Here is a 286,583-nt window from a genome sequence, read left to right as displayed (position 1 = left end):
GAAGAGTAAAGAGATTGCAATGGTCGTAAGTCTTTAAACTGGTTATTTTGTGTAGAAAGGAATAAATGACAGTTGAATAGACTTCTTTAACAGTTCCATGTCTGGATTGTTCTTGAAATAGTATTCAGAGTTCTCCCTGCTTTTAAGAATTCTACTGAAATTTGAAATGCAGTTCCACTTGTTAGTTCCTTCTGTTTATAGCCATAAACTTTTGTGCACTTTACATATTAATATATGTTGCTGTGTAACTTTCTTTATTCACCTTATGTTGGTATTAGGGTAGTGAACTACAATTAAGTGATTATGTTTACAAGCAGACTCATATTCTTATGTTGTCTTTTTAGATGCTGCAAGGAAAAACGCCCTCAAGCATGGAAGCAAGATGAGAGCAGATCTCTAGCTGGTGTAGGTGGTCTAGACTTGAGAGAATGCGAAGGGAAGGGCACTGAGCACAGACGTTAAATAGTAATAGTACTGGGGTGGGGAACGATGGAGGACAAGTAAGCTGTTACATTTTGCATATTTAAAATTATTTTTTATTAAAATTTAATAAACATCAGAAACCGAACAAATATAGTTTGATTTTTGTAAATTTGTTTTGGCATTTATAGGGTTTATTGTGATGCATTGATATTATTGGTTTTCTAGGAATTTTTGGCATATATTGATTTAAAAACAGTTACGCTAAATCAGATATGCCAAAGTACTAAATTCAAATGTATAGCTGGAATTGTATCTAGGTTCACATGGGTTCCAATAGGAAGCCATCTCGGCAGGGTCGGACAGTTTGCGCGTTCGGCGTTGGGCCGATATGGCTTCCATATGGTCAATAAGAGGCTCATATGGGTCCTAATGAACATGGTCAATGGCTCTCCTCAAATCTACTAGGTATATACTGTCAGTATATTCCAGTCCGTCATATAAAACATCAGAGCGGACTTCTGGGATTTTTCGACTTCATGTGTTACTTTGCCTTTCCACGTCATGTTCAGTCGCGAAATTCAGAATCTCTCACCGTTAGTATCTGTGTTTAATTTTCCGTTGTTGTCAAAGCCATGTTAAAATATCATAATTGGCATTTTCCCCTTAGATTCTTTTAAGTATTAAGTTAGTGTAATTAAATGTAAAATTTCAAAGGGATGTAATGTCTTTAAGATGTAGTTGGATTCTGATGTCAGCACCATGATCGAGCCCACCTTTATCTATACATTCGCTGAAAGTACAGCCTTAAGTGCAATGTGCTTACATCTTCGCAGAAGCATCTGAAGACAAATGACATCACTGACATAGTCACAAAAGTTTGCCGTACAATAAGGAGTACTTCTGACGACCGAATTAGGTGAGCTTTTCATCTTCTCTCCACCAGCTGGAGCCAATACTGGAGGTGCTGTCGCTATATTACCGTCGGCAAGAGTCTGGATGACCTCGCTAGGTGCAGCCCCAAACACATCAACAGCGCCTCGACTAAAAAAATGAGACAAAGCTATGAAAATGAATCTTTTATTACGACAATAACGACGATGGCAGTGCAATAAGCTTTTGACAGTATCAAGAAGAAGATTATAATAAAATGAGATGGAAAATACGTGAAATCAAAAGACGAGAAGAAACGGTAAGGAAAAGTCGCAGTAATGAATTTTCCGTGTAAAAATTAAGTAAAGTGGATAGTGCAAGAAGTGAGGGAATATAGAGATGTAGAGACAAAAGAAGAGAACACCAACGGAAGGAGAAGTTGAAGGAAGAATCTATATTTTGAGTAGTCTGAGTAAGCTATGACAGTGTCAGAAGCTTACAGAGGAAGACGTATAAAAACTGAGCAGGGGAGACTAATTAGTATTAAATTAACGACTATTAGTAAGATTAAGTAGGATAATTAGATAAGGATGAATAGGATACATGTAATTACTATTGAATGAGTATTAGTAATTAGTAAATATGAGCAAGTACTTTGTTAAGGATTTAGGAAGGTTGGCTGCCTGGGTTCAGGCTCTCGTCTCGGGACACCCTGTTCTTCTCTCATGCGACTTCGTTCGGGCTGGCTACCTTGTCGGTGAGTATAGTCTAGTTGCTGAGTCGCGTAAACATACCAATTTCCACCTCCAAGCTCTCATACGGTAAGTATATACTACAATTTTTCAGTTATTTTGTAGAGGCATGAGCTGCTGTGAGTGTGAAGTAATTCACTGATCTGTAAATATGGATGTTTTCACGTTTTCTCCGCTGTATGTGTAATATGGGGTTGTGTGCAGTGGAGTTGAATGTATTCTTTACCGCTGTTAATAAAGAAAGGAGGGAGAAATTCGGAGTTGAAAGAAGAAGTGACCTAGATATCAATCTACTCTTTTACTAGCTAATCCTTATTACCTTTCCAGTGCATGGAGATGAATGGAGAAGAATCAAATGTAGAGAATTCCAGCGATATTATGGAAGACGTTAATGTGGACTATGCCTATGATCTAATGGGACTAGGAAGAGCTTCAAGACAACAGTCTTCGCAGTCTCTTATTCACAGCAAATCAAGGGAGCAGTAGGGGGCGCAACTGCTGTACTGCTCCGATGGGAAAGAGATCAAACCTCGACATTGGGTGTTCCCTACAAGGAGGATTGAACAGACGACTGGCACATAAAGGCAGCGCTTTACGGTGGGTGGATTTCAGTGACTTCCGCCTGAATGTTCCCATAGCGCATTGCATATGGCTTGTGTTAAGGGCGTGTCAATCAAGCTTCTTGCCTGCAGCCTCACAATGGAGGTGGGGGCTAGGGGAATGAGGGGATTACTTGTCTCCAAAATAGTTTTCTTCATTTTCAAATTTGCAATGTATGCTATAACTGTTCTTATAGCAATACTTTGCATGGTTCTCTTCACTATGTGTAGTTTAGCATGTTCCTATGGCATCAAAGCTGTAGTGCAATGACTGATAGCTTGACGGCAATCTATTATTTGCGGATGAGTTTTTCATAAATAACTCTCAACGCGCATGACGCACACAATATGAGGTTTCTTGCTGAGATGACACAGAGGCAAGCCTTGTGTATCGAGCCTTTGAAAAGGTTGTTTCGTCAGACGGACGAACATTTCGCGAGTCTGTAAGTGAAAATGTCGTAGCTTGGCACAAGAAGGCTTGATGATTGAATTGAAAAGAACATACGTTGTTGTGCTAAGATTTTACATTGTTGCTTGCTTGGCATATGGATCACGTTTTAAATGATTAATTTACTTTTTTCGTTTTATGTTGCATATTTTTCTTTATTTGTAAAACATTATATTTATGTGTTATGTATTTGTGAGACAATAAATGTTAAAAAAAATAAAAATGATTTTATTTGGTGTGTTGGCCAAGAGCAAGTACTAACGTTTTTGAGATGTATTGTTCAGTCATCGCCTTGATATAACTTAGGTGTCCAGGAATGCTGCCTGCATCTATAAATTGTTTTAAATAGTCAGAACATCGCTTATTTTGTGTTATAGATGTGTTGTAAGCACAACGCTTAAATAGTGAAGGTTTAACTGTCTTTCCTTTAGCACATGTATGATACGTTAAATGCTTGATTGAGTGAGGGAAATATTTAGCAATGGATCTACCCTGTAATCTGCGAGGATATAAATAGTTATAGGCACATAGCATAACTCTACTGGGAGTACTTGTCAGGCGGTGTCTTTTCGCATAGATCTCACAAATACAGATAAAACCGACCGAATGCGTTCTTAATAATTTATCTCCTTTTAAAAATTGATAAAAGTAATGAAGTTTGAAGAACAAAGTGGTCAGAAATGCTGTCTTAATCGTTTTCCAATCATAACTAGCTCATCGGTCCGCCGGAAGTAGAGCATTCAGCCAGATGGTGATACGAAACTGACTTTCAGCTTTGGTGAATGTGTGTTGTTTTTTTGGCTTTGTCGGTCACGGATGAATATTTGACTGGCAGGTTATTCCTCCAAGGGTTCGAGACGCCAACAGGGGCATTAAGGTCATTACGATATGATATTTTCAGCCCTTGACACAGAAAGCTTTTCTTGTCAGAGAAGCGCCAGCACTAATATTATGGCTCGGCGTATGTCACAGTTACATGCATGCTCTGGCTGCTTTTGGTACCTACCATTAGAAGTGGAATCACAAATGTTTACATAATTCATGATAAATACAATATTTTCACTTGGCTGGTCTATGTCATCGTACAATGCAACTCCACGAGGTAGAAGTAAATATGTATGTGTAGATTTGTTTTGGCATTCAAGAATGTATCAACGTTATGTTGCATGTACTTATAAAGTAATGCATAGAGTGGATTTACTGTACAGATAACAGTCGTCGATTCTTTATTTTGAATCAAGAAAATGAAGAAGAAAGCAAAATAAGCGTACTTTGTTCGCCATCCCGCAGACTGTGATACGTGGATGAATTTTTTCTGGATAGAAAGTTATCAGTCGTCGAGCACAGAGACATATCCACGTCAATGCTGGCTGGATTGGTTTGACTGGGTCAACATGACACGAGAGAAATCCCCTTACAGTGACCATAGTACTGCCATGACAGAGCCGAGTAAACGGATGAATGATGAAAACAGACCGCCCTTTGATCTGACGGCGCGAAGATCCGCTAACATACTCTGACAACGTCAGCTCGACTGACCAATGAGCTGACAGATTTGACAGTTGTCATCCACCCATTCTTTACCACATTAAAATAGCACGAAAATATATGTCCGTTCCATACCATCAACAACACATACAAACAAAACAAACAACAAACAACAACAACACCAACAACAAAACAACAACAGTTATGATTGTCGACGTGCAGCCATACAAGCGCTCACTAGTGCGAAGACATGCTGTTACATATTCATTAGCCATATAGCCGGTTTTCTCAAATCAGTTCCTCACTGTCTTTCTGATAGGTGATCTACTGCCATAGGCGGTGGTCAACAATAAAAGTATATATCAGGCGCAGATTGTCAGTCATGGAGGTAGAAATAAAAGTGGGTTGTGTGCTGATAATATGGCCATACTTACATGCGGCTTTGTTACAAGTGTAATTAAGCATCATCAATAGTCTTTTTATGGGCGTTAAACGTCAGAAAAATTCGAATCAATAAATTGAGGAAGCATTGAAGAAAAATTTATTTCACAACTATTTTAAGTGGTGCAGGATTTATTTACATTATCAAAATGCAGATACCTCTCAAATAGTCTTAGTCAACGGACCTAACAAAATTCTAACTTGGTAACCCTCTAAAATCGCTGTATTAAAGGAAGTTATTTCCCAAGAAATCCTGTAGTGTCAGTTCACACTGATGACCGACGTGAACTACAACAAGGCAGCTGCAGGCAGCATCGAATAGGGTTACATCATCAAAGTGTGTTAATGATGTCACAAAACTGTTTTAGCCACAACATAAGATTTTGTGTGAGAAGCTACAAACTGACAATTAAAGAATATTTTTACAACGGTCGCTTGAAAATATAACTTTTCAGTGTTGAACTGCAGAACGGTAGCATAGTCACAACAAGCAGGGTCCCCAGATTGACAGATCATTTCTCTCTGCTGTCAATGTTATTTACTAAGTGCAGACTGTAAGTTTTCAGGTCGTTAGGTGGGGTGAGGTCGTAGAGACTCGCTTTTCTTCGGGGCCGAGCTTTCCGGATGCCCCACTCTCTCCCCTCGCTGCTTCATTCTCTAAGGAGCCAGGTACCCATTCTTGCCAGCTGGGACAAAGGGAAATTTGCTGGCTAATCGGCATTGAACCAGCAACGATCTCATCAGATACATCCAGGCTCAAACACTGATATCCGCCTCCCGAACCATGGACATGAAGAATAAAGATAAGCCCACGATGATATTGCATTTTTGTTGTTTCATAGAAAATTCGACAAACACTGTTTTTCTTGGTGTCGTTGACCCTGCCCACTATGTCAACCGCCCTGGTATGCGATTTACCGACTTTGGGAACGTTCTTTCTTGGAAAGGTTTCTTTGGCATTGCTTTTGTCAAACATTATCACGTGATCTTGCAATCTATTTTGAAATGCAGTTTTTTCTTTCGTTTTCACATAAAACTCATGGCGTAGATTCCTTAAGGATTTTATTGATATGTCTCACTTTTTATTTGACGCTTAAATTGCATGCACACAGCACTTCACATGAGAGTTAGTAACGGGACACTGAAGATGACAGCCCTCAGACACCAAAAACACACAGCATAAACACAACCAAACAGTCGGCAGCAAAAATCGCGAACAATACCCTCAATTTCAATATTTAAATCCTTTTTTGTATCTAGTTGCTGATTTTCTGCCTTTCAAGGGTGTAGAGGTATATACATTGTGTCTGTTCCGCATAAGTCCTGGATCTTATTGGTTTCTCCAGCGAAATTAAACGAATACCGATTAAAGGTTGAACAAGGAGACGCCGATGTTGAACACGTCTATAGTTTGCATCACGGCGCAAGAGTGATCCGCCCTGTCACATAGGATATGGGCTATATGGTTTCCGTCATGCAAAACGCAAGTGTAAAAGTGGCGATGCAAGTGTCGGCGTGATAGGTCAGTCTCAAGGGGCAGATACTCTCAGCAACACTGCTCATGTAAGTAGCAGCACGCGCGCAACGGTAAAGGCGTACATGCTGTTGAATTACTAGTCGATTGATTTCAGCCATCAAGGCATCGAAAAGTTAATATACAGCGCACCTCAACATCTTTAAAAAAAACAAACAAGAAACGAATTTTTTTTTCCTTTTTGCTCTCTCTATATATAAACTAATTAATAAATCAAAAAAAAAAAAAAAAAATCAAACAGTACTTATTGTCTGCAGGAGCTCAGGGTGAGAAATTTGTCTTTGCTTCACATAACCATAACAGACATTAACTACACGTTAGAGTAAAAGTTGAGGAGTAAATAAGTGTTGAATTGCACAGTCTAAAGCAGTGTTGTTTAATCCTAAACAAACTGTGACAAGGGCTAAAAGCATGCGAACAAAAGATACATTTTTCATGCCGGGAGAACTGCCACGACAGAAGATTAGTTATAGAGAGGACCATGGATGCTATCCGTTGGGTGGGCAGAGGTTACGAGCTTACTAGTTAGTCGTTTCAGTAGTTTGCCGGTGGACAGACGGTGTCGACGAGATGACACAGAGGTCGAGTTAGCTCGCCATAACCGATGTTCAGAATGCGGCCGTGTTACATTTGAGCTGGAGGGACTGCCAGAGTGAGTTATGATGCTCCCGCATACAAGAGATACGCCGAGACAGATCGGGTTGTAAGTGGAGGCCGGTACGGCGAACTGGAAAAGTGTCGACATCAGTGCCACAGCAACGTGATGAAGGTGGCGACGAATACGCCGGAAGCTGCCAGGAATTTAAGCAGGCGAGGTAGAAGGCGGCGCAGAGCGTCGAGTGGGGCGATGAACAATGTCGATTAGGACTTGCAGCCCGACTAGGTCAGGAAGTGATGCCTGTTCGTCGTAAGGACCGGGAATGACAGGGAAATTAGAGTGTAGCTGGCATGACTGGAAAGTTCGAGGCGGAGGGTTGTCATTTGGCAGTTGAGTGAGGCGTTGCTCGACAGCGGCGTGAGGTAATGACGGTCCTGGACGAGTGGGCAGAGGGAATACAGGAGTTTAAACTAAACAACGGGAGTGCGGTGTGGACATGTTTACGGCCAGCGTCTGAGGAGTCGGCTATCCTGGTGTCAAGACTGGTATTTGTGTCACCATAGTGAGCGCAGGAGGCGCGTGTCGCTTTAACTGGAAGTAAGGCCTTGATCAGAATGGGAGCTCTACGGCAGATGTGGCGCAGGCAGTAAGGCGGCATGAAGCCTCATCTGGAGAAGACTGTCAAGCAAAGTGCGGATAGGGGGCTGCAACAGCCGTTCCATGGAGCCAGATGGTCTGAGTCCACAGCACTTCCAGAGTTAATGGCAGGACCAGCCGATGCGAAGCTGTTTAATTTGAGTCCTTCTTGTGTACTGAGACGGATCATTGGTATACTCCAAGATAAAGATTCACTGCGGGTAGGCGCCATATCTTCAGGATTGACGACAGTGAAGCGGAAACCAGGGTGGTATTACTCTTCAAACCATACAAGAACTTTGTGACAATGTGTGTGCAGAGTGAAGTGTCGTGGGTCAGATGATAGTACAGAAATGAATCTATCGTGTCGAACGCGCAGATGAGCGATTACAACGAACAGGCAACAACTCGCCAAAGTGTAGATGAAACAGTTCGTGCGAGCTATTGCGATGGCATATAATACCATGGATATTTTTAGTTGCGGTGATGTGACACCGTAGATGACACTACGATTGATCAGTTGTTTTATGTTGCTATTTGTTCATTTTTTCTTACAACTTTACGCGGCTGCGTCCAGAAAATGTTATTGACAAGTGAAGACACGAGGTGATGTGACATAGATGTAAGATCTTCTTTTATCTCTGTTGATTCCCTGGATTCCTTGTGCTTTATTTGATGGTGATGGTCTGGCGAAGGAACCTCGGTAGAGCAGCTTCTTATCGTGCAGGCTGACGAGAGGGGGGGCAGTGGGTTGGTGACCGGCGGTGCGCGTGTCAAGGGGCCGGCTAGTCAGTGATTTTTTTTCTCTTCTCCTTTTCTTTCTTTTAAGAAAGCTAAGACGACACAATACACATGCAGAAGTTGAGTTGAGTGTAGATTTGAGATTCGAATTGTTAACATACATGATATAGAAATAATTCGTTAAATCAAGGGGGCCGGAGAGGTCTGTCCGGGGCCGGTGCTTCGGGGGCGCTTCAGTTAAAAACGCTGACATTGGCTTCCCATGAATACTGTACTTCTTGAAGTAAAATCAGTGTAAATCGCTTCAGTGGCTTGACATGGAGCAGTTTTTTCTTCATTAGCATGAAATGGTGCAGCAAGGAATAACACCTTCGATCAGGTAGATAATTCAGGGATTAATCTATCATCCAGGATATACTGTTTAGCAGGAAGAGAATATAAGTACAGTATTATTGCAGGGTCGAAAAAAAAAAGAATGAAACACGAAGTGATGTCCTCTCCATTGGGATTCTGGTTGTTTCTTATTGTCGACGAGGTGGTGCAAGGTGTGACTCAGCAGAGTCCGATAGGTATGACTCTTGAGTGACGTAAGGAGTTCGTAAGTATCCAGATGTGTTTTTATTGTCTAGCAGTCGGCAAAAGCACGTGCCTAATGAAAGCTCTTGTCATTTCGTGATAAATTTGATATTTAAAAAAAAAAATCAGATTTCTTTCGCTCCTTCATTCTACTCGCTTCTGAAATATTTTCTGATATTTAATACACAGTTTATGTCAAGGTTTACACATACTTTACGGCGTTGCCCTGCTAAAGGTTTGTCGAGTGCATGATAGTCAACTGTATATAATAAAGCAACTGTAATTTTGTGAAATTCCTTCGTGGAATAACTTTTTTTTAGATTAGATGTCCAGTCTGTTGTTTCTGTGTACGGCTTTAACTCCACCGAATAACCTGGCGCACACAGGAGTGAGCTGTTCTAAGTATTTGTGTGTATGTTTTCTAGACTCTCCAGGTACTGATGTACAAAATGTTCTGATCAGCACGCCACGAAGTCTGTATGACAATTGGTGTGGGTTTGGCATTTCCTCGCGATGTAGGAGAGGCACGGTGAGCAAAACAAAAACGTGTGAGTATGATGAGTGTGGCCTGGGTGACGTGTGGACTGTACATAAGCGCGGGCGTACTTGTGACGGAAGCGTGCGGAGGCGTGGACTGTGACGTTACTGTAACGCGTTGCGACGATGTACGTGTGGGATGTAACATAGCACGTGACATGTGAGTGTGGACTGTTCACATACTAAAGCGTGCGACATGTGATTGGGACTGTGGACGTGTAATAAGCAGTTGACTGTGAGGTGTACATGTAACGCGTTCCTGTGTAAGAAATTGGTGTGTGGCATGTAAAGACTTGCGATGTAATGAAATGTATGAGACAATATGTGTAAGGTTCAAGCCTCATTTAATTAAACACGTCATGTTCACATACCCTGTCTGTCATCAATAGAGCATGGTGTCAGTTTTGAATGATGAGAAGTGCTATCAGTATTGCATTTTTCCATCTCGTGTTTAGTCCAGTCAAATGGGTTTTGTTTGCCTGATGCAATTGGAAAATAAAATCTTCTAGCCACCTGTTCACTATCTTGATGTGCTTTCGCATGAAGCAAATAAAAGCAATACAAGTGTAGATAAAATGAAACAAAAGTAAACATATTGTTATCCGCGTCTCTATTTTCTGGTCATGCAAGTCTTGTTTTGACAAAAATCAATAGAAACGTTAATGGAAATGAATTTCCCGCGGGAAATTCAAATGGAATCGTTGTTAACGAGCAGCGCTTGCTGTAGGCCTAGTGTCTTTTCTCAACGATGGGCAAAAATCGAAAAGATCACAACGGTCTCTCGGCAGAGTGTACACGGCAACGCTGAGGATCCGGGAGGTCTGGTGGCGGGGCTAGGGAGGGTGAACGGCTCGCGCAAGTTAGAAATTTGGAGGGGGCTGGCACAAGGAGGATTGGTTAGGGTTGGCGCTAAATAATACTATGGGAGGAGAGGCGTCCGAAGCGTTTATTGTGGCTTGGCATGTAAGTTAGTGGTCTACCATCTTGGGGATTATGACGAAGCGCTCTAGAGTAATCCGCCGATGATATAACGATACTTTCAGTGCGCTGCGATACACGCCACGGTGTCACAGCCGAGGCGGTGGTGAGCCAGGAAGGTCATTTCCGTTGCGGCCGAGCAGTGCGCGGCGGAACAGGATGATTTTCACCATCCCATGGAGTGGAGATGCCAAAGATCATTCGTAGACGACCTAGTTATCGTGGTCGGGGTGTGTACTTAGTAGAGCAGCACTCACTGCGATCTATTGAGACTCAGCTGGACCAGGAGATTTGTCCGCATTCGCAGACGGACGCATTCGACGATGGGCTCAGTCCCTCCTAGTAAAAAGGGGAAAGGTGTGATGCACTACGGTGGCGTAAAGCAGCAGCACACTTTCTCTTTTCTACTTCGCTTTTTTCTTTTTTTTTTTTTCCCTTCAAAAAACCGGGAGGCCTGTGTCAAAACTTTTGAAAATATTAGTTCGATGGAGGGTCTGGTGCAGATAAGGAGGGTCTGGTCAAAGACTTTGAAAAACTTTACTCGTCTTAACTTCCTTTGGTATTAAATTTAGGGTATCGATCTTCAATATACTAAAATGGAGGCTGGTGCTATGGGAGGGTCTGGTGCAATACAGGAGGGTCTGGTGCAGAGGAGGGTCTGGGTGCGAAGAGGGGTAGTAGTGCGTGAGGCTGCGTTTAAAAAAAAGGAAAAGTAAGGGGAAAATTGAACAATGTTGTCCATAAGAACGTTTTCTACTTTGCGGTTGATCGGCTTCGAACACGTTGTGCTCTTGTACACGACAAAAACGATCAAAACAATACCACCGATATACGTACAATGGAGTTCACTCATGCATTGGAAGTTCAGTTCAAGAGGGAGGTCTGATGCGGTAGAGTTAGGGTCAGTGCCGTGGTGGTGCTAGCGAGGGTCAGGTCCGGAGGCTGGTGCCTAGGAGGGTCAGGTGCCCGGAGGGCTTGGTGTTAGGGAGGTCAGGGCTAGAGTGCTGGGGTCAGGTGAGCTAAGGAGGGTCAGAGTACCGGAGGCTGGTGCCTAGGAGGGAGGTGCCCGGAGGGCTGGTTCAATGGAGGCGTGGCACAAGGCAGGTATTGGTTAAGGTCGGGCTATATACATGGAAGCAGCGTCCTGAAAGGGTGCGCAAGAAGGGTGCCGTGGCATAAAGGTTTTTATATAGTTGATGTCTTCACGATGGTAGTTTGGTGTGATTTTTCATCTGCAAATGAAGCGCTCGCGTCGGCGTGCGAACCTCTGGTGAAGGCGCGATTGCTATGCGTCTCGGCGTGTTGTCTCGTCCGTCATCTGCGAGATCGGTTTGACGGAGCCGACCGAAGAAGGTCTGGTATAGGTTGGCTTGGTGGTGATTCGAGGCTTTCGCTTGCCGCGTTTCCACGGCTAGGCGCGCGAGGTTGAGCAGCAGAGAGGTTTCGTCGTGGCTGACCTTTGGCCAGCCGCGTGGGCATCGAATAACGCTTGACTGTGTCCGGCGGAGGTGTAGGTGCGAGGCCTGGTGCAAACTTGTAAAAGTTCGTTCGAGAGGAGGGTCTGGTGCAAAGCGGATTGTCTGGGCACACATTGGAAAACACACTTTAGTCATTAGTAACTTCATTTTGGTATGGAAGCTTAGGGGACTGTTTTCAAGTTACCGAAAGGAGGTCTGTGCGGAGGGTCTGGTGGGAGGGTCAGTGCGGAGGTCGGTGTCGGGGAGGTCTGGTGCCAATTAGAAAATTTTTTTTTGAGCGGAGGGTCGGTGCAAAACTTCGAAATGTACGTTATGAGTGTCGGAGGGTCAGGTGCGGAGAGGTTGCCCAAACTTTGAAATTTTTTTTACAGCGGAGGTCAGGTGGGAGGTCGGGTGCGGAGGGTTGGTGCCAAATTTTTTTTTGAGCGGAGGGTCGGGGTGAAACTTCGAAAATGTATCGTTGAGCGGAGGTCTGTGCGGAGGGTCCGCATGGGAGCGTGGCACAGGAGGAGGAAGATAATTGGCTATATATAACTAGGGCGCAGGTTGCCGAAAGGCGCTAGAAGTGAACATGCAAAATGGAGAAGGTTACATTGCATGCACGTGCTCACCCAGTTGTGGTTTTATTTGGCAATGAGTGCTCGCTCGGCGTGCGACGCCTCATGGTCGAAAGTGTGCGTTATCGTTCTAGCGTCCGTCATCTGGGACGAGCCGGTTTCGGAAGCGGAATCCGAAAGAAGGTGTGGTACGGGTTGGCTCGCTGGCGATTCGCGCGGCTTTCGCTGCCGCGTTTTCACGGCTCAGGCGCGCGCAGGTTAGCAGAGAGGAGCGGTTCGTCGTGCTCCTTTCGCCAGCCAGCGTCGGCGTATCGAATAAGCTTGAGTGTCTCGTAGAAAGTGAGCGCGCCGTGTCGATCGGGTGACGCTCAGCAAGTGAATGTTGAACCGATGATTCGTTTGCAAAAGAGCGTGAGAAGCATTTTACGGATGAGAATTGCACGGCACGAACGGCAGTAAGAATCCTGCGGCTGCGGCGGCACTGCTTGTGGAGGTTACGGTATTGCAAACAAAAAACAGCATTCTGGTTGATTCCTGCAGGAGTAGTGCATATGCTTGTCTCAAGAGTTAAGCATGCGATGTTCACAATCCCGTCGTATGAGTGGCTAATGGTCAGATAAATCAGTTCAGTTGTGGTCTTAAGATGAAGTATTTCTACTTGGATAACTGTGGCAATTCTAGCTAATACAGAGTGCATAGCCCCCGACCTGGTGCACAGCGAGAGACAGCGTTTGATTTATTATTCAAACCACGTCGGGTTGGGCCCGTCCCTTATGGTGAACTCTGGATAACTTTTGTGCGATCGCATGCGCCCTCGAGCCCGGCGACGCATCTCTTCATAAATGTCTGCCTTATCAACTGTCGATGGTACGTGATAGTAAATCCATGTGACAACGAAAACGGGGAAGTAGGATTCGATTCCCGAGAGGGAGCATGAAAACGGCTACCACAAATCAAGACAAGCCAGGGCGCACTTACCCAGCTGGGGAGGTAGTGACGAAAATTAGCAATTACGGAACCTTTTGAGGCTCCGCAATGGGAATGAGTACAGCTTTAAACCCTTTAACGAGGATCTATTGGAGGGCAAGGGGTGTCCAGCAGCTGTGTATCAGCTCCAAAGGTATATTAAGTCGTTGTGCTTAAAAGCTCGTAGTTGATCAGGCATGGTCGTGGGTCCGTCTCGCGACGTGTCACTGCGCGAAGCCTGAGGGGGCGCGGCTTTCGCGGGTCGTCTTCGCAAGACGAACACTGCGAAGCATTTGCAAGCATATTTCATTAGGCAGAACGAAAGTCAGAGGTTCGAAGAGATAATACTGTCATTGTTCTGACCATAAACGATGCAACTAGCGTTGGCAGGTGTGCTATCGACTGAACAAGTTTTTCGGGTTCCAGGGGAAGTATGGTTGCAATCTGAAAGTTAAAGAATTGCGGAAGGTCACCACCCTGCGGTTAATTTGATTCAACACGGTAAAAACACAGTCGCACACTGTAGAGGGGCTTGACAATTGATATTTTTTCTTGATTCGTGGGTGATAGCTATGGAGGTTCTATGGTAGCTGCAAGGTGGTGGAGCGATTGTCTGATTAAATTCTTGAGTAACGGGGCGAGTTTTCTATCTGTTAAATTAGTTCACACGATTCTTCACTGCATCGGTGCTATACTCTTAGAGGAGAAGTGGCGTTTAGCACAAAGATTGAGCAATAACAGGTCTGGCTGCCCTATTAGAAAAGAAGGTGGATGTGACCATGCTTTGAAAATGACCTGGTGGCGAACCCCTTGAACGTCCTTCGTGATAGGGATTGGGGGCTTGAAATTCTTCTTATCAACGAGAATTCCCAGTAATTACGTCGATGCCCTTTCTAACACACGCTGTCACTACTACCGAGTGACGGTTTAGTGAGGGGGTACAATGGCTCCGCGTCGAGAGTCTGAAAAAAGTCTCTCAAACCGGAGGGAAGCCTTTGCCGAGTCAGGCTCTCAGTAAACGCCCCGGACTCTCCCTCGGGGGTGGCATCGCGAAAGTGTAAAGAGAGGCACATTCTCCCGTGGCTGCTCCCTAGCTCTACAATTTTTTTTTATTCATTTCGCATTTTGTTGAAACCTTTCAAATATCGTTGCAAGCAGATGAAAAGAAATGAAAACACTTTAGGCGTGGGATCACTCGACCCGCACGTCGATGAAGAACGCAGACAGTTGCGTGAATTAATGTGAATTGCAGAACACTCTAACCCTAACCATTTTCAAAAGAAAAAACCAAAAAAAAAAAAAACAAACAAACAAAAGCAATCAAACCAGGGGAGGAGGGCCTGGTGCAAAACTTTTTTTTTAACAAAAAATCCAGGTCGATGGGAGGGTCTGGTGCACAGGGAGGGCCTGGTGCAAAACAAGAAAATTTGATTCATCAGTTTCTTCGCTTGGGCATTAGAAGACTAACAAAAGTTCCCACTTCGATGGGAGGTCTGGTGCAAAGAGGAGGGTCTGGGTGCAAAACTTTTTTTTTAACAAAAGTTTCAGGTCGATGGAGGGTCTGGTGCAGAGAGGAGGGTCTGGTGCCTAGGGAGGGTCAGGTGCCTAGGGAGGGTCAGGTGCCCAGAGGGTCTGGTGCCTAGGGAGGGTCAGGTGCCCGGGGGGCCTGGTGCGCTAGGGAGGGTCAGGTGCCCAGAGGGCCTGGTGCTAGCAAGGGTCAGGTGCCCGGAGGGTCTGGTGCCAGGAGGGTCAGGTGCCCAGAGGGCCTGGTTGCCTAAGGAGGGTCAGGTACCCGGGAGGGCCTGGTGTATAGGGAGGGTCAGGGTGCCCGTAGGGCCTGGTGCAATGGAGGCCGTGGCACAAGGCAGGTATGGTTAAGGTCGGCGCTATATACATGGGGAGCAGGCTGTCCCCGAAAGGTTCGCGAAAGGGACCGTGGCTATAAAGGTTTCTATATATGAAATGGTGCTCACAGCCGTTTTGTATTGTTTCATCTGCAAATGAGCGCAGTCGCTCGGGGTGCGACGCCGGCCCTCGGTCGAAAGCGATCGTTTGTCTGCGTCCCGTCATCTGGCGAGCCGGTTTCCGAAGGTCTGGTACTGGTTGGTTTGGTGGCGATTCGCGGCTTTCGTTGCCGCGTTTCTCACGCTCAGGCGCTGCGCTGATGGTGGTTGTCGAGCGGAGGGTCTGGTGCGGAGGGTCTGGTGCAAAACTTGGAAAATGTACGTTCGAGAGGAGGGTCAGGTGGCGGAGGGTCTGGTGCAGAGGGCATGGTGCCAAACTTGTAAAATGTTCGTTCGAGCGGAGGGTCTGGTGCAAAAGCTGATTGTCTGGTGCAACACATTGAAAACACACTTCTAGTCATTAGTAACTTCATTTTGGTACTGGAAGCTTAGGGGTACCTCGTTTCCTTCACGTTTACCGAACAGGAGGGTCTGGTGCGGAGGGCCTGGTGTGGAGGGTCTGGTGCGGAGGGTCTGGTGCGGAGGGCCTGGTGCGGAGGGTCTGGTGCAAGGGGAGGCGTGGCACAAGGCAGGGAAGGGCAAAATCGGCGCTATATATATGGGAGCAGGTGTGCCGAAAGAGCGCGAGAAAGTGACAATGGCAATAGAGAAAGGTTACTATTAGCCATGTAGTGCTCACCGGCCAGTTTTACATTTTGCATCGCAAATGAGCGCTCGCTCGGCGTGCGACGCCTCGGTCGAAAGTGATCGTTGTCTGCGTCCGCGTCCTGCTGCCAGCCGGTTTCGAAGCGGACCGAAGAAGGTGTGGTACGGTTGGCTTGGTGGTGTTCGCGGGCTTTCGCTGTCGCGTTTCCCACGGCTCAGCCGTGGGCTGGTTGAGCAGAGAGGGGGGTTCGTCGTGCTCCTTTCGGCCAGCCGCGTCGGCGTATCGAATAACGCTTGACTGTGTCTCGAGTGAAAGAGCGCGCTCGTGTCGATCGGGTGAAAGCACAGCAAGTGGAAATGTTGAACCGATGATTCGGTTGCAAGAGCGAAAAGCACCCACAAACGCAGGACCCGCGCTCCAGCGGCGACTGCTTCGTGGGAGTCGGTTACGTGTACACCTAACAGCATTCTGGTTGATCCTACCAGTAGTCATATGCTTTTTCTCAAAGATTAAGCCATGCCTCGTACGTGAAAGCCGCGAATGGCTCATGAAATCAGTCGAGGTTCCTTAGATGATTCATTTCTACTTGGATAACGGTGGCAATTCTAGAGCTAATACATGCAAACCAACTCTACGACCGTCAAAGCCGGGAAAGAGCGCTTTTATTAGTTCAAAATCAGTCGGGGTCTCGGCCCCGTCCCTTTTGATGACTCTGGATAACTTTGTGCCGATCGCATGGCCTCGAGCCGGCGAGGCATCTTTCAAATGTCTGCCTTATCAACTGTCTGAAAAAGTCTATCAAACCGGAGGGGAAGCTTTTGCCGAGTCAGGCTCTCAGTAACGCCCCGGACTCTCCCCTCGGGGGTGGCATCGGCGAAAGTGTAAAGAGAGGCACATTCTCCCGTGGCTGCTCCCTAGCTCTACAATTTTTTTTATTCATTTCGCATTTTGTTGAAACCTTTCAAATATCGTTGCAAAACAGATGAAAAGAAATGAAACAACTTTAGGCGGTGGGATCACTCGACTCGCACGTCGATGAAGAACGCAGCCAGTTGCGTGAATTAATGTGAACTGCAGAACACTCTAACCCTAACCATTTTCAAAAAAAAAAAAAAAACAAAAAAAAACCCACCAAAAAACAAAACAAAACAAAAGCAAACAAACCCGGGGGAGGGCCTAGTGCAAAACTTTTTTTTTTAACAAAAGTTCCAGGTCGATGGGAGGGTCTGGTGCATAAACTTTTTTTTTACAAAAGTTCCAGGTCGATGGGAGGGTCTGGTGCAGAGAGGAGGGTCTGGGAGGTGCACAGGGAGGGCCTGGTGCAAAACTTTTTTTTTAACAAAAGTTCCAGGTCGATGGGAGGGTCTGGTGCAGAGAGGAGGGTCTGGTGCAAAGGAGAGGGCCTGGTGCAAAACTTTGAGAAAAAAATTTGATTCATCACTTTCTTCGCTTTGGCATTAAGAAGCTTAGGGGTACTCGTTTCCTTCAAGTATAGATGGCGAAAGGGAGGGCCTGGTCTGAGTGAGGGCTGGTGCATATAGGAGGTCAGGTGGTAAGTGTGAATGTGCAGTAGTATGCGTTTGTGTATGCTAGAATGTGATTCGTGACCTATAATTTCACAGTGTCATGCTCGCACTTGTTTTGTAAGACTTCTGTAACTAAAATATGTGTATGCTCCTTAGCCAAAGGAATAGGAACAGATTAACATCTTAGAAGTAGTCGTATGATACGCCATTTTTGTCTCGTCTTTCTATTTTTCGTATGCATGTTCTCGAGTTAAACAACATTTGCTGCTTACAGAACAGAGCTGAGGTAACGTACAAAGTGGTGCACGGAGCTCGCCTATCGCAGGAGAGAATGTTTGCTGCGCAGGGTACCTGAAGATGGTGATACATGTATCCGTAAGTCCTCCAACTCTTCTGACCTCGTGATTACTGGTGCCCTCTGCATAACTTTGTTTAGATGGTTGATTAGCGTATCCATCCACATCCGCGCACCTGAATCCTGTCGCTAGTCGACCCCCTCACACATTCCCTCGTCACGTGGCTGTCACCCGGCCAGCGACCACCGACCCCCACATCGCCAGCCTCCACCCTCCCTGTGTGCGTGCTATGTTCCATCCCACTAACTGCGATGTCGCACACTACCATACAAGTATAGTAATCGAGTTTATTGGCAAATAGCATTTGACAAAGTGCAGGAACATCAGTGTCAATGAGAGTGACTAGCGTCTCAAATTGACTGACAATAATGAAGTTTGTGAGAAAAGCTCATAAAGTTTTTAGTCAGCAGGTAAAATGACAATATTAGTACAGTATAACTTTGTTCTATGAACATATTACGATCAGCTAAAATATGCTAAACATTTCTATTTTTCTGTCATTTTTACAAAACCTTCTAATCTCCTTAAATATTAAAGTATTTAACACTCAGGCCTGACGAGAGGGGGGACAGGGGGTCTGGTGTACCTGGGCCCGCGCTGTCAAGGGGGCCGGCCTTGGTCAGTGGATTTTTTTTTCTTCTTCTCCTTTTCTTTTTCTTTTAAAGAAAGGTCTAAGGACAGAACACCAAGCATTACACATGCAGAAGTTGAGTTTGAGTGTAGATATTGAGATTCGAATTGTAAACATACATTAATACTGGAAATAATTTACGATTACAAGTACAAGGGGCCCGGAGAGGTCTGTCCCGGCCCCGGGCTGGCTCTCGGCGGCCCTGTTACACTTACTAGCTAACCAGTCTTTAAAACAGTTGCTTTGTCTTCTAAACTCAGCAGGTATTTTAACGGTAGTGACTGATGGGTTGAAGTCGACCGAGTTTATGCTTCGTAAAAGTTGGATGAATTCAAAATTTCTGCTTTAAAGAGTCTGAAGGCGACAGTTCAGTTCAGATATTTGTTTACGTGTAACAGCATGCGTGTGTGTAGTTATTGTGTGTGTATGTGCGCCGCGCGCGTGCGGTTTTTGCTAAAGGAATAATATAGGAAGGACTTTTAGATAGGTGCTGTGTTTGTTATGTAAAGTTGAATAAAAATGAAACTGATGTGTTCTGCTGTTCGCGAGCAAACACTTTTTTAATGAGGTTATTAACGACACTCGATGAAGACTTGTTTAGGCATTTACTTCTTCGGTCTTCCTCTTTCCATGTAGAAGTATAAATCACTTACATAGAGAACATGTCCTTGCACGTCAGTGACTTAGTACAAAAGCGCAGCACTTACAACAAAAGGCTATGTGATACATCTACCCGTTGTCTAATCTGTCGAGGTTTTGACGTCGCTGCTGACGTAACAGTCCTTACTAAAGGGGGGGTCTGTGGAGCGGGGTGCTACAAGTCTGATCCTTTAACATCATTTGTCCTCATTTACTAACCACTCGCATGTAAACAACTTCATTGTTCAAGTAGTGATGTAGATCTAGTGCACTTGTCCTACTGTTTTGCAGTCTATATTTCGTTACTGAATGAAGTGTAGATATTGAGATTCGAATTGTAAACATACATTATATACTGGGAAAATAATTTACGATTACAAGTACAAGGGGCCCGGAGAGGTCGTCTGTCCCGGGGCCCGGGCTGGCTCTCGGCGGCCCTGTATGCGTGGTACCTTATAGCGCCTGCCTGAGGGCAACAGCTGGAAGTTGGTGTGGAGAGGGTGTTTCAGGTCCGAAATGATGTTATGTGCCATCCTTCTGACTGCATGAAGGTACAAGTCAGAAAGTGGCAGCTGTGCTTGACCAATAATTTTATTTGCCTGGTGGATGATTCTGGCCAGAATTGCCTTGTCTTTGACTAGTAGGTGACCATACCAGGCAGCGATGTTGAATGAGAGGATGCTCTCAACAAGAGACCTGTACACAGTCTCCAGCACCCCAGAGCTGACGTCGAAGCTGCGAAGTCTCCTCAGAAGGTACAGCCTCTGCTGGGCCTTTTTGTACACTTGGTTCACGTGAGCGCTAAAGGAGAGCCTCCCGTCGATCACTGTACCAAGGTACCTAAACACAGCAGCCTCTGCACCTGCTGTCCCTTGATTTGGAGTGGTGGGGAGAGAGGGGTTGTGCCATCTCTTCCTTCGTAGGCTCTTCCAAAGGCCATCTCCTCCGTTTTTTTCAACGTTCAGATCCAGAAAGCTGCGGTCAAACCACTCCTCCAGCTCCCCCACACAGGCCAGGTACTGTGACAGGGACTGCTCGTCTTTCAGGCAGCCCACAAGGGCCATGTCATCTGCATATTTAACAAGTTGAGAATAGCACTGTTAATAGTAATCCCATTTGTATATACAGAGAACAGGATGGGGGAAAGCACACATCCCTGAGGGGTACCCGTGTTGAGGATCTGCTCATCTGACAGAATCACTCCATCCACTGACAAATAAACTCCGTCAGACGAGCTGCTGGACCCTATAGTACCTGTCGGTGGAACTCTGAGACCCACCCTCTGTGGTCGGTCTTCAGGAATGATCTGATCCATAGAACTAGGCCAGTGTTGACATCCAGGTCTAGTATGCGCTGTACAAGAAGGTGTGCTGGACCGTGTTGAAGGCGCTGGAAAAGTCCATGAACAGGACCCGAACATAGGTGCCAGAAGTGTCCAAGTGTTGTAGGATAGTATTTAAAAGCGTGAGAGTTGCATCAGACACCCCCCTGCGTGGCTTGTAGGCAAACTGCAAAGGATCCAGGCGATCAGCCATGGTGGGGATTAACAATCTTCCCACAACTCTCTCCAAACATTTGGCCACAAACAGACGTGAGAGCCACAGGTCGAAAGTCTTTCAAGTTGTAGCATGAGGCTTCTTTGGCACTGGTATTATTGTGGATGTTCTCCACACGCGGGGGACACTATGAGAGTCAAGGGAGAGCTGAAAAAGTCTGGTAAAAACACCACTCAGCTGACTAGCACACTCTTTGAGTACTTTGCCTCTCACGTGGTCAGGTCCAGGGGCTTTACGTGGGTTCACATGAGAGAGAATTCTGACAACATCTCCCTCACAGATGGTGACAGTGGCTGCCGACAGTGAAGAACAGATATTTTCTGCTTCATTGCTGAAGTCTCTCACATCAAACCGCGCGTAGAAAGTGTTGAGCTCATTAACAAATGACACTGGGTCATCACACTTTACTCTTTGTGTCTTGCGTTCTCTACCCATCATGGTGTCCAGGCCCTTCCAAGCATCTCTTGCGTTGCCCTCAATTAATTGCTTTTCTACCTTCTTTCTGTATTCCACTCTAGCCGTTCTTGACTTTGCCCTGAACTCCTTCTCCTTTTCTTTCACTTTCTGTTTGTCTCCTTGCATAAAAGCTATCTTCTTTTCATTGAGACAGTGCTTCAGTCCTTACCTAGCCATGGTTTGTTATTTGGATAGCTGCAGATCTGCTTGGTAGGATGACAGACTCTTCACAGAAGGTGATGTAAGAGGTGATTGTGTCTGCCAGACAGTCCAGGTCGTCTCCACAGGTAGTGAAGAACAGATCCAGTCAGTGACTCTAGGCAGTCTCTAAGCAGCCCAGTTGCTTCATTTGTCCAGGTCCTAATACATAGTGTTGTCGCTTTTCACGTTTAAGGAGCTGTCTGTATGTGGGTAGCAGATGAACAATGTTGTGGTCCGATCTGCCAGCGGCGGCCGGCACTTGGAAACATAAGCGGCCGGCACATTACCGAAACACCTGTCTAGCGTTCTGTCGAGGCGGGTGGACACGTGACGTATTGATGGAGACAGGGGAGCAGCTGACAGACATCACAGCGGTTGAAGTCACCGAGCAAAAACACAGGCTGATCAACTGATCTTGTTGTCGCTCGATTATATGTGTCTGCAATGTGCTCAGCTGCAAGGTTGAAGTCTGGGCCGGGCACATAGACGAGGACCACAGTGATTTGGCCGAATTCACGAGGTAAATAATGCGGCCTGAAGGACACTGTCAGTATCTCATAATGGGGGGTACTAGTCTGTTCTCGTACTGTGTAGTTCGTGCCCATTTCTCATTTGCAAGCATACACAAGCCTCCCCCTACATGCTTGTTTGTCGCTTGTGCATTCCTGTCAAATCGAATCGTTGTGTATCCTTCAAGTCCGAATGTCTCCTCCTCTGTTAGCCATGTTTCAGTGAAACAGAAGAGGTCACAGCGTCGGTAGTCTCCATCGAATTTAATGAGCGCAGAGAGCTCATCCTGTTTGTTGTGGAGAGAGCGCACATTCGACAGGGTGATGGCTGGCAGTGGATGTCGGCACCCTCTCCTCTTCAGTCTGTGTCTGACTCCTCCTCTAGATCCTCTCAGTTTCTTTTTTTTTTGCCCGCCCTGTGTCGGAATGTCACTGAAATTCACATCAGGGACCTGTGTGGCCTTCTGCCGCAGCGAGAGCAGAAAGTCCCGACTGTAGATCAGCATGACGACATGACGACAGTCTAACACATCGAAGTGTGAAAGTCTGCCGTACAGGCACACACACACGCATAGACTACACTACACTGCTCATAGCACGATCATGGCAGATCTATCGCCGATTCAACTAGGTATTGGGATTGTAATAGATCTACTTGGTAGGGACGATACTCAGTCACTGAAGGGAGTGTTGTCAGCCAGATAGTCCTGATTGGCCGCACATGTAGACCGTTTCAGTCCGTTTCTGACTATCTATAGATCTAACCAACGGTCACAAAATGGACGCGGTTTGGTAAAAGAAATTTCTCCCGTACAGGGACACTCACACGCAGCAATACGGTGCTCCTCACAGTCAGACGTATTGAAGTAACACTTATAACCATTCATGCACAAGCTGGAGGAAGCGAAATTCCCGTAGAATTCAAACACGTCAAAAAACGTAGAGAATGATTGTGAGCCGGGGTCAAGCCACAGAGTAGCGCCCCCTCATCCCCATAAGCATTCACTTATAGCTTTCTTAGCTCAACCGTTTTACAGACACACGCTCACCCACCCCAGGTATGTCTGAAAAGTAACAGGACTGGTGAAGCGTTCAGTTTATTTCACTTCCAAACAACAAACTATATGGTTTCCCCTTCAAAGTAATCCCCCCTCGTCTAATGCACGTTTCCATCCTTCTCTGCTATGCTTCTATGTACTGCTAGAAGGATTCTTTTGGGATGCCCCTCAGCTCCGTCGTTATGACCCTTTTCATGGCCTCCACGACTTCAAAGCGGGTCACCTTGATGATCCCCTTGAGCTAGTGAAAAAGAAAAAAGTCACAGGGAGCAAGATCAGGTGAATAGGGTAAAAGGTAAAGGTCGTCCACTAACCTTTTCAAGTCGTTGTGGGTAGAGGTGTTAGAGACCTCACTTTTCTCGGGGCCAGGTTCCGGCGAGGGTGGTACCCATCTCCTCTCCCTCGCTGCCTTATTTTTCCCAACCGTCTATGGAGTCAGCTGGGTCGACCGGGGGAAGTTTGCTGCGCTGTTTGGGTATTGAACCATCGTGCCTCTCAGATTGGACGCCAGCGCTCTAACCACTCGGCTATCCACTTCCTCTGTGACTAGAGAGGTTATTCCAGCACGGCCTTGTTCTTCTCGGCCAGGAACTGCTGGATGCTCAGGGTGTTGTGAGCAAGTGCATGGTCATGGTAAGCCAGCCATGATTTTTCCTGCTACAACTTTCGTCTCTTCTTGCTGTAAAAAAAATGCAATAGTGTCAGAATAGTGTCAGATTACAGTTGTGTACTCCCAAGAAATCATGTTAGATGAAAACACAATCAGCTTATATCTCTTTCACCCATAGATCACGCAGAAAAACCCAGTCCTGTTACTTTTCATGCAGACATTACATACATCTGTGAAAAAAAAGGTCATATTATATTATAATGCTACAGAAGCCATAATATCAACAGAAACATATATTTGTACTTTAAAACTTTGTAATATTTAGGAATCATTAGTTAGTGGACAAGGTTTCAATAACTACAGCGAACCATCATAAGACAAACAAACAAACAAACAAACAAGAACCAAGTCCCGTATCTTCGTTTCTTCGTTGTGAGCGCGATCATGGTACTCGCTTGGGGGCGCTCATGTCTGCTATCTACGCCGAAAATTTTCGGCATGATTCCTCTTTCTATTGACTATCTCTATCCTTGATAATACTGAACCTACTATATACACAACATTGAGAGTAATAATACAAACATTGCAAGATATACAAACGCGTTTTCTTTGTCAGCATAGAAATTGCAGACGTCGGGCTATTGCCGAGTCTCAACAGGTAAACAGATTTCACATGCAAATACTAATTTCACTTCCCAGATTTACTTGTGTAGGCCGTTATGTTTGATGTCAGGTGCTGGTGGCTATGGGTCAGTTACACAGATCAGACTTAGCTCATACCGCACTCATCATCGCCTCAACACCGTTTTGTTTGCTTTTCTGCTTTTGCTGGATTTCACTTTGAGAACACAGGCTTTGAAAGCTCTTAGTAATGGTAATACCAGAGGCAACATTTTCTTAAAGAGTACAAACGCTGTAAATTTTAAATGCACAAGGAAAAGTTTCTAACATTTACTAAACTGACTAACTGAAGGTTGCATTTCATGAAGCGACCCTAATTATTTACCATCTACCAACCCAATTTTCTCGCAGCTGATTTCATCTCAGATAATGTTTTTTTTTCTTTCATGAAGGAAACGAAGGCCGTTAAATGACAATGCTACCGCCTACACACAATACCTTATTTAATCACAATCACCCACAATTTTTGGTGCCGGATATTTTAAAAATTTTCTTAGAAAAATATTGTTTCGGGATGGTAAAGGGGTGTGTGATTTAAGAATCAGCATTGGCTGGCACCGCCATGTGCATTGGTTTATTTCTGAACTTGCATGTTTGTGCTATCTAAAATATTATCCTTCTCGATCGTCTGACAAACCTTTAGACAGGTGACTAGATTCTCTAAAAAAATACCAGCACATATATTTTCTGCTCAGACACAATGATAAGCAATGTCACTCAAGTGTCACGCTGCCCAATATGTAAATGAATTCTTATATTCTTATCCTATTTAAAAAGCAGACTATATTTTCTGAGGTTGCTTGATCTACAGTCAATAAGGAGTGACTTTATCACTACAGACTTGAATGGTGGTGAAAGTAAGCAGGTTATTAATGATGTTGGTGATAGGCAACAGTGAAAACTTTCACGAGGCACAATTGAAAGACAGCGATGCAGCCTGGCATAACCATTACCACACATGCCCGATGACTGAGCACGCGCTACGTCGGTGAATAGGAGAGAAAGGCATCAACTGCCGACGACAGGAAGGATCACCATAACGACGCGGTTGCTGACATTGCTGGTATCACGGATTGTAGTCCCTCGTGTAAACCGCTCGGTGTGTCGCTGGTGGGAAATGAATTACCTCGACAGCATTGCCACCGATGCCACAAAACAATATCCTCTCCTGCCACGTGATCCTTCTGAACTGCTACCACCCTCAACTTTTTTCCGAAACCTGTGGTTTCTGCTATGTAAACATCCCTCTTAGGTCAGTGGCTGGAAGCACGGACATCGAGCTCTTTTGGCAAAAGTTATAAAATCTACAACTATTATAGTTCTGTCAGACAGTAATGACAGCGCGTTCCCCGGAGTACATTCTTTTCAGTGATGCAGCAGCAACAGACCGAAGAATAGAGTTTCGCTAGTTGCTGGTCCAGAGGCCAGGCTCAAATGTCCAGTAAATGGGCAAAGGATATGATATGGCTACCATGCGTTCGTGATGGCGGTGGAGTACTGGAATGAGTGAAGGGTGGTGAGCACGGGCCAGACGCGAGTGCTGCAAAGTGCGTTCTCCGAATGACTGTACACATCAGAGACTCAGCTGATGAAATTAGCGAGGAACAGACCTTCACAAGTGTACTCAACACTCGCGCAGTCGCCCGGACATTAGCGCGTTCTTTTGCTTCTGAACAAAGATAACTACGTCTGCCTCTTGCAGGCCCTGTCTAAGTTTTAACTATAAAACGATATGTTACATCATTTGCTGTGTAAAAGACACGATAAAAGACAAAGAAATAATATCTCAATTCAGTTACATCCAAAGACTACGCATTATAATTACACTTCTAACTACGCATATTGTACTAACCAAAGTTTGTGTGTTCCCAGTCAATAGTCAGCCGGATATACAAAATAATAATTTGTTAATAATTAGTTTTGGGCGTGCTCACAATGTCACTGTCAAGTAAAGCTCTCACTAGAGGCCTTACGACATATTTGAATTTCAGTTACTGGGGACAGATGTTGGAGCACACCCTCTCTTTAAGCATTGCCGACTCTTGGGGCCAACAGTATCAAATCCGTCAGGTTCACATATCTTCCTAGGATGATGTGTTCCTAGGGTTAATTGCTGCACCTATTAATAAGTTATAAACAGAATTATAAGCGGAATTATAAAAAATATAACAATTCAAATAAATTGTACGAAATCCTAGATACAAAAAATTGTTGTTACCGCACCTTACTTGGAAGACGCAGCCTCCACCAACCCCAACACATCGTGTCTCGGCACTTGACGAGTCTCCCTGGGAAGTAAAACGTTGGCCGGTGAGGTTAATTCTGTTATCTCCTTCTCCCCTTGTAGAATCTTCTAAACTATTTGATTTAACACGTGGGTCTCAGCCTGCTTGCCCATGCTGACCCAGTCACTTATATTCCCTGTCACCGTCTGTGACGGTGACCCATGACCATGGACTGGTCTTCATGCTTACTCCTGTCATGGTATTTCGAATGGTGATTTAAAAGATATTATTATCATATTTACACATCCGTCCCCAGCAGGATGTACTTACGAGTGAAAAATTTTGCCGACTCGCCGCAGAGATTGTGCTATTACACAAATAATTCTTATAACATTTACACACAGACTTCACAGACAGTTCACTTTGCACAGATTATGCGCAACACTCTTTCAATACAATATAAATTGTATTGAGACTATGTTAGGACTTCTAATTGTCAGTTGAGTAGTTGTATTAGATAATGGACAGCACTGTCAAATATTTAAGAGGAGTGACTGTGTGCAATGGGATGCTGTATTATGGAAGAAATTCTGAAGATATGGAACTTAATGGTTTTGGCAAATTGTTAGTCCTTTTTCACACCCTTTCCCTGCTCGTCTTCATTTTTGCAATATCGTGTTATCTCATTTCTTGTTCTTGTTGTTTGATTCCTCTTCGCGTTTTATTCTTAATACTGTTGTTTATTCTTTTATAGTACATATGTTATCTGTTTGTTTTCCTATCCCTCGTATGCTGTCCATGTTTTGTTCTTTTTAATAACAAACTGTCAGCTAGGAAGAGACAATTTTGAAAATAATGTCATTCAAAAGAAAACAAGATTAAGACAGTGTTTTACATGACTATCCATCATTCTTTGTGACCTGTAGGTAATGAGGTCCACGCAGAGTAAATGTAAACAATTCGGTCTAATCACTATGCTGCTCATTAAGAAATATTCTAGATTTTTATTTCTTAACGGGTTGTGTGTTTGCCTGCTAGGTTTCTATGTCACAAACAAGAGAGAACTGTAAGCTAGCAGTCATGGAGAAGAGTGTGCAGTAAAAGGCTAAACTGGCAAACATGTGAAAGGCGTGCTTTCAGACTCAGTACTTTGTCAGATCCATAAAAAAAACATGGCTGACGGAGTTGTTACATGCATTCCACCACAATGGCTCGCTCAGAACGAGAATAAAGCAGAGAGAAAAGCATTTCCTGTAATCACTTTAGTTTGTGAGGCTTCACCACAGAAAGGCCATTGTAAGACATGAAAACAACACGTGCAATGTCTAGCATGCAGCAGGCGCTAAATTTCACACCATCGAGTATAACATTAAAAACACTGGCAATTGCCTTTGGCGAATATTGAACAAGCAGGACCAGCATCCAGAAGAATGCCTACACATTGTGATGGGAAGATTCAAGCCAGGCAATGAGGAGGATGAGACTGGGTGTGTGAACGTGGTGTGGGCGCCGGGTAGCCCGATGTGAGGAAGAAAGGGAAGTTAGAGGGATTTTTTGTAAAAAAATTGCCTAGCATTGAAGGGGAATTGCATTGCTGACATGCCTAGGAAGACAACAAACCCCTGATTGTCTGAAGCACTGGGGTTGAACTTCTGGCAGTTTAGATGAGCATAATTCACCGTCTAACTTCCCCTTTTCTGTACTTTCTTAACATCCAAAGGATTATTAAACACTAGGGGCAAAGGCCTGAGAAAATAAACCCACACAATAGAGCTCGTAGAAGTTGTAAACCTTTCTTAAAAAAACTACGTTAATGAATATCTGCCCACAGGGAATGATCTTGTTTATACCGGACGAATACTCAGAATATAAGCACCAAAATAAAAGTCTTATTTATTGTATTAAGAACAGACAAACAGCAAGAGTGTTTGACTCACTCGTTATATTTATTTGAGGTAAGTAAGAGTTATCATAAGTTTAAATAGGAGTTTCGTTAATTGAGAGAAAGAGACGAGTTGGGCATAGAAACCACAAGAAATCTGTAAAAGAGATAATTAATTAGATAGCTGGGAATTGAACTTCTCTACAGCAGATATTTGCCTCAAGCTAAACCCTGCAAATTCTTAGTCTTCGTCTGCTATTTGTCTTAAGGTGTCTGATATTTGCCTAGCATCTGATCTGATATCCCAGGCTGGGTATTGCAAAACACTGGTCTTGGTCTGATGAAGATATCCCACTTTTTGGGGTGGGGTGTGTGTGTGTTTTTGTAAGGGCCGGTCTACCTCTTCTCTTCCTATGTTGCATTTCCTCCCTCATTCTACTAAGAGGCCAGTTACCTACAGCGGAGTCATCAGGTACAAGTATTCTGCGCCGCACTGGTATGGAACTGGCTCACTTGCACGTCTTTATCCATAATTTAACCACCTGGATGAAACCCCACTTTGGCAGAGAGCAAATTACAAACCGCAATATGAAACAATAATTTCAAGAACTATTATGTCGTAGCGTTGTTAGTACAGATACATATGACGATTTGAAGGCACCAGAAAATTTAGGTAAGTTCAAGTTTGTATATAAAACTGTACAAATGGATGGTTGTCCACACTATAAGCTCAGCGGAGGTTGGTTCTAGCTTTCCATTAATTTGAGTGTTGTCTGTGTACTATTTTTTCGCTGAATGTGGTTGCTGCAAGACTACACCACGCGATCGTAGGCTAACGATTAACAAGTGGGATGAGGATGACGCAGGAGTTACTGACAGCAGCCATTACACAGCTGGCTGAGCGGTTGACGAGGTCAGTAACGTGAAGGCGGCTGATGTGACCATCACGAGTTGACAGAGCGGTCTTGGGCCTGACGATGAGGGAGATGGTCGTGACACACACACTCTCTCTCACCCACATGCGCACGCGCTACGATTGGAAGAAGCATCGATGTCCGACATCGCCTGCACCGACAGCCTGCCAACAACGCACGGCAGACCTTAAAAACATGTCACGTGACCAGCCGGCGACGCCTGCGCACTTGCGAGTAAAATATAAACATAAACCGTGTGAATTGTTTGCGTCGAGGTGGACTTGTGCTGCAGCTTTCAACAGGGTGGGCAGTGAACATGGTAAGTCGCTTATATTTATCAAAACAGTAGTATAAGAAATACAGAACAACAATAATCGGTTGTATCTTTTCATCCTTCCGCATTTCTTCTTTGTTAAATGTTTTCTTTCTCTCCCTGGTGTAGTAAGCAGCACATAAGTTAAACAACTAAGAGAAACTTGTGACAATAGTCATTGGCAGAAAAGAGCTTCTTTAGCATCGTTAGATCGGATAATGAGCCACCCCCCCCCCCAAAAAAAAAAAAAAAAAAAAAAAAAAAACAAAAGGTGTGGAGGGAATCGTTCTACATTGTCTACTGCTGAATACGGCAAATACATATTAACTAAGCTAATATTCCAAACTGATTTCCAGATTAAATTCTTTATCCACCTTCTGTTTCAACCATTCAAATTCAACTTCATAGATGTGTATTATTTGCCAGTGACTGAAGAACTGATCTCACAGTTCTTGTTTATCTCTAAGCACTTTCCTTCGGTTTCTTATGACCTCCAGATAGAACTGATTGGTGGTGTTGATGTGATTTATAGACAACTTCAAAAACGCCTACAAGTAAGGCCATTTATTTGCCTTCAGCACTTTTGCTTGCTTCCTTCTTTTGTGATTCGTTTCCAATTTAGACAGCTTTCAGTTTCTCCTTTCTTTGTTTTCTTATGATCAAGCATTAACAAAAAGCCAGAAATGGTGGACATAGAGAGGTGTCCGTATGTGTTTACAATACCATGATGTCATCAAGCGCCGATCTTGATCGACCAGGTTTAAAAATGTGTGTTAATTACCGCTAACAAGTTCGTTGTTGTTCTAGTAAATATACACACAGTTTTTTTTTCAAATGATTGGGAAGACATCTGTACAAGATGCTTTTGGCACAGCTCACCACAGCTCAGTTTCTGTGTGATCAGATTGCTGCCAAGGATTTAAATCAAGGACTACTTCGTCCAGTGGTACTGTAGTTTTTTTTAAAACCTGTAATCTTCACCGGTCTTTGTGAAAAAGGATTTCTTTATTACCACCTGCCCTTATATGTACTGTTTTGCTGACGATCAATGGGTATCGTTCGAATTTTCTATTGATTCTGAGAGCTTGGAACCTCATACTGCGCTTTAAAATAATTTTAATGTATCGTGCACTGCAGACAATTAGCAAATATTATTTTACACATTGTTTTGGTTTCGCTATATTACTAGAAGGGCTTAAAATGTACGAGAACGAGCTTCCTGCCAGGTCTAGACGATATGCTGTCCAAATGGCGGCTGTGCCTCTGTGGTCATGCCTATGTTATACATTACTGGTCAGAGTATTTAATAACAATTTTTATCTCTTTTATTCTAAGATTTTTGCTCTAATATCGGTACAGCTGTTTGAGGTTCTTGTAAAATAAGGTATTAACAGTGTAAATTAATGCGTGTAAAATGACCCGCGTAAGCGTTGTGTCTACCTTCGAGTGTGTATGATATTCTCGGCAACTTATTAACGTATTTCTGTCAGCAGGGTTGGACAGAGCGGCTACAGTCTGTCTTGTCTCGGTCTATGATGTTACATTCAGTACCAGTCTATATATACTATTCCTTTCTTTCTGTCCTTTTCTCTGTCATACCCTTGCCGCCTCTATCCTCTTCCTATCCACCTCGGTCTGTCCTGTTCCTTTCATCTTCCTCTCTATTTATATCGTTACTTTTCATCTCTGTTCTGCTTTTCTGCTTGTATCCTTTGTATCTCATCTATATCTGTAGTGTTTATATGTTTATACTGTTAGATTCTATCTTTATTTTGTGTCTTTGTTGCTTTCTTCCATATCTGTCTATGCAATCAATTTCTTTCTTTGTCTATAGTCTCCTGTTCAAAACCAGTCTATTGTCATTCTCTCAATATCAATATAACTGTTCTTTTTATATTTCAAAATTGTTCTTTGCCAAGCTCTGACTTAGAAGAATTCATAACATAGTATCTCTTTAGTCTGACATCTTCATTATTTACTATTATTATTTACTATTGACTCACCCATTATCCATCGATGCATACAACGGTGAATAAAATATTTGTATATATATATATCTGTGTACAGCAATATCTGTCTTAGATCTTCGCCTGACGTTTGACGATACGATACAGAGTAAAATAAAAGAAACGCTTTTTATAATTTACGGATTTACAGACTCCAGATCCAATCAATCTTCTTCCATTCACTCGACCGTAAAAGTCACATGTTCTCTCCTCCCTCCTCTATGTGTCCTAGTCTCCCTATCTGACTGTGACACGTGATCGATGAAGCAAACAAAGCAGCGGGCCGTGACGGGTGAGCGCAGTTTGCCTTTTCACGCTGTGTTAACACCAAAAATCAGGAAGGACAAACAGTTTTGTATCCTCTTTGATCCCCACTCAACGATCATTGTCCAGGTGGCCACGTCTGTGTACAACACACGGCAACACGCGCTCCGCACTCACGCTCTGTCACATGCACGCGAAACCTCTTTTTTCAAAGAAAAATTATAGAGGGATACTATTTAATTCCCGCGATTGATCAGATAATTCAAGTGACCTTTCAGCTTACGATGGATTTATAGGGTCCTTACATAATTTTTCTTCGGGAATTTCGTCTCATGCGGAACCTGCAGTGAAGCAGTCTCGCGCTGCTGGTCGCAAGATTACAGAACCGAAGAAGAGAGGGCAATCCAGATGCACACTAGGAAAGTAACCTAGATGTTATGTCTGTAGTTGCTGAGCAGAATACTCTGTCATTCGGTTTATATTAACTGTGAAAACCATGACTATGAGATCGTTTACATTAGCCGAGAAAACCATGAATATCACATCGTTTCTGGTCCTTACATGGTCCACGTCGCTCTCTGAGTAATTCTTGTCCACGATATTTTTCATTTTATAGCTTGGGGACACTAATTTCAAACTCGTTAAGAACTAAAATGTGCAGGTCTTGACAATTTGCATGCCATTAGATTTAATTATAGCCACTTCATTTAATTATAGCGGCTCGAATGATCGTTGGACTTTTTATCGAATTCATACAGATATGTGTGTATATATGCCTGTATACAGATGTATATACATCTGTATGTGCGAAGTGTATACTAAGTAATGAAAAGAACCATTATCGGGACTGTTAGAAGTGACAGGTGGCTGGCTGCCACTCCTGCTGACTACAAGAACATCTTGTGGTTGGAAGTGTTTAGCGCAAGCGTTAAGGTATGACCACGCTTCAGGCGCTGATTTCACCGATTAATAAATTTGTTCATTAACATTCAGCCTGATGTTACTGGCTTTTAACTGGTTCTTAAGAAGTACAAGACTTTGTGTTTCTTTTTAGAAGCAAAGAGTGAACACAAGGACACAACAACAGTAATGTTTGCAAGAAAACAGTCACCACAACATCCGTTCAGTAATAACTGTCGTCAAAGATGTGATGCAATGATGGAAGCACGAGAACAATATCAGGCTCGCCACGTGTCTGTGGATTCGTTTCTGGGATTGTGCTGCGCATAAGAAGTGACAGGTTCTTCATCATAATTCATTGTGGATAGGCTAAAGTTGGTTTACGGATTGGTTTGACCCTGCACAAGATGACGGGTTCAAGCTGGCAAGCTGAAACCAATTTTTAATTATATGGCATATTATGTGTGTGTGAGAGAGAGAGAGAGAGAAAGAGAGAAGAGAGATACAGAACGTGTATGAAAGTCAATGTCTGCCTCTCTGTGCAAATAAGTTTATTTCTAAAACTATTCTGAATAAGGATATAACTAACGCAAGAAATTTTTTTTGGTGACTAATGTTTCCTTTTACTATTTTTCATACTATTTCACCCTTAATTTTACCACCCACAATAAATCTTGCTTAATTTAAAATAGTGAATTCGTTACGTTTAGCCTTTTCCCCTTCATATTTAAAAAACTCAAAACACTAGTAGTTAATATTTCAGGTACATTTAATTGTAACTTTAAGAAACTGTTTCTTTGAAATGAAAGATTTTGATTTGGGTGTAATTTAGAGATTCGAGGGAAACAATGGAATATTTGATGAGAGTTTTCTGTAGCAGCTTCCTTGTCGTATTCTCCTTGTATTTTAGCATCTCTTCAAACGTGAGAACTCTGGAACATAATGTCGTTTGGTTAGTGATCTAGTTTGAAAAAAAACTGGATTGATAACCTAGCGAAATACTGATCTTATTTAAACAATTTGATTTTACAAAGATGGAGTCTCTTTGCAGTTATACATCTGACATGCTGTACTTAGTCGAAGTAGAATTATGGGATGGCTATGGGACCAGGAACGTCAACAGGCGAGAAATTTTGATGAACATGTCACAAGACACAAGATATCGATTACAAAAGGAAGGCAGATGTACGCATTCTGTCTGTCCGTCAGTTTTTGTGTTTCCTATTTTTTTGTCTTTCTGTCTTGGTGATATGGAGATGGGGAGAAGAATAGGTCTGGTCAGAAAAGAGAGGAAAATAGTCAGTAAGCTTTTAGCGTGTCGGATCCGAGATCCAAACCAATATCTCATGATTCATTCCCACTATCATAGTAATACTCACTTTTCCACCAATCGCCCCATTAACTTTATCATCTGTAGATTTTTTCAGTTTATCCATGCGTTTGTGACAGTTGTCTGTCCACGTACTTGGTTACCCGCCCTCGTTCTTGCATTCTTTCAGTGGCACAAGTACAGAAAAGCAACGTGAAAGGAAAATTGCTGGAGTATAATCAGATTTATTCTTTGAATCAGAAAGTCCTCCTCCCAACTCCTCAGAGCTTGCTCAGAAGACGGGACTGAGCCGTCACACAACATGATTAGGCAACAAAAATCTCGCATTGCATTTTCAGCTTGTTGCCATTCTTTGATTCTACACGAAACCTTGCAAAATTAATATTGACATGTAACTTGTAGAAGTTGTGGCTTTCTGTAATGCCGTACTTTGCCCAGACTTTGTGGAGACATCGTCTTAAGCGAAGACAACTCCGAGCAAGACCAAGTGCACGTGCCGGGGCTGATGTATGAAGACAGAGTGACCTAAAGTTACAGGTAGCTGCTGGACATGAGAACCTTGAGCCTAATTAGTCACAGAGGCAGGTGATGATATCAGTCTGCAACATGCACCGATTGCTATGCCAGTCACTCTCAAATGTCTTTCGTTTCTTAATACGTCTCTCTGTTCCGTGAATTGTTTCCTGCGGGATCATCTTAGATGATCTTAAGATGTGCTCATACCAGTTTCCATCCTTTTGTTGTATCCAGGAGGTCTTTACATGGTTCAGTAAACATCCAGGACCTTGTTTTTTTCTTTTCTGCATACAAAAGACGTGGTTAAGGGTAAGACACCAAACTAGTCTTATCGTATGCGTGTTGGTGCATGTGTGCGTTTGTGTTTTAGTAGCGCCAGGTCCTCGGCAAAATCCAAGTCATCATCGTTTAGAGAATCCACTAAATCCCACTTTTCCACAAACTTGTAGATGTTTTACATATCCAGTCTATTGCCATAAGAAATAGAATAGTGACAGCAAACATCTTTGCTTTAAAGTAGGTTTTATCTGCAAATGCTTTAGTGACCTGGAAAATGTTCTCGACCGTTGTTGGGCGAGAAAACAATTATTAGGATATGCTGAAGTGTACTTGTACATAAGGATACAAATATGGCAGGTCAGCACTAGATCTTGTCTTGTGAATATTTTCGCTGTTTAATTTGCTTTCTTTAGAATCATTACTCTTCGGGGGTTTGTGAATGTCACTATGTGGTTACTCTGCCCTAATCTCTTTTGCGCTTGTCATATTCTTCCTGATTTGATTTAGCGAGTTTAGCTTCATCAGCATTGCGCTAATTTGAGTAGCTATCTTCTATCGTCTTCCAAACTTAGTACATTATCTGTAATGAACAAAATGTCATCATCGGTAGCTCGTGAGGGTTTACTTCTGGGAAACTGTATGTCTTGCCGTATACTTTATTGGAAACTTTTGTACCAGGCGTGTTCGATCTGTTTTCCACACAGATGCACCATCTCCACTGCCTGGATACTTTGCGGTGCACATATGTGTTTTCCAGCATCCGACTGTTATTGTATGCCAAATTGCAACAGTTTCACACCTCTTTCATTTGCCTCTGCTTCGCAAGGCATCCCATAGGTAGACTTTTGGTTCTTGAAGGCATCGAATCTCACTTCGGCGCTCCCATCACCAAGAAACAATAAAATGTCCTTTTGTCTACGACTGTCTTTTGCAGCTGATAGTGTTTCATGTGGTCGTTGTCTTGGTCACAGGGTTTCATTTAAGTCCAATACCAGAACACAGAGAAGAGAAAGGGCTGGATTGCCAATATAAAAATTCCTACAGACTACTACAGACTCTCTCCATGACAGGTCAACACGACCATAGTCATCAAAGGCAGCAATGGCCGCCTTTCCGTAGAAAGCAGTGCTGTACGAAAAGGTTGAAAACAATCCAGAATCGCATCAGCACCACAGCAGAGGAACTACTAGCAGAAGAACAGGCTAGCTTCAGACAGACAGGAGCACAGTTAAACAGATCTGTAACTGTCGCATCCTGATAGAGAATTATCTCCAGCACCAGCGGGACCTCCATTACAAACTCATCGACTTTAACTACAGGCTTTTGACAGAGTGTGCGCTAGGGACTATGGTATGGTTTGCAAAATTCAAGATGGAAAAGGGTCTCGCAAAAGTTATCCAAGAGTTGTATATGTGGTCAGTAAGCACAGTTATACTGAACAACTAAATGGGAGATTAACACGAGAATAGACGCTCGTCAAGAGCCCCGATCACCTGCGCGGTACAACTTCTATCAACGCTTTGCAGACCACATCGGTAGGATAGCATGTGCCAACAGAAAACTGCAAGACCTGACCATCAGACTAACAGACACTTCAAAATAATATGGAATAAAGACCAGGGCTCACAAGAGTAAAGACAGTCACTGGAAAGCTACTTGAAGGCGGTACGTGTCGAAGAGGTAAGAGTACTTGGGAGCCATCCTCTCGAAGATCGCAGCCCCACACCAGTCAAGTGGCGTAAGCTGGTCTGGTTCGACCATGTGACCCGGCACGACAGTTGGCGAAGACTGTACTTCAAGGTACAGATATGGCCGAGAAGAGAGAGAGAGATGGCTATTGAACGAGAAGGAGTGAATGGTTGTCATGTGAGGGCCTGCTCACCATTGCTCACAGCAGGCTTGAGCTGGGGGCCTTTCCAGATGCCCGTCTACCCATGTGCTCCTCCTGTACCAATCAAGAGACGAATGAATGAATGGACATTGTCTTGTGGACTAATGACCATAGAAGACAGAACACAGTCACTTCCAGAAAACATTTTCTGGTGGACTGTTGCGTGTAGACATAGAACATAGGGTTATTTCCCCGAAAGATGGTTTGGTTGGCTGATACAGACGAGGGGACTAATGGAACATATGGAATATCAAACCATTGAATTCTGTACTCACATTCTTGATAATAAAATGTGAATTATGACAAATAATGCGACTTATGGGACACTGAAAATTATACGATACGATTCAAGCTATTGTTTTACAAATTCTCACATTTCACTAATGGTAATTTAATATTTCCTGGTCTTGAAAAGCTAGACTAGCTTTTCAGTGACTTTAACTAAATTAATAAACAATGGAATAGTTTCCCTCAGGACAATTACAGACAGCGGAAAATACGCGTGCATAGAGAGCATCACTGAAACCTGTTCTACTCTCAACGTGGGATTGGCCTGTGACCCTCAGCGAGGCACTCAAGACCTGTCTGAGACAGTCTACTGGCTCCAGCAATCAAATTATAGCCGGCAGTCAGCCTACAATTTGACAGCAGCTATTGAAACTAAAGCTTAACAGGGCATGCTGGGGCTGGAGCATCGCACGGGCAGGACAAGCAGAGCAGACTCAGTGAGTGGCTCAGACGTTTATAGGCCGGACAGGTTATCTATTCTGGGGGAAGTGGCACGCTCTTCTCCACCTCACATTTTGTTCGCACATGCAGCCGCATGCGAAGTACACGATCGAGTGCACGCACAAAAAAGCTTCCAACCCAGAAAAGGGTCTGTATAATCGAATACCAAGATCGATCTACTGCAACTAGAAGTTTGTAGAGAGTACATCTCGGGTGTGTTTGTGTGGCCCTAAAGCGGGTATATTTGTATGTTAAATGGTATGTTTGCACGTTAGGTGCGAGAGTGAGTGTGTAAGTATACATGGAATTGTATGATGATAGTCATTTCCGCATACATGAAAGAATGTCGGATGTCTTTCTAGGACTAGTCATGAGAGTTTTACACTGGCATGCCGATATGTGACAAACTCAAAATGAGTTTCTTCGACTCTACAGACAGGAAAGAGACGAGCAGATAAGTGGGAAAGACTTCTATGCACGTGTCCAGCTTATAGTACTCTCTAAATACAACATATGTTTAGGTGGTAGCTGCCACTAACATATCCCTTACTAAGAATGTGGAACAGCCTCAGTGAGTAACGACTGCTCACGTACTCAGTGCAACCGTCGATGTGCGTGGTGCAGTGAAGACAGTTACCATTTCACACTTCAGTGCCGTGAGACCAAAGGAACTATTCCGTCTGGCGCTCCTGTTTACTACCTCTATATGTAATATATAAACATTTTATTTATTATACATCCTCAGTATAAGATACTATAGTTTGCTCAGAGACACAAGCGCTCAAAGCGTTTTGTAATGACATACACGTCTGTGGTCAAGCCCCTGGCGAGCTCCTTTCTCATGTTACGATGCTGATGACCAAAACTTATTCCTGGACTGTAAACCCACTGGAGTAAGCATTTTTAAAATAAATGATTTTGCTGTTTACAAGATAGCAGTTTGTCGTAATCATAAAAATACATTCTCTCCTTGAATTTTGAATGTTGAGAGAGATTTTGGTATCACCGCAGGCGGCGATATGATCTAGATCAGGGGTGGGCAATTAATTTTCCCAAGGGGCCGGATGAGAAACTGGAATGGTTCTAGAGGGCCGGATGAGAAACTGGGATGGTTCTAGAGGGCCGGATTAATATAGTTAACTCAGTTTTATCCAATGCTGTATATATAGTATATTTACTGGGCGGCCAGCGGGCGGGCCGGTCAGAGACAGGAGGCGGGCCGGATCCGGCCCGCGGGCCGGCGTTTGCCCAGGTCTGATCTAGATGAAATTTGGTTCGTCTCTAATTCTCTCTAATGCATGTCCCCAGGTACAGCTCTCAGTTCTTCACTTACTTTTCGCTTTGGCTTATCATGACACTACAGCCAGACTAGTGCAAATAAGGGTAGCTTTGATAGTTTCAATAGATTCGGCGCCGTCTGGAATTCCTCTTCCTGAAAGGCGGAGAAAAAGTAATTTTTTTAGATAATTTGGGATGATTATCTTATAAGTACCATAAAATTATTGTTTCTTTCTCCATCATTGAGGACCTTCAAGGCTTTGCTGTCAAGTATAGAAAAGTGTCTGCTTTCAAAGTCTGGACACATTTCTTACCTCCCTTCGTGACTGGGTGGTTCTCAGTCGTAAATCAGGAAGTGAAGTTTCTTCCATAAAAGTAACACATATGCTTTCTGTGAGGACGTTTCCGCAACAGTCTGCAATGACCTCTCTTGTAACAGTCTTGGCGAAAGGTCTTGACTGTTCCCTGGCTCACTCTATTGTTATTCCTGCTTCGTCGAAAGAACTGTGCATCCCAGTGGTGACCTTCACTAAGCGTAAATAATTTTACTGTAGAGTCACCATATATGCTCATGGCTTTATTACAAAAACTCTAATTTGTATTTTAATGCATTACATAAATGTGTGCAGCGGTAATTTTGATCATTGCACCAGACCAGAAGTATTGCAGCCAACAGGAATGTGTTACTTTGAAAGAAAGAAGGTGAGAAATGTAGGATATTACAGCTGGGGAAGATGGTTTCTCAACCCTATCCGTAGAATCCATCCAAGAAAAAAGCAATGCACAAAGGGATGCTGGGAGAAAATTGCGGCTCGCTGGGCCTGAAAAGAGATGCGTCTGGGAGCGGCACGATGCTGAAAGCAAGGGAAGACTAACGCCTGTCTGACATGTTCCAGTCAAACTGATTACTGCCGAACAGTAGTTGGTCTCTCTTGTTAATATTCCAAAAATGAGACAACGACCCATCCCCTGTTTATTTCATGAGTGCGTCCGCCATGAATAATGTCCACTCAGGTCATGGGGTAGAAAAAAACAGTAGTCACACTCTTCAAGAAAACTTACATGCATTGTGAATTCAAGAGCATAAAGAAAGGTTGGCAGGAAAAGAACTTTCTAGTCTTCTCGCACGACATGACAATACATTAAACCTTGCTGTCTCAGTTATTCAGTTTCCCCCAGAGGAGCTTTTCTCAGTTTCTGTCAACAGACTGTCTTTCCCACTCAGCTCGTCACGGTATTGTTGTTTTTGTTTTGCTCGTTCAGTTTCCTCCTACATTCTAGTCTATCCATGTCTGTCCTGATTGTTATTGTTGTGTATACGCCTGCAGTCTCTCAGAGGTATGTATTTGTTGAGATTTCCTACCAGAAACTTTGATTATGGGAGAGGAACGTTCCTTTACCTTGCCCACTAGGGTACCAGCTCTTCGGATTGCTTTGAATTTTTCATCTTTTTGTGAGTTAATTTTGATTTTGGAGTCACTTGTTTGATTTGTAGTGATCCTAGTGATTTTGCTGAACTATGTTTTTCCATTTTGACATTTTTGTTGTACTTCTACGGCTTCAGCTGATCCGTTAATTAACATACCTTCCTTCCACGACGCCATTTTCACCTCCCTTCTTGATGACTAGAGACAGCAAAACTGTCTACAGATGGTTTGATCCTCAGAAAGCTCACCTGATCATTCTTGATCTGTTCTCTAAAGACGAAGAAAACATTGGTAATGTGGAAATACAATCTGCAAAGATGAGTATTGTTGGGCTGAATTAAAGATTCAGTGTTAGAAGACTTTCAACACGGACTGTAGGGTTGCCACTGAAACCTGTTTAGGAAATCTCAGTATTGCAAGAAGCAGATCTCAATACATTTAGATATATCTCAATTTGTTTAAAGCAATATATCACTGTGGACAGGTCCAGTCTTAGGTCTAGCGGCAGGCTACGGCAGCATGGCGGCTCAGTCGCTACGTCTTGTCACGGGCTCGCGCCGTTTCATTCATTACCACGTGCAGCTTGCTACGCCAAGACGCGTTTGCTACAAAAAGTTGTTCACCGAAAAGAAAATAATTACACGGCGGTTGGAAAACCATGGCCCCTAGGTGTTGTCATGATGATCAATACACTATTAATAATAACCTCCAGGCCACAGCTGCCTAATCCCTTCTGAGTCTTTTCTTTGAACAAAATCTGTGTGTTGTAGAATTGTCTGTTCACTCGTGAGGACTAGATATGAATATTGAGTTTGAAGCTTGTTTATGTTTTTAAAGCAGACAACTTAGACGATGCTGGTCTAGTAATCTTTCCTAACATCTGTGCACGTGAGCTGTGTATTCAGTTGATCATTTGTGTAAGATGTGAAGTCTGGGAACAGAGAGAACTGTATCCTTGTCTACATTATCTGATCGCGACTGGTCCTTTCAACTATCTCCGTATGTAGACAATAATGTTATATGACTTCTTTCAAGAAGAACTTATCATTCTCTGATCCCCTCTATCAGACCCTAATGTCTACTGACACCTTCAAGTGGACCTTACTGCCCACGGGAGAAATAAGTTTTAATCAACACGCTAATGAAAGATGGCGTCGAGGTTTTGGTTGGAAGCTTTAGATACAATTATAGATTGCCAAACTTCCTTTTTAAGCATAAATGTTTTCTTACAATACCATAATGAAAATACAAAGTAGCTTTGAAGGATATGTCACAAAAACCCCACAGCCCGCCACCATAAGATATAAGACTGTAGGCTTTTTCATCATGACTGGTAAACTTACCTAGGATACCGTAATAGCATGAATTCCATGGCATTCCTTTTCAGCCCAGATTTTCAGATTTAAAGAGTCATTCAGCTTGACATTTAGATAGCGAGAGTTATCCAGTTTTTTATTCATGCATATAGTCAGATATTAATATTGAAATTTACTCAGCTAGAAATAGATATATAGAGCTACCCAGGTTCAAAATAGTTTCAAGATCAAGAAATATTTATGGCAAAATATATCCCAGTCTATGGGATATTCAGGCGAAAACATTTTCGACAGAGCTATCTGAAAAATGCTTTCCAGACACGTAATGTTTTCTGTACGAAACCATTTGACACAGTCCTTCCAAGCCATGCTGTTTTGTTGCAAGCCTACAGCATTATATATATATGGGCCATAGCATCTTGTAGTTTTCTATTTATAGTTGTCCTAAAGAAATCCTTCACACCTTTTGGGTACATTTTTTGATAGAGCCACAGTCTTTATGTACACAAACCACACTTAACTGACTGTGGTTGTAAGCTGTGACAGAGTGCATAGAATGTGTTGAACGAGAGATGGTACCTCCATGCCTCTCTTGCTGCTAAGACACAACCAACATCGTCGTAGGAGGTCTCTAGGAGAAGCGTGCCTCACTGAGGTATCCCACAAGAACTAGAAGGTTTGTCCATATGGTTACTTTTAATATCAGCTGCATTTTACGTGTGGTGGCAATTCGGAAATTTCATAAGACACAAAATAATTATCTAAAAAACTGAGACAAAGCTTATTTCAGGTTAATAAATGTAACAAATCTGTGTCAGCCCGTAATAGACTGGAGACACGCACCTGTGCTGTATAGTATGGTCTGGCGACATGGCTGATGTCTGAAGACGTCTTTGTCCTCTCAGGCTAAACTGGGTTGTTGTTTTTTTTTAATCCACGGCCTTTTCTGTTTTACCATCATCAGCTTGTGGTTCTACATTCTCCTTTTGTTCCTATGCGTGCTGGATTTTCTGCTGCTTTATATATTTTCCCTTTTTGAACTGACACATGAGATCGACATTTTCGTTGACGTACGGTCTGAATGTTTTGCCACATTAGGATTCCGTGATTTGTAACATTCTCTTCATCAACTGTTGTTTATTCAATGCCATTGTATTGACCTACACAATTTTTTTGCATTGCGTTAGACTGTTTACTTGTCTATAGACCTTCGGTTTTTATCTGCTGTTTTCAACATTATTCGGCCAGTCGTCTTTAACTAGCGTCCTGACAGATTCTTCATTTGTATTAGTCCTTATTGCGATGGGTCGCACATTATCACCAAGCGTTCGTATGTCTTAACATTTTAATGCGATTTCTCTCTAATAACAATATGTGATCATGTGGATACCAGCAATCTTCTGATGATTTTATCCTCGTTCTTGATTACTGATTCATTTATCCTGCTTTTTGAAAATAAGTGTACAACCTGTAGATTGAAATGTGACCAATTAACATATTGATCAGGAGGTCATCTTCCGAAAAACAACCCTGAAAGTCCATTAATGTATTTACCGTTTGCTATTTGTAAACGCCATGATCTAGCCCATAGGACTGGAATATGACAGCCATGTAAGTAGTTCTTCTAATTATTATATTATCATCATCGTTATCATTATTATTCGTTGTCTACATATAGTAAAACGGACAAAGAGAAAGGCAACAAAGTTACCCTCATCTCTCTCTCTCTCATTGTAAGTGGCAAGTCTCAGCTGGCAGTCCACTTTGCAGACAGTAAAAAGGTAGAGTAGAAGCTGGAGGTGTTTTTAAGGAGGAGGCAGAGGCTGGATGACGGCGTTGACAACAACCTACCCACAGCAGGAGGCTCTGCACACACGCAAGACCACACAAACACTCACAGCATGCATCGTCTCACTTATGCTGAAAGCTTCTAACCCAGTGAGCAACAATGTTTACTTCTAAACATGCCCTGCAGTCATTCAACACATCAACATTTTAACTTTAAAAAAAGACAAAAGGAAGAATAAAGTGGCAGTGAATCTTTAATGTTCTGTTTCTTCGTCCTATGTTTCATAAGTTGAAAAGAAAACATATTTGATTCGATTTATTCGACAATCACTCAAGCAATTCCAAATTACTATTTAACAAGAAAATTTAAAAGATAATGCCGTCTATAATATGCAAAATAAGCAAAATTTGCTTTTGTTATTTGTCACTGCGTGCAAACCCTTTGATGGTTAAATTGCAACAAGCAAACTCTCCCATAACTTATTAATACAATTTTTCCCATTAACAAAATTTGAGTCAAACAGCACAGTCAAGTCTCATATTTTTTGCGAATGTTAAAGAAATATGTACACACACACATCGCCACCCATCACATGTTAGAGAGTAAGCATGGTGTGAAGATGGCAAGTAGTGACACTGAGACAGCTGAGAAAGAAATAAAACTTACTGTTTTGCTCCCTCCTTTTTTCTTCTTCATCCAAACTCTTTCTTCAAATTTGCCATTCATTTATTTGCTGATGCTTATGTTTCTTGTATGGTTTACTGTCAGTTGGTTTGCAATCTCTTGTGTCAAGCGCATTGTTTAAAGGAGCAAAACTGATCGTTGCAGGGTTCTTTATTATAATATTATAATCAACCATTTTCTGTAAAATTCCTGCATCTTCATTATAGGTATTTGACTGCCGGCAAACTCTCAGCAGGCAAAGGAAGTACTTTGATCAGCTTTGATCTTTAACTGCCAGTCGGTGCTTTTGGCCACAAGGAGATCCCACAGTTTACGGGGGTTTGCCGTGCAAACGTGTTGTTTGAAGTTTTGCAGTATACAACTGCCATCATCTATACAACTAGCCGTTAGCTTATGTTTATTAAAAAGCATTTATGTATTTGGAGCTCTTTTGAGGAGTATTGCTCCTAGTTAAAATAGCAGCTTACACTGCACTGGTCTGGTGCTCAGTATGTCCAGGCCAGACCTAGCTCCATGCCGAGTGACCCAGAAACACTGCGGCTACCAGCTGACTGTTTGCTATTGATTCCTGGGCGGACGCTGGAGTTTTATTGCCGGCGACTTACACCCTAATGAGTAGGAGAGAACCAGAGAAAAAAGTCCCTTCAGTTTTAGTAGTTGCGCAATCATCATCATCATCATCATCATCATCATCATCATCATCATCATCAACAACAACAAACGTCAGAGGTCACGAATGAGGCAAGATGTGGAGGGCAGGGTCAGGCGTGGCTTGTGTAGGCAAACATGTCTTGCATCGGTCTTCTGCCTCATACCCACGCCACCCCTGCACAGAAAAGTATCTCATCTGCGACGGAATTCATTGTCTTTATTATGCCCGTGCTCACCATCTCATCTGAGGAGAAATTTACTGTCTTTATTATGTCCATGGTCAGCATTTTCAGCCTGGAGAGTAAAGTTACAAATCTTTCTAGGTTTGAGATCAATGCTTGTAAACACGGAGAAAAGCTTGGAAGATTGAAAACACTGTCAGCTGGTAGAAGAGAAAGTCAGACCTAGCTGCTGAGAGATGACAGCATTATTGTATGCTCAGGCGTGTTTGTTTACTTGTGAGAGTGATGATACTTGTCAGAATGTCTGAGAGACAGAGACATAGAGGGGGAAGGAGGAGGTTGGAGAGAGAGAGAGAGAGAGAGAGAGAGAGAGAGAGAGAGTGAGCAAGCATAGAAGGAAAGAGAACCAGATTTATCTTAATTCCAGAATATTACTTTTTATAATTTAGTTATAAAAATATTACCGAGCATTTAGCAGCACCCTTCAGACAGAAAAAAGTAACAACCAAAAAGCTACATCAAATCATCAAGAGATCATCAAATCATCAAAGCTACATCAAATCATCAGATCACATGATCACAAAGCAGAAATTCAGTAAAATTTGCACAGGGGTGTTTGAAACTGATGTAAAGTCTATTATTCACTTGTACAAATGAGAAACAGTGAAGGCGCTATCGAGAGAAAAGTAATGACGATGAGAGTTGACTAACACAGGCAAGTAAAGTTCAGAACAACTCCAACAATGTGAGTAAAAAGTGCAGTGGGTACAATAGGCACAACAAGCACAATAAATCGAAGTAGAAAAACAAAAATGAGAAGAGCTGCCCCATGAAGCCCGGTAGATGGAGGACCACCTCTCTCATAAACTGCGGTTCTATCGTACTTTGCAATGACTGATCTACAGTTTCATTCGCATTATTTCCGTGAGTTTTTATGTGTCTTCCTTTCTCTGAATCCGTGGCTTGCCCTCATCATCATCGTTGTTCACACAAAAGGTCGTACACGTTATTTTTGGTGCAGCGATGATATTTTATATCCAGAGTCTACACCTACTGAGACCTAGCTGTCCGACTTCCTGTCCCCAGTAGTGAGTTTGAAGGTAACACCAGAGAGCCTTACCACCTCTACCACCTCTACCTTACTTCCTCCACTTCCAAAGGCCTTGACATGAACCTGTTCAAAGCACACCCTGTGAACCTAGTCGACGAGGCTTATCTCGTTTCTGACTAAATCCTCCAGTATGGATTTGTCATCATTAAATTTGCAGACGACACCGGACTTAGGGACGGATTTCCCGCTACAAAGAGGAGGTTGATCACTTTGTTGCATGGATTAATTATCATCATTTAGGTTGAATGTAAAGAAATCGAAAAAAATGATATTTGAAAGGAAAAGATCAAATACTTATCAAAAGAGAAGTTCTGGCACCCAGTACAAACTGTCCGTGCTGTGTTTACATGTCTTTGCCGGCACCTGCCCTGATTATTTCTCTGAACTGCTCTTCCCTTACATCCCAGCGAGACAGCTCCGCTCCTCGTCTGATGATCGTCTCCTTTATCTTCCTGTCACCAGAATAACAACATATGGCCACAGGAGTTTTAGTTACTGTGCAGCGAAACAATAGAACTCTCTCCCTTTCCATATCCGCCACCTACCTACCATTCAATCATTTAAATGTGCACTGAAAAACCTCTTCCTTGAGCATTACTGCGAACAACAGTCCACACAATATTCGTCCTTTTTCACACCCTTCCCCTATTTTCCGCTTATTGCTACTTTCATACTCGTCTTCCTTTTGCAAAATCACGATAGTCTCAATCCTTGTTACTTGGTGGTCTTTATATTTTCTGTGTTTGGCATTTTTTATTCATAGTCGGTACTGTTTGTCTTTCCGTAGTTTATCTGTTGTTTGCTTCTTGTTCTGTCCCTCGGTGTTGTCCTTGTCTCGTTCTTGACCTTATGCGCTATGAGCATGATCATTAGGAATGTGAGTGTGCTCTTTACAAAGAGCGCTCAAGGATAAATATACACATGAAAACTTCTTTCTTTGTTGGCCAGTAGTCTTTTCCCCCAATGTTATGCTACTGTACATGGCTCTAACAACAGAAAGCAAGAAAACAGAACTTCCTGCAAACAAACACTTGCCCTCAAGTCAAACAAGCAGCCCGCTCTCATACTAAGCAAGCCCCTGATCTCATATCAAACAAAAACACTTTCATCAAAAGAAAATTGAAGACGATAGAAGAGAGAAAACACCAGGAAAAGGCCAGGAGCCGAGCGGTACTCGCTAAGAATCAGGTGGGAGCTGTCGTGACAGCCGTTGTCGTGGGCGACATCAGCGCCGTGGCCTGGTGCGTGGTCGCCTCGCGTGCTAATCAGGGTTAGAGATGCGCGAGTTGACAGGTGGCTGAGAACTGCTCTCCTGGGTACTCAGGGCAAGGAATCGTACAGCCCACCCTCCCCATGAGGCCAGCGCCATTCGCCACGTAAACCACAGGAAACCTAGCCTTATTTCACTTCTCTTTGTCTGTTCTTGTACCAAAGCTTAATGAGCCTAATAACAGTTTTCATGTAGCGGAAGTTTTTTGTCCTTTTTGTGTTGATTTTGTTTATACTTTACATTCCAAAAAAATGTCCTTAAACAACCATCTTGCACAGCAGCTCATACTTGACAAGAATTGCATCAATGAATTTTTCAGCTACATCGTAGTTTACTATATAGAGTGTCATACAGATTTTACAGGTAACTCGATAGTAACTATATAATTATTAAAACACAAGCATCTTAACTGCTTACTTACTTTTTTGTGCCTCGTACTGGTCCTCAGCTGGGCCTCGGCTTGCTTCTATTGCTCTTCTGATTGCTTTCATCAAAGGCGACATACCTTGCAGTCTCTAGGCCTGGGATGTTTTCTTAGGGAATCATAGTGTAAATATACGGTTGAAATTTTTTTCTGATTTTGTGTAGAAAACCCTTACTGTACTGGTGACAGGCGCTAACCGTTGCTGCACCGGAGAGCCCTGCTTGTAGACCACATGGCGTAGAAAGCGTCGATGCTGTATGTCTGTATGATCGTTGTTTCAGTCTTCACCAACAACCGTAGTTAGTTTTAACAGCTCGTGCTTTTGTATGGTTGGCACTGCTGTATCTTCGTTTTGCAAGTCTAAGACTTGCCAGGACTGTATAAGTGACTGAAGAACAATCACTTTTGAAATGTTAGGAACAAATTCTTGAGTGCGGTGTGGGGACGAGGTTTGCACGCCACGTTTGAACAAAGCAAAGATCTGTATATACACATCTCTGAATAAAGTTAATCCACTGCGTTGTTGCTATTATCTTTAGGACATGACAATGAATACAAACTAACTCCATCTGAGTGTCCAAGAAAACATTTAGCAACAGTACACTGTTTCCTAGTCTGTTTTCTTTTACCGAGGATGGCATCTTTCATCTTCAAATTCAGCTCATGCACACAACGTTATTTTTAGAAATAATACTCTTTCGTCACTTCCTGTTTTCTCAACAAATCAAGGCGTGATTAAGAGAAAAACATTTTTTTTTTAAATTTCTCTTGCTTCTTCGTCATAAAATACTACCCGAATATGTTTTGGTGATACTTGATGCTTTATTTACAGTGATTTTCTCTGAGCGCTCGGGTAGGGAACCAGCGAGTGCGAAGAGTTCAGGTATAAACCGTGGGCAGTAGAGGAGAGGGCGGGCAGTCTAGATGTGGGTCGTGATGTTGATGTTATTGTCGTCACCACAACAGAGAACAGCACCGGGCTCTGCGAGCATCTGACTTTTGTTTTCCTTAACATCTCAGTGAAGGCGGAAACGTGGGAAGCTTGATGTCAGCGACCTTGGCAATCCGCGCTCAGCGAAATCTTGGCTTCAATCATTCACTTGAACATGAAAGCTATGAACCTCGATACGGCACTAAGCTGTACTTCCCAAGCTTCCGCCGTCACTAAGACGTTCAAGGGGAAAAAACCTCCCGGCAGGCAATCTGCTGAAGTAGTTAGCCAGCAGGTTGGCCGGCACTGGACCGAGGATGGTATCAACAAAGGGCAGCTTAGCATCTCGACTGGGCAGAACACTGACTCCTTTCTCTTTTTGTACACAGCAATTATTGATTGAGGGGAGACGATTTATTGTGTTGTCCTTTCCTGAAGGTTTTGTTGCACGAATTATCTACTCCTGCTTTGTAACAATGTCATCGTTTCACGTGAAGATTCCGTATTTTCTCTTTCTTAAAAGAAAGGTACTGTCAGGGCAAAACCCCGACACAGATTGTAAGCAAGCCTAGGTCAAGGACTGTGGGCTGTAGTCAGCCTCCCTGTAGCTGATCCCGCACCGGACACTCCACACAGTCCACAAACAGTTTGGTCGCATGCAGACGACTTGTGTGCGTGCAGTCACCGGAGAAAGTAAAATAAGTAAGATAAGCTGAAAATAACCAAAGACACCGCTGCTCCCCCTGAGTGCCTTCAGCTGCTGGCTGGAGAGATGAGCCACGTCACGGACAATCCACTGATACGACTTGTGACCGTGTCTGGGGATGTCGGTGGGGGAAGGATGTTTCCTGATGTCGTGTGCCCCATCCTTTCTCATTGCCTACAGCTTGCAAAGCCTGGCGGTCGTGTGGAGCAGATGTACAGCTTACCTCCTCCTCTACACTGCCACTACCAAACCTTGCCAAGCTCTCTACCACTGATAAGCCGAAGACAAGAAAAGCACGATCGCACGCATGCACTGACAGACCCCTTTGATATTGTCATCAGCATGCACGCACGCGACGAGGAAAATAAAACCGGTAAAGAAAGGAGCAAAATGGTCGGATAATGAGGCATCCCTTGCTTTGGTCACGAGGCAACTCATTTCTGCGTGTTGATCATGAAACGGTGCCTTTCTGTCAGTCTGTCTGTTGATCACGAGGCAATACATGTCTGTCAGTATGTCTCTCCGTGTTCGTCCATTCTAACCCCCAAAAGAAGAATAAAGGTCGTTTACGCTTTGACCAACGAGTTGAATGAGAAGCAAGACAGAGCGGTGCAGAAGGACTGATCCCTGTAGCGGCGGCTGAGTGAATCTGCAAGCAAAGAGTAATGAGCAGTGACAGGATTGTATACTTTTTGTCCAAAACGTAATCAGACAGGCCAGGCATTCTGTGGAGTTATCGGATTTTCCTAATACAGAATACATGAATACGATTTGCACAAGAAAGCATCACTGTTTGGAGGACTGGCTGTGGGGTCTGTGAGGAGCTGCGGGGCTATCACACCTCCCCCTCCCCCTTAATTTTCCGTCCACTGCCAGCGGGCACACAGCAACACTTGTCTATCGCCGCCCCTCTAAGTAGAAATGCACATTACCGGGCTAACCCATCTAAAGTTTCCGAGTATGAGACAGTGCGTGACTCCGAGTGTTTCCCGATTAGGAGGTCACGAGGTCACTGTGCATGACCGACGTCTTATCAAATGACGCACTGCATAGGAAAGCAGTTATTAAACACTTATTTCCATAAGACACTTTATCCTGCCCACGTGATTGGTGCTCACAGTGCTGCTGACATTGCGTAGTGAAAGTCTCTTGTCTCCTGCACACAGCATGTCAGGCGCCACTAGAAAGTTCCTCCCTAGATGTACAGAGCCATCTTTAGGCAAAAAGTCCTAAATTATGTAAACTCTATTTGGACATGCGCCGCATGATAAAATACAAGCAGTGTCAGGTTTTTGCTGAAATTCCTTTCAAAAGTTTCAGAGTTTTCGTTGAAATTCCTTTCTAACAGCAATCTAACAGATTCGCGTCTATTTCTGTAACAACCTTTATAATTTTCTCACAGTCGTTTTTGTATGATGTCACGTGATAAAAATTACACAGCAGGAGGCGAAGTGTGGTATTTTTTTCTAACACTTCTTTAAAGCTTGATAATTTCTTTATTTTTTTTAATCTGTATTCCATTACTTCTACCATGTGAGTGTATTTACATAAGTGTAGTCTATGTGGCTGTTTCACTTTCGTTTTAAAACGTTCATAACAGAAATGTGTAATTGACTTCTGTCCACATATTTTCCATTTTTTAAAAATCTGTTTTAGTTAGGTTGTTCAATCAAATGTTTTTGTATCCTATTTTGCCCATGCAAGTCTCATGCATCTGTAGGAGAGTGGTGTGGAGACAAGAGCACTGGTTTGCAAAACTTTCGTTTTTCCACACACACACTCAACAAAGAACTATTTGTATATCTATCTGTCTACATGCCTGTCTTTCTGAAGTTTCAATTGTGATAATCTGGTATGTCTTGGTATGTTTAAGATGCTTCAAGCCACAAGCCAGGTGCACGTGTCGGTGCTGATAATATGGGTGAGCGCTTTCCATCTGTCATCCTTGTCATCCACTGTGTCGTTAACCTCCTCGCCGGTGGCATCGACAGAACCGGTGCCAGTGCATGTGTCTCTGGAGAGTCCTGTGACAGTATCCTCTTCATCTGTATTACCTATTTCTACGGCTGCATCACTCGAGCTCATAGCTACACACATGCATGATTCTGAGTTAAACTTTCCGGTATCTTCACCATCGCCAGCAACAGAAGCAGGTCCGCCACTCGCATGCAACAGGGTTGGTAGGGGAAGTAATCAACATACGAAGAAGAAAGCTCTGTTAGCATGCTTACTTCCCTTTGACCAGGAGCGTTTGTTTTCTCTCCAACGGGTTCGTCCAGCGTTTGACATTGCCCTGCAAAGGATTGTAACCATGGGACTTCTGCCCTATCACGAGTTACATGTGAGCTATCGAGACTCTAAATGCTCCATTTCGGATGGAATGAATGAAGCAGTCAATTTCTACGCCACAAACACAGCAGACGTGTTCTTCGGACCCATCTGTGACTACGCTGCTGCACCCTGTAGCCCGTCAGGTAAGATTGCTAAGACTGTGTCAGGCGTTTTCGATTGTAAAGGTGCTGTACACTTTGAATTAGGAAAACAATAGGCTAACAAGCTGATAGATAAGCAAATAGGAGAAGTAAGTAGATGACGCGTGAATGGTACGTGATCAGTGATTGGAGATTTTCACCATCTTCAGTTGAAGTGTAAGAGGATCAATGTAGCTGGAGACTTCCCTTGCATAGGGTGGATAAGGGTGGATAGGTAGATGAAATGTGAGAGGTAAGTGATCAACGCTGCTAGTGCCATCGGTTGTTGGAAAGTAAGGTATTAGACATCATACTTTCCTTAGGATAAGCTTTTTGTGGTGGGTGGTGAGAGGTGCCTGTCTTCTCTCCCTGTCTTACCTTATCCAGCTCTCAGCGAAGTCTGGTAACCACTCAACAGCTGAAGGACAAAGGTTATTTTCTGCTCCTCACAGGTATTGTATTCAACCGGCTAGCTTGCTCACCTCCGGCCTCTCTTGTCAGTGTTTGATACATGATTGTTAACCTGCCTTGTCCATTTGTACGCGACAACTGTCAATGTTTCTTGTCCACTTCTGCATGACAACTCTCAAAGTACCTTGTCTATCAGGACTGCTTAAGACGCAGTCATTAGCACATTTTGTTTATATCTTCATGAGGTACTAGATATTTCGCCCATTATTTTAGCAAGGAAATGCGTGGTTAGTGCATCAACTTAAAGTGTTTTGTCTCTTGTAAAAAGCACCGACACTTTAAATGATGTATGCGTCACATTTGGACCTCATTTTGGCTAAAAAAGCGATTTGCTAGAAATAAAATCTGTTGTTTGCCGGTTTTTTTGGGGAACTTGAAAAACAGAAATCTCATTTGTTGTCCCCAACAGCATTCTTCAATTGATTTATAACAGGGAAGAAGACTTTCATCAGGCTTAAAAGCAGCGACCATACCACCATTCTTCAGCCCACATTCTAACGAAGATTTAAAAAAATGTTTATGTAAAAAGTTTTATTATGCACGGAAAAGCGCAATTTTGTGAAGGCGAGAAGATTTTCCAAAGAATGTCTGATTATTATTTTTGTTTGTGAAACTGCTAAGAATCCACAATCTGCTTACGTCACGAAAGTTCGTTTGCCTCCAGACTTTAAAACCAAATGCAAACCGTGCGGTTTTTACAGATGTTCGAAGGAAGGTATTAGCAGAGAGCGGTATTTGTATTTATTTATTTTATTTTTCAAACTCCCTTTTCAAGTGAGTTGCTTCTCAAGGATGAGAAGATAAACAGGTGTATGTGAGTGCGTGTGAGTGCATGCGTTTGTCTTGAGGCAGGTCCAGGATAGACAGATACACGTAGCCTGACCTCTAACACACTACTATTGGACAGGCACGAATAACACATTAACACACACTACTATTAGACATTCACACAATACTTTCACACAGCAGTATCACACACAATACTATTTGACACACACAAACAACACACTTTTTTTAAAACACACAACTTTGTTAAGCACAGCAATATCAAACCACATAACACAAGGTAATCACACACAGCATTTTCTTATACACTCACACAGCACCATCACACACCAAACTCACATACAACACAACACTATATACATGCTCCACACAACACTATTGCTTTCACACACAGAACACTATTACACATACATTACACAACATTGACACTCCCAAATGCCCAAAGCAATGCCAAACACAATCACACACTGCAACACTATCACACAACATTATCACATACAGTCATGCAAAGCTATCACACAATACTATTAGTATACTCACACAACATCTCACACAGCACTATTACACAAACACACACACACACAAATATTTCGCAAAACTATTACACTCACTCACAGAACACATTCACTCAAGTAGCCTCAAAACTATCGCACACAATACTGACACACTAAAACACATTAAAGTCTTACACACATCACACACCACACCAATATCACACACGCTCAAACAGCGAACCATTATTAAAAACACACGTTCTCTTTTCCACTTTCTCTCACTTTCTTTTTACTTTTTTCTCTCACATACACATATGCACATTAACGCATGGACTTACACAAACGAGTGCACACTCCAATTACTGATTTAAATACTAAAATACAATTAGAGTACCACAGTTTTACAGCCCAAAGAAATAAAAAGAAAGCGGAAGTTGTGAAAAGACTTAATTAAGACACAAACCGTCACACCCAACACGTCACAGACGTGATGTAACAGCGTCGTGAGCTTGTAATAGCGGGACCCCGTCACGACCGCCGTCATTATTCTACATACAGCTGTGGAGAATCCAGTATCAAATATTCTCAAATTCATCAGATGTTCTCAGAATATACCGTAACAAACCTTTCTCTGTGCATGTGTCTAAAATATCATTAAAAAATCTTTTCCTATGGCTTCAGCACTAGTAGCTAGCTACACCGTATCATGTGACAATCACACATTGACATAATATCGTTTAGGGTGCACTGGACATAAAGCTATTGATGCTGCAATATATCATCAGTCCAAGTTGTCGATGACTGACGACACTCTGGCATCATGACATCTGACCAGACAACACACCTATTACAAGGAGTAATGGATGGCTTTGGTGCTGAAGGTGATGTTAACTAGCATAAATAAAACAAAGGATTAAACTCCTCCGCCGCTACTTACACAGACACCAAGAAATTACATGGTAAGTTGTAGACCATCGTCCAGTGGAGGACTCAAAGAATATCAAGGTACAAGAAGACTGGTAGACAGGAAGGTAATGGTTCTAGATTCCAGCAGTGTGCATAAAAACTGGCCGTCAGACAGACAGCAGCAAGACCTTAACGGATGCACACTTGCAGGATCAGGTAAGTCGAGCCAGGCTATTTTCCTCCAGTCAGTATGATAAAGGAGGAGGCCACAAAAAGTGGAGAAAATGAAGTCTCCACTGTGTAACTACAGGCACAAGATACAGAAAGTGTTGAATGTCAGCCTGCCAGCCAAGCCAGCCAGCAACCTTCACGACAGTGTCTTAACGTCTTGCAGGCCAAAAACAACCTGGCTCTGTCAGCTTTGTCTGACTTCCATCACTGGAGTTATTGATTGCGTCTGGTGTTAAAGTGTTAAAGTGGCAAACATCACTGCTAATTGGCCTTAAACCAGAGTGTGTCAAGTTTAGGACGCCACTCATAAAGAGAATTTAAAATCGTCGTGACAACATTCATTTGTCATACAGACTTCTGAGACACCATCTTCACACATTGAAACATTCCTGACTGTGTAAATAATAACCAGAATTTTTATTTATAGAACACCTTATCCAACCAACAAAGGCGGACTCAAGGCGCTGACACACATAAACTCGCACGAACATACACTTATTAGTAGGCAGCGAATGCGTCTTACTCACCTTCAATCAAATCATAACTACTTTATCTGCCTCATACATACACAGTGTGGAGAAATCGCAGAGAACCCGGAGAAAACCACCGACGGTTAGCCCTGTAAACAGGTTCAGGTCCAGAAAGAGGTATGTGGGAGCCGAGATATGAACCTACGACAGTCGATTCTCAATGTTACTGGGACAGGAATTTTAGCCACCTTGTCACCAACCCTTCTGCAATTGGTTCTTCCTTAAGCAACCAGTAACGACTAGCACTGCAAACACAAAGGAGTTACAAAAATAAGTAACAGCTTCTTTCTGGGCAGAAAAAAACCCAGTAAGTACAGAAGTTATGTGTGGCTTCGACGTGTAAACATAACCCCCGTCTGATTACTTTTCTGTACACATAGCTTTATCGTAAACATGATAATATTGCTGAAAACATTACTATTGTTTTGGAGGGGAGATGATTCAAACGTTTAAGGTATCAAAGGTGGCAGTAATATCACACATAACTTTAAATTCTCTGGAAGCAAAAAAAGGCTTTAAGCAAAGTTTACTTTCCTTTTTTAAATTTTGTTTGCTTGTCTATTTTTGTACACTCATTTGTCAAGTGTCTTCTACTGTGTACTGAACAGCAATGTGTATTACAAGACAGGGCACAGTATGTGGGCGAATACTGGGAAACGTATTCGGGTAAGAACATAGAAATGGTGTTTATTTTTGGTAGGAAGAGAAAACAATATAGCAGGTTGTCATCAACAATGAACGATATAGGATCAGTTGAGAAAGCTGTCAAACTTCTTTATCTAGGAATTTGTGCTGCATTAGGTTATAGAGAATCTTCCTCTTCCTATCTCTCTGTTAAGGTGTATATGAGTAATGATTGTGTGACTGACATTGTATTGTTGTCTGGTGGCTTTTAATTTCACGAGGACACTGGTTTCAACCAGGTGCGGTATTGGGGAAAAGCTCTAGTAACACCTGGAGCCATGGCAGGTGACTTCGGTCTGAACAAGACAGACATGTTCCCCATGCTGACGAGAGTGGGAACCAACTTCAATTCTCTGGCAGTTGTTATTCGAGGTCTGCTGGATCACTTTGGTTGGCGCAGGTGAGTTGCCGCGAGTATGGCATACATACACAAATCACTTTACAATATTACTGTTAATTTACACATTACCTGTAAGTCACTTCTGCATACAAACATTATACAGTAATATCTGCTCTATCATCAAGAATATTTGCATTAATGAAAGATTTTATTATAGTTTAGTATACGCTTACACTTTAATAATGTCTCACTATGTTCATGACCACTATATATATATATACAAAAGTGATATACCATTCTGAAGTGGTGAAGTTGTTTTAGGTAAAGTGAGATGTGGCTAACTAAATTACTTTTACCATACACGAGGAGAAATTAGATCTTTTGGGTAATTCTTCCTATACTGCATTTATCACACGAAGAATAGAATTTGTTAACTATTGAAAATTGTAAAGGATAGGAAAAAAATATTTCGTTTTAATTGCAGTATTAGTAGCCGCTGTATAAGTAATTAAGGGTTAGAACCACACAATAGAACATATTTCATGTACTTAAATTGTATGCGAACAAGCTCCTCTTTATGCTAAGAAAATGTTGTTTTCCCTCTTTTTTCCCGTTTGTGTGTGTAGGAGGGCCATTCTTAAAACGGTAACGAAAGTATTATTTCTGATTTATTGCTCTCTCTCTTCCCATATATTATAGATATATCTCGGGATGTGGCAAGCACATGACGGGGAAATTTAAAGGCAAAAAAGCAAAACGTCATTCTACACATTTCTCCGTTTCTCCAAAGATTCTTTTTTTTCAATTACAAAGCAATATTAATTTATGCCAGCTTCATAGATATTTATTAATGTCTATTTTACAACAGTGCTGATCGTCACACTTCTAAGGCTCCCCCTGCCAGCTGTTATTTTAGAATCCATGCCCGATGCAGTAACTCACATGTTGTCCGCTAATATTTTCCAAATGCCAAAGAAGTTCCAGCGGACACTGTTGGCAGTTGATTTTGATTGTTTTCACCACTACACTGCCCGGGCCCCACTTTAGGGGCTGAGGGCTGAGCAAACTGACCCCGCATCCCCTTCAACCGCCGACCAGCGCGTACTGCGCATGCGCTGAATAGTTCACGAAATACCCTTGTTCCTAACGTTTCTTTCCTTTACCATCTTGTTGTCATGGAAATAAGTTCATTTTCACCACTGCAACCATCTTCACAAGTCCCACATTATAACTATTCCGCAGTTTGACATTGGTCATATGGTCACTGTTATTGTCAGCAGTCCCATATTTTCACACTCCCCACAATTTCACTACTTGTTCCCTTCCCCCACTCCTGGCTTTGTTCACGTGTTGTGTTGAGGTTGAAGCTGATCTACAACCCAGACGGTCTGCGTGAGATCATGGACCGCTACTGCCACATCGCCATGGACGCCATCCACCACGCCCTCCGCTTGGCGGCTGTGCTGGGGAAAGAGGACATTCACCACGACTACTACAAGTTCTACCTGGCCCAGAATATGGCTGAGGACCTGCCCCTAGAGGTGGGCAGTCAATTTTCAGGTAAGAAATACTTTTTAATTTGGCATGGTCTCTGACGATGAGTCGGACTGGCTGGCTCAGTGTATTGTTTGTGCACAGTTTGTGTATTATTTGCATCCAGATTGCTTTCCACCTCAGGTCTGATATCATTGTTTTGAATTTGTTGATAATAAACGATATATTTTTGGGTATTTTACTACAAAGGATGTTGTCTTTGTGCCGCTATGGTATACTGAAAGTTCCAGACTAATTAGTGAGACGACAAAGTTGAAGACAGTGTGATGAAGGTGAAGTCTTGGGTTGTTTGTAGTCCTGCTTGTTGTGGTGTACTGTGAGAGGCAGGCGGAGACCGTCAACGGTGTAGTTAGCTCGTGACGTAGCCTGTGTCACGTTACTGTAGTCATGTGATGTGCTGATGACAGTACCCTGAACGTAGGTGTAGTCACGTGGCGTGTTTTGTGACATTACAGTGAGTGTGGCAGCAGTCATGTGATGTGCGTAGTGACAGTGTACGTGTATTTCGCACTACGTCTCACGTCGTGTGGAGCGAAACAAACTCACGTGGAAACAGCAGGTAAGTGATGTGGCTTACACTCTGTGCGAGTATCATGTGTATGATGTTTTGCTTTTGTGTTGTTAATTTTTAGTAACAAGATATGTTTTTAAATTTAGTATCTTTATTTTCTTGTCTTTTTGTTTTATAAGTTTAATCAATGCAGCTTATCGACACCCACACTGCTGACCTGTGCAGATCATTATATTTATTTATTTCATTCCGTACCTGGTGCCGCAGTACCAGTCGTAGCTGAGATCTGATCGAACAGAGGTAACCTGCACTGGGAAAGTTCCCCAGTGAACAGCCTGTCCATTCCTTGACGCTAGTCATCCAAACTTTTCGTCCACCGCCTTCTTGGAGGACCGTTTTCCGCGACATGACCGAACCACATCAGCTGCTGCTGCTTGACAAGCAGACACTCCTAGAAACCCATCTCCTGTAGAAGATTCGGATGAGTTTCCTGAAGCATTTCATCTCGAACGCTTGGATCCGTCGCTTTTGTTCTTTGAGCAAAGTCCACGTCTCGCATCCGTAAAACATTATTGGCACAATGAGATACTTGTAGAGCCTGAATTTGGTGTAGAGGCCCACGCTTCTGCTGTCCCGAATTTGTTTTAGTCTGGCCATCGCCGCTGTCGCTGCTTTGATCCTGAGAAGTACATCCTCCGCACAGCCACCGTCTCTGGAAATGATCGCGCCCCAGACACTTAAAGGACCCATCTTCTTCAGGTTTACCCCGTTCGTTCGAATCTCTGCCTTGCTAGATACAGTAGTGTTTATCATGAACTTGCTCCACTCCGTGCTGATCTTCATCCTGTACGTCCTCGTGCTGGCATCGAGATGTCCGCGAGGGTCTGTAACCCTGTTGCTGCCCACAAAGCAAAGCTCCCGTTGTTATGGAGCCACAAGTAATGGACAACTTTGCTAGGAAACAAGTGAAAAACCCGTCTTGCTCTGTTTTTCTTCGAAAATCTAAAATTAGAGTAATTGAAATTAATTTGCAAATTGTTTTCCATATCTTCTCGTCTTTCCTTCCTCTCTCTAAACGGTGAGGGTGTGTTAGGGGAGGACTGTATACACACGATTTTTGCGGTTGTCAGCGCGCGTGTCCGCAATTCGTTATAGGTATAAAGGAATGCAAGAAATAGCAATCGTCAGGAGCCTCCACCAAACACCAGACTGTGACACACTAAAGCACCCTTCCATCTTCCCCTTCGTCTTTTTTCTCTCTCCGTAACAAAGCTGGTGGTGGTTGTGGCGGTGGTGGTGTGTGTTATGTTTTGGGAATGAGGTAGAATATACGCCCCCTAACCATTCTGTGTACATCATCCCTCCACATCCTGCGCGCTGTAGCAATCTTCACCCGCTGGCAGGAGCTGTGCTTGTTGCCAGTGAAGTAAGGGTCTAACGTTGTTACAAGCTTGTACATTTGTGCTTACCATAAGCTTACTGATATATGTGTGATCAGTTAAAGATCATAGCCGTGACGGTCAGTGAGCTAGCCCAGGGCTATATATAGTCATGACGACAGTTGAGCAGGCAAATGGCTGACAATGACGGTTAGTCTGCCACTAACGCATCATGGGGAGAGAAACTACGTCGTAAAGATGGACGTCACAGTAACGTAGTGGTCACAAAACGTGACGTGTGTCCATCATGCTCTGTGTGTGTGTGTGAGAGAGAGAGAGTGAGAGATGCTGGTCGTGGAGGGTCTGGTGCGGAGGGTCGGGTGCGGAGGTTCTGGTGAAAAACTTGAAAAATGTACGTTCGAGAGGAGGGTCAGGTGCGGAGGGTCTGGTGCCAAACTTAGGAAATGTTCGTTTGAGCGGAGGGTCAGGTGCGGAGGGTCTGGTGCATGGGGAGGCGTGGCATAAGGCAGGGAAGAGATAAGTCGGCGCTATATATATGGGGAGCAGGTGTGCCGAAAGGCGCTAGAAAGTGAACATGGCAATAGAGAAAGGTTACCATTAGCCGTGGAAAATGTACGTTACAGAGGAGGGTCAGGTGCGGAGGGTATGGTGCGGAGGGTCTGGTGCCAAACTTTTAAAATGTTCGTTAGAGAGGAGGGTCAGGTGCGGAGGGTCTGGTGCCAAACTTTGAAAATGTTCGTTTGAGCGGAGGGTCAGGTGCGGAGGGTCTGGTGCATGGGGAGGCGTGGCACAAGGCAGGGAAGAGATAAGTCGGCGCTAATATATATGGGAGCAGGTGTGCCGAAAGGCGCTAGAAAGTGAACATGGCAATAGAGAAAAAGGGATGGTGCGGAGGGTCTGGTGCCAAACTTTGAAAATGTACGTTAGAGAGGAGGGTCAGGTCGGAGGGTCTGGTTGCGGAGGGTCTGGTTGCCAAACTTTTAAAATGTTGGTTAGAGAGGAGGGTCAGGTGCGGAGGGTCTGGTGCCAAACTTTTAAAATGTACGTTAGAGAGGAGGGTCAGGTGCGGAGGGTCTGGTGCGAGGGTCTGGTGCCAAACTTTTAAAATGTTGGTTAGAGAGAGGAGGGTCAGGTGCGGAGGGTCTGGTGCCAAACTTTGAAAATGTTCGTTTGAGCGGAGGGGTCAGGTGCGGAGGGTCTGGTATCATGGGGAGCGTGGCATAAGGCAGGGAAGAGATAAGTCGGCGCTATATATATGGGGAGCAGGTGTGCCGAAAGGCGCTAGAAAGTGAACATGGCAATAGAGAAAGGTTACTATTAGCCGTGGAAAATGTACGTTACAGAGGAGGGTCAGGTGCGGAGGGTATGGTGCGGAGGGTCTGGTGCCAAACTTTTAAAATGTTCGTTCCAGCGGAGGGTCTGGTGGAAAGCGGAGGGTCTGGTGCCCAACTTTGAAAACTCGCTTCTAGTCATTAGTAACTTCAATTTGGTACTAGAAGCTTAGGGGAACCTCGTTTCCTTCAAGTTTGCCGAACCGGAGGGTCTGGTGCGGAGGGTCTGGTGCGGAGGGCCTGGTGCATGGGGAGGCGTGGCATAAGGCAGGGAAGAGATAAGTCGGCGCTATATATATGGGGAGCAGGTGTGCCGAAAGGCGCTAGAAAGTGAACACGGCAATAGAGAAAGGTTACTATTAGCCATGTAGTGCTCACCCAGTTGTGGATTTTTGCATCGGCAACTGAGCGCTCGCTCGGCGTGCGACGCCCTCGGTCGAAAGTGATCGTTGTCTGCGTCCCGTCCTGCTGCGAGCCGGTTTTCGAAGCGGACCGAAGAAGGTGTGGTACGGGTTGGCTTGGTGGCGATTCGCGGCTTTCGCTGTCGCGTTTCCCACGGCTCAGGCGTGGGCTGGTTGAGCAGAGAGGGGTTCGTCGTGCTCCTTTCGGCCAGCCGCGTCGGCGTATCGAATAACGCTTGACTGTGTCTCGAGTGAAAGAGCGCGCTCGTGTCGATCGGGTGAACGCTCAGCAAGTGGGAATGTTTAAACCGATGATTCGGTTGCAAAAGAGCGAGAAGCATTGTACCGAATGAAATTCCACGGCCACGAACGGCAGGACCCGCGGGCCTCTCCGCGGCGACTGCTTCGTGGGGGTTACGGTATTCCAAAACCACAAAACAGCATTCTGGTTGATCCTTCCAGTAGTCATATGCTTGTCTCAAAGATTAAGCCATGCATGTCTAAGTTCACACCCTCGTACGGTGAAACCGCGAATGGCTCATGAAATCAGTCGAAGTTCCTTAGATGATCCATTTCTACTTGGATGACTGTGGCAATTCTAGAGCTAATACATGCAAACCAACTCCGACCCGTCAAAGCCCGGAAAGAGCGCTTTTATTAGTTCAAAATCAGTCGGGGTTTCGGCCCCGTCCCTTCTGGTGACTCTGGATAAATTTGTGCCGGTCGCATGGCCTCGAGCCGGCGAGGCATCCTTCAAATGTCTGCCTTATCAAATGTCGATGGTACGTGATAGACCTACCATGTTGACTACGGGTAACGGGGAATCAGGGTTCGATTCCGGAGAGGGAGCATGAGAAACGGCTACCACATCCAAGGAAGGCAGCAGGCGCGCAACTTTCCCAGCCCTGGCAGGTAGTGATGAAAAATAACAATACGGCACTCGTTTGAGGCTCCTCAATTGGAATGAGTACACTTTAAACCCTTTAACGAGAATCACTTGGGTGGCTTGCCAATGTGTTGGAGTGGGCTGGAAAGTCGCTGGGAGACCTGAACTCCAGGGCGGTCGATCGGTAGCAGTATCGGAGATTCGTTACCCGACGTCTTAGGGTCATGGAATACCTACGAGACCAAAGAGTGGCAACGAGGCACTCTAGAAAGAAATCGATGTAACTATGACGGGTCTCACGGTGAGGTCTGGACGGGGGCACCCGTTTTGCGATGTCAGAGGTGAACTTCTTGGATCATCGCAAGACGAACAACTGCGAAAGCATTTGCCATTAGTCAAGAACGGAAGTGAGAGATTTCGAAGACGATCAGATACCGTCGTAGTTCTGACCATAAACGATGCCAACTAGTGCTCCGGAGGTGTTCTATCATCGCCTCTGCGAGCAGCTTATATGGTTGCAACTTCTGAAATTACAGGAATTGACGAGGATAGCCTCAGGACACCACCGGCAGAAACTGGATGGAAGTCGGAGGCTTATTCGGAAGCTGAGGCATTAGTTAAGAAACATTCAGTGCCCACGGGGGGGTCCTTTATGGCCCTACCCAACAACACTGGGGCAAAATCAACCCGAAGGAAAGGATGTAACGGGAATGATATTCCTCTCGAACTGCCAACGATGGTACGCGGTGGTACCACGGCCGCGACTGTGAGCAAAACCAAGCACAGCGTCGGCAACCCTTAACAATACTTGCAGGCTGAGAGGGCAGCCGTAAACCGGGTGGGATGCGTCCAGCGCCTGTACCCATGTACCGCCTGTCGCTTGTGAAAAAGCATCTTAATAAGAGACTTAGAGTGGGGGAGAAGACCCAGAATATCAAATCGGAAACAGCCCGCTAAACAATCAATCTTAATCTAGCTCAAGCTACTTCACTTTTGCATTTAAAGCTGAGGGTTTACTGATTTTCACCATATCACGGAAAATTCTATTGCAAAACTTACAACTAATTTTCGCCAAACCAGTTGAACAGGAGGGTCTGGAGCAAAGAAGAGGGTCTAGTGTTACGAAATTGAGTATTTTTAGTTTGACGAGGCCTTGGTGGAAGTGGCGATGTCAAGGCCAGGACGTACTGCGTCTTAATTTTTTTTATATATTTTTTTTATTTTGTATCTTTAGCATTTTAGAAGGAATCTAGGTGGTCGTTATTCGAATATTCTGAGTTTAGTAGTACTCTGTGTGAGTTTTAATAGTACTCTGTGTGAGTTGGAAGTACTAGGATGCGAGTAGCCTGTGTGGCAGTCCGCTGATTACGTGGTTATAACGTTGAGTTGTTGAACATTGAAATAATACTGAGATAATACAGTGTGAGCCGCTGTATACATGTTCTATCTTTTGTTCAACGGATGACTGAAGTGACTTTGTACAGGAAAGTGTCACACCGCAGATTTTCAGATCTTTAAACGAGCCAAGTTACCGCTACAGTCGTAACATCTAGTGCACAACATTTAAAATTTGTCCATGACGTTAAATCGATGTTTGGCAGTGACGCACCTTCGGAACCTGCTTTTCCCCAAGTTGCGGAAGAGGGAGGGTGTGGTAAAACTTAGAAATAATTTTCCCCAAACCATTTGAATGGGAGGGTCTGGTGCAGAGAGGAGGGTCTGGTGCAAAAAAAAAAAACAAAAATTTTCCCAAAACCATTTGAATGGGAGGGTCTGGTGCAATGAAGAGGGTCTGGTGCGGAGGGCCTGGTGCCTTGGAAGGGTCAGGTTCCAAGGGGAGGTAGTGACGAAAAATAACAATACGGCACTCTTTTAAGGCTCCGTAATTGGAACACTTTAACGAGGATCTATTGGAGGGCAAGTCTGGTGCCAGCAGCCGCGGTAATTCCAGCTCCAATAGCGTATATTAAAGTTGTTGCGATTAAAAAGCTCGTGTAGTTGATCTCAGGCATGGACGTGCGGTCCGTCTCGCGACGGTCACTGCGCGAAGCCTGGGGGCGGGCGGCTCTTCGCGGGGTCGCGTTTTCGTCTTTCGGCGTCCCATCCTCCGTTTATCTCCGGTCTCTTCCGTCCATGGTGCTCTTCGCTCAGCGTTATGGCGCGGCCGGAACGTTTACTTCGAAGAAATTAGAGTGTTCAAAGCAGGCTCGTCCAAGCCTGAATAATGGTGCATGGAATAATGGAATAGGACCCTCGGGTTCTATTTTGCTTTTTTCGGGAACACGAGGGTAATGAATTAAGAGGGACAGACGGGGCATCCGTATTTGCGGTGTTAAAGGTGAAATTCTTGGATCATCGCAAGACGAACAACTGCGAAAGCATTTGCCAAGCATGTTTCATTAGTCAAGCACGAAAGTCAGAGGTTCGAAGACGATCAGATACCGTCGTAGTTCTGACCATAAACGATGCCAACTAGCGATCCGCAGGTGCTCAGCGGACAACTCAAGCACGTCTTGGGGGCGATTGAAGAAAGTTGGTCGCAATGTTGAAACAATGGAGAATTCATGGGAGAATTGCCTCATTTGAAGAGTGGGTTCGGTCTTGGAACGACCAACGACTGCGGAAGGCGTCTGCTAGAGTTCGCCGGGGCCCATAAACTGACTCTTGCAAACACGATCTTCCCACAACAGAGAAGAGTTCTATTAGTAGCCACGGCACAAGCGTCAAGCCTCATGGCGACCTGGTCGTTCACCCGCGGATGTGGCGCGGTCAAAATCCAGAGATCGACTATTGGGCTGATCCCCTGGAGCTCGCGGAAGAGCTGTCGTTTCGGCCTACTACACACGCACTGGATCTTGACGTCGACCTAGGCAAGTCTCGCGGAAAACTGTTCAAGGAAATCCCTTCGCAGGTGCTTCACTACGGCCAGAATAAAGTGCAGGGAGGAAACCGCCAACCAAGGTGCCTTGGATCACCAAGAAAGTCCTCAGACTTTGTGAGCTAAGGAAAGCCTTGAAGACAAAAGGCGGGTAAGTCCTGAGGCCGACGCGAAGTACAGAAGAGTGCACCGGGAAGTGCAGAAAAACATAGCGGCCGCAAGGGCATCACGAAAATTGAGAACAAGAGCGGCAAACTGGTGAAAGGCAAAGCCGAGATACTCAATCGATTCACCGAGTATTGCCGAGAGCTGTACAACGCCCCTATCGAGAAGGATGTGACCGTCCTCGAAGATGAGATACCGGACTTACAAGTCCTAAAGGCGGAGGTTGAGGCAGCCATCAGAGATATGCAGCCGAGGAAAGCGGCTGGAATCAATAATGTACCGGCGGAGCTCATCAAGGGTGGGGGCGAAGAGCTGACAGACGTGCTGACCAAAATATGTCGCGAAATCTGGCGAACGAAGCAGTGGCCGAGGGAATGGTTGCGGTCGGTCGTTGTACCGCTACCAAAGTCAGGAAGTAACACCAAGTGCGAGAACTACCGAACGATAAGCCTGATTTGTCATGCCAGCAAAGTTATGCTGCGTGTGCTCCAGCGCCATTTGACAGCGGTCCAGAGTCGCTTTTGGCTGAAGAGCAGGCCGGATTTCGGGCTGGCCGAAGTACGATCGAACAGATATTCAGCCTGAGAGTCATAGTGGAAAAGCACATGCAGCATGGATTTCCAATTCACCAAAACTTTGTGGACTTCAAAAAGGCGTTCGATCGGGTCTGGCACGAGGGGCTATGGGACACCCTCCGGTCATTCCAGGTGGATGAGGGTCTGATCCGGACTATCATAGGCCTCTATGATGGATCTACCAGTTCCGTTCAGTTGCAAAACAAGTTGGGGGAGCCCTTCCCCATGACTGTGGGCGTCCACCAGGGCTGTCCTCTTTCTCCCGTGCTGTTTAACATCTACTTAGAGAAGGTGATGCGCAACGCATTGGAAGACCATGAACCCTCGGTGTCGATCGGAGGGAGACCGCTAAGCAATCTTCGATTTGCTGACGATATAGCCCTAATTGCAGGCAGCAACGAAGAATTGCAGGACCTTACCAATCGCGTGAGTACATGCGCGAACCAGTATGGGATGCACGTCAGAGGAGAAAAAGGTGCAATCAGTCCAGCAGAGGTGACTGATTTAAACTGAACGGAAAACTCTGGAGCAGGTTCTTAAGTACTCGCATGTCTGAGGATGGGTCAAGTGCGAACGATGTTCAGGCCAGGTTGCAAGCGCGAACGCAGCGATGACGAGGCTGAATCGGATATGGAATAGCGGAAGGATCTCGTTCGCTACGAAATTCCGACTCTATAAGTCCCTGGTCATCCCGGTCTTGACGTACGGCTGCGAGACCTGGACGCTGCTGTCAGACCAGGAAAGGAATATAGCAGCGTTTGAAATGAAATGCTATAGGAGATTGCTCCATATCTCCTATAGAGAAGAAAAGACGAACAAGTTCGTACGAGACCTGGTCCGAAGTCTGGTGGGGTACCAAGAACCACTACTCTCCACAGTAAAACGCCACAAGTTGAGATGGTTCGGCCATGTCATCCGACATGACGGCATACCGAAACTAGCCATGCAGGGAACTGTTAGGGGTGAGAGGCGAGTAGGGAAGCAGAGGAAACTTTGGCTTACCAATGTGTTGGAGTGGGCTGGAAAGTCGCTCGGAGACCTGAACTCCAGGGCGGCCGATCGGTTGCAGTATCGAAAGTTCATTACCCGACGTCTGAGGATCATAGAATACCAACGAGACCAAAGAGTGGCAACGAGGGCACTCTAGAAAGAAATGATGTAACTATGACGGGTCTCATGGTGTATCAATGTTCACGATTACATGCTAATGGCAGTCATTGGGGTTAGACGCTGTACTAGATACACAATATTCTTCTGGTCATTATAATAACAGTATGGTTTCATATTACTGACCATCTCAGTGAATGTCATAAAGCTAGTGATAGACTACGTTGTTACAAGCTTGCACATTTGTGCTTACCATAAGCTTACTGATATATGTGTGATCAGTTAAAGATCATAGCCGTGACGGTCAGTGAGCTAGCCCAAGGCTATATATAGTCATGACGACAGTAGAGCAGGCAAATGGCTGACAATGACAGTTAGTCTGCCACTAACGCATCATGGGGAGAGAAACTACGTCGTAAAGATGGACGTCACAGTAACGTAGTGGTCACAAAACGTGACGTGTGTCCATCATGCTCTGTGTGTGTGTGTGAGAGAGAGAGATGCTGGTCGTGGCTCTCCTCTCCATGACACTCACCGCCCTCCCACGTTGTGGCGCCTGTGCTGGTGCTTGCATGCCGGCGAGAGGCAGAAATCGATGGACTGAGAATAAGGGTCAGGGTCTGATTGCACGAATCAATTTGCATAACAGTTCTTCCTTTTTTTTCTCTCTCTCTCTCTCGTGTAACTGATGGAGACGTCTTTCACAGACATCCTGTGAGTTCTCAGCTTACTACTAAGGGGTATTCGTCATTCATCTCACTGACCTTTCAGTTACAGACATTACAGAGCTTGACATTCTTCTCTCTCTCTCATTCTCTCTCTCTCGCACACACACACACACACGGATCAAAAGTATTCCATTTGCTTAGACATGGTCCCGTGACAAGCAAACGGTACGTGACAATTGCTCATCGGATGTTCTTTGCAAATAATGTCTATCAAAGCTTGCAGCGGTGTTAAAAATCTGAACCGATTAAAGCCAACAATTATTGTGTTTAAGTGGTGACCATAAGAAAATACGAAGAAGGTTCTTCTGCATCTTGTGATGTAACAGTGTGAGGCGGGTGCTGCTACTCCCCACTCCCTCCACCACCTCCCTGTCAAGTTCTCTGCCTCTCTATCTTCGTGAATTGTTTGATGGCTTTTGAGTTATGTCCGTGTGCTTTGATGAAGTTCTGTCTTTGCTGACAAGGTGATAGACAAGGCTAGCACATGGTGCAGCTCATCGTCCTAGTCTTCTATAAATGTGCTGCACGTTAGAGCCAGGCGTTGCACCGACAAACGAGGCTTCAAGAGGCGCAATCGATGTCCCCCCTGTCCACCCAGCCCCGCGGACCTCCACAAGCACACTCCAGCCGCTGATCACCTTGGCACACGCAGTCATATGGATAAACAGCAAGAATATAAATTTCATTCCCACTTTGGCCTACAGCTCTCCGGCCGTCTGTTCTTTCGTTTTCTAGAACATTTCATGCTTTGAAGGGTTCAGCCAAGAGAGGCAGCTGCTACTTTATCATTCGAACCGTTTGACTGGATCTCACATCTCCAGCCTCGATCGATGACAGGAAAAATGTTAACGTTGATGAAATGGACATGCAAATGTTATTGCAACGATATTGAGAGCTCTCGTTTTCAACGTATCTGCAGGCTTGTTATCACTTTTCAAAACAGATGTCAAACACCTGATTCTTTTCAGTCCCTAAGGAGCACAGCAGGGGTTGCCTGTACGTTAGACAGCCTGTCTGCATGCAGAACAGGAGGAACTTTCTATGAGGCCCCTGTTTAATAAGCTTTGACCGGTCTTTCAAGAAAGCATTTATGATCATTTTTGTATGTATTAAAAACCTAGTTACTTCAACTCCAAATGGTTCTTTGTTCCTTCTGACCACAGAGTGGAGGCTTTCATATTGAATGGCCTGAGGAGTTTTTTTATCATTAGTCTGGTTTTTGGTGAAGTTTCTTCTTGTCCTTCTTTCAGAACGCTGAAAACCACAAATATATACTAATACACAACAGTACCCACCCTTGCTTATGTGCGAACTGATTGAAGAGTTAGTATCCCAGACGACTGAAAGGGAAGAAATACAAAACTCTTGTTTATTTTTGATTTATGAAAATATTAGCCTTTTGTGATGTGGGAAATGTTCTTTGTAAAAACACCAAACTGATGATCATTAACCTATATAGTATTATAAAATAATGATATGGAGTAAGCAGTTTGTGCAGGTGTATCTTCAGCTCTTTGGTGCTGAGGTACGTGGAGTGGTCTGACCTGTGTGATGTTACTAGAGGTGAGTTATTGTGCAGGTGTGTGGCTTCAGGTAGCGGCCGATGATGTGTAGCTTTTCCACGAATTCACCTGTAGAGAAGCCAGTGAGGTACACCACTGCTTGTCTTCACCTGTACAGAGGCCAGCGAGACAACCACTGCTTGTGTGACGTGCAAAGCGAGAAAAACATTGACCGGGAGGCGTCTGCTTTTTTCCTGTCCTCTTTCTGCCAAGCATCAATCAATCTGGTTTATATACACATTGGCTAGTTCTTCGATGTTTCAGTGAGAAATTTCAGAGGTTTGTGTTTATTGCACGCATCCATAGTAGAATTGATAACACTATTCGCGCGGGAATTTGATGGGTTTCTAGCTGGAACATCCTCTGGAGAGAGAGAGAGGAAGAGGACGAGGAGGAGGAGGACGAAGGAGGAAGGGATAGAATTTTGTTCAGTGCAAAATTTCTGTCTTCTACATTTTTGTGCATGTACACTTCTAGAAGCCAATGTATCTATGTGGTGTTTGAGTTGTTAGGTCCATGTCTTTTTATAACTGTGATTATTATGTTCATGGATTTACCGACTAATTAATTTCCTTATCTCTGCATAAAATCAAATTTCTAAGTTATTTTCGGCCAAGGCATTTAAGCACCATGGACTATTTGTATCAGATTCAAAAAGTTTATTATACCCTGTGTTGATGGAGCTTTTACGTGCAAGTTTTTTTGGTTTTGGCCATTTCTAATTCATCACACTTTCGTTGACTAGATACTTTTTTTTATATCGGACGAAGCCGCTCATTGAAGAAGGGACGAAAATAAACAGACTGTACGAACTGCCAGAAAAAGGATGAAGTCGTTGGTAATTGTGTGTAGAATATTTCAAACATGCAAGTAACCAATACAATCGTGACAGTAACTCTCCACATGGCTGCAAGTATCTTGATCATTAACATCAGAATTTAAAAAAAAATTAAAAAGCAAAAATGAGTATGTTACTATAGATCTTTACTACAACTAAACATATTCTACGCTATTGAATGTTGTACTATAGACACATGTTACTATAGAGATATATTCCACACCATAGACATTAAAATTCTTTTTGACAGAAAGGATTGATGACTCTTTGTGGCTTTGGGTTAGTAAAGATATTAAAGAATTGAAATTCCGTCCCTCCCGTCATATAGTGACTGATGAAATGTTCTGAGCGGTTACAAGAACTGGGAGGGTTTTGGTCAAGAAGCAGTTTTTTTTATCGAATGTAACGAGCCGCTGCATGGTGGGTCTGAACTGTGTCCTAGTGGAGCGGAGTACGTCTGCGACTTCCAACAGTTGCCTGCTTTTATAACGCAAATTGATAAAAACATGGTCGTGGCCTTTACAAAGATTCCTGGTGGAGGATACAGCAAAGGGCATTGGTAATTAGCCTTATCTCGGTGCATGTGTTTATTAGCGAGCCTTGCAGCTGTTGCCCAAGGCCTCCGCAGATAAGACCACAGTACTTCCCCACCATCTTTGTCCTTCATACACTTCACTTGTGATGTGCGGCACTCTCAATAAACGGTTTAGTACAAATTCTTTTTATTCAACTGATCAATATTGACTCCCCCCCATTTCAAAACAACACAACAAAAACAAAATGGGAGAAAAGACGGATAGGATAGGAAGGGAAAGATAGCGGAAACATCTCTCCATGAGAACGAGCGAGGGACTGAGGAGGGAAAACTAGCTTCCCATGTGAGAGAGAGGGGGCCATGGCGATAGAAACAGAGAAAGAGCAAAGGAAAACACCAGGTCACCATGGGAGGGAGATAGAAGAAAAGAAAGGTGGAAAGTGATGGAAGGTGAGAGGATTTTTCTTGGGAGGAATTTTGAGGTCAAGAAAACCAGTGCTATATCTGTTTGAGTTTGAGCACACCAGGTCGTAACCATGTTAACCGAATATTTTGCTGTTTATTCAGATAATCGGAGATAGCAAAAGCTGGACTAAACACGGTACAACACAAAAAGACTTTTGTCAAATTAAGAAAATACAATTTTTTTTAAATGCAATTCTCTTACAAATGATCGTGCATTTGATGTTTTTATATGAAGATAAGATGCTGTCGCGTCAGACATGTTTCTGTGCCTGTGTTTCTCTCAACGCGAGGACTCACCGGTAATAGAAAGGAAGCTTATAGCAGACGACGTCTGACGTCATAGTCCAGGCTATTTTTATCCAGTTTGCGCAGGAAGGTCAAGGCCTTTCTTCGCTGACTGTATCAACGCCTGACGTCATGCCTATGCTACGTCACGCGTCGTCTGCTTGATGCTGAATCTGCTGCTTGTTGTAACAAGGAGGTTCACTGTTCATGGCCCCTCCCAACCCTGTCCGCAGTTTTGGTTGCAAAAATCTTCACGTGCTGTACCGTCACGTGGATGATGTGGGCGCTGGCCATTGGTTCCAGCCCCTGGGAGACAGTGTAGCGAACTCCACAGAGTAGCGTCCCTCGGGGCATCTTCCTAAGACGCTGAGAGGAGCGGATGGTTGTGAAAGCAGTGAGAGTCCTTTGTTTTCTTCACTGGATTTTTGTAGGCGTTTTTTGACATTTTTTGACATCTTTGACAGTTTTGACAGTTTTTTTCATCTTTACGGTCCTTGTCATCTTAACTTCTTACATTTTTCGTATCCTCCTGTGATCTTGTCAACCTTGTTTTGGTTCTTTTTGTCGCTGCGTTTCTTCAATTTCATCACCTCTTCTTCCTCACTCTTTCCACCCCTGCATGTGGGTTGTCTCAACCGTTCTACGTTTCGTCCTTCATTTATTTCTTCGTTCCTTCACCTTTGTCGTCCGGTCCTGCGTTGTGTGGTCAACGAGTCAACTTGGACTGTGGACCAGCAAAGGGCCCTGTGCACATCGGACAGACAGGTCAGTGGGGTCAGCGCGAGGGCGTCGCGTAAAGCCACAGAAAGTGAAGGAGACAGTGTCAACAGACTACACGGTGTCTACATCTAACGTCAGGCCTGAAGGTCTCAGGGGCAAGAACTCTGACAGTACTGTGCCGCAGTGTGTGCTGGTGTTTGGCGTTCTGTTTTATTATTTCCCTTACTAACATCCCTCATTACATTTTCTTGTCTGCGTGGGACAGTACCCGGTTTACTTGCGTGTGCGTTGTACGGGTAAGATACACCTTCATATTTTGTTCTCTTTTTTGTCCTTTTTATCTACATTTTTAAAAATTAAACTTCTCATTGGTGCCTTTCATTTCGTCTTTGTTGTGGTTTATGTTCATCAAAGGATGATAGGCACGTGGTGTCCCGCCTGCGAGTGTGTGTGTGTGCGTTCGTGCGTCTGTGTGAGCGGTTGCGAACGTGCATCCGGCGACGCTGGGGGCGATACGCGACGGTTGCGATACATTATTTGTTATCTATTTCTAGTTTCTTATTTTTCGGAATAATAATTATACTATTTATTCACACATTGCACGATTAGACTTTTTGACTACATTATATTTGAATAAGACATAGCAAGTCACAAACTGTAACATTCTGTTTTGCACTGGCAGCTTGACACCAGTTTGACTATTGATATCATTGTTTTTCCTTTGAGATGCAAAAAGATATTATTTAATCTGCTATCAAAAACATCAAACGTGTAGAGAGATATCAAAACAGGACATAAACTGTAGGTAGTTTACGCATGCATACGACTTGAAAGGAGAAATGATAGAACTAATTTTGATCACATTTTCAGAAGTACAACGGGTTAAACGTTTGTTAGGGTAAGAAGTACCCGATATATGAGACCACTTAGAGTACAGAGATTGTAAAAGTGTAGACATAACTGGTATAGACAGACAGGTATACTTCAAATTCAAAAAGGCTCAGGCTAAACAATGTAAGCATAGAAAAAACTTAAGTACACTATATAATAAACGCAAAATTCCTCAAGCAATGGTGAATATATAGAACAACAAAGACATACACTGGAACATTAGTTCTATTTTTTTCTGCATTTTTCTTCTCTTGCTCCTCCTCTCCCATCAGTCAGTCACATAGGTTTAACCATGATTCCAGTTTTTCTTTGATGTGTTATTGCCTCTCTCACGTGTGATTAACTCTCCTTTCTTTCTTTGCTCTTGATTGTTGTCTCTTAATGGTCATTTTTTTCTTTATATCTTTCCTTGCGATAACTTTTAATGATAGCACGTTTATGTGACTGATGACTGAGCACTACCAAAGACTTTTGATCACAGTGAAAATATTCACAATAAAAATGGTTAAGTTATATCGTAAGATGATCAGGCCTTACAAAGACAAGTCTTCAGGCAGCAATATAAAAGAGTAAAAATTAATAGGAAAAAATGTTCAGGCAATATTCAGAGAAAAACCGATCGTCAGATCTCAGCGTATGCCAGAAAGCTGAGCTGGTAGCAAGAACGTCTTGTGACTGATGATGATGATGATGATGACGATGATGATGATGATGATGATGATGATGATGATGATCTGTGCTCCTGGTCACCAGTAGATAAAGAAGACCGATTTAAAACAAAAGAGTAACAGATACACAGTGGTATCAAACATGCAACAGTAACACAAACACATAGTAGTAACAGAAACATTGCAGTAATATTGCAGACAACACACAACAGTAACAGAAACATAGTAGTAACAAACAAACAACAGCCACAGAAACAATAGCTTGTGCTTCCTTCTTTTTCCCCCACTCTTCCCGTCTTCTAACAGAGAAGAAGGAGGAAGGCAGACCCCTGGGGGCTGGTTCTTACCTTACGCAATAGCAAGCAAGCAAAATGTCTAATAACCTCCCAGAGGGCAGATAACTCTGAACTGCAGGCGCCTGCACGTCAACTGCCAGAAATCTCTAATTATTTCTCTACATGAGACAAGCATGAAGTGATCGAACGACGGCGTTTAAGCAACCTTTGACCTTTCAGCAAGAACGAAGACATTTCTTCTTGTTATGTGACTTTTTTGGATTCTTATTTTATATTCATTTCTGTGACTTTTTTGCCCACTTGCAGCTAACAAATTCATTTAATAGAATTATTGACACGCTGGCTGACTACATTCCTTTTTTTATTATTTCTGTTTTCTTTAAATCTCGTTATTTCTGTTTTTATTGATCAGTTCTTTTGTGGTTGTGCTATTTTGAGTACGTAGTGTAAATATCCAAAAATATTTTTCATTTATGTTGTTATTATCAATTCCTTTCTTTCTGTATAATGTTCTTTATGTCTCTCTTTTATAATTATTTAGACTGTAAATTAAAAGATATTACAGCGGATACAAGTACGGCAATTTAGTTATTTAATTAATTGAACATGAAGTGAATTTGATGAGAGACACGACAGAAAGTTAACCTAGAAAATGTGACCAGACACACCATGATATTATTTTAACAATGAAATTATGTCTCACTGACAATGCGGCTTTGAAGCTGAGGGAATGTTCCTTGCTGATTAAGTACACGAGTCTGGCAGTCGCGGACTGTACATCATCAAGCGCTTCATTACAGCAAGCAACCATACCAGTCGCCATCTTTCCTATTCTTCTTGAGCAGACTATGCCTCACAGGGAACACAATGCCGTTTATTTATTTAAACATATATTTGTAGATTAATGTAAAAGGTGCCTTGTGAAATTAATAGCATAAATTTTGCCAGTTAATCAAATGGCTCCAGGGTCTGAAGGAAGACGCAGGGATTATGTCTGATGTCTGTCTATCCAGGACACCCTGCTTTGCCCGGGTTGATTTCTGCCGCTCACTCTTCCAGCTTTATTTTATTTGACTCAATCTCATTTATTCGCGGCTTCAGTGAAATGGTTTACTCGATCTCTTTCCTCCGAACTGGTTATGTTCGCAGCTCATTGTTGGCGGCAGAGGCAGGATGCTGCGAGTGAAGGCGGAAATAACAGTTGAAAGTTAAATGCTGGAGCTTGCCAGCCAAACGACTCTTTCACTTGCTCACCTCCATCTTCTTTTCTTCCTTTTGTCCTCGCACTAACTGAAATTAGACCAAAGAAACTGAATACACAAGATGCGACATCAGGAAATTTCCGAGGTAACAGCGAAGCGAGCGCCACCAGGCGGAAATGACGAAGGCCACTAACGCGAAGCGTGGAGATGGTGGAGCTTGATTATCCGCGATAATTTGTAATTTGCACTAATTCCCGTTACAGATGGGCTGGTAACTCGTCTTTCAAATTTGCACCGGATAAAGCAAGGTCTATTTTCACAGAACTTACTTAACAGAAATAATTATTGCTTTCTGAAGAATACCGATGCTGAAAAATGTCGTCTGCTACGCATCGGTTTTATGATTGCATCCATAATCTACCGCATGTAGTGATAATAAATTCTTTGTTACTACCTCGCATTTAATATAATACGCATTTCCAGGTAGATATTTATTCATTTATAATTTGTCTAGGGCTTATGATTTGTGTACAACACTGTCGATTGTAACTTGTTTGAGTCATGAACAAACGTAGTGATCAGATTTTTTTTACATACAGCCTTCAGGTATAAGAAGACTACATGTTATTCTATGGAGTGTATGTGACCACTAGGTACAAGCGGTGGGTGCAGAAGACATACAGGGGAGAGATGTAGGACTGTTAAGACTTAATGTTACCCGTGTTGGATCGTTTTGGAGAACTCGCAAGTCATGAACACAGTTGAAAAAAATAAGCTAGACAGTCAATGTGATGTCTGAACAATTCTCTGTCTCTCAAACACCCAAGTACAAGAATGTAAATAAGTGAAGACTAAGAAATTAATTCTTATAAATGTGCTTTAAACGTCTCTACTATAATTAAAAATAAATATTTCAAAAAAACGAAACAATACTAGAATATCACAGTGAATATTCTTCAAACGTCTATCAGTGTAGGTGGATAACTCTTTTTTTAATTAGTGCAGGTAATGTCTGTTGTTTGTCAGTGTCAGAAAAATAATTAACGTCCACAAAAAACAATTCAAAGATAATAGGTACAGACTGAATCATCTCATTGTGATAGTAGACACATTATGGAGCTGCTATTTGCTAGAAGACGACACAAACAACAACACATGCAATTATTTCTCCCTGAATTAAAAAAAAATATATTCCAGGTCGTTCTGCGCAGGGCGGTCCTTGCTGTTTACAAGTAACATTTCTCTTCATGACTCATCCTGTTCTGTTGATTGTCTCTGTTAATATATTGTTAAAATTAAATCTGCTTAGATTCTTATGCTTTGTCAAAATTAAAATATGTGTGGCAAGTTACTTTACAAGATTCAAGAAAGCATTTAATAATTGAGATTACGAGATGGAAAAACAAGATAATAACGTCCGATAGCAAAACTACAGGTAAAAGTAAAGAACTTACTATTGAGATTTTACTTTACAAAATGAGTTCGATGTCGCATCATTTCGGATCAGGTGTCATAAAGCTCCGTTTTTTAAAAATGAACGGAAAGGACTAGAAAAAAAAAAGAAAACGAGTGAACAAAGAAAGAAAAAAAGAGAGGAATTGATTAAGGGAAATAGAAGAGAAAACGGACAGAGGGGGAGAGAGGAAGGAAGGGTTAGAAAGAGCAGGAAGGAGATCAAGAGAGAGAGAGAAGTGAGGGGTTGGGAGAGAGAGAGAGAAAGAGAGAGAAAGATGGACGAGTTCATCGAAATTCAAAATGGATCGACGAAATATCGGTCTAACTCAGGCCTACTTACACAGCCGTGAAGGTGTCTAGGGGACAAAACTCCAAACACATCGACCCAGACTTGTAATAAAATGTAAATTCTCAGGACTGGAAGCGGTTTTCAAGAGCTCGGCTGCGGTGACAAGTGGTGACCCTGCCGAAAAACGAGAGCAGACTGAGCAGACTCTTGGGAATTGAGCTGAATTGAAGAGTCTCTACTAATGTAATTCTCTGGCCAGCTGGCAGTGAGACTCAGCCCCTCCCCCGACTCTGTCCCTCAAGACCTCCACCTGGCCTTAGCCTCTCCCTCGTCCCTCCACCGTTCCCCTTCCGTCCAATCTTACAGTGCAGCACTCGTAGGGACCGAAACCTTCACACGAGCATTTGAATTAAAAGGAAAAACAAATCTGATAAAGAAGGTTCTGCTGATAGTGCTGATGACAATGAAATGAGTAAAAAAAAAATTAAAAGCTCATTTTATGTAGAATGTACTCAAGTTCCAAAACAGATCATGCCCTGCGCCACGTGGAGAGAGTGAACGTTTGAATTAACGGCTTGGCATCCGATACAACCAGCAAATCCTGTTTTCTACAGAAAGAGCTCATTACCATGTATGGTTTTTACAGACAACTTATTGACTGTGACATCACTGGTGTTGACAGCAAATGTAATTGGATGTAAAGTTGGCTCTCTGGGGACACAGAGAAAAGAAAAACAACAAACTACTGTTGAGAAATTTCACAACAAAATGTTTAAAAGAGAGCTAATACTTTAAACCATTTAAAACGCAATGTCCCTAGCGACTTAACTCATTTCCGTTCTCCCCACAAAGTAATGAAAATAACAGCAAAATGGCTGGTGTGAGAGAAACACGCAATTGTACGGGAGGTTTACAATCACAATGGCGGCATTCTATGCGGCATTTCAACACCAACTACTGTATACCCGTGATAAATAAATGCTTGGTCTTAAGTTAGCTCTTTTCAGATCTTAACGGATTATAAAATCTGTTATGTTTCACAGTTCACATGATTTAGAAAAAAAACCCACAATTATGATCATCGCGATAGATGTCGCGGTTTGACAATACATTAAAATATAACTTGTTTTCTTCATATGGAGAGTGTCAGGTCACATTTAATGATTTTATGTATCTCTGTAACTAATGTCTCAGTTTACCAGAAAGATAGAAAATATTTCCTGATAATAGAGACATTGTTATTATCGCTGTATATGTGTCTGTCCTCAGCTTCCAGTGTTATCCGTGATTCTCTTCTCCAAGTTGCCACCCTCTCCCCTTCCCTCGGCTCATTGTTCTGGCCCTCCTTCCCGAGTCAGAAAGAGGTCGTGTGACGAAGAGGGCCGCTGTGCGGTAAGAATGTGTAAAAACTGCTTCCACAATATCATCTCACTACACCAAAAGGAGGGAAGGTGTTTTACCAACTTTCCCGACCAGAAGCTCGGATAGGTCAGCCTGTAACTCAGGGCTGGTGGCTCCCCCCTAAGGACGCTCACATGTACGACGAGGTCGTTCCGGGATCTCATATTACCAGACATCCAAATAATGACAGCTACAGCCACGCTATTGACAGGTTACTGATGTGGTGGGAATGGTAAGTAAACTCCTAGACTGAGATAAATGTTTTAGGAACAATCCGCAATGCTCGAACCTGATACAGTTCTGGAACTTGAGTTCATGTTCTAGAGAATAGCTTATGCTTCAACATATTTGTGATTTTAGAGAATTTTTGTGATGTTGAAAATGGTGAGTGATTTTGTAACCTTGACATGATGCTGACCCTTGTCTGCAACGCTCGTCACACAAGAAACAGTTGTCTTGTCTGTGTAAAACAGCGGGAATGTAGGCACTAGTGAGTTAAGGTGTTTTAACAAGTACTCTTAGTGAACTCTGTAAACATCGCTTACAAAATATTTTAAATTACAGTTATGGAAATGAGAAACATTTGAAAGTAAACAAAATCACGATTACTTCAATCATCTACATAAAAACGAAGTAAGAAAACACCTTACGATCAAGATAATAAAGTATGACGAAATTATAATAATCGAGAAGCCGACTGTGTACCAGCACAATTGCAAACTCTTTTTGCTTGTCGGTATGTTTTTGAATTTTCATTGTCTACCTCTTCTGATATGTCACTGTTTGTTTCCTAAAAGCTGACAGGACAGCGATCTCATGGGGCGTGACTTTAGTGATATTCTCTGAACTTTGACACTTGCCGACAGCGTGAATGTGCAGGTCTGTAGACACAACACACAGCAGCGCAGGCGGGATATTGAAGAAAGGCAATCAAGGCATTTCCTGACTTAGAGGCAAACCCCTAATTTGCCGTAAATTGAAGCTGGGGGATGTATATAAAAGATTTCTTTTGAGAAGCAAGTCAAAGTATTCCTGTTTTATTTCCCACGCCAAGTACCAGAGATGGCTTCTGCGTAGTCAGGCGATGGCGGATGCTCTGTGTTGTAGTCCAGCAGGAGCTGACCATTGACACAAAACTCTTTTGACAAGAACAGTCCACATACTACAAACCATTCTTAGCAGCAGTTGTAGTGTACACATGCGCTGATTTGCTTCCATCAGTTTGACATACAATGGTACTCTGTTGTACGCAGTACAGTAAACAAACAACTCACAGATTTCGGCCAGTTATAAGTAGAGGTGTGACGGGGATCATTGTAAATTTTCTTTCCTGGCAAATCTGTCGAAAGTCACGAGCAGCATCCTATCTGAGAGCGAGACAAAATTTCTTTACTGTATGGTCATGAACCGCATTTCCGCTCGCATATACTGTTGTTGATGTGTTCTTTGCTGAAATTCGGATTTTACCTGTCATACGTCAGGTGCTGACGGCCACGAAGATCAGGCGTCAGCTATCGTCTAAGGGTTTTGCCCGTAGGACACATCACTAGAGTTCATGGCCCGATACGAACAAGGCCATAATGACTCCACCATTGCTTGGGACTAATGCACACTTTCAGTAGTTTTTCAGACAACGTGTTATAAAATTACATCATAAGTCAAAGGGAAAGACATAGGTTATTACCTCAGAAATTATTTTGACTTGAAGAAGTCGTAGTCTTATATTCGTCATAAAAGTTATGGGTGCATACAATTATTTAAAGAGCGAAATTTAAAGGATTTCAATTGTTTGCGGCAATGACTGTACTAATCCTCAAGCAATGTAAATCTATAATTTCTATGTAACCTAGTAAAAATAATAAGGAAATTAAATATTTACCTGAAAGGTAGCGTTTAATTGGAATAACTCGGAGACTAATAATTGGCAGAGAAATTATATGTCTGCTCAATTTCTCGTGAAATATTTTAGACGCTGCCTGAGAAATCTCGGCATTAAAAACCAGCTAAAACCTGGCAGGATGCGCGCCAATCATATATATAATTCCTTCTCGACACATTTTCTAATTGCTCTACTTCTTCATTCTGTCGTCGGTAGTGCTGGTTCTTGCAGTTATCCAAACAGACCAAGCAGCGGTCTGCCCGCCTGCCTATGGGCGGCAATCGCCGGCGTCTGCAACTCGCTTGGGACGCGCCTCCAGTCCACTCGGTCGTAAGTGAGATCGAGCATCAGGCAGAGCTGGTGGTGCCTAATTGGGTCTGTCACCATCAAATGAAGCAGGTTAACCACCTTTCTGGGGTAATCTTTCTCCTGTCTGGGCTCCCTCGCTTCATGGTCATCTATTTCTTACATACTTCTCTCTCTACCTCGCTCATACACGTTGTACACATACATATATACCTATCAAGAGAGAGAGAGAGAACCGCAGGGCAAGAGATAGGAGTAAGGGGAGAGGAGGAAGAACAGACTAATTAGCGTCGAGCACAGTTTTACCTTCGCAAATTATAATTAAAGACTCAGTCACCTACCTTTGCTGACGTCAGAGATTTAGCATAAGGTCGACACGAGAATAAATCTTAAAACTAAATACATTTCAACATTTTGGTAAAGGTAGATGAAATTTTAATGCAGAATGTACACTTTTATCCAATATGAACTCAAATAAATAGCCCTGTCACCTGTAGTCAGATGAGATTTAACACAAATAGATACCGCTGCAATCCATATATGATCCAGATAAGATACTATTGACTACATATAGGAACTGTAAGCAAATGTAACAATAGTGCCAGCTGTAAGCAGCTAGAACACTTGTGGATGCTAGTACACGTAAAGAAGGCAAGTGACCAGAGGCAATATAAGTGATAACATGTTACATTGATACATACAGACATGGCACTATAAGTGATAAAATGGTATTATCATAACTAAAACAGACAAGTCATGGTAGCCAGTAGACATCTACCTTTCGAAAGCTAAATAACAACAACAATGGGAATTTATCTGGCGCTTTACAATACAGTCAAAGACTAACTCAAAGGCTTTACAAAGAAAAAGTATAAACGCACAGAAAAGGAATGAAGCAGGAGGCAGGGTTGTAGACAAGAGATGAGAGGAAGTCCACTCGTGTTCGCTCACGTGGATCTACAATCCAAAGCAGCTGGAAAAATGTTGTTTGGAAAATGTACCGCAGGGACAACTGCAAGGCCTTGGAGAATTAATCCAACAAACGAAAGCCCGGAGTCGAGATGGCGCAGGTATGGCGGTTGGGGCTCAGACTCAGTCAACAGTCCAGAACTGTAGCAGGCGACTGCAGTCAAATCACAGTTTAGCAGACAATAAAGACGAAAATCCTAAGGGCACTACAAGAAAAAGTGAACAAGGACATCTAGTCCCCACAACCCTGGTAAGGCGAAAGGACATCACTCTTGTTCCCATTGCCACATCTACTAGTGTAAAGAATTCTACGTACATCTATTAGATGCCTGGAAGGAACGAAGGGCAACAAACAAAAGGAAAGGAAGGAGCTGATGGACTTGGTGATAGTTTGCTTCAAATGTCTGACATCAGATCTCACAGTCATCTCCCTTTGTCATGGCAAGCGGTTGGACGTTCACAAGTCTTTTACTTTCTCACTTTATCCACGCTGTCTTACCTACTTTTTAAAAGGGAAGAGATTAATATCTTGATTTTTGCAGCTCATTTACTGTGCAGGTCCACGCTGCAGCTGAGTTTGCATGCAAGTATTTTGTGAGGCATTTCCTTCGAAAGCTTTACAAAGTCAAGATGACAGGCTCGGTCACGACATTTCTCGTCCACGCGATTTGGGCAAAAAAGGCAGAAGTCACAAGGGGCTTAATCAGGGTAATAGGGAGGAGCCTCGATTATGCTGATCGCCAATGACAGTTGTCCTGGGGAAACTGTTACTCAACGGCAGAGAATTTTTAGTTGTGCATTGCAAACTGGGTGTTCGCCATCAAAACATGCATTGAAATCGGCGGAAATTACATGCAAACAGTTTCAGTTAGCAAGCTTTCCGCTAAATATATTCCTGGCCAGCCATTCCGCAAGATTTTGAAGCCTTTGAACCCCAGCCTTGAATAAAAGCTATGTTTATGGTCATTAATATGAAAGACACAAAATTGAGCTTTCACATTTTTATGCACTTAAGTGGTCTCGTGAGCTTTACGAGTTGGTAATTTACAATATTTTTTCTAAATACCTTTTTCCATACTTTTCATGCTTCCTTCCTGTCGTTGTCTGATGTGTAGTTACGTGTACTGCAAGTGTGCATGGGTGGAGGCTATATTGATATGTATGATTAGTGCATGTCAACCTAAGTTATTGTCCTGATTGCCGATATCAACTTTTTTTACAGCCGTCACGACTTTTATGTGATCCATGCTATCTTTTAATCCCCGAGGTTATGAGTTCCCCCTCCAGAATTCTAAGTTTTATAGGTATTGTCTTAAGAGAAAAAGTAATTTGCACTGGAAAAACTATCACAACCATATCGCGGAACGTGCATTACATAGCTGAAAAACTACAGGGAGCGAACATTTTTTTCAAGACCAATAAAAAACACCAAGGCGCACTGAGATATAATTGATCTTAAACGATCAAAGTTAATTTACCGAAGAAGTGTTAAAATTAGCTGAAATATTCCAATGTGTTATTGTTATCACTAGTAAAGGTCAATGACAAACATATGCTGTTCGAAATCATGAGCTATTCATTATTTATTTGTGTTTGCGTGTGTGTGTGTGTGTGCATTTGTTTGTGTGTGTCTATATGTATGTGTTCGTGTAGATATGTGTATGTTATAACTTGGTTGTGTGAAAACAAACGGTAACCTTTACCCTAAGTAAAAGCCAACACCACACTCAAACCATATCCTTAACCAGAAGCCAAACCCAAAGGCTAACACATGCAGGCACTAGCGAACAAACAGTGCAAACTATCTTCAGAAGAAATTAACAAACAAAAGTAAATAAACAAAAACTAGAAAACGCACATATAAAAGCACCTATGGAAAGAACACTGACTTTTTCTGTAATTTATTCATCTAGGGTAAAGTATTCCAGCAACTGTAAATTTGTCAAAATTACATTACATGTCAACATTGCACAATGAAAACTGCAATGAAAACTAAATGTCAACATTACACCGCGAACTGCACCTTTACAACTGTAAAGGTATGTTAACACTTCACCGTGAACCTGTGCATCAGAATTACACCGATTTTGTCGAAGGAGATGTACCACACCTTGACGCACCCTGAAAATAACCGAGTGTGCAATGCTGTCCTGTATCTGGTGTTATCGTGATACGACGATAGCAACATTGAGTGGCAGCAGGTATTACAGGGCTAGGATTAGCAACAGTTAGTTTGCTGGCTTGTGGGCTCCGTGATGGAGTAGTTGCCTGTTACATAATCCGTCAACGTCAAAGGTCTCTCCCGGGTCTTGTTGGCGACCTGCAGCTTGACCTGACCGTAGAACGTGGCAGTTACCTGGTCAACCGCCACACGAGCATGGAGTGCTCACAGGGATGGAGTGCCGCTGTCGCTCGCGAACTTTACCTCCAAACGACACCTGGTGACGTTCGCACACTGCTGTACAGAGAGTTTTATAGCATTCACCCCGTGTCTCAATAACTTGACCTCTCCTAGCACTCGAGGAGTCAAGATCTTTAATTTAGGGTCAAACAACGATGTACCTTCTTATGTATGAAGCCTGTCGAGGTTATGGCCTGATGAGTTAGTGGTCTCCCTAGTCTCTTCTACGACCTGTTTTTTTTATTTTTTAAAGATACGGTTCGTTACTCGGTTACGAGCCTTGTCGAGGTCTGATGTTTCTTTGGTGCTAGGAAACACCAAGGGATATAATAATGAAAGAAGAGGAAGCCATAGCACTTAGGCAACGCAAGCAACTCAAGGAAAAGCCTGTTGTTACCGTAGCTACAATGCGATGCCCAGACATTACTTCATTTTTTTTTACCCCAGGGTATCTTTGCCACTGCTTTATAACTACGAATACAGGGCGAAAAACACCTGCGGGGTCCAGACAACACTACTCTCGCTTCACAACTAAGGTTCCTGGGGTAGCCATGTCATGTATGAACCTGCTGAAACCTCTAATGCAGATGGACTTTATTTCATTTGCTTATGTTTATTCTGTCTGCATTTGTATACACCAAAGACGTGAGATGTGTGCTTGGCAATGGTCGTACGTGGAATGATCATAAAAGCTGTCGTCTGCTGACGCGGACGTAAAAATCAAATAACGATGCCATTTGTTGCTATTTCCGGCTTTATTTTGCGTTAGTCACAGAACTGAGTCTGGTGAAGGCATCGAAGGTTCTACCTGTCTCAGGGGACACATATCATAGGTCACATGTGACAAATACCTGACACCAACCTTTATTCTTCTTTAATCTGGCAAAATCTTATTTTGGGAACGGTTAAAAGAAATACTCGTTCGTTTGTCATTCAAAAATCCTTTTTGATAATGGACTTTTCGAAAGATTTCATCAAAAGACAATAGTTAAAAAAGTGAGACGATATTCACAAGTGACACATCAGAGAACTGTAGGTGATCAGTTCTTGCTATCCTTGAAATGTATGTATAACTAATGAAGAACAACTTTGTTTCAGGTTGTCTTATTTAATTCAGATACATCTGCTAAGTCATCTGTGGTGTTTAATTTAAAAGCGGACTCGAGGTCAGAGAGAAGGTGCTTGTGTGAAGACGGGAAACTAGTGGAGTATCTGACATTGTATCTGTTCGATCGTACTCTAAAGAGGATCACGTGACCAGAGGCTTGACCCCGGAGTAGATCACGGAGACTCGTCCTATTGACGTGCGAGCGGGCGGACATGCAGAAGTCGCATCGACTACCAGACAAAGTCGCACTGAAGATGTGTGGCGAGCCACTCTGATTAGTCAATCGTCTCATCGATCAGTGGCCTCCAATAACTGCGGAGAGCTATGTTTATTAACAAATCTTCCTGTCAGCGAGAAAGGTCGAACTAGTGATGAACATAGGAGTTCATGTTCTTTTTTTCTGTTTAATACCAGAAAATACAATTCTCGTCACATGACGAGTACCACTGACCCATTTTTTGGGACTAGATTTGCATATGGGAGCAAATTGTGTAATTTCTGCCTCTCGTGAATCACAGACGCCTCCATAAGAAATGTGTAGATATTATTGAATGTTAGGAATAAACACTCAAAATAATGGACGACAGCGACCAGACACTTTTCTGGGATTACTTGTTGGATGAGAGGTCAACCTTGTGACTTTGAATGAGCAAGTGCTGACTGTACAGTTACCTAGTCCCTTTACATATATCTGTTTCTAATGTCCGCTGACGCAGAGAAAGTTTCATCGTGGCTTTCAACAAAATCTTATCTGCGTTTTGCAGGGAAGGTTGAAGAGAATTCCGCCAGCCCACGACAGGTTGGCGCTAGTTTGGTGTTTACCTTCAGCGAGCTGGCCTCTCTGTGCATCTCGCCATCCATCACAGTACGGTTGCCTGCTGTCGTTGCCTCCTTCTCCCTCCCGGTCTCGGTGCTGCTGTTGCAGCCGTTTCCCCTCCTACAGCGCGTGCGTGAGTGATAAAGCATCCTAGGCCCCTGAATGGTCGCGCGCTTCTCCAATACGACTAATAGCAGCGACACCTGCAGTACAGAACTCCGCTCCCGTGATGCTTTTATTCGTATTACACATCATCTCCATATCGCATGCATGCTGGAGCAAGTATAGTTTCTCCTTAGCGGACTGTTGAAAAGCCTGTTGCTACAGGCAAATGTGCGTGGCGATGAAGACAGACTGTTAATAATGTTGTTACAAGTTTACCTACATTAGCAGAGCAACAACATCAAGGTAGCGCCAGTTGATGTAAACGCTATCGAAAGCAGATGGATGAAGTACGTGGTGAGACGATAACAGACAAATTCAGTAAACGATGGTACATAAGCTACCTAAAGAAAAGCAGAACCGGTCATAGATTCAAGGAAAAGTATGATGATGAGAGAGAATTATTGCAGCAATAGTAGGGCAATGGTGTGACGCATATATAACAAATGTGCTTTCTCTACATATGTTAACAAATAGATGAAACAATGTGTAAGAAAAGGGCAAAAATTGTTAATCTAACAATTTACACAATTATGTCTGACACTGGTAGCTGCTACACTGAGCATTAAATACAGGTGTAACCAGAAAGTAACTGTATTCTAGGATAATCACAGTAAGTATAAAAGATAAAGAAAGATACAAAGATAAAGAAAGAATTAAAATAGCAACAATTCTTACATAAGAATAAATATAAATTTTTAAAGCGCATCATCCCACAAGCTATGGTGAATTTGAAGCAGTTACATTGGGTCGCACGAGCATACACTTATTCACATCATCGCATTTGAAAAATTTATTCACCATCACTCAAATCACGACTACTTTCTCAGTCTCTCTCTCTTTCTCGCTCTCTCTCTCACACGGGAGACAATCTGTTCCGTATTTTTGGAAAAAAAGATGATATGTATAGGAAGTGTAAAATGGATGAATGGAGAAATAAAGCCGGCAACCTCTGTGGACCCGTTCAGAGAGTCAGTTCACTTGACAGTAGTGTTCATGTAGATAAGGGATGGGGAAGAGGGGAAATGGGGCCAGGGAAGGTTGAGTGCGACTCATACTCGCTAAATGGTGAGTAGGTGTGAGCTGCAGTGAATGTGATTCCCTGTGTCCCCCATCTCATCCCGTATCCTTCAGACCTTGCTGCAGATTGTTGTGATGGCCCTGCCACTTTCTGGCCATTACGGGCCGAATTCTACATGTCGCCATTCGCTTACCTCCCTTTCTGTAGTCGCCTTCGTTTAACCGATATGTTCATGCATTTGGAGAATCGATCCCACTCCTCCCTTCCATCCACTCGGCGGAGTGATTCCTCTAGGAGACCAGTTCTTCCCAGAATACTCCCCTAACGCCAGGAACAGTGTCGCTTCCTTTTGAAAAGTCAGGTCCATTCCGTTTTGTTGGCTCCCTTTAAGAGTTGTGGCGGCCACTTTAAGGAATTGCTTGATCTTTGTCTCTTAGTATACAATCTGTTTTTCATGAAATACTGACAATCATTGCTGTAGACTAGTCATCCAATATTTTCATTTGCTGTATTGTGTTTGCTGCTTAATAATTATCATACCTTAATATACTAATGAGTCAACAAGGTTGCTGTAGTTAAAACATAAACACGTACATACACTAACGAACCCACGAATGCTCGCACACACTCACTTTCTCTGTAATGAACTCACACACGTGAAGCTCAAAAGCCGGCAGACTCATCGGGTGGAAATTCTACTCTTTCCTTCGTCCTGTCAGCAGTGTTCCATTCATAAGTCACCTACATAAAATTTCTCGAGACTTACTAAAGCATCCTCGTCTGTTTTCTGGGAAAGTACAGCCATCAATCACACTTTTCATGTGCAACATTTGGACGAGGCCAAAACTCGATGAGGGCTGGCCAGAGAGATAGCACGAGAGAACTGTGATAAACATATGAATAAATACCTTCAGTCTGGTAAGCAGAGTGAGATATAATGGGAGAAAGAGTTTAGGAATAGAGAGAGAAAGGGAAGAAGAGAGAAGTGTATGAGAGATAAATAAACAGCAGTACGTTGGTAAAAATAATGTATAAAAAATGTAGATGACACCTACATGGGTTGGTGTTGTAAACAGGAGATCAATAGCAGAATATGAGACATAAAGTAATTTCCCTTTGGATGAGACCATTAACCATGCCCTAATATACGGAAGATAATGAAACTTTCACTGAGCTCATCTAAACATAATGATCCAGTCATTCATTAAAGGCATGAGCCATATATCATGACAGGAAAGCAATGTCCCCTTATGCTTCATGAGCAGATCATAAAGGCGACTCCCTCCACCTCGGGTTGATATCAGCACCACTCGTGGCCAGCCACAGATCCCTGGCCCGTTAGCGCCTCCCTAACGACGCAGTGCGTGCTCCCAGTGTAGGTCTTTCTTAGAGGATGTAACGAGAGAGGTTTGCCATCGCACGCCAGTCGCCTCCCCTGCCCAGCCGGCTGCAGGCCACACGGACGGTGGAGACGGTGAGTGGCGGCATCTGAGTCTCTCCTCTTGCTGTCACGCTCTCTGGCGCGAAAATCCAAGCAGTACCGCTCAGCATGCTAGCATGTCAAAGTAAACAAACTAGCGAAACAACGGACGTGATTTACGCTGGGGAAAAGTAAACAGGTGAGAGTTGTCTTCCCCACCTGACGGTCACCACGCTGCTAATAACTCGGTGCTCGCTTTGTGAAGGCAAGCATACAACAGCGATATCTGGAGGTATACAAGTGTAGGCATAAGTGTCCGTAAAGCAACACATATTGCTCCAAGTGCACGGTCCTGACTAAGGCAGTTTGTTTAGAGAGCGCTGGGACCTAGAGACAGGTCAAGTGGCCGACCTGGGGAAGACAACCCAGCAACACAGGCATGGGGATTGTTGATATTGCTGTACTGCTGGTGTTTTGTTGTAGTACAGCATGGATATTGCTTTACGGAGGCTCGTGTATGGCTGTTCAGCAGCGTTGGTAATAATACTCCATGACCTGCACACAGAACAAGTCACTCACCTGGATTGATCATTGGTTGCCAGCCCTCGTGACGTCATCACACCTTACTGTGTCCGTGAGCCGACTTAACGATTTTATTTACTGTGAAACAAAAAAAGTCTACACAGAACTGATTTCCTAAGAGCGGTTAAAGGACATAAGACACTTTCTTCTTTACAAGCTGCAGGTGAGTGTTGGATGTGTTGCTCTCACTGGGAGCGTTGCTCAAGCAACTACACTGAAACCATTAAGCTCCGTCTACTTAGAAGCTTCTGGCAGGAGCTGGAACTCACAACTGCGGTGCTACTCGGCTGTGATGACCAGGAGAGAAATTTGTTGTGAAACGATAGCAGACGACACACGGACATCAAAAGCTTCACGTGCTGAGGTTTGTTTATATTTGCTGTATCTTATTTATTGTTATTGATGCTGTTTGAAATTTTTCTAGTAGTTAAAAGAAAGATCGATTTGAAGAAGTGTTTTTCTGATTATTTCTAAGTATGTTTGACGATCTAATACTAACACTTTTGTTTTCATTAAAAATATATTTTATATAATAAAATATGGATTGCATAAAAGTTCTTTGTTAAAAAACTGACCGACTGACAGACTGAGAAAGGAAAAATTCAGAAAGTAATGACAGTATAGTCTATCTTATAAATAAAGCCGACTGTCAATATGGCCGTGGTTGTGTGTGTGTGTGAGAGAGTGTGGTTTGTTAATAACTGATCACATCTACATCGTTTGTCTAATCCTCCCCACATTCAGCAGCAACATTGGTTGTGTGCTATGTAACGTATTGTCTGCTAGTCGGAAGATATATACTTTGGATATTTTCTGCATTCTGTTACCGCTGGCTCCAAATAAAAGAATACTGCAGAGAAGAAATTACGACACATACTGTGAAAAACAAACGTGGACAGCGGCGTGATTTGAGTATCTATAGCAGACCTGGGCAAACGCCGGCCCGCGGGCCGGATCCGGCCCGCCTCCTGTCTCTGACCGGCCCGCCCGCTGGCCGCCCACCAGTAAATATACTATATATACAGTATTGGGTAAAACTGAGTTAACTATATTAGTCCGGCCCTCTAGAACCATTCAAGTTTCTCATCCGGCCCCTTGGAAAAATTAATTGCCCACCCCTGATCTACAGTTATCTATAGAGTATCTATGATAGGGAGGGCAAGAGATGTGGGAACGAGAGAGTCGCTGGCAACATTGCCACGTATTTCCCCTTTTAAATTGAATGTTTTATGCTTGGATGAAACTGATAATGTTGAATGAGGCCAGTTTACTATGCAAGAATGTTATACGATTTATGAAAAAAGTCATATCAGGGCCACGGATCAGGGGGAGGCATTGCTTTAAGGGAAGACAGATTTTAGCAGATTCATTAAAAGGATTGACATACATTATGAACATATTGTGATGGAAATTTTAAGACTGCTGTTTGGTATGCACATAGATTTGTAACTTATTCACACACATTTATCTGCCATTGAAACTCGCTTCTGCGAGGTGTCTGGTTTCAATATTGTCCATTCTGGATCATTGCCTATTGGAAGTTCTACAAAATTCGGCGAGCTGCAGTCATTACATGCGGCGACTTGAATGCGAGAACCTCTAGCAAAACTACTGTACATACTGACCTTACAGCAGACCTACTGTTCCAGAAGAATTCATACTCTGTCAGTCCCAAGACCAGACTTTAAACGGTTATGGTAAACTATTGTGAGGATTTTGTTTTGGATTTAACCTCTTCATTATAAATGGAAAATGCGATGGTGACAAAAATGATCATTTAACATACAGAGCACACTGGTATAGCTATGCAAACTATTGTATTCTTTGTTAGAAGTGTTGTATATTTGTCAAGTAAATGAATTGTTGATGAACGTTTTGAGTAGCAGCATCTACAATCGGTATGCACCTTATACTCATGAACGGGTATGCACTGATAACAGACCAATGTTATCGAGAAACATGGTATCCTAAACTTTTATATATATTTCTATTTACCTTCAGTCCTCTGAGCCTTTAGAAAATATATACAGAGGTAAAGCCATGATTTTACAAACGCGAGCATGACAGTAAGGAGCAATAAGGTGTCGAGGAGTAATAGAAGGAATGAATGGCTCAATAGGGAATATCACATGACAAAAAGTAGCAAGAAGATCGCTCTTTTAGTTCAGGCAGACGCACACAGAAGAAAACCTTAGATCTTATGTTGGAAAGAAAAAGATGTACAGAAATTTAACTTCTCTCAGGAAAACCCATTTCAACTTAGAAACTATTAGAAACGTAGAAAATAGTATGAGTGACTGAGACATATTTTGATAAGCTTTAAAACTTTTAAACCCCAAAAAAGCAAACTAGTATACCAATGGAGGAATGGTACAATTATTTACACAATAGACCTTATTTTTACGCAAGTTTCAAGAGTACAGCAACACTTACGAAATAAGAAATTAGCTGTAGACTTCATAGATTTGCAGAAAGCCTTTGACTTTTTTCTCTACATTATGGCAAGTGCTGCGAATGAAAGGGTATCTAAGCGAACATGTCTCGTGCTTTAAAGATTATTTACACGATCCTAAAGGCACGTGTTCCTTAAAGAGAAACTCTCTGATTTCGTTTTCTATCTCCTAGGCCTGAAACAAGGAATTACCACCCAGTCGTATATTCTTTCTTTATTTAAGTTTTAGCACAGGATATTGCTCAAAGTGCTAAACATGACATACAAATTGACCCTGATCTTATCGAAATCTTCAGTCTAGTGTTTGCTGATGATATAGTATTGCTTTCTGATATTTCCATTGACCTTTAAAATAAGCTAAGTGTTGAAATACTAAACCTTACAATAAATCTAGTAAAGACAGAAAAAAGATGGGCATTAAGTAACAAGCCAGTCAAAGTATATATAAATGCTAAATACTAAAACCAAAATTAACATTCTGCCAGATTCCTTTTGTAGCGTTTGTATGGGAATTTCTTAACTCTGGACTTATAGTTACAGATATACGTGACTACCTCGGAGTTAACTTAAAATATTCTCTTTATCAAACAGCGCAAAACGATGAAATACATCTTGTCCACTGTCACCATTTATATGATCTTATCGAGACTAGATATTTTGCCAATTCAGTATAAAACCCAATCATCATACTCTACGCTGACTAATTTTTTGGGTTTTTTTGGACAAAGATTCACACCTTAACTGTCTTGATAGATAGCTTTATCACAGCTCTAAACGTTGTAAGAAAGTTCATTTAAAATGCACTTAAAATGTATCTCTTGAGCTATTTTCCGCTTCAAATCGTTGTTTCTGACAATAAGTGAAAATGTTTAATTACACTGTTATGTTGACTGTAATACTGACTATGATACCGAATTATGATAAACTATACTGTAGTCATACTATAGTGATACTGTATTATGAGAAGCTATACTTTAGTCACTAGGCTCCATGTTACGTACGAGTTGAACTCATCATCTGAATTTGCGATCACGTGGTCGGAGTCAATAAAAGCTCGTTTGTTCCCTCGAAACTTTGTGCCCCGATTGGTGAAGATAATCTCTCATTCCGTCACATTAGGGGTCGTCAATAGTACGTTTCACTATTTCTCTACACTAAAGCCGCGTATGACTCAAATGAAACGACAACGAAAAGTTGACGATAGCATTAGCTGGAAGAGTTAGCATAAATCTACTCTGTCGAAGCTGGGTAAGCTGAGTGAATACGATATGCCAGAGAAATGACCTGCTACCTGAAAACACATACACACACTCACGTAAACGCACGCACACGCTCGCACACAGTGTACATACAGCCATACGTACACTGCCTGCTGACTCGCTAAGATGGCCGACGTATACTTTATCTAACGGCTAAAGTGAGAAAAAAAAGATAAGCACCACGCCTTTGGCAAACACTTTCGTTGACAACTTTCATAACAGGTAATCAGAGTCTTTTAGTCAACCCTCGGCCACAAGTCGCCAGGAGTGTTTCTGCAAACACAGAGGGCGCTGCAGGTCCCGTTGCTAATGCGTGGCTGTCGGTTTGGCGTTGACCAGTGGAGGCTGCAGGCTATGCTGCCTGCGCACCATCGAGCTTCGTCTTTATATGAGGCCCGGCTCGGGCTTATTTCAACGAGATGTCAGAATCTTTTGATGAGGAACTGAGGATGTCTCGCCCTTATGTCTCTTTCAGCTTTGCTCATGCGCACGGGCATTAGATTTGCTTTTGTCCTTCCCTGGAGGTAGACAAAAGAAAAGTTAGTGTCACGCGTGTTGATGTCACTATAAACCTCGGGAAGATTATGTTTGCAGCAACAGTTAAGGATTGTTTATGTGACCACACATCTTTGAAAGCTTATTAAAGACCAACCTGAATGGTTTGCGGTTTTTTTCAGATATAGGGAGATATCAGGCGATATAAAACTAACCTGTAAAATTCAGCCTCCAAAATCCATCCGTTAATTATCTGCTACGATTCGCATCTCCGATCAAACAGCGCTGACAACAGTGTACTACGTCACGTTGGTACACCATTCACAACATTGCTTATAGTCAACACCAAGGGGAGAGAGAGAGAATGAGCGATAGTCCGTATTACTTGAACGCTGGCAGTCTGCATTTCTCGTGGTTCTGAAAAAAAACCCCGCTACTTTAGCACGAGAAATGCAGACTTTCAACGTCCGAATAACTTAAACAGTCGTTCTGATTGGTGTTGATGGCTGGCAATGTTGTGAATGGTGTGCCAATGTGAAGTAGTACACTGTTAGTGTGACGTAGTACATTGTTATCTGCGATTGTTGATCGCAGGTGTGAATCACGTGCTTTACTAGCTGATAATTAATTAGCGGTTTGGAAGCTAAAATTTACAGGCTAGGTTTATATCGCCTATATTTACCGATATGTGAAAAAAAAACACAAACCATTCAGGTTGATCTTTAATATTTATATGACCGTCGGTATGCACCAAGGCAAGTTTATTAATATTTATCTGATTGACACATGTGCATTTCTGTGTGTGCATGTATATGTTAGAGTGCTTGTATGTGTGCGTGTATGCACAGATGCGGCAACTTTGCCTGTTACTTGCATGGGGACAAAAACCTGTGACATACATCAGAGATAGATGGGAGAGCAGACAGGGGAAAGAGAGACAGGGTGGGGGAGAGAGGGCGGGAGCCTGATGGACCGCAGGTCGGGTGGGTGGTCGCCTGGGCGTGGTAGATAACCAGACAGGGAGACAAAACAGACCCTTAGACTGGAGCAGACACGCAGTGTGGCTCATACAAGGCTCGACTAGCCGAGGTACATTAGATATATATTTATGTATGCAAATTTGCATCGACTTGTCCCATGGTCTCCGCTCGCTGTTTGCTTGACATCATGCCCTTTTTATTTGCATATCTTGCCATGAGATTCCATTACATCAAATAGCAAATTAGTCTTAAGGTTTTCTTGCTCGATGGTCCACAGCCCTCGTGGTGGCATGCCCTCACACCCTTGATGAGACTGGTCAAGATCAAAGCAAGTCAAATGAGAGGTGCCGGCGGATACAGTCGGTCCCTGGCAGCTGTTTCGAATCCTCTCACTCCGTGGCATTTTTTATGGCCAATAGATGAGCGGGAATTTCGTGCATTCACATCTCTTGTTATCACTACTAAGTGTATATAATGTGACGGCTTTCAGGCACTTCGGTCCCTTTACCCCCAAATTTCTTTTATCTTGCGCAAAATGTACATCTACCACCACTGTTTCTTTCTGCCGCTGTTTGCTTATGTCTGCATGTCTGTATGTCTGATCTCATCATGCCGGCTTCGTCTTGACTCTTTAGTTTTAAATTATTTATCACTCCTGGAAGACGTTTCCTGACTTTTTATTCCCAAACTCTATCATGTAGCTTCCGTTTTCCTAGAACTGGCTCAATAGGATTTATTCTCTTGAGCAGCCTCTGATACCGTTGAGCCTTATCAGTAAATTGACATTTGTTCCTTGTGACAAATCCTAGAAGGATATAAACATTCATATTCTTTAAGTTTGGTCAGTCTCAGATTGGTGTCTTTGTTTCCAGTAACCACAAAAGACCGAAAGATCTTTTCTTTGTTAAAACAACGACACAACAAATGCACTAGAAACCTTAGTTTTGAAACGTTTGTGGAAACAACATGCCACTCACTGAACAGAAAACTTACCCTATAATAATTCAGCAGCAGCAGCAGCAGCAGCAGCAGCAGCAGCAACAACAACAACAACAACAACAACAACAACAACAACAACAACAACAACAACAACAACAACAACAACAAACCATTTATAAATATGTCTGTGTCCTAGAAAGTTAATCTTCCATTGGACTGGCTGCTAAAATATTTGTTGTATTTCGCAAATTTCTGAAAGACTTCTTAGCAGCTTCTAAGAATTAGGTCCGAACATTTTTTAAGCGAAACATCCACGAAAAACAACACCAAACACGATTGCTAGATTAGGAAGTGCAATACTTGTTCATAATTCTTTTCAAAGCACGGATCATCCGACCCGGAGAACTGCCAGAAGGACAGATTTATAGCGATGGAGATTTCATGCGATTGCTGCTATTGTGGCTCCCTTTTAAGTCCAGATACAATTGCCTTGAACTGGAAGTCCCGCCATGATGAGAATGACACTAAAAGGACTTGCTGAAAGGCAATTACAACATGAAAAAGGCATTGAGTACTCAGGAAAGACCCTAAATGTGCTGTACAAGATCTAATTGAAAAGGAAATATCACTCTGCTGCAGTGCAAAAGCCACATCCGGGCATTTTCATTTTATCTCGTTACACGAGTCTTTAAAAAAAAATGTGCGCAGATGAATTCATTCATTCACCACACGGTTCGTAACCTTGTAATTTCCTATAATACCTAGGTCGATTTGCATGTAACAAAATAAATTTTATATTGAAAGGCAGCCACCATCCTTCCCTCCCATCCCACACATAGAGAGGGCAGGGAGAGAAAGAGAGAAAGAAAGAGACAGACAATAGGATATGTAGTGTGTGGTTACAAGATGGACCACACTGTTCGATGCTTTTTCACGTGTTGCCGTTGCTTTTTCTTTTACCGCCGAGAGTTGGCGTGAAGACGTACCGTCCGCCCTCGCCTACCATAATGGACTGGCAGAAGCCTGTGTACTCTCAGTCGCTAGTTTGGAGGAAGGGATAAAAAACAGTAGATTCCACAGGCACGCGAGACAAAATCACATAAACTACAGGCACAGTAACAACTAGGTGCAGTGCACTGGCCACAGGATTGGTCCACGGCACACCCACCATTAATAAAAAAAATAAAAAAGAAAGTTCGTGTGGCCTCCAAGTGCGATAATCCATCTTGTCGAGTAGGGTAGTAATTTCTACTTACAGGTCAGAAAGCGGAAAGGATGGGCAAGATATAATGATAAATGATGCTACCTCCTTCCAAAATCATGGGACAGAAAAAAATCCGCACAGCTTTCATTATTTTGGTCTGCTGCCTGGTATGGGAAAATGCGATCAGATTGCCTTCCATTTACCTAAGGTTATTATACTCGCTTCATTCTTTTTGTTCTCTTTATTTTCCAAAACATTTGTTTCCATAACATTACCCGACTCCGTTAGAGGTTTTTACGTTTCAATAATCTTTTCATGATCCTTTCTTCTTTCCCTTGTGCTGAGTTTGTCCCTCTTTACTTTATGCTATTTTATTTATTAGTTTTACTTTTGCAGGTTTCATATTTCCTTTGCATCTCGAGAGTTTGGTCCGTTTCATGGCTTGTGTAGCAATATTGCTGCTATCATGTTTTTTGACAAGTTTTTATTTTATTCGTTTTACGCTGAAGTGTCAACAATGTTTACTACATATATTATGAAAATCAAGCCGGTTTATTTGAAATTTGCTCCACAAGTCAGCAGTAGTCACCAGACTGCTTCGTCAGGTCTTTAACTCATCGTCTTTGCTTCATCTTGATCTCTGCTTGAAATTGTTTTTGTGACCTCTGGGTCGTTCATTGTGTGGGAGCAGGCGAGTACCACATTCAGAATGATGTGCAGCATCTCGCACCCTGTGACCCACACCACTCAGACCTACCCGTAACTCTTTGGTGCCAAACGCTCTGTTACGGAGGTCACGTGCGGCGAGGGCATTGGCAGTCTGGTGTGAAGGTCTGTTGTAGAAATATACTTTGACATCCAACTGGCTTGTAACAACACTTCTTGAGCCACATGAGCTATCTGTTAGCTACCTACTTAGGTGACATATTGAACCTGGTATTTGTTCTGTAGTTTCTTGTTAAGTTCTGACAAAGAAACATCTTCACAACACACCACTTATTTTAAGTTGTCTATTAGACAGAAAATATTTACGTTTTAAGAAGTTTAAGATATTTATAAAATATAATACACATTTACATCAGATAGTTTCTGATGATGACATCAGATAATTTCGTTTTATGTGTTGTCTTTTTTTACAACTTTGTGTCAAATGTTCAAGACGCACACACACAAACAACGTAGGTTCCACAGAGATATACTGTTCTCTAGATTTATTATACCTGGTACATGCACTGATAAAGATGGATGGAAGGTGATGGATTAACAGCTTAAACAGTGAATAAAATAATGAATAAATGAAGAAGAATAAGCAGCTGCAGCGAAGTCAACAACATGTTGGATTTTGAGAGTGGTAACACACTGAAGGTTAAGTCAATGCAGAGATAAAGATGTATGCGTCACAACGAGAAATGAACCCTAGTCACATGACCACAGGATGACACCATCAGTAGTTCTGTTGAGTTATAAACGCTCTTATTTGACCAAAGATCACTTCCTAGCAAAACGGTTACAATGTTCATTACAAGAAGAAATGAGACATATATTTTATACTCATTAAAGGAAGGAATGAGATAATATTTAATAAAGAAGTTTTACATTTTAAAGACATTATTGACTGCATCTCTACACGAACAGTTCTCAATATGTCCCCACAACTGCACGGTAGTGTGATTTTCTTCGATAGACATTAGCTTAGACATCCTGGCGAGCACTTGGAACTGAGACGTATGACCTCCCTCCGGCATTTGGAATTGCAGACTAAACCTTCTCACTTGTAAATTAAATATCCGGGTGTCAAGATGGTGTTCACTGTCATCAATTTAGTCTGATGTAAATTGAACTGCATACCCTATAAACATGTTGATTTGTCAAGGTGTTTGACAAGGCCAAGTCAAGCTCGACTAACGACTGGTCCGACTTTTGACACACCGCAAGTCGGTCATTGTTAATGATAGGGTGATGACTAGCAACTGAAAGTTCCTACTTAGTCGATATTGAAGTAAGCAAGATCGTTTTCGTTTTCGATGCCAGATAAAGTTGATTTCTACCCCGAACTGTCGTGAACCCAAGCAAAGAGGGTGACCTGGCAGCAGTGGACCTCGGCCGAGTCAATAAATCTGCGCTGGCCAAATCTTTCTGGGATTACATTTCTTATTGAAAAAAACCCCACTCTGCCTGAAAAAAGTTGTGAGAATTAATCGCCTTTTTTGCAGTGAAGATGGTTTATGACTCACCATTCAAAACTTAGCGGAGAGCTCAGATGAAACCCTTCGGCCTTCGATTAGTCGTGCTCTTTAGAGTGTGACTCCGGTATTCAGCAGTTATAGGGATTTCAATTCACGCACTCACACACACACACACGAGGACAGAATTTACAAATATGTCTACACAATCCAATTATAGCTGGACGATTTCTAATAATTAACGTGTTTAAAAACGCGAGAGTTTAATAGTCTCCGCTTCATGTTTGACAATATTTGTTAAATCAGACAGTAAACTACAGGTATAAAGCAGTCTTGACCCCGTCTTCTAGAGAATGTTTTGACCGAGCGCCTCACTACTGGACTAGTATGTATCGGGCTTAAGCACATGAGAAGATAAAAGTCACCACCAAACCGTTTAGGTCGTGGGGGGTAGGGTGTTAGAGGCCTCACCTTTCCCAGGTGTAGCTTTACTTGAGACCAGTGTCCATCTCTCCCTCGCTACCTTACCTTTTCCAACTCTCTATGTGGTCATGTGACCATTTCTGCCAGCTGGGTCGACTGGGGGGGGGGACGTTTGGTACGCTAATCGGGAATTGAACCAGAGCGCTATCGGTTCGCACGCCGGTGCTATCCGCTTCCCAAGACAAGGGAACTGACGACGAGAAAGCTCAATCAAGGAAACTAAGGGCTGCTGACATAATTACATTATTTCATCCCTGTGCAGTCATTTGGAAAGATCTGGCTAGCGATGTGTTTGAGAAAACAAGGCCCAGTGGCCCGGATGATGTGCCTTTCGAGTAATAAAATAAGACAAACTTGGCAAGAGATCCTCGTGTGAGATAACTGGCATCTGGTGTTATCAGTCTACATTTTTGCTCTCACTGCTGCCAGGTGCATTTGTCTCTATTGTTTAGTCACAATTTCCACTTATTTGTTCTGATAACCTTAGTATTACTTGTCCGTACTCCGCGGTAGAATGTTGTCAGTTATAATTACGATCTATTTTTATCTTCTACTTCCTTGAAAGCAGTATACTTCACGGTCAAACTGTCTTATTTAGAAATATAATGGGGAAGAATGGAGCATATTCATTTTTTTAGATTATTAAAGGCATTATGCTTTTGTTAATTTTGCTGAATAGTCAGCAATTATGGACAGTTACTGTATACATAGTCTGAAGGCTGCTTCCTGCAATCACAGACAATCAGCCTTTCGATCTGCTAGCCCGTATTCTTCCTCTCCTTCTAATGATGGGCGACTGTACGTGATGGCCATTTTGTCACGCACTTGTGACTTGGGTATTCTAATCACTGAACTAGATAAATAAACAGTTCTTTCTGTCTAATCACAACCATTATTTTCTTCTTGTCACTTTGCCTTCTCACAACAGAAGGCCACTGACAAGGTTTCAGTGTCGACAATTTACAGTTAGAAAACCAGAATAAATCGCGAATTTCCAGATGTGTTAACATATCGTGTCTGTCAGGATACACCCTGTTCCAAGCTACTAGACTAGCAGAATACGGAGGCTACATCGTCCATGACCTCCGCGTCAGGTTGAACTAAAATGGACTGAACACTGCTTACGTTGTGACGTCATAGTGGCACGTGACTGCGCCATGTGACATGAGCTGATTTGCGAAAAGAGCATTGGGTTTGAACGTCTTGAGGGTTGACGGATTGATTCCTGCTGTTGATTTTAAATTATTCTTTCTGACTGGCTTGAATGAATAATACTCGATATTTAGCATCAATGGGAAGGACCCAGCAGATTGATGGCTCAAAACAAAATTCAGAGATGCATTCCCATGCGTAATCATGAGTTTCACACACTGGGATGAATTCTCTTACAAGTATGAAAATAATCTTGCAGAATCTTAATGTTGAAGAGTGCTACCTACTATCTATTAATCTACCCAGCTATGTAAAACGTTCTCTTCCTTCTTCTCTTACTCCTTCTCCTCCTCTCACCGTCAAACAGATACACGGAGAGAAAACGGCAGGTAAGCTGCTGGTCAGTAAGGTTTATGTAACAACCTTCTCATCAGAATAATTAAGCGGGTACAGAACTCCGAGGTAAAAAACAGACAATTAATTGACGATGTGTGGGGAATGGGATATATGTATATATTCAGTGATCGTGCAACGCCTGAAAACTGAAAAAAAGTTATTTTATGATCGTGTGGCAGACACCAAGCTGACGGGATGTTACATAGAAAACTCGAACACGTGGTGAGACAAAGTACACAGGTTTCTTTGGGCAGCTGCCTGCAATATGAAAGGAAAATAAGGGAGTGAACAAGCGTGACCTTACCGTAAACCTGTACCTACCGACTGGGTTACCTCAGCCTTTATCTAGTTGACACGTGATCTGCTTATCAGCACGTCTCTGTGTTTAGTACACTGTAGCAATTTGAGTTGCACTGGGGCTGTAAGAGAATCTCGATGGACGCTTGACAAAACGAGGCCTAACGAGGTGTAATAAGGTGAGTGACCCGATGATGAGAACATGGGACGAAAATGACGACGATCTTAATTCTTTTAGCTTTCTTGTGTTTTTATAGTTGTTGTAAGCGTTAACACATATTAAGTATTATTATTTATGAAGCTGACATTAATGTTTGTTGGTAACATTTATTAACGTATTTATTCACTAGATTCAAACAAGGGAAAAGGAAGCCATTCCTTTCAGCGAGGGCCGTTGCTTCCTTCTTTGAAATCTGCTCCCGAGGCTATCGCTTGACATCTCGAGTCCCGGAGCCTATCATCAAAATCGACCTGGCATCGCCAACTGCGTAAGGCACATCAAATGCGATAATGACGCGAACGTGAGGCCAGTGTACACAACTCACCGCAGCCTCCATTTCACGGCGCGCGCAGGTAGCGGCCAGTGTGTCTTTCAACGTGCTGGGAGCAAATATATTTGTTTCAATTTGGAGATGTCGGTCTCACTTTCATTTACTGCTCGAAGCTGCTATTGGTGTCATAAGCTTCTCATAAAGCAGAATCCATAAAGACAAGACTGGAGAAAGAAGAGCTAGCCAGAAGGGAAATTCAGCCATTGTGAGGATCAGCTGCATCATCTGTCCCCGTTCCCCACCCGACCTCGGCAACGATTGTCCGCAAACCTTGTGTACACTTGCAGCACATTCCTCTATCAGTACGCAGAGGAAGAATGCGACTCTCTCTCCATCCTGAGTGAAATGTTGGACTCGGAGACATCTTCACAACGCAGAGCGTTGCCCCAACGAACGGAGACAGCAAACTGAGGAACGAACACACTTTCGTATTACAACTTGTTTTCTCCCGACAGTTCTCAAGCTGATCTAGGTAATTGCTGTTAGTGGTATCCTCTTTATTTTGATGAGCATTTTGTACTGAAATATTTATTCCAAGCAACGCAAACAACACGAATTGCCGAAGATTCTGCGTTAATCTCAATTATGTCAATGAACACTACAGTTAGAGTTGACAGGTATTAACTTGAGGACCGCAATAATTGCTGAAGGATCCGGTGCTTGCAGGACGCTAAGATTAATGAACTCTGAAACAACTTCAGTCAATTCGAAACTTAATATGCGATCCTCGGATGTAGACACGTTACTACACGGAGGGATCCCGTTACACAATTGAAAACAAATATCTTCCTTCATGGTGTTTTGTTTTCTAGCATGCTTTGATGCAACCCGTTAAGCTCGCTAATTCATCTCCCGAGAGGGAATAACTGCCTGCTGAGGAGGAGAACTGTTCTTTGGCCAAGCATCGTCCTTGCGCGGGCGTGCAGACACGCACACAGTCAGAGCCGCCACTGGGCTCCCATAGTCTGTCGATGTCATTCATAGGCGTCGTGCGTTTGTCTGGTGGTTAAGTGACTCCGGTCCTTGCCAACGGTACCAGCACTTCTCTCTACAACTCTCTTCCGGTATACCCTGTGACAATGACGGTCTGCCCTGTAACCCCAGCGCTTATATCTTTTTCTCTGTCCTTCTTACTATTCTACCATGTTGTCAGCGAGGATGTCAAAGACATGCTTGTGGACTGGAGACCACCTGTGGCGGGCGGTACGAGCACCATTGCAGACACAGCAAGGTCGAGGGAACAAACCGAGGTCACTCAACGGAAAAGGCTCACGGAAGCAGGTCAAGTGTTATTTGATGTCAGCCGCGAGGTCACCAGCATTCATCCACACGGGATGTTAAACTCTTCCAAGCACAGCGGATACGATCAGGAACGTATGTCGACAAAGAAACAAGCGCCTGTGTCTTTGAAGAAACGACATTCACCAACCAAACTTCACCTCAACGTAGTGTTTCTGCTGCCAGCCAAAGACTTCTACTTATTTTCCTACAAGCACGTGCTGCCTGCCTTCGACGTCGCTAAAAACAAATTTCTGCATGACGTGAACATCACCGTCCGTTACAACGACACTAAGTGTAATTCAAGGAACGCGCCCATCGCCCTCTTTGACTTCTACAGTCAGGACCTAGTGGACGTCGTCTTCGGCCCTGTGTGCGACTTTTCTCTGGCCCCCGTCGCGCGCTACACACCAGTCTGGAACGTTCCAGTCATCACTTCCGGTGGGTTTGCTCATGACTTTGATGAAAAGCAAAAGCTGGATTCGGAGTACAACACACTGACCCGCATGGGCCCGAACTTCTCCTCCATGTCCGAATACATCCTGCACCTGCTGAAAACCTTCGGTTGGAAAAAGTTGCAGCTGTTGTACGACCAGGCAGGTAAAGACTACATCATGGAAAAGTTCTGTTTCCTTGCTGCCTCGACCATCATCTTTTCCTGCAAGATGAAGAAAACGGAGAACGATTTCCACCTGTATATTCCGGATTCACAGGACATCGGCAAGATGTTGACGGAGAAAGTTGGATTAAAATACTCAGGTAGGTGCGTCTGTGTGGCAATACTTAAAAGGTTAAAGGCCACGACACTAGCACAGTACACGGAGATGCCAGTGTTGGGGGCCATGTATGTATGTTTGCACTGCAGGCTCACTTTGAAGATGTTGGTGATAAGCTTGATGAAATCTTTCATTGGTACTTGCTCGACCAGCACTGAATAGTGTTTATGATAGAACATGTAAACCTCTTGCTACTACAGTTGCTGTTTCTCGTTTACTCTCTTTCTCTCTCAGCGTTTGTGGGTGTGTGTGTGTTTATATTTGAGGTCTACTTCATGTCACTATAATTTGTCTCAATTAAGCTTCACTGAAAAAAAAAACAACAGGAAAAGTCTTGATGTGCATTAAAAGCCATGGTTCTATATCACTATCATTTTAAGTTTCTTTCGCTCTTCAGTATGGCGCCATTTGATCCGACAAATAAAAAAAAATCGCATGGCTTCGTCAGATTTCTATCAAGCTTATGTCAAGTACACTTCATTTATGAAAAAGTATTTTTCTTTGTAAAAATGCTGTTTCTAAAAATCTTGATGATATATAAGCTATATTTTATCTTAGACATGATGTAAAGTTTGTAGTATTTATCGAAAACGATTGTGACTTGCTCCTGGAGGGAGTGCAAACAAACATAACTGATATAAATAGCGGGGAACGTGAAGGGATTCAATGTTTTATCTGTTTGTGTCGTGACGGGCAGCAAAAGACATTTATCACCCTTGTTCATCAGCAACTGCGGCTAAAAGATTTGAGGCGTGAAAGTACTTCGCCTCGTTTATCACAATTTCTCAAGTGCCTTTGGTGGCAAAATGTGAAATGTGTCCGTTGGCTCTTTTCTTAATCTTGTGTTTGCGCAGCCCGTTGGAAATAACGGAGAAAAATCCACGAAAGACTTCACAACAAAAACACAACAACTAAGGCATTCTTTCTTTAATAATCTGGGATTTAAACAAGGAGATGTTGTCACATGAGAAACTATGCTTTCCGTAACTTGTGATGTTGTTGAGTCAAGTGCACAGGTAGGACTCGGTCTCAGGATCCGAACCTCTCGAGCCCCTGTAATAAAGCAGAAAGTGGAGGGTGGGTGGTATCAATGCTCCGCCTCCTCACTCATTCTAAAGACTTCAAAAAGGCCGCACAGGAATTTTTCACTGGTGTCTATCGAGGAAGAGACTTGTTTGATGTAAAAGGAGGCCATTGTCCCAGCTATCGTCTTCATCTCAGTGAGAGAACATCGTGCAGTGTGATGTCAATGGCCTAATTTAATATGCTTTCATCCCTACATAAAAATGTAAAGCATTAAATTTTATGATAATATTGACTTTATGGCTTGGGCTCAGACTTTGTTTTAATGATTAATTCTATAAAATGTCATTCTTTTATGACAATGCTCTGGCCACAGTTCCTCTTTGCAGAGGTGTCAGCGAATAAAATCACTCCGCTCATGTCTTCATCAATCGACATTGTCATGAGCGGGTCATAACGGCGAAAAGAAAAAAGAAAAACAAAAGAAAAGAAAAAAATTAACGCGAAGTCCTTTAAAAACATAAAAACATTTCTCCTTCCTGTTATCATGGGAATATTGCCTTGAGGACATAATAATATCAACATACATTTGACATAGCATTGTTTTGATCGCTTTCTCCGTTTTGTCTTTGGCAGTCGTTTATTTATTACATAGACAAATATGTAACTAATTTTTTCTTGTTGTCCTGCTACATTACACCTCATTAATCGTTGTTGAGACATGTTATTACATAAAAATACATTTTATCTCGGCGTGTCTTGCAACTTAAATGTGTTAGCTGACTGTGGTGACGGCAACACGAAGTAGAAACATTTGGACACACACACTGACACCCTGGTATATGCTATGTCCTGCTATCCACATGCTGGTATATACCATACACTGGTGTATATATATATACCGGTAGGTCTACACATAGCTCGGTATATACCATTGACTGCTATAGATATATATTTATATGCTGGTCTATTTATAGATACACTGATATATATCCTAAATATATATCTTAGCATATGCTGTATATTAGTGTATACACGTATACTATATACGGGTATATATATATACCTTGTTATTACGATGTACTGGTATATTAACGCAAAGATGTACATTATTATATTTAATTTCATCATATATCACGCTTTACAGACACAGTTGAACTAAAGATGTGTTATGCTACACACGATTATGACGATTATGTAGATGAAACATGTGATTGAGCTACAGTAAACGACGACAGCGGCAATTGTAATGATAATTCTAAAATGTGTTTTGGAAACCTCTTTATTATCTAATACTATGGTAATAAAAAGCCATTTAGTTTAGTTTTTTGTGGGAGTATGAACTGGAAATGATGCTAAATTGACAGGCAGCCCAGACTCACTCAATCTTCTACCCACCAGTGGGAAACGAGTCACCCCCGCCCCCACTACACGCATTTCTTGGTGTACAGGTGGGGGCAGGCCATAAGTAACTCATCATACACGTGGTTTCTCACCTTGCCTGACCCTCAGTAGCAGGAGCAACCTAGAGATGGAGGTGTATGTCTGTGGGGAGGGGAGGAGTTGCAGGTGACAGACGACATTTTACAGGTGCGATCAAGACTCAGAAAACTAAGCCTCCCCTATCCTGGTGGCAGGTGGCTGAGCAGGTCTCGTTTCGCCTTTGAATTGCGCACGTGATTGTTTAAGTAGGGGCACGCACAACAACCAGAAACACGCGCAGACAGAAGGAGAGTACCCCCAAAGACAGGACATGGGGTATGAGAGGTGAGATCCTCTACACACAGGGAGGGTAACTAACCGGCATTATGCAGGAGGCGAGTAATTACTCATTAGCAACTGAAAGATCCATGCTTTGTTCACGCTTTCGTTCAAAACTTTCAGTTTCTTTCTTCCTTTCTTCTGTTCCCTCCTGCTATTGGCAACATTAGTTTGGAGACTTGGGGAAGAATGTTTACATATTTTATTTTGTTATGCGACTGTTATGAACAAGTCTTTGGGTTTTTTTCGTGTAATATTTCTTTCATTTACAATGGCCTAGGAGGCACACACACACACGCACACAATGACAAAGATAAGAGGGTTGCGAGATTTATTCCTTGTTGGCTCAGTGCCTCACCGAGTCTATCAGTTGTCCTGCTGCCAGTTTATCATACTATCACAAATCTTCTCTCTCCTAGTCCGACATAACGGAATATGGATATTCTCAGCTATTTCAGGAACAAGATCCTTTTTTCGTCGGAGCCACATGTGGTCCTAAGAGCTGCTTCCTTGTCACAAAAATGCAGTCAATTTCTTGTTCGTCCTGTATGCACCCTAAGAAAGGTTAGAGCCAGCACTTCGTCCGTTGTCAATACCTCCACCCACCACACTTGCCTCCCTCCCACCCAATTTCCACCCATCCCTAGTCCGTTCTCCTCCTTTCCTAGTGAAAAGTACCTTTGTTACAAGATGCTCTTGCCTCCACCAGCGCCCCTCCTCTTCGTCTGTCGCTTCCTCCTCCAAGCGTCAGTCTGGCAGCGCTGATGCCCCTGGACGAGGTGCTGACGCCCAGTCACAAGTCAAATGCAACCACTTCGACATTCATTGAACAAGGGCTTACACGCCGGCGATCGACAGTTTTAAGTGTTTCGGTTTGTGAACAATTGTGAAAGTAGGCATTGAATTCGTATGTGAACCTTGACAAACATGTTTGTATGCACGAACCTAAGGTCGTCAAGCTCGTGTGTGTCTGAAGGCAGTTGGCGGAGTGGTGGAGGGATGGCAGGGGTGAGGCCGTGAAGTCAGCCCCATCCTCAATGCTTGTTGAAGTTAGGCATCACATGCTAATGTGTCAGGGGAATTCAAAAAGATAAAAAATACTTTGAGTCTGGCAGAATTCAATGTGACATTAAAAACAACAGTTTGAAGGTGTGATCTCTCTGTCTCTAGGGAATACATTCAGCGACTGGTGGGACCAGTTCTGTGCAGCCTTATCGTATACATGTATTTGTAACCTTAGCATATATGGTGTGAGTAGTAAACTTTCTCCCACACACTCAAAAAGAAGCAAGAAAACAACCGGCAGATGCTAACCGGGGTGAACCAAAGGTCCCCCTACAGCAAGTTTCAGCCTCCAGTTGTGAGCGGCAGCTGTTTCTTCCTTGTTCACTCGTGTCTCTGATCACATTCCCAGCACGTCTGTCATCCGTTGTTATTGTTGTTGATTTTAGGAGGGAAAAGTGCTGCCACCTAAATGCGGTTTGGCACTGTGGGGGATGTCGATCTAAGAGGAATATGGGGAGCGGAGGACGGAGAGGCGAGGACGAGATGTAAATCTAGTAGGGTTTGCTCCTTTCTTTATCGTTTATCTATATATATTGAGGGCTTAGACTTTTATTTTTGGTTGTAGCTGATTGAAGGAACTCCACATTTCCTATGGTCTGTTTTAAAGATATTTCGTTATGGTCCTGTCGTCCATTACAAGCCACCACTCTACATCTGTACAATTGCTGGCAAGTTTATCAGTTTCTCCACTCATTAGGTAATTTACACAGTTTTTACAAGTAGTATCCACGTAACTGAGCTCATTACACAGCTAATATAAAACATCATTTTAGAGGAAAAAATATTTAGCAAAGCCATTATTCTTCCTTCATGCTACCATTTTATTTGGAATTCTACTTTTTTTTCTTTATTTACAACTAAGAGATTTAGATTAACTGAATAGCAGCTATCCGATAGGACGTATTTGAAAGTGGAAGATCACCTCCGGCTTGTGTGCAATTTGTGGGTAACAGAAAGGTTGTCTCTAACTCTACGGGTGTGGACAGCAGGACAGATGAAGCACAGACTTCATCTTGAATGATCGATACCTACATCACGGAATAGAGCGCGAGTGAAGAGAAAGAAGACAAAAACAAAACAAAACAAAACAAACAAAACAAAACAAAACAAACAAAAAAACAACCCTAACTGAGAATCCTCACACCAGGGCGTGAGGAAAAAAGTGATATTCATCCCAAAAGCCAGGCTCTTTGGTGACCTTTGCTCTAGCGTGGGTCAGCTGTAGGTGTTATCAGCAGATTGACTGACATTCGACGATAAGCTTCATGTAACGAGACGGTCTGACTCATTTCCGGGTCTGCTGACCTCTCGTTAGGATATAATGAAGGGGAAGCCATTAGGCTATTCGGATGACTTTTACGGAAGTCAAACAGCTCGGACCATCTGCGGCAGCTGCCAGTGTGGGGATGACGACCTCTGCTGCACAATGCCTCCCCCTCGGTCCCACAACAGACTCGTTCACTGAGAGGAAAACACGAACAAGACGATGCGGCGCTGTGCGGCGCTGTGCGGCACTAGTCGCATTAGTCTGTAAACCTCAGGGTTTCTCCTGCACTGTCCCAGTAAGAGGTCGGTGAAATCCGATCCTGACATCATAGAAGGCTCTGGAAGGGACTATTGTTTGAAGTGGTCGCCTGGTGTTGGCTAGCAGCACTGAGGTCAGCCGATGCGGAGTCTGCAGACCAGCTCACTAAGCTGCTGTATCCCCAACAGTGCAAACACAACCTCCCTAAAGTTGAAAGAAGACAAGGAGTGAAGAAATAGATGTACATAAGCAATCTTTACAAGAAAAACTTTTTTTGTTTAATAGTTCCCAGCAGTAGTAACCCGAAGAATGCTTTTTGCTTGAAGGTTTGAAGTGTCCTCGCCGCTCAGAAGGATGCTTTGTAAAGCCCACTTTTGTAGTTCTCTGTCTCCACCAAACCTCGCCGCATTAGGCAACAATGGCAAAGAAGTGGACACAAAGTTTTTACATAAAAAGCTCGGGCCACTTAAATGAACTTTTTAATTAACAGGATACATAGTGTCGAACGTGTGACTAAAATAAAATAAATACCAGACACGGACATGTCTTCAGATATGTCAAGCATTTTTATATTGAATTTAGTTGATATGTAATGTCATTAAAGGTTTCCTCGTCTGAAAATGATGTTAGCACAGTGAACTTGTTGACCTTTGTAAAGGTCGTTCTTATGCGGGTAAAGTACAGAAGCCTGTGATGTGCCCTGCAGTGCCATTGTGTTGGCAGGGCATTGACTTAAGCTCAGCATTTGGATTAAATTTTCAATGTGCCGAAAGTTTAAAGACAACTTTGCAAAGCTTTATCAAACATTCGACATTTTTCGGTTAAGTAGGGCCTCTGGTGTAGTTGTCTGATGTTGTTTTCTCTGGTGGAAGTGATGGTCGTGGCTGTAGTTGTAGAATTAAAAGCTTTGATGAAAAAAATGTATCAGTAATAAAAATAAAAAAAATACGCGGAACGGAAATATTAGAGACTAGAAAAACACAATAAGAAGGGTTTTAACATTAATGACGGAAGAAAGAGAAAGCGAGAACTAAACAATGCGCCAAGAACTGAAATGGAATAAACGGATGCCAGGATCATAGCGTCTGAGAAGGGAGGACAGGAAAGAAGAGAAGAGGGAGAGAGTGAGGAAAGTGAGAGAAAATAAAGGGGAAAATGAAGAAGAGGAAATTGAAAGGAGGGGAGACTCTCGAAATCAGAGACAATTAAAACACTGCGGCGACTGAGGAAAGTAAACATGGCGGCACGACGGGATGTGTGTAAACACTGTTAGAGCGCCACCTGCATACATTACGTGGACACAATCATGCAACGATATCATGACGGCTCAAGTTAGCAGACTCGCCAGAAATAAGATGCACAGAGGACTGAGTAAACGAGAGGACAGAAGGAAAATGAAACTGAGAGAATGTAAACTGTTGTTCTCCATTTCTGTGTTGTTAATGCTGATGAGAGTGGCGAGGTATCCATGGCATGCTGTCTTTAGTTTGCTAAAGATGACAGTCGATGATATCTGTCTTCTCGATTATTTCGATTGTCAAGCCTTGGAGCGTGATGTCCCTTTGTATAACTGGCAATATTTTTGCCGTCCTGTGCTTTATGGCAACCATCAATATTACCGGCAATTTTTGATTGTCAAGTTTGCTGCTTCACAGCTTCTAGCCTGCAGTAGGACCTTCAGTTGTTTGTTCGCTGCTGGGGTCTAATTTTCTCAGATGCCCTGTCTTCAGCTTTGGACATGATGATCCCTGTTCTTGGACTGGTCATGTTAGACAGGTTTCTTTGCGTTGGTTGTCGCATGGTTGGTGAGGGACATTCGGAGCCATGGTATACTAATGTGGTCTGACAGGCAAAGAGATTTGTGATGCCGGAGATCATACAAACTGGTCATGCTGAAAAGCGGTGGCTAGTGAAGACTTGAAATGTCCAGAACCACCGCTCGACAAGTCTGCTGAACGAGCTGTTCGTTGTTCGTAGATAATGTAGATAATGTAATCTCAGATATCTTCTTGTAAATCATCGACAGAACGATGTAGTGTTGTATTGCTGACAATGCCATCAATCCGTTTTATTTTTGCTTCCCATATGCCAACTGTCGCTGGTGTTGTGTGAGTTTCTCACAGAAAACATTGTACATCTACCACACTTTGTGTTTATCTGATAAAAGGAGATGCTGGGGAGAGAATGTGTTTGTGTGACGGTTAGTGTATGTTAGTGAACGTTTTTGGCTTTTCTAAAGCTCTGTGAACCTGGTTTAGCTTAGTGTGAAACCGTGAGTAGGTTATATGATCATTATTATTTTCAGGAAAGAAGGAATCGTTATAGTTTTAGGTTCGTATGACTAACACACACACAGCTGCAGGCGAAGCGCCAGGCTAGGTACACCCGACCAAGCTTTGCATTCTGGGAGACACTGCTCATCAAAGAAGTGGAGCCAGGCCTGGTGCTCACGCTTCAGTTGTCACCCCAGACACACGATCCATACGTCACTTCCGGTGATGTGTAAATCTTTCATAGGGCTATGAGGACCAACGCCATGGAGAACAGAAATCAGCTGTTGTCTAGACAAAAACAACAAAGAGTTATCAAATATTCTCAGATATCGTAGATGTCAGAACTAATGAAACTTTGTCGGATTGCATTGTATGCTGGTTTTTGCAGGTAGGTAGATATATAGAATAAAATGTTTCTAGCGTTGTTGACAGTTTTTATCTTTTATTACTTTTTTCTGATTCTTCGTAAAAATTATTATTAAAGAGATAATCAACAAAGAAAACACATTTACTATCAGCATATTAAATGTTTTTAGAGACTGTCCTCATATTCTCTTTCTATTTTTCACTTAGCTCTCCCAAACACACACACACACATTATACAGGGGGCCAGGGAGAGGTTTTAAAGATACAAAATCGTAATTTTTCATGCTGAATAAACACATTGATGTCAAATCTGCTGAAGTCTTTCATCACAGAAACACTAAGGGCATCAGCAGGAGGCAGACCGTGAGCCTCACCCCTCCGCCTCACCATCCGTCACCTATCGGCGCGAACAACGACCTCCACACTCCTGTCCCTCCACGGACTGGGGAATCTTTTCGCTTAACTTGATGGCAGACGGACTTCATATGTCACTATACATAAGCCACCCACACAAGTGGTGTTCGCTTCATCGAAGTCGAAAGGAAAACGACTTGTCTACCGGCGGCCTGCCATTACACTCTTAGTGATTGGTGATTAGAGTGATGACTTTCCAAACACAGAATGCTTGTCTCTAGGTATTCTATTCCAAGAACTATCTGCATGAAATAAATTTGGTGAGCTTTAGATATGAAATGCTTCAACGCAAGAATGAATAACTAAATTCTATTATACTTTCTGCACCTGTTTTCTGTGTTTCATGAGTCAGAGGACTGAATAAAAAGCACATAACCGTCTTTCCGATCCAAGAAATTACGACTGTGTAAATAATTGCATTACTTTTGAGACTAAGCGTGATATCGAAAATTCTGACTTGAATGCAGTTGTCATGTAACTAGAGATCGAAATCATGCGAGATGCAGAAATGAGTTCTCACGCACAAAAACACTCTCACACACGCACGCACGCACACACACACTGGCACGCACACGCACTTGCTTTTTGCCGACAGACCGGTCTGAACGGCAAGTCATGCAGAAAGACTGGAAGGAGACAGGGTGGGTAAAAATCCTTTGCCGCAGTCTCTTCACATTTTCGTCACATCTGGATATCGATATTTCTGATCCTGCAAACTGAAAAGTGCAATTTCTGCCCCTCATTCACGGGAAAAACAAATGCTCAATTTTTGCAAATAAAAAGATGTCATAACGAATTCGAGCTAAAAGGTGAGAAAGAAGTTAAAGTGTTGTTGAGAGGGAGGACGCATAAAAGGTTTACGAGACGCAGATAGAACAGGTGTGGCCTCATCTCAAACTGTTTTATTTGTTCCACTGTTTGGGCACAGCTGTAAGCAACAAATAACGCATAACAACCATCAGTAACAGATACACGTGCAGATGTAAGTAACAATATATAGGAAGTAAAATAACGTGAAACAAATATAGTCTCAAGCCTTAAAGGACACCGGGCCGGATGTTAGAACCCTCGTCATTTATCTCGGGGTTCATCCATCCTTCGCTGCTTTAATTTCTCCATTTCTCCTCAGGTATCACCACAGTGGGTCAACAGTGGTGTGTGTTACACGGCTATCATGTCAACCAATATGATACTTCACACATGTACCAAACAGTCTGGTATGTGAGCCTTCGGTATTGGATGTCATTGCTCTAACCACCAGATGCACATACAAGTAACAAAGAGATTTGACAGGTAAAGGTGAAAGCTTTATGTAATAAGTATATAGATATAGATATAAGTATACAGATATAGTTGAAACGGGTGTACCACCAAATTGACTAAAATGTTGGTTCAATCCTGGGTGCAGCCTGGTGAAGGTATATCAGTAGGTCATAACAGCTTCTCACGTGTGAAGGGAAACTACACTCGGGCTCTGTGTGGGGCACATGGCTGTTTCAGTACAGGTGTGGCAGTGATGGGGACGCGTATAACAATCTGTACTTTGAGAGTAAATGAATGACCAAACATTTTCTGTGTAAGATTTAACATGATGCGAAAAACGGGCAACAAAACGTGCACAACTTATGATAAGGTCTTCGGTTTGCAATTTTATTAGATATTGGTAACAGCTCTTCAGCAGGGGCAGCTATCAACAGGTCACAGGGGCATCCCCTCAAGAGATTCAAGCACTCCCAGACTGATATCTAACAGGAAATCCTTGATATTCGTTTTGTTTTCTATGAACAATATTCAGGTAGTACGTTCTACTTCCCCTATTTTGCTTCTCTGATATCAATGATATACGGCTCACCATGCGAGGCCAGGCCAATGGAGGTTGCTGAGTGCGGGTGAAGGAGCCAACAAAGCAGACGGGCCACTTCAGTCTGCACGTGCATGTCAGTCACAAACAGAAAAATGAAAGAAAAACATTTGTAGGCACCACGCCTCAGCCTTTAATCACGAGGCCGGCGTGTGATTACAAGCCGCTGCAGTTGAAAGGTCTCTCCCCCAGCATCAGGTCCTCCCACGCCTCCTGCAACTAGTTGCTGGCAATGTTTGCCGTATCGTGGGGCGGCCTTCTGAAGCCTTCGTTTTTATTCCTCCTCGTTGACCGAGTAGGCCCTTTATTTCACTGTTCCTTCTCTTTTTAGCAATTTAATGAGTGATCAATGCGTTTTATAGTTTTTGTTACCAATTTGGGTGTTTGTGCGTGCGTGGCTGTGTGTGTGTGTGTGAGGGAGTGTGTACGCACTTAGCATAAATGCATATACGCTTGCGGTTCCGGCTGCTATTGTTACCAGTGTTGTGAACCAATCTTTTTCAAATATTCACACTTTTATGATCTGCTGACTATTAAAATTGGTTTTACACATCAGTGGAGATCCCTAATTCAAATTTTGGGAAAATAAATGCTATCTCTTCCAAAATCTATGTTAGCTAGAGCGTGCATGAGTATACTTGTGGCTAGCACCAGGCACCAGTGTACATCTGTTCAATTCCAAAGGTGTTCACTGTAACCATCTGTTGCACCGTACTCATCTCGATATTTGTCAGTTATCTTCAAATACAGAAGCTCCCATTTCCGCCTGGCCATCCATCTTTTCCTACAGAATAATTACATTTAATGTGAAGATGGAGGTGAGAGGCAATGACCCGCTACTTGCCACGTGCCCGGGAAACACTGTGACTGTCCGCGTGCCTTCCTTGTTGTTACTATATGTGTATGCTTGCTTGTAGTTTAATGTGTACGTGTCTATGTGAGATATTCTGTGCCTCTATGAAATATGTAAGTGACCTGTATGTGCGTGTGTCTGCTTGTGCACGTGTATGCATAGTTATTTACATTCTGGGGAGTTATGTGTGCGTTTGTGATGCTTGTACGGGTTGCGTGAGCGAGTGTGTTTGCAGCGGTTGTGTTTGAGTGTGTGTATGCTGTGTGTGAGTGGGTGCAAATTGGATTTTACTGAGAGCGTGTGCGCGTGTGTCTCCATAGCAACGCCTGAAGTAAAGCAGCAGTTGAGAGTCTTTACAGGCGTCACAAGCAGACGATAGCCCACACATTTCCTGTGAACGCTCTCATATTCAAAGATAAACCACGTGATAGTTACATAACGCGTGAATCCGCAAGTTCTCGACCCTGTCACACTGAGCATACATAACAAGAGGGAGGGGCGAACTGTGTTTTACACCGAGCCAGCAGCTGACTACATCACGGCAAGTTAGCCAGCCTTGTAGCTTGTAAGCACAATCACACACAGAGAAAAAAACAGCGTGCCCGAGACGAGAGTTGAACCCAGGACAGCCAACTCTCACTGTATTGGTGACAGGCGCTAACCGCTGCACCACACGTCCGCCAATTTATAAATCAAGAAGACAGTGAGAGAGATGGAAGGCCAGACAGACAAACAGGATGAAAGAGTGAAGCGTGGGAACGGACAAAAAAAACAAAATGTGCTGAGAAAAGATAACTGAGCTGCTGGCTTTCAAAAACGAATTTTGACGGCCAAAGCCGTGGGCCATTTACTGTGATCCTTCACATTTTGATGGCAGGCCTAAGACTGACCCCTGGGGTCATGCCGTCATCTACCCTAAAGCTGTACTACATGGGTGTAGTGAAGGACTATCATCAACTTCTCTATTAAACCATTGAGTCTTTGGACCCATGTCTAAGGCTAATACTCACTTTGCATTTACACCAAGACAACAGTTTTCCAAGATTACCGTTATAAATGGCACTGAAGCCTGCTTAGACAAAGTCTGAGTTTGAGACTTCGATTTTAAAAAAGACAACCCGTTATCTCACACTGTATATGTTGTTCTAAACATACATAGTCTCTAAGTATTTGTCTGATTATCCTGCTTATCTCTATTTTGTATATGCAGCAGTACAGAGCTACAAAAGGACAGTTCAGAAATATTAGAAGAAGAAAAAAGATATTGTGGATCGTTTTGTGGTACTAGTAGCAGAAAATTATGTATGTTCTTCCTGCTGACATTTTGTAAAGGTTTCTGAAAGTACACTACGCAAGGAGAAAGGAATACCCATGTTAACGGCCAATTTTCGGTCGGTGGCTCAGTTAGCTTCAGTAAACGTTGAAACGAAATCCTAATTAATAAAAAAGGTGAAGACAATTTTGTCACCAAAGACAAGCCACTACAACTGTGGGGCATCGAGTCTTGCCTTGCACAGCTTGCATTTCATCGACCTGAAGGCTATGAACATGTTTCGTGTCCACAAGAAACAGCCTAGGAAGTGAGAGCTTGAGGCCATTGTTGTTTTTTATTAGTTTGTTGTCATTTTATGGTGAAGTGCTTCCACCTATAGTTGATTTCGCACTGCTGTGGGATAAAGGGTCGGAACATAAGAAAAAAAAGAGGAATGGAGCAGGGGATGGAAATATGGGAGGTAGAGAGGAGGATCATTGTTCAGCTAGGCCGCAGGTGTTGATTATAGTGGCGGTGTTGATTAACGATGCCGGTGCCTTTCCTGCTACTTGCTGTTAATTGCTCTTAGGTGCTGGAGGCCTGCCAGAGTCCACAATGGAGGCCTGCTGCTTTGCTATTTTAGCAAGATCAAAGTCTCTTTGTCATCGTAGAAGTGCCTAAGGGAAAGCTGGAGCAATGTGAGTGTTTGAGCGTAAGGTGGTTTAGTTTAGTTTAGTCTTTGTTACTCCTCGAGGAGCATAGGGCCGCAACAACACCTCAAAGACCCAGCGGACCGGGTTTAGGGCAGCACCCTCAGCTGGACCCTCGTCCTTTGTCTCCCTCTCTACTGTTCTTTTCCAAGTCTGCTTTGGTCTCCCAACTCTTCTCTACCTTTGAGTGTTCCAGTTCAAGGCGTAAGGTGATGCTTTACATATTTCTGATGCCCTGGTTTGTTCTATATAATAGGTACATTGTTCGGCATAATAGGTGCCTTGTTGGGTAGTGGGTTGTCGTGAGGGGTGACATGTTCAGTACACTGTCGCGTACCACCCCCCAGCGTCAACGGAGCACGCTCAAGGCCACTCACACAGCAGGCCACACACGCTCAGTCACTCAGCCGGAGGCAGGATGCGACTTACTTCTCGAACCCGTGCCCAAGCGAAGACCAAGACAAAGACGAAAAGAACGACACAAATACGAAGTTTAATCAAAAAAAAAAAAAAAATATATATATATACCCAAACACCCAAATACCTAATACAACCAAGAAAAAGAAAATACCGATGCGAGTACTCACAAAAAAAAAAAAAAAACCAAACCAACAACCAGGTACTGCACCCCCGCAAAGAAAATAAAAACAAAGCGCAACCGCGCACAAATAATAACACAGCAAAAAAAAAAAAAAAAAAAAAAACAACACCGCGCAGTACAGTCAGTTAAACGTAGTTCCCCCTTAGTCTTTAATTCTTAACACAGAACAGGGGCTTGAGGCGCTTAGTACACAGTCTCAGGAGCTGTTCACAGTACAGTTCCCTTTCTGAATGCAGGTGTAGAACCCGTAGACGTAGACGTCACAAATGAAGAAGTGCAGAATGGTTGATTATATCTCAGACAAATGCTCGTCGAACAAAAAGGCGTGGAGCCAGGACACAAGGCACGCACGCATAGCACGTATACACAGGAAGTACACAGTAAATACACACCAAGGGCGTGCACCCCGGACATACACAAAAAGCCTGAAATAAATAAAAAAACAACGGTCACTAAAAGGCTACAGGAGAAAATAACTAAACCAAGACCCCCTTAAACCAAGACATGAAATAGCCCTAAATTACACACATACAGACTCCAGCCGTCTTCTCAAAAAAAAAAAAAAAAAAACTCTCCGCTCTACTCAGCGCCTTGGTAAGAAATCTCTCAACAGCAGCGACCCGCCCTCAGAGCAAACCTCACGTGACGTCGCAAGCCTGTGACGTCAGGTGCTGATACAGACAACGGGCGAAGGCCTTGACCTTTTCCCGCGAATCGGACAAAAATAGCCTGAAAACACAACGTTACTGTCGTCTGCTGTGAGCTACCTCTCCAATACAGGAGCGTTCCCACGCGCTGAGAGAGATGCAACCTAGACGAAATCATGACACGCGACAAACACGTGACACTGTATGAATCTGACTTAGTGGGTGTTGAGGATAAAGATACACTATCTAGACTATCTTCCCTAATTCTGCCTGTAAGAAAGGAGTAATATTAAAGTAAATCGAAAAAAATCTATAACAAAAATAAAAAGTACTAAAAAGTTTAAACTCCTAAAAAAAAAAAAAAAAAAAAAAAGAGAAGAAAAAAAAACCAGCAAAAAAAAATAAAAAATAAAACAGCAAACAAACAAAACCAAAAACACTTTTATTTTAAGTGCATAATAATTTTTCCTTAGGGTCCAGGATTTTCTTTAATAACCTTAAATAAAAATAAATTTATCATGGCTCAACCTAAAGTTGATATATTTACAACGACCATTTCCCAGCTTTTGAACGCGTTCTTTCGTTAAGACCGTTACTAACTGGGACTTCAGCAGGGCTGACTTTAATTAATGGTTTAATTCAGCAGGGCAGACTAACTAATGGTCCACTTTACATAATTTGTCGCTCACAAACTGTGGTGTATCTGAACTTTTCTAGACATTTTTCTTCTAGACATTTCTTCAGACCTCCCCCCCCCCACCCACCATCACGCTTCTGCTGAGTGTGCAGCACACAACTTCAGTTTTTCTTTGATAAACTATTATCCCACTCCATTCCCTGCAAACCCCTTTGACTGGGAGGGAAATCAAATATTGTTTCTCGAAACCAGGACTTGGACATTATTGCTGCCGGGAGAGGTGATATTTTGAATGTGCGCAGTCCCTCCTATTGACATCGTTGCATAATGTCAAGGTGGCAATGTCAAGGTGACAATGGCGAGCGACACAGTACAGAGAGAACTGTATTCATGGCGCGCATATAACATCATCAAACATCTCCAAACCTCTCTGCAACTGTTCTCATAAGCGAGTAGAAATAAAATGAAAGCTTAAGTAGAACGCTTCTTCATTCAGCAAACTTCACTCCATAAACCGGCAAACTGATGTGATGTGCGAGAGGACTGGACTGGCTAGCAGCAGGTTTAAAACATTGCACAGAACCACTTTGTGCGGCTGTAAATACACCGACGTCACACGTGGCAATGGAAGGCATCTCCGTTATTGAGTTACCCGCCGAGTGCACTGCTGGGTGCAACATGATGTATTTATTCAGCTTCTTTTACTTTTTACACTTCCTTTTCTTTGAGATGAATGCACCCCGGATAAATTTTTTAGTGGACATTTGTGTTCCCCTCCCCGTCCTTAACACATGCCACTTTTGTTCCTCCTGTTTCCTCTTCACTTCACTGAGCCCTGCTTCTGATGGTTTCAGCTTATTAGGTTGTACACAGCTGGGTGAAACATACTGGTGCCGATAATGATTCGTTCCAGCCCTGTAAAAATCCATCTAAAATCAAACACATACTAGATAAGTATCCACGTATTAGGTGTTAAGTATTAGGCAGTAGTTATCATGATGCTAAAAAGATTACCTGTAGATTATACTTAAAATTATTTCGTTATCTGCTTGGGTATATTATCTAGCACAACCCTCCAGGTTTCTCTTTTTTAATTGCTTAATTTACCTTTATAGTTTTCCTATTACTCCAGCTATCTTTTGTTATTTTTTCTTGTAGATATTTATTTATATCAACATTACTTTTACTATTATCATTAGACTTTAAAAGAATTTGTATCATTCCCATTATTGAATAGTTTATAAACTGTTGGGTATAAGGGAGACAAGAATATTGGAAGATGTTATCTGTTACTCAAGAAGTTACTTAGTTACAAAGTATAGATAGTGAATTACAAATTTAAACTAACTACACATCTGGCGGGAGAACCTTGAATTACAACGATATACTTTGAGAAGACGATGACCTCATGAACTGAGCAGACTGAAATATTTCGTTTACCCGATTCACTATCAAGCTAAAGAAATTGTCATATTGTCATTATCGATGCCGACATACAAGTTATCTCACTGATACATTTCTAATAATCAGTATTTTTTCTGCCACATGAAAAGAGTAGCAATTTGTTAAAATCAGTGCATCCTTGATTCTAAAAAATAGATGAAATAAATAGCTATATAAAGGAAGTAATATAAGAATATGTGGCCATTCCATTATAAGAAAAAATATGTAAATAATATCTCTGTGCTAGACACGAATCATGCTACTTCCCATCATATTGTCTTATATACTCTTCTAATAAAAATTAGAATTAATGTTTGCAAGGAAGAAAAAGAAAGAAGTCAGTAAAAAGAACAATTATATCAGGAAAAATGTTGTGATTGAAAAGGTATAAAATGATTAAACGAGATATAAATGAAGAAACTTCCAACGATCAAAGAGGAACTTATTCGCTTAGGAGATAAAAGAGTGGAAGTGGAATTGATTGGGTCACGTGCAGGATGTTGGCTGAGGGAGGAACTGTTGGTAGACATTCCTGCCCAGAGAAAAAGAAGCTGTGTAAGAAAGCAAATACGAAAATTGCTAACGCAGAATGAAGAAACTGTTACGAAATCAGACATAATTAGTTTAGACATATCAACTTTTTCTCTAGCCTGTACTCAGAACTCCCTTTTGAAGATCATGCCCTCAGTCAACTAACTATAAAACTTACAGACGATGAGAAAAGTTTCTTAAAGGTAAAATCAGTTCAAAGAGGCAAGTCTGGCACTTTGTCATGTTTATAATGGTAAAAGTCCTCGAAGTTATGGACTTACTGTAAACTTTTAAAAGATCTTTGGAAATGGCTTGATCCTTTGGTTTGTCGTGGCTTTCATAAAGAAGTATAAAACGTGGTTGCTATGAACACCTCTATTTACAAGTCTCTAAATACAACAGAGAAATATCCAGTTGAACCTCTAGCACAGAATTTTCATCTGCCGTTTGACTTGGAAGTAAGACCACCACCGCCACCGGTATTGTAGAGGCGAATAAAGATATTTATAAGCATATTGTTTTTGAATTTACAGTTTAAAGATTCTGGAAAGAAATTTAAAAAGACATGACAGAAAGATGTATGATAGCTGAGAGGCAAAATGTGTGTGAACACTGCACTTCTTGAGGCACAATCAGTTTTCAGACAATTGCTGTTTTTACCTGATGTTACTCGTTGCCAAACAGAACGTTTCTATTCTTGTACAAGAAAAAAGTCAAACCACCGATCGACTCATTTGTCTAAATCTTGAAAACAGCTAAAACATAAAATCAGTGCCATTGTAGAGATGAAATATAGAAAAGCGAAGTTCTTGCATCAAATCTGATAACTGATGTTTTGTCACAGAGCATTTTCTTAAAAGTGTTATGTGTGCCGATGGATTTTCGTTTTCGTCTGCGACTTTTTACATCCTTTCTTCTGTTATGTCCCTTTCATCAAAACTGATTCTGTAAATTTTTGTAAATAAAGTCTTGATTGCCTGGTAAAATTTATTTCTGAATGTAGCTGATCATTGTAAATGTGTGAGGTTTGCTTTAGGCAGTATTGCCATACACCATTAGATGAAGGTTAGTGACACCTGTGTCTACAATTCTTTATCTTTGAACGTAAGCTAATTGAAAACTCGTTAAACATTAATTTTGTCTGCAATTGTGGGCATGCACATGTGCGTGGCAACTTAGTTCCTTTGATTATTTTTTGCCCTGATGAAATAGCAACCTCACATCATTGCCGACATTACATCCTGCAGATCGATCATCGCACGAAATTAAAGAAGGAATTGGTCGGCATGGGACACAGAGTTAGTCCAGGTATCAGGTTAGAGGGAATGCCACAGTTTTCACAACTGTGTAGTAAGGTCGCATTCCTTTCTTAATGGCAGTCGTCTGGTGTGTACAGAAATACTATGAATAAGGTAAGGGATTGGAGGATTCAAGAATTACATAATAAATCTTCGTTTTCAAGTGAAAAAGACTCTGAAGCTGATTACTTGAAGTTGAATATCTTGTCACGAAGATATTTTGTTTTCTGGTTTTCTGTCAGGCTCTGTCTGTCTGTGGTGTGCTTCTACCATGTTGCCATCAGCTATTACTAGGTTTCATCTGAGGCTCTTTCTAGCAAAGCCATTAGATGACATTGGATGAGAGGAGGTGAACAAAAAGCGTACATACGTACAGAAAGAGTAACTTCTCTGGTTTTCTGCCTGATTGTCAGACAAGCATAAAGAAGTATATTCTCTCTTTCTTTCAGTCCGTTAGGCAGCCTTTCTGTCTTTGTGATACCCTGTCTGTCAATCTTTCTCTCTGCTGGTCTGATTTCTTTGTTCCAGTTCGTTCCATTTTGTACGCCCTTCCTTTTGGACATCTTCTGATTAAACTACTGAGTGCCAACACAATCGTTTCAGCATTTTCAATTTCAGAGGACAATGTTCACACATTGATCTGTCTACTGATTACAGAGTGATGTGCAAAACTGGTCTATAGAAAATGCAACCGTATTTTGTATAGATTCACAATACAGTGTTGTTTTCACCTGCAATATCAACTTTAAGATGTAGTATGTTTACCCAAAGATTTATAACTTCACAGTTTTCGAGCATTTTTAGCAAAAAAGGACAGCTTTCTTTTAGTATTTTTTTTAAAAGAAATGAATGACATAAAGAACTTTTAAAAAAAAAGTAGAATTTTTTCCCCTCAAAAAAAAAAAAAATGTTGGCTGAGTGATAAATAGTTTCAGGACAAAACTGTTTTACAAATCGAATTTCATTACTTCGTCTGGTCTCAGGAGAGTAGTCTTGGAATGAATGTGGAGTAATATGACGAGCGGAAGTCTGACAGAAACCGTCAGTCGTCTCCTGAAAATGTCAGCATCCTTTCTTTCCTCTACCTCTCTCTCTCTCTCTCACACATACACACCTGCAAGTAGGGAGATAGAGATTATTTTCTTCAAAGTAAATGTTTTATTAAGACACAGTTTGCATGCCTTGAACAGCAGGCACTGATCACAATGTAGTCCAAGCAGAAGTAGGAAACACAAAAATAAAGAGACAAGACAGCAAACATACTGAATGTTACCTACTGGGAACTTTTAAGAGCATTTAAGAGCCTGCAGACAAATTGTAAGAAAAGTTAAACCAGACAGAAAGTTGCATACAGCTTGCATTCATGCATACACGAAGCAGAAGACGCAGTGTCCGTCAAATTTAGTCCCAACAATCCTTTTTTTACTGAAAGCAGAAGCAAAACATGGGGACTGTTGTGAGGAAAATATATTTGTTCATACGTTCCCCGCCATTTCAAAACACTCTTGTATAAAATCCCAGACTAAAAGTGGTGGTCGTGCAGTCTGCACAGACCCAAATGTCAGTTATCTCTTCCCCCCGACTGACAAACCGGAAGACGCTCAAAGACCGACGCCGGCGCGGATGAAGGCCAGAATAAGACGTTCACAGCTTCCGGTTCATGCATGACTTGCAATCGATGATGAATGGCGCTCAGCCACAGTCGCCAAATGTGCTTATTGGGAGCGTGAGACAACATGGTGGGTCAGCTGTGAGACAACTTACATCAGGAGTGGCATGACGGTTGTGACTGTGATGTGAAGACACAGCAGGCTATACGTGAACATGGCACAGAACAGAAGACCTGCAGCCGGTGTGAACATGTTTACAAAAGCTCCTTAACAGCATTTTGGAATGCAGGAATCGTTTATCTTCGTTGTTATTGTCAGTCCAGTTTCTTTTTACCGACCTGACTCTTTTGACCTTATCTTTCCTCCGGCAAAGGAAATTCCTAGAGTTTGGAATAACTCCACAGAGACAGCCACAGGGCTTGTGTCAGGTTCGTAAGGCACGGTGGGCCTTGAATTGGCTGTGGTACCACGGTCTGAAGCTGCTGCTGCTGCTGCTGCTGCTGCTGCTGATGATGCTGCTGCTGCTGCTGATGATGATGATGATGATGACACTTCCATACCTGGTCATAAATGCAGCTGACAAATAAATTGATTTTTTTCGCCAAAGCAGTATTTGCATTGCCATTCTACTATCTGTAATATCTAATGCATTTTTAGTTTTATTGTGTAAAACTGTTAAGTGATTTTAAGTTTTATAGCAAGTTTGTGCAATGAGTGATGCACTCAGTTTCATTATTAGCCATATTTTCTACGATTGTGTCACCATGGTCCTTAATCACCGCCTGGCCCAGGGCGAGGTTCAGTGACTCCAGCACACATCACAAGTCTAGAGATGACGATGCCAGTAAATCACAAGATGCTCATGTTGTCCTGTTGTCACTTTGTCGCCATGGCAGCATAAGCTCTTTGCTACAAAAGGCAACAGTTGGCGGCCGCAAATTTGCAAGACATTATTACATATTCTATTGGCATAATTGCTACTCAAATATCTCACAAAGATTATCTTTAAAAGTTTTCTGATGAAGTAAAGTGATAAAAAAAAAAAAATTTCTGTTCTTGCAGCCTCGCGTGTGAGTAGTGTTCACTCCCAGCAAGAAGAAATGAGGGAGAAATAAAAAGAAGCAACTGGTTGTTATGTATTAGGAAAAGCCTTTATAAAAGTAAAACTTTTTTCTTTCACTCTGTAACTCATCTATTAGTTCCCCTCAGCCTTTTTATTGATCGTTCTTGTGTGTGTCTCGTATCTTTTCCTCTTTTTTGTTCATTTTTGTCTCTCATGTCCATTATCCTTTCCTTTACCCCTTTGACGCTTTTTCTTCCGTTAACGCCTCACTGACTCTCCTTCATAAACTTCATCAGCGCTGGTCAGGTGACGCTACTTCGCGTGTCTTCTTCTGTTGTCAACAGCAACCCGAGTTCTTGCAGCCAGTCGTGTGTATAATTCATGCTTCCCCACTAGCTTTTCACTCGATATTTCCAGTCAACCATAAAAAGTCGTTTCTTTTACAGAAAACATAAAAAGCGTGTTTCACAAGACTTGAATCCTTTCAAGCTGTGGACTGAATATTCCAAGGCAGACTATGTCCTGACCTATCTCACGTTTTATTACAGGGCTGAGACACTCGGCCAATAAACACCCACTTAAACATGACATAAGCATGGTCTCCGCTTAGTGCCCTCAAATTAGCAAGGGTTCACAAGTTACTGGGTGCAGTCAAATCGAAGACAAAACATTTTCGCTTGCTAGTTACCACATTTTTACGGATTTTCAATGCGTGCCGGAGGCAGAGTTAGTACAAGACAGTAGAAGAAAGTAAAAACATCATGAGAAATGAAGACAAGATAAAGTGCTAACAGATCTGCAATATTTTCTTGTTTCACAAACAAGTGTTTTTTCGGACATTTATTACAACCACTTACACAAGCCACTTATTATTGCAAAGCATCTCACCATTCAGGACTGGCAACAAGACTGAAGACAACAAGTCAGAAGAAAAAGATGACAAAGAAGAAGAAGATACAAAAAGCTACAGGAGATAGGAAGTTAATTTATCCACCCAAAAACATGAGAGTTTTTTTGTAATATCATCGAGGCCCAGACGTTGTCTGCATTAGTGTGTGAAAGTGCTGCGGGTTGACTGTTCGTGCCGAGCTGCTGTTCGCCGACTCCCGGGTGTTTTTTCCCCACGCGCCCTCGCCATCCGAATGCGCCCGAAGCGAGCTCTCCTGGACCGGCAGACGTGACCGCCAAATACGTGTCACCAAGTGGATTCACAGAGAGCCTGTTCACAACGATTCACCCTCCCTCCAAAAAGCACAAGGAGCTGTTCAACATAAAAGCTCGCACTGATCCCCCTTGACTCCCTTCGTTTCGTTTTTCCTTTCGTTCCTCTCCTTTTATATCTCCCTCGTTTTTTGTTTCTTTTTGTTTTTTTCCCGTCGTTTTTGTCCTTTCCTTTCTTGTCTTTATGTTTTCTGTTGGTAGGTTTGTAAGCCATCGACAGAACGAGCAGTCATGACCTAGGTTCTCATGTCTTAGAGTTTTCTTCATCTCCAAGTTGACTGAGTAGTCGGTGTCACTTAACACTGATGACAAATAAAAGGCGGAGTTCAGAGGGGACTATAGTAAACCCTTTTATTGTTTCCTTCAATCTTTAAGTTTTGCCTCCATGTATTTTACTACTTTATACTATCATCTGCATTTGAAGTTGAATGTTAGAGTTAAGTTTTTTTTTCCCCATAACCTAGCGATGATTGAGTTCAAACAGCCATGTACAATCAAATTTAGGCGAGTACTATGAGTAAGCTGAACCATACATTTTTTTCCCTTCCGTTGGTCCAGGATGAGTTCAATTTTTTAATCACATCATCTACACATTTAAAATGTGAAATCAAAGATATTAAGTTCAAATTAGCGATTTGGTGTTACAGAGTTTGAAAGCAATCCATTATTATGTGATGATTAAGTTTTCAAGTTTAATGTTGCACACGGAATCAAATGGACAGTCCTTTCACACACGCATGTATTACTAGCACTCAGGTTGTGTTCATCAAAACAGTATTTTACTTGTTTTAAAATGTTATCTTAATATGAAGAATTGGTTTGGCTAACTGATGCAGCGTACTAGAGAATTTAAATGGGAAGAGTTTTGTCTGTTCTCAATAAATATTGTTTCTGTAGGTGTCCTCCAGAACGCTCCAGCTTTTTGTTCTAGACTACGTGGCATCGCAAAGGTTCTGCAGCAGAATTTTTCGGTTGAATTGTTGCTAAAACTCAAAGAGAAAACTTCCTTCTTTCGGAAAGTCTAGAGGATCACGTGGCTAGAAGATGGACTCGGAGGCCGATGTGTTCCAGACTCACGCGAGGCTGTCGTCTAGCGCCGCCAGAAGCCACTTTTTAAACCCGACTTCAAGACGCTTTTCTTTGTTTTGCATATAATAAGCTTATCAATCCCGGCGCGAGAAGAAGTTGGCGCTGTCAGCTGCCTGCCATTGTAATCTCTGTGACCACCAGGCAAGACACTGCCAGGGTTCTCACAGCTCCACAGTCGCGTGGGACGACCTGCCACTTCTCGCTAGAGGGCGCGCGATGTGGAGGAGGATGGAGACAGTCACTCATCGCCCCCGTCCTCTTGTGGTAATGGCTTGTCAGGCCGGCGCCTACTGACAATGTTAGGCTGCACGGTCTGTTATCAGGATATTGCATGAAGTGTCTGAAAGCAGTCTTGCCATTAACAGCTGGTGGACCGTTTTTGTTTGTTGATTTCTTTGATAAAATATTCTTTACAAACTTTTACTTGGCGACTAGACGAGACGTGTGAGGTGGTTTAACACATAATTTAATAAAAGCAGAAATTCAGCGCAGTCCAGGATTCCCAGCGGAAATTCGTCAGTCAAGTAATCTCTGTGTTTCTTTGTGTGTTGAACTGTTAAATCTTGTGTCAAGAGATTAAATTATTATGAGTACAGAACGATGTTACAGATGCATCAAATCCCCAGACTGAAGTCCTCTTAACATCAACTTCAAAAGGCTTTAAATGATGCTACTTATCCTGACTAGCGCCATCTGCGACAGGAAGTTGTAGAGCCATCTGTCAGGCAGCCATGTAACAAGCTGTCTTGCTAGCACTTCAACTATCATGTTACCTTGTTATATCAAGTCTTCATCATGTATCAACTAGCTGCAACTCTAGTGCCGTGGCTTTTTCTTGGACATGTTTATGACCGACTTTATAAGTCATGGCTGCAACTTGTGTTTATTTGCCCATAAGCACTCTCCAGGCGCTATGTCATCATGTTTAACATTATAATACATCCACCAACCAAGATTATCTACACCTGTTGTGAGATCTGAGCGTACTGTGAGGATGGGAGGAATATTCTAGGCAGACCTCTATCTGTCGACCTCTTCCTGTTTCTCTCCTTGTTTGCTCTTGGTAAATTCCTCCCAAGAGAGACCTTTGCAAGATGGCGTCTACCTGATGACCACAAGCGTATTTCATTTCAGCATGATAACTTCTGTTGTTGTAAAAACTTCTTATCAGCTAAAGATCGTAATATCACAAACCGCTGAACACCAGCTTATACGACTCCGCTATCGTCATAGGGTTCTCTATGATTAGTCGAGATTAACTAGCTATAGGTTCTATGGCTTCTGTGGACACAAAAATTGCATGGCCTGTGCATACAATGTCATCCATTTCAAGAGAACATCTCATCGGTGGCATGGTTTGTATATGCGAAAAGCAAAATCTTAATTAAATCTCTTTATTTGGTTATCACATGTAAGAATCAACACCTTGGTGATGAAGAACATGAAGCATAAGATAATCTTGCAACTAAGGTTTCTTTTGCAGCCAATGCTGCGTTCTACGATTGTTAATCTCACAATATAAGTTTTTTCTGTCTTCTTATTCGATAAATTTACGTATCTGCGCATGTAAGATCATCTTATTTGCGGCTCAATAAGTTCACACCACATCAGTCTGCCTTCTGTTTTACGAGATGCCACAGTTAATGTCTTAAATACAATTTGATAAATTCACATTCCAATAACGGAACAGCAAAGCTAGGGCGCGAAACTCAATGCTTTGTATCAACCAGAAACTACAAAACAAAATAAAACAAAACAAAACAAAACAAAACAGCAAAGCCCATAACAACACGATAAATGCTTACTGCCTTACAGGCATCCCAGTTTGTCCATGTCAACTACAGAAGGGCGGCGTTTTATGCTCGATGTTTTACACAAATACAACTGTGGTGACATCGTTTATCCAGTCCTTTTCTTCATCCGCCTTGCACCACATCTTGCTCGACCCAGACGCCCCTTTGGGCGGTTGGAAGACGACACAGGAGAACCGGTCGAGGTTAGATCGAAAAAAATGGAACCGATTTTCTGCTCCGGCGACTTTTAGGAGCCACGTGGCAGCGAAAGGGAAGTGGAGCGTGGAAAACGCGTTGCCAAGTCGCTGAGACATGCCGTCATCAACCGTTTTGTTGGGTTGCTTTCAGAGAGCAATAGACGAGGGAAACACTCGCGCCCTCCTTCATGGGGGACCAGACAGGGGAGAGAAGCCATCGATTCTTCCAAACAGCGGATTATTTCACACCCCAGCAGAGTCCGATTGTTTTATTAACAAGAAGTAAATCAATACATAGCCTGACTTCCCCTTCATTCCCAGAAGGCAAAAGGTTCAGAAGAGGGATACAAGAAAGAAAAAAGAAGGTAATCGACCATGTCAAGTGGAGTTATCTCCTTTGCGAATTCAAAGAAAGCCAGAGAATAAGTAAAGAAAAGAACACAAATCAAAGTAAAAAACAAAAAAGCAGAATGCACAAACTTGAGAATTAGAGAGCTTTGTGTTTTCTAATGAACAAATTTTTGCCCTGATCCCAAATTTCTAACCTTTTAACAATTTCTTCGTCTTTTTGAAGATAGCAAAATCTATATCCTTTTGCTAAATGTTATTCTTAAGCCAAACACAGTTATTGAATTTATTTTTGGGTCAATGGCTGGAAATTTCCTGCACGCGTGTTGAAAATAAATTGATTACAAAGCAAACATTTTGGCAGTTGGTTGCCAGGGATCTTGCAAGTAAAGACTTTCAACATGCCTCTGCGAGTTGTGTTTACACAAAACTGCTGTTTAGTCAGACAAAAGTTTCTTTTTTTGCGCTCATGTGTCATCATAAAACTTAAAAAAAGTAAAATGCACTTACGACACTATTGTTTAAAGCTTTCTCTAAAAGATAATAACACATAAAACTAGTGTTTACAGTATTGACACTGAACACAAGGAGCTAAAGAAAGAAAGTCTCATTAGGCTGGGCGTGTAGCTTTTTAATTATTTGTGCGTCTCCTAGAACTCGCCACAGTACTCATTAGACAGCGCTGCCCCAGACATGCTACATGCATGAGAGAAAGCTCCCTGATGTAAATTATAAAAATTAGACTATGAATTATTCTATAAATAACGACTAAATGCACAAATAACTATTTCTTTCAAGGGATTGTATCCAGTATTTAATGAATCATTAATGACACTCGAGAAGCGGAGAGTCGAGGGGTTAGAGTGGTAAGAGCGCTGGCGCCCCGCCGAGATGCATGCCGGTTGATACTGGTGGGGTGCAGCAAGTTCCCCCCAGTCGACCAGCTGTCGAGGATGGGTACCTGACTCCAAAGAAGGTTGTGGAGAGTAAAGAAGCAAGGGTGAGAAGATGGGCACCGCTCTCACATCAAGCTGGCCCTCACAAAAGTGAGGTCTCTAACACTTTACTCACCCTCTCCTCCCACTAAACAAACACACTAAAGACCTAAAAATAAATTAGGGGACAACCTTCACCTTTTTTGAGTTTGCCATGCTCATTAATATTAAAGTGATTAGCTCGTAATTATTACACTTTTTTCAAATAGTTATTTTGTATGCTAATGATGTTAATATAGTTGTCAAACAAAAATCTAGTTGGGTGATTGCTTACTGTTTAGACATGGTAACTTGCTATGAGAGCGCAGTTTTATGACATTATGCGATTGACAACGCTAATAATCCTGGTTCAGTTTATCGAGTATCAAACAATAAATAAACTGTTTATAGCATTGTTGTACTATAGAATGTGACATAGATAATTTCTGACACCTTCTGATGCTGGAAAAGTGTGCATGTGAGGTCTTGACGAGGAGTTTTAAGCCGTCCAGTCTTCAGGGCAAGTCGACCTCACTAAGTCTAGTCTGAAAAGTATTCTTGGCAATTGGCATCAGCGACTTAAGACTCATTTTCAAGACCTCACGTGCACACCAGACAATTGCGATTCTTAGAAGCTGAGCTAAAAAACTTGGTCTTAAGTCGTCTGACCATCTGATACCTTGCCCTGACGTCATAAAGTTCTCGCCCAGACCCTCGGCACGTGACTCGCGTGACTTCTGTGACCTCTGTGATACGCGTGACACGTGAGTGAATAGTCGAGATTCAGACGATAAAACAACTGAGAAGAAAATATCGCAGGAGGCGGTGTGGACTGAGTGGCTGTTGTCGCTGTTGTCGCGTTATCAAATACCAGTTTCCATTAACGCCTTTCCTTGCTGCTGTCGTTGGACATGGAAGAGAAGCCAACACCTCGACACCCAGCCTGCTGTCTTGGAGTCAGTTGGCCACCAGCAGCTTTGCCTGCCTTGTTGAAGTCGTTTTCCAGCTCTTTTGATAATGACGATCGCCTATTGTTGGAATTGTTATCTGACAGCTATCATTTGAATATATTTAATTAGATTTACTTTAGGAGGACTTGGATACACAGGCTCTTGGTACTGGCCACAGTCGAGATAATATAATTTATATATACACAAGAGAGGGAGACATCAGCGTAATAGTGTTTATTACTGGTTTATAGTAACTATTAGCGAGTCCTATAGACTAGCAGCCATAAAGACATGGAAAAGCTAGATGCTCGCCATTGTCTGTGGCGCGAAAATTGGAAAGAGAAGCCCATACCTACTCCATTCCACCAGCTTTTGTCTTTCATGAAAAATTAGTCTCCATTTTGTCTGATGAGTTTTGGAGTTGCACAGACCGGTGCGAGCCTCCATAATAACACTGACCTAGAGGACACAGTGAAACAGAAATGATGTACATAATACCGCCATGTGGAGGGAACAGTGAAATAGTCTTCATGTATATAACATCTCCCTGAAGAGGCCACATCATGAACAGCACTGCCTTATCGAATATACAGTAAAAGAGCCATCATGTACCTTCCCCACACAAATGTGACGGGCATGAGGTCTCTCGAGGTTGTGTTGGAGTGTTTACAAGGCGTCTGGTAACTTGATGTGACTGTTAGACTCCGCAAACTACCAAACTTTAGCCATACAGCCACTGTTATTTTCAAGGAAACCAATCCTGTGAAAAGAGTAACCCTCCCTTATCTAAGAAAAAAACTATTAACTTGCAAACACTCAGATGTAACATCGGTCGTACATATTGCTTCTGAGATATTTCTGAGTGAAATCAGTGATTGGAATACAAAATGAAAAGTGAGAAACAGATGGTGATTGCCACAGTGACTTCTCTTATTCAAATCTCATTAGTACAAGACCAGAACCCTCACCCCACATACACACAAACACTCGCAAATGGAAAAGCAATCTCTGCCTCGTGTGGAACGTGAACAGATGGCGGCGTTGTGGTCAGCCACAGTCGGTGGCGAGTAGACATTCATGACAAAGAAAGTTGTGCTGCCATTGTTAAATATGAGTTGACTTTGTATGATGAAGGGGCTACAGACCGAAATAGTTTAGGTTTTTGTCAACCTGATCCTAAACGATGCTTCCTTGCTGATATATGCAAAAGATTCCACATCATCGGAGGGTTACACCACGTTAACATTCAAAAACACCGACCTTGTCCGTCCGCCCGATTGTCTGTCTGGTTGGATGGATGCCTGAAGGGACTTTGGACACACGTAGACTAACAGACAGCCGGAGATCCCCTGACAGTCGTGGAAGACTGCTCAGATGGACAAGAGGTCCTTGTGAATGTTAGAAACTCTCTCGCACACACAATACTCGCATGTAGACGAGGGCTTAAGTTTAGACACGTTTCACTTGCTCGTCTTTGTTGTCTGTCACTGCCAGATCTGTTCGTGATAGAAATGCTAAGGCATTCGTCCTTGCCAATGAAAGAAATGGCAAGATTCTTTCCTGTTTCTGTATCTCTCTATATTTCTCTTTTTTCCCGGTCCTATCTCCTTCTTTTTTTTTCTCAAAATACCTCTCAATCCCATCCCTTCCGTTCCCAAACTTTAGAAAGTTTTTACTTTTTTTCTACAACTTCAGTTCTACACTGTCCTCGACAGCGTCCATTTAAGTTTCGAATTCTCCAAGTTATATTTAGTATTAAATTTTTTAGTTGTTATAATAGACAATTTATTAAACAGGAGTATATTGTAAATTGTAAAAAGGAATAAATAGTAAAATCTGGAAATGTTTTCTCGTGCATGTATATATTTCATATATGTCAGTAACACTGAAAAAAATTGTTTATTGGAATATTACACTACTAAGTTAATGTACATCAATGTATGTCGGTGAAGCTTTTAATCTTCCTGTCTTAAATAAAGGGCTAACTGTCCGTAATTGCTCTAACCTAGCTTCTCCAACAAACACGCTGTCTTCAGGTTTTCAAATCGATGAAGGATGGGGCAATAGAGAGACTGGAAAGGCAAATGAACGAGCGAGAGCGAGAGAGACAGAGATAGTAAGAGTGGGTAAGGGAGAGAGAGAGAGGTGGGCAGGACAGAGGACTCGGGGAAATGAGTCTTCAGTCGTTAGAAGAGCGATACAAGGGACAAAACTATGTTACGCCAGACCAGACGTAGACGGGTTCATGAACATTGAGAGCAAATCGATGCAAATGTAGTGGTCGCAGTAGGGCTTGTAGAAAGTAATGAAATCGGTGTTATTATTTGGAATATCATCTCTGCATGCTAGGTACATCATTTTGAAAATTGCCTATAAATGATTTTAAAAATGTGACTAGACTTGCAATGTTACTAAAATCAGCTAAATCTGTGCATAAAAACGAAGCAGCGCTGAAGCTACTTTTCACATCTTGTAAATAATTATAATTGCTTTCTTGTTGATTTCTTGTAGATGTTGTCACAAACTTTGTAGCTGCTGTGACAGCAGCCAAACACAGCTAACATGTTCAGTAAAATGGCAGTTTTAACAATAACTGACATCGCTATATAAACTCCAAGCCAAAAGAGTGAATAAAATAATGATAATTGTTCAGGGTATCCCCGCTTTGTTCGGGTTGTTTTTTCCGCGAACCTATCCAGCTGTAATTTTATTTTTAATCATCCATCATTTCATTTTACTCAGACTTGTTTTTGCTTGGCATTAATTTCGTAAAACATAAAAACACTTCTACTTTTAATGCCCATAACTTGGCTGACAGGTCATGTTTGGCTACTGAGGATTGGCGTTCTGAGTGAAGGGAAGAGACACGAAAGATGGTGTTGACATCCACTCTCTTTCTCTTTGTCTGACTTTGTCTCTCCTCCCCTCGATTTTGTGTTATCCTAAGAAATCTTCAAATGTTTTTCATAACCATTCGACAAAGCCATCTCTTTATTGAAATTAGTAGATTCAACAATAACTATGACAGCGAAAAAACTCTTATCTTGTTAGACAACATTATTTAACCAGCTAGGTAAAGCTATTTATTAACCAGCTAGGTAACATCATTTTCTATCGGTGGAAAAGACGAACTTTGAGCATGAAATTTCCATGTTCACTATCGGGTCCGTTTTTTGTTTTTTCTTGCTGCAAAAGAAAGAAGTCAGTCTCATGCGAAGTGTGTCGAGATTAGATAAAATGAAATGAAAAGGGAACTATTAGTTTTGAATCATTCAGCTAACTGAATACTAGAAAATAAGACACCATAGAAGACGCTGCTGTAAAGTCTGTGCTGTGTTTGTAGATGTGTGAGTGAACAGATGCAGGCCAGCTTACATCGTGATGTCCATGTTTATTTTTTTCCCTGAAGTAACACGATTAGGGTGTCACTCAGGTTTTTATGACTTTGCTTCTAAAAGAATGAAGGGAGTAGAAAAGTTGTGAAGTGATATAAAACTGCGCATTTTCAAACTTCTCCCTGAGCTGAAGATCGATGTTGATTAGCGGCTCCCTTATGAGAGAAAAATGTTCTTTAGAGAAATGTTATAAAGGGCAAACTGACTGAAGCTCACGATGAAGGAGTGACATCCTTCAGGAGTGGTTGCAGGTGAGGGTGACGTTTTCCTCCTGACTTGTTCTGATGAAAACGATGATCAATCGTCAGGGAAATGAGTTTGGCGCGGGGCTGAGAGGTAGAGGGCCTGGAACAGAAGGCCGTACACCGGAAGTCGCATCTAGGAATCCATGCGTGTGTAGCTCCATCTGTTGGCATCTTTGGGAGGCTGCTCGCTTTCGACTCTAGAAAAGGTGTTTGTTCTCATCGGTAAATTATTTACAAGTGTTATCCAATCTACAACTTTGAATTCCAACATGTAAAATTAAATTTCTTTACTCAGCTTTTCTCAGTTCTTTGCAAATATATTCAAGGTAGATAAAATTGACATAGACTTCAACGTTAAAGATATTCACATTTCTGAATATAAGGCCACCGAGGCGAGTGGATAAGTGTAATGTAAGTCTGTGAATAGCAAAATGAGGGGGTGGGTGAGTACAGAAGAAAGTGTTTAGGATAAGTGGATGTAAGCTAAAATAACTCTTTTTACAGTTTCCCTACTTGAGTACGATAATCCTCTTCGTCTTACTTTTGTGACGATGGATGTGTTGCTTACTGTTGCTGGTGTCCTCTTATTGTCACATGCTCTTGGTGTCTAGGAGGCTTGCTAACTCCGTAGTGGTGGTGTATTGTTGTGGTTGCCATATCCTTTGGTTTCCATATTCTAGCTTGAATTTAGTTTTAGGTATTATATTAGTTTTTACTGTTTAAGGGTCTTTGTTTTAGTTTTCTTTGATTTTGCTTTTGTCGTTTTAAACCTGGTATTTGTGTAGTTCCTGAGGAGTTTATGCCTAGGTTTTTCTTTAAGAGTTTAGACTTTTACTTTATTTATGAAGCCATAGTCCCGCATGCAGATGACAGAATAGAAAAGACAGACTATTGCTGCCCACGTGCCATGTCTCGCCGCCCAGGTGTGACACGCCATCCACTGTTGTCTCTGTCTCGCCCGCATGCTCAGACGCTGTTCACACTTCTGAGGTCACTGATGTTCACGCTTGACCTCTCTGACCGTCTGCCGTGTATAATGTTTCTCTAGATGTCTGCATAAGGAGGGGCACCCGGTAGTGTAGTACTTTAAACACTCGCTTTTCACCACTGCAGTGAGCGGCTCGGGGTTCAGATCCATCTCAGGACACTCTATATGTGACACCTGTCCATAGTTCTGGGGTCGAGGGTTTTCTCCGTGCACTCCTGTTTCCTCCTCCCTCCCTCTTCCCCATAGTGCTCAATCTCCTCAAGGTGGAAGCACTTTCCTACTAAACCAACCAACTGTACCCAAGGCACTCTTAATTACATAACTGATCTCTGGCTGGAGGACATTTAGTTAATTTTTAGTCTAGACCTTACGTGTGGGTAATTTAATGTCCTACTTAAAGGTACCACATGAAAGTTAAACTTTTATAAAGCGTTGAAATAAATTACTGACTTGCTGGTGTGTGAGCGTGTGCTTGTGTGTGTGTGTTTTCTCAAGCATGCAAGGATGTTTGTCTTTGTGAGTGAGCTAGGGGAGGAGAGAGAGAGAATATTACAAGAGAGAAAGACGAAGCGTATTCATACCTCTAGTCATAATTGCCCCGCCTTTTGCCTTCCGTTTTATGCTCAGGATGCTTTCAAAAAGCCAAATAAAAAAAAATATGGCGATGACAAGAACAAATCTGTAGGCAGGCATTTTATTTTATTAAATGTGCCTTTTCATGGTGGCTAGCTGGCTATGCCAGTAGTGTGCAGTGGCGAGGTTTGGAAAACTTCACAGAATGGCTTGCCTCAATCCGATTATTAAAACCCATCACGGGAGCAGGAAGACAAATCTCTTGGTTTCCAGTAAAGAATTCGATCTTCTGTGCCTCGGGTGACGTGTGTGATTTTAGCCTCCGGTGTTATCGAACAGAGCTAAAAACACAGCAGTTTCACCAGATTATGTAATTTCATTTTGATAGCCTCTTTCCTTGAAAATGGTGTGTTTGCAGTCGAAAATGGGGCATTAAATCCTTTTCTTCATTATTCCAACCTGCACCATTACGACACCATTATCAAAATTGTCTTGGCTATGAATGAATCAATCGAGAAAACGAATACCATCATCTCTATCACCAGCATCAACAGCAGCAGCAGTAGTTCACGACTGCCCATGATTGTAAATACATCTGAATGCCCCATTTTTTCTCGTAGTTCGCTTCTATCTCGTCAAATTTTAGAAGTTTTACAAAACGTGAGCATATAATGTAATATCATATGCTAATAATAATTACATAAAATGTAACGGCCATGTTGCAAGTTATTGTGGATACGAGAGAAAATTTATTTAGGCATTAAAAGTGGTTCCTATTTTTCAAACGAAGTTTCTTTTTAAATTATCAAAATTTACCAGTTTGATGTGTCTTTAAAGTTCTCTTTTACTAGTAATAGATTTCAAGTAAACGAAAAATCAACGTTAATGAAAGAAAAACCAGAAACCAACTGTTTCTTGAGTTTTTAAACTGTTTGCCAGTTCCCTAACGGCAGCATGGCTACCTCCCATCACTTGCGGATCAGCGTCTGTGGTGTCGTCCTGTTGCCAAGGTACCAAAGGTCTTTGAATGTGTCTGTGGGGACTGGCTGGTCTGCTGGCATCCTGGTCAAGTGTCAGAACCACTTGCCTGTGGTGCTTGATCTGCAGATATACTAACTCGGCCCTAAAGACTTCTTCCTGATTTACTTTTCGTTTCTGATCATGTCCCTAATAAGCTTTTGGTTTTCCGTCCAAGACATCTTATTTCACACGATTCTTTTCTCTCCCGGGCGTTGGTCAGTCTCCGAGTCTTGCTCTGAAAGGTAACTATGGGTAACAGAACTCAGTCGATTTGCTGCGACATTTCACACCGCTTTCCCATAATGTCAGCATTTGTGTTTACAGGAATCACCAAACACCAGACGCACAAGGCGAAATTTTCAACATATGCCATGCTTAAAATTATGACTCGAATTCCTAAGAAAGTGAAAAAAGTAAGGAAAAATGAAAAGATTAAATTTCGACAGCCATCCACATTCAACTCCCCGACACACACAGGCACGAGCCCGTTGGAGAGTACAGCTAGTAAGCATTATGGTTCATGGTGTAGAAGCTCATTCTTGTTCAAAACCTCTTCTTAATTAATGAAGAAAAGGAAGTAGAAGAAGCTAAGAGGAAATGAGAAGAAGTCAAAGAAGAGGAAGGAAAAAGCTATGAGAAGAATAAGGCAAAGAGTTGAATCTGATGGCCAAGTGTGGTGGCGTGCGTGTACAGCCACAATGCCGCTGGATGGTGAGTGGCACGCACTGCCCACTAATTGACCGTCACGGCGCAGGCACGACACTGCGGGGGACTGGTTCCATCCGTCCAGTGACTGAAGACATTCAACGCTTCTCTTCCTTGCCTTCCCCTCCCTCTGATTCTAGAAGGTCAGATGAAAGGCTTTCGTAAAGGGCTGTCGGCATGGGGGATCATAACAAACAATAGCTGTTGGATGAGCGAGGGCCACGTGTCGACATTTATAAAACAAAGGCCGAGAAAACTGATGATGGAGCCATTCGTCGTGACACAAGCAGTGCAAGGTTGTTGGGAGCATTTCTGAATACATCTTACTGCCATACATTTGTGTGAGGTGATGATGGTGGTGGTGGTGGTGGTGGGGGAACTTACATTTAATATAGAGCTCAATACACTCTTGCACATGTACATATATATGCGTGCTATGTAGTAAAGAATAATAAAGTTCACTGAAGTAGTGAGATATTCCGCAAGGTCAGTGCGTGGTACACATTGCAGAATCCAAGAATGAACACAGTCTGCCTCTTCGGAAGATCATGTCTGGATACCATGGGTGTTTCTTTGCTTCTGACCGTTTGTATTCATTTCTTTGATGGCAGTGAATGTTATGGTCTACTGTGCTTTTATGAATTTGCATCAGAGCGAGGGTAAGTTTGGATGGCGTAGCTTCTCGTGGTCACCGTGCAGGTGTGTGTGTAAGGGCGCGTGTATGCCTGCGAGGAAAGATCGTGCACACCTGTCTAGCAGTCCGCTGTTTGACCTCTCCCTGTGTTTCTAATATTGCGTGCTCTTGTGTATAACATGGGAGAGAGACTGCCTGGTCTGTAGAATTACATCGCTTAAATATGCATTACCATTACATATACGTGTATAGGTGTATGGAAAGGCTTGCAACAAGAACGCGAACGCAGTCATACCCCTCGGGGCGCGCAAACACACGCACACACACGCATTCATTGAAGAACTACAAACAAACTGAGCTGCTGTGTTTCTGGATAGCTCTGGACAGTTTCAATTTAGAATAAATGTTCATTTATGTGTACCTGTTTCCAAACCCGTTAAACTTTGCTATGTAATTACGTGGGTGATTATTGTGTACTTACATGGTTGGCTTGATATAATGATTTGACCTAATGTGATACTGATTGTGTTACGTACTTTGATGATTGTTTGCACACACTTTCTTCTTTACCTGATGTCAGTTATGTTTGCTTGTCTGCCTGCCTGTCTGCCTGATATCCTGGTTGCAGTTCCTGCGGTTTTCCCATCCTACATATTAATCCCTCCATTGTTGTACCCGAGTACCTCGTGGCGTCTGGGGCAGACAGTGCATTATCTCCCTTTTCTCTCCTGGACGTTTGACAAGGTGAACCATTAAAACTCTTTCGACAGCAAATAAACCGCACAAGGCAATCGTCAGCAGCGGGACAAGCAACATGTCTGACAAGTGTAGACGAATCATGGCTGAAATATGCGAGTATAAATGAAGTATTGATAGAATGGAACACGGGCTCCAGGGCTTAGTCGATCTCTCCACACAGTTCAAAGGCGAAGGCACGCAAAGTTCGCAGTTGCAGACTTGTAGAGGGCAGAGGATATTAAGCATTTAAGCGAAAACTCACATTTCACGATCTGTGCTGGCGATTATTACGAAAAAGGAAGATTAATGCCACAAGCACGCAAGTGTACACACGGCAGTCAGACACACGCACACACGTACGCACATATAACCGCGCATGAATATAATTCAAGAAAGTGCTCACAGTGCTTATGTTTGATAAAAATTATTAAAAAAATTATTTAAAAAAACTAGAACATGAACCGGTGTTAAAATAAAAAGAGGCAGTGAATGTTATGTCTGTGTGATTACGGAAATGATTCACGGTAGAAGAATGTATCAAGTGACGACCATTTTGGATTCATGACTGGTTATTAAGATCTCCTTTAAAGAGGTTCTAATGTCATCTAATTTCCTTTTAGAAGCCTCTTGAAAGATCTTACAGTGAGATCTCTTTGAGAACACCATAATGGCATTTTATCAGGTAGTACCAAAGAGAAATTCTATTACAATAGGGAGATGCTACAATGGGTTGTAATTAAGAGAGAAATGGCGGACAGAAGTTTTATCAAAAGGGAACCATTACAAACACATCGTAATGAGGGACCTATTAATCAAATGAATTTTATTTAGTTATTGTTACGGCTTACTGTGTGATATGGATATCAATCTATAAAAACCTGCTAACAAATTAGACCTTCAGTCCTAAAGCACGGAGCTGACTGACGCCATTACAGAATAAAACTCGTTCTGTTTACTCAACTAACGGCAGATATATTCTTTGTTCAAGTCCTCAATGCTGGGTAGGTAATAGTCACAAAAATAGATACACGAACGTGAAGTTTTTATTTCCTTCGAGCCATGCTCTAGAATTTATTATATTTGCTAGTTTTCCTTTTTTTACCCAGTCAAACTGTATTTCAGTTTCAAACACAGACCCCAGTCACCAAGGTATAGACTGAAATCAAATCTGAGTTTGTGACCGCCCATCAACCTACCATCCTCTCTCGCAACTTTTTCTCCTTATTTATTATTTCCAAAGGTTCCCTGGAAAAAAAGAATGAAGGATCCGTTAGAAATAATGTCTTTAAAATGCGTGTCTAAAAAAGCAGCTGACAGAAAATACTCCAGAGATTCGTGTTTTTTTGTGTGTTTTGTTACTTACAAGAATTATTCATCTCCGTAGGCGATCACAGTGTGCAAAGTTCACGAATTGAGAGAATGCTGATCTCAAACTGAGCTTGTGCATCTGTTCCTGGCAGATGGCCGCCAACATGGCCGTCTTCAAGACGAGCTCATCACAACACCTCGTCACTGTAATTAGCAGTCGTTAAAAATGAAGCATCGATATTCCTCACTTCAGGAGATTTTGGACTTCGAAAATGTCAGGTCAGGTGTTGCAAATAATGACTGGACTCAAGTAGGAGGCAAAAGCACTCTTATAAAATAAGTATTTTTAAAATATGTCTAATTGACATTGAAGTAGAGAGTCAGCTATGGTCTTGAAAAGACCGTATCCTCTGTGTATTATCTCCTTCGTCCTTCTGAGTTGACAGTGTTGATGATCTGCTATATAAAGAAAGCTTAGAATTAACGGTGTTTTAAAGCTTCAGACGAATTTTACCGCTTGTTGTCGATGTGTATAGTCTTGGTGTAAAGACATAGAACATTGTTTGCCTCTGAACGATCTCTGCTACTTGTTATCGGTTTGTAAGGTCGGAGAACATTGTCAATTTCTCTTTTTGATTCGATCTTTAGACAAAATGAGATACCAGTAGCCTTTGATTTTTTTTACAAAAATAGTCAAAGCTTAAAACATTTTTAACTCAGCTGCGTACAAACTCGTTCACTCGGCTTTTTGTGTACTAGGATTGTGCGGGGGCAGCAAGTATGGATTCGGCTGCCTTCAAGTTTTATGTGAAAACAGTTGATTACATTTCTAAGCATTCTTTCCCTGAAACAAAGAATGGAGATAAAAGGAAGGACGTCGTTCGTTTCTTGTAGATGTCTTTTAGGCCGCTGGTAGTCAAGATGTGAGGTGAGCACGTGGGTTGTGGATAGTGAGTGATACAGCGCGTGCACTAACACTAGTCTACCCCTTCTACCCTTACACCCAGGTTAGTACACCCAAACAGGTATAGCCATGATACTATCTCCTCTTTTCCTCTCTCTCATTCTGTCTTCTAGTTCTGACAATGTGGTCTATGTCAGCAGTGAACGACACTTTAAAGTAGCGTTTAATGTAGAAGCTTTATGATTAATCGTTGCTCTGCTCGGTTTCGTTATCGAACGCCAACGAGGATTTCGTTATCAGTCTCTGCACAGCCAACTGTAACTGTAGATGAATTCGCCTCTTGTCAACAATGTCATTCATACACAAGTTCTAGCACATACTGCCGACAAACTCAACGACAACAACATGCATGTGTGTGTGTGTGTTTTCATGCACATAAATATATTATTTTCCCCTCCTCTCTCTCTCTCTCTCACACACACACACACGCACATATCTTGTATTATGTGCTGTATGAAGTACTAAAGGTCTTAATGGGCTTCTCAAAACGAAATTAAAATGTTTGCCACAGATAAACGTACTTTGATGTCTACTACCTTTCGCGATCACCACACCAGTCCTACATGTGTTGGATATTTTTTATAATTTCGAAGTATGATGTAGACAGGGTTGGACCTGAACTTCTCTGTGCACATATCTATCCTCCGTTACTGACTACAAGAAGCATGGTGTGTGTTGCGGTCCTCGATCAGAACAGTGGACTGGGCGGTCATGGACGTCAGTGGACACGTGACCGTAATTGCCGTCAGACGGCGCGAGGTCTTTAGTCCACCATTAGAGTGGTCGCCTCTTTTCTGGTCCGTAGACCTCCTTGCATATCGTTAGTGCTAATGAGGATATCTGTAGGTCTTACCTCCGCATCGCCTGGCAATTCACTCCCTTGGTCTCGTGCGGACGACAGACCATCTTGCTACACAGAACGTGCATTACATGAGGACCACGGGCCTCTCGACACCCGACAGATGGTAAAGCACTTGTGGAGAGCCAGACCATCTTCAGCACTTCTGATACTGGCACTGACACAGCCCCCTGTATTAAGATAGTGACAGCAGGGTTGGAAAGATTAATAACAGGTCTTTACAATGTGGAGTCACGCTCACTAACCTTAAGACTACAACAACAATGGCAACGACTCACAGCAGTAATAACAACTGATATTGCCCTTATGGATAAATAAAGTTGTGTTATATTTTAACATGTAGACTCTCATCACAGCATTAGCAATTTTACACAGTTTTCAGAACAGTAGTGATAGTATAACAGTTGCATTGACATCAACATTTGTTACAGTTACTCTTTACACCAGAATACGGTATGTTTACATTTCCTGTTACTTTTTACTTTTCTATTCACAAATAATACAATTAAATTTCTTTTCACACTAACAGCTACATTTCCTTGCACACAAATACTGTTACCTTACTTGTGTGCGGTCACATTACTCATATGCAATCACACTGACACCCGTGCAATAGACAGTAGAGCCAGTACGTGGGTGCTCACCCTCAGCCAGTAATTACCGTTGCCTGTGTACGTAGTCTGCACGTGTCTGGTGATTTCCCACACAATCCCTCAGCGTGACAGACAGAAATTACTGGGCGCCTGAGTAACAAATCCCTTGTTTCCTCTCCGATAAAAATAAGTCTTTGCTATAAGTCCCTTAACAAAGAGAATGGCTGTAGCCTTTTTTCACCTCTGTCACTAAATCTCCTTCTCTCTCGCTTTTTTAAAATTTTTTTTCATTTCTCTCTCTTCTTCTCTCTACTTTTCCTCTTTCTCTCCTTTTATATGCATCCGTTGCTCTCACATGTTTTAGGTCCATCCTCTATAAATGTGTTCCTTTTTTCCATCTTACTTCTTTCTGTCCTGACCCTCTTGAGTCTTTCTATTTCTGTCAAGCTTCCGTCTTTCCGCGTTTTTACTGACCACTTGCCTTTCAGTCAGTGAGGCTACTTCTGGGGACAACACACCAAGCAAAGTCTCTGGTCGGTCAAACTGCTTTTATTCACAAGATGAAAGGTCTTTTGGCTTAGACATAGCGTGGCAATCAATTTCGTTTAATCCAAATACCCATTTCCCCTTTCAAGCGTATAAAAATGTCTCATCACTTTTTCTGTTATCTATTGGTACCACAGTCTCTCCCCTGGGAACAGGAACAGTCTTGTCTTCCTCGTTACTATATGTTCCAAGATCACCGAAACCAGTGATTTGGCAACCTTTTGTCATCAGCAAATCCTCAGGAAGGCATCCTTCATCCTTTGTATTTCTTATCATGTGTTGACATGTGAGTTTTCACACTTGTAGTCTGGCTGTAGGCATGCGATGTCTGTGTGTAGAACCAATCGTCACCGCAACTCATTCATTCCACGTGCCATTCACTTGATAAACTCTACTGGCCGCCATCTTGTACAGCTATTTGTATACGAATCTTATTGTATCCGATCAACACTGAAAACTTGTGTGGATGACCAACATTTAGGTACGCTAATTTCAACGATCATTTTTATGTTTTCATAACACCTATTGTTCTCCCTCTGTGTACTCGCCGAAGCAGGAATTCTCTTATTTGATAAAAACACAAAAGGACCCATACCCCCCTTAACCTCCCTTCCGAATTTTTTTTATTGCTTGAGCCTAGTGCAGTAGTTTAAACATCTCCATTTGCTTGAACAACGGCATCACGAAGGAGAAATACAAAGGTCACAACGAAAACAAAAGTATAATTTATTTTCTTAAGGTTTTTACCCAAACAAGTTCCGAGCTGCAAAGGAAATCATCGGCTGCGTGGGAAGGAGGATGATTTCCCATGTGGCAAAGCTGTGATTGTTATACTAACTGATCATTGGCTCAGACAGAAGAGGGGACAATCATTCACACATGGTGCAAACACTCGGGGAGTGTAAATAAACCGCTCGTTTGATACGCAGCTTGTTGTTTTGTACTTCTCAATGGCGCCAGAACTTTACTGTGAACGTTCAGTGGTTGCTCCCATGATAACTGTGAACATTTAACGGGTTCCTCTGTGTACATGCACGTCACCACTTCTTCGATGTTTTGCTGATTTGTGACGTACCATTAGTTGTCATCCCAAACGGGAGAGTTCTGAATCACATGTTCGTCCAGAGACCGGAAGCAGCGCGTATTGCCTCCCTTGTAACGCCTTTACTCTGATTTTGTGGGCGAAAATATCATGGCTTCTGTGGTAATGAACCGTGAATGAAATATTTCGGGATTCATATTGACGCCAACCCCATTTAGATTTACATTGGATTACAACGGTTATTCTTAACAGAAATGGAGTGTGGAAGTGTCTTTAATAGGAATATGTTGTGAAATATACTTTTTAAGGCTTGAAAAATATTTTTATGACAAGAATAAAGACTTGAGAAATTGTCTTCTCAAAATAGGACTAGCGTGTTAAAGTATTTTTTGATAGGAATGGCTGGCTGCTAGTGTGGGGGTTGTCATCCCCATTGCCCACGCTGTCCCACTGGGTGTCACTTGACATTTGTTATGTCTCGACTTTAGTCTTCTCTGACCCTCGTGATGTGTGTAGTTTTCCAGATATATTTTTCACTTACAATGTTGCACTGAGCTCTGAACAACAGTAAGCGAACTCTGGTAAGCTTCTACACTTTATTTGAATCATAATTTTAGTTTTTCTAACCTTACTTGAAATACTGATAGAAAATAATTTGAGTGCTATTCATCCTTTGTGGTGCTATAACAGACATTGGTGTTGGAACTGTTGGTGTTGGTGTCCGATCGTTACTAGTGCCATTGGAGCCTTGTCGTTGTTGAGTTCATCTGTGTAACCGTTGATGGTGACGTCCAGCGCTGGCTAGGTACTATTTTTAGCACAGACCGCATTCTCTTCTCGTCGGTCAGTTTAAGCGTCTGATGGATGAGTGGCACAGTGTCTGAAATAAAATTCCTGAAGTGTATTCAGTTAATATTGTCTTATATTAAATGTGTATAACATCAATGTTTAGATTCTTAGTGTTATTTGTAGATGAACGACTTCTTTATCATCCAGCTATCATTAGGATGCCAAGCATCGTCATCAACTCAAGTGCCAACGCACTCCTGTATTCAGGTGGACTACAGTAAGAAGATAGCAGGTTGGCAACACCTTAATTACCGTGACAGTGAATTGTGAAAGTCACTTGTGAAAACTGTAGTCACCCGGTGAAATATTAGGGCCGCTTCGCTACAAAGGCATTGAGATACGGAGGGTGGTGGGCTGTGGACTGTACACACTCTCGCTCCTTCTCGCGGCTAGCGTGCGTCAGGCGTGTGGTGGAGTTGGGAGGACACACAGGCCGCCCGACACAGGGAGGGGGAGTGGGCTAGCGCCTGTCGTTGTCGGCACTGGAGATAACGGTCATGTGACATTGTCGTGCTTTCAAAAGTATTTTGCTGCCATCGTGTGACTGAAGTTGGACTTTGCGAGGCCAGTAAAATAAACCTGAGAAAGTTAACTAGCAACCTCTCTGGCCCTGCAGATGTAGCGATGTGAAAACTGGCATCAATCATACTCCACAGACCCGACTGAACCTTGACACCGTCTGTGGTATGGGATTCGCAGAATTGTTTACCTGTGCTACCACTTTCAGAAATGTCTGATTGTTAAGCACTGTGTATAGGTCATCTCTACAAACAGTTGTTTCACTTTTGCCATTTCCTGAAAGCATAGTCGTCACAATCTCGTTATTGTGTGTGAAATCATGAACAGCCACTTGTGTCACGTGCTTATCAAAGAAACTTTCTGGATCACAGTCGTATCTTCTGAAATATACTTCGTGAGACGACTGGTGTCTTCGGTGTCAACGCCGTCCCTGCATCGTGACACTATGAATCCCTTTCACACTTTGATGGAAGTCGCCATTGCTGCTCACTCACTGCATTGAAGGGGTTAAAGTATTCATGCTTATCCTTGGACTTCTGGGGTGTCCCTGTCTGTGTGACAGGAATACTTACAGCTAAGTACTGTTTCCATCTCAAGCACCAGTTTTTGCCTGAATCAGCCTCGTTGTGAAGTAATGGACTCAGTAAAGTAAGAGCCTAACTTTTTGTACTTTGTGACCTACAACATACTATGTCAACTATGTATGTGTGTTCACCTATGTGCTAGGTATGGGTGTGAGTAATAAAATAACGTTAATAACCAGTCCTGACTCATGACCAGTGATCAGCCACTAACTCAGTTTAATGTTTGGAGTGCCACTAACTAGTATAGTCATCAACCAGAACTCCTCTAACTCTCAAATACTAAGCACTATTCACTTCATTGACCATAATATTGCCTTTCAACTAGTGACTTTTAACCCCAATATCTGGTTATCCGAAATCATTGCCTTACACAAAGTGGAAAAAACTCTGACTCCCCGGGGAAAGAAGATACAAATGGCGGACAAGAGGGTGGAGTGTAGAAATAGTGTGACGTCATCTCGTTGCTTCCTTCGTCAATACCATAATTCTAACCCTAATGATAGCCTCTGTCATCGATGTGTATCTCGCCATAGAGAACTGCCTACTGTGCATGTTGATGTATGTAGCCTTCTCCAGACTCTGAAGCTCGCCTCCACACTGTGGACATTGAGCTGCTGGCCCCGCTAATCAAATTTGTTCCACGAGGGGTTTCACATCTTCTGTTGTACAGATTCCAGACCGTCTTTGAAATCCTTGTTGTTTTATAGAGCTTAGAACATGTCTGTAACTTAATTCTGATAATTTAACAGATTAACATTTCTCCATGATCCTAGTCCACACCACCATCCAACACACATCATGACTGCGTATTTCAGTCTTAACAAAGATCAGTATTTTTTTTCAAACATGTTTTGTCTTTAGGACAGTGGAATCAAAAAGATAACTGACAAAGATTCACTTGTAGAAATAAGCAGTACAATTTACCCAATCAAAACTCGGTAGAGTGACCACAGCTCCCCCTCCTCCTTACACCTCACCGTACAATGCTTTACCCTAGCATTTCAATTTGTTTTCAAAGTACAACTTTTTATGCAATAGACCTATTATATATATATGTGGACCTCTTTGTCAGAGGAGAACATCACAAAGAAACTTTATAAAATATTCTCATTAAGAGTTGAGGTCGGAGACATAATGACGGTAAGACCGTTTTTCCTGTGGCACATCATTACCGACTTCGTCAAAACTTAACAGACGCCATCAAGACCACGCACGACTACTTGAACTAAGTTATTACATAGTTATTATACAAGATTATTATATAGTTATTACACAACATTATTATATAGTTATTACACAACATTATTATATAGTTATTACACAAGACAAGCTTTCAGGAAGTTCGTGATGATTGCAAACTGTCTCTACCTAGTTGTAACGACGACACTATGGAAAGCAATCAAGAGCATGTTAGCTAGATGTTACCTAGATAATAGGAACTTACAGAAGGATTTAATAGACACAGCAAACTTTATGTTTGTCTCTGACTTTGCACTCCGGTTTTTTTCTTCCTCTTATTTCTCAGAAGCTTATTTGCAGTCTCTTTTTTTAGCTGTAATTTATAACCGCATAACCGAGGCTTATTCGCTGAGAGGTTAATTGCGTCGCGCCTTTCTGCATAAAAGAAGGAGGGAAAAAAAGAATAACAATTTTGTGGCTGCAAACTACGTTCTGAAAGAGGTAACTAAAATATTTCTTCTCTCCTCAGGGCCTTGTCGTAGCACAGAGAACACGTGGAGTGCGTGGCTTCCTCCAGCGAAGTGTGGGACGGTGTCACAGTGGTCTGCTGACACAACGGACCACTAAACATCAGCAGTTAGGAGGAAGCGCATGCAAAATTATGTGACAGCCTGAGACCCGCTCATGCAAGATGGGAGATCACTGCCACAGAATCCATTCTTAACTAATCTGGTCCAAAGGATGCAGCTTCCTTACTGAAACCATGAATACATTTGAGCAGACTGCTAGTTCTTTGCCAAAAATAAAACAAAACCTAAAAACAACAACAAACAAATTAAAAGACACGATAAATGGTTTAATTCGACAGGAATAAATAAAACTGTTTACTTAGCAGCTTAGAATTAAAGTGATGTTTGCATAAGAGGACATTCTTAGCATTTGTGTAAAACACATAAACAGTGGTGAAATCATTGGTGACACTATAGAATTATAAACGATAAACAACTATGACAGAAACTCACTGACGATGGCGTTTTACCTACAAAACTCATGGCAGTAAACGTAGCAGCTGGAGCAAACCTGCATAGCGGTTCTATTGTTCTTCTCACCTTGATGGACATACCTGAAACAAAATATCGCGGAGAAACTACCAAAATGTCGCTGGTAAGTGGGCCACCCGACCAACTGGCACTCTGCTAGGTTCCCACCCTGGCATCCCCTGCATCCTGCAAGCGCACGAGGGCGTGTAGAAGTGCCTCGTGAGTAACCCACCGACACACCATTCTCAACGTCGCCATCTTTGCTCCTCATGACCCTGAGCTTCATGTTCACCATGCAGCGGGTCAAGCCAGCGTTCTGGCCGGCCCGAGCAGTCTGTGCACGGAAGCACTGTTGCCTGGACATCGCTTCAACTGGGCTGCCGTGGCGACAGTTAATGTAACTCGCGGGACGCAGCCATCCATGCGTTTAACACCGTGGTCTCGCTACAAGATGGCGCTGTTTCTGCGGGCCTGTGTGCGACTACGTCGGCTCCAGTGGCCAGGTACGCCCCACTGGGACGTTCCGGTTGTTTCTCCTGCGCAGGATTCGCTCACAGCTGGGAACTGAGAAGCTGAGCGGAAGAAGGGGCCGAATACCCTCTCTTGACCCGCCACCGGTTACACTTTTAATTCCATGGCCTTGACCATTCTTGATGTCTTGAACTACTTCGGTGGGGAAAGTTAAGATAAATTTACCGTTTCTGAGGTCACTCAGAGATCGTACTTCCCTTTTCATCTGGCTGGAGGGGCTATGGGCTATTACTACTGGAAAACGAAAGTAAACGAGAATTCGACCCGCACCGGATCCTGACTGATCAACATGATACGAGGAGTTGCTCTTGAACAACTGGGTACTCGCTATGCAGGTAAGTCCCTCCTTTCGAGCAGTGGTTCATCATGATGACACATCACACACATGAGCTTTCTGTATTGCTTACATTTGATTATTAAGTATGTCGGTGATCAATCTGAGTGAATAATGTCTGTTGTAATTAATTACAGCGAAAAGCAGTGTCGTGAAGACTTGATCGTTCAGTAGCATTTCATATATATTAATGATATATAGTTTAAGTGTAAGCTGATGTGAGTGTATGGAGGTGGTGGTTGGAAAACAAATATAAGTGGAGACAGTTAATATGAACTGCGACGGCAAAGACAGCAAGGACAAGTACCGACCCCTTTCTTCCCGTTATATTTTATGCTGGACAAAAGACATCAAAGTCTTACTCGAAGGGCGCACGAAAGGCCGCATCAATTACACGGCGATAAGCTTTAACAACCTCGTTATTCGGAGGATTTCTTATGAAGCCAGTGGGTGGGACGAGAACCTAATTGCGTTTTAACCAAAAGGCTGGTAAACTTGCGGCAGGCATAAATTTGCTCGGTCTTTACACTCCACGCGCCCACAGAACCACATCAGTGTAGCTCGGGGACAGTGATAGGACATGACAGGATTGTCATCTCACCCTCATCCCCCCATCACATCTTACTCTCCACGTTTCTCTACCTTTTCCTCCTCCATGTTCTGTTTTCACTCACTCACTCCCTGCATCTTTTTTCTCTCGTCTCTCTCTGTTGGTGTCAGGAATCATTGCAGAGACAATATATAATAGAAAGCTCGTAACAAAACTGACGGTGAGAGAGAAAGAGAAGAAACAGCGAAAGAAACAGATGAATTTTCATGTGTGGTGAAAGGCTCACAGTGAATTTCAGGAACTCCGAAGAGATCAGAAAAAACTACCACTCTTTGATGTCGTTTCATGTCTTCCCCGGTTCTAGACTATACCAGCTTATACCAGCATTGGCTTTTTAAGATATTTTGGTTCTGCCAGCTTTGTAGTGAAGGTGCTCTAAGCAATAATTAGCTAAGGTCGCAGGTAGAGACAGACAAATACGCTTACCAGTCACGTGGTAAGGACTCCACCGGATAGCTTCGCTCCTTTTTTGTGGTAGCGGCCGGGAACCTTTGATAAAGAAAAACTTCGACATCAAGTGGACATCTATGAGGATTCTCCTTCTTTGTCTTTGTGCCCAACCTCCACATCCAAGCCTGGTCGCACCACCCTCAAGAGGTCGATGAGGCGCTCAGTGAGTTCATCAGCTACAAAAATAACGAGGTCCTTGGCGTCCCTTGAAGTGACAACGGGAATATGTCAAAGAGTTTTCTCTAGTTGTGGCACTCACTGCCAAAATGGCTTCTTACTGCCAAAATGTCTTTGTCCATGTGCAGAAAAAGTCATGTACGAATCCACGCAAACTGAGGAAAGGGCGAAAAGCACGTGAAAAAATGGCAAAAGTGAAGAGTAATTTTTGTAAAAGATTATCAGAAAGGTCCATTGTCTCAGAAACTATAAATACATGCGTAAGACCGTAAAAGTATGAAAAGCACTGGGTCTAAGATTACAAACTTCAGGTAGTTGAAGCAGAACTCTTATGTCTACTTGTTTTAAATAAAATGAGGGGCTGTTTGGTTGCTGTGGGTGCTATTTACATTCTTGCAAGCAGGAAGTTCAGGAACTTGCTCATTTTTCTGTGGCGCCATCTTTGAGAAGATGATCGTGTTTTGAAAATGATTGTAACCAAAAACTATCAACTCATCTGCGAGTCAGATTCCCGTTTTCTCTATGTTCCACGGATTGTGTTGTCAGCATCATGTTTGCACTCATTATATTTCGCGAAGCCTGTTGTCATCAGAAGAAGACATGAGCAAGGAGCAGTCCTCCTCATCCCAGGCCCTTCCCTAACAAGACACCGACCGTGAATGACAGTCTGACAACTGTGTTTTCTGAATCCTTAACAGTTCTAGATTGGGAGTTTGTTTTTACAATGAGCACTAGAATTTTTGTAAGTAGTAAAATAACACTTTTGTATAAAACACCGAAAACTACAAAAAGTATTCAGACATCCTTTAAAAGCTGTATATCTTTGCCATATCTATATGCAAGCTCAGTGTTTTCGCTTGAAGTAAACATCTCTTATTTACAACTTTGGAGCAGGGATGGCTGTTATTTTTACTCTTTTTTAAAGATTATCGACCACACGGAAAATCTGCTTAATCTTAGGAGGCTGGTCTTTTTACGATCTGTAATCAAATGCACATTGTTATATGAAGGACGTGTATTCTATTCCCTTCTCGGTCTCCGTTTTATCCGGCGAAAAATCTATGTTTTGTGGAACGGTTGAGCTGTCTAATATTTCAACATTGATATCTCTGGGCTGGAATACGAAGCTGAAATGGAGCCAAGCGAGAGATACTAAACCCGTGATAAAAACTTGTCTGAAGTACTATACTGGGAAGAAAACTTGTGCAAAGTTTTCAAGTAGTCAAAGTGTGTTCTGTTCAGCTAGTTGCCTGAGTATTGTGCTCCTACAGTATTTTAATCAAATTTCCATAAATGTTAGAATGGAGTGTGGCTCGGCTTAATGTGGATGTGCAACATAGAGGATAAAATATGCATTGTAAAAATGTTTTTGAAATGAAATATAAGCTAGTGAACTGAGTTCTGCAGTTATGGTGAATCTAGTGGTTTTCTTATATTCAGATCAGTTTACTCCCCACTCCCCGGCTTTTTGTTTTGGAAACTTGCAAGGACAACTCCCGACTGTGTGTCCTCCCCGGCATGATTTATAACCACTGACTTGTCCTTACTTTGTGACATTCCACTGAAGATCACAGGTTCACCCAAAGAATTGGGCTACCTTCCCCCCAGCACAAACACACTCGGAAAGTTAATCTACAGACATACACCTTTCAGTCTTCTGTGACCATTGAAGTGGAATGTATTTCAAACAGTGTAATCAGCTAGTGATGCTGCACAGACTATACGTACATGATACAATATATATATTGTGTGTAAAGATGTCGATGTACGAGTGAGTTTGTATGAGTTGTAAGCGGTTTGTAGAGACTTTAACTGCCACTTGTTTAAGTCAAGTCTTTGATTAAGACAAGGGCAAATGTCATACCATTTGAAAGTTTTTGTTACTGACGGGCATTGTCAAATAAAGAAATAGAGAGGTTCTGTGGATTACAAACATAATTGTACGCTGCATTTGTGAATGGAAAGAAATATTTACTGATTGAATAGCTGGCTGCTATCTGACTGCAAAGCCAACAAAAATGAAAAATCGTCTAAAACTATAATTGTTAAATTAAGGAACAACGAAATTTAAAACTGCATACAATAATATAAATACAATTGATATCAACCTAACCTTTGGAGAGCAATGTTCTTCTTATTATTATTTGCATTTAAATCTTCAGGAAGACCTTAATAAAACAGAAGATACACATTGTAAACATGAATGCGCTTGGACAATAGACACTCGAGTTGTTTATATATATATTAGTGAGATTGCAGATTGCTTTTAATGATTAATATGTGTGTACATCCCAGAAGTATTTTTTTCTTTCGCTCCTTCAGATCTTTTTCTTTTTTTTTTCTTTGTGTTAGCTCTCATTTCAGACAATAGTGAAGGCCCTTCCCATCATTTGGCCGGCGGGAAGTTCTAATGTAGGTAACTCCCGCTCTCCATCCAAAAGAATTCCCTCTCTGGCTGTCATTTCCGTCTCACCTTCAGATGGCCGCTGAGGCGAGCAGACGATCATACTTCACTGCGGAAACACAAACAATAGAGAAGCCCGTCATTTCAACTTCAGAATCAAATCCCCTTTCTGCCTGGTCAGATGAAGCTTCCGTGGCTCATGTGATCCATGATGTCAGAACATACCTCCGCCACAGGATATTTGAATAAGTGAACAAAAGAGCAAGATGACTGAAGATTCACACAAACTCTGTGAGTTTCTTACTCCTACGAGCTTATTGCCCTTCCTGGACGTAGAGAGTACTTTCTTTTTAAAATATATTCTACTTTGATTTCATTTTATCTTTTTTTTTGTTTAACTTTGTCCTCTTGGTCTGCTTTGCTTTACTATTGCCTACGACTTGTAGAAACCATCTTAGTCCCCACAATAAAATGCAATCCTCGGAGAAAAGGTTAGTGGCCTGGACAAGCTAGAGCAACATTCACATCGACTCAGAATTTTACAAAAATCGTCAGTCTTTTGTTGGCTTATTAGTAATGACTTGAGCTTTACGGCACTAATGGAGACATTCTTGATTCGCTTTCTAAAACAACAAAGAAGAAGTAGACCATGTAATACAACAATCTGTGGGAATAACTGAAGTGCAACTAATGGATAGACACTGGTTAGTTCTGATGGTCACTCAGTGCCGTCCCAGTGTCTGGCATCTGGGATTCTCCTGCCTGCATTTCACAGATGTTCATAATCTGTCAGCGTTGGATATTTTTGTTTTCCTGAATTCTAATTTTGAATTTTATGATTTCAATTTTAAAGAAACAGATATTTGTCATCTGTCCTTCCTTTTTTTCACATGACGATTGGCCAGATGGCGGCGAGTGTTGTTAAAACGTTCACGGAAGGTTTCTCCCTCAGTGTTTAATCAGTGGTAATAATTAAGTCAAAATCTAATTATACCACGCACATGGACAATATTACTTTGTTCATTTTTTTAAACATGTGACCCTGTAAGTGTATCTATGTCTGAATTCTCTGTGTACAACATACGTGTAGAAGTATGCGATTTATTTCTGTTACTTGACATGTATACTCCATGCCCTGCCTCACAGCATCACATCAGGCTTCTCGCATGCCCTCTGTGATAGAGGACAGGATGAACCACAGTTTTCTGTTTCGCTTTCAATGATGCTTAGCTTTGCTACTTAGCATTCAGCCCAAATAAGAGCAGACTTGTGTCAGCAGACCTGCCCTCCAAGTGAGATGAGCAGCTTCAGACGCTGACATGGATGTGAAAACGTGGTGGGTGTGTTTGTTCTGGACTGCACGTGCCTGTCACACGCCTTACTGAGACTGTGTGACTGCCACTCACTTTATTTGCTGCCCACAGGTCCACGAACGAGTGCAAAGTGGTGGTGTGGGTCTAGGAGGGACATCTCACTACAGTACTTAGCATTTATTACACAGGAGGTGCAGGGTGGCAGGTTGCACTACTACTAGCAGGAAATATCACATGTTTCGAATGAAGCGAAAGTCCTGAATCACGTTTTATCCGCCTAACAATCTGAAAATTGAATATCATAGAATGTATTATCAACGAGCGCCTGCAGGTGGTACCTGAAACAGTAAACATCATCATCCCAGAAAAAGCAGGTTTCTAAAAACTCAGAAGACCAGTCATACACCTTGCACAGGAGACTCAGAACACTTTTCAGAATCGATAGGCTACTCAAGCTTTATTTATAAATAAAATGTCTTGGACAAGGTGTGGAATTAGGGACCGCTGGGTAATCTCCGACCCAGAGGATGAAAGGCAATATGCGAAGTATTTCTGAACAGTAAGGGGACTTGTGTCACAATCTATTTCACTTCCAAACAACAAACCAAAAGGTTTTTTCTTCAGAGTAACTCACTCAAGTTCAATGCACATTTTTGTCCTTCTCTGCCATGTTTCTATGCACTGGTGGAAGGAATTTTTATGGATCTCCTCTCAGCTCCGCCGTTAAGGCCCTCTTGATGGCCTCCACGCCTTTAAAGCGGGCCCCCTTGATAATCTCGTCGAACTTAGAGGAAAAAAATCACAGGGAGCAGGATCAGATGAACAGGAGGTTGTTTGAGTACGGCGGTATTCTTTTCGGGCAAAAACTGCCGGATGCTCAGGACGGTTTGAGACGATGCATTGTTGTGGTGAAGTAGCCAAGATTTATCCTGCACAGTTCTCGTCTCTTCTTCCGCACTGAGCAAAGAAAACGCCGATGAAATGATCATCAAAACCGTGTACTTACTGTGAGCAAGATCAAGTATGGGTCAAGCTCTTGAATATTAGCAACCAAGGCACAATAACAGTCTCTGAATAAAGTTGAAAAATAATCACTGAAAATAATCACTGGGGATCATGAGAATAACAACTATAGAAAAGATGGAGTGGATAACAGCAATCCTCCTCTTAGGAAGAGAATGAAAGGCACTAGTACAAGGCACCAAGTACACACACAGCACAGACCACCTAATCATTATCAGACAACTATCTTTGGGCAGACTCAGAAAGATAAAACTTCGTAAGAGAGACACAGGCGCTTGAGAGACAACACCAGAAATGGCTGCCTGAAGTAGACCACCGGATCTCCTGGACCGATCTCCCTCCTCAGGAAGATAATGCGAACCACATTAATACCTGTATCCCATTCCCCAGTTTACAGTCAAGTACGAGCACTGCTAGGTAAGGAAAGAAAACTCTGGCGCTTACCATTTACCCTCAGGAAACATGTCTACGAGGTTAGACAGACAGCTCAGCCCCGTACAACATCTGAAATGAAGGAGCTGGGATAGACATCCAGTTGCATGGCCAGACCAATAGGCTGTCGCCGAACCAACTACAAAGCCCAAGATAAAGTCCTGACCGCCACAGCGAACAATGAACAGTGTCAGCACCAGAGCAAGCTCAGACTCGCAGGCAGTCGTATGACAGATGGACTGTCTGTGCCGCGTGTACCCATTGTTTAACAGGCTAGCTAAAGTAGTGCTGAGAACTACCAGTTATCTAATAACGGTGGAGCTGCAGTGGATACCCCAGCACTGTGTTATTGAAGCCAGAGAACACGCTGACAGAAAGACAAAATGGCGCTGAAGGCAAGCAGGATGGAAACCAGGTCGACCTAACAGAAATGAAGACCGTTATTAAGGTTCTTCACAGAACACCACCAGACAGTAGACAGTACCATTATTTGCCCATATTCAAACAGGTGATCATTTCCACCTCAGGACAGGGCGCAACAGGCTAATTACCACCTAAAATGGACATTGTGTCATCGTCAATCAGCTTTTATTGGAAGCAGGACCTTGTTTGCATCCCTGAACTCAGCTCTACAGTCTGTAACACCGTTAGGCTTTAGTCCTTCATAGGCTGTCAATGTGTGTTTAGAGAGAACAGTTATCTTTTTGAAAACTCAATTCAGTTGTTGCCTATCCGTGAAATATCCGTTTATTTTATTTTAAAAAACCTGTATTCCCCATTTCACATCACTTTTGGAATGTTTTTCTTGACCTGATGTTGAGTGCGCGGTAATGCCTGCCACAGGAGCATGACTTGACATCAACACCCTGCTGATCAATATACAGATCAATACAGAAATCCACAGTAACTGAGGTAACGGTTCAGTGATCGCCGTCAAATGGCAACCGGATGTGACGTGAACACAGGCAGCTGCCTCCCTCCTCACTTAGCGGGCTGGGTCATGGCCACCTTGTCCTCCTTCCTGCCATCAGCGCGAAGATCGTGTCCTACAGAGTGTGTCTGTGTCTGTGTGTGTGCGTCTGTGGGTCTTCTTGTTCAGGTTTTATCGCCAACGAGGCTACTGCTACTTTTCTCAAAAATTTTATAAAACAATAGAAATGCAAATGAAGGGCAAAGCGGAGAATGGGAGGGTAGTGTGGCAAGGCTGGAGAGCTGGCTATGGTCACATGATACAAACACAAAACTGATACAAATTACAGGCATGTCATTGTTTGTTTGTTTGTTTTGTTTGTTTGTTTTTTGCTTATGTGTATTAACTAAAACTTTCAACGCAGTTTGTTTTCTACATAAAGAAATTGGCATACATTAGACCTAATTAGTTTTAAACACAGGGCCAAGTGATTGTTATGTGTTTATGTTAGTCCGTGGATGGAGAATCTGTGTGTTTATGCATGTATGTGTGTTTGTTTCCATGTGTTTATGCATGAGACCATATATTTGTAAACAACAGCGTGCACCTGTCTGCATGTTTGTGTGAAACGAAGCTTATGAGTGGGAATTAGCCTTGTACTGACTTTATTAAAAAAAACCGTATAAAGTAGACATGATTTACAAAATGTTCAGTGTTGCATGCCATTTTGTGAGGCCGTCTGCTAGTTAATATTTGTCAACAACTGTAGGAGACAGATGCATCTTTTGGTCAATACAGTACAGTACAGCACAGCACAGCCTAATATAACATTGAATATAACAAAATAGCAAAGTACCAGCTGGTGGTCAGCTGACACCGGCACCTAATCTTGCCTTATTTCTGACTTACACCTGATATAGTAAGATAAAGTAAACAAATTGTGATTCGATGAACGAAAATTCTTCCCGAAGCACGAGGTACGAATAGAACTAGTCGGAAATATTGTAAATGAAATATAATATAAGGAACGACTGTAGTTTCTGTAGTCTTTGTGATATCCTAGTGCAATACATCTCGATCTCTCACCATATCCTTCCTCTCACGATGTTGATGACAGTGAGAGGTCGAAGGACCTTGCCGCCATCTTGGGCTTGTTGACTCATCGTCGTTAGTTTGAACGAACGTGAACGTTGGCAACAAGAATGTCACACATTACCATATCAAACAGGAATCATCAAAAGGAAGAGGCTTTGTTAGATAACTCTTTAGTTGGGGTTATCCGGAAACCGTCTTGCACTCTCTGTCTCTTTTATGTTTTGTTTCTCCCTTTATGTCTATCCCGTGCTCAGCCTCCAGGCGCGCATCATCCCCACTCCCCTCCCAGACACACAGACGGGCAGTGCCTGAGTGCACCGAGATGTGCATTTTTTTATAGACAGACAACATTGGAACCATTTCGAGCTCCAGGCAACAAAAGACCTCCAGAAACAGAAAACAGTCGACAACACAGTTTCCTAACATAAGTAAAACACGTTTCAGTAGCCCTGGATGGAGAATTTGGACATGATTTTGTACTGTTAGTGAAGATGCGTCCAAAAGAAACTCTTTATGGTCACGTGCTCAGGGGAACGTTGATTATCCTCACTATCTTCAGTTTACATGCATTTATATATTTTTTTGTTATTTAATTATTAAATTAAATAACAAAAAAATTCTGATATACATATACGTGCTAGAAGAGATCATCATCATCATCATCGTCATCACAATCGAGTACAAACAAGCTCAATGTACAGTAATCAACATGCACCGATTAGGAATACAAGAACATAAAAGAACGCAGAGACAAGAGTGTAGCAGAGATAGGACAACTAACAAAAGAAGAAACAAGTGCGTCCTAGAGAAAAATTAGTTTTTAATATATTAGCTGTATATACCGACTATGTGAAGATTTATGTGTGTGGCGGGTGCGTGTGAGTGAGAATATTGTATATCAAGATAGATAAGAATGTGTTAAGTTCTATATATAAATCTATCGTACATATTCTGCCAAAGATATTTTTCATACTTGCATTAAATGCATATTTAAAGGGCGGTTAACTTGTTGCCTCATTGATGACATCGTCGAGTCAACCTGCTGTGATTTTTGAGACACTCGTCCCTGCGAGACCTTGTCCCCACCAGCCATCGGCCCCACAGTCAAAAGCAGAGTTTCATTGACACTTACTTCTAACCTGTGTATGCTGTATGTAAGAAAGTACTCCATGCCTGTCTTGTACCTACAGCCTACACACCACATGTTCACAGCGACACACGATGACAAGGTGTTTGGGATGGACGGATGAGCTCTCGTGGACTGCAGACTCCAGGCGAGATCACGTCGTTGAGCAGGCGATGTTTACTTCAAAGGATTAATGAAAGCCGCGCGACGAGGCTGAAAGATCGATGTTTCTGCTCTTTTTATCGGCTTGTCTTACAAGCTCAGTCATTTCTTGTTGCTGCACAAGCACCGTTTGACCTGACCTGGATGCTCTGCAAGGATCGCCATCGATGACCACAGGCTCACCATTGCATGTGACACACACTGCCATTAATCCCATCCCAGTTTTTCTGTTCATTCCTTCGCAGGCAAGTGTTTTTGCAGTGGTTCTCAATTTTCAATACCATAGAGTAAAATTAGTCTTTGCTTATTTAGTTTTATCACAAACAACAACACTGGAGTGCATTTTTTGTAATAAGTCAGTGAAGCTGTGTGTATGTGTATGTGTATGTGTATGTGTATGTGTATGTGTATGTGTATGTGTATGTGTATGTTCTAACTTCCACGTCATTGCGTTGGGATGACAGTAGATGTGAGCTGCGCATCCTCATATCTCAAGCCATGCTCAGTATCATCACGTGCATCGTGCATCGCTGAACACCTGTTGTCGAGGCAAGACAAGTTCTCACCCTTTTGTTACGGCTTTCAATCAGTAGTACTGTCTGGAGTCCCTGACCACATTCCATGAAGGATGTGAGTGGGGGGTTGTGAGGGTGGGCCGGTGGTGAATGGCAGCAATGATAGTGCATGTTGTGTGCACAATGATGGTGATGATGTCTGCAGCGTTGTGGCGTGAGTGAACGTCAGCAAGTTTTCTGGAACAAGTTTGATTCTTCGTCCCCATCATTATTAGTTCCAGTCGTCACGATTATGCTTCCAATAGGAAGATCGAGCGATGTAATCAAGAAATGTTCTAATTATGCATGTAATCAGGGGACTTCTAATTTACGCCTGTAGGCAAGCGCGTGCAATGAATGGCGAGTGATTAACCACCGCAGCGTGCGACTGTGTTCATCATCTCATCACGCCACGTGCTGCAATATGCTGCTGCTTCTCATCACGACTTCTGTACTGCAATAAATAATGGACTGCAGCAGTTCATCATGAGTTGTGCCTGCAGTATGTGACAGAGACCACGCAACAGTCGGAGGGCAGGGGGGACGTGGATGCACGTATGTGTGGTGTAGGTGGACAAGGTCTTGACTGCCCTTGGGGATATATTACGATCTATCATCAACACAGCAACGTGTGTTTTATGTGACCTAAAAGCCTTCGTTGCCGCTGTCTTTCCTTATTCATTAAATTGTCATCTTAAAGCTTCATTGCAAACAGCTTGCACATAAGCTTTAATGAGCGCTGACGTCAATAACGTCCACCTCCATCAACATGAGGTCAAAGACACATGTTCAGTCGAGACAGGATTAAACAATCGACTACGCGCTTCCGCGGCTACCTCTGAGATGATCGACAAAGCCGAACAACCATAAATTAATTCGATAAGACATCTATTGGAACGTGGAACATTCACACATCAAAACAATGGGGAAATGGGGAAATGGAAGACAATTCACCTATGAGCTATTAACGGTACATGCGGGTATTATGTGACTGGTGAAGTAAACAGGACCAGGGTTTCGTCAAAAAGGACAAAAAAGATTTTGCGACAAAAAGAAAAAAAAACCCACAAACATGTTGAAGGCTTCGTTGTTTGGAGTAACCGTCATCACCTGTTCAATTCCGGCAGACTGATTTTCATCCGCATCTCTGCCAGGCTTCACAATGTTGCCACTGCACAGGTTTATATTCCAACTCCCACCTGCAAAGACGATAAAACGTAAATGCCCTATGGTCATATGGTCATCTGATATCACAAAGACTTTACTGAAGAAGAACATGCAATAGGGAGTTTCGAAGTGGGATTTGTATATGAACGCTAGCCTTCTTCGGCTTGAAGTATAAAGTGTTCTAAAAGAATGCGTCAGTTAGTAATTTCCTCACCCCGTGACATTATTACTTTTGTTGAGTGCAGATCTTAACTGTGTCTGAAATCTTGAGCTGTGAAAAAAAAAAAACAAAAAAAACAAAAACAAAACAAAAAAACAAAACAAAAAAAAACACCACATAAAGATAAATGGACAACTCTGGGCATCCTTTGCCATTTCATTCCACAAGACGACCACGTCCTCTTCTTTTGATTTTATATCAGTGAACTATATGCTTTTGTAAATCCCACTGAGATCACTTTCAAGTGAGAAAATACGCTATATAAAACAGTCTTGATGACGACGACGACGACGACGACGACGACGATGATGATGATGAAACTACATTCACTTGTTCAGAAGTTTCTAGAATGTTGCTGTCACGCAGTTTCCGTCCAGCAGACATTTTGTGCTGTTTTTCTTCAACCCTGAATTGTAGACAATTGGTATAAGGAGATTACTGTACCCCCACATCTTGTTGCACCGAAGGGTGTCTTGTCATGAGAGTTAGCAGACGAGATCAGAGCAAATCCAATACCGCCAGTGAATCTCTTTCCTCTAGCTCCAATGCAATCGTCTGCACCGTAATACCCGCCTTTAATCAAGGGGGATAAGAGATGATCTGCAAAGATTCGAGATACTGTTGCTTTTTGTCTCTTTACTCGAGATGCGTCTTCACGTCCTAAGCGAGTTTTGAACTGATCAGCTCTGTCCGAAATGATTTGTCAAAGCAAAATGCGTGTGACAGAGTGCTTTATAAACACCTCTTTTTATTATAAAAAGTTCGCAATGTTTACTCATGTTTTTCTTCCTGTTTGGACCAGCTCTGTTCCTGCAAACAAACATTTAAAATAAAGAGTATAGGAGACTTACAGAGCGCACTGATCACATGAAATAGTTAAAGGCGGTTGACAGAGTTCGAAAGTCATCTGAAAGAGGTGGTTCCTGACCTGGCTGGTTGGTTTTGGCAGGAAAGTGCTTCCACCTAGAGGTGATTTCATACTATGATACAGACTGAGATGGAAAAGACCTGAGTACCAGGAGGAAATCCGAGACCAGTCAACAACAGCATTCAAAGAGTGTACCGAACGAGATCTGAACCAAGTTCCTCCTGCAGTGTGACAAACAAGAGTTTTAACCACCAATACACTAAAGAGGCAACTTGGGTGAGGGGCAAGGAAGTGTCCAAGCAAAGGAAGAAGTAATGGCTCGGTGGCAAGTAGGTAGCGAGTCCGGAGACTAGCACTACTCAAAATCTTCATATAATGAAAAAATATATCCACATCCACTTACACATTGCCGTTGTCATTTTGATGATCGACTCTACACAAGGAAGAGTAATTTTAAAATTTAATTACTATAAATGTTATTTGCATCTTTAACGTGAAACAAAATAACACAAATAAAAATTAAAAATCATCCAGGAAAATGGTTAATTTCCGCCGGTGAAATGACGATGTCCCAGTTTGCGATGTAACTGAACTGAAAGTAATAACCTTACGGCCGATTTCACGCAGCCATTTTCTCCTTCATCTTTCAGCTAATTTCTTAAATTCCTCATCTTTATTTCTTGTTATTTTTTCAACCGTATATAAGACGATTAAGATAATCATGCTTACAACGTATACAAAATGGTGATTTCCCGACAACCTCTAATTTAATGACATCATGTCTCTCTAAAAATACATGGTTGTGAAAACATTCTTTTTGTGTCGGACCTTCTGCGGTATGTCGGCTTTATCTGATTATGTCCATTTATCAATGGATTATAAAATATTTCATTTGTCTGGCTACATAGATGTGGAGGCTGTAAAGTTGAAGGTCTCGCGAAAGTGTGTGTGTCGGAAGTGGCTAGAACGCTCTCCTCGCATCAGTGGTCACCTGACACTGAGCAGGAAATGACGTTCTCAGCTAGAACTCTTCCGGCTAAAGTACGGGCATTAGTGCATCATAAATTTCTGCCCCCTAATCTTCAACTGAGGAAAATTGGCAAATAAGCAGTCCGTTGGACTATGATTAAGTGAAATCAATGACAGCGAAAGAGAGCATGACTACTGTTGTGAAGTCTGGAAATAGTGATATTTCACTCTACAAGCCAAATACACAGCAAGCATGACAAGTCCTCGCGAAACCTTCTGCTACCAGCCTGTGACGAAGAATCACGTCCCCAGCACGTGCAGATTTATGGTGGCTGAGACGACAATGCTGATTAAGTGACAGCTGCAGGTGCATCGTGTGCTGTCTCCATGCTCCGCCCCCTCAAATGACAGCCTTCTGCTTCCCTCGCTTCTGACGACAGGGGACAGCTTAGGTCAGCTGCTGAGGAGGGAAAGGAGCAGCGTACAGATGATGATGATGGAGGAGTGAGAGAGAGAGCCTGGGTTGTACTGATGATGGTAATGAATAATAACGATGAAAAATAAAGATAGGCTTGAGATGACTGTATACAGCAGAGACAGAGTAGCCATTCTGCGATTTTTTTTTTTATGTTCCTGTCAATATTCGCCATATGTCTGTGTATGTTTGCCCAATTGTTTTGTTCTTCTCTGCCATACTTTATTACCCACATACCCATTTCCCACTGCCCTTTTATGTCCTAAAGCGCATTGAACTCGCTTTCGTGTGAGGATATGCGCAATAACAACAACAATAATTTAATTAATTATATCAATATTATTGCTAAGAGCCTGTAGGAAACATTTGCCTATTTCTCATCGCTCATAAAATCTGACTGTTAATTAAATGACGTGTGTGTTTTCTTTTCCTCTCTCACACACACACGATGCTATATACATAAGGTGACCAGACGTCCCGCATTTGGCGGGACAGTCCCGCTTTTGACCTCGTGTCCCGCCTGAATATCGGGCGGGACGCCCAATGTCCCGCTTTCTGGCTTTCTGGCAAGTCCATCAAATGTCCCGGTTGTCTTTAAAAATCACTTTTTTCGGCGTTTTTTTGACGGTGACGACACCATCATCGGCACGTGTCCCGCTTTCGCACCCGAAACGTCTGGTCACCTTATATATACATGTTTTTTAAAAAAAAGCCTAGACATATCAGGAGGCGAGAGGGTAGTGAACCCGCAGACAGCAAGAGAAGAGGAAAAAGAAGGAAGAAGATCAAAGAAAAAAAAATGACATTTTGCGTTTGGCATAGAACTTGCTCATCACACAAATCCTAGATGTTTTTCAGCGGCCTCCACTTCACCCGCCCCCGAAAATTCCTTCCGAAGTGGCTTTGCGTGTGCAGGGAGACAACCGCGTTATCCAATAAGATTTCTCTTTTCGTAGTTCTCTCTCTTGTTTCAACTAACTGCAGAGCCACGCAAGAACACGAAGCCACAATTATCCGTGAAACATTTTAACATGGCCATCTCGTCTTCTCAGTTTTAACCGTATTTCTACTTTCGTATGTGAAGAAGCAGAATCACAATAGGTTTATTTAGAGGTTTATTTGTTTTCTCAAAGCTTTTGTTTTGAGTTACGAGTCGAGTGATGTCCCCTGGCCAACTGGCTGGAAGGGGAAGAGCTCTGTCGTCTTTTTTGTTTTATCTAACATCCTCCTGGTGTTGGACTTGTGCTTATGTATAATTTTGATGGGCCTGCCGATCGTGTGTGTAGAGTGTAGTGCCTCTTTGCTTTGATGACTGCAATTCGTCGTAATTCTTTGTCCCCTTCAGCCTTGGCGATCGGCGGCGCGGTTCAGTGAGCTTCATGTCCGTTGGATCGGTGAACTTTTTGTGTGTGCTGGGGTCATTCGTCGTTCAAATAGGACTGATGTCGTCTGTTGGATGTGTTCTGTGCAGCTATGTTTGCTATAGAATGCATTCCAGCTTATATGACATGTTTGATCTTTGGCCTGCGGACTGTGCTTGTATTGCATGTAGACGCTGACCTTTGGCTGGAGACCGTCATTTAGTTCTGACGTCACCCTTTATTTTACGTCATTTTTGTCATGTGTCATTTTCTCTCCTTTATGAGAGTGTCCGGGTGTCTATGTAGAGGAAGCACCTTTGACTTTCCGGCAGCAGTGTCCCTTGGGACAGACGGGAGCACTGGTCCTCACATGGCACTCAACTCTCACAGCTGGCTCCAGGTCTTAACCTGGCTACACCCGGTAACCGCTTCTGCTGGCGGGCCAAACGCTGTGAGGGGCTGACGTGTTATTATGCACGTCAATAAAAATACTTGGAGAGGAGATGGGCGCCACCAAGTTCGCCAAAGCCACTGAAAGGACTTATGGTAGCAAAACAGAATAGAAGCAACATGCCGGATCGGTCGAGGCCCGGATCACCAACGACCGCGCACCCCTCTGGTGGTCTCCAGGGAGGGGGCGACAAGTGTGATACTGGAACCAAGTCTACACCCAAGTCTACAATTAAGCTGCCTACACAAGGGACTACTATCGGAACATGGAATGTTCGCACACTCTTTCAATGCGGCAAAGTGAAAGAACTCACACACGAGTTACAGCGTTACCGCTGGGACATAGTGGGACTTGCAGAAGTCCGATGGACTGGTTTCGGGGAAGTCAACTACAGATGAAGGCCACAAGCTCTGGTTCAGCGGAGACGAAATCAAGCATGAACGTGGTGTCGCTTTCATTGTCAGGAAGGAGGTGGCTGGAACTGTCATCAGCTGCACTCCAGTCTCTAGCAGACTTATCTCCATCCGAATCTCTGCTCGACCGCACAACATCACCATTATAACAAGTGTACGCCCCAACATCAGAACACGAAGATGAAGAGGTTGAGGAATTCTACGAGGAGCTGGACAAACATCATCAAGAAAACTCCGAAGAAAGACATCTTGCTTGTCCTTGGCGACTGGAATGCTACGATCGGCCCTGACGCTTACCAACAATGGGCAGGAACAGTCGGCAAGTTTGGCCTAGGCAACACCAACGCAAGAGGCCTACGGCTACTAGAATTCGCTCAGAGTCACCGTCTCACCATTGCCAATACCCTCCACCCGCACAAGAAGTCAAGAACTGTAACGTGGCATTCGCCGGGAGGTCTGGTCCATAACCAGATTGACTTCATCTTGCTGCCTCAGCGTTTCAAATCAAGCATCAACAAAGCACAAACGAGGTCCTTTCCTGGCGCTGACATAGGCAGCGACCACAACTCGTCCTCACTAGCCTCAAGTTGAAACTGAAGTTGAGACGTGACAACAATAAGAGCCCTCGCATCCGATTCAACCTTGAGAAGCTCAAAGATCCGGACACAGAGAGGATCTTCCAGGCCCAGGTGGGGGCAAATTTGCAGCCCTGGCTACTATAGACTGCGACATAGACGCCCTTGCTGGAAAGTATCAAAGAGTGCTACTCTCTACTGCAGACGAAGTGCTGGGGAAGCAGAGGAAGCGCAAACAACCCTGGTGACAGACGACATCCTTGATCTTTGCGACGAAAGAGAGCCTTGAAGAGGGAGAGGTCGAGACCCGACGTCAGCAGACAAGTACAGACTTGTCAACCAGCAGATCAGAACAAGGATGAAGGAGGCAAAAGAAGATTGGATCGAAGACCAGTGTTGCAGCGTGGAAATAGGCATGGCAAGCGGAGACAGCAAGAAGGCTATGAAACACTGAAGGCCCTCACCAAGACTCAGCAGCGACCAGCCACAGTCATCGAAGACAGCGCCGGACAGCTCCTTACGGAAAACGCTGCTGTACTAAGTCGTTGGACTGAATATTGCCAAGACTTGTACAACTACAAGATCGAGCCAGCACCAGCATTCTCCAGCATCACCAGACTGGGACAAGAGAGGCTGAAGACCTGCCAGTCCTCACTGATGAGGTGAGAGAAGCTATGCACAGTCTGAAGGGAGGAAAGTCACCTGGTGTGGACAACGTACCTGCTGAGCTGCTGAAGCATGGAGGAGACGCAACAACCAAGGCCTTCACCACACTGTGTCAAAAGATATGGAAAAGAAATGGCCAAAAGAATGGGCTCAGTCTATCATCATCCCACTCCCTAAGAAAGGGAACCTGAGGCAGTGCCAGAACTACAGAACCATCAGTCTGATAAGTCACCCAAGCAAAGTAATGCTCAGAATCATCCTCAACCGCTTAAAACCTATTGCAGAGGAACTGCTGGCAGAAGAACAGGCTGGCTTCAGGGCTGGAAGAAGCACGGTAGAACAGATCTTTAACTGCCGTGTTATGATAGAAAAACACCTGGAGCATCAACGTCAACTATACCATAACTTCATCGATTTCAAAAAAAGCTTTTGATCGTGTCTGGCACGATGGACTCTGGCAGGTCATGAGATCATTCAACATAGAGGAGGGACTGATCCAGATGGTAGCAGCACTCTACAAGAACGCCTCCAGCGCGGTGCTACTCAACAACAGCTAGGCGAGTTCTTCGCGATGACGATCGGGGTCCGTCAAGGGTGCCTACTCTCTCCCATCCTTTTTAACATCTTCTTGAAAAAATCATGCAAGACACCCTCCACAACCACCTTACCTCAATCTCCATTGGTGGCAGACCCTGTGCAACCTCCGCTTTGCAGATGACATTGACCTCATGGCAGGCAGTAACAACGAACTTCAGGATTTGACGGACAGACTCTCCAGGCGAGCGGGGGCCTATGGCATGGAAATAAGCTCAGAAAAAAGCAAAGTAATGATTATTTCCACCACCGACAGCAGCAGCAACATCGTCATGAACGGCCAGAAACTGGAGGAGGTCAACCTTCAAGTATTTGGGTGCCACCCTGACTAGAGATGGTTGCTGTACAGCAGATCCGTATCAGGATTGGTATGGCAACATCCGCAATGTCCAGGCTGGATAGGATCTGGCGAAGCAACTCAATCAGCTTCAGTACCAAGCACAGGCTGTACAAGTCCTCGTAGTGTCAATCCTACTCTACGGCTGCGAGACTTGGACGCTGCTTGCCGCAACGGAAAAGAAGCTCCAGGCCTTTGAGAACAAGTGCTTGAGAAAGCTGCTCCGCATCTCGTACCGCGAACACAAGACCAACGCATACGTACGGAGCACCGTAACCTCCCTCGTGGCCCACATGAGCCCCTTCTGGCAACAGTGAAGCGGCGCAAGCTCGCCTGGTTCGGTCACGTCACCCGCCACAACACCCTGTCCAAGACGATCCTACAAGGAACCCTCGAAGGGAGCCGTCGTCGTGGTCGTCCGAGGAAAAGCTGGGTCACCAACATTAAAGAATGGACCGAACGCGAGATGCCAGACCTGCTCTCATCTGCTCAAGACAGGACCGGGTGGAAAATTCTGTCTGTTGCTGCTGCCGGACGGTCCCCCCTACGCCCGGACCGGGCATGGGACTGACCTGACCTGACCTACGAGTCGACCTAAAAATTCAGGTGAACTCACCTGTCATCGGTTACCTTGATAAAGATACTAGTGTAACAGTCATCATATACCCAGTGACTAGTGTCCCACTGTCATCATATAATCAGTAAAGTTCGTGGTGTTAAGGAAGACTTGATAATCTCCTCGTGGAGGTGGGTGTCAATTATGACTTTAAACAATGTAAACTATCTGCTGCCATATTTAGAAAGTTGCGTTACATAACCAAGGGAGTGTTGATGTCATCATGCCAGCTATGTAATTCCTGCCATACAGTACTTAATGTCACCTGAGATGCTGGCAGGTGTCTTGAATTTTGAGATTAAGTCATAATAACAGGATCAGAGAGTGGGCGACATTTGGCAGTTCGCCTCTGTTATGGATTTTTCTTCATTAATTGTACTGCGCCTTTTCTTACAACATCCACTAACGGCTTCTGTCTCCTGTTCTTCCATCTTGGTTTGGAATTTCGACTGTACCGGATTTTGTGTCTTTTTTACTGACACTTGTAGTTGTTCTAGCATTGTGGGCCATTGTGGACCATGCGGCTTTCCATTTATTATTTACGAACCACGTACGTTGCTTTATGTTGTTTACATCAGATTCTCGATCTAGCTACGTTTTAATATCACCTAGTGGACAGGTGTGCTTCACTGGCCTAAACAACTCTCTCTCCACAGTCGTAGGAGGCCAGCGCTTGTGAACAGTCTATTATGACATGCTGATGGTTGCCTCTAGGATTTCATTCTGGAAATTCTTGAACAGAATCTGGCTATTTCGCAGTGATTGTAAAACTAACCTGATAATCTTACTGCTAGAATTTGGCTATTTGTCAGGGGTTTTTTTTTAGACCACCATTCATTATTATTATGCGGTTTTTTTTTGGTTTTTTTTGAGTAAAGCGCGTTGAGCCCTCCTTTAATAGAAGGGAAAAGCGCTATATAAAATAATAATAATAAAAAATAATAAAAATAATAATAATATTATGTTTAGGGACATATGGCCACGATGACAGTATGAAACGTGTGGCTGGTGGTGCTATTAGAATGAGCAAAGAATGATGGAGGAGAGAGGGTATGCAACTTGTGATATTAAAATCATCAAGTCATAGATTCACCATGTATCCCTTGACTTAGGAAGACTAAAAGCATTTGGCGCATACACGAGTATAGCATTCACACGTGTGTCGCTGATTAATCACTGTGTGTACGTGTGTGTGTGTGTGTTTAGTCGCCCAGTGACTGGTGTCGCTGGTATCGTTACCGCTCCCTTTGTTAGCGGCCTTTGTCACCAGGGCCAATCACCCTGTCGGACTTCCTGCAAGCGTCGATGTTTCTATAGTCTCCCCTGATGTTAAGGTTATTGATGGCTTTGCACAGCAGTGCTTTACTACTCCACATAACGGCTCGATGTCCTCATCCATTATTGTCTCTAAAAATCCGCGATACACAACGAGAACAGCAAGAACTGCACATCGACCATATGTGTAAATAGTGAGAAAAGTAGTCGACGTCGTTTACTTCTTACTGTATCTAGAAACAGTTTGAGGCTGTGGGGTAGGGTGGTGGGAACGAAAGGGGAAGAGTCAGCTGCATATATACTGTTACTTCTTATTCAGCTATGACTGCTCTACATACTAGCATAGCTCTATGATGGACTTCGTGTGCTTTATGATGTTACTACAGACAGCTTTGTAGTCTAAATCAACATGAATACTAGAAGAGAAAAAAGAGAATCTTTGAAGTGAAATCCTGTAGTAGCAATGAAAATACGCAACAGATGTGAATGACAGATCACGTGAGCACTGAAAACAACAGGAAATTCAATGAACACTGAAAATAGTTTTAAGATGTAAGAGCAGGGGTCAGTAAGTACAGCTCACGGTGTCAGCTTATCGTCTGCGTATCTTAGGCGTTGAAGCTTCCGCGAGCTTTATCGCTTTATCTCTCGCTCCTGTGGTCACCAAGCCAGACCCCATTGTTTTCCAGCTTTTCCTGCTTTGTATGGTAGCCAGGCTACGTGGTCGCTAGAAAACCTCGTTTGCAGCCTTTGACTTGACGCCTGTAGTGAGCTTGTTGTGGAGACGCCATTTTGAAATCCCTCCCACTGCCTGTGATGCGATACTTCAGCCCCTGGTCGTACATTCGCAGCAGAATGGGAGAACTTTGAGACATACTTATGGCTAGTAGACAGCATGTAGTGAAACACAAAACATTACACAGAATCTTCATGTATATTTGGTAGAGTTTACCCACACACTTTAACGCTTCTGACACATTTATATGTTAACAAGAAAATAAACAGATGTGTGCCGACGTACTTGAAAAATAAGTTTTGTCAAGTTTCGGGAAATCAGGGGTGGACTTGAGAGTCGTAGCCGTCTGCGTGATTTCCAATGCAGATCCCTGCCAGAAGTGAAGAAACAAGTTTGATTCCACATCCACTTGAGAATTGGCTTATTCCACAATACAGTATATAAGGTTTATAACAAACACTGACAAAGGGACGGTGAGCAGAACTTGTGGCTACACAGAATACCATGTCTGTGATTGTGACCTGAATAAATTAATTCAAACACTCGAAAAAGCTAAAAACCACACACACACACACACCTCTTTCTTTATTTTATTGCAGGCTTTCTTCAAAATGTTCAATAGTCTTTGAAGCAAATGCAAGTCGTCCACGTTGTCTGCCACTATTTCTCTAACTTATGGTTGCTTACTTACGCAACTTATGCATTTGACCTATAGGCTTACATAAAAGCCTCGTGGGGTATAACGGGTATAAGAACAAGCGAAGATACATAGTTAACAACTAATAGCCCGTGGCTGACAAAAGTTGATAGTTTCTTTTCAAACTTTCATTATGATTGAAGCAGATTGCATAGACTTAAAAAATGTCAAGACAAAAATGAATGCATATTTCCATTGTTTCTTTTAGAAGGCTGGAGAGAACAAGAAAGGATTTGAGTGAGAGAGAGAAAGAGGATGTCTTCTGTGCTCTTGCTTGATGCGCCATTAGACTGTTTAAAGATTAAAAGAAAGTGAGGAAGTCAAATTCAAGCTCACCCTTCCTACAGCGGCAGCGGTGGTCCAGTGGTTCCTAATTAACCACTTCGCTTACATCAGGCCGCCAGCTTTGAAAGCGATGCTAGAAGTGAGTCGTCTTCCGACGCAAGATCGGCGCCGCCATGTGATACATGATAATATCCTGGTGTGACATGTTGGTGCGTGACATGTGACACACGATAGTCTTTCCGGTCCATTGAAGGTGTGCCGTTGCTCTAACATGGCCGTAGAAAGCCGCTGCGATGAGAGTGCTTTGAACTTGAGTGGCGGGCCCTGAGCCGCAGAGTTGTCTTCTCTGCCTTGCCAGACTCTTAGGAGTCTTTTTTAAAAGGTCACTAGGGATCTGAAGGCATGATAATGGTTGGAGGAAAAAGGGGAAGGAAGGCAGTAAATAGCATGCTTAAAGATTAGAAAAGACTAAAAATTCTCCTCTCCATATAGGTGTGTTTGTGCGTTTGTTTGTGCATCTCGCGCACGCAGTTTACATGTTGATTACTACATTGTTTACATAGTCTTTACAGGCTGATTACTACATGGTTAACACAGTCTTTACAGGTTGATTACTACTTTATTTACACAGTCTTTAGAGGTTGATTACTACGTTGTTTACAAGTTGATACATGCTTTCAGAGTCTTGTCCTGTCTTATTTACATCGCTGCGCCAGTCGCAGAAGCAGAAGTAAACCTCTGGAATGGTGCTCCGTGCTGCGAGCCTCGATACCAAAACTGAAAGAAGCTGCGTGCGCCGCGGAAGGCAAGCGTGCACATGTGCACGCACGTGTGTGTGTGTGTTGGCAAACCTGGAAGCTCTTGCACTCAGCAAGAAAGAGTTGAGATGGAGAGTGTGGAGCTGACCGCCGGCAGGCCTGTGGCCCAGTCCTATTAGATTTTCATGGCATCAATATTCATGGAGCCGTGATTCTGTTTATCACAAGATTGCGGCGGCATGATACCAGCGTGGTCAGTTCCGATGTTACAGCCACAGCAACAGCAGCAGCACGCGCGCAGTGCAGCTTCAGAGTCTGTGTGTGTGCGGCACGCCTTCTTCCTTCTGTCCTCCACTCTCAACCTCCTCCACCGTAAGCCCCCACTCCCACCCCATCCGCATTCTTGGTACGTTGGACACCTTTCTTAACGCTTTGAATATTCATGAGCATCTCATTAAGTCCCTAAAACTTGCTTGTCACTCAACATTCCCCCTCCGCACTCTCCGTGAAAAGGTGATGAGGGCGAAGTTCTCAACGAAAGACCGACGCACGAGGCGTGCCGAGTGGAACCAACCGTAGACTTCACGAAATAACACAGACACCCCCTTCCCAGCATCCTTGTGGTCACTGTTATCCATGGAAACAGGAACCCGAAACTGTATCTTGCTGTTACTGATCACGTGGTGAGTTGTTTACTGACTACAGCTTGGGCAAGGACCGAGCTTTGTGTGTGCGCCGTCTTCTGAAGGAACGGTGGAGGTGCTCAGGTCTCATCGCTCTGTCCATCCACTCGTCTTGTAATAACACAGAAAAGAAACAAGTCACTGGCGTTGCTGCTTGTCCTGTTTACTGACACGGGAGCAGCAACATATGCAACCATTATTACTGAGGAGAGTTGCTGATATCTCTGGCGTCAACCATTTCGAAGAGGTATTATTTTTTTCATAACAAACGAGTCTAATACAATATTGATGCTACTCAAAATTTGTTTCAGTAGCAAAAATAGGCTGCAAAATAATTAAAAGATAATGGCTGGAGTCATAAAATTTCTACAGGTGTTTGGTTAACACATAATGTTTATTTTATTATCAATCAATTTATCAACCATTATTGACTACCCATATGTGTTAAATATAAAGTTTTATTAAGTTTTGACCTGTGATAGTTCTTTCTATAAGGCATTAGACATAAAATTATGATCTTTAACTGTAAAATATAATTGTACACTTATAATTTGACATTCTGTATTGCTGATAGCATTATGGGTGACTATACAGTTTTGACATAATGTATGTGAACATATCGGTTGGCAAAGATAAGGCAGCGTGCAGTATAGTCACCCTGTAGTGATCATCACTATATAATGCTAGTAACATGGGGTTCTAAGAAACTAGTACTAATAATAACAAATAGCATTAAATATATAGATTGCATGATTATTGATAATAATGAGATATAAAAGCTGCCTAAAATTTCAATTGCGGTTAAAGTATGTTTATGCTATCATTACAATATTTAAAACTGCAGTATCAGCATAGTTTTATTTTCTAATTGAAGGTAAATCTTTTCAAGTATTGGTACTGTGTTTAAGTGCTGAAAGAGACTGAGTTTGGAGAATATCATAAAGTGGCTAAGAATAGAACGAATAAAACTTCCAGGTATCAATAACAAAAATAGTAAATCCCACAGAGTGATAGATACATAAATAAACTGATGCTTATCTAAAATGTAATTTCTATGAAGATCATCTCCAACAAAACCTAACAATTGTCAATGGATATAACTGTCTGGCGGCGGGCAAACACCGTAGTACACGTGACATGACTCGGTTTTCCTAGGAGATAAAAGGTTCTAGTATACTGATGACGGGTGTTACAATGTTACAGGACAGCTACATTAACACTGCATACCGGTGTTGACATGTAAGTTAGGCTGGTCACTTGAAAGGACTTCAGACAGCAGGTGGGCAGTAAGGGGGCAGAGTGACATGAGGACACCTGTACTCGCCTCTCTCACCCCACGACACAGATTTATTTCTTCCTCAAGCTTCTTTGATCACGAGAGTAGTGTTCACTGTCATTTATTCACTATTCTCAATACTTTATCCCCCTTTAGCTCTGTACGTTGTTATATTTCATCAGAAGTAGTATATTCTTCAATGGAAAGCAGGGTGGTCCCAGTGTTAGGATCATATGTTTACCACAAAGGTTTAAATTAGCTCCCTTTAAGATTCACATGTCACTAAGTGCCAGACATTCACACAACTGAAAGTACCACACAGTAAGAGCTATATAGAGAATCACAGGCGCATTATAAAGAACTCTTTCCCAGAAGCATTGCATTCTTCGCCCCGGGAGGCCCATGTGTCGTTGCGTGTAAGAGAGACACAATGTCCTCCCATAATCCTCTGGTTCCGGGAAGATAACAAAACGACTTGCGAGCTGCGAGACGCTCAGACGTCATGGTCGACGTGCCAGGACTCGGTGTGGCTCCAGTGGTGGCGGAGGCTTGCATGTGTTAGTCATGAGCTGAGGAGGACTTTAGGAGCTTCCTTCCCAATCACCTGATCATCATCTATCTTGTACCCTCCATTCCCTCCTCTCTCCGTCCTCCCTCTCCTCATCTAATCTCAGATACGTTATTAAATATTGATTTTCTATTATGTTCTACTCTGCATAAAATTCTCATTGTTCCCCTCTGTTTAGTATGAACAATGACTTTGATAGATTTTGAACTGTACCGGTGTATTGATTGTGTGATTGGCTTGAGGCAATCAGTCAATGCCATCTTGTGGTTTAAGTAGCATTCTGTGGGCCTTGATATATTCCTTCTTCTAAAGCAGGTCTTGTGACCATAACTCCATGTGCATGCACATAGGTATTTTATAAGACTTCTACAGGGCCTCAGGAAGCCCACAGGGTCGTGCTGGGGGAGGTTAAGCGTAAAATAAAAGAAATACTTTTTGCCGATGCCGGTCGTTGGGAACAAACGCGTTTGTAACGACCAGCTAATGGCTCCGATCCTTCGTGGAGCTCCCATTACAAGGTATTAGACAGCGGCGTGCAGGGTGAGCTCACACTGTCTGTATTAATGACAAGATACTGCAAGGGAACCCGGCTTCTGCCTTTCACACATCTGGATTGACAGAACGTTTATTCGTTAGCTACAACTGTGCTTTGTTTCCTCATGGTGGAAAATTGGTTAATTCTTTAAAAATTATTGTGGCAAATTCTTTATTACCTCCACCTCCATGGCCTGCGTGTCGTAGTGTGTGTACTCCATAGTCACATAGCCACATCCTTCGTACAGTCTGATTCTGACCAAAGACTAGTGTTCTCTCGAGAAGTGACTCGAGAAGTCTCCAGAACCCTTACAAACACGAGTCCACTGACCGTAACCCTGACGTTTTCACGGGGCACGTGTTCTGTGAGTTCCTGTGGGGACCCGGTGTCGCCACAATGATCCTGGCATCACCTTTGTCGGTTGACGTCGCCTCAGGCGTTGACAATTACAGTTATAATACCTTTTCAAAAGATACCGTTTCTGACTGCCTCTCACGTGACCTGGAGGTTAATGGCTTCACATCATGTACCCATTGCTAAAATAAACCAAACAGATATGCTACCTGCCTTCTAGAATATTCCGAAGAAGCAGAAAGTGAACTAAATATCTTTTTACGATTATCGCCCTAAACACGCGCGCGCACACACACACAAACTGTCGCTCATTTAAAAGTAATTTCCGGTCACCCGTCAGTGACACTATAATAAGTTCTTTTTCTATTTCATCTCCAGTGTTTCCAATACTTCCATTTCCATATTTTTATTTAGCCAGGCTAGTTTACTACCTTTTTGCAAGGTATGTCTTTGTCTTTGCTAGACCAACGGTATCAAAATCTCTCGCGTTTGTTCCATTACCTAGAACAGCAGCTATCTCTTGTTTGTTTACAGAATAAGATTGTTTTAATAGAACTATAACGACTTTTTCGCTATTTTATTTATAAGTTTTACTTCCTGACTATTATTAAAGTGAAATTCTTGGTCTGTTTCATCCATTTCTTCATGTACTCTTTAACTGCGATGAACTACTGATTGGCGCCCTGCAATTAATGTCATTTACATTCATTAGTGGAGACTGGCTTAGATTCGTCCAGAGAGCACTGAACCCTGAAAGAGGATATCTCTCATGCAAAACCGCACATACCTGTTTGTTTCAATCCCTCTCTCTCTGTCATATATAAATTATTAACTATTATATTTCAATAATATATTCAATATATATAATAGACACAAATTCTACAACTTATCATTTCAAAGTGCTGCGAATGCTAAGGTTATTGTTGCAAACCGAGATCATCTACAGCAGATGACAAATTAATTATGTACCTTGCAAGTGACAGTAAGGTTTCACACTTTGATAACTAAGGTCTCACTGACTACTGGCGACAAAGGGAGCGAGGCAGCAGGTAGAGAACAGAGCCTCGTACTCGTCCTTGTCGCATGCGTGTACGACCACATGCACCTATACCATGTACCAACACTTATATACACCTGTACCATCATACACCTACGCCCCCGCATAACCTATACCAACACCAATACACACCACACCATCACATACACTTGCACCGCCGTACACCTGTACTTTCACATAGACACACAGTAGTACCTGTCCATTGCAACTAGTATCGGGTATCCTCGTGGTGGCTGTTCTCTTTGCACTGGAATATCATAAAGGACGTGGACTGTGTGCAATCAGGAACACTGACATGCCACATGCTAGTGTATGCTTTGACATGTCAGAGATGTAAGTGTACACATTGACATGTGACAGAGTATGAATGGACATATCTCACTTGCTCACTTTCTGTGAACATCTTACTGTATCCTGGGCAGGAGGCATCCTACTTAAACGACCTTAAGAGCTTTCTCCCAACATGGCCGGAATTACTTCCTGGACAGCTGAGACCATCCTTACCCCAGTAAGTCCAAGAAAATGTGATAAGACTTTGGCCATGACACTCTGCCTTCTGCCTGCCGTCAGTCTATGAGATATAAATGTCAAATTCGTTAATGAAATAGCAGTGTAGTGTATTATTTCTCTCGCGAAATAGTAATAAGTAAAAGGTAATCTAATTAATATAAATAGATAATCTAATCTAATTAATTATACCCACCACGCAGACACAGGCTAGACAGCTTTGGCAGCAGCTGCTTTCGTTTTGAAGGAAAATAAAAGCATGTAAATAACAGATTGTAAGTTTGTGGCCGGACTGCTAAATATATATTTTTGTAAACACACTGAATAGATTTTTGTGAACCCAGTAAAAAGATTTTTAAGCTTACTGAAAATGTGCCTAAGAGCAAAAAATTAATACAAAAAACCTTAATGTTGGTAATTTTTAAAAGTATTTAGCACCATAAACAAGTTTCTTGAAGAATTGTTGAAGCATTTTTGATTAAAAATTGTAATACGCTAAATAAAAGATACAATATTACTAACCAAGCAGTCAATAAAATCATTATTGAATTTAAATAAATAGACACAAATCACGTTTGTCTGAATAATGCAGGCAGGATGTCGAATGTGCTTACACTGAGAATGAATAGCGATTGTTTCTACGTTTGACAAACACAGGAGCCCAGCGGCCCAAGGAAGAGAAACAGTTGGTCCTGCAGGCCTCACCTTCCTCTGCAAAATCTCACTTCTGCAAGCACCTGCTCGTAAATGTGCGCTTGACAGGCGATGAACATTCCAGTTAAAAGTGTGTGAAAGTGCAGCGGTGGCTGTACAGACAAGGTGCCCCGCCACTGGCTCGCAGTTTGTCAAAATGTTGAGGAGGATTGATGGAGTACTTTCTCACCGGAGCACCACCTTGTTTACCTGGAGTATGTCTGTGTGCTTTACTGGCGTGTGCGTCATCCTTACAAGCCAAGACAGTGTTGGCCACGTGACTGCAGGTCTGGTCCATAGAACTTTGCACAAAGTTAGCAAACCCCGGGGTGTGAGTGAGACAGAAAGGTCGTCGCCAGGGGAGATGCAATCAGCAGCAAGCAGCGAGAAGTTACAAGCTGATGCAATGGAGGGGACAGTTCTCGATGGTACTCGAGATTATTTTGTCCAAAAAAGTGTGACAGGCGACGTTTTTAAAGGTGGAACTGTCAAAAACACTGGTGACCAAGATATTATCAGTAAGATTGAAACATTTCTCCCCACACAAGCTTCTATTTCGCATGCACCACCCGAAACAAGGACTGACAGTCTGGAGCCAACCTCCTCAGGTGATGTTAGAGACGGTTTTGAAACCGGCACACTCGTCTTGTAAATACTGATTTATCTCATCAGTATATAGATTCGCACAGTCCCGGCCTCACATCTGAGGATGGAAGGTTGAGGCTTTATCCGACGCTGGAGTCTGTCGATAATGATAACAGACAGAACTCTCTAAATAAAGAACAAGAAACGCTAATTTTGTCTTTGAAGCGTTTTCATCAAAAGCCACTAGTGACTACAGAGGCAACAACTAACCCAACTGTACTTCGCGACCGTCTGGGGTCAGTTCACCCCATTCAGCAAGCATCATGGGAGAACGGTTGCTTTGGGAGGATCAAAGGTCATGAGAGTTCATTCTCTCTGACAGGAAGCAGTGGGCTGTCGAGCACGAGGTCCTTTCCGTACCAAGACAGAGAAGTCAGCGAGAGAGACCAGCAGTTCTCGGATGCTTTGTCGTATGTGACCGACCCGACCCTGTCCGTGCCAGACGTGGCGTGAGAAGCAGCGGGATGGAGGTCAGCGACAGTGCGGATGACAGTCAGGCTCGTGACGTCACCACGATGCACTTCACGAGCTCTGTGACGCACAGCGGCGTGGAAAGAGCGCGCATAGTCTCCTCTAGGCACTCTACACTCGTGCCAGATAATGTCGCTTCCATTTTCTCTACACGTGCCACCTTCTCGCCAGACGACGTGTCTTCGTCATTACCGTTTCCTGAGGACAGGAATGACACTTCCAACGTACATGACGTCACCGACCAATCGATTTCACCCCTCCCCAGCACAGGTCTCCACCTGTCGTCACGGTCAGCGCAGCAAAGTCGAGTTTCTAAACGCAGTTTGTTGTCTTCACCCTCACCAAGTATAGCATCTCTCTCCACGACTTCTGCAGCCAGCGTGACAGATCCCAAAAGGTCAAACTCGGGGTCATACTTCCCTTTCATGGGCCCTTCCCTTGGGTCATTGCCAAAACCCACCCAGCACTAGTCCTGGCAGTGGAAAAGATCAAACACGAGAGACTGCTGAAGGGGCATGTCCTGCAGCTGGTGTTGAAGGACTCGCAGTGTTCGGAGACGTACGGGCCCCTGAACGCGATCGACCTGTACGTGGAGAAGGAGGCCCACGTGTTCATTGGGCCGGCGTGTGACTACGCCGTGGCGCCCGTGGCCCGCTTCTCCAACAGATGGCAGATCCCCGTGCTGACAGCCGGCGCACTGGTCAGCGCCTTCCACGACCGCAACGAGTACGGCCTGCTGACGCGCGTGCAGGTAGAGCCAGTCGTTTGTGTCACACTACTGTCACACAGTGTCCACGGTGCTGTTACCTAGTGTCCGAAGTGCCGTCAGATATTGTCATCAAATCGTCCTAAACTTGCTGTCAAATAGTGTCAAGGCTTGGTTAGGAAATAATAAAATATAAAAGGCCCTTGAACCCTTTAAAAATGGTCTGTACAATTAAATTTCACAACAGTGCTATTTCAATATAAAAGGAAAAGTGAGACAAATGGTAAATATTGCTTAAATGATAGACAAAAATTGTCATTTCAATGAACCTCCTTTGGTGGTGCTTGCGTTGAGACGGGTGGTACAAGTGAGACGGTACAGATCCTCATACACCAACAAAGCCAGTGATCCTCCCGCACCCTGCTTTATCAAAATATCCCAGACAAGTCTGTTGACATTTCTCGTAAGCCCCGCTTTTTCGCAGATTGCAAACTTTCTCATGCTGCAAATTATAAATGAGGTCAGGCTGACCTGTCAGCACACCTGCTTAACGGTCTCGCAGTATTGCGCAAACCTTTCTTATCAGATGAGTCCGCCCGCAAAGCCGTTGACACTTTCAGATTTCCTCGAGAAGTTTTGCGCTCAACGGGTCCACCTACGTCACGGACTGTTTTCTTTCCTAAAAGAATCCGCAAACATGGCGACCTTCATGAATCAGCCTGAAGATGTGTTTCAGCCTCGACTGTAAGCAAACGATTGGCTTGTAGCCTGAAACTGATCGGTCATGATTTGGAATGTGTCTATCATTTCAGCCAAGCTTTCCATTTGACTTGCTTTTCCTTTTAAGAGATTCAAAAGCATAAATGTACAAGAGCAACAATTATTTGCAGAAAATGCTATAGACACTAGGGAAGCAGAAACATTAATTTTTAGCTGATGGTGGAGTAAAGAGATGCCCTTTTTCCTTTCAAAATACTCCAACTGCACAAGCACATTAAAGAGATTCGAGTTTGTAGAGAATTATTTATAATTCCATGGCCTGTCCCCATGTATGAACGTTCTAAATTTTCCCTTGTTTGCATAGAAGAGAAGGAAAGAGCTCAAAACTCGGCGGTTTTGTGATTGAGCAGCACGACAGTTGTTTATGAAGTTGGTTCTTGCCTTTTCTTGACACCCACGACTGTCTGTATCGCTGTAGGGAGCGTATGCCAAGGCGGGAGACTTTGTGGTGAGCGTATTCTTCAACTTCGGGTGGCGCCTTGCTGGTCTGATTTATCATGACGTCAGAAAGTCGCCCAACAACGGCCGGTCTAACTGCTATTTCACGGTGGAAGCCATATTCTTGGCCATTAGGTACAAGATGGGCAGGGAGCCTTGGTACAGAGAATTCAACAGCAATCTCACTGACCCCACCGGATACGCCGCCATTTTAATGGACCTCTCACGCTCGGCTCGTGGTAAGTAGACTGTAATTAGACATTGCTTACTGATGGCGGGACTTTCACAGCATCAAAAGTTGTAAGTTTATTACAAATAAACACCTTTTTTATCACAAAGAAGTTGTAAGCTCTATTGGAATGCAGTAATATTGTGACAAAGTATTACATTATTATGTTATATCGAGGACAAACTAGAATTTCTCCATCAGACAGTGACAGACATGGAAACGAACCCCTAACCACGTTCTTGTGAGACTTGTGAGACTGGTCATATTCAGGAAACAGTAGAGAGATCATGGTCCTGCACTCAATATTCTACCCATTCTACCTCTGTGTGGTCCTGGCATTTTTGACGAATGCCAATATTTTGTTCTGGAAATTGTCTTCTGCTCACAAAAGCATAACTTTGTTAGTGCAACCGGCTGTTTCCAGTGCTGCAGATGTTGGATGGTTGATACTGACTAGTGGCTACTATAACACTTTTGAAGTAGCCAGCAGTCTAAGAAAACAAACGTTGGTGGAGAGAGAGAGAACTACTGACTATAACATCATTGGATAGAAAAATGCTGTTATATGCATACATGTGTAGTACTCACGCGCGTTTGTGTGTGTGTGTGTGAAGTCGACGAGTAGACGCTTTGCTCTCATAACTCAAGCTGCTCGTGTTATCAGAAACGTGCTGCCACTTACAAATGCTTTCAAGTTTTGTCGTTTACTGGCTTTGGGCAGATGCTACGTGTGAAAATACTTTCCATACACGTCCTTGTGATAACACTAGGCTCTCGAGACGCTATAAATAGCACGCACTTTACACCAATACTCGAATTTTGTCTTCAAGATTGGACGTTTATGGTTTATTATCTGCTAAATTCAACCGTCTCTCTCTCTCTTTCATGCTATATATATATACACACGCACACACACACGCACGCGCTCGAACAAAATATTGCATGATGTCCGTTTGTGACTTTGGTGGCGCTTGCGATCTTCAGACGTCCTGCAATGTTGTGTTTACTGGACAAAGGTAGGAGGTCAATGTTCAAGGCCACGTTAAAGGTCACAGTGGCAGCTGTCTGCGTCAGTTATATTTTATTCTGGATTGTCCCATGTAAAAAGCTTCATTATTATTTCACATATTCTCGCTATTTACTTGAACATAACCTTTAAAAAGAGTATTAAGGTGGCGTGGCTCATTTAATTACGATCGAAACACTTTGAACTGTTATTGTTGATTTCGTGATCCGTTGCATAGAATGTTATTTCGAGCACTGCACTGTCCCATGAGGAGACCTATCTTGATGATACTTGTGGTGTAAAACAGTGATGTATGAATGTGGATGCGTGGGGACCTACTCCCATGATACTTCATCATCAGAGATGGTGTACACTGGTGACAAATAAATAATCCCCTCAAGTGCGAGTGCCAAGCTGCAGTACGCATCTTAATGAGTTGTAGCTTGAGATGTACTACAAGGTTGTTGACTTGTAAAATTCCTGTGATATCGGTGTACCATGGCTTCAGAGCTGTTCTATGGGTTTCCGTCTGTATCACGTATTAAAAGGCTAACCCTAGTATATTTTTGTCAGATAAGCTTATTAAAAGATACTCATCGTCAAGATCTCAGTAAAACTTTGGCCTCCTTTAAGGAACAAGCTTTGAACATGGCAGGCTTCCCTGATTTTGGAGAGAGATCAAAAGTTATTCGACCTCACAAATGTGAGCCGCTGTTGGAAGTAATTCTGTATAAAAGGTCATTGTTGTACACATACCTAGGGCTGTGAATGTATATGAGCGGAGTTGTGGTCTATGTGAGAGGAGTTTTCTCTTTTTAAATTTTTTTTATTATACAAACATACAAAACATAAAATACTACCACATAAAACAATCTAGACACAGGGGAACACACGTCCCTGGCAATGTAGACAACATCTTTCATCAGCCTCTCATCAGCCTCTCATCACACCATATAGCAGAGTTTTCTTAAGCGTTAACTGACTTTGCGAGCTTTGCAAGTCGCCCTCACTTCACCCATCACACCATCGCCACAAGCAACAACTAAGACCTGAATAAGTTGTTGTAAATGATATATAAGTAATAGAATTGTCTGCGAAAGGTCTCTTAATAACATTTTGCGCCAGGGTTTGATGTTAGCCCCGGGTGTGATGGGAATGTGCGAACATAAATATTTATATGTTATTTCAGTTCGACATTAAGTGTTTATATGGTGAAGTAGTATGTGCACTTGATACTCTGGACTATACTGAACTGCTTGCACACAACATTTCCATGCTCATTCCTGGTCCGTTAATTGCGTTGCTGGTAGAACGCGCTTCCGGTTTCACAATAACATGAAGAGGAAAAGCAGACGATGTGAGCTGTGGAGTTGATGGGGGTACACAATCTCAAGCTTGGTGATCTCTTGTGTTTCCGGTATTTTCGCTTTAAATCGTGGGAAATGAAGGTCGACTAATACTGACGAAAAGAAATAACTAAAAACAAAGTTATAAGTATGCTGTTGCCGTTAAGCATTTCAACCAAGTGCCGGATATTGGTTGTCAAGGGCTCTCCGACACTGACAGACTAAACACTTTCAGGTATGTTGTTCTCGGCAGACTTCCAAAAGTCTAGAGATATACATCCAACAGTGTAGAGATAAAAGTCGGTGGTGATATTATGAGGTGTTGACTGTAGAGAGCTTGTTAGCGCATTATGACTGCTCGTTAGTACATCTGGGACTATTTGTATTTTGATTCTAGGTGTGTATATATGGGCTTTAATTAACCCTGTGACCTGTCTTGTCCGCAGTCGCTTTGCAACAATTTTCTGTAGGCCTTGTCTCAATTTTCATTTTTTAAGATGTCTGTTTTAAGTGGACGAATAAGCTTCCGCTGTGTGGACTGGCCTTCTCAGTCCTTAGACATCATCACAGATGTTCTGCCCTATCAAACCAATCACACCAACCACTTTCACACCAACCACTTTCACACATACCACATTCACACCAACCGTTATCACCACTGTTGCAGCTACAACTCCCAACACCAGCTCCACTGCTGCTATTCTTGAGACGACAACTGTGTGTACCTCTAGTCTGTTAAATTGATGAAAACTGAGACGACCAAGCAGATGATGACAGAAATGCTGACGATGCAGACAAAGGCAAATGAAGCAACTGTCAACTCTAATATCAACTTACGATGTTCAATGGCTGGTGTCCTGCTTGCTGCTATGTTTCAGTAAGAAGCTGTGGAAATCCATCTGCATAATTTCATGGCTTGTTGTCTCTTCTTTCTGCATGCAAACACAAACTGGCGGGAGGTGTTTTTTACAATCATTGATAGGAGATTTGCTAGTCCTCGTCCTGCCTTCGTCTCTCACCTCATCTCTTTCCCTCAACTCCTTCCAGCCCTCACCCATTTTTCTTGCTCAAACTCTCATTAGTTCTTCTTCTTCCTACTTTTTTCACTCCATCACTCTGTTTCCACCAACGTGTGGGATTAGGACTCGACACTCGCTGAATTTCAACTACAAAAAAAGGAAATGAGGTTTCTTTTTATCTCCAAAATTTGAGAATTAAAAAAAAAAAATGAAATTTAGAAACCAAAAGTAAGAAAAAGAAAACAAATTTTTTTAAAAATATAAAATTCAACCATTAAATATTTTAGTGCTTAAAAAAGACATGCACTTCAACATTTGAGAAAGAGTGATAAGCTTGTAAAGAATGGCAGTCGTTGACGAGCAGCCATAACATTCTCACCTGGCTTGTGATGTGACATGTCTAGTGCTGCGTGTAGGGCATGTCACGCACGTCACGTGACAGCAGCAGGTCTCGTTGTGACGTTTCTTTGGTCTAAACAGCTTTTCAAGCACAGTGCAAAGAACATAAATATGAAGCTTTGTTTTGTTGTTGTTTTAATCACAAAACTCTAAAAAGTCGACGAGACTTCAGTGATGCTTGGCTTCTTCGTGTCCATCAATACAGCAGTGCACTGTACTCATGCACGCAACTCTTACAAGACATGAAGACAACAGTGAAAACATGCTTCCTGTCAGACCGTGCCTGATTTGTCAACTTTGTCAATCCATCGCCTTATTTACAGACCATGTAGATGTGAACATATATCGCCCATCATTCGCTGTCTTCACTGGCTGCCAGTCGTGGATCGTACAGCCTACAACCTTTCCACTTTGACTTTTCTGTTTCTGGCATCGGTCCTCGGTACTTGTCGAACTCACTCCCAGCTATTCACCTCTTCGACCTCTTCGTTTATCTTCTCACACCAAGCTTCTGCGATTTCCACTGACAAAGCAAAGAACAGAGGTATTTCTCCTACCAGGCTCCATCAACTTGGAACGGATTACCTATCAGCCTTCATCCCTGATCCTCTTACCACCTTTAAGTCCAAACTTAAAACGCATTTTCCCCCTAATGACGACTGCACTGTGACCCTGTCCCGACCATGAATGTATATAAAATTGTCTGTAATTTCCGTTATGTATAAAAGAGAGTATGGTATAGCTGTGAGCGTGTCTAGTATATGTATATATGGGTGCATGGTTGTTGGTGAGTCAGTCTGTATATTCTTTATGTAAAGCGCTCTGAGTAAATCACTGGAAAAGCTATATATAAATTCTCATGATTATTGTCTGTACATCTGCATATGGCATAAGAAACTGTCAGTCTTTCGAAAAGGAAAATAACGAACAATATTTGTATGGTTCTAGGTTGAGAAAATATGAGAAAGAAATGTGCATGTAACTTTTACTCCTGCACATTGTAAGAGGACAGTGTGGAGACCTATGGCTGACTCACAGTCTTCTCCTGTCACGTGGAAACTCAGGTGACCGTTAGGTGCGAATCATGTACAGGACGTCACCTGCCTATCGCTCACCTTTCGCCTTAAGGTGGAGTATGGAGGTCTTGTCACATGCCTTATGTCTGATGGCCTGACAGCCCTGGGAAACTATTGCCTCACTGGCAGTGGGTTTTATGATTTTACACACACACACATATAATTATTACGTACGTGTGTGTGTATGTGTGCGCGTGTTCGTGTCTATGAACTTCATGTTTGCTACATCCGGGTGTTTCGACTTCCCAGCTGAAGCGTGCACGTGAAACATGAGAATTACTGTCTCCTATACACAAGTCCTCTGAGTGGAAATGCGTGTTGTTGAGATCATAACACCAGGTGTACAGAACATTAGTTGAATGATTAATATGCAAATTGAAAAAAAAAATGCAGCAACTGCTAGATGATAGCAGTAATTTGGACATTTTTCGTGTGTTTTGGATTGCACCAAGTGTAATTGCAAGGAGGAGGTGTGGCTGCTCTCATTTTCTAGTTTAACTGTCACAGCCCTGGAGAGAAACAAGAACGGTGAGGTGAATAGGATCAGTCCCTCTTGGGTTGGACACCGACCTCGGTATTTCCCGTCAGTGAATGTGCACAGCATGTAGTTAAATAGCCTGCCCTTGTTTATAAGTCTGATTCTGACCATTTTAGTTGCTAATGACTGATTTTTAGAGTTTTGGCGAGAGTAAAGTCCCTTTGCCAGACAGGCTGAGGATAGCATCTCCTGTTGTCCGTGGAGGAGTTGCACTGGAACTGTCAGTGATGGATCGGTCTGCCTCAATCTCAGCTGCATGCAGGCGTCTCGTGTCTCTCTGCTCTGGAAATGAGGATACAAAGCGTCTGTCTCAGTGATATTTGATCTCAGGACCCAGAGGGTCTGTCTCACTGACTTGTCTTCTTTACTTTTCACGGACGTAAAACCAGGGAGGCAAGGTTGGGGGTAGCGAGCCTACTGAGGAGGCAAGAATGTGAACACCGTTCGCTGTCAGCTTGGAGTTTGCCCCATTTCCCTCTCCTCCCCCCTCCCCAAATAAAAAAACCCCAAAAACAACAACAAGAAGCCGAGCATCTTCCTACATCACTGTTTTTCTCAATCTCACGCTAACGGTAGCAATATTCAGTCAACGGTGAATGAGGCCCTACCAGGGATGACTAACTTACAATTTTAGTAATTTATAAAGTGGACTGACTAATTCTCCTAATAAACAAACTACAGGTTTATCGATTATTATAAAGATTTTTATTGACTTCAATTTATCTTAATGCCAAGCAGCTTTCTGAATATCGTTGTTGTGGTCTTTTTTATCATTTGCAAAAATTAAAGCAGGTTTTCTGGTGGACGGACACTTCTTGTTTGTAGCGCAGGCTAAGATATTACAAATAATCATAATAATTGTGTTCTACTCTGTTACCGGCAAAAGTATTGCGCTGGTAGTCATAGATTTTCGTTTTTTGCCGTGTGTGTAAGTTTGCGATCACGCGCGTGCGTGCTGGGAGAGGAGTGGGTCACCGCAGGCCCAGCCATCGACTGTTGTCACGCGCGATACGTCATCGATTTCCTTCAGTCCCGACACAAACTGTAAATCCTTTGTTACCAACACAAAAGTAACTCAGATGATTGTCAAGAAGCCTAATATCCCGTTAAGACATATAGAAACATATGTGCGGCTTCGATGAAAAAACAGCTAGCGAGCGAGCCAACAAACAAAGGAAAAAAAAGAAGAAACGCACAAACGAACGAATAAACCAACCAACCAGCCAGTCAAGCAACTATCAAAAGGAAAAAAAGATTAAACAAACAAAAAATGACGGTGTTTCCTTGTCTTGTTCCAAACTCGACTTCTTTTTCTTTGTCATCTTCGTCGATTTAAACATGACCTGCATCATCTAGATGGCGGCTCATTACTTCGGTTGGCTGACTAAAGCTGGAGAAGTCTGTGGAGGCAGTTACAACAGCACAGGCAACGACCTGTGGTAAGCAGCAAGACCTTGTCCCCGCCGGACTGCATGTCGAGCACACGTCTCACAAGCTTCGTTACTGACATCACTTCCGCTAATTTCCTGCGAGCATAACGTTCACTGCCAGTCCACTCAACCACAGAGCCGGCAGGGAATGGAAAATCGCTTTTTAACTCTCGTCCACCTCCACCCAGCGAAGGGAGACTCATTGTTATGAAGCATGCTGCCATGATTTCCCGCGTCATTCTTGAATGAACCCCGCTCGACCCACCTTCTTCCCTTCATCTTTCGCAGAAGTCTTTTTTTTTTTAAATTTGATTTTGCGTGAGGCCGGAGAGGTAGGGTGCAGATATGTTGCGCAGGAGCAAGAAGGTTGCGGAGGTTTGCAAGAGATAGAAAGGACGAGGAAGGAAGCAGTGCCAAGTAGCTTTACGCTTAACTTGACATCGATAGATGTCAGACCTGGTTACACCTCGCCCCTAGCAACAATGCATGTCTGGAGCGCGCGGCCATGCAACATGCAACATGCAACATGCATTCTCATTACGTCTGGCCACCGGCACGCGCCATGCGGCACCAGCAATCTGCCATGGGGTGGGGTGGGGAGGGCACGGAATGTTTGGAATCGTCCGAACGACTGGCTTTTATGTACCTTCTAGTCTCTTCAAACGACTTGCTTTCTCATGTAACTTCTAGTCGCTTTAAATGAATAATTATCCTTAAGGGCACTTCACTCGGGGCTTCAAAATTTCCTTTTAGCCAGCGACTGTTTTGAAAGGAAAATTTTGTGAACAGTTTAGTTTTGATGTCTGAAATGTTAAGAACTCGGTTCTGCGTTAAATCAGGATGTGCACTTCTTATCTGAGAAGAGTTCTTTCTTGTACGAGGATCTATATATATATATCTTCGTGTTTTTCTTTGTTGTAAGATGTTACTGGTGGCTCGTGCAGACATACATGTGACTACACAGGACAACTAAGACAATGTCTTCATTGGAGACGGAACCGATCACACACAGGAACCTTATCACAGGGTTGTGCACTGTTCAGAAGTGCATACAGATCTGTGATTCTTTTTCACTGAAAATAAAATTTTTGCGAAAAAGATGACCAAATAGATTGTTTAAAATCAATTATTAGTTAATGTGACAGCACTGAGATAATTTGCACTCAGCAAACATCACTTAATTAAAGTCAACACACAGTAAACACATTTGAATGTGATGAGCTCACCATCCATCAATGAGCTAAACTTTGTTGTGGTGACTGGGTGTGAGTCTTGTATCGAATGAAGAACAAACAACTATTCCACACCAGTACAAAAAAGCAAAAAAAGCAATTTGTTCGACATTAGCTGGGCACAGATGTGCTATAAGGCTACATATGTGACCCTACATGTGTGACCCTACATGTTTGACCCTACATATGTGACCCTACACGTGTGACCGGAAGTGGCGAAGTTACTTGAAACGTTTGAATAGTTGTCTGCTTCTTGCGGTCGACACAGTTCTCTAATCTCAAATCTCACCCTAAAACTAAACCGATCATGTACATGTGTGTTCATTCCAGAAATGTGTTAGTCAAAGAAAGTGATTAGTGACTAAGGGTTTGTAAGCATCATACAAACTGATGGAAGAACCAGAGATCGCGCTTTTCCTGTTGCTGTGAGTGACATATCAGGTCATCGAGAAGTATTAAAGGCTTCCTTTTGTGGCTAGACAAGACCAAGCCACAAACTCCCTTTTTCCTAAGGACACGTGATCATATTCCTTGACTATACGACATTTTAGTATGACAGATGCTTGGCTTTCTCCCCGTCTGCAGCTGAAGGATGGAGAAGGATCAAAGCCGGATTGGTATTTTGCAATTACAAGAGCAGACTTGGAATCTCGGAGCATCTGCGACACATCAGGCTGTAACTAATCGAAGAGAAAAGGGAAAATATTCCGGTTTTTCCACTTGTATCAACCTGCACAGACAATCGGATTACGGGTTGTAGGGATGCTAGAGATTGTCTCTGGCTGTGGCGCACCTGCAGAAACTACTAACAGTAATAATCTGTCTCGTAGCGACCTTTTTGAAATTTCTAGAGCAATTCTGCTTTAATTTTTCTTTGTTAAAAAATAAATTAAAATAAAAAATGTCATTATATTATCGTTTTGGTAATTCGGGACACTATTTTCTACAAAATAGGAACACTCGTCAACACTTAAAAAAACAGTCCTCCTACAACTGCCTGAATGTCAGCTGATAAAAATCAGCAAAGAACATGACACTCATAAATGCAAACAAGTACTCTCACAGTTTTGCATTTATATTACATTAAACTGAAATTTAGAAATGTGTGCAAAAAATAAAGTAAATGCATTTAATTGATAAATTTACAATATACAAATGTAACACACAATGCAAATTTTATTTTCAAAAGAATGTAATTTAATGTATGCACATATTGGTATACGTCCTTCATTAAAATTAGATATGGTTACATGCTGACATGTTGGTTATGTGTTTACTGTTAATGTTATAGAGGGGTGTGCAAAGCTGAATATTAAGTACTTTTTTATCTCCACGTAAAGAAAGTTTGGAAACGAAAGACTGAGGATAGGAGGAAAAAGATTAAGGGACTTACGCCACGGATTAGTTTCCGTGAAGAATCTGCAAAAGATTGCAAATCCCCGAGTGTGGAGGTGGCGAGGGCCGCGTTTAGAGAGGTCTGAACGAACATCCGCCATCGATCAGGAGGGGGACGAGGGGGACACAAGGAGCGGGTTAACCTTTCGCGTGCCACGGCATCGGTCTCGGCCGACAGAAGTAGTTTGTTAAAGGCGCAGTGATAATCGAACCAACTAATCTACACTCCACTCCAATGGTTCTTGTTCACTTAGAGTGCCTGCTTACTACAGCTAAAAACATTCGAAAACAAAATGAAGAGAAGGTAAGGGAAAGTATGAAGTAAAGTCCACTTCAAGGCAACCCTCCTACATACACACACCAACAAAACCACACAGACACACTCACCATTGCTCACACAGCATGGATATTTTGTTAAGCAACATTACAGTGCCGATGAAAAACAAGTAGAGGTTACAAAACAAGATGTTTTGGAAGCCTGATCTCAATCCAGGACACAGTGAGGTTATGTTGTAAGAAACTGTTTGATGTTTCAACAAAAGGAAAAGTAAATTTTATTGTCTTTCTTTATTAATTCGCTGACAGACTTACACTGTTAGTCAAGGGAAAAATATCATGTCACATGGTAGGGTTCTCGCCCTTCATCGTGTCTGCTGTTGTCCTTAATTCTCATAAACTTTATTTTTCACTCTTTCTATTCTCTCTCTCTCTTATATATATAAATTTTTCTACCTTCTATTTATGTTGTACATTGCATCCTAAATTTCTGATGTTCTCTGACTATTATTTGTGTTACCTTATATTTCATGCTTATGTGCTGTCATTGAATTCTTGTCTCATGCAAACTAAAACACAAATACATAAAAGAGAACGAGAGAAAAGAAGGCAATCAAGCGATAGAGGAAAGGCAGCGAGCCGGAGACGGGTATGAAGGAATAAGAATATTCTATTCAGGACAGCAAATGGAATGAGTTGGAATAGGAATATTGTATTCATGGGGATCCAGAGTGCAGAAAGGACGGAAAGAAGAAAGATGTGGGTGATAGTGAACTATGCAAAAAGAGAGAAAAATCGGAGAGAAAAAAGCTTTGTTCAAATGAAACACCATATAAAAGGGGACACTGCTATGCCTTCAATAAGTAAGAGAATAAATCATGGCTTACACCCTTAACTACCTTGTGAAGACACACGATACGGATGTCTGACACATGCTTAGGTGGAGACAGCTGATTATAGTTATCGGCAAACAAGAATAACAAGCGTTACTGCAATATTTGATGACCTGGTCACGTGATCACAATGAGTGCTGTGAGGAGTCTCGTGACTGTAGCGACCAGAACAGTTGTCCAGTGTCTGTGAGCAAGGTGACTACAGATTGTTACAATGGCAGAGATGTGCTGATGTCTTCAACTAGCGTGGTCATTACACAAAGTCGTGTATGCAGTGTTGTGAGATCTGTGAGAGCGAAAACTTGAAAGTGTGAGAGAGACTGAGCTCTCCATTTTTTCCTGGCTCGTCGACTGAAAGAATCCGTGGCTAGAATATTGATGCCAAACTATTCTGTCCTGAAAAGTCAAAATATGTACAAAAATCTGCTACAAGTAGGAAAGTCCGTGGCAAAGGTCAGCTCCTGACAGCCCTGAAGGAAAGTTCTTCTGAGCGAAAGGTTTTCTGGCATGCACTGATTCACGTGTTTCACATGTTCTCAAACACTTCTGTGTGTAGAGCATTCAACTTTCAATACTTGAGCACAAAGAGTTAATTTTGCTACATAAACAATCTCTATTTTGCATATTCTACACTGGGTCCTGTAACTCCAATATTTAGGCCCCTGGCTTAATGATCAGTCGAAGAAAGGCGGCCTTGCACTCAGTAAAAGTGGTACAGGCTGGAATATACCTTCTTACATTAATAATCTTCTTTTTTCTGTCAGTCCAAACAGCACCTGTGTTGTTAAACTGTCCTGTGGTTTTTCTCTCTCTGTTTGTGATAACAATGTCTGCTACATCCATCGAGCAATGGAATGCAGTTATAAAAGCTTTTCCGTTGAAACATGTTTAGACTAGAGAGAATGTTGGTGGCTGCTGGGGTTGGAGATAATGGCAGAAATATCGAAGGGTGAGTTACTGGGGCGAGGGAATGGGGCTGTCAATGAGAAAATCAGAAACGGAAATGGTTAGCAGAGCAGCTCACACGCTGGAGGAACAGCTAATTATTCACTGTTCACAATCAACAGCTGATTGTTTACTTCTCACACTCTTAGCATTGTATGGGGCGTTCGAAACATTTCGAAACAGTGCCCTAAATAACTGTAATTACAACAGTTAGAAAGGTTATAAACGTATCGCTAAAAAAGATTTTAAAACAGTTTTTAAGTAAAATCCTTTCGTTTGGAATAAGATTACCGGTCAAGTGATAGTAGTCTTTGCTTGTATATTCAGTGTTTTGTAAGCCACCAGAGTCTTTTGAAGTTTCCTTTTTTAGGTATACAGTTTAGCTTCCTGTCAGGTGATTTCTTTTCGACTTGCCGTACCCCATCCTTTTTCTTTTGGTAGACAACAGCAGCAGCTCTTAATAGTATGTTCATTGTTGCTAGACAACAGTAGTATTTAACAGGATGTTTCTTGTTGCTAATGTTATTTTGAAAACACGACTCCGTCCAGGGGTCTGCATGTTATGAATAGCTCATTTTGTGCCAAATTGTGTATTGTAATAAAGAAACAGTTACCGACTTTTGCAATTAATAAAGAGCTACCAGCAACTGTTAATAAATAACAGTTCCTAGAGCTTTGCTCTATCACCTGTGACTGTAATCGAGCTTGTTGGTCGCGTATTGCCATAGGCTTGCAAAGTAAATTAATTTTTTTTTAAATGCAGCTGACACACATTTACTGTTCATGATAGTTCACTGTTATTACTTTTTGTGCAGCAATATATCAGGTGGACTTCGGTCTAATTCTAGCTCCAGACAGAGCCATTAGCGGCAAATAAGATCAGTGCATAGGTGACACATCTGGGACTTGGGGGACAGATAACGAGAGTTAATGCGCCAGTCTCCTCCTGAGTACAAGCTCGGCTTTCCTTATATTTAGCAGCTAAGTTTAGCAGCATTTGTGTAAAACAAGCAGCTAACTGTGTCGAAAGCAATCTGATATTGCGTTAATGTTGTTTTCATGGAGACACTCCTACCCGCCACCTCGCCGGCAAACTAGTTCAGTCGGCCATTGTCTAAGACAAGCATCGTGTGTTGTTGTCTCCTCCCCTTTGTTACATGCTGCCTTGGATTTTAATGGTGCAGAGCTCTCTTTCTCTCTTTCTCTCTCTCTCTTTCTCTCTGTTTTCTCTCTCTCTTTCTCTGGTGTGCGCGCGCGTTGAGTTCTTGCTCTTGACGTGGGCTGGTAGTGCATCTTCTCTTCTCAGAAAAAGCCATTAAGTTGGTCGCCGAGGCAAGGTGGAGGTAAAATGCACTCCTGTTTTTGTGAAGGGCGATAATTTAAAACTTAAAACACAAAGCAACAAATGCTTGTCAGAGAAATTGCATTTTAATTACCTTCTCAAGCGCTACACTAATGTAGTAACGACTAATGTCTTGTAACATGTAACCCTCTTAGTTACATGTAACGGTCAGCCTATAAAGTGTTGATTAAAGATCTCACTTTGTCTGTATCCTTAATTTATTTTGCAGCCCCATTAAAAACATCCAACTCTGTGATTGTCTGTAATGTCATATCAGGCCGCAAACAAATGTCACGTTGTTTGTCACGTACAATTATATTTTTGACATTAGTATTACCACATAAAATGTTTGTCGATAAGGTTTGTCTCGCCCATTTCATGAGTTTCAGACTCTCAGAAGAATTATGTGTGAAGTCGTGGGAAGCTTTCTGTGCGTTAGTGCGCTCGTTTGCATGCCCACTCGTGAAATCGTAGTTAACCAGAAAATACTTAAAGCCAATGAGGCGTTGCCAGGAAACGTGCCATCATTGCGGGACTCTATCTTTCCTCGCCTCAAGACAACAATTTTTTTTCTCTCGCCTCTCCTGTGCTTGGCAAGGATGTTATATCGTCTTTAGTGGTCCTGATACGGACAGCGAGAAATATTATGACAAGCTGGCTTTGCCCGTGGGCATAACTCTGAACCTCACACTGTTGTGAATGACTGACCCTAGGGAAAGAGATCTCATCTGTCTGTCTCTTAATACAGACTGTGGAAATGACTTGTATTAGTGATCGTCAATGATGTCTGAGTAACCTTTACTCTTTATCCTTTCTCTCACTTTGTCACGTTTGCCGTCCACGAGGAAACGCGCGCACTCACAACACGCACACACGCACGCGCATGTAGAACATAGAATATCAGAATTGCCATAGAGTGAACCCAGATACACGTGATTATAAGTACATCGGTTTGTAAATTAACGGCAATTAAAGTAATCTGACACAAAGCTTTACTTGATGTACATTGAGGATGCCGTGGGCTGTATGGAGTTGTCGGGTCTGAGAAGGCGACTCGCCGTTATATTTACTTGTCGGCGAGACTAGACACGTTTGTGTGAGTCTTTATAAGTGGATGTAATTTGTGCTTTGTACCCGTATATTTATGTATCTTAGAGAAATGCAAAGATTAACACAGACAAGCAAACTAACAAACAAATTCGCAAGCAGATTTGATCGCTGTACATTTCATACAATTTTTCAGGAAAGACTGTTTCTCTTTCATGTGAGAATCTACAAAAGAATAAAAGTCCAAATTGAAGCCAGAAGCCAAGCTATCGCTCATTTATCATAAACGAAGGCAGCTGTGTTGTCTGTTCTTATTTAAAGACAAAATGAAGGATTTCTAGTGTGAATCAATTTTGCCAGGAGCAGGGGGAGCGCTGTCTATGAGGAATAATTCAGGGCAATTTCCTTGCAGGCCAGGGCATGATCAGTGCTTGTGGTATGCAATGTGGACTGGGTCAATGACCCACATCCCACATTCATTATGGGTGCAGTTTCCATCACAAGGTTTTATATACAACATTGCTGTCGGAACACTAGAATTTTAAAACTAGTGTGTCAAACCGCTTAACTCGAGGGCAATGGAACTTTGGAGGGCAAAAATTCCCACGAGTGTTTTTTCTTTTCACATTTAGCTTAACAACTTTAGAAGTTTTCAAATGAGATAAAAACTACATGTTAGCACATAAAAGGGAAGCTTTCTTTTATCAAGAACTTCCATACCATGACACACAACGGGACTTAATGCGAGCAAATTTTTAAGGTTACAGAAACCTGGTCTTGTTTCCATAGTATTTAATTAATCCCAGTATTTTGATACTACTTCAGTATTAATTTTACCTAAAAGAAGCAATGGAGATCAAAAGTGATCAGCTCGCTTGTTTATGTTCTCTCTGAAAACACCGGGGGCCGTGCCTTATCTCACCGACACTATCCTGTAGTTCCCTGGTGGAGACAAGCGTCTTCAGGATAGGAAGCCGAGAATGCAGGAATGCAGGAGGATTGGCAGAATGGTTTTTGTGGGAAATAAAACGCAATAACGGGTTCTTTTGACATTAAACACAAGTGTAATCACACATTATGTTAGTAGATATTTCTCCTGTGTTTTGTAGATTGGGGATGAGAGTAGATGGTGTGTAGGAGTTATAGCTCCAGTGAACAACTGTAAGGTAGTTTGTGATGACACAGGGAGACTACTCTGTTGTCTGTCGTGGTACCTATTCTGAAGGTGACAGTAAGCCTCAGGGTTGTTGAACAAGTCTCATCTCACAGAAGGATTCAATGAGAGAGACAAGTAAACGGCTTGCTGACGATATGAAACAAAGATTTTGTCATGCATGTGCTTTGTTTGTTTGTTTGTGGTAGAAAGGGGGACGGGTGGTCGTAATAGCTTATCGTCCGCCATGTCACAGATTTTTCTTTGCTAACTTTCTTGTGTAAATATTTGGAAACTCTTACTTATTTTGTCCGTAATGTGGTAAATATGAAACATGTTGCAGTGATGATAATGTTTCACACAGTTTTTACAAATGTTTACTGTGTTTGTTACAATGTTTCAGTCACTTGTGTTCGTTAATGTTTCAGTGGTCGTACTGTGCGCCTCTCCAGACTCGGTCAGAGAAATAATGATCAAGGCTCACGAACTCAACTTTGACAACGGAGAATATGTCTTCTTTAACATCGACCTCTTTAGCAGGTTAGAGCTTTGTCTGTTCTCGCTAAATTGGGTGTAAGGCATTCGCATTTTTCTGTCACCCTCCAGATGCCAATATTTGTTTCAGAACTCATAAGCACTGTTTAGGTGCATGGAATAAGGTCTGTGCTTGAGACCAGCTCCCATCATCATCGTCATCGCCACCATCATCATTCATCCATCATCCATTCATCAGTCATGATAATCATCATAATCATCAACAATAATGACTGATACAAAATGTGGAATATCTGAATTTTGTCCTTAAAAAGGTAAAGGCTTTTCTATTAATACAGTCGACTTCTTTAGTTTGAAAGAAATGAAGAGAAATTGTCGCCAGACGCCCATAACAAATTTTTTTTGCTGGGAACAATGATGCGTGAGCATATGCAGAAATTAAGATAAGTCCACAGTGGAAAAAAGTTCTTTTCTCGACAAACTTCCTTAACTCAAACCTTCCGTAACTCGATTTTTTTATCGGTCCCTTGATTCTTCGACTTACAAAAGTTTGACTGTAACGGTTTATTTTCGTCTCCTATCTTCTCAATAACAAAAGCACTGTAACGTGCTAGAGCCAACCAATCAGCCAGCCTACCAACCAACCTGTCGGTCCGCACGTCTATCTGTCTGTCAGACAGATTAAAAACATCACTTGACGAAGAAATGAATGAAATCATTGGCTACTTATACAGGAGACGGATCTTTCCCTCTGTCTGACGCCTTTAAATTAATGACTACAAACCAAAGCGGGACGAAGACATACCGCTGTCCACTCTCGTGGAATGGGGGAGATTAATGGAAAAAAGAGCAACGCTAAGGAAAGGCTAGATTAAAGTAGAAGATCGATATGGAAATGTGTGCAAAAGTTACTTCAGATTACGAAATAGGATTAGCTTAGGGAAAAAGCATCCCCCAGCCCGTGATAAAAATGGACTTAGTGACTCAGCTGCTAGAAGATAATGTTAAAGCGGACAGCAAGATAGACAGATAAAGAAAAGAAAAACAAATTTAGGGGTGATGCAGGAAGTAAAAGAACTGCTTGTGCATGTTTGTAGCAAGAACGACAGTCAGCAGCCGTGGTACAGGGAGCACGACACCCCGGAGCGCAATGCCAAGGCCCGCAAGGCCTTCGAGGCGCTGATGACCGTCACCCTGCGGAAGCCCACGTCAGCTGAGTACCGCCGCTTCTCGGAGGAGGTCAAGCACAGGGCGGCCATCATGTACCCCAACTTTACATACGGGGAGGAAGAGGTGCATCTTTATCTAACTACGTACCTTGGACATTTGCTGGGTTTATTATTATTATTATTTTGGCTTGCTGTTGGATTGTTCTGTGTGTGTGTGTGGGGGGGGGGGTTCCTTCTCTCTCAATTTTTTTAATTTTGTAAACATTTTTATTATTAATGCTTAACATTAGTGCATGTAAAAAACTCATAAAAAATGTTACTAGCCCTCGTCCTGTCGTAGTCCTTATATCTAAGCTTGTAAGACGATGTTCTAACTACTGTTTTCGCAGGTAAACAGCTTTGTCGGCGCCTTTCATGACGCGGTGTTGCTGTACGCTTTGGCGCTCAATGAAACGCTGGCGGCCAACGGTTCTGTTTCTGACGGGGCTGCCATCACTAAACGCATGTGGAACCGGACGTTTGAAGGTAAAACCTACAGCATCTACCCTCCTCGCGCATACAAGCATGTAGCATCCATTATGCCATACATATTTGTAGACGACACAGGGTGGACAGAAGGACAGAGACATATTTTCTTATGTTCCTTTCAGTTTTGATCTTTTGGCGTTATTCGTTCCTTGTGTTAGTCGGTGGGAGAGCACTTCAACACCCAGCTGACAAGACCCTCCACTTACAGCTGTTTTGGGTGAAAGTAAGCCGGTCCTACATTAAAAAAGCAGTCTACTCCTTCAGGTTAGTAGCCCAGCGCTTCCTCAGGCCACCCGGCTGCAGATACTCTTTAAATAGAAAAGATTGAGCTTAGGACGTCGTCAAACCTCTACTGCAGCGGTTCTCAACCTGTGGGGCGCGACCCCCTTGGGGGTCGCGACGTGCCTACAAGGGGGTCGCGAAGGTGGTCCTTTTTTAAAAGTTTCTTATACTGGTATTAGTGAAATTAGCTTAGATTGTGTAACCGAGTGGTGAGAGGGCGATCAAACTCCAAATCTCTTCTCCCTATTCGAGTACACTGTCTCGGCTAGCAGTGACTTCTCACTTCCAAAACTCAAAACACAATCCCCCTCTCAACAATTAAGCCTCCAATCTCCCTCCTCTCGCCTTTTGCCCTCTCTCTCCCCCAGTCTCTCATCGCTGACTCCCCTCTCCTCTACAGTCACACCTCTCTAACGTCCATGACGTGCTCAAGGTCCCTGACAGAAGGCCATGACCAGACAGTGCGGAAAACGACCTATGGCTGCTGCTAATGGCAGGACATACATGTATTTGAGAAGCTGAACGTTTCTCCGCAAGGAAAGACACCACCATATTACAAACAACTGACAAGATGAATGCTTTCGTCCGAAAAAATTTCGTTGTGGACGCAAAAGATACGCCAAGAAAATATTTTTGATATGTTTCCATGCTTGTGTAAGTGCAAGGCTGACAACTTGAATCTTGATCATGTGAAGAAGGTAATTATTGCCCATCTAACGGACTGCAAGAAGGTTTCAGCATTACTTCGCTGAAATTGATGTGACTAAATACGATTGGATTCGTCATCCATTTCTGGCTGATCCTAGCACAAGCGGGTTGTCCACGGAAGAAGAAGAGCAGCTCATCGACCTTTCGAGTGACTCCCTGAAATGGTCTTCCACACAACACCAGTGCCAACATTCTGGATTAGCATCAACGCTCTCCTTTCTGAGAAAGCAATGAAAGTTCTGCCGCCATTTTCAACTTCGTGAGTGTGTGTGAGCAAGGATTTTCAGCATTGGCAGCACTGAAGTCTCAATACAGAAATCGTGTGGACGCAGAGGCTGAGCTGCGAATAGCAGTGGGTACGAACATCGCACACAGGTTCGCTTCTTTATGCAACAGCAAGCAGGCTCAACCTTCTCATTAATCAAAGTGAGTGTCCAATAAAATAATATTTATTAGCAACGCAGATTTTGCTTTAGTAAAATTTCATTAACAGTTATACTTCTTGCAGATACGAACTTTGTTCTTCCGTTGTTGAATTGCATTGATTTCCTAGACTCGGCGTTCGAGGTTAGCTAAGGCTCCCCCCCCGTGCTCTTCCACCGACCTAGCTGGCTAACGGGGTCGCGGACGTACCGGTGTTCGTCAGGGGGGTCGTCACAAGTAAAAGGTTGAGAACCGCTGCTCTACTGAGTAAAGAAAAAGATAAGAAATAAAACAATCGCTTACTTACAGTGTCCTTTTAAATACAGGCAGGTCTGATGCAGGGTGCCCTGTCGAGTGAGGTCATTGCACCCACCCGGCGCCTGCGCACTTTCAATTTCCTAAATTTCTAAGCACTGAGATCATTGGTCGGATGCTCGTGCTACACGGCGTCGAACATGGGGAAAACGAGGAAGAACTGAGCGAAGCCTGGCGCGACAGAAAAATGTTTTTTTAGTCACGAGTTAGGATCAGTTTGTTCTCATTTGCAAAATAGAAAACCGGCGTGTAGCTGTGCTTGAGATACGATTGTAAATAATTCGTCTGAAACTCAAATTTTGAGTGAAAAGGATTCTGAACATCGTGATGTGTTATTTTAACACAAGCTGCCATTTCCGTTGCCCGTTCGTTAAGTGCAGAGCAATATTCCCGTGTCGCTAGTGTTGGGAGGTTGCCCTGAGATATCTTAGCTAATTACCATGCACCTCGTGAACGTACCTTTGCTTAGTCACCAGATGGCGCTTTCAATAAGAGAAGGAATTTTTAATGCCCTTAGACTGAGGTACCAAAAGATTTCTTCAGCAGCCTGACCTCATCCACCGGGATTGCACCATCGTGGTTGAAGATATCTAGCTGGCGACCGAGGACCAGTCAGTGGCGGAGCCTGGAGATCGATGACTGCATTACCGCTAGTCGGTCATGAGGGTAGTCTTGTGAAGTCCTTTTTGCTAGACAGACAACTCTTCCTGATTCCCCTTGTCGGCGCTTCCGGCGACTCTGTCTTGCTGCAGCGTACCGGAAGTCGAGTTAATTGTGTCGCGGAGTCTACGGTGGACCTTAGTGAGGTCTCAAGGGAGGTAACTAGAGAGGGGTGTGTATGACGGACATCAGTAAGTCATCAAGATAATAGCTCACTGCAGCTCTACTTTCATAAAGCCAGGATATAAATTTCGCTGAGATAGATGTCAATTTGTTAAACATATTGCACGTTCACGTCCTCTTTCTAGTGCATTTCAAAGTTAATAGAACACGACAGCAGCAATGATGAGGAGAGTTGCTTTTATATAATATATAGATTCAATGAGGAAGGAGGGAGAAAGGTTGAACTTGCTATGCTAATGAATACAGCTACTCTTGTCGATTAATGTGCTAGTTTACATCAGGTCACCCAGCCGACATACAAATCTTCATCCAACATACAGCTGGAAAAAGCAGGGAGTTCAGTATTAGTGCATTTCTTGACGGTCTGGATGAACGTGTCCTGATGACGAGGGTCTTAGAGAAAAAAAATTATGTATCTTTTTAACCCTAACCCCATGTTACACACACGCTATATCTACCTCTAAATGCTGTGTCTACTTCTGTATACGCAATATTAACTACTCTTTATGCCCTTATATACTCTTCATCGAAATCATATGTTAAAATAAATATATACACTTTTACTTCACTAAATATTACCTTGTTAAAGAAAACCAGTAAATATAAAATTGGTAGATGTAGACAGGTATATACCTACATATATACTAAGTATTGAGGATAAGTCACTGTGTCGTGGTACTAATCTCTCAGCTGTCTAGTGAGAGAGGCGTCAGTCTACGAGGTCTACCCTTTGACCCAGAGCCTGATGTATTTGATACCGCGTTCTGCTAACAAGTCTGCAAAAATCTTATAAAGACCGGTTCCAGAAACAAGGTGAAGAAGTCTGCTACACACTCTTGCAGGTGTTTATTGAATAAAAGTCTGGAAACACAGATGTAGCTGTGATGCTATCTTTGGAACAACTTTCATGAAAGGTGGAGGGGGAGTAGTTCACTGGTCGTCAGGAAAGATTCACAGCTTTTTAAAGTCTGTGTGTCGAAAGTTCTAATAAAAATTCATTATTACCATCCTTCCTGAACAGGTTTTCGAGACCATAACACAAATACACACCTGCCGGCATAAATGCATATTTCTGTAGACATATTTATCATGTAAATAATTGCCTTCTTTTCTGTAAAAGCGAATAATTTCGCTTGAGTGGATCTAGCTGCTTAGATAGAAAACACTGTCATGAGACACACCTTTGAATAGCCAGATTCTCTCATCGATTAGAGATGATCGGAAAAGGGTAAGGAAGTTGCAAAGTATCTGCATTTTCATCTAACCCATAATTTTCTGGGTTAAATAAGATGCCTGCAGCTGTGCGATGCTTGCATTGAGTTCACACTATGTCCTTACTTTAAAACTGTTAGTTCATGGTTCCCGAGAACAGAATATTTTCTCTCGCTATTAATGGAAACTTCCTTTGCCGAGAGAGGAGAGGCCCGAGTTTTGTGTGTTACAGTTCAGCCTGTCGTGAAGATCTCCAGTGGAGGAGATAAGGAAGGCGCTCGGCACGTGCAGTCACGCACAGGTCACGACGGTCGGGGGCGCTGCATTATCTTTGCTCGTGAGGCCCGACTGTTTTGCTTGCCACCGGAGCGTGACCAGAGTGCTGATAAGCTTTATCCTGGCTGAAGGGCAGGCACCAAGCCACCCATCCTGCCATCGCAAGTTCTGGAAGAAATCAATTGTCCGTCATGAAACTAATTTCATCAGCAAATATTATGATTGGTCACACAGCACGATTGCTTTATTTATCACCAATAAATTTGATTGAAGTAAAATATCAACATTCCGGTAAGAATAACTCCCCCTCTCCCCACGCATTCTTTATTACAGTGAGTAATGCAACTGTTATACAAATGAGTATTGCTCCCTCCAGGAGCCTAGAGTTCATTCACAGATTGCATGATGTAAGTGAAGACCTTCTGTGTCTTATGTTTGTTACTAAAATGGCGAATGGACATGATGTTGTGATGACAAGCAGCTGGAGATACTGTCCACCATTGTGTTTGTGTCAGCTGTGTTAGTTACATACGTCCTGAGTGCTTCTTGTTATCATCTATCGCCGTCGTTATTGTCACACTTCAGTTGCTTTACTCAACACGAACAATAAAACTGTTAATATAAACAGATGAGCTGACAAGATATTAAGACGAAAATTTAAACTTTTTATTTGATAAGTACGATTTGTTTTATGTCTAAATTGCTTAAATTGCTTACTTCTAAATTTGAATCTGTGAAAGAACTGCAATTACTATTCTGTGAAATACTGTTTCTGAATCGTAACATATATTTGCAATAAATTTATTTGACTTGCTTTGCTATATCTTCTCTAAACTTCTAATCATGCTCATACTTTCTGTATGTCTTTCTTTGTCTTTAAATATTCTGAGCATGCATTTAATTTTCCTAAATATCAGCTCTACATTATCAGGTTTGATAAACAATTATCAGACACATCACCACTCGGTATAAAAACGTGTCAAAACATATCTGTTTGAGTGAGATTGCTGGCAGTACCTTTTCGTCTGGTGCCTCAAAAATGTGAATAACAAGTCCACGAGAAGTCATTCACACACACACACACACACACACACACACACACACACACACACACACACACACACACACACACACACACACACACACACAGACATACAGCACAACACAACAACAACACACACACAGACACAACAAACACACCGACACAATACAATACACACACTCATACACACAAACTGTGTTATTGCCGTAATTGTGTTCTCGTCGCCGAAAGGACATTGGAAAACGGTATTTCAAGTTTTTGTGGAAATTTAATATTTGTTGCATACAGCTGACAGCATTACACATTTCCTTGCAGGCATCACGGGAAACGTCAGCATAGATGCCAACGGGGACAGAAATGCCGATTACTCGCTGCTGGATCTCAATCCACAGACAGGAAAGTTTGAGGTGAGATCCCGATTACTTGCTCCTGGATCAATCCACAGACAGGAAAGGTTGAGGTAACATGTTCAGGACCAAACAATTTTGACAAGAATGTGTGAGCTGCATAAAAAGAATATTAGGAAAATAATGTCCTCCAATATTGCATGGAAGCTTTGACCTTTCGTACGATTGAAATTTCGAACTCAGTTCTGTATATCGAGTCAGAATTTAATTCTGATTGCAGATATTTAAAAAGTCACAGATATTTGTGCTTCAAACGGCTTTACCAATGTGCATTTATTCCTGTTCAAACCTAAAAAAGCTTTTGTTCCTTTGACTCGAAATTGAATGAAAGGACCTCTGGCGAATGAGTTTATAAAACGGTCACTGGTGGTTCTGTGAAATCACCAAATAAAACATGTCTAAGACTGACAGAAGTTTTTGTCTCTGCACAAAAGACATGTCGCCAGAGTTTATAGTCAGCATGGATCCCACTAGGTTTTAACGACAGAAATAGCAGTTACACGCAGATGTGTGTTTATGTAGTTATTTATGTTTACTGTTGCAATTTCACGTGATTTTTCTCCGTAAAGGTCGTGGCAAATTATTATGGCAACAAGAAACGGTACGAGGCTGTGCCGGGCAAGTCCATTCACTGGGCTGGAGGGAGAACAGGCCCACCACCCGACACCCCCGTGTGTGGCTTCGATGGGTCGAAATGTCCGCCAGAAGGTAAGCCACACTCGCCCTGCTAGTTGAACTCAACTTACTGTTATATTAACAGAGAGAAACAGTTATTTTTATCCTTTTTCTTAAATTTGTTGTAGCTTTCCGTGTCTTTTCTTTCAAAGCTCTGTTTCTTGGCTGCTTTAAATACCCGATGTTGATCATGTGAAGAGCGTTATGCAAACAGACCCTATGAGACGCTTTTAAAACCAGTTTCAATTTCGTCATGTAGAAAAATAATAACTGTATATTTATAAATATTTTAACACTACCTTTTCTTAGCAGTGTTATATGCTAAATCTGTCTTTACACACAAGCTTAACTGCCAAGTGTCCCGTACTCGGGTTACAAGCCTATCGACTCCTTGCTAGACCACGAGGCACCCGCTGTCCTCAACTCAAAGGCGTTATGATCTCGACAACATGCATTTGCACTCAACATGCGTTTGCGCGTGAAATGTTGCTAGTGGTGTAAATAAAACATTTGGATGTAGCGATCATTAGGCAAACACACACATGCATGCGCGCGCGCACACGCACACATACTCACGTGCGCGAGCGCGCCGACATATATAATTATATACAGCATTTTACTTATTTTAAAAGTGCGCCGAGGTCTAAACTTATTTTGCTTTGCAATGCCCCAAAATAGCGGTACCAGTAGGTAGACACGTACTGTTAAGCAGTCTCCGATGTAAGTAGCGGGGTGTTCTCGGGGTCAGTGGGGTCAGCACCGTATGATGTGACCAGCTGTACTTGTCTTTTTTTTCTGCGTGGTGTAATCACGTGACCAGCTGTTGCTGTATTTTCTCGCAGAGCCGTTCCCTGAGTATGGCATTGTTATCATCGTCCTGGGCTCCATTCTCATCATCGTTATCGTCGCGGTCTTCTTCATTTACAGGTGAGTTTGAGACTGTTTTGTGCGACCTAGATGTAAAGTACGTGTGTACTTTGTCAGACATATTCAGCGTACTTCAGCTTAGAAAAAATTTGACATTTTATGTATGTGCGGCTATGTATGTATTCGCGTCCGTATGTGTGGATGTATTTATGCTATTTTTATAGTTTTAGCCTCCATATGTATGGTATGTCTTTGTGTGTGAGGTTGTGTGTGGAAATTGAGACGGAATTACACCTACCTTCCTTCAATCCCGACCTAAGTGGATATATCGGGGTAAATTGCCAGCTAGTTGTGTTAGTGATTTGACTTCACTCACCTCCTTAGATAGGTATTTTGTGTCTGGTGGCTGACATAGTGTTTGACGTCACGTGACAGGCACATCAAGCTGGAGGCCGAACTGGCTGAGATGAACTGGCGGGTCAAGTGGGAGGACATCCTTTTGGGTCTCCGGAGAAGAACAAGAAGCTGGAGAGGCAGGGCAGCAAGCTGAGTCTCGTGAGGGTGAGAGTCACGTGGTCTATAAGACGTGTGAGAGTGAGAGTCACGTGATATGTAGTACATGTGAGGGTGAGAGTCATGTGGTCTGTGGTACACACGCATCTTTCTTGTCTCTTTGCTTCTCTTATCTCCTTGTTTTCTTTCTTCACTCTTTTCTTCTTACTTTACGCCTTATCTGGTTTTTTTTTAAAACTTATTCTTCACCTGTTTCTCGTTTATTCTCTCTGCATGACTTTCATTCCTGTCTTTATAACAATTGCTATATTGTGTTTGTAGAGAAATTCCTACGCCAGCTCTGCATCTGGAGACACAATTGCCTTCCACCTGAGTGATGCTGGAAACAGACAGCTCTTCACTAAAACGGGTTACTACAAGGTCAGAAATTCTTTTTCCGTTTGACTTTATGACGATGCTACTTCTATTTCTTTTTCCTGTCGCTTATCATCTTCATCTTGGAGCAAAAACTGTTGTTACTAGAATTGAAAACTTTCAGATTCAGTGTCAAAATTTTGCAATGTCTTGGATTATCACTGCCTAAATGATTCGATCCATGCCAGGATTGCCTTTCAAACATTCATCTGGAAACAAAAATACGTTACAACATATCCCTCTTGGTAAACGCTTTTTCTGTCTACAAGTATTTTCGCTGCTTTAGGAATTTAGGTGCAGAGAGAACTAGAACTTTTTTGTTGCAGGTGAAGAAAGAAGCAAAAAGTTTATTTCAGCTAAAGTTACACTTAAGTGGTCTTCCCCGGCGCCCTCCCTGCTGTATCTCTCGTTCAGTGACCCGAGTCTGTGACACCTTCTATCGTCAGCGTTATCGTCACAAGAGAAAGTCTGATGGCATGGACAACTGATAATCGCAGTCATTCCATCAACGAGAGTCTTTCTCTCTCTCTTCTCCTCCCTCCTTCCAGGCGGCTCTAGCTTCACACACACACACTCTTCGTCTCTCTTTCTCTCTCACTGGCACGCCCGCCCACGCACACAGGGATGCTGGCAAAGGTCTGTAATGACCGTCTCTCTGTTGCAGGGAGCAATTATAGCTATCAAGAGCATTGCCCGCAGCAGCATCACTGTGAGCAAGCCGCTGCTGCTAGAGATCAAAAGGGTAAGTAACCAGATGCCCTAATACCTTCTTCTTTCCTCCTCTTCATCCTTAGTTCATGCGTATGTACGTGCGCACGCACGTAAAAGATCGGACAAACAAACGAACGCAAGGACGGACAGATAAGATCACAGACTGCACAAACCAAGTGAGAGCAAAAATAAATCAACGAGAGAGACAGTATGGAGAATAAGAACGGAAAAGGTTCATTTGTACGACTTGATTTATTATCGTGTCGAGCAGAACATGGCCACTCAAGTTATTGGCCACGTGCATGTGAGGGACACACACACCACCTGACCTGTCACACGACGCACGCAATGCTAGTCGATCTTTATTTCGTGCTACTGATTGGCGCAGTCTTGTGCTATAATTAATTAATTATCCGTGACTTTGGGTATGACAGAGATAAAACTGAACACTCTCTGAGTTACTTGATGAGTGCTCCTCCCTCAACACAACCTTCAAAGTCTATGTCACGTGGGTTCAAAGACAAACTAATAATAAATCTCATTGGCATGTGAGCGTTTGTAGTCAGTATTCAGTGGTAGTTCCAAAGACAACACTATGTAACTATGTAAATATGAATGAAGATCGGAGCGACAGAATTGAGGTTTAATGAAGGATGAGGAGACAGGAGGGATGAGGGGAAAACAGCATCACGACCATGCCGAGTTCTTCCTCGCGATCATTTCGTGTGACCACTAATCTCATCAGCGCGTGCGACAGTCGCACACTGCCTGTCACACCAGCAAGGAGTCGCACACTGCCTGTCACACCACCAGCAAGGAGTCGCACACTGCCTGTCACACCAGCAAGGAGTCGCACACTGCCTGTCACACCACCAGCAAGGAGTCACACACTGCCTGTCACACCAGCAAGGAGTCGCACACTGCCTGTCACACCACCAGCAAGGACACCAACACTTCAATTACGAGAGCAGTCCTGTCGTGTGACGGCTTGAAAGCAGCTGTGGGATGCTGGCAGGTTTATGTCGTTGCCGCGGGCGCTGGTGGTGGTATTTGGGGCTCGGTTGTGGTCGTCTGAGGGGAGGGATGGAATGGTATGCACAGCCCATTGTCTGCTCGCCTTAGCTCTGTTCTCGGTAATCCTGCAATTTCAAGATGCTTGACTGTAGTGTAAGCCGCCCTGCAAGGCTCGAGACTGAGAGTCTAGTCTGTTCGTGAACGGAAATTTCACATGTGTGTGTGTGTGATTATGTAAAAAAATGTTTTCTACGTATTTCTGTTCACAAAAATTAGATTTTGTTAAAAGATACAAAATACGTTATTAAAATACTAGCTGGAAATAAACCAACAAAGTATAATAGAAAGCGGACAAAAGATAAAAATTAAAGCTTAAATATATTAGAGCTGGCTAGACAATCATTAGCAGAAAATTATAATAAATTATCGTGCTTGGTTTACAAGCCTTTATAGTTTTTTTATTCGTGTACATTTTAAAGAATATCTGAGTAACGATGCAGTGCTCTTTTGAGCAGTCCTGGTTTCTGTTCTATGTCAAAGATAATTAAGTTCTGCCTACTTTGACAGTACATAACCCATTTCTGGAGATAAGTCAGTATGTCGGTCACAGAGTGTTATGTAACACAAATAATTTTGTAGCTAATACAGATTAATACTCTGGGTGGATTAATCTGGAACTATTTCCTTCAGTGCTAACCATTTTAACTTGGTTCCCACCTGTTTTACGGTAGTAGCGACTCACAGAAAACCTGCTGTTGTAGTATGAAGGAAACAATAAATCTGATAATCAATCTTTTTTTGTTTACACAGATGAAGGATTTGCAAAATGACCACATCGTCCGATTTATTGGAGCTTGCATCGACTATCCCAATCAATGCATTCTTACTGAGTACTGTCCTAAAGGCAGCCTCCAGGTATTTTCTGACTTTACTGTTTTGCTGCTGTTAATATTTTGGGCAGCAAGAGAGTAGTTCTTCATCTTCCCAGCAAAATATTTCATTGCATGTAGACTGATCTGCTTTCTCGGAAGTAAGCATTTTCTGATGCATTTATTTAATGATGACAGAATACATAATTATTACACATAGTTATTTGTTTGGTGAACAAACTGCTGGGTATGTAAGAGACTAGTAAATTGATAGTCAGATGGGTTCTTACTGGATAATCAGGTGATAATATATCACACATATTATTTATATATAGTGTTGACTTCTTGACAGGACGTGTTAGAAAACGATCAAATCAAGCTGGACTGGATGTTTCGCTACTCCATTATGCAGGATATTGTGAGGGTAAGTTTAAATTTTCATTGAGGATGTAAATGTCTGACAGCTGAGTGTTCATGCACCTCTATGCACGAGAAGATAATCTCGCACATCAGGTGTGTACGGCAGAATGCACTCCCCCAGCGAATCAGTCTTAGCTTTTCTACTATTCATCCTCACGAGACAATGCGTTATTGTTATCATTATATGTCTGTTGACAGGGAATGGCCTATCTCAATGGTACAGACATCCGTTCCCATGGCAACTTGAAATCGACGAACTGTGTCGTCGATTCTCGTTTTGTCGTCAAGATTACAGACTTCGGCCTTCATTACTTCCGCTCCAACTGTGACGCTGTGGAGGAGGAGAATGCATACCGGAACTTCCACAGTGAGTGTAGCATGTCCTCCACCATCAACAACGGTCATCATTGCTCTCATTAGTCATTACCATGACGTTCGCAGGCTTTGGGCACGTCCTGACCGTCTCTCAGCTGCCAATCTTTTTCCTACAGGGCACGCATAGCTTAATGGTTGTAGATAAATTGCTAAGCACTCTTAAAACTTCAAAAAAAAAAATGTCTAATTTTATGTTAATGATCTCATTTTTTTGAACTTGGGTTTGGGTGGTGGAGACAGCAGTACTGCTAGACTTCTCTCCATTATCAATAAACTGAAATTTCCCATATATATGTGATGTTAGTCGTAAGCACATTTTGTTTCTTTGAATTGCTTCTACTGGTTGTCTTGACTGCAGGTCAGTTGTGGACGGCCCCCGAGCTACTACGTATGCACAGCCGGCCGCTAGAGGGCACGCTTAAGGTGATGTCTACAGCTTCGCCATCATTTGCCAGGAAATCGTCTACAGAAATGGCGTCTTCCATCTCCTTGATCTTGACCTCACACCCGAGGGTGAGCCATTCATTCAATCCAGATATCGTGTTTTAGTGAGTGTGCGCCTGTCAAAGTCTGCATTTGACGGACAGGTAAGCAGAGTCAGGTAAGGCCACGACGTCTTGGCGCTGACCTGTTCTACTAATGAGCAAACATCTCAGCGAGGTTACCGACAATCAAAACTTGACCTCAGCCGAGCGTTTCCTCTGTTCAGTCATTCTACCAAACTAAAATCATACATCTAAACCATATCACAAACCTAACCCTACCGCAGACGCCATCCCCAAGCTCAAATACTAGTGTGCACACCTGCTGAGTTTTTACATTTAAAAAAATATATATATGAAAGCACTCAAACGCACGCACACAAAGTACAAATCAAAACGTGAATAATAAAGGAAAAAAAGTATCCGAAAGAAAAATCGAACCGAGAACCTTTCGTGTTATGCACTACGCATTAGCAGCTTATGAAGTCACCAGCTTATCTGTTGAAGGGTACACGGACTTTTCGCCGACGGACGTTTCGCCGCCGGACGTTTCGGAGCCGGACGTTTTGCCGATCGGACGTTTCGCCACCGGACGTTTCGGAGTCGGACGTTTCGCCGCCGGACGTTTCGGCGCGGGGCACTTCATTTCGGCATTTCACGTGGGACCTTTAGCCGAAGTCAAGTGTGTGACGCCCCTTAGCTGACACATTTCTCTCGCCATTGTATCAATGTATCAGTGAACTCTCTCTCACTATCCCTCCTCATGTCAACCGTTAGCTCACACATTTCTCTCGCCATTGTATCAATGTTTTTTCTCAAAGCTGTTGCGCATAATCTGTGACAATCAAAGTGAACTGTCTGTGAAGTCTGTGTGTAAAATTTGTTTGAAATAAAGAATTATTGTGTAATCTAGTAGTTACTTTCATTCTTTGAGAAGTAAGTAAGCTCTCTCTCTCTCTCTGACATAATGCGGCAAAACGTCCGACTCCGAAACGTCCAGCGGCGAAACGTCCAGTCGACAAAACGTCCAGCTCCGAAACGTCCGGCGGTGAAACGTCCGTCGGCAAAACGTCCGCACACGTGTTGAAGTACAAGTACTACATTTTGATAAAAGGACAAACTAAACGACAGTATTTGAATGTGTGCCTAGGCGTCATGGGAAAAAATAATATTATGATTATTAAATATCACCAGCACTGATGATGTTCAAGGGATGTAACCTGTTTGGGAGTGTGTGCTCTCACCTCCCCCTTCCATACAGCTCTTTCTCTCGTTTTCAATCTCTTCACAGCAGTGTTTAAAATTTGTGCTACGCACTGTTCTTACTGTTGTGGTTATCAATTTGTGACCTTGCTGCATAATTTGAGCCTAATGAGTTTTAACTCGATGTCATGTTTTGTGATCAGAGATTTACCTGAAAGTGAAGAACGGGGTGCGGCCCTACTTCCGGCCCACGCTGGAGGAGTACGACTGTCCTTGTGACGAACTCGCTGATGTGATACGACGATGCTGGGCGGAGGACCCATCAGACCGACCTGACTTTACTCAGCTGAAGTCAATCATTCGGAAACTGAATAGGTGAGCATGCGTGACCTGTTGTGGTAGTGTAATGACACTTCGAGACGATGTACCCGTTCCCAGGGCCGCCGAGAGCCAGCCCGGGCCCCGGGACAGACGACCTCTCCGGGCCCCTTGTACTTGTAATCGTAAATTATTTTCCCAGTATATAATGTATGTTTACAATTCGAATCTCAATATCTACACTTCATTCAGTAACGAAATATAGACTGCAAACAGTAGGACAAGTGCACTAGGATCTACATCACTACTTGAACATAAAGTTGTTTACATGCGAGTGGTTAGTAAATGAGGACAAATGATGTTAAAGGATCAGACTTGTAGCACCCGCTCCACAGACACCCCCCCCCCCTTTAGTAAGGACTGTTACGTCAGCAGCGATGTCAAAACCTCGACAGATTAGAAACACACGGGTAGATGTATCACAACGCCTTTTGTTATAAGTGCTGCGCTTTTGTACTAAACTCACTGACGTGCAAGGAAATGTTCTCTATGTAAGTGATTTATACTTCTACATGGAAAGAGGAAGAACCGAAGAAGTAAATGCCTAACAAGTCTTCATCGAGTGTCGTTAATAACCTCATTAAAAAAGTGTTTGCTGCGACGAAACAGAGAACACATCAGTTTATCATTGTTATCAACTTACATAACAAACACGCAGCACCTATCGAAAGTCCATTCCTATATTATTCCTTTAGCAAAACCGCACGCGCGCGCGCGCACACATACACACACAATAACTACACACACGCATGCTGTTACACGTAACACATATCTGAACTGAACTGTCGCTTCAGACTCTTTAAAGCAGAAATTTTGAATTCATCCAACTTTTTACGAAGCATAAACTCGGTCGACTTCAACCGCCATCAGTCACTAGCCGTTAAAATACCTGCTGAGGTTTAGAAGACAAAGCAACTGTTTTAAAGACTAGTTAGCTAGTAAGTGTTAATACTTTTAATATTTAAGGAGATTAGAAGGTTTTGTAAAAATGACAGAAAATAGAAATGTTTAGCATATTTTAGCTGAATCGTAATAGTTCATAGAACAAAGTTATACAGTACTAATATTGTCATTTTACCTGCTGACTAAAAACTTTATGAGCTTTTCTCACAAACTTCATTATTGTCAGTCAATTTGAGACGCTAGTCCACTCTCATTGACACTGATGTTCCTGCCTTGTCAAATGCTATTTGCCAATAAACTCGATTACTATACTGTATGGTAGTGTGCGACATCGCAGTTAGTGGGGATGGAACATAGCACGCACACAGGGAGGGTGGAGGCTGGCGATGTGGGGGTCGGGTGGTCGCTGGCCGGGTGACAGCCACGTGACAAAGGGAAGGTGTGAGGGGGTCGACTACGACAGGATGCAGGTGCGCGGATGTGGATGGATACGCCTAATCAACCATCCAAACAAAGTTATGCAGAGGGCAACCAGAATCACGAGGTCAGAAGAGTTGGAGGACTTACGGATACATGTATCACCATCTTCAGTGTACCCTGCGCAGCAAACATTCTTCCTGCGATAGCGAGCTCGTGACCACTTTGTACGTTGACCTCAGCTCTGTTCTGTAAAGCAGCAAAATGTTTGTTTAACTCGAGATACGTTGCATACGAAAAAATAGAAAGACAAGACAAAAATGGCGTATCATACGACTACTTCTAAGATGTTAATCTTTTCCTATTCCTTTGGCTAAGGAGCATACACATATTTTAGTTACCGAAGTCTTACAAAACAAGTGCGAGCATGACAACTGTGAAATTATAGGTCACGAATCACATACGCATACACAAACGCATACACTCACATTCACACTTACCACCTTCCTATATGTACCGGCCCTCACTCAGACCAGGCCCTCCCTTTTTCGTATACTTTGAAGGAAACGAGGTACCCCTAAGCTCTAATGCCAAAGCGAAGAAGTGATGAAATCAAATTTTTTTCTCAATCAGTTTTGGACAGACCCTCCTCTCTGCACCAGACCCTCCCATCGACCTGGAACTTTTTTGTTAAAAAAGTTTTGCACCAGGCCCTCCCTTTGCACCAGACCCTCCATCGAATTGGAACTTTTTTTTTAGTCTTCCCAGCGACCCCCTAATGCCAAAGGCGAAGAAACTGAATGAATCAAAATTTTTTTGTTTTGCACCAGACCTCCCTGTGCACAGACCTCCCTCTCTGCACCAGACCCTCCCCATCGACCTTGAACTTTTGTTAAAAAAAAGTTTGCACTAGGCCCTCCCCGGGTTTGTTTGCTAGTTTTGGCACATTTTTTTTGTTTTTTTTTTGGTTTTTTTTAAAATGGTTAGGGTTAGAGTGTTGTGCATTCACATTAATTCACGAAACTGGCTGCGTTCTTCATCGACGTGCGAGTCGAGTGATCCCACCGCCTAAAGTTGTTTCATTTCTTTAATCTGCTTTGGCAACGATATTTGAAAGGTTTCAACAAAATGCGAAATGAATGAAAAAAATTGTAAAGCTAGGGAACAGCCACGCGAGAATGTGCCTCTCTTTACACTTTCGCCGATGCCACCCCGAGGTGAGAAGTCGGGGCGTTACTGAGAGCCTGACTCGGCAAAGCTTCCCTCAATCGGTTTGATAGACTTTTTTTCAGACTCTCGACGCGGAGGCCAGCTTACCCCTCACTAAACCGTTCACTCGGTAGTAGTGACAGGCGGTGTGTAGAAAGGGCATCGACGTAATTACTGGAATTCCTTCGTTGATAAGAAGAATTTCAAGCCCCCAATCCCTATCACGAAGGACGTTCAAGGGGTTCGCACTCACTGGTCACATCCACCTTGATTCCTTCTAAAGGCAGCCAGACCTGTTATTGCTCAATCTCTTGTGGCTAAACGCCACTTCTCCCTCTAAGAAGTTAGCACCGATGCGTGAAGAATCGGTGAACTATTTAACAGGCTAGAGTCTCGCGCCACCACCCACCGAATCAAGAAAAAGATATCAATCTGTCAATCCTTACAGTGTGCGGACTGGGTGTGTTTTACCGTGTTGAATCAAATTAAGCCGCAGGCTCCACTCCTGGTGGTGACCTTCCGTCAATTCCTTTTAAGTTTCAGCTTTGCAACCATACTTCCCCGGGAACCGAAAAGTTTGGTTTCAGAGTCGAATGAAGCGACACTTGCACAACGCTAGTTGGCATCGTTTAATGTCAGAACAATGACAGTTTTAATCGTCTTCGAACCCTGACTAGTTCTTTGACTAATGAAAATATGCTTGGCAAGTGCTTTCGCAGTTGTTCGTCTTGCGAAGACGACCCTGCGAAGAGCCGCGGCCGCTCAGGCTTCGCGCAGTGACCGTCGCGAGACGGACCGCACGACCATGCCTGAGATGCAACTACGAGCTTTTTAAGCGCACAACGACTTTAATATACGCTATTTGGAGCTGAAATTACCACGGCTGCTGGCACCAGACTTGCCCTCCAATAGATTCCTCGTTAAAGGTTTTAAAGTGTACTCATTCTAAATTGCGGAGCTTCAAAAGAAGATCCGTATTGAAAATATTTTCGTCACTTCCTCCCTAGCCGGGAGTGGGTAAGTGCGCGCCTGGTGCCTTCCTTGGATGTGGTATCCGTTTCTCATGCTCCCTCTCAAATCACACCCTGATACCCCGTTACCTGTTGTCAACAATGGTAGGTCTATCACGTACCATCGACAGTTGATAAGGCAGACATTTGAAAGATGCCTCGCGGCTCGAGGCCATGTGATCGCACAAAGTTATCCAGAGTCAACAAAAAGGGACGGGGCCGAAGACCCCGACTGATTTTGAACTAATAAAAAGCGCTTTTCCGGCTTTGACGGGTCGGAGTTGGTTTGCATGTATTAGCTCTAGAATTGCCACAGTTTATCCAAGTAGAAATGGATCATCTAAGGAACCTCGACTGATTTCATGAGCCATTCGCGGTTTCACCGTACGAGGCATGGCTTAATCTTTGAGAGAACAATCATATGACTACTGGTAGGATCAACCAGAAATGCTGTTAGGTGTACCTGTAACCGACTCCCACGAAGCAGTCGCCGCTGGAGCGCGGGTCCTGCGTTCGCGGGTGCTTTTCGCTCTTGCAACCGAATCATCGGTTCAAATTTTTCAACGTGCGGAGCGTTCAACCGATCGACACGGGTGCGCTTCTTTCACTCGAGACACAGTCAAGCGTTATTCGTTACGCCGACGCGGCTGCCGCCGAAAGGAGCACGACTAACCCCTCTCTCTGCTCACCAAAAAAAAAAAAAGCCTGAGCGTGGGAAACGCGACAGCGAAAGCCGCGCGAATCGCCAGGAAGCCAACACGTACCAGACCTTCTTCGGTCCGCTTCGAAAACCGGCTCGCGTAGGACGGGACGCAGACAACGATCGCTTCGACCGAGGGCGTCGCACGCCGAGCAAGCACTCATTGCCAACGATAAAAGCACAACTGGGTGAGCACTGCAATGGCTAATGGTAACCTTTCTCCCATTTGCCATCTTCACTTTCTAGCGCCTTTCGGCACATTGCTCCATATATATAGTGCCAACTTATCTCTTCCCTGCCTTGTGCCACGCCTCCCTTGCACCAGACCCTCCCACCAGACCCTCCCGCACCAGACCCTGCCAACAGTGACCGAAAGACCCTCCGCACAGACCCTCCTCTCGAATGTACATTTTCCCAAGTTTTGCAGAAAACATATTACAGACCCTCCGCTTTGCAAACCAAGACCACCCTCCGCTCGAACGAACATTTTACAAGTTTGGCAACCAGCGCCTCCCGCACCAGACCTCTCCTGTTCGGTAAACTTGAAGGAACGAGGTTTTCCCTAAGCTTCCAGTACCAAATGAAGTTACTCCGCGCCGTGCGAATGAGAAACGTGTTTTCAATGTGTTGCACCAGACCATCCGCACAGACCTTGCACCAGAACCTCCGCTTCGAACGAACATTTCTTTTTTCAAGTTTTGCACCAGGCCCCGCACTGCTTGAGACCCTCCGCGACCGACCAACAAAAGTATTGGCACCAGCGCACCAGACCCTTATCGATACGTTATCCGACCTGCGGCTCGAAAAGGAGCACGGACGAACCCCTCTCCTGCTCACCAGCCCTCCACGCCTTAGCCGTGGAAGAACCACGCGCACGAAAGCCGCGAATCGCCACGTTTGGCACGCCACCCGTACCAGACCTCTTCGGTCGCGCTTCGAAAACCGCGCTTTCGCAGCAGGACGGACGCAGACAACGATCGCTTTCGACCGAGGGCGTCGCACGCCGAGCGAGCGCTCATTTGCCGATGCAAAATCCAAAACTGGGTGAGCACTACATGGCTAATAGTAAACCTTTCTCTATTGCCGTGTTACTTTCTTGCGCCTTTCGGCATTTTACGCTGCTCCCATATATAGCGCCGATTTTGCCCCCCTCTGCCTTGACGCGACGCTCCCATTGCACCAGGCCCTCCGCACCAGACCCTCCGCACCAGACCCTCCGCACATGCCCTCCGCACCAGGCCCCTCGCACCTGACCCTCCTCTCGAACGTACATTTTCCGTTTTGCCAGACCAGACCCCCCTCACAGACCCTCCTCTCGAACGCAACCATTTTACAAGTTTGGCACCAGGCCTCGCACCAGACCCCTCCGCGAGACACAGTCAAGCGTTATTCCATGCGCACGACGCGCTGGCCGAAAGGAGCACGACAAACTCTCTGCTCAACCAGCCCCCGCTGAGCCGTGGAAACGCGACAAGCGAAAAGCCCTGCGAATCGCCACCAGCCAACCTGTACCAGACCTTCTTCGGTCCGCTTCGAAACGTCGGCCAGATGACGGGACGCAAAGACAACGATCGCTTTCGACCGAGGGCGTCGCACGCCGGGCGGCGATCATTTGCAGATGAAAAAATACAAAACGGGTGAGCATTTCAATATATAGAAACCTTTAATAGCCACGGTCCCTTTCGCGCACTTTTCGGGACGCCTGCTCCATGTATATAGCGCCGACCTTAACCATACCTGCCTTGTGCCACGCCTCCCATTGCACCAGGCCCTCGCGGGTAGGCCCTGACCCTCCTTAGGCGCACCAGGCCCTCCGGGCACCTGACCGCTCCCTAGCGCACCAGACCTCCGGGCACCTGACCCTCCTAGGCACCAGGCCCTCCGGGCACCTGACCTAACTCTACGGCCCAGACCCTCCTATGGAACTGAAACTTCCAAGATGATGGTGAATTCTCATTTGGTACGGTTATCGGGCTGGGTATTGGTTGTGATCGGTTTTTTTGTCGTGTACAGAGACACAACGTTTGTTGGCGGGTTCAATGCGATCAACCGGCGAAAAGGAGAAAGCGTTGCTGCTATGGACAACATTTCTTCAATTTTTCCCCCTATTACTTTCCTTTTTTAAAAACCAGACCCTCACGCACCAGAACCCTCCTCTTCGCACCAGACCCTCTTGCACCAACCCTCCTGTTGCAACCAGACCTCCCATAGTCCATTTTAGTATACTTGAAGAATCGAGGTACCCTAAATTTCTAATACCAAAGCGAAGTTAATGACGAGTAAAGTTTTTTTCAAAGTCTTTGACCAGACCCTCCTATTCTGCACCAGACCCTCCATCGAACTGGAATATTTTCAAAAGTTTTGCACAGGCCCTCCCCCTGGGTTTTTTTGAAGAAAAAAAAAAGAAAAAAGCGAAGCAGTAAAGAGAGATGAAAGTGGTGTGCTGCTTTACCTGTGCACCCGGTAGCTGCATCACCACCTTCCCCCCTTTGTACTGAGGAGGGGGACTCGAGCCCATCGTCGGAGATGCGTCCGTCTGCGAATGCGGACAATCTCCTGGTCCAAGGCTGAGTCTCAATAGATCGCATGTGAGGTGGCTGCTCTACTAAGTACGACACCCCGACCGAGAACTAGGTCGTCTACGAATGATTTGGCATCTCCACGTCGCATGGGGTGAAAATCGTCCTGGTCCCGCCGCGCACCTGCTCGGCCGCGAGCGCTGATGACCCCTTCCTGTGCTTCACGCACGCCGCGGCTGTGACACCGCGGCGTGTTATACGCAGCGGCACTGAAAGTATCGTTACATATTCGGGCGGGATTCTGACTTAGAGGCGTTCAGTCATAATCCTCAGATGGTAGCCTCGCACCATTGACTTATCAGCCAAGCACATAAACCTTTCGGGACGCCTGCCTCCCCATGTATATAGCGCCAACCCTAACCATCCCTGCCTTGTGCCACGCCCCCCTCCAAATTTCTAACCGGGCGCGAGCCGTTCAGGCCTCCCTAGGCACCAGACCCTCCCGAATCCCCTTCAGCCGTTGCGGTGTACAGCGCTGCCGAGAGACCGTTGTGAGTCTTTTCCGATTTTTTGCCCATCGTTTGAGAAAAGACACTAGGCCTACAGCAAGCGATGCTCGTTAACAACCTTCCATTTGAATGCCCTGGGAAATTATTATCCATTTTATTTCTATTGATGTTTTGGTCAAAACAAGACTTGCATGACCATGAGAAATTAGAGAGAGGATAAAATATGTTACTTTTTGTTTCATTTTTTTCTCCACTTGTATTGCTTTATTTGCTTCAGTGCTGAAAGAAAGTGCACATCAAGATGGTGAACATGGTGGCTTAGAAGATTTTTTCCAATGATCAGCGAAACAACCCATTTGACTGGACTAAACAGAGATGGAAAAATGCAAGACTGGGATGAGCACGACTTCCTCGATTTTTCAAAACTGACACCCATTGCTCTATTGATGACAGACAGGTGTATGTTGAAGATGACGTGTTTAATTAAGATGAGGCTGAAACTTACACAGTACTTGTCTCATACATTTCATATCGCAAGTCTGTTACATGCCACCAACCATACTTCTTAACAGGACGCGTTATGTTAGCTACGGTGCACACGTCCATGTCAGCAATGCGTATGTTCAGGTCCACAGTCACATGTCACATGCGTTCTGTTGAGGTCTCCAGACCGTCACATGTCACATGCGTTATGTTAAGGACCGACGTCACATTGTACACGCGTTTATGTTACAGGACCTCACACGTCACATGTACATGCGTTATGGTACAGGTCCCAACGTCACATGTCATCACGCGTTATGTTACAGGTCCCACACGTCACAAGCTGCACGCGTTATGTTACAGGTCGCACACGTCACCCAGGCCACACGTCATATACTCACACGTGTTGTTTTTTGCTCACGCTGCATCTCCTACATTGCGGAGGAAAATGCCAACACCCGCGTTGGGATTGATACGTGTTAGTGCAGACTTCGTGTGGGGCGCGTGCTGAGTCAGAACAGTTTTGTACATCAGGTAGCTGTGAGAGTTTAGAAAACAGTTACACACAAATACTTAGACACAACTCACGTGCTGTGTGCGCCAGGTATTCGGTGGGAGTTTAAAGAAGCCGTTACACAGAACAACGACTGGGACATCTAATCTAAAAAAATGTTATTTCCCACGAAGGCACATTTCACAAAAATACATTTGCTTTATTATATTACAGTTTGACTATCATGCACTCGACTAAACCTTTAGGCCTAGGGCAACGGCCGTGAGATATGTATGTGTAACCTTGACATAAACTGTGTATTAAAAATATCAAGAAAAATATTTCAGAGCGAGTACAATGAAAGGAGGCAAGAAATCTGATTTTTTTTTTTAAATATCAAATTTATCAGAATTGACAAGAGCTTTCATTAGGCCACGTTGCGTTTGAAATGCTGACAATAAAACACATCTGGATACTTACGACTCCTGTACAGTGCACTCAGTAAGTCACATTGCCTGAGGTCACACCCTTGCACCACGTGGACAATAAGAAAACGACAGAAAATCCCCAATGGAGCAGGACACTTCAGCTTACGTGTTCATTTTCTGACCCTGCAATAATACTGTACTTTATTTCGTCTTCCTGTAACCAGTAATATATTCCTTGGATGATAGATTATCCTATTATCTACCTTGATGGGTGTTAGTTCCTTTGTGCACTATTCTACAGTAGCTGCATGGAGAAAGAGACTGCTCATGTGAATGACACTGAAGACGATGTACACTAGATTTTACTTCCAAGAAGTACAGTATTCCATGGAGAGCCAACTGTCAGCCTGTTATTTTTAGACTGTAAGCAGGGCGCGAGAGCCAGCCCGGGCCCGGGACAGGACCTCTCCGGGCCCCTTGTACTTGTAATCGTAAATTCATTTTCCCAGTACTATAATGTATGTTTACAATTCGAATCTCAATATCTACACTCAAACTCAACTTCTGCATGTTGTAATGCTTGGGTGTTCTGTCCTTAGACCTTTCTTTAAAGAAAAAGAAAAGGAGAAGAAGAAAAAAAATCCACTGACCAAGGCCAGGCCCTTGACAGCCGCGGGCCCGGGTACACCAGACCCCCTGTCCCCCCTCTCGTCAGGCCTGCTCGTTCCCGGTGTCATAATGTGTGCTTGAGTCAGGGTTTGGTTGCTGACTATGAACCCAACTGTGAATATATTAAGTGAACTGAGACAGATATTAATCAGCAGACTCACGATTTATTTATTTTTATTCAAACATGACAATGAAGGAGTAAACTGTATTTCCATATAGGAAACTTTAAGCAAATAAAAGAAAAACATTCCTCCAAGAAATAAACTACTGCCACTCTACGGATTTAATCCTGTGGCAGTTAACTTGTGTAAACTAAAATAAATAAAACTTGCAAACGTTTAATGAGGTGGACGTAATTTGAATGACTCAAAGATGAATGAGTTATCTATTGTTGTCACCATTTTTATCCAAAGGGACGGTGACAAGGGTAACATCCTGGACAACCTGCTGTCGCGCATGGAGCAGTACGCCAACAACCTGGAGGCGCTGGTGGAGGAGCGCACGGCAGACTACCTGCAGCAGAAAAAGAAGCAGAAGACCTGCTGTACAGCATGCTGCCCAGGTAGTTATGAGTACAGAACAAGACAGATTAAGGGTTAGTTTCTGCCCTCGCCACTGTCCAGGTCATGGCATCTCTGACAATTCATTACATTGCTGTCTTGTACAGTTGCCTCCCTACGCGACCAGGGCTAATCTCTCGGGTTTCATTCTGTGGCTGTAATTGCATTTCGCATACTTTTAGCCTTGTATGTCTTGGTCCTCAACTAAAACTACTACACTTGTTGCATCCCGCAGGTCCGTAGCGCTGCAGCTAATCCGAGGCGAGTCGGTGACAGCCGAGTCGTACGACTGCGTCTCCATCTACTTCTCGGACATCTGCGGCTTCACCGCCATGTCGGCTGAGTCCACGCCTATGCAGGTTGCGCAAAAATTCAGTTAATTAAATCATAACTTTCGGGGACATACTTACCGGACATACTTACCGGACATTTCTCACTGGTGTGCTTTATCCCTCCCAAGAAAAGGTTGAAGATTAGTTAAGCAAAGATTATGTCAGTCACATCAAGAGTAGAACTAGCTGGAGGGTGACTAATTCTGTTTTACGTGGAGTGGAAATAGAAATAATGTATGGGGTGTTTGGAGCACCAGCTACAATCGACATAATGACCATTTAAGCTACAGCTCACAAAATATATGATCACCGGTATAACGTCATAGCCAATGACCGTTAATAATTATATTTACTTTCCACAATTTGTGACTTTCATTGCATTCCTGACAGTTTTTTTTTTGCGATTTTTCAGGTTGTTGACCTTCTAAATGATCTTTATACTACGTTCGACTCGATCATCGAGAACTTTGATGTGTACAAGGTTAAACCCTTTGTAAACAAAACTTTTGTTTTGAAAGGAAACTTATTATTTGACACAGAAAATCATTTTATGTATTTTTTGTAAGCGTGATCATGAGATCAACGGGTCAGTTGGTTGGTACGAAAGTGGTTGGAGTGGTCAGCAGGTTGGTGGACTGGTGGATTTAGGGATTTAAAGAGAAGGATTGCTGAGTCGACACATACAGGTTAAAAAAAAAAGAGCAAACAAACAAACATTTGAAAACCAATCGGCTCAAAGCACACTTGCGAGAAATACAGCGAGCGTGCATTCACCTAAACACAAAACCACGAGTGTACATTCACGTAGATGTAGACACACGAGTGCACATTCACCTACACGAACTCATTTGCGACAAATTTCATATGTTGCTGTTCTTTTCACATTCCTAAGTTTATCCTATGAAGTTCACGATTCTGAACAGTAGGCGAGCTACCACAAGGTTTGAACTTGCGGTCATTTGATTTCGATCTTGTGACCAGGTGGAGACAATAGGTGACGCCTACATGGTAGTGTCGGGACTACCGGAAAGAAATGGTGACTTGCACGCCCGAGAAATTGCCCGGATGTCCCTGTCATTGCTGGACGCCGTCATGTCATTCCGCATTCGTCACAGGCCGAAAGAACAGCTCAAACTCAGGATAGGTATTCACACAGGTACTTCTTTCAAAATATTCCATTAAAGTTTATGTTGTCTATGTGTTTTTAAAGTTTGTCTATCTGTAACAGCGGCTTGCTGTGTCAATTTGTCACAATAGCTTCTTGTGTCAATGTGTCACAACAGCTACAATGTGACATTTTAATCCTAGGCCCTGTGTGTACTGGAGTCGTGGGTCACAAGATGCCTCGCTACTGCTTGTTTGGAGATACAGTGAACACAGCTTCCAGAATGGAGTCCAATGGATTGCGTGAGTCTATATGTGAATATAGATATTATGTATGTAGAAATGTATCGCCCCTGTGGGACCCCGGGGTATGCTTGCCTAGCAAGCATTGCAAGAATAGGGTCCCTGCCATCCAGCCAGGCATGTCGTAAGAGGCGACTAAGGTGGACACCTCACCTAGAGTAAAATAGGTTGTGTAGGGTAACAACCCACCATGTAAAAAAATCCTGTTACAGAAACTAAAACAGAGAACTCGTCACAGATGGCGAAGTAATGAGGCACACCAGGAGACTGGACTAATGACGGACGACAGCCAAACCGAAAGGGAGCTGGCGCCCCGACAGCGGATTACTGAAGCCGAGGCAGAAGTGAGGGTGGGGTGCTGGAACGTCCAGACCTTGTACCAGACTGGCAGGATGCACCAACTTGTCAAGGAGTTTGACAACTACAACTTGGACATCCTGGGAGTCAGTGAGGTCAGATGGACCGGCACGGGAAAGAGGAGAACTAGCGTCAGACATACCATCTTGTTCTCAGGAAATCAGACGCTCAGCACTTCTGAAGGAGTAGCTCTACTCCTCAACAAGAAAACGGAAAAGGCACTGCTGGAATGGAAGCCTTATGGACCCAGGCTTTTGAGAGCAAGATTCCATTCCAAGTACACCAAGCTGACAGTGCTAGCCTGCTATGCACCCAACAAATGACTCTGAGGCAGAAGACAAGGATGCTTTTTACGATCAGCTCCAGGCAGCCTCAGAAAGCGTTCCAGCCCACGACATGTTGCTCATCATCGGCGATCTCCAATGCCAAGGTGGGAAGTGACAACACCTGCAGGGAGCATGTCATGGGCAAACATGGAATCGGAAGCATCAATGACAACGGAGAGAGACTGGCAGACTTTGTGAAGAAACAAACCTACTGATTGGTGCACACTCTTCCCACACAAAGACATCCACAAGGCAACGATGGACATCACCAGATGGGATCACAAGAACCAGATAGACCATGTCATCATCAACCGAAAATGGAGGAGCTCACTTCAAGATGTTAGAGCCTACAGAGAGCAGACATTGCCAGTGACCACACTCTTGTGATAGCCACAGTTTCTCTGAAGCTGCGTCCGATCACGAGGAAAACAGGCACGTCAGCATAGAGTGGACTCCGGCAAACTAAAAAATCCAGCCACGAAAGGCCTTTGCTATGGAAGTAAAGAAACAGGTTCCAGGCACTAGGAGACCAAACAAGAGATGACCTTAAGACGACTTCAATCGAGTCTTACAGGAATCAGGAGAGAAAATGCTGGGCTTCCAACGGAAAAAGGAAACAGGAACAGTGGATCAGAGAAGAGACATGGAAGAAGATAGAAGAGAGAAAGTCAGCCAAACAAAGAATCAACAGCACCAGATCTGAACGCCTGAAGGAACAACACAGACAAAGATATGCAAACTGAACAAAGAGGTAAGAGAGGATGACAAGAACCGACAAAAGATATCACATAGAGAAAACTGGCAGATGAAGCAGAAAATGCAGCAAGTAAAAATGACCTGAAGACACTGTACAAGATAAACAAACAGCTAAACAACGGGTTTTAAGAACAGTGATGTGCCAGTGAAAGACGTGAATGGTAATGTTGTCGAGGAGAGGCAGGAAAACTACAGCGCTGAGGGAGCATTTTGAGTCAGTTCTGAACAGACCAGATCCCCCTCAGCTTGCAGACATCCAGCCAGCAGCTATAGACCTTGACATCTGCACAGACCCACCAAGCCTGGAAGAAGTGACAGCAGCAGTCAAGACAATGAAGAGCGGCAAAGCACCAGGGGCAGATGGAATAACAGCAGAGATGTTGAAAGCAGACGTGAATGTGACAGCTCCCAAGCTGACTGAAATCTTCAGGCAAATTTGGGAATCAGGGCAGGTCCCTGTTGCGTGGAAGACAGGGCTCATCTTCAAGTTACCCAAGAAAGGAGATCTTGGAGACTGCAATAATTGGAGGCATAACACTTCTTTCCCTCACAGCAAGGTCTTCAGCAAGATTGTTTTGTCAAGACTGACGGCAACTCTTGAGAAAGACCTCCGACACAGCAAGCAGGATTTCGCCCTGGGCGATCCTGCTCCGAACACATCTTCATTCTGCGACAGATTCTGGAGCCAGAGCAACGAATGGAACACACCGCTGTACATCAATTTCATCGACCTGGAGAAGCTTTTGACAGCATCCACCGCGAGTCCTTATGGAAGATCCTGAGGCATTACGGAGTCCCTGCCAAAACTTGTTCAGTCATTGCAATGCTGTACAGCGATTTCAAATCCCAGGTTGTCTGTGACACGGAGCTCACAGACCCCTTCAACGTCAGTACCTGGGGTGAAGCAGGGCTGCATTCTGTCGCCGTTCCTCTTCATCCTGGCCATGGACTGGATCATGAAGACTTCCACCGACAGCGAGAGGAGAGGGCTCAGATGGACCATGACTATGACAGCAACAACAGCACTGGAAGACTTGGACTTTGCTGATGACATTGCCCTGCTGTCACACCGCCACCAAGACATGCAGGAAAAAACAAAGCCTTCTCAGAAACAGCTGGAAACCTTGGCTTGAAGGTCAGCACAAAAAGACTAACAGTATGAGAGTGAACGCCAGAGTCCAAGACAGCATCAAAACTAAATGGAGAAGAGATTGAGGAAGTTGACAGTTTCACCTATCTTGGGTCCAAAATGTCAAACACTGGGGATGCGGAGGTGGAGATTCGAGCCGACTGGCGAAAGCAGTCAGCCTTTGCCTCACTCAGGAAACACATGGAAGGCAAAAAACATCAGCCAGAAGATCAAGCTGAGAATCTTCAAGTCAAATGTGATCAGCACCTCCTTTACGGATCAGAATCTTGGAAGATGACCAAAACCATCAGTACAAGCTTGACGTCTTCCAAAACAGATGCCTCAGGCGCATACTTAACATCTTTTGGCCAAACACCATCACCAACGGAAGAACTCCACCGAAAAGTGAAACCGAGTCCATCACCACGCAGGTTCAACGAAGGCGTTGGCGATGGATTGGACATGTGCTCCGCAGCAGACAGCAGACCTTTCCAGAGTCGCCCTACGATGGACTCCAGACGGCCGAAGAAAACGAGGCCGCCCAAAGGAAACTTGGAGAAGAACAGTGGAAAGGGAGATGAAAGGAAAGGGCTGGACATGGGGTCACCTAGAGCGTGTTTCAGCCGATCGACATCGGTGGCGGACTCTGGTTGAGGCCTTATGTGCAACCTGATGCACAAAGAGGAATAGATAGATAGATAGAAATGTATCGAAATATTATGACGTGCACAACCATCTCTGTCTGCTTGCCAGTATTTTTAGCTCTTAGTCGTCTACCTTTTTGACGACATTAACATCTCACCTGTCCTCTGATTGCAGCTCTGCGCATACACGTCAGTCCTGCTTCCAAAGTGGTCCTCGACCGTTTCGGGACGTTTGAGTTGGAGTCGAGAGGTGAAGTAGAGATGAAGGTAAAATACTGCTGTGCGATTTGTGGGACACAGCCGCTATCATTCAGTCCTTTTTGATTGTCTCTTACTTTTTTCATTACAAATTTATATAACAGCCTATCGTTAGAAAATTGTATTTCTTTATTGGTTACAGTCTTAGTGACTGGTACAGTCGCTTTCAACAAGTGTTTGGCTTAGAGATTTGACCAACTTCCCTTTGGTGCCCTTTGATGGTGGTGTTTGACATTTTGCTCCTTGTTCTATACAAACATGATTTAATACTCGCGTATTCTTGTTGACTATTAATATAGGACTTTACCACATCTCTCCAATTTTCTCTTTATTATCAGGGTAAAGGACTCATTCACACCTACTGGCTTCTGGGAGAGCGGACCTTACAAGACAGTCCCGCCACAACTCTCAACATTTTATGATCTCACTCATGCCATCAATGTGGTCTAGACATCATTAACAGTATTGTAGGATGCCACGCCAGTTTTTATCTCCTTGGTCCAATCTATAGAGGAACCAGGGACATGGCAACGCCCTGCACCAGCCACCAAAGAAGACCATGAACATTCTAGGGTCTTGCTACAGAAGCAATTGCTCTATTTAGGGAACTATTACTGACACTCAAGTATTTTCTGTTGGATTTTTATTCTGGAAACATTGGTGCCTGTGGTGTTTTCAACAATCTTACAAGTTAATTAAACTTCCCGTGGATGACTTTCCGGTTGTGCACAAATACTCCCATCCCCCATTAAACTTGTGAACCACCAATGTCACCTCCATGCGTCTTTTTCCAAAAGCAAATTGAAGTTGTCTCCAAACCTGCGAAATTCGAGGACAACAGAATGATATGGAAATTCCGGCCGATGATCTGTTTAAACCTTGAAAACAAGTCTACAAGTGATTGGAGTCCCAGTGAGTTTTAATTGGGGTCTGATTTAAGAAACCTGCTTGAGGAGACCAGAAGGTGGGTTAGGACACAGCGTGGTTTGAAGGCTGCAGTGTATAGTCTAGGAAACATCTGACATGAGGTGTGTTCACACTAGACGACGGGCACAGGCTATTGTCTACAAGCCACGGGGCGAGGAACAGTGTGAACAGTGTGAACAGCCTAAGTGACCTTCCCACTCGCAGCTTGGCGATACAGGCCTCAAGCTGTGACCTCGTATTTGGGTTGTATCAACAGACAGACCTCTTGTGTATTATTGTCCACTCTCCCTACCTTGTTTCTCGTACTGATTTGTTGCTACTCGTTATGCACCACTGTTTGCAGTGAATGCCTACCTTACTTCACGCAAGGCTGTACATTCATCGGGATACAATGTCTTCACTCTCATTTCTTTGGAGTAAGAACCTTAATCGCTATTTGATCGAGAAAACCGTACAGTTATCAATATTTGCTTGTCTTAGTTGGTCCAGTGAGAAAATATTGGTAAATTTAAAAAAATTATTTGTACAATGAGGCACTGCTTGGTTATTGTGTGTCGATCACACCATTTATGCTCATGTGAAGCTGCTGTCTTCTTTTCGGAAGATACGATTTGTGTATAAAGTGTTTCAGGTGTATAATTCTCTGTATTTTAAGAAGGCATTGTTTCAGGGTTTTTTTCATACAGGTATCCCCTCCCCTATAATAGTAAAATAGATGAAGATTAAATTTTAATAAAGGCTAAGTGTTACAAAAACAATCTTTTGGCTGTTACATCATTTGCGCTGATCTATTTTGTTTATTTCCGCTTCTTATAATATTCTTTTTTTAAATATATTTTTTGTCTTTTTGTCAATATGTCGCAGATGTAATTTTCACTCAGCACATGTTGCACGTGTGCTCCTTGAAGTCGGCAGTTATTGTGTGATGTAATTTTTGTATTATGCTGTTTCCCTCTCTTCTCCTTGTCTAAATGCAACATTTAATTAATGTTATACCATTGTCTCTGCCCCTGGACTAACAGGACCGCCGACTGCTTCTTGACATCACACAACAGTAGTCTGTCCTTGCGGTCACACGGCAGGCCACTGCCCATTGACAACAAACAACAATTTTCTTCGTCGTAGTCATCCATGTACACGACTGTTGTCTGCCCTTCGACAGCTAATGACAGTTCTCTGCTGATTCTCGCCAGCTGTTTCACAGCAAGATGGGCCTCTCAGAGGATTCGGACAAACATTTTCTGCTGTGAAATGATGCTTTCTTGTGTTTAAAATCTCTCTCTTGTTCAAAAATGTTCAGCAATTTCATAATCGTCGTCTTCGTCTTCAATCAACAATAGGTTCTCAGAGAATGTCAAAAGATATTAATAACTTTCATTTTGTTAGCTTTCATGATGGTTCCATCAATAAACAGAATATTCCATCGACGACGACTACGACGACGATGATGATGACGATGATGATGATGACTACGACGACGATGATGATTTTCTGAAAGTGCAACGACAAAATAAAAATGAGTCTATGTCTATCTTAATGTTATAATCAAGCATTTTCTGAAGGAACTGTAAAGTTAGAAAGTATGAGAGAAGGTTGTAATAGAATTTTTCTTGTTATTGCCTATCTGCATTAATTGCTTAAATTAATATTCTATAGAATAGGCCTCGTGTATCCTACAGAAAGAATGGAGCAATTTTATTTAAAATGACTCACTTAAAAATTATTTTAAAAAATAAAAATACGCACACACATGCTTAGGAAAGTAACCCGTTTACACACTTTATTGCCATGCGCCCAGTATACCAGTCACTCACTTTACATCTGCTCACGCTCATGCAATATAGACCATGCGTGCAAATATACTAGCACACACACACTTGGTAAGTAGTCATGTGCACCCATACAACTGCTACATAGTTGAAAATATGTTTTTGGGAATAAGAAACTTGAATATAGTGTCTAGAAACTGGATAATACTTTGGTACCTCGGTACTCGACCACGATCTGTTCTGGAAAGATGGTTGGATGCTGACCAGTTCGATTGCCGAGCACATTTTCCCAATAAAAAATAGTGGAAATTTATTTCATTGGTTCCTGCACCCATCAGTAGCTATATCTAGCACTGTATTATTCATACTATTGTATAGTATGAGATAAAAAATCCGTTTGGTTCAAGTGATCTGTTTTTATTCTATGTCCACCAATAATTTCTTCAGTTCTTTCGTTTTTTGAGATTTTTGATACCGTTTTACTCCCTTAGCTACCTCAGCTGATCCAATGATCTCTTTAAGTTTCAGTATTGTCGATATTTTCAACTTAGCCATACCATACTGAATGCCAAATTCAGACTCATTTACCACTCATACTTGGTAAAAGTTCTTTTTTAAATTCAATTCTTGTTCTTACTGTTTTCCTCGTCCTTCGTTTTTAGCACAAGTTTCTTTTTAGGTGCTAAGGTGATCCTATGGTGTGTGTGTGTGCACGTTATAATAGATATCGTGAGCACAACACCAACACGGAGGTACCACTGCAGTGTCAAGAAAGTCAATGTAGTATCGAGAAACTACGAACACTCAGAGTGACACCATAATGCATGGCGTCCCAAAAACAGTCTCTGGAATTACTTTCCAAATGCAGCATAAATCCTTTTTTTCACTAAAATTTCTATAAAAAAAAATCTTAGGTTATCTAAAAGTTCTTAGGACACCGAATAGTTTAACTCTTTCCACTTATTTTTGCTCAAATAGATAAACATAGGAGTTTATAATTAGTAATCTATCGTTATACGAGCTGTCATTTTTGGAAATCCAGTAGTAAGGGCCTTTTACCAAGATGGACGTATTCCACTTGTAAGCTACTGTTATTTAGAATCACAGTTAAAGTTTTAATCATGCTTTTTTCTTGAACACACGTAAGACTTGTGTAGAAATGTTGTTTGCCAGTTTAATGTCTCTTCTCCATACTGTGGCTTTCTTCTACTCATCCCCGCATTTCTCTGGTTGGTCTCATTCCGATATCACTTTAGTAAACGACTATATATCTTTAATTTATTCATTTTTCCCCTTGTTTTCCTTTTCCGCTCTCTCTCTCTCTGGGCATGTGTGTGTGTAAAAGAGAATGTGTGAATATACAGGTATTGCTTATTTCTTAAAAGATATCTTTATATGTTGTTTTATGTATTCTAGTTGTTTGATTACACTAGAATGTGAACTAAGTAAACAATACAGCATAATATACTTCTGTGATGGAATCTATCTTGATGCTGTTGTATGTGTGATTGTAATTATCAATATTCCTATAAGAAATCCATCATCATTAAACTGAAAATGTTGTTTTAACAGATGATCTGAAAAGGGTAGGAAAATGTATTTATTATTATTATTGACGTTGCTCTGTAAACAACATATCGAAAATGTTGCATTGTATGAATTGTTCCCATGTGTTTTCAAATCAGCACTTTTCAGTGTCCTCGTCACTCCATTAAAAGTAGATATCCTTGTCTGTCTCAAAGAGAAGAGGATCCTGGTCCTGCAAGCAAAGTCTATTAGTCACTCGTTTTCTGCACTGACCTGAAAGGCGCTGTAGAGAGAAAAGAAAATTTGTGCGTCTATCTCGTAAAAGTGCCCACCTTGCTAAGTGTTAAAGCTTGGTCGGTATATGGATGATGTGTTGACGCTTTGTGTCGTTCTTTAATTGAAAATAAACAAATAATGTGATATGTATACCTCTTCTTCGTGACTGATCCTGTTAGCAGTCTGTTTACTGAAAGGTTAATTGATGAGAGAGGGAGAGAGAGGCTGCATAAATTAAATGCTATAACTAAAACTCACACATTGTTTGTCTGCCTGTCTGGCTGCTTGCCTCTTTCTATGAGCATGAGCAGTCTTCCACAGTCAGCATCACATACACAACATCATTTCAGCTGCATGGGTGTGTGTGTGTGGGTAGGGAGGAATAAATATTGTTACCGGAAGTTTGTGTCATGGGAAGCATTTCATGACAGTTTCTTCGCGCAGTCAAAGATAGTCAACAGAAAAACGAATCATCCGAAGAGTTCCAACGTATGCAGCAGACGCGAGCGCCCCCAAGCGAGTATCATGATCGCGTCCGCAACGAAGAAACGAAGGGACGGGACTGGTTGCTGCGCAATTAACTGCTCGATTTATTGCTACAAATGTCCAGGAAAGTCTTTTACCGTTTTCTGAAAGACGAGGCAGGGTAAGAAGTCGAATTTATATACCTCACTTTATTCGGAATTGCAAATTGGTACTTTTGAATAAGATCTTGGCGAAAACTCGTCTGCTACACCAAGGTTCATAGCAATTGTTGACGAAATCTGTACAGTTGTGATCGTTTGCAAGTCTAATGGCACTGAGGATGCATCTTATGACAGTTAGTATGGTAATGTTCTTTTGAGGGCAGGATTTTGTTAGTTGATACATAAAACTTGGAAAATTCTTCGAAGTTCGATTTCCAACCACTGTCTCGTCAGTCATTACTGTTCTGCTGTTTGTAAGGAAGAATGAGACTTTTCTAAGGGGAGAAGAATTATTGGAAGGAGGTCGAGGAAAGGGTTCTTAGTAGATGGTCAAGCTATAACAGTTGTTACATAGTTCACTATGCTTGGCTTTGCTTTTATTTTTCTTTAGTGTAAAGGTCTAGCTTCTTCTCTTTTTTTTTTTTTTGTCTTCATGCAGTTGGTGTATTGTAGCACCTCCTCTTACAGTGCAGCTTCTTTACAAGGTGCAGAGATTGGGTCCAAAGGATCAGGAGAGAAGATCTTCTGAAAAAGGATGTAAAAATATTCTATAGTTCAGGCTGCTTCATTCATGTGCAGTAACTTTAGTGGGGTTGATATCACAACCCATTGCCCCTATACCAGGCTTTCATCTGCAGCTGGCAGAATCGAATTTCCTCTTTTGCATTGCAGGTTGTGTGGCCTATAAACTGCTGGTGAAGGTTAGCAGCGATAGTCAAGGCAAACACACCAGAAAACTTTCTGGTGCACAGCACAAGCAGTTCCTAACCTTACAACAGTATGCTTCACTGGAAGACTTTTTCACAGCACACAGTTGTTTCATTTGATTAAAGAGTTGGAGAAAAAATTCACAGACAAGATGGAACACATTCTGCACATGGATAAAATGACAGGAAAATAAATGATGGATTTTCAAGTCAAGATGAAACAGTCATTTATTCGCGCATTTGACAGACCTTGCTCTTTGAACAAAATGGTGAGATGTCTCTTTTTCAGTTTAAGTCTGAACTTCATGTTGAAAGAAAACACAAGATCTTTTGCAAATCAGCCAGCACATAAGGATAGACAATTGATGAAATTGAAACATCTATGACTTATCTTGACTTAAAACCATTTGTTACTTACAGTGAATAAACATACATTGCCAAGTCTGTCTGGTCATGTGGCTGCAGTGACCAAAATGCCAGAAACAACAGGACATTAAAAGTCTGCTTTTACAAGCAAGTGTTTTGTGAAAGAGTCCACAAGAAATTTTTCGGCTGGGATCAAAAATTCTTTGTGCTAAGTGTATTTTAAATATAAGGATTTGTGGAAAGTGTCCTTTACTGTATTTGTTACTTTCATATGCCCCAGAAAATGACTTAAAAATTCAGATCAGTTTCTCAGTTGCTAATCCCATATTGTTTTCTCTAGCTTTTTCTCTTCCTCATAATATGCTGGGTCTTGAATGTGTTAATGTATTGTCAATTTTTGTGCCTGTGAATATGTTTGACCAAATACCTTGTTGTCAATAAATTATCATGCTGTATGGATATCAATAGATTTTCTTATTTTCCTTCTCTCCTGTCTTCCTGTTCTCTCTTTAGCTGGAAGGTGTATGTTAATTATTTATGATAATGCAACACGGTAGATAGGGTAGGTTGTTTTCCTGATCTCACCACAAAAACTAAACACAAACACTTTCATGGGTTCCATCCGTTCCAAGTCCTGCTGTTATTTACTTAAGCGCCAGTCGAGGGTACTGGCTAAAGTGAAACTTCCACACCACACACACATACGAGCTCTAGATGACAGGTACCTCTCACCTCTGCGCTGTCTCCTCACGGTCAGACTCTTCACACTCGACTTCTGTCCACACATCACCGCACCTCCAACCTGTCGCTAGACGACACCCTTCCGTTCTCCTTCGGTCAAGGGGTTGTCACCCGGCCAGTAATTACCCCCCACCGCCAAGCCCGTACGTGTCCTGTGTGCGTGTGTATGCGTGTCATGTTCCACACTACTATAATACCTATTTTTTGTTTCTGTTTGTTAATAAATGTTTGCATTTTTGTGTAAATAAAATGACATTTAAATTACTTTTTCTGTGAATGAAAGGTGTAATACTGATTACACACAAATGTTCGTAGACATGGATTCACATAATACATTAAAGGTAAATTCATAAACATGGTAAATAAAGAAGTGAAATAGAGCAAGTTATCTCCCTTGTATAAGCGGTAATGACTACCGCAAGGGGCACTCGCAAAATTCGGCCCCCGCTCTTTGTAGAGACATAGACTTGCGGTACAGGGGACCCTGTCCTATGAAGCATCTTCCTAACCTACGAGCTTTGGTTCGCGGGCGAGAAGATCACACATGCTCTATTCTCTATGCTTCGTGATCATGTACGTCCTAGCAGCCTACGATGATTTGATATATGGAGAAGAAATGTCTAGTTATATCTTTATCTGCTGTTATCAAAGATTAACAATGACTGTAGATATGAACTACGAGCTGTCGAGGTGTTAACTCTCCTGCATATCTGTGGAAAGATGCTATACACTCCCATATTTGACCCTTTTGACTACTGCTGAATTGCTCTAGGGCTCGTGCATAAATACTGTAGAAACCTATATCTTTCTTTATATCATGGACGGATATTAGTTAATGTTATAATTTTTTTCTATAGATGATACCAGTGTTTCGACAATTCATAGAGCATCAGACTAAAACGATGATATATGAAAACATTTGGATTTGCGACATGCAGGATGAAGTTGAATGTCTTGAAAGTATACTTATCGGTTAATTTGCACTGCTTCCCTTCCGAAGGTTTGTGAACTCATTATAATTTTTCAAAAAGACATTATGCAGTCAACCCTATAAATATATAAGTAGAAAAAAAAGTCTATACTTATCGGTAGACCCCCTTCAATGACCGACACTGCTGCCTGGATTACAGTTTTTGAACGGCTAAACAAATTCGTGCTTTTTGAGATGAATTTTGGCCGCTGGGAACAACTTAATTCTTACTGCATATCTTTATCCCATGTGACACTCTATAGAACTAATTTAGCGCCTTCTTAATCAGCTTTAGTTTACAAGTCTATTCGATGACCATACACTCGTCAGGTGTAAGAGAGACAACTCTTTTCAACAGAGCGAATATGTAGCAGTTTTGTCCCTTTATAACATTCTGGAACGCTTCTGTTTTGTTTTTTTTTATTGCAAATTTTTAAATGCTGTTATAAAATTTTTTAATAGTAACAGTAGCACCAATAGTAGTAGTGACATCTATCATCTTCCTCCAAATTTCCAAGTTGTGTTATAGAAGAATATAGCAAGTAAACGCCGATAAAAATTAAGGTCGAAACGTCCGGGTAGATTTTATTTGTACAGCACCCCCCACCCCCCACAAAAATATTTTAAAGATTTATATTATTATTGTCGTCGACGTAATCGTCATCATTTTATCAGGTAATACAAAAACCAATCTTTATCTTTCGCTGATATGTATGTTTTTTAATGGCATTGTCTTTTCTAGCGACAGAGAATAAATGACCTTAACCCTAAGACTTTTAGAGGAAGGTGAAGGCTGTGGCTCTGGATGAAGGCACTGGTGTTAAAACGAGGCTGTCGTCTCCTTGCCCTCTGAAGATATAACTGTGCCCTCTAAAGGAACAGTTGGAAAATCCCATAACCCGGCGTTTTACAACACAGCTGAAAGGTAATTTAGATATAAATATGCACATTCGTGTTTCTTTTTGTTGAAGCAGCCTTAAGTAATTGATATTGCTAAGCTGTCACAATTGCAACCGTTCGGTTTCCGTAACGTTTGCTGTTACCAGGAAAAATAGATTTAACTATTTCACAGTTATAACATTTTGTACTTTTATTTATTTATCTTTTTTGGGGGAGGGGGATGCCTAGACGATTTTTGATTGCTATGGATGCGAAGGAAATGTATTATTATGGTGGAGAATATCTCTACATTATAAAGACTAATGACATTAATATTTTTAACTTGCCGTCTTGGTTTGTCGATCGGGGCCTGAGTCTCGCATAACCTCAGTAGTGTAATCTGTGGTGAAGAAAGATCCAGTGCTTGATACAAATGCTTAATAAAAAAGCTTCGATATCACGTGGTTTCCCATACATGGAGGAATGTTATCTTTGACCAGTGCTGAGCGAGACAGCTGGTGGACCTCAGTCGTTCAGTGGAAAATTTAGGTATACTTGACATTGCTGGCAGTCACGTGGACGCTATTTATAAATACTTCCCAGATTATTATTTTGTGTTGTTAATAATGGCAGCGCATCTTTTTATCTCCCCGTTATCGCCGTTAAGTGGTGGCCGAATTTTATTGCACTTAGCAGTAATCAGATCTAAGAACTGTAATATTTTTTTTCTCCTGAAACGACACAACCAACCTGATGCTTCTTTTCAATCACCTATACTCGCCATACCCCGCCCTCCCCAGTCATCATTTCGTGTCAGTTTAGCATTACACAACCTCAAATTTTCAATTGTAGATTTTACTAATTGGATACTAAAGTAGAATTGGCATGCTTAATTTTAAATTAAAGTAGTGCATGTTTCTTTACACATTAAAACATCCCTATTAAGACTCACAGAGGTTTGTAGTAGGGAGATCAGTCTGCATTCATTCCATGAACCATGGCTTCAAACGCTTATAAATTCAAGTTCATTTATTTAAATGTTGAAATAATGCTTTTAAAACACGTCCATAATGCGTTTTTGTCGTTCTCGCTTTTAGCTTGGTAGTGGTGATTAAGTTATTCGTCCATTGTTAGGCTAACTACAGATTTGAAGGGGAACTAACTCTCCAGATGAGATCAATATGTACTGTGGCAATGACGCTCATTTAAAATGTACTACATATATATATTCTACAAAAAATTGCAATAAAGTACACACAATCGTCCATAATAATTTTAGCTTTATAGACGGGTGACTTCTACAAAAGATCGTTAATGAAGCACAATGATGTGCGCTGTTAAAGGAACATCAAAATCGTCCTAAAACCGAAAGTCGAATCATGGACGTGAAATGTCAACAAAAAAAAAAAACCAAAAGAAAAAAACAAAAAACAAAAACAAACAGATGAACTAACCATCTATGTGATTGCAACAAGTTTTGATAATTCTCACATAAACTGAGCCGTCCTTCCTAGAAGTCATCAACAATCCTAGGCAGCATGTATTGAAAATAGAACTTTCTGAGATGGGAAACATTGAGTCAGCATCAAACATTATATCAAAGTGTGCATTCTTCTTAGGGGTCCACACAAACAGCTTTGCTTTATGTATACTGCTACAAAACATTGTGAGTTGTACTTGGCAGTAATAGCTTCTTGCTCCTATCTTTTTCAGCTTAAGCTTTCCATTATTTTAAAATCCTGCATTTTTTGGTGAAAAACTGCTCGAGGGATGTCCATGACTTGCTGAAGTCAGGGCATTTAATTTCTAAAATTTCAGCATCTTTCAAAATACCATCAAGGTTTGCAGAAAGCCACGGGCATACTTTACTATCATCCCTGATTTCTTTACAACATGCTCCATATCCACTAAGCATTTAACAGACTGTGGTTCATTTTCTTTTCCCTGTTTTGTAAATGAATTTCCTCTAAAAGTGGGATAAAAATGATTGCGTAAAAATCTACCTGGAAAAGTGATTGTCAATTGATATTTGGAACCTTTTTGTAGTACTGGCTTTAAGCATGAAACAAGTTGCTTATAGTTGAACAAGCAACCGTTTCTTTAAATTCTTTTTTGTCATGCATTGTTGCTTTCTGGGAACATCCTTAGTTGAGACTATCTCATCGGTACAGTCTTTACCATCTGCTGCTGAGGGCAAACGTCTTTTCAAGGAAACATAAACTCTAAGTATACTGCATTTCTTTGAATTTCTTTTTTGCATTCTTTCCATGTAAAATGAACTGCCTAAATCAAGAAAGCTGTCTGGTTTCACTGAGTCTGTAGGAGTGTAGGTGATGATTATTTCTGGTGGTTCCCTTCTTGTTGGTCTGCAGTTCTTGCTTGAGGCTGGCTGTGGTTTTACTGGATTCTGTGACCTTTTTTCCGCACACTTTCATTTATTAAATTGCCATTATTGCACATTTGTAATCTTCACATGTATTTACCCACAAACATAATTGTTTCAAATTTTAGTTCCCTAGATAATTTTAATCTTTGTTAAATCTTTCCCCCCTTCTAAATGGGTTGAATTTGTGACTTGTGGTATATTACTTCAATTTATTTTTTATCTTGCAAGCTAGTTTTATTCTATATACTACTGTGAAATACTTTATGAGGAGAGGTAGTCTTTCACACTTGTACTGCTAGTATCAAAATGGGTGTCAACATTTTTGTGGGTAAGTTAGATTGTTATTTGTATTTCATGTGACTTATCTGCATACCAGTTTACAGCAATCTGCCGGAACTTGATCTTACTGCTAGAATTTGGCTATTTTTCAATGTATGTTTTTGAGACCGCCATTCATTATTATTATGATGATGTTTGTGTGTGTGTGTTTTTTTTTAAGTAAAGCACTTTGAGCCCACCTTTAATGGTGGAGAAAATTACTATATAAATAAACATTATTATTATTATCTGTTATAAGCTTTGTCTTTCTCCTTTATGTAGCTGTAAATTTATATTTCTTGGTTGCTAGGGTACCTTCCATATATGTAGGCTGCTGAATTATCTTTTGCATGTTAATGGGTCTTTATAGTATAATTTTTACCATTTAATCTCATTCTAGCTAGTTTACTTTGAATGGATCTTTGTCTAGGGAGTCCTTGTGATATTCTAGTTTTTTACAACTATTAGCTTTAATTTTATATTCTCATTGTACTTAATGCATGCTCTTTATGCAAGAGAAAGTTGTTGAATTTGATAATATTGGGTTCTGGCTTTGTTGGATTGCTAACTCATCCAGGTGTTTAAACCTCTTCTATCATCATTCCAAACAGTAAAGACCACTAGAAATTGTAGACAAGATAGTATTTCAAGTGTTATGTCTCAGGATTGATTTTGCAGGGATGATTGCTGACAGCAAATCAAATATGAAAAGGTACTGTAAGTTGATCACGTCATTATGTTATGCCTTGTTACCTGAAGTGCTGTTTGGGCAACAGTCAAGCCTGTTGTAAACATGGACACATGCCTTTGGAAGACTGGCTGATATTAATGGGAGAGTAAATGAGTAAACATGTGGTATTTAGCAAGTCCAAGTAATCTATCATGGTTCCCTGGTAATGGGTTTTGTATGTAATGGCAAATTTTTGCCTAAATTATGATATGATTTGGTATTGGTGATCATCTTCAATGTATTTCAAGAGGTGTGAGTCAGCTTGTAGTTTTGGTATATGTCCCAAGAGGGTTTTGGAGGTGGTGTAAGTGTACAGTGTTTTCTTTTCTGCCCTCTGTATTTTCATTTTTCTGGGTATGCTGTTGGATCAATAAATGTTGGGTTTTTGGTGGTTTTGGGATGTAACTAGTGAGTGATCAGGCAGAAGACATGACACACACACTCTCTTTCTCTGTTTGGTCAAGCCTTGTTTAATAGTGTTAAAATTCTTCTTGCCCTACAAGTTGATAGCAATATCACAATTCAACTAGATAGAAGTAGGAAGTATTTCATAGCTTAAAAATGCAAGCAGTTGCCCTGGTTCATGTTAACCTTCATCACCACTTTGGGGTGGTTTGTGGAATAGTGGCTAAAAAGTGCTACCAACAGTGGGAATCAAGTTCTGGGTTCATAGCTCAGATTCAACATACCTCTCTCAGAGTGCAACACCTGTTTGCATGGCAAATGGTGTTTTTTTTTTTTGATACTTCAGTATTCTCCACACTGTGTGTACATGAGAGAAAGAGAACCTGACTAGTTACAAAAGAGTGAAAGAGTTTGTAAGAGACAGTTGATGCCTACTGTTAAGTGTGTGCTTGTGCGACTTCGGCACCTCACACAGCAATAAAGCACAAATTTTGGTCTGGTTCCTTTTCTAACATTATTTTTATTCATTATTGCTGTGATTATAAACCTGTCACCAATACAGTGAGACTGACCTGTAAATAAACCACCGGGAAAGTGGGACTAAATGAGTACTGTAACCCATAGTAAACATTGTGTGAGAGAAGATGTAACTGCTTAGCCAGTTATGCTGAAATAGTTTTCTGGTTTTCCTCATGGCAGAAGAGTAATTCTTTTAAGTGGTAAATGGCAAGTGGTTCAACCTCAATAGGGCAGGAAGAAGGCTTTTTATTCCCCAAACACACACACTTCTGGGAAATGTCTAGGTGCCTGAACCTTTGTTATAAAAAAAAAGTAATTCTTGCAATAGGACTAACAAACCTGTGGGTTTTGTTAATATCCTCCTTCCTTACTGGACTTAATCTGTTTCCAGACCATTTTTTTAAACTTCTGGAATATTGAACTTTTAGTCTATATTAGTTTTCTCACTATATTTTATTTTAAGTTGGTATTCCTAAAAAATGAGTTTATATTGTAGCCTGATAGTATAGTGGTTAAAACACTTGCTTGTTGCCACTGCATAGACGTCCATGGGTTGAAAAATCACATCTTGAGCGAATCTCTTACTTTGGTTTTGTTCCTCTCCCCACCTTTCTCCCTTTATCATCCCTCTCACCCATAGTATGAAATCGCCTCGAGGTAGAAGCACTTTCCTACTCCACCAAGCAACCTGATGCCTGTCCCATTGATCTATTTCAGTGATTGACTTTATTTTAGGGTTGTGTCTGTAGAACATAGAATGTTCACCCAGATTTAGAAAAATAGTTATATTTCACAGGAATACATCTTGAACTGGTCTGTACCCAATCATTGGAAACAAATTGTGCACCACTTTAGTCCTTAAACCCTTAGCATGCCAAACCTAAGTGGTCATTGTTTATAAGATGGGATCGTCAGAGGACCTGTGTTTTGTTTTAATTTGTCAAATGTTTTTTTGCAATAGATTACTGAAATTAGGTTTCTGAAACTGTATTTCAGTGATACAAGCAATTTTAGCATTAAATATTTTGCTTATTTTAACAGTAATTTGCCAATAAAATTCATACACTCGTCAGAAATGTCGACTTTTTAACATATAAAACTGGTTATAGATTGGCATACATAACCATAGGTTCCGAACCTATGCTGTCATCAAAGAAGGTCATGTAGGAATTTAAATTTCTGTAGGCTTCTTTACGAACTCAGTTTTCTTTGTTGGTATAGGCATTCGTGGAGTACATTTCATTCAGCTAGATTGGATATGATCGTTGAATAGTTTCTTAGGAACATGGCTTATCGACATAACAGATTCTGTGTTGATATCTATACCCATTCAGCAAACAGTTCTCGGTATACAACGCCAGGGTCACTGACCGACTGTTGTGATCAAGGAAGGTAACTCACAACAAAATGTTGGATCGCGTCCCTATGCATTTTTTTCTGGAAACAAAAATTAGCCCTTGATTATTGGCTTTCTTTTGTCGTTTTTGAATAGATGTATATTTTTAAACTCTGGTAAAACTTAAATATATAGATTATAAGACAACCATTATAAGTAACAGTATATCGCAATCCGTATTCGGTGTGCATTTAGCTTAGTCATGCATGATGCACTCGTAGACGAGATGTCAGATATCAGACACGGTTGAACATTTCTGTGTCACGAAGTAGCTACATGTGATGTATAATCACTGCTGGGTTAAAGAAAACCGAACGTAGCATCAGTGACAAGCTGGTCACGTAGATCTATTGGAGGGAAGGGCAGAGACCGAATAATAATGCACTGAGGTCATCGTTATCTGATAAGGTCAAGTCACAAGAATTTTTAACTCTATTTTCAATAAAATTTGTGACTCAAAACCCCAACCCAGAGGACGCATAAACTGAAAAGTAATGAATCGTCTAAAGGCATGTTCTGATGCAGACGCTAAACATCCAATCAGGTCACAGGAGTGGCTGCTGACCTTTCCTGTAGTCGGTTAGTTGGGCTTCGGGTCACTAAGGGGCATAGCGGATACATGTATTTAAATTTCCAAATTTATTTGAAACACAAAACCAACCACGAGTGTCAGGTCCATAGAAGAACGGCCACGAGACTAACAACAAAAGAGCTCCGCATCTGGATAGAAAACAGTGGAATTGAATTTCCTTGTCCAAAAGGCACACGATTCGAACAATGTCTCTCCCAACACCAAGGATTCGTCTGCCCAACACAAGACAGGAGGTGAGAAAATAGGACATACTTTTGTGGACTACATGTACTGCAGTGGTGGTACTATCGCCAATGAGGTTTTCCGTGTCGTGGTTATTGCTAATCAAAATTTCGTACCAGAAGCAGATAAGAGGAACTTCAGGAGATAATTTTGCTGTGTGGCAGTGTGAAAAACGGGCGAACCAAGGTTTGATATTAACTTTAATGATGCGAAAAACGTCTTTCAGGACGGAAAATGAATATATTTTATGTGGAGGGCTGATGTCGTTGGTTTGAAAAGTTGGTTCACAATTTTAAACCAGCTAAGCGTATTGTTTTATACAGTTTATTTTATGCATATATACCCATACAACATTTAAAATTTATTCATTTTCTTAATGTATGTATAGTTCCTGATTGACCCTTAGAATAAATTAAGTGTAATCAGAATAACAAAAAGGCAGATGGTATCTTTAATCATAAACGTATTTAACAAAATGATGCATATTTAATTTTAGTGAACAGGGTTTGATGATAAAATGCCTTAAAATATATACCAACATGTATACTTTATAGTCTGTGACATTCTTTACAATTGTATACATGACTGGCTGCTTTGCTGTGATATAGCCATAGTTGCTGGCTCCTTGTAAAACACCAGTTGTAGAATTGTATCAGCAATAGACACAGCTTATGTGTCACTGTACCTTTTGCATTATATATGACATTTGGTGTGTGATTATTAGAATCTACAGCACACAAGACTAGATAAAGCAGTGATTACACATGTTCAACCTAGTGAACAGATCTAAATACCAAATACTTTGAATTATCAAGAAAGTGCTGTTTTATGATAAAATGCAGTAGAAATGGTTTATTTCTGTTTACTATGAGCTTTAGTTTAAGGTGACCAGACGTTTCCTGGGCAAAAGCGGGACACGTGCCGATGATGGTGTCGTCACCGTCAAAGAACGCCGAAAAAAGTGATTTTTAAAGACAACCGGCACATTTGATGGACTTGCCAGAAAGCGGGACATTGGGCGTCCCGTCCGATGAGCAGGCGGGACACGAGGTCAAAAGCGGGACTGTCCCGCCTAATGCGGGACGTCTGGTCACCTTATTTAGTTATAATTTTGAGTTATCTTGTTGATTTTTATCAATGCTTGAAGTTTGTGCATATTTGGGTGTATATGTGAAGTCTAAGTTCATGCTAACGAGTTAAGGGATATGTTCCAGATGGCGCAAATGCTGGCAAAGCCGGGCAGTTTAGGTCAAACCCCCATCTTACCTGGCACACTGAGCTCTATGATGTCTAGGGTATGGCTCCTCATTTATGATATATTTTTTAATCTTACCTTCCACAATACTCTGTGTCTGCTATAAGTTTTTTTTTTTTAATGAAACCTTAATTTGATGAAGCACTTTATTTTTGATTGTTTTGCATTTTCAGACAGACATTATGCTTTTTGTTTCAAATCTTATTTCAGATAACTACATATATGACCCACAGTGTTCTAGCCAAACCATTGAGATAGAAAAGATTAGAGATAATGTGAACATCTTTGTCTGATAAAGTCTTGTTATTAATTAGGAATGACAATATTGGTATAAACTAGTCACTAAATTGAGATGTGCACTGTATTAATGTCCACAGTTGGACCGGAATAGGATAGACTGAGAAATGAGAATGGGGCAAGGAGCAGTAGGAAGGTGTGCGATTTATCAAAGTTTGTAGAATATGGTAGCAGTAGATGAGACTGAGAAAGAAAACAGGAGTATGAAGATACCATCTGGTTGGCCCTAATAACTGTTTAATGAGTACTTACATGACACCTACTAATAGTTTTCAAAATGATTACAGTTGTCTGCCTACATTGCCACACAAAACACAGCTTGTTTGGTCTCAGTTTAAAAAAGACATCTAAACATATCTGACATTTGGAAAAGCTGTTGTTTTCTTGAAGACATAACTTGCTTAGTTTATTTGCTACCCTATTGTTTCTGGGTTTGTTTTTTTTTTTTTCCATTTCAATTTACAGAATCCCTTCACAAACAATAACATGCCAGACACTGTAAGTGATCATGCTGACAGTGTCATTTATTTCCATGTTTGTTTGGAGTTGACAGTGTGATTAGGCCAAATTGGTCTACCTATTTTCCTTTTGTTTTATTTGGAATAAATAACTTACAGTTTCATTTATTCTTGGTTTAGATTGTGTTACAATCTTTTCATTTTATTATTAATTTTGCATAAATTGCTAGATAATTGTACAGCTTAAATTTTGGGCATCTTCATGTCTGTATAAGTCTGTGTGGTGGTTTGCAGGTTTGCTTGTTGTGTTACATTGGTCCATTAAGTGTACATCATTCTTCTGAACTTAAGACAAAAGCTTTCACTTTTAGCACTAAAGAAATATCTTACATCTTAAATGTTTTCACCAGACCATCTGGAACTTATTTCAGTTATGCAGTTAATTGACAAAAGTAGTATCACACTCTCTTTTTCGAACATTAAACTTCTTCAACACACATTTATATGTGATCGTTCACACCTGCATGCACAAGCACAAATGTTCCATAACTTAACAATGTCAGCTCTGGGGTGCTGGAGGCTATTTACAGGTCTCTTGTTGAGAGCATTTTCACATTTAACATCACTGCCTGGTATGATCACCTCCTCGTCAAAGATAAAGCAAGGCTGTCCAGAGTCATCCACCAGGCAAATAAAATTATTGGTACAACACAGCTGCCAATTTCCGACTTGTACTTTCATGCAGTCAGAAAGATGGCATATAATACTGTAGACCGAACACATCCTCTCCATCCCAAATTTCAGCTTTGCCCTTGGGCAGGTGCTACAAAGTGCCAAGTGCGCAAAAAACTGCTTACCAGAGGTCCTTCATGCTAGCAGCTATCATCATCCTAAATAAAAGGGTCAAGGACTCTCTTAGGGCTACCATATTACTTGGCATCCTTCTGAGGAGGTTCACATGTATATGTGAGAAGGTGTCGGTGTGCATATGTATTGAATGTCTTATATGGGTGTGTATGTCTGCCCACTATGTTGTATGTGTGTATATATACATATACTTATATTGCTTGTTTATGTGGTTGGGTGTGTGAGCAAAAGAAAAGTTTCTGTCTTGGACAGATGATAAAGTTTGATTTGATTGAAGATTGTGGCATGGATATATATGACTATAGCTCTGAGTGTTGGTCATTATAGCTGGACATTAAGAGCTTGGAGCATGAAGGCGACTACTACATTCAAAAACAGCAGCTTCAAGCTGCATATGCCACCAGCCATCTACAGCACATTTGTGCTCTAGATATTGACTCGGAACCCCTTCAAGTCCGTATGACGGGCATCATTTGCACAATTGGTTGGTTTTGTCCGCATTTTTTTTTTTTTTTTTTTTATTAGATTGACCAGCAAAAAGTGCTTGTGCTGTTGCTGTTGCTCTGTTATAAGCGATTATAGTACAATTATTAGATCTTGAATAATTTTTGCAGTGACAGTAATTTATGCCTATTACGTAACTGGAAAGGCAATACAATTTACAACAAAGAGTTTAAAAACTCTTGTCTGTAGTCTCTAAAATTGGCTACCTCAAGTAGAAAATGTGTAGAAAAAACACGTGGAATTCTCATTTTCAATTTTGGAATATATTGATCTAATATTACTTAAAGAGATAAGGCTTCCTACTTTGTCTTTTGATGTGGATTTGCACATTTCTGCTCTAGATAATCACCAGATAATGGCCTGGTTGTGGTCATTTTGTTGTGGGCAGTTCTGAGTTCTTTTAAATGTTTGAAAAAGAGTCAAATGTATTTGATACCTTGTGACAGAATATAATTGAACATATTATCCATCTTACCATATGCTTTTATGCTTGCTTACAGGACCAGCATCCAGAGAAGTAAAAACCTTGCAGAAAATGATGATGGAAGGCATGAACATAGCTCGTCTAAATTTTTCTCATGGAACATATGAAGTCAGTGTTTCTGCCTTTGAGGTCTTCAAATGTTAAATTGCATGCCTATAGTCAGGGCTCTGTGCATGAAGCTGAAAGATCATGTTCTACAACATGCAAGCTTACACTAGTTTTTGACACTTTGTGCAACCAGGGTATTTAATGAATAATACAGATCTCAGCTTTATTAGTAGAGTCACGTGATAGCACAACTGTTTTTTGTTAATTAGGCCAGTGTATATGCTAACCTCATTTAGCCCTTTTATAGATTTAAGCAAGACTAAGGATCAGAAAGAAATAGTGTGATATAAACCTCCATGAAAACTGTTAATTTTTTACTTTATTTCCAAAATTTGAACTGTATTACTGTTGGCATTTATTCAGCATTTGCCTTTCTATAACGATGTGCCAAATTTAAGCAAAATATATATATATGGTCTGGATTTAAAAATCTATATTATGCTGCCTTCTTTTGCTTGTATTCTACAGTTATTGGCTAATGTTAATTTTTGTGTGTGTAATACATTTTTTTGCTAGCAGTTTTTCTTTTCTTTTGTTTTACCCCAGTATCACAAGGGCACGATAGAAAATGTTCGTCAAGCCGTGGCTGAGTTCTCAGAACCTCGGCCAATAGGAATTGCACTAGACACCAAAGGACCAGAGATTCGAACAGGCCTGCTGCAGGATGTAATGTTCCTTTTTTTAAAATTTTACTTGTTCGTGTGTAATGAGTAATGAAACTTGTAATTGTCCATTTGCATAGTTCTGACTAAAAGTAGTTTGTAGTAACTCGTGACTGATTATCTGTGTAGGGTGCATCCGCTGAAGTTCAGCTGAATTTGGGCGATACAATCAAAATTACAATTAATGATGAATACAAGGAGAAGTGCTCTAAGGATATCTTGTGGGTTGACTACAAGAACATCATCAAAGTGTTGGATGTGGGCAAGCGTATGTTTATCGATGATGGCCTCATCTCTGTTATTGTAAAAGAAAAAGGTGAGTTGATCAGAATTGATGGGCATGTTTATAATTTAACAAAAATGTTCTGTGATGGTACATATTTTATGTATGCACACAAGAATTGCAGGAGAAAGTTCTGTTTGTTCAGTCTTAAGAACTTTTTGGGCAGATTTTATGTGAGAGCTATAAGAAGTAGAAAATTGTGTATAGATTTAAGGCCAAGTATGCCCCCATCAGTTGACAAAAATTTTAATTTAGTTTTAAGATTATGGCATGCCTAAACATTTCTAGGAGAGCTTTTTAAGAAATGTTTAGTAGTTATACTGTTTCAAATAAAAATTTCTTAAATTTTAACACACAGTTAAAAAAAAAATTCATAAAAAAATAACTAGGTTGATTTTGCAAATTCTCATACAATTATAGGTCTTTCTTTAAGTTACAATTTCAAAAAGAATTTTGAGAATACTTGCAAAATTGATAGTTATAAGCTTTTTAAAGTGCTTGTTTTGAAGCCATTTTGGATCGTTTCCATGGCAACCGATAGTGTGACAAGTGCAGTAAAACCATTTTTTGAACTCCCATTCTAGGGCAAAATAGATGATATAAAAAAATATAAGCGATATCCTGTGAAATGTAATTTTCAGGGTGTTAGGCCTTAAATCTGTTAATCCAATCAGAAACATTACACAATTTTTTTAACAGTTTTCTGATTTATGAAGTACATCCTCTGATTTATGTCCTCAGGTGATGACTACCTTGTATGCACTGTGGAAAATGGTGGCAAAGTCGGCAGCAAGAAAGGTTGCAATCTGCCAGGTATTGCTGTTGACTTGCCGGCAGTTTCTGAGAAGGATAAAGATGATTTGTTATTTGGGGTGGAAAATAACGTAAGTCTTCAATTTTTTTCCCTGCATGTTAATAATGTTATTTTCTGATTGCTTTAATTTTTTGTAAATCCTATTAATCCCATTAATTCTTGCTTTGTTTTATTTTGCTCCCTTTGTCTGCATTAGTGGAACAAGCAGCTTGCCTACTCCACAGTTTGTTCACCAGTGCTAGACAAACCCTCGACTTTGTTAGACACTGTATGTTGGCGAACAAAGCTCAGTGGGGAGAAAACTGAAGTCATCCAGATAGCCTCTGCACATATGCTTAAACATCTGCCTCTGTCTACATCTCTCACTTTCTCCGGATCCTCTATTAGTCTATCAGAAACCTTCAAGTTCTTTTTAACTCATCATAGTTTTTCGAAATTCATGTCAGCTCAGTTTGCAACTCCATCTTTCTTGAACTGAGAATCAGCTGCATCAGACACCTCTGTTGCTCCACCAAGCAGCTTATAATATTTGTGTTTTCCAGACTTGACTCTCTGTTCATAGATCTTCCTGGCCAGTTGCTTGACAAGCTCCAGAGAGCTCAGAACAGTGCTATCCACATTGTATTCTGTAAGTGGAAGGCTAATTATGCCTCACTGCTTCTCCACTTACTGCAAGTTTGGGCTCACATTGAATTCAAGATCGCCATGCTTTGCTATCATGTTGTTCATAGCCTTGCCCCAATCTGTCTGAGCTTGTGTTGCCATACCATCCTCAAAAGGTCAGTGCACTCGGCCCATGCTGGTTTTCTCTCTGTTCAATGTGTCAGACTGGAGACATTTGGCCATTGCTCTTTCTCCTCTAACCCCAGCATTTAGAATGGCCTGCCTCCTTCTCTCTGCACAGCAGGGTCGGTACATGCCTTCCAATCTGGACTCAAAAATATCTCTTGGAAACACCTTTAACTCGTCCATCCTGTTGTCCTTTCTCCCCAACACTTCTAAGTCTGCATTTCTTCATGTTCTTGTATTGCTAACTGGTGCGTGTTCATATGTATGTATGTTGTACTTGATTGTGATGTCTGCATCACCACTGTTCTTTAAAAATCTTTTATAACAAATTCTTATATCACAAGTGTGCAATCTTGTAAAGCTTATATTTTTACATACAGGTGGACATGGTGTTTGCCTCATTTATTCGATCAGCAGATGGCATACGTGAAATCCGCAAAATCATGGGAGAGAAAGGCAAGAACATCAAGATAATTGCCAAAATAGAGAATCATGAGGGTATCAAAAGGTGATTGACCATCTTCACATCTTTACTCAGTGTGTGTATGTGCAAGTGAGAGAGAGTAGTATGCTTTAAATCAACCGGATAGATAGCATGTAGTGAAGCAAAGTACTGTGAATTAAACTGAAAACTATGAAGTGTGACTGTATTGTCTCATGCTTTATTGTTAATCAAATGTAGTTGCCAAACACTTCTTGTAAGACATAAGATCATTAGGAACACTGATAGACGCCCAAGTAAATTGACAACTGTCATCACTATTGGGAGGAAGACTGCCAACATTTCTACCCCACATGTTGAAGGCTGCATTTCAACTATTGAAAGTTACTTTAACAAAAAAATCCTGGTTAGACTGATTACTAGTAAGCTAATTTGTAATTTTTGTTTTTTATATTCCCTTAACTCGTTCAAGACACAAGGATGACAACCCATGCAAAGGCCCTGTTCCCACCCTCTGGATTGGTGACAAAGCAGCCTGATTCTTTTTTCCTTACTGTCTTTGTTTCATCATCATATTCACCTTTTATTTTCCTTTCCATCAAAATTCTTGTCATTTTATTCTGTTTTTCTTTTCTATCATTTGCCTTTTGGCTCTTTCTTTATTTCTTTGGCTCTAAATGTTACAGAACCAAGCCTACTCCTTTGCTTTCCTTTCTCTTCTTGTCCTTTGCTGTTGCTGTACTTGTTTACTGATGTAAAGAAAATGGTTTTTTCCTTTGTGAACAGATTTGATGAGATCCTGGGAGAGGCAGATGGTGTAATGGTTGCAAGAGGTGACATGGGGATTGAAATACCCACAGAGAAGGTTTTCTTGGCTCAGAAAATGATGATCGCTAAGTGTAATCGTGCCGGCAAACCTGTCATCTGTGCCACACAGGTTGGTGGCTTATTAGTTTTGTGACTAGTAGTTTTGTTTGCTTTCCTATTGTATTTGATGCACTTATTTTTAAGTTGGGATTTTCTTTTTTATTGTGATTACCTAACAAACAATGGTAGGTCTTTGCTTCCTTTGAGGTCTATTACCCAGTTTGTGGTGTAGTTAGGCATAGTCTGAAGCTGGAAGATTAATGTGGGTAGTGTTCCACATCATTTCACGTATAGCAGATGTCTGTACTAGCCTCTCATCATATTTGCCGCTAGAATATTTCTAAACCAAATTTTCTTCTTTTCTTCAGCATTTAAGAGCAAAACAGTAAACAAAAATGGAAAAGAAATGTCAGCATATGTCAAATATATGTTTGCTGATGTATAACTATTGTGTGCTTTAGATGTTAGAAAGTATGACTTACAAGCCACGGCCAACACGAGCAGAGGGAAGTGACGTGGCCAATGCCGTCCTGGATGGTGCTGACTGTGTCATGCTATCGGGAGAGTCTGCCAAAGGCTTGTACCCACTAGAGACTGTGAGGACGATGCATCTGGTAAGACATGCTACTTTTCATGGCATCCGGAACAGTCCCAATAAGTAGCCACATTACACATCTTTGTCTTCTTGTCCGGAATATTTGACATTGCTTCCTTGAAATTACATTTTCTGGTCTGAAGAGAACTGTTGTGCTGTTACAGGGATACTATTTTCTTATATTTATTTGCTGATGCCTTGTTATTCTTGTTGTGTTGTTGGCAGTGATTGCTGTAACTGGTTTTTGTACAGTTTAAGTATTATTTGTTGGACAGGGGTAATATATCAAAGTGTAATGTGTATGTCTTGTCTTTGACCTCTGTCCTGACATTTTAGACCTCATAGAATACACAAACAAATGACTTCTCACCAATAGCAAATGTTAGAAAATAAACTACATATATTTGATATGATGTGTCATAACTGGAAAATCATGATTGAGAACCAAATAGCTATAGCAAGAACTGAAAGTAAGATGACATTGCAAAAGGAAGGGTGTGAAAAAGGACTAGCATTATGGGAAAGATTGTTAGGAGTAATGTTTATGGAAGAGGTGCGTTTTCAGTGCCCATTTAACGGATTCAATTCTGGGTAGGTGGCGGATATGGAAAGGCAGAGAGTTCCATTGTTTTTATTCACAATAACTAAAACTCCTGTGGCCAAATGTTGTTGTTTTGATGACAAGAAGAGTAAGGAGATGGTCATCGGATGAGGAGCGGAGTTGTCTAGCTGAGATGCAAGGGTAGAGCAATTCAAAGAAATAATCAGGGCAGGCGCCAGCAAAGAAATTAAAACATAGCATGAACAGTTTGAACTGGATGCGAGAATGGATGGGAAGCCAGTGTAGAAAATGAAGGAGACGGGTGGTGTGGTCACGTTTCCTAACTCTAAGCACCAGACGTGCAGCAGAGTTCTGTAATTTTTGAAGTTTGTGAAGAAGCCATGCAGAGCATCCAGCAAGCAAGGTGTTGCAGTCATTAAGTCTGGATAAAACAAATGCACAGACAAGAATGTTGGTAGTGCACGTAGACAGAATGTGACAGATAGCGCTGATCTTGCGTATCTTATAGTAGGCAGACTGACAGACAGATGTAACTTGTTTAGCAAGAATCATGTCTGCAGTGACAATTAATCCCAGATTCCTGATGGAGGACGCAAAGGTGATGTTGGTTTCGCCCACCTTGATGTGACTTGGTTAATTGCTGAAATTATAGGTAGATATGGGGGGAAAAAATGGAAAAAAAAACCAAGGATAGCTTAAGAGTTTCTTATTCTGCTGAATAAAAATCACATAAATTTATTTACCCAAGAACCTTCTTTTTTTTTTTCTCTCTCTGCTGAAGCCTGATAGCACATCTTTCTTCACATATTGATGCTAGGTATTTTTACAAACAGCACCACCTTCATTATATTCGTGGACATTTTCTTGTCCAGTCTTTCTGTCAAATAATCAGGACAGCTGAGCATTTCGCTCTACCTCTGTCTCTGAACAGCAAGTCTGGCATGTTGAGGTTTTTTGTTCCTTCCCGTTTGATAACACAGCAGTCCGGTGGCGCAATGGTTAGCGCTGCCACTGAAGGCTGGCTGCCCAGAGTTGATTTCTCGTCTCGGGCACGCTCTTCTTTCTCTGCACATGGCATCTGTTTACAGGGCTGGCTGCCTTGCCATAGTATAACCTCAGCTGCTTGCACAGCATAAAACACCAATTATCCCCCCCCCCTCCGTTAGAAAATAAAACAAAGTCCAAAACCGTTCATAGAAGAAAATTAGATTAAATATCAAGATAGCTCAGATCTTGTGGGGATATAATAAAGTTTATGGCTTAAATTCTATGTGATTTTGCAGTAGTAAATGAGTAGATCTATACTACAATCACCTAAAATAGGAATTGTTCTCTGAGGAATTTACTTGGTAAAATCATTTGCGACTTTCTGAATATTCATGAACAGACTAAGCCCATATTGTTGAATTGTTTGTTGGCATGTTTGTGCACATAAATGAAAATTAATTGGGAAAAAAATCAGGAACAAAAGTTTGAAGTATTTTACCACACTGAAACAAGACTAGTCATGTCATTGTCTTTCAAATTGTTTTCTGATGAAAATTATGTCAGGATAACAGGTGGTCTCAAATTTTTGAGAATTTTATCCTGATATGTCTTGTAAATGGTGAATTATTTCCATTATGTTTATTGTATTCTCTAAAATGGTGATGTTTGTCTCAAGGAATTCAGGTGTATATTTTGTTTGGTGTGTAAACAGATTTGCCGTGAGGCTGAATCAGCCTACTTCCACAACCAGAGATTTGAAGACTTGAGACGAGAAACACCTCTCTATGCTGACCCTACTCACACCATTGCCATTGCTGCTGTTGAAGCCTCTTATACCTGTATGGCAGCTGTAATTATTGTGATTACAACCACAGGCAGGTAAGCAGTATGCTTGTCTATTAATGAGTGTAATTTTTTAAGTGCATATCAAGTTTTCACTTGTGAAATGCGAATCTGAAAGGCAGTTTTTGGGTACATTGATATATGTGAATTATTTTGAAAAAACAAAAATACCACTTTCTAAAAGTAAAACAGTTAATTTCTGCTAAATTCAAAATTATAGTTTTATGACATATAGTTACTTTTGTATAATTTTTTTATTTTTAATAGCCAAAATGTGGCGACTAATCGAGTTGTCTGAAAGGAAGGTGACCTTGCTGAGTTAATTTAAGCACGGTTTTTAAATTCAGAATTTATTGTAGAGTGTAAAAGAAAGTACTCCAATTTTTTTTGTATGGCTAATATATGACCTATTTTTGTCACATTTCAACCAAAGATAGCTAACATGTACCTGAAAACACTTGAATTTTGAAAATGAAAAAGCTGTTTGTGCACTTTCACATTATTTTGTTTTCTTATTTTAAATTTGTTATCAGAAACACTGTCCAAGCTTCATCTTTTTTCTGGTCACATGACTGAAAAATCTGAATATTATCTGCTACATTTTTCTTTTTTCATGTTGATATTGTAGTCATAACGTAGTAGTTTTCTGAGTAACTCAGCTGGTGATTTTTGGCATGTCAGAGGCCACACTTATAAAACTTAACATTTTCTTTTGTCTCAGAGTTCATCATGTATTTTTTTTAAAAAAGAGAAATGGTGGAGAGGCTAGCAAGCATTATTTATTTGTCTAAAACAGTGTTGGGTTTTCCATGTGGTTACATTGTCTTAAATATAGTACTGGTTAACTTGGGTTTTTTTTTTTTTCTGGTTGTTTTTTTGTTTTTGTTTGTTTTTTTTTTGTTTGTTTGTTTGTTTGTTTTGTTTTGTTTTTGATATTTTTTTTATTAGTTTGACAATTGTGATAAAGTGTGCATTGTCTTGAAGTGAATACTTTTGGAACACGTTTAAAACCTTAAGCTCACATCTACATCATTTTGATATATTAAATAAGTGCGTATATTCTCTTGGAACAGATTCTTAATTTTTTTTTATAGTAAATTTAATTTTTTGTCAGGCTCTGGTAATTTTGCCAGTTTTGGATATCAAATGACTTATACTGCCATGAAGTAAATTCAGCAACGTGAAAGTGTAATATAGCAAACACAGTTATTACAAAATATAATTTATTGAAAGGAAATTTGTGCAGTTTGTTCTGTGCATAAATTTCAAAATTCAATTCTTTAACATTCAGAATTTGTATTTGATTGGTTTTAATAAGCTTGGTATCATTGCCCTTAGGTGGTTTTTTTTTTTTTTTTGGTTTTTTTTTAAAGATCTTAATGATTCCATGAACATCTGCTTATATGTAGCAGGGAAAATTGGAGTACCAAGAAATAGTTGAAAGTTTCGATGCAAGATGAGTCCTTTGATAGAGCTTCCACTTAACCAAATCTCTATAGGAAAAAATGAATTTTTTTTTCTTTGTATAAATTTGTGTTGTGAGCAAAACAATGTGTCTTGTCTTTTTTTAGATCAGCCCACCTGGTCTCTGCATATAGACCTCGCTGTCCTATTCTTGCTGTCACTCGTGATGGACGAGTTGCCCGTCAGTGCCACTTGTACCGTGGTATCTTTCCCATCCACTATGTTGGTAAGTCAATATTTGTTGTTTTTTTTTTCTTTTTCTCACACAGCCTATTTTTGTGTTAGGTGGTCAAGATTATTTATTTTTTAATTTTAAACTTATAAAACTTTTTCCTAAATAGTTTTCAACTTGTTCCTTAACAGCTCTTATGAACATGCAATGAGATACCATATGTTTTGCTATTCAGACTGAGGTCAAACTCACAGAAAAGATAGAAATAGGTGTTTATTTATAATTGGCAGTCTTCCTTTGTCATTACTGGCAAGTCTTATATTTTAGTGTTTACTTTATCCTGTGTTAAAGTGTCAAAATATCTGACAAAGACACAAGCTGTTCAACTGACTCAAAACAGGCTTGAAAGGCAGTATGAGAACAAAGGTTGACAGTTTTTGCTTGATATGAAAATGGGGAATTATCAGTCAGCATAAAGAAAAAGCCTGGTATGAATAATAGCAGTGCAAAGTCAAATCATGCAGAAATGTGCAAACTAGAACTATTATAACTTTTAAGATGACTGTAAATAAAGTTTTGATCTCTTAAGTTAAGTAATATTTGATAGAATTATTGCTCTGCCATGTTAAACAGGAAGAGGTATGTACCTCCCCCCACTATTTCCTTCTAATCTTGTCCTAGTTTACATACCAAAAGAATATATAGAAGATGTTTGGAGTGTAAAATGTTCAGTACTGTACATGTCAATGTATTGAATCTTGTGAATAAAATGTTGAAAAGAGGCACATAGAAGGTGGTCCTTTAACCTTTTACCTGACCTAAAATTATGTACCTAGCTTGATGAGCAGAGATGTTTTTTTGGGGCAAAACATGTCCAAGTTTTAAAAATACAATCTTCTGCTTTCAATGTCATTGTACTAACTGCTAGGCTGTTGTGCTTTCCCTATTTAAGTTTACATATAGAGCACAAATATTTTGTACATTTTAGTACAGATTTGTATAGTTTCACTGATGATTTTTCCATTTTTGTCTGTCTGCCCTTACCACAACTTCCTGTTTCCCATTCTGCCATGCCATTGCATTTCTATTCTTTTTCTGTTCCTTTTAAATTTTGTGACATTTGCATTTTAAAAATTATTGATGTCTACTTTATTATTTTTATCTATATAAATATTAATTTAAATCTTTGTGGTTGGAATTTTGTGTTGGCAACTTTTTATGTTTGCCTTTAATTTGTAATGGGATTGTGCATACTTTTGGTTGTTGGGATGATGGAGAATGGGATTGATATTATAAATGCATGCTGTATATTATGTATTTTGGAAATTTGGTAATTGCTGTTTCTTGGTTAACCTGGAACTTCATGACAAACATTCTGATGACCTTAAACTGCATGACAATGATTTGAATGGTTTATATTTTTTAAAATGGCTGCTTGGCATGGTCATGAACAAAATGCAATCCGTGGCACTTTAAATTCTTGCACTTCCTTTTTATTTAAATCCTGATTTCATATTCCTGTAACAAAACCTGAATCTGAATCCCCTGACATCACCATTCCCTCTACCTCCACACCCAAATAACATCAGCTACTCCATTGGACAACTGGGCAGATGACATTGACCGCCGCGTCAACCAAGCCATTGCCTTTGGCAGAGACAAGGAAATGATGAAACCAAAAGACCCAATAATAATACTGACAGGGTCAGATGTGGGCCCAGGAAAGACTAACACCATGCGCATTTCAGCCATGACAGATGGTGACCACTTGTCTGTCATGTCACCACCTCAGTGCTCAGGTTTTCAAGATTGATATGTGCACAACAAAAGGAAAAGCTTCAGTTTTTGGTGACAGACATCTCCATCGCCTATCTGGTTGGTCCAGGTTGTTGTTGACAGCTGGATGTATTACAGAAGGCTTTAGAGGGCATGGATATGACAGTCTTTCTAAAAATTTTACTTGCATAACATTTTTCCAATTTTTGATTTGATTTTTATGGCTCTTTTTTTTTTTAAAGTACACTATTTTGGCTGTCTTGTGTTTCACGTTTCAGATTATGCCTTATGGTATTTTTAGGGAGCCTTCATGTACTTGGTTGCAAGGTTGTGTTTGTGTGAACATCCATAGCTGAAAAATGTGTAGAGAGTGTTAGACATGTATTTTATATTGAAATGGCACTTCAAAATGGGCTTGTTGTTCTGGCAACATTGTAGGTTACTTTATTAGTATAGGCTTTGTTATCACATTACATTTATTGCACACTCTTAGGAAACAACTAATGGTACTATTCCTAAAGGGACTAGAATGAAATTGTTATATTTAGCAAGTAACCCACTTAAAGTCTGATTAATCCAGTACTCTATCTTGCATATTGCAGCCTGTGTCTGACATTTCTATATCAATTTGTACCCATGCAGTCTGTTGCATCCATGATAGATACATTGCAGTTTACCACACTGAAGTTATCAGCCTGAACAGACTGCATCTCACAAACATGACTTAAATCCAGCCTGGAGCTCTTAAGCTGGTGCATTAGCTACACTTGCAGAGGAGTTGAACCCTTGAACAGATAATGCAACTTTGGTTGATATAAAGTATCTTATGATATCAAATTATGATAATTCTGTATTTTGGTATGTGTGTGTCTTTGTTGCCTATATGGTTACTATTCTTTGTGTATGTGCATGCACATGTTGGGTGTAAGAGAAAGACGGAGCAATGATGTTTAAAGTCTACCACAACATATTCAGTTTCTGTATGTTGAAGATCTGTTTGCTTTCTTATTTGGTCATGTCAGTCATGATGCACTAGTTTCTACAACATTTAATGTGATTTGTTTTGCTGTTGCTTTACAGTCGGTCAACTTTTAAGGGATATATGTATAGAGAAAAAGTAACTGAACTGTGTTTGAAAATCATGAAAAGTATTCAAAGCTTTTATGAATGTCACTTGGTTTAAGTCTTTTGATTAATAGCCTGCTGAACTGTAGAGCAAGTGGATGTCTTTTGGCATATGTTAAAATAGATACTTTTATTTCAAGACTTTAAAAAATTATGTCCCTGCTATTATGTACTCTCAAAGTGCTAACTGTTTAATAATGTTCCATCCCCCCCACTTTTTTTTTTAGTTTGGCTAAAATATGACAAACTGTTCAATGACATCATGACAGTGTTAAAGAGAAAGCTCTGATGTTATTCATTTGTACAGAAAGAAAAGCCTGGTGGTTTACTTTTGATTTAGGTTTTTTTTTTTTTTTTTTTTTTTTTTTTTAATCAGAACCTAAGAACAATATTTAGTAATAAAAACAAACTGCCATGGCAATTGACCAGAGTAAATACACAACCATTATTTGAAAGTAAATAAAAATTGTGGAAAAAAGATGTTTATTCAGCATGGTATGGATGTATTCTAGGCTTGTTCAGAAGGTTGTTTCTTCTAACATTCTAATTAAACTTGGGCCTTAGAGATAACCGCAAAAGAGAGCTAGACTAGAGTTTATAACAGCATCATGTATCTATTTAGCCACTGCATAAGAAAACTGATTTCAGAAGAAAAACGAAAAGGTAGACCTGTTGAAGGTCAGTCTCATGTTAAGACCCTGAATTTCAGGCTTCGCTTCTTATTTAGCATTTTGAAAGTTTCCAAAAGTTACACCCACAATCGATTTCACTATCTTATGCAAAGCTAGAGTTGACACCTAATGAAACTTACAGTTACTTACTGGCAAACAATCCAGAACTATCTTGCAAAAGTTAGAGCTTAGTTCAGGTTATAATGGGGTTAATCAAGCTTTAGAATAGTCTGACAAGGGTGATTTTTCATCAAAACTGAAATTTTCAGTCACCAATTAAAGTTAATTAAAATCTGTGCCAACCAAAACGTTGTGTTATGCCAGAAATCAAAACAAAAACTAAAAGCTAAATCACTTTGCTTGAACATCTTGAAAAACTTCTGCAACAGTTCATGTGTGAATTTTGCCTGCAAGCAAGCCACTTTCAAGCCCTTTCAGCCAGCTGTTGGGGATCATTTTAGTTTTAGATGTGGGGTGAGCAGAATGTTGTCCCTAGTATTGTTGTCTTTTCAAGTATTTTAAAAAGAGGGGATTATTATTAAAGCTGATGGCCACAACAATAAACAGAATAAGTGGCGATGACATGGGGCATTACAAGTGGCATAGTATGATGTGTCATTGGTAATGAAGTGGTCTCCTATGCAGTAGAGGCCTGCTTGTATAGTATGTCACCTGAAGTGCAATGTAGAAGTATCTTCTCTTAAGAAATCACATTGCAAGCACAGGGATGTTGATAAGGCTACAGAATGTGTAGTGATGTAGTGATGATGGTTTTCACTACTACATCCATCAAAGAAGCTAGTGTGATGTTTACCACAGCTTATACACAAATAATCTTTTTTCTTACATGATCATAATAGTGGTACATTGGCTATTTAGATAATGTTCATGATAGGTTGTAAATTGTAAGTTTCAGCCTTTTCACCTAAATTTTAGAAAACTGAATTAACATTTTTATTGGTAGTTTTGATGATGCTAGTATTAATGATGCCTGTATTCTTTGTTATCCTTTTCATGCTTGTAGGGTGGCCGGCATATTCTGCTGTGGTTGTCTTTATTGTTTAATTAGTTTAGTTATTTATTGCACTTCGATCGTTGTACTTGCTAGTAATAAACCAGTTACACTTTGTACTGAAAGTGGGAATGTTTCAGTAAGTATGTGATTGTAGAGAATTTCAGGTTAATTTATAAAATCTTTGGCAGTGCATCAGTTTTCTGTTTAACCTGTTGAAATTGCTGTTATAATTTTTTGTGAATTGTTGTGTGATGTTTCTTTTAAAATTACAAAAAGTAAGACTGGCTACATTGTAATTTACCTCATTTAAAAAACAATGTTTTTTGATAGAATAATTAAGTAAATTATTCCAGCCATTCTGTGTGAATAGAACTTGCCTTGGGAAACAGGCAGATGTCATTGTTTGTTCCAAGCTATTTTATTTTTTGGTGTATTTGCATGAATTCTTTTCTGACAGAGGTGTTTGGTATTTGAAATATATCTATTGAAGGGAAAAAGAACTTAGATGATCAAACATTTTACAATATAATCATTTATATTAGTATACTAGCAAATGAGAACTAAGTTGTTAAATGTTAAAAATGTTCAAATATGTCGTATTGGGAATGTTCAGAAATTTATTTGTAAGTTATCAGGTTTGGGTTTCTGGATGAATAATTTCCTTTTGATCTTGAAGACCAATTAAAATTAAGATCATCATAAAATCATTAATTAGATATTTTATATATATGCATGCATGCATATGATCAAAATGAACATTGTTAAAAGTTTTAAATTTCTGTAAACTTGTAGCATCCCCAGTAAAATCTGCACATAGCTTTAGATAAGGTAAAATCTGATTTAGCTGTTTTGGAGAGGTAGCTATAATTTAAAATATAATTTTTACGTTGCCTTCTTTGCCATGTCACACTATTGTTAAAGATTCCTGACATTTGTTGTCAACAGATCCCAAACTAAATGAGTGGACAGCTGATGTGGATCGTCGTATATGGAAAGCTGTGCATGCAGCCATGTCACGTGGCTTTGTGCAGGCTGGGGACCCTGTGGTGGTGTTGACTGGGTGGAAACCAGGGTCTGGTGCCACCAACACTATGCGTATCATCACAGCCACAGACATGCGAGACAAAGACCTTCTGCCACCAATCACAGGCATCAGCTCCATACCCAGCTTTGCCCAGATTGGTGGTGGGGAACCAGAGGGCTTGCCTTCTACTGCATCCATCTCCTCAGTTGATGATGTCAAGTTCTTTTAGCCACCTGAACAAGATTGTTCTCTTCATATAGATTATATCTGAAGTCAACCCATATTAGAATGTATTTTGCTGCAGAAGACATTGGAAAGCTCTTTTTGAAGGCTTTAATGAAAGTTAGTGTGTATTTAAATCTGTTGTATGCTTTCATTCCCTGGTATGTGGCTACTTTCAAGACTGATTCCCATACACCATAAGCAAAGACCAATGTCTACATCAGTTACCTTATTAACATTTCCACCTTGGTTTCCCTTGCTTCTGTTGCTTCTTGTATGTAATATTTTATTGTCCAGCACTTTCAGGTGGTTTATGCTTGTTTGCAATGAGCATGTTGCAAACAAGTGACCAGATAGTCAGGCCTACAGAGATGTGATGATATTTTTGTAGCTGTTAGGTGTGTATTTTGCTAGCGTCTTGTTAAGGAAGGTGCTTGACAATCTAGTTGAAAACCCGTTATTGAAACAGCTGTGATAACTGAAAGAGCATGCTTGAAAGTTGAATGCTAACTTTGCCAGCAGTAAAGTGGGAGTTGTAGTTTTCTGTGTTTACCCATTCATTGTTGTTAACTTATGTCATGCCACTTGAGTGTAATAAGAAGTGTGTTTTGAGATGCAGTTTGCCTTGAAGTCATTTCATACGCACATACTGTAGAAGTTCACTTGAAGCATTAAAAAAGCATTGTTTCTGTGTATGCACATTTTTTGTATGGGCTGTGGATTGCTAATGGTTAAGCCTCTGGCCAAATCAACAGCAGTAAATGCAGTCACAAGGTTCTGCTACACATGGCTGCCAGCCTTGTGTCAAGAGTTAGCATATCATGGAGCATGCTCATCTTTCTCATTCTGTTATTCAGGTGGTGCAGTGTCACATCAACATGATGTATTCTTGCAGGTGTGCTGTACTCAGATATTAAAAGCATGAGTAACTTGCATCCCTCTGATGCAATGACATCTCTCTCTTCTTGCTAACATAGTACTTGGGTTATTTTAAGTGTTTTTGTGTGGTGTGTGTTTGCTTCATGGAGGAAGGTTCATGTAGGAAGGGAAGGGTAATAGTATACTTTGTGTTGTCTATTAAAAAACAATACTTGAAGTATTCGACAGAAACTGAACACGTCTTCTGAAGATCTTATTAATTATTTGGAGTTAAATCTGAAGTCACATTTTTGTCTAAAAACTTGTTTTTGCATATTCCCTCTCCATCTCTCAAAAAGTTCGGGCTTTCGTTTTTTTAAAGTACAGTAAGACCTGTCAAGTTAGAAATCTATTATTTGCACACTGATGTGATGGACTTTGTAGTTTGTGCACCAATAAAACCCCAAAAACCTAGAGAGTGGTTTTTACTTGTGTGTAGTGTGGAAAAAAAAACTTTCAGCTGTAAGCATAGACTGTTCTCTTGTGTGTTTGGCTGTGTGTGTAAAACTTTTGCAATCTGTGGAGTTGTCAGAAGTTTATTAACCCTTCATTCCTTTGGATTTCAATTGCTTTGGTACAGCAGATTTTTAAAAATTATTTACAAAACTAAACATGTGAGTTGTGAATCTTGGGTGGAGTGTTACAGCTTCTCATTGTGAGATAAGCTTGAGCAGTAGATGAGTACCTTGTACTCTGTGTCGGTCTTTGATACACAAGCAAAATTGCTAGATCATCTTTAAGTAGCTTTAAATTGGGTTTTGAAAGTTTGCAGCTGTGCTTTTGAAATACGATTTGTGGAAATACAGGCGTGCATACATATATTGCCCTAAATTGAGTTCTAGATTAGTGGTTTGTGTGTGTGTACATGTGTAACAACTTGTCATTGCATGGTAGACAGAAGAAATAAGGAAGAAAAGTCAGACTGATATACTTTAAAAGAATGTTTCTTTGGTAAAATCTTTCCCGCCCCATCCCTATTTAAAGTGTGGCCTTTTAAATGGTCTCAATGTTTAAGCCAGCCCTTTTTTCTCTCTACCAAATCAGACGAGCCTAATAAAAGAATTGAAAGGAAACAACAGTAAGAGTATCCGAAATGGTCAACCGAGGTAGAAAAGCTGCAAAAAAGGTCTTTGGCGCATCAACATTAATGGTTAGGAGCTGAGAGAAAAATCTTGAATATTCCGCCCCTCACAAAGATATTGCTTCCTTTTTCATTGAAAATAGTTTCTTCAGCCCATCCTTCCATTAATGTTATCGCTGAAATTGTACACCTCTCTGTAACGATTCGCGATTGAGACGAATCTAGTTAGATTCATGTTTTTATTTTTAACTTTCCCTGTGGTCAGGGAAGAGCAGGCGCGCGAGCGCTGACGTAGCTCTGCGTGACGTTTCTTTTGCGTCATATAGTGAATGACGTAAAATGACCTGGCACAGTAGAGAGTTTGAGACTCAGCGCTGGCGCGACGCGTACGGGGACGGCAACGTGTAGCGTCACGGGAACTTGCGTGCTACGTCATCACTTCTGCCACAGCCAGCCGTACAGCTACACGGCGCGACGGGTAGATTGGAGTCTAGCGGTTATGACCAGAACGTGTAAATTGTTCGCTTTATTTCAGCTTTTTTTGCAAGGATAGTCAATATAATTTCAACTGTTTATAATATTTAAATCTTCTGCAATCATACTTTATGCTGGAAATCAAACTAAGCTGCTTGTTTATGAAGTTAAAGCAGTGAACAACGACCATGCCTGCAATCGCTGGTTTATGAAATTCAATCGTATGTACAAGACTTGCTCAGACACTTTTCGTGTAAAGTTATTTAATGACGAGATAAAACTGTTAAAGATAATAATTATAATTTTCTTCATCATTAGTTATCTATCCCCAAAATAACCGTTAAATATTTCTTAGTACTATTATAGAGCAATAGGAACAACTATCTATAACTCTTGAAGAAATATTTCATACCATAGGCAAAAATTATTTCTTTATGTTATTAATTTTTTATTTATTATACAGTTGTAATATTTATGTTTTTTAATTATGTATATATATATATTATTTTGTTATGTTGTTCTATATATACTATTACAGTTATGCCATAATTTAAGCAGTAACCATAAGCAATTTCATCTTTTGTAGCATTTTCATTTAACAAGTTTTGATTGTGTAATAGTTTATTATTCTTAGGAATTATAGTGGGTCAGGAATGAAATGCTGAGAAATTTTGAAATTAAATTGTACTGGTTATCCCTGGTCACTACTAGCATTTGCATATTTTTATTTTACTTTCAGAGGCAAAAAAAAATGTCTATGCAGTTACTTCCCCGTGCATTCGCGCTCCCGTCGCTTAATCGCAATCGCTTTCTCAGAACGGGTACGCTTAGAGGCGGGCCCTACCCGTTGCAGTACGCGTCTTCCCTACGCGTCATGAATCTCAAACTCTCTAGTGTAACTGGGGCGACGGGAGGCTATGGAGAGCCAGGATTGGTGGAGAGAGTCTCCAAGAAAGACAGTTGGATGGTCGTCCTAGTTACCTGGTCGCTAGGTGGCCTGATTGGTCAGGAGGGAGAAAAGGACGTGTTAACTAGGTGATGCTAACGGTTCTCGAGAGAGACGAGACCAAGCAGTTGGTGTGTAGAGACCAAGCAGTTGGTGTGTAGAGACCAAGCAGTTGGTGTGTAGAGAGCTCCGTGGGGAGTGTACAGTATACAGTTAACTACACAGATAACTTCACGAACTGCGTGAAGGAATTCAGAGGATTAGCCTGCTGGTCAGTGATTTCGTCAGCGCCAACCATCTGAGAAGCGTTTGGAAGAGGTTGACGCTGGAGGGGGTAGTGTCCTTTTATTTTGTTTCATCCTCATCTCATCGTTAGTTAATTTCATAAACATTAAATGTGTTAATCGTTGGCCGGACCTTTTTGTTGAAAAAGGTGAAAGAGTGCGGCGAGCGTGGTTTACATGCAGATGTTACACGCGCTCGCAAACACATTCAACACACTCTTTCGTAAAACGTTACAAATTGGGGGCTCGTGCCGGGATTTTTCCCATAAATCTATTTTATTGTAACTTCCGACCAACGCCACATTTACTGTTTACCATTTTCATCTTTTATTTGCTCATTCTTTTAGTGCAGTTAGCACATAGCAGCGTAGATCGGGAAGCGTAGCAGCGTCAACCTCTGATTCTTCTGAAGGTTGTCTACGGATATAAACAAACATGCCAAGGAGCGGCAGATCTCGAGACAACGTCGACGAAGAAGAATTAGACTCCACGTTCGCTCGGGCGAAGGCCGAAGGGGAAGCTCTCGGTCTCAAAGGTGCCGAGCTTGCGAATTATATTAAGGAACAGCGCCAAGCTGAAGCAGAGGCGGAACAGCGCCGACTACAAGCAGAGGCTGAGTCGGAACAGCGCCGACTACAAGCAGAGGCTGAGTCGGAACAGCGCCGACTACAAGCAGAGTCGGAACAGCGCCGACTACAAGCAGAGGCGGAACAGCGCCGATCCCAGGCTGAGGCGGAGGAGCGACAGGCGGAAAGGGACTTTGAGCTGCAGAGGCTTCGCGTCCAAATGCAAGGCGATACAAATGAAAATGCAGCGAACCCGTCACGCTCTAGTTCCGGCCATCAGCATGAGATAAGAATCAAGCTCCCATATTTCGAAGATAGCGACGACCTAGAAGTCTACCTTCGGAAATTTGAAAGATCTGCAAAAGTGCAGGGGTGGCCTGAAGACCAGTGGGCGCCACGTTTAGGAGCGCTGTTGAAAGGCAAGGCCGGCGAAGTATACAGTCGGCTAGACGATGAAGATGCCAATGACTATGTTATCTTAAAGAAGGCCCTGCTCAACAGATTTCGTCTGACAGCAGACGAGTACCGGAAAAGGTTCAGAAACGCCAAGAAAGGACAGGATGAAACCACACAAGAACATTTAGCCAAAATTGATATGTGGTTGTCCAGGTGGCAAGAGCTAGCAGGGAGGAAAAGTACTTTTGAAGAAATAAGAGACATGTTCCTTCAAGAAAAATTTATCGCAGGTCTTCCGCTAGACCAAGCGAGGTTTATCATGGAACGCGAACCAGCCACAGCGCAAGAAGCGTTAAAACATGCGCTAGTGTTTGAATCCGCGAAACAGGCAACCTGCAGTGATCGAGAGAGGTTCAAGAAATTCGAACCCAATCACAATGATGGGACATCTGAAGGGAAATCACAGGTAGAAACAAAGTCTGGAACAAACAGCAAAGGTGGACCGACGGCAACTAGACAATTCCAGCATTCTAAAGAGGGTGCGAGGAAGATAAGTTGCTTCATATGTGGTGGTGACCATCTTGCTAAAAGCTGCACGCACAGGCATCAGGTAGCGGCTGCAGTGATTCAGGACTTTCCGCTCGCGCACAAGAGGTGCGATCATAAGTTGTTGTGCACGACTCATTGTGAAATACCTGCAAGTACCTACAACCAGACATATCAGTCAGCGGTTGCATTAATTCGAGACTTTCCCTACACGCACAAGGAGGGCGATTGTAAAATGTTGTGCGCGACTTGCTGTAAAATACCGCTGTCGCTAGAGTGTGAAGTGGTTATCGAAGGGAAAAAGATGTCTGCACAGAGAGACACTGCTGCTTCAATTACGATTGTGCAGTCAGACTTAGTGCCTGAACGGTGCAAAACAGGAAAGTCTGTCCAAATGACTTTAGCCTCGTCGTCACAAGAGTGCAATCTCCCAATTGCAATTGTACATATGGACACCCCATATTTCAACGGACCCACTGAGGTAGCGCTCATGGCAGACCCAATCCATAAGGTGTTGATTGGGAACTACCGCATAGAGGCTGATGGGACAGTGAGTGCAATCCCAGTGTATCCAGTTAGAAAAGTTGGTGCGACAACACAGACAAGGCCTTATGGGAGAAAGGCTGACGAACCATCGACGCCATCACAGATACTGTTTGGTAACGTAACTCTACAAGAACTGGGACGAGCTCAGCGGGTGGACCCCACCCTTGCTCGTATACGCAAACTGGCTGCAAGTCATAGCACCAGGCAGGGAAACGAAAATCAAGCGACAAAGCCTGAAGCCACCTACCGGTGGAGGCAAGGTGTACTATACAGAGTCCACAGCAGAGAAGGGAAGGCGGTACACCAAGTCGTGGTGCCTAGGGCATACAGACAAGAGGTGCTGCGGTGGGCACACGACACACCCATGGCTGGCCACTTTGGAGTCAGAAGGACTAAATACAAAGTGGCAAACGACTTCTCCTGGCCGGGAATCTTCGCCGACGCGAGCAGGTATTGCAAGGCGTGCGACATCTGTCGGAGGGTGTCACCCTGCAACAGTGTATTCTCCAGAGTTGTGGTGGATAAAGGATATACGCCGTCTCTTACAGAAGAGATTAACAGTGGGAACTTAGAATCAGTTTGCCCAGGAAGCGCAAACAGTGATTTGGAACCCACCAAATCGTCTAACCCGGTAGAGGGTCAAGAGGAATCAGGTGGAGCAGAGACACCTGAGAGGAAGGCAGGAAAAGGAGACAGAAAGAAAGATGAGGAGAAGATGGATACTGAAGAAGACAAGAAGGAAAGAGGTGTAAAGGTTGCTAAAGGAGTGAATAAGAAGGAAAGTCGTTGGGCAAACAGAAATCATAGCATCTATGAACATAAAATAGACAAGCAGAGTGCTCTGCCAGGGAATCAGAACTTCCAGAATGTCTTCAAACCCAAGATGAAAGCCGGACAGCTTTAGGAACGGAAGATGGAAGTCATAAACAGTAGTGTTAACATAGTTGTCGTTTATTTGAATCGCTCATCATTGTTTTTAGCCAAAATTGGGAATTTTGGGCTTAAGGGGGGGCCTATGTAACGATTCGCGATTGAGACGAATCTAGTTAGATTCATGTTTTTATTTTTAACTTTCCCTGTGGTCAGGGAAGAGCAGGCGCGCGAGCGCTGACGTAGCTCTGCGTGACGTTTCTTTTGCGTCATATAGTGAATGACGTAAAATGACCTGGCACAGTGTAACTGGGGCGACGGGAGGCTATGGAGAGCCAGGATTGGTGGAGAGAGTCTCCAAGAAAGACAGTTGGATGGTCGTCCTAGTTACCTGGTCGCTAGGTGGCCTGATTGGTCAGGAGGGAGAAAAGGACGTGTTAACTAGGTGATGCTAACGGTTCTCGAGAGAGACGAGACCAAGCAGTTGGTGTGTAGAGACCAAGCAGTTGGTGTGTAGAGACCAAGCAGTTGGTGTGTAGAGAGCTCCGTGGGGAGTGTACAGTATACAGTTAACTACACAGATAAACTTCACGAACTGCGTGAAGGAATTCAGAGGATTAGCCTGCTGGTCAGTGATTTCGTCAGCGCCAACCATCTGAGAAGCGTTTGGAAGAGGTTGACGCTGGAGGGGGTAGTGTCCTTTTATTTTGTTTCATCCTCATCTCATCGTTAGTTAATTTCATAAACATTAAATGTGTTAATCGTTGGCCGGACCTTTTTGTTGAAAAAGGTGAAAGAGTGCGGCGAGCGTGGTTTACATGCAGATGTTACACGCGCTCGCAAACACATTCAACACACTCTTTCGTTAAAAACGTTACACTCTCCCAAAAAGACCGCGTATGCGATTGGATTACATCATACATGCACACCACGGACCGTGTGCACGCTGATCATGTTAACACCATCATGTCTACCTGTAGGACCGCCGATGGTTACATGGAGGGCACTAGTAATGTGATAACAGGGTGACCTGCTTGAATACAATTCTTTCAAGAGGCCATGTAAACCAATATCCCACACATTCAAGACATCTGTTGATGCAGGCGACAGAGTTGTTACCATAAATTGTTAATATTAATTTAGAAACTCCATGTTGAATACAAAACAGCCAGGAAAGAATGAATCTGCGCCACTTGTAAGTTGCACAGAAATAAAACGTGTAGTGCGTTAATTAAAATTCTTCGATGAATACATACGTTGTATACTAAAATAAAGTGATTTTAGGATGAAGATACTTTTTTTAAAATCTTTAGGACCAGGTGGACATGTTGCAAGCAGATGGCATCTTGAAGTTCTCTGGGTCCAGTGTCAAGGTTATGTTTGTCCACTGTACGTTTCGCCAGACACTTGCTGGAAAGGATATAAAATCGCCGTCTTCGTCATAAATTTTATCAATCATCTACAGTACCACCATTGAAGATACATTTTGTAACCTTTGTTGTCTTTGTCACTCACAAGTATTTCATGCTCACATTCAGCTAACGCCACGTTTCTCAACCTTTCACTTGTGATGTCCCCCAGACGAGAAAAGGTAGGTCCGCGCGCCCCTTATAGCCAGCCTGGGAGTCTGGGGGACTTGGAAGGTGAAAAGATGTCTCTTAATTTAATAATTTAAATTTTTTAAAACATTGGTAATAATGTTTTCATTTGATCAATACTCAAATATGGACACTCATTCAATTAAGAAAGACTTTCACAGATTTTTAACCCGGTTCTGGAATTTCCTTTTCGTGTTTAAATATTCCAACCGCACTACACCTGCATCTAAAATTATGCACGATGAGGAATTCAAATGCGTATCCGGACACGTCGAAATAACCACGTTTGCTAGCAAAATTAGCAATGTAAGTCAATGCTTGATCTTAGTATAATTTAATTTTACAATGCAAGCTTATTTCACTAATACCGATCTGAGATATGAGAAACTATTTTTCTTTTTTAAATGACCGCCTTCGAGCCTTTTTGGGGGAAACGCCCCACAGGTTGAGAACCGCGGAGCTAACGTGCAATTTTCGACTAGTCTTGCTATGATATATTCCCTACCTGGAGCAAATAGTCTTTACAAATGATTTATACTTACCACCGTCTGGTAACGTTGCATAAGACATTTCATTGACAAAGGCGCAGGAGGGAGTCGCGACCGTCACGTAACCCGTCACGTCACCGTTGTCATAGTAAATAGTTTCGCCGAACATGCCGTTGGAGTCCGCAACAGGCTTCACATCAGTGGGCAGAGTGTTGACAAAGCCGAACAGCATTGGAACATCAAATGAAACATTGCCTGAAATAGTGTTGTTAAAAGTAAATAATTCTACATGCTTTCTTTGGGTTCTGCTGCTTGGTCTGCATGTGTTAGCGCCTCTAGTCAGGACGAATGTGCATTTTCTTGTGTGTGTGTGTTTTATGTGCGAGCGCACGACAACACGGTGCCCTTATTCTCTTAGTCTTCATTAAACTTAAAATATATATTGATAAATTCATTTGGAAAATGTTCTTTTGGATTAGTTGATCTTCGAAAAATGACATTTTCAACCTGTGTTCAAAAGAACGGATGAGTGAGAGAGACAGAGTGTGAGAAAGACATACAAAAAGTGTGAGAGAAAGATGTAGAATGTGAGACATACAGAGAGAGTGTGTGGGAGAGAGAGAGAGCATGAACATATGCCTGATGTTCTTAAGACTTGTCATATCTTATCAGTGACATATTCTTCAGACATAAAACCAGCTGCTCAGTCACATGGCCAATTCTAGTTGTCATAGGTGGTTTTCTTTTCTCCTCCCCTTCAGCAAACCTTATCTACAGTTCTGTCTAAATACAGACTACACGGGAAGGTAAACAGGCATCTTTGCTTGACAAAAAAGAAAAAAAAAACTGTCCGGCTGGATACACGTTGTGCAAATGCAAAAATTTACCCAGCACAGGGACGTATAAGTAAGCAGCTGCCAAAATTCTCCGACCACAGTTCAAATATACTTTAGAGAAGTGTCAGTGGGACAGACGGTTAAATATACTTTAAGCGAACGTTGGACGGCTAAAGTTCATTGTGGACGTTTGCTGTGTTGCTCGTTAGTCAACCCAGTGAACATGGTTTAATGAGTAGATAAATGGCCACAGCATCAGTGGAGGAAAGAATGTGGGGCCTACCTCCTGGTGGGGGAACACACAGCTTCATCATGGCGCCTTGCAGAGGATAGGCGAAACACTTGAACTCATCCGGTGTGACGTATCGAACGCCCTGAGGACGTTAAACATATTTGACACACGTGTGTACGCACGAGTTTTCTGTTTCCACAACACACACATTAACACTCATATATACTCGTATACACCACCCACGACCCCCATAATAGCCTCATCACCTCCTTTGTATTATCTCTTTCCTACGCGGAGTGTGTGCGCATTCGTACGTGTGTGTGTGTTAAACATGGACGTGTTGTGCAATTGTACACGTAGCCATGTGATTATCGTGTATATGTAATCGATCCTTAATCGTCCTAAAGAACGACAACAGCACTCTCTATGGTCTGGTTTAGGTTACCTTGGGATAATCTAAGAGTTCACGTTGATACACGTCAGGATGGAAAGGGTCAACAGTTATGATGGCAATGAGAGATCTGTTGAAGTCATAGCTGACCCAGTGCCACGTCTGTAAACACACATACATAGTTGAAATAATACCACGTCTGTGAACATACATACCTACCCTAGTTCCACATCTGTGAACATAATATATACATTGATAACTGATCCAGTCCCACGGCTGTTTGCATATAATTATTCATACATACAGAGCATACATACGTCATCCAGTACCAGCTCTGTGTACATATACACACTTACATCACGAACTTAATACACGTCCATGCCTACATGAATTCATAGCTGACTTGTAGTGCCAGAGAACATACAACGTATAACAACGGACAGGCAGACAGACAAAATAAAACCTAACATAGTTAGCCTGATACTTGGATTCATCTGTTGTCATGGTGATGACCCTGACTTGTGAAGCCCACTGGTCAGGTGCGCAGCAAGGGGCACTGCTGACAAGGGTGACAAGACAGGCAAGAAGGGTGAGCTGGGGCAGCGTGACGTGCACTGGCATCGTGATCATCTCTCTAAGCACGAACATCAACATCCCAACAGTCGTTCTTCCCGGTCCTGCCCCAAGAATGAGTGTGCCGTGGGCGTGCTTGCGCTTGTGTCCTGCTTGGGCCAAAGATTGTGTGCGTCCGTGTGCTCGAGATTAGCCTGCCAACAGTTTCTGAAGTGAATGTTGATTACATCTTCGAGGTTTCTTATCTCGGAACCTTGGTGGGGATGGTGTACACACTCCCATTACAATATTACACTCGCTACAGCAACAATAGTGAGCAGTCTACTGAAGCTAACATGTCCACCCGTCATGTACCGTGCAGTCAACTGCTACCTGAGCTCATCAGGTGAACTGTGCTTGCACACACTGACACCTGTCTTGTTCTACTTTTCTTCCGTTTCTAGTTCTTCCCCACAAGTACATTTGTTTGTAAGTTGATTTGTCTGGCCATACGAAAGAAAGGCAGACAGAATGAAAGGGAAAATCTTTCTGTTGTTACCGAAGATATAACTTCAGGTACATATATTGCTTTTACTCGTGCAGTATACTCACAATGTAATCGTGTATCTATACATATTTGATCTAAATACATTTATTTATGTCATGAAATACTTGATACATGTATAACTCCAAATAAAAATAATACACAGAAGAAATTATGACATCCATCTAATATGTGAAGATCATGTGGACAACATCGTGATTTGAGAGAGTATACTGTAGGAGAGTGGAAGAGGCAGGAGAGGAGCAAGGAGAGGAGGCGAAATGAGCACAGAATTAAACTTGATTCAATGAGGTGGTAGATATAGAAAGTTGACAATAAAATCACAACTGAAATCAACCCATGCGAAGCGAGTACATAAGCGAGTGCTTATGTATGCACCGATGTATGTATATAGTTTTATCTCTAGTCCAAATTTTAGAAATACGACGCAAAGTTCTTGCATTTGTTTCTCGTTTATTACAACGGCCATTAATTATAGACCAGATTTTATAATAGACTAATGACTATGTCTAGCATCACTCCTAGCAAGGCTTTGAGTTATTGTCTGTTATGCGAATATTATACTCGAAGGAAAGCTTGCATTCGAAACAAAAAATTAAAGAAAACGAAACAAGAAACTTTACACTCCTCAACGCTTTAATTGCAATACATATCCTGTGAGCACTTTAACAGTCTTATACAAACCGAGCAAAGACTAGTGCCAAATATGTATTTTGTCAGACTCTTGTGAAGACTAATGTCACGCAGACAACAGTTTTCTTAGCATGCCAAGCCTGTTAGGAATTTCTCGCCGTTTCTCTCCCTGGGGGCAAGAGGGTGGAATCCGGAAAGAGGCTGCGTCGATAGAGAGGGTCTCATTGAGGTACTGGGTATTTTCGCTCACAGCATCTGTTATTATTGAACATCAGTCTATTTTCAATAAAATAAACAGCTTATTACATTAAAGCTAGAGAGCTATCGTGAACATTTATCATGCTTTAGAATAATCAAACACTGGAAACTAGCCTTGTATTTAACTAGCATCGTACAGAAATAAAAAAGCAAAAGAATTTTAAGGCGCCTCCCCCGCGACGTTTCCCCCTGCCCTGCCCGTTGACATACCTTCATCCTGAACACCGTAGACAGCTTCAGCAACAAATGCACAGTCAGCCAGGGTAACGGTGACGTAGCCTGTGGCCTCATGGTCAGTGAAGTAAGCTGTGTTCTCCCCCAGTGTGCCTCCGATGCCAGCAAAATAGACTGTCGTCACGTTTTCTGCGCAAAGCATGTGTAAAGATGAAGGTGAGTAAGATGTGTGACTGACAGCTCATCATCACTAAAGACATCAAACGTCGATGACAGAGAAACCAGAAGGGACGCACCTGGAAGACAAAGTGAACGGAATGGTTTCACAAGGGAGCTGCGGCTGCAAGCACTCTCATTAACGATTTCATAAGCTACCATCTGAAAATACAGAGACTGTCGCGTTAAACGAAGACCTGAAGGACGAATAAAGAAAAATCAAATGCTAGTGAAAGTAAGAATGCTGTGCATACTATGTAGGTAGTGACAGTGAAAAGACTCGTACAATGTAAATTTGGTAAACAAAACTATGGAGATTGTCCTGTTCCATTTAAAGTCACCACAAGACGGTCTGTCTGTCTGTCTGTCTGTCTGTCTGTCTGTCTGTCTGTCTGTCTGTCTGTCTGTCTGTCTGTCTGTCTGTCTGTCTGTCTGTCTGTCTCTTTTACCTGCTGATAATCGAAAACTGTCCGGATTAACACGTTGTCCGGGGTCCGCGCTGCCACAGACACTCGCTGATTCTCTCCATCATAGTTGATGACCTGCAGGAACTGGAAATCACCTCAAACACATTAATCTATTTTTAAGTCATCAAACTGTTATACCATTTCTTTATCGGCTATTTTTTGTAAAACACTGTTTGAATTTCTCCAGAGTTGTATGTCTTAAAACATTTGTTTAGCTAGTCAGTTTATTTTTTCACATAAAATATGCAACTCTAGCTGATGTATATGGCTTTATATACATATATACATAAATACATTCATTACCCCAAGTCAGTTAATTCCGTCACCTGTCATCACTCAAACAGCCCCCATTTATTGCACTCCTTGGGCCTGCCCGAACCAGGTTTAATATCCAGTATCTACACCCAGCGAGATACTCGCATATGTCAATATGTAACAACATAACTTACTTCTTTTGAGTCTGTTGAGCCAGAAGCTATGTGCACAGACTGTTGCAAGGTTCGAACCTGAGCATTCCATCGTTTAGGGGTACAGCAACCGAACACACCGGCCTGAGCACCACCAGCAGCCAGAGCCACGATGAGGGCTGACAGGTACAACCCCAGGGCGCCATCTTTGCGATGGTTCTGTACTCACCTTCCCTTCTCCTGTCTTGCCGATAAAGCCGCCGATGTCTTCCCACTGTGGCATTTCTGTCCTTATTTAAACTTTGTGTCCAAAAACATGTACCGAATATTTTACTCAAAGATAACAGGTGAAGAAGTGGACTGTGCACCAGTATCCGTAGATAAATATCTGCCTTGCTGTACACTATTACAGTCTGCTAATGTGGCTGCCTTACCTGACAACACGATGTGGTTGTCTTTCTGTTTTCATTACAACATTACACTCAACATACAAGCTTGAGTTTAGTAATGTATTATGAATGTTTTTATCTAGTCTTCAATTTATCTAAAATAAAATAAATGCAGACACAAAAATATCAAATTGACTTCTTTCAATCATTTAAATGACTGTTAGTGGAGTCGTGTACTATTTACAGCTACTGACCAATATGAGCTGTCACAGGTGTCTGTGACTCTGCTTGGTTCATCGCTATATACGACATCTAGAACTAAGAAATACCACATATCGTCAATAAAAAGCCTGATATATGGTTAATAAGGAGTACGCCAAGGACAACTGCTCCTGGTTCAGTCGAGATAAAGAGGCACAGGAAACATCAAAGGTTCACCACTTCAACAATTCCAGTCCTGATGATTAAGTAATCTGATATGTAAATGTCCACAATGAGGGGAAAAAAGAGAATGCAAAGAAAGTTTAATGTTTAGTTCCTGAGTCATTCTCGCTGTTCTGACTGTGCTTGCTGACTACAGTGACACACTTCTCTGACTGTAGTTACCGACTAAAAGAAGAATTCCTCTAGAATTTATCCTGCACTACAAGCACTACTATATTATATCGTCGTACAGTTTACTGATTCGTTTCATGTATAGCTGTTTCAGTGTGCAGCTGTTATCAACTCTTGGTGATCTAACGGTCTTCGGCCCAATGGAGAAACCGTTGCTTCTGTCCCTGATGGCATGTGTCAATAGTCTAGCAATTCTCAGGGTTTGTTCTGGTCCATGCCACTCATACACAAACACGTGTCTCACCGATTAAAACAATGAAAAGAAGGACAGAAAGACCAGGTATCTAGTATTTATTACTGTTAAAATTACATATTCATGCAACACTTTACGCAGGATTCCAGTTCAGTAAGAATAGCTAATTCACAATGTAGTCTGAAACAATTTCCATCACTATTTCAAAGTTCATGATAATACAATTTGTGTCAATAATTCACTTTTCTATAAAACCCAGATTCGTGGAGCAACGAAAGTGGACTCTTCTCGTTTAGCCCTGTAGGCACATGTTGTTGTTGCCGCTGTTGCAAGTTTTGTTTCCAGAGAGCCGCGAGGACATAGTCTGCTAGTGTTTTGACTTGGTAGAGGCGATCCAGTTCAGAAACGAAGAGACCCTTGTATACACCCCGGGTGAGTAGGTCTTGCCACATCCATATCCCCAAGACACTACCCCGGCCAGCTTCCATACGCCGTTGTGCTTGCAAACCAGAGGACCACCAGAGTCTCCCTACAACAGGCGATGGACATTGTTATAGGATCATGACTTGAACAATCACTGAAATAGCTTTTGTAGTTAAAATTCTTTGTATCGCTAGAATATTCTTTTTCTAGCACGCACAGGAATGGACACTGACTTGTCTAAAATGTACAGTCAAATTAGGAAGGCACAAGTACACATAGAAAAATATATACGATGTTCAAGTAGCGAAACATTCTTGTCTCAGATAGGTACCTGACAAGAGTCTTTTCCACCCTGAGTATACCCAGCACACATGTTGTAGTCATGGACATCCCCTTCATTCAGATAGTAAGAGCAGAGGCTGTTGGTTAAAATAGGTAGATCTACTTCTTGCAGGAAGCGAACGACATCGCCATCTGTAAAATACCCAGAAATATTACAAACATGCACAAATAGAGACATATACGCTTGTTACAGTCGCGCACACATACTGTACACATATGTACACACACACACAGTTGCATAATGCAGTTTGGAAAGTCAGTGCAGACCTCACATTTGATATTATATGAGACTTGTGAAGGAAGAGATTCGCGACACCGGAGGACCGGTTTTATCATGAAGCTTCTCAAAAAGGTAAACCTTAGCTGGAGACGAGTGAAAACAAGGGATGGTGGAGATGATCTAAGCTGGTGCTGATGCCGGAATAAGCGAGGAAAAGGCCGGTTTCCAAGCGAAAAGATTTTGTCCTGACCAGAACACGACCTTCCACACTATCATTCAACAGTCGGTCGAGTGGCAGTTACTTTCATCTACTTGCCGTCGTCACACGTACACACACCGACGCACCCACCTACGTACAAAAACAATGTTACCTTCATGAGTGGAGCCCCAGCCTGTGACCGTGCACACCATCCCATCAAACTTCTCCCCCGCTTCCGGTAAGCACGCGCTCCTGACGTCACGTCCGGTCAAGGTGAGAGGTGTCGCTAGCTTCATGAGCGCGATGTCGTAAATATACCCTCCAGCCTGGTAGTTCTCATGAACGTAGATACCCGTCACTGAGTGCACGTGAGTGCTCGACATAGACCGCAGGTCTGTAGTTCCCACACCTACCTTCCAGTAGTTGCTGTACGTACTGCCAACAGATCATGTCATGACAGGTTTGAGCAGAAGGGAGAGCATGTCACACAGGCTTATAGAGACTGAAAACAAGTGATCCATGAGTCAAGCCTTGAACAAGTAAAACTCCGGAGATATTTTATTGACGGTCCGTCATGTTAAAACCTGATCAGTAAGGTGTCAGGTGTCAGATCAAAGTATACAGGTATAACAAAGGCCATCAATACTTACGTCAGTGTCATGGTCGTATGTCTGTTACAATTGTCATAATTTGTCACTGTCATTGCAGTTCTCTCTCGTTCCTTGTACCCTCCATTACTCACTCATCAAAGCAGTGAGCAGCGGTTAGAATCCAGTGGCTGTCGATGATTGTCCCCCCACAGAGGTGCTGACCGTTGTAGAGAAGTGATACCTTAAACCAATCAGACAATGATGTACTCGTTAGGCGCACAGAAAAAGCTACAGAGAACAAAGGTATAACATTCTGGCAGACAGGAAAGAGAGAAGACAGGTAGTTAGGCCCGTGAACTTTCAGTCAGTTGTTGGGAATGAGGAATTGGAGTCTTGGAACCCACAATTACTTGGGGGATCAGTTTTTGTCGTGAGGATGGAGCCCCTCTACTTCCCGCCTTTCCTTCCTCAACCATCTACATTCTACAGGGTCAGGTACCCATCGTAAAGCTGGGTCAAATGAGGGTTGAATGGGGTATCCAACTGGGTAGTGTGCTCCCCTCTGACGCCAACGGTCTAGCCACTCGGATGTCAGGAATCTCAGGAATAGAGAGGAAGGGTGAGGATAGGGGATTAAGGAATTTACATTTGTAAAAAACATAATTCGAAGCACACTTACTATACATGCATAAATACATAAACATACTCAAGGATTAGTAGCAGAAAAATCACAATCTTTAAAGAATATATATCTTATGCAAGTACCATAGAACGATGTTTCCGAGCATTGTATAAATATTTTATCTGTCCAACAATACACAGGAAAAAGAGAAGGATGATGGATAGGGGAATATAACATGGACTACCTGCCATGGATACTCTCCTGCGGTTGCCTGCTGCCCTCCTAGAATTCTGTGAACATCAGTGACGAGAGGAGCACCACACGAGCCTGTAACACATCAATCAGAAGACACCTATGATTTCAGGGGGTGAACGAGGGTGGAGGGGTCCAGAGAGTGGTTAAACTCACATTTATTTTGAAAAGTAAAGTTGGCGTGACACGGTTAAGGCCAGGTGCACATGGTCAGACCCACTCCACCTAAGGTTGGCACATTGCTTGTTTACGCTGATGTTATGGGGTACACCCGGTTTTCTAAGGTAAAATACGCGAAAAGATGAGCTAGCTGTTAAACATCATAGGCAAAACAAGACTGGGGTAGTACTCGAGGTTGTAGATGAAGATGCTGTTGTCACAACACTTCCACTGGAGTCAGCAGGAGGGATGCAGCAGTACTGGTTGAAGCCGCAGAAGGAGACAGTCAGTGTGTGGCCAGAGGGGCAATGGGACGTGGGGCTGATGCACACGCCTCGGAACTGTGAGGAACACACTGCAAGCACACAACACATTTATCTCCTGTGTGCACATCATCTGTTCTGCATGATAATACTATGTTCTGTATAAAAATAGTATATCTATAAAGCACTCACTGTTGCTACAGCAACTTATGGAGCACACATTAAAAACTCATTTATACATGCGTGCACACACACCTTCACCAGCCTACACACACACTAACACACAGTATGGCAGAAAAATAATAAAATATCAGAGACATTTTAAAATCAGACTCCATAGTAGGACCAGCAATAAATCAGTTAGAGTGACCTGGACACTGGACACTGGACACTGCTAGTATAGAGACCAAAGTGGAAAAATGGTCAGGAGCAACGTGTGATAATATGGTATATAGACTAGAGTAGACAGATAGCTAGGAGCTACGTCAGTGACAATGGTATATAGACTAGAAAGATAACTAGCAGTTACGTCAGTGACTATGGTATATAGACCAGAGTAGACAGATAGCTAGAAGCATAGTCAGCGAAGTCGTATGTAATGAGGTTAGGAGCGATGTTAGTAATAATGATTTATACAGATACAAGCAGCCTTACATCTCCTGTGCTCACAGACAGGAAGACAATGTAGCTTTATCATCAGAGAAGTGAAAGACTAAAACAAGAATATTTATAATCTTCAGGAAGATTGACTTCTTTGTTGAAGAATTTCCTATGGAACTCTTACATTAAAATAGTTACAAGTTTGTCAACTCATTAGCTCCTATAGTGAAAAAAAAAAGAAGCAGAGGTCTGCAGAGAAATCAGTTTGTCACAGACTAGCCGATGATCTCTACTTGAATACATATTTGTAGCTCACAGTTGTGCCCGTGTGTTTGTAATGATGTGCACCATGTCTAAGGTAAAGTCTTACCAGTAGCAGCACGTGCTGTCAGAAATGTAGACACGCAGACAAAAGCCACAGCAGCATGACTACGGTATGTCCTGTCCTACCCAGGCTGTGGTGTAGTCGGTGGTGTAGTCTGTGGTGTAGTCTGCGGAGGTCAAACCGCCAGCTGTCGGTGACGTTGCTGTCTCACGGACAGATTGCACAGCACCAGACAAATGCCGGTGCTCGGGGTTTTATGTGCGACCACCTTAAGTTGATCTTTCTGTCCTGAATTTTAAAAAAAAGTCCTGCATGGTACAGCAAGAAGGACCTGCTGGCAAGAGTTCCACAGCCTCGTGATAGAAACTATAACGACAGCACAGGTACGTACTAAGGTCTCCATTACCGTCGGCTTCTAGGTTCCGCATAAACCTACGATTACAAGGCGGTTACAGGGTCGGTTTATTACATAAGTTGAATGGAAAGAAGGATTCAAAATTATTTGAAAAGCGATACAGTCACACACACACACACACACACACACACACACACACACACACACACACACACACACACACACACACACACACACACACACACACACACACACACACAGATACAGTCACACACACATATGTGCAGAAGCAGAAAAAACTATGCTTTTTAGCTCTTCACATAAAACTAAGCAAATGCACTACATTACTACAAAACAAAGGGACTACAAGGACAAGAAGATTATAATTTATGTACGAAAATGGTAGTTGAGATCTTATTTTTACAGGGAGCTTTTCATGTGAAGTATTGAAGGAGTTACATAAAGTCTGTGTGTGCGTGCGCGCGCGCGCGAGTGAGAGAGGGGGTGACAGAATGAAAAAGACATTATTTGCTTAGGTTGCCAGTTTTTTTTTTCCTGACTGTGCTTCGTTACCTTTGGGGTCAAAAAATAATAATTGTTGCTGTTATTGCTGTTTACTTTTTACTTTAGTTACACACTTTCTTGTCCGAAGTTACACCACATGATGCAGTGATATTTGATTCCGAGTGACCAGCCGAACAATTCCCAAGTGAGGTTTTTTTTTAAAGTATTCATAAAAAATTTCTCCATGTCATTTCCCATGAATTACAATCATTACCTTCCTGTAACATTTCATCATGCACCTCTTGACGTTCGAGACATCACAAACTGTAGAGAGACATTATGTGTACAAACTGTGTACAGCTGTGAACTGTGACTCATGGTGTATAATGGCTCTACCATGTGGGTGCTAATTGCCGGCATTCTCTAAGGAACCCTGACTGGTACCCTAGTACACACATGGGTTAGCCTAGAATGGTCTCACTCTTGCTGTACCTCGACCATATATTTCTCTGGCTCTTGCTACTCACCAGGGTGCATTCTAGTTTAACTTTCATGTTGCCACAAACTGTTTTCTAGTTCGTTTTCGATCTTGTTGGTCACACAACCGCACGAATGCACACAAATGCACATTACTCACACGCGGCTACACGAGTCTTGTCAAGAAAACATTGAAAACAAGGGGTCGAAAGACAAGTGTTACTGTTTATTACTTTCAACCTGCCATTTATGTCACGTTTAAGTCCAGTGCAATCCAAATCGCTAATTCCAAAACAGTCTCATACAATCCATTTTACTGCTTCACATTCTAATATACTATTTATCTCTAATTCATATTTCGCTACTACCAGATTTTTTTCTCTTCACAACAAACATGGCCTCTTCTCGTTTAGCCTTAAAGATACAAGTTGTTGTTGCCGCTGTTGCAAGTTTTGTTGCATGAGAGCCGCCAGGACATTGTGCTGCTAGGGTCTGGACTTGGTAGAGGCGATCCAGTTCAGAAACGAGGTGACCCTTGTATACACCCCGGGTGAGTAGGTCTTGCCACAGCCGTATCCCCAAGACACTACCCCGGCCAGCTTCCATACGCCGTTGCGCTTGCAAACCAGAGGACCACCAGAGTCTCCCTGCGACAGGCGATGGACATTGTTATAGGATCATGACTTGAACAATTACAGAAAGAGCATCACCTGTATGTTCATAGAATTTTAAGGCAGACAAACGAAAACTATAATTTAATGTTCTTGATAGCACTGTCATGTACAGATGGGCTAATAAGAGGCAGATCCACAGACATTATTAGCATGTTCATGGTGTAAAAATACCTGGCATGAATCTTTTCCACCCTGAGTATACCCAGCACATATGTTGTGGTCGACGATGGAATCTGGACCAAGGTAGTATGAGCACAGGCTGTTGGACAGGATGGGTACATCTACTTCTCTTAAAAATCGAACGGCATCACCATCTGTAACAAAAACCACATAGATGATGATGATGCTCCAGTACTCTTCAACATGGTTTCAATCACCATGCTGACCAATGCCTTCCTTGACTGGGCCGACGGACTGGATCTTAAATGAAGACTGAATGGCCCCTGGAGGATGCAGGCAGTGACCAAGGTGTATATAAATGTTATATAAATGTTAGAACTCTCTCTCTCACAGACAATGTTACCTTCATGAGTGGAGCCCCAGCCTGTGACCGTGCACACCATCCCATCAAACTTCTCCCCCGCTTCCGGCAAACACGCGCTTCTGACGTCACGTCCGGTCAAGGCGAGAGGTGTCGTTAGCTTCATGAGCGCGATGTCGTACGGGTTTTGACCGGCAACGTAGCTGCCATGAACGTAGATCTTGGACACTGAGTGCACGTGAGTGCTCGACAGATACTGGATGTCAATGGTTCCAACGGCCACCTCCCAGTAGTCAGCATACGTACTATCAACACACACACAAATGACATGTAACACGTTTGACAAGTCACAGGAGGTGACGTGCCACTAAGAAACTTGAATGTAGATGTGACTGAGCCGCCTATTGGAGTTGTGGAACTGAGCATCAGTGTCATGTCAATGCATCATGTTTGAGAGGTGTCAAAACACAGTTTATGTTCATAGATCTTGTGTAAGAGGTACTACATTAGGTCACAAAATTATTCCATACAATACACATTAATAGATATCATACATATATGATGTCGGTCCAACCCTCTCCCGCCTCCCATGTATGTATCAAGGTAGGTAATGTAGGTTATTCAAGTTTTGCGAGTCTGTCGATTAAGTCCCCTCCACTCCTGGTGACCCCGACGTTTGAGACTGGGGTTGGTCTCATCATCATCATCATGTCTGTCTCTGATAGTATGGTTGGTTACATGTCTTTGTGACATGAGCACATATGTGATGTATCTCTTGTGTGTTACGCTGTTACTCACTCATCAAAGCAGTGAGCCGCAGTTAGAATCCACTGGCTGTCGATGATGGTTCCACCACAAAGATGCTGACCGTTGTAGAGGAGAGATACCTTAAACCAAACGGTTGCAAGTATGTTTATGAGTTGCACAGAAGAAACTGAAGAGAACAAAGATTCGAACTTTCTGACAGAGTCTTCAGATTTTTCCTAACAAACTAGGAAGAGTTCCACAAAAGCGGGCACACAGGCTCTAATTGTGTACGAAGTATTTCTTCAGGAAAGAATCGCTCTGCTTAAAACTGATTACAAGTATCCTTTCCTAAATATGACATGAATTACCTGCCATGGATACTCCCCTGAACTGGCCTGCTGCCCCCCGAGAATTCTGTGAGCGTCAGTGACAAGAGGAACACCACACGAGTCTGTAACATAGCCCGTAAGATGTGCAGACAGGACGGCCAAAGATATGTTTCTGTAACCATTTTATTCGACATTTTTCGGTCGTTGTTTTCAGAAAGTTTATCTTCAAAGATGATATTATTTTCATTGTGCAGTTTTCTTTATAATTTTCACATTAAATATTGTTGTCTTTTTACAAAATATAAGCTCGTGCAATAGCCAATATTGAAGGCGATATATGAGCAAAGATTTTTTAAAAAGTGGAAAGAGCGAACAGACGACCTGATGGTTTATTTAAACCTTCCCGGTTTATCTTCATTGCTCGCTGTGTACGATACTAGTTGTTTTATGTACCAACTACTTGTGTTATGTGTCAGACCAATGTTCTAAAGTAAGTCAAACGATGAGTTAAAATACTAAATAGCATAAATAAGACGAATACTTGAGCCCGCGGGTGCTGTTGTCACGTGACTTCCGCCGGAGTCAGACGGAGGGATGCAGCAATACTGGTTAAAGCCACAGTAGGAAAACGAGAGGATGTAGCCGGAGGGACAATTGGACGTGGGGCTGATGCACACGCCATTAAACTGAGCAGAGCACACTGCAAGCAGACGACAGAACGATACTTTCAGCTCCGATTCTTTGTCCTCACATGCATTTGCCAAAAGTTTCAATAAGAGATTCTATCACATCGATACAAATCCAAAACTGCTTTGAGTGGTGTTATTCTAAACAACTTTCAATCCATGCCTCCTCTTTTATACCTCCTGTAGTCTGTAGAGGAATATGAGGACGTGAAACGATGAGCTAAGTGCTATCATATGTTAAAGGGAATATGTGCAAAGTCTTACCAGTCGCAGCACGCGCTGTTAGGAACGAAGACGCGCAGACAAGAAGCAGCAACAACATGTCTAAGCTATGTCCTACAAAAGAATAACAAAGTCTACAACAGACTGTTAATGAAGTAAACCGTCCAGCTGTGACGTGTTCTACTGTGACTTAACCGTCTGTGACCTCGCTGTCTCACAGACTCAGTCCACGAGAACGACACACGTGTCAGGGTTTTATGTTTGGACATCTTAACACGTGACCTTCTTAGACAAAATATTCGGTTGACCCTTCTGATACCAATATTAAAAAAGATTCATTGGAATGCACAGAATGACTTTGACCTCAAAAGGCATATTCAACAGCCTGGTAACAGAAAACATAACGAGTATACATGTATGTATTCAGGACTACTTTATCTCTGCTTGTAGGTATAATATAATCCCAAGGAGTGGAACTTTCAGACGACCAATAATTTTACAACTGTATCTCGCACATTACATATATGTATTTAACTATTATAATATATGTCTAGAAAGCGTTCTTCTGTCGTCTTGAAGAAGAAGAAATAATAGTAAAAGAGGAAAACAAACAGTCAGTCATACAGACATACAGAGACAGGCAAGCAGACAGTAGGAGCGAGCAAAATGTACTATCAGTTCGTGGTTAGACTGATCACACGAGTGACTATGATTAAGACAAGCCGTAATAGTGATAAGAGTTAGTAGGCTGATTGGCTGGATGGCTGGATGTCTCACTGGCTTCTTGAGAGCATAACTCAGTCATGACAGGAACAAGAAAAAGAATGTTGGCCACAGATTTAAAGTACATTCGTAATGATTGGCCATAAAGAGATCAAGTGAGGGGTCAGATAAAAACAGAGTGACACCATTTTCCTCTCTTTAAGAAATTTTTAAACTCGATGACAACTCCCACAAAGCGTCATTGGAAAGATAACAGTTAAGCAACATTCGCGCGCGCGCGTGCGTGGTTAACGAGGGAGTACGTCGCAGCACTGGTCCAAATACAAGAGACAGAAGGTATGATCGTCATGACACAGCACAAAGACAGCAGGTGAGGCCTTCCCCATGATTCACGGAAAGTATAACAAGGGAACCATTGGAAAACAGTGGGTCAAAGAACGATGTTTGCCAAACATCAACACAGTTTATATATATATAAATACACAAACAGCGCAAGTATAATCAAGCTTTATTTTTGTAAATTAACGAGCGGACTTGCACGCTAAGCGATGTACACATCTTGCCCCGAAGACATCAAACTGGTCAAGGGTCTTTTCACGACTTGTCCAAAGCCAGGACCACAGCACTCAGATTCTCAGCTGCAGACCTGATGGTACAAAGTGCGCATTTATAAGTATAACAACAAGAAGAGAAATCGCTTTCAAAGGATGAAAAAAAAAATCCCTTTGTCTGATAATTATTAAATGACTGCATTTTAAGATACCCTTTTAAGACAAAAGCTGAAATTCAATGTTAGCAAAAGTTTGTTTTTATGAAAAAAAAGTTTTTATTTGCAGACGTTGGTATAAGAATGTTTTGTTTTGCAGTGTTACCAACTTTTTATTTAAGAAAAATTTAGCAACACGTATTTCAGGACAGAGCTAAAAACGCACACATCTTTCTTGAGAACTATGCTCGGAGAGTACACTTTAGCGATGCTGGCGATTTCCACTGTGTTGCATTACTAGTGTAAGTGGACATTGAGCAAACAACTAAAACTAGACAACGTAGTAGATTAAGATGCGTTTCTCTATCAAAAAAGTCAGTCAAGTGTTGTCCACGTTTGGCTAATAGCCACCTAGAACTTGTAATGAATATCTCAACTGGAAGAATACTATTGTCAGATTATGCAATATTCTAAATGGTCCATCTATTACTGCCTGTATATAGCTCTCGGGACCGAGACAAATGTCTTATAAAACACTACTTACGCCAGAGACACGATGCCGTGTGCAGAATTGCTTTCGAAGGGGAGAGAACTGAACTTATTTTCCCACACTACTGTCGCAGACTTTGTCTCACCGAGTACACCTGCATGGATGGCTGACCGGCAGATGGAGGATCTCTGAAAGAAAAAAAGGTATTTGCCTCCTGACTGCTTCAGTGTCTGCTGCACATTCGCACTGTGTGACTGTGTAACGGCAAAACCCTGTGTAACTCAGAAGAACCTTCCATGTTTGCTAGATGTTCTCACCAGAATCTATGCCATGTGTACATAGTTGTTCCACTAACTGTTATAGTTCTACAATGACTTGAAAATATGTAGACACATATTATACCGGCACGTTTGCTATAATAAACAAATATGAACAAAATATTCTCTATGACTTCATGCCTGTTCTGGAGAACGGACAATCAAGACACATCGATAGTTTGTCCAAATCAGTTACGGAAACAAATGAACCTTCAAACGAGATTCACCATAAATTTCCAAGATACAAACCAACCGT

At 42.1% G+C, this 286,583-nt stretch overlaps 5 protein-coding genes across 9 annotated transcripts; 2 read left to right on the top strand and 3 right to left on the bottom strand.

Annotated features, from left to right (window-relative positions):
- The first annotated feature begins 88,284 nt into the window (after positions 1 to 88,284).
- Positions 88,285 to 231,927, top strand: LOC112556578 (atrial natriuretic peptide receptor 1-like). The gene is given in 26 exon segments (XM_025225719.1): positions 88,285 to 89,558; positions 101,385 to 103,622; positions 196,977 to 197,088; positions 198,141 to 198,336; positions 198,602 to 198,737; positions 204,157 to 204,248; positions 204,818 to 204,956; positions 205,766 to 205,850; positions 206,226 to 206,284; positions 206,287 to 206,351; positions 206,625 to 206,723; positions 207,382 to 207,459; positions 209,253 to 209,357; positions 209,664 to 209,735; positions 209,930 to 210,098; positions 210,465 to 210,524; positions 210,527 to 210,619; positions 211,995 to 212,166; positions 221,923 to 222,038; positions 222,041 to 222,071; positions 222,305 to 222,428; positions 222,814 to 222,882; positions 223,383 to 223,557; positions 223,710 to 223,808; positions 227,196 to 227,287; positions 227,617 to 231,927. Coding segments are annotated over 25 exon segments (3,480 nt in total). The 5' UTR covers positions 88,285 to 89,558; positions 101,385 to 102,664; the 3' UTR covers positions 227,701 to 231,927.
- Positions 231,928 to 236,015: 4,088 nt separating this feature from the next.
- Positions 236,016 to 262,314, top strand: LOC112556581 (pyruvate kinase PKM-like). 5 transcript variants are annotated; one of them, XM_025225727.1, is made up of 14 exons: positions 236,016 to 236,172; positions 243,909 to 243,989; positions 244,712 to 244,744; positions 245,899 to 246,055; positions 246,576 to 246,667; positions 247,214 to 247,333; positions 247,459 to 247,645; positions 248,354 to 248,496; positions 249,596 to 249,723; positions 250,444 to 250,594; positions 250,986 to 251,138; positions 253,381 to 253,547; positions 255,083 to 255,201; positions 260,680 to 262,314. In XM_025225727.1, the coding sequence occupies exons 2-14, from the start codon at positions 243,909 to 243,911 to the stop codon at positions 260,985 to 260,987; spliced, it is 1,839 nt and encodes a 612-aa protein (XP_025081512.1). In that variant the 5' UTR covers positions 236,016 to 236,172; the 3' UTR covers positions 260,988 to 262,314. The 5 variants fall into 5 exon arrangements, with proteins under 5 accessions (XP_025081512.1, XP_025081513.1, XP_025081514.1 ...); XM_025225729.1 differs by lacking the exons at positions 236,016 to 236,172; positions 260,680 to 262,314 and adding exons at positions 242,449 to 242,705; positions 256,737 to 258,528; XM_025225725.1 differs by lacking the exon at positions 236,016 to 236,172 and adding an exon at positions 242,454 to 242,705.
- Positions 262,315 to 268,910: 6,596 nt separating this feature from the next.
- Positions 268,911 to 272,070, bottom strand: LOC112556589. The gene is made up of 5 exons (XM_025225741.1): positions 271,621 to 272,070; positions 271,207 to 271,314; positions 270,813 to 270,903; positions 269,748 to 269,948; positions 268,911 to 269,017 (listed from the first exon to the last, which is right to left on the bottom strand). The coding sequence occupies exons 1-5, from the start codon at positions 271,804 to 271,806 to the stop codon at positions 268,917 to 268,919; spliced, it is 687 nt and encodes a 228-aa protein (XP_025081526.1). The 5' UTR covers positions 271,807 to 272,070; the 3' UTR covers positions 268,911 to 268,916.
- Positions 272,071 to 272,883: 813 nt separating this feature from the next.
- Positions 272,884 to 274,686, bottom strand: LOC112556590. The gene is made up of 5 exons (XM_025225742.1): positions 274,467 to 274,686; positions 274,000 to 274,101; positions 273,631 to 273,712; positions 273,371 to 273,523; positions 272,884 to 273,157 (listed from the first exon to the last, which is right to left on the bottom strand). Exons 3-5 carry the CDS (start codon positions 273,710 to 273,712, stop codon positions 273,009 to 273,011), a joined length of 384 nt encoding a protein of 127 aa, XP_025081527.1. The 5' UTR covers positions 274,000 to 274,101; positions 274,467 to 274,686; the 3' UTR covers positions 272,884 to 273,008.
- Positions 274,687 to 275,702: 1,016 nt separating this feature from the next.
- Positions 275,703 to 284,334, bottom strand: LOC112558149 (transmembrane protease serine 9-like). Its single transcript, XM_025228403.1, has 14 exons — positions 284,134 to 284,334; positions 283,725 to 283,883; positions 283,223 to 283,305; positions 282,906 to 282,994; positions 282,150 to 282,412; positions 281,798 to 281,940; positions 281,439 to 281,599; positions 279,662 to 279,720; positions 278,619 to 278,783; positions 278,262 to 278,344; positions 277,548 to 277,636; positions 276,978 to 277,240; positions 276,376 to 276,518; positions 275,703 to 276,150 (listed from the first exon to the last, which is right to left on the bottom strand). Exons 1-14 carry the CDS (start codon positions 284,189 to 284,191, stop codon positions 275,989 to 275,991), a joined length of 1,920 nt encoding a protein of 639 aa, XP_025084188.1. The 5' UTR covers positions 284,192 to 284,334; the 3' UTR covers positions 275,703 to 275,988.
- Between the last annotated feature and the right edge of the window lie 2,249 nt (positions 284,335 to 286,583).

The sequence above is a fragment of the Pomacea canaliculata genome, linkage group LG2, assembly GCF_003073045.1.
Source record: "Pomacea canaliculata isolate SZHN2017 linkage group LG2, ASM307304v1, whole genome shotgun sequence".
NCBI classification, from domain to species: Eukaryota; Metazoa; Mollusca; class Gastropoda; order Architaenioglossa; family Ampullariidae; genus Pomacea; species Pomacea canaliculata.
Note: the sequence above shows the minus strand (reverse complement) of the source record. Positions and strands in the feature narration are given on the sequence as shown.

Excerpts from the sequence above, each read along its gene's own strand:
- LOC112556581 (XM_025225725.1), top strand. The coding sequence starts at position 242,658 with ATGTCTCTCCCAACACCAAGGATTCGTCTGCCCAACACAAGACAGGAG. Across the intron at positions 244,745-245,898 it reads ACAATAACATGCCAGACACT|CTGGACATTAAGAGCTTGGA; the intron begins GTAAGTGATCAT and ends TGGTCATTATAG. Across the intron at positions 247,334-247,458 it reads GAACAGGCCTGCTGCAGGAT|GGTGCATCCGCTGAAGTTCA; the intron begins GTAATGTTCCTT and ends TTATCTGTGTAG.
- LOC112558149 (XM_025228403.1), bottom strand. The coding sequence starts at position 284,191 with ATGTTGTTGCTGCTTCTTGTCTGCGCGTCTTCGTTCCTAACAGCGCGT. Across the intron at positions 282,413-282,905 it reads GCGGCTCACTGCTTTGATGA|TACGTATGCTGACTACTGGG; the intron begins GTGAGTAACAGC and ends GTGTGTTGATAG. Across the intron at positions 276,519-276,977 it reads CTGGGGCTCCACTCATGAAG|ATGGCGATGTCGTTCGCTTC; the intron begins GTAACATTGTTT and ends GGTATTTTACAG.
- LOC112556589 (XM_025225741.1), bottom strand. The coding sequence starts at position 271,806 with ATGTTGATGTTCGTGCTTAGAGAGATGATCACGATGCCAGTGCACGTC. Across the intron at positions 269,949-270,812 it reads GTGTGTTCCCCCACCAGGAG|GCAATGTTTCATTTGATGTT; the intron begins GTAGGCCCCACA and ends ACACTATTTCAG. Across the intron at positions 269,018-269,747 it reads TGCAACGTTACCAGACGGTG|CAAGTGTCTGGCGAAACGTA; the intron begins GTAAGTATAAAT and ends TATCCTTTCCAG.
- LOC112556590 (XM_025225742.1), bottom strand. The coding sequence starts at position 273,712 with ATGGTAGCTTATGAAATCGTTAATGAGAGTGCTTGCAGCCGCAGCTCC. Across the intron at positions 273,524-273,630 it reads CCGTTCACTTTGTCTTCCAG|AAAACGTGACGACAGTCTAT; the intron begins GTGCGTCCCTTC and ends TGCTTTGCGCAG. Across the intron at positions 273,158-273,370 it reads CTACGGTGTTCAGGATGAAG|ATGCTGTGAGCGAAAATACC; the intron begins GTATGTCAACGG and ends CAATAATAACAG.